The 287,731-nt window shown below is 37.4% G+C and overlaps 3 protein-coding genes and 2 long non-coding RNA genes across 13 annotated transcripts; 2 read left to right on the forward strand and 3 right to left on the reverse strand.

The window, feature by feature from the left end:
* Window positions 1-26,878: 26,878 nt before the first annotated feature.
* On the reverse strand, window positions 26,879-31,863 carry MRPL53 (mitochondrial ribosomal protein L53). The gene is made up of 3 exons (XM_058176486.1): window positions 31,709-31,863; window positions 29,543-29,655; window positions 26,879-27,194 (listed from the first exon to the last, which is right to left on the reverse strand). Exons 1-3 carry the CDS (start codon window positions 31,807-31,809, stop codon window positions 27,079-27,081), a joined length of 330 nt encoding a protein of 109 aa, XP_058032469.1. The 5' UTR covers window positions 31,810-31,863; the 3' UTR covers window positions 26,879-27,078.
* A 7,262-nt stretch (window positions 31,864-39,125) lies between these two features.
* Window positions 39,126-189,171, forward strand: PAG1 (phosphoprotein membrane anchor with glycosphingolipid microdomains 1). 5 transcript variants are annotated; one of them, XM_058176473.1, is made up of 8 exons: window positions 83,646-83,976; window positions 107,600-107,642; window positions 170,849-171,055; window positions 172,532-172,583; window positions 174,101-174,197; window positions 177,644-178,239; window positions 185,388-185,447; window positions 187,517-189,171. In XM_058176473.1, exons 3-8 carry the CDS (start codon window positions 170,931-170,933, stop codon window positions 187,865-187,867), a joined length of 1,281 nt encoding a protein of 426 aa, XP_058032456.1. In that variant the 5' UTR covers window positions 83,646-83,976; window positions 107,600-107,642; window positions 170,849-170,930; the 3' UTR covers window positions 187,868-189,171. The 5 variants fall into 5 exon arrangements, with proteins under 5 accessions (XP_058032459.1, XP_058032456.1, XP_058032454.1 ...); XM_058176476.1 differs by lacking the exons at window positions 83,646-83,976; window positions 107,600-107,642 and adding an exon at window positions 39,126-39,169; XM_058176471.1 differs by lacking the exon at window positions 107,600-107,642 and having other exon boundaries at window positions 83,647-83,976.
* On the reverse strand, window positions 65,418-74,601 carry LOC131194907 (uncharacterized). 2 transcript variants are annotated; one of them, XR_009154344.1, is made up of 4 exons: window positions 71,572-74,601; window positions 70,922-71,147; window positions 69,396-69,519; window positions 65,418-65,871 (listed from the first exon to the last, which is right to left on the reverse strand). It is a non-coding gene; the product is annotated as an uncharacterized LOC131194907 (long non-coding RNA). The 2 variants fall into 2 exon arrangements; XR_009154343.1 differs by having other exon boundaries at window positions 70,922-74,601.
* LOC131194908 (uncharacterized) lies at window positions 74,613-83,456 on the reverse strand. 2 transcript variants are annotated; one of them, XR_009154346.1, is made up of 3 exons: window positions 83,126-83,456; window positions 79,040-79,272; window positions 74,613-75,260 (listed from the first exon to the last, which is right to left on the reverse strand). It is a non-coding gene; the product is annotated as an uncharacterized LOC131194908 (long non-coding RNA). The 2 variants fall into 2 exon arrangements; XR_009154345.1 differs by having other exon boundaries at window positions 82,871-83,456.
* Window positions 189,172-209,930: 20,759 nt separating the features above from the next.
* On the forward strand, window positions 209,931-267,950 carry ZNF704 (zinc finger protein 704). Of its 3 annotated transcripts, none has more exons than XM_058176153.1 (9): window positions 209,931-210,908; window positions 226,265-226,512; window positions 246,680-246,783; window positions 249,525-249,757; window positions 250,411-250,511; window positions 252,293-252,554; window positions 257,867-257,971; window positions 262,276-262,373; window positions 264,944-267,950. In XM_058176153.1, the coding sequence occupies exons 1-9, from the start codon at window positions 210,621-210,623 to the stop codon at window positions 265,053-265,055; spliced, it is 1,551 nt and encodes a 516-aa protein (XP_058032136.1). In that variant the 5' UTR covers window positions 209,931-210,620; the 3' UTR covers window positions 265,056-267,950. The 3 variants fall into 3 exon arrangements, with proteins under 3 accessions (XP_058032136.1, XP_058032137.1, XP_058032138.1); XM_058176154.1 differs by having other exon boundaries at window positions 209,931-210,896; XM_058176155.1 differs by lacking the exon at window positions 257,867-257,971 and having other exon boundaries at window positions 209,933-210,908.
* The last annotated feature ends 19,781 nt before the right edge of the window (window positions 267,951-287,731 follow it).

A 287,731-nucleotide genomic window follows, 5' to 3' on the forward strand; every position in this document is an offset into this window, starting at 1 on the left:
TCCACATTTGATTATCCATCTATATGACATGTATCTTGATCAGTGTTTAGGAATCTGGTTAGTTATACGTAATCAAATATATTTATCCCATTTCTAATATGAAACAACATCGATCTATCCCTGGTCCTTGGGAAGGATTCAGTAGGTGGGGGGAAATGCCAAATCTAGTCTGAATATCCAGCTGACTGTGAGATAAACCATAACAGTGGAAGCTATTTCACTTGTCAACTTTATATATTTATATCACATGTGAACTAAATAAATTTTAGGGATTTCCTTTAGTGCAGCCAAGAAAGTTAAACCTGAAAAAGTTTCATGAACAGAGTAGATATATATATTTATTTGTTTATTCTTGGAAGCATTTTTCATACTTTCAGGGAATCTCTTTCACGACAGTAGTTATTTTGCAGGGCTTTTATCAATATCAGAATCTGTGGATAAGAAGCAGATGGTGATTTAATATTCTTGCATCAAAATCTCTGGCTAAATCTATTTATTAAAATTGTTTCAATATCCTGTAACATTTATAACTGAAGACATCTTCATAATATAAGCTTTCAATGTATTCATAAGTATGTAAAAAGCCATCTATACACACATTTCCTATTGAATAACACAGTTACTTCATGTTATGCAAAACTACAAGTTCTTCCCCCCATCCTTCCTTCTTTGGGATAAGAGAAATGAACATGCAAGAAGTTACCAGTTTGTACGAACCAGAAGAACCAGTACCATGAATTGCATAACTTTTTTAAAGCATAAATTAATATAGGTATAATGAGTAATGGCTTAGTAATTATTATTTAGGCAATATCTTTTAATAATATTGTGCCTTCCTTTCTATGATATTAATCCCAGAATTTATAATCACTATTGCATTCCATTGGCATGAATTTAGCTAGTTGAAGGCCTGCTATTTTGGTAGTAAAATTGGACCACATAAACCTTGTGATTTCCACAAATGCAGAAGAGAAGGATCTTCCATTGGTATATAATGGTATATAATATAATATTATATTATATATAATATAATATATAATATTTGTAGATATATATAATGAAATATGCACCTTTACGAATATATAGAAAAAATAGACTGAAGCTATAAAGTCTTTGTTCAGAAAGTTATTGGAACTTGTACTGGTGTCCCAATTCCATTGTTTCTTTAGATTCTTTCCGATTATACATCAGGTCCAGCAGTAGGCTGAAAACATTCTTAGTCAGCTTGGTGCCTTAGAAGGGGAGAATAAATTAGTTTTTTATATTCTTAGCCATGATGTCCTTTGGACCATCTATCCAGGTTGAGCTTAGCAGATACTATATAATGGTAGTTGTTATTGATCTTGGTGGATCAGAGACAATGCAGTCCAATTCTACTTTTGGTTTCCATCATTTCATCATATGGAGATTATGGAATCTTTGATCTGATATCTGAAAACAAGTTGAGACATAATTCAGATAAAACAGCTGCTATTGAAAAAACAACAACTCATAATTGTTTATAATTGAGGTTTACAATGGGTTGCAATTGTCTTTGGAGGACAGATTATACTTTGTACATTTGACTCAGGATTAATTAGAGAAACTAAGACAATGGTCAGCAGTGTTTTTTGTTTGGTTTTTACCATCCTAGGCCATCAAACAATGATGACATTGGAAAACTATGCTTTAGATTCACAAACGTATACTAAACATAATAGCTTAAGATCATGTTTGACTGGTGAATCAGTTTTCAATTTGCTCATTAAGGATTTCATTTTTGATATCTCTGTGTTTTTTAAATTACAGATTAAAGGTTCATGTCTGGTGGTGCAGATGACCAATATTTAGAAAGGAAACTTGATGATGCTAGTTGTGCGCCTGTGTTATAGCTGCCAGTACATTACAACACTCTTGCCACTTGTCATTAAAACTACAGCAATAATTGCTCTTCAACTAATATGAAAGAATAGTCAATAAGGCAGATGTGCAAATAACCCTATTACATAAAGTGCAAGAAATAATATTTTTACCTGAATAGTCCACCACATCCTGTCCAATCCATCCATTTCTTTCTCAACTTCAGCGTTTGTGTGAACTTGTACCACATGCCATTGTTTCATTTTTTTATGAACTCTAATAGATAGACCACTATGGCTTATTTATGCATCCACATTATCAGGTTGCACCCTAACTAGTTACAGACCAATGGCCATTTTTTGTATTGCAGGAATGAACAGCATCATCTCTAAATTCCCTTCAATCATAATGAGAGCAACCATCAGGAGCATTTTCCCACTCCTGAAGTGCTGTTCAAAGTGTTAACAGTACATTTCTTTCTTCTAAGGTACCTTGACTGATTCCTGCAGGGGCAGGAATACCTCATCAATTGGGTAACATGGTGTCTATAGGCAGTCCTCAAGTTATGACGACAGCAAAAGGGACTGAGATTGCTGTCACTAAGTGATGCAGTTGTAAAGCATGGTATCAGATGACTGCATCACTTAGCAATGGTAATCCCAGCTGTAGCTCCACAGCACATGGGTTGGGAAGAGGCAGAAATCACAGATAAGGAACAGGTGGGCTTTGCATGGGTGTTGTGGGAGAAGAGTGTGCCACAGACAAGTACTAGGAAGTGCAAGAGCGTTGATGGAGGCTGAAGAAACTCTGAGAGAGGCGGTATAGGCCCTTGGAGGGGCAACAGAGGAGGCAGGGGCGACCTGTGGATGGGGACACACCAGGGGTGAAATCTAAAATTTTTCCCTATTGGTTCTGTGGGCGTGGCTTAATTGGTAGGCGTGGCTTAATTGGTGGGCATGGCTTGGTGGTCAGATAGCTGGGTGGGCGTGGCCAATAACAATAAATAATAAAAATAATAAACAAAGTATAAAAAACAATAAGAGGTACCAAAAACCAACTTTCACACTTTACACATACACAACACAACACAACACAACTGACTCACACACAATGTAAAAGCAGCTACACTTCATACTTCACACAGCCACAAAAAGCTCAAAAACCAACTTTCACACTTTACACACACACAACACAACTGACACACACACACACACACACACACAAAATACCACATACAGCTTTCTGAGATTTTGTGTGTTTGTGTAGTTAGAGTGAAACATTACAGAAACACACCAAATCTCAAAAAGCTGCACAAATATTTTATTTTATTATTTTATTTTATTGTGGACTTCAATTCCCAGAATTCCTCAGCCAAAAAAGCCAGACAGCATTAATCACTCAGTGATGAAATAGATTAGATTAGTTCTGTCTGGTGCTAAAAGCGAAACTGGGGCTTTCCGGCTGGGAAAAAAGCCATGAGGTCATCAGTAATCAGGTAAGTGTCTTAGAATCTCTTAAAAGGAGGTTTTCTACATGTTTTCCAGAGAAAACATGTTTTTTAAGGTTCTACTGATGAGGAACTCAGGTGAGATCCCCAGAGTAGCCTTTAATTTTTTTTTTTAAGTTTAAAGGCTCTGCCGATCTCAGCTGAGGGGCGGGATCCTCAAAGGCTTTTTTTTACTTTTAAAGGCATGTTTCGGCTGAAGCAAAACCTTCTTTTAAAAGTAAAAAAAAAACCCTCTGCTGATGGTGGGGCTCAGCAGAGGCGGGGGGGCGGGGCCAGGGATTTTTGCTACCGGTCCTCCGAACCAGCAGCTGCCATTGCTACCGGATCGCACGAGCCGGTCCGATCCGGGAGCATTTCACCCCTGGGACACACCATGGAGTGCAGCTAGAAGGGTACTTCGCAGCAGACTCCTTGGGAGAAAAAGTGATGGAAGCAACTTACAAGGCCAATGTACAACCATCCCTGCCAGGTTCCCATTGACTTCACTTGCAGGAAGTTGTCTAGGAAGGTTACCAATGGCAATCATGTGACATGGCTTGCTGTGATGTCATAATCACCTGCCAGGAATCCAAATGCTTGGGTCATAGTCACATGACTGTGGGGATGCTGGGACAGTTAGAACTTTGGGGACCAGTCAGAACTTCAGTTGTTTTTTTTAGAACTGGCAAAACTTTGAACAATCTCTGAATGAATAGATGTAAACCAAGGACTATCTGTAATGTTTTTTTTAAAGAAACCTTGACCAGTGGCCCTACAACATGGCATTCATTTAATTATTATTTAGCATATAGAGTATTAATGGTTTAAAACCCACCAGATTTTTTTTAAGTTACTATTTCTCTTTTCCTAAAATAATTACTAATGCACCAGAGTTTTTCTTCTAGTAATCCCAATGATGCAATTTACTCAACAGACTGACTGAAAAATAATGAAACAGTGCACCACTACGCTTATTCTTTTTTTTTAAAAAAAATGAGCTTTTTTAGTTTGGAAATATTTTTTTCAACCAATATAGGGTGTGTGTTTGTTTGTCTGTCTGTCTATATCTGTCTATAAGTAAGTAACATTTTATATTGTAAAACCAAATAATAATCTCCTATGTATTTTAAACTGTTAAAAAAATAAGACATTTTGCTTTTTTCTTATGTGAAACTATGTCAACTCTGCAAAGACATAGAAAGATCTATAAGCAATTCCATATCACTTAATGTGTAATAGTGGATAAAATCACTAATCTTTGCATTGGGAATTATGAAATATTGTTGTCCCTCATACCTCTGTACATATGCACTGCATCTAAATTATTGCTATTATATTAACTTGGTGTATTAGTATATTTTTATATCTGATTGAAGTAATATATCGATAAGCCAGTTTTGCTGTAGTAGTTAAGGCATCAAGCTTGAAACTGAGAGGCAGTGAATTCTAGTCCTGCCTTAGGCGCAAAGCCAACTGGATGACCTTGAGCCAGTCACTCTCCCTCAGCCTTAGGAAGCAGGCAATGGCAAACCACTTTTGAAATCTCACCAGGAAAACTGTGGAGGCTTGCTAAAGCGGCAAGCAAAGGTCAATAACTCTAACTTGAAGGTCCAAAACAAGCATTGGTAATTAGAACATTTGTTTCATTAACAGCATATGCTTAATTACATCAAATATTAAGTGTATATTTTTGTGTGTAAATCCAAAACCACACTTATTGTGAAAAGGTATTTTATATTAATGTGTATTCAAAAGGTATTCAAACTTAAAAGAGGAACAGCCTGACTAGGTGGCTCAGTGGCTAAGACACTGATCTTGTTAATCAGCAGTTCGGTGATTCGAATCCTAGTATAGGTCTCCTGCGTGAGCAGAGGGTTGCACTAGATGACCTCCAAGGTCCCTTCCAACTCTGTTACTGTGTCAATGAGAATTTTCATGTGCATAGTCACTTACCCAATTCATAGTTGACTCAAGCAGGGCAAATAGGTGGCCAGATATCTAAAAAGTTCCTACTTCCCTTTTATCAAACATTCATTAATTGCCTATTCATTTGTGGATCTAACTTAAAAAGAATGAAAGGAAGAGGGACAAACCATACATTGTAGGTGGTCCTCCTGATTAAAGCAATAAAAACTTTATGTTTCTTTTGATTAACCTCTATTATTTGGCCCATTTTTTACCAAGGCATCTTTGGAATATTAAACTTGAATGTCCTGAATTACACTTTGTTTTCCCAATCTAGAAAGAAGTTTACACAGCTGCATTCCAAAATATTAGACGTTACTGAGAAAATATGTGCTCAGTTTTCAATCCCATTAAATTGTATTTGTTGAATTTGGTTGCAGTTCTAAATACACAGTTCTAAGGAGTTTCAGAGAACTCAGTAGGACTCCTTCCTGAATAAATACGCATGAAAGCTCAGTCCATCCAAAAGATGTGCTTTAAAGAGACAATGCATTTAAAGCTACAGAAATAATAATAATAAAAAATCTTATCAGGCAAGATAGATTTCAAAGCAGCTTATAGATTGAGAAATCTCTGCACCCAGTCCTAGCTACGAAGTTTGCAAATATTTTTGTCAGGTTATCCTATTTTATTTTCTCCCAAATCTTTGATATCTAAAACTGATTCAAAGAAATTAAATTGTACCTATCAAGCAAGTATAATATTAAAATAGTATGGTTCTAATTTCATTCAATGGTCCAGAGACAACAATACAGTAGCTAAGCTTAGTTCTGTCTGGTGCTAAAAGCGAAACTGGGGCCTTCCGGCTGGGAAAAAAGCCATGAGGTCATCAGTAATCAGGTAAGTGTCTTAGAATCTCTTAAAAGGAGGTTTTCTACATGTTTTCCAGAGAAAACATGTTTTTTAAGGTTCTACTGATGAGGAACTCAGGTGAGATCCCCAGAGTAGCCTTTAAATTTTTTTTTTTAAGTTTAAAGGCTCTGCCAATCTCAGCTGAGGGGCGGGATCCTCAAAGGCTTTTTTTAACTTTTAAAGGCATGTTTCGGCTGAAGCAAAACCTTCTTTTAAAAGTTAAAAAAAACCCTCTGCTAATGGTGGGGCTCAGCAGAGGCGGGGGGGCGGGGCCAGGGATTTTTGCTACCGGTCCTCCGAACCAGCAGCTGCCATCGCACGATCCGGGAGCATTTCACCCCTGGGACACACCATGGAGTGCAGCTAGAAGGGTACTTCGCAGCAGACTCCTTGGGAGAAAAAGTGATGGAAGCAACTTACAAGGCCAATGTACAACCATCCCTGCCAGGTTCCCATTGACTTCACTTGCAGGAAGTTGTCTAGGAAGGTTACCAATGGCAATCATGTGACATGGCTTGCTGTGATGTCATAATCACCTGCCAGGAATCCAAATGCTTGGATCATAGTCACATGACTGTGGGGATGCTGGGACAGTTAGAACTTTGGGGACCAGTCAGAACTTCAGTTGTTTTTTTTAGAACTGGCAAAACTTTGAACAATCTCTGAATGAATAGATGTAAACCAAGGACTATCTGTAATGTTTTTTTTAAAGAAACCTTGACCAGTGGCCCTACAACATGGCATTCATTTAATTATTATTTAACATATAGAGTATTAATGGTTTAAAACCCACCAGATTTTTTTTAAGTTACTATTTCTCTTTTCCTAAAATAATTACTAATGCACCAGGGTTTTTCTTTTAGTAATCCCAATGATGCAATTTACTCAACAGACTGACTGAAAAATGATGAAACAGTGCACCACTACGCTTATTCTTTTTTTTAAAAAAATGAGCTTTTTTAGTTTGGAAATATTTTTTTCAACCAATATAGGGTGTGTGTTTGTCTGTCTGTCTATATCTGTCTATAAGTAAGTAACATTTTATATTGTAAAACCAAATAATAATCTCCTATGTATTTTAAACCGTTAAAAAAATAAGACATTTTGCTTTTTTCTTATGTGAACCCATGTCAACTCTGCAAAGACATAGAAAGATCTATAAGCAATTCCATATCACTTAATGTGTAATAGTGGATAAAATCACTAATCTTTGCATTGAGAATTATGAAATATTGTTGTCCCTCATACCTCTGTACATATGCACTGCATCTAAATTATTGCTATTATATTAACTTGGTGTATTAGTATATTTTTATATCTGATTGAAGTAATATATCGATAAGCCAGTTTTGCTGTAGTAGTTAAGGCATCAAGCTTGAAACGGAGAGGCAGTGAATTCTAGTCCTGCCTTAGGCACAAAGCCAACTGGATGACCTTGAGCCAGCCACTCTCCCTCAGCCTTAGGAAGCAGGCAATGGCAAACCACTTTTGAAATCTCACCAGGAAAACTGTGGAGGCTTGCTAAAGCGGCAAGCAAAGGTCAATAACTCTAACTTGAAGGTCCAAAACAAGCATTGGTAATTAGAACATTTGTTTCATTAACAGCATATGCTTAATTACATCAAATATTAAGTGTATATTTTTGTGTGTAAATCCAAAACTACACTTACTGTAAAAAGGTATTTTATATTAACGTGTATTCAAAAGATATTCAAACTTAAAAGAGGAACAGCCTGACTAGGTGGCTCAGTGGCTAAGACACTGATCTTGTTAATCAGCAGTTCGGTGATTCGAATCCTAGTATAGGTCTCCTGTGTGAGCAGAGGGTTGCACTAGATGACCTCCAAGGTCCCTTCCAACTCTGTTACTGTGTCAATGAGAATTTTCATGTGCATAGTCACTTACCCAATTCATAGTTGACTCAAGCAGGGCAAATAGGTGGCCAGATATCTAAAAAGTTCCTACTTCCCTTTTATCAAACATTCATTAATTGCCTATTCATTTGTGGATCTAACTTAAAAAGAATGAAAGGAAGAGGGACAAATCATACATTGTAGGTGGTCCTCCTGATTAAAGCAATAAAAACTTTGATGTTTCTTTTGATTAACCTCTATTATTTGGCCCATTTTTTACCAAGGCATCTTTGGAATATTAAACTTGAATGTCCTGAATTACACTTTGTTTTCCCAATCTAGAAAGAAGTTTACACAGCTGCATTCCAAAATATTAGACGTTACTGAGAAAATATGTGCTCAGTTTTCAATCCCATTAAATTGTATTTGTTGAATTTGGTTGCAGTTCTAAATACACAGTTCTAAGGAGTTTCAGAGAACTCAGTAGGACTCCTTCCTGAATAAATACGCATGAAAGCTCAGTCCATCCAAAAGATGTGCTTTAAAGAGACAATGCATTTAAAGCTACAGAAATAATAATAATAAAAAATCTTATCAGGCAAGATAGATTTCAAAGCAGCTTATAGATTAAGAAATCTCTGCACCCAGTCCTAGCTACGAAGTTTGCAAATATTTTTGTCAGGTTATCCTATTTTATTTTCTCCCAAATCTTTGATATCTAAAACTGATTCAAAGAAATTAAATTGTACCTATCAAGCAAGTATAATATTAAAATAGTATGGTTCTAATTTCATTCAATGGTCCAGAGACAACAATACAGTAGCTAAGCTTAGCTTCACTATAGTACCTTCTAGATTTTTTTAATTGTATATCATTTATTTGATATTGACTTGGAATTATCCCTGAATCAGTTTTTGCCTTACAGCATTTCCATTGCAGCAGCACTAAACTTAGCTACTGAGTCAGCGGTGGAAGGGTCAGAAGTTCCCAGAGGAACTTCACAAGGAGTGTGTCTAATCTTCCAGCACATGGGCATAAGAGGGGTAAAATAAGATTGGTCTGAATACCCCTGTAACAATTACATAGTAGTACTAGTTTATTAATTTATTAGTCTTACAAGAAGTTTAGTAATACAGGTAGGTTAACGAGCATTGGTTGTTGAAAGTTACATCAATACTGCAAAGTTAAAAAAAATTACAGTTGGCCCTTGAAGTTGCAAATATTGGTCATCATATGGTCAAATTTGGGCATACGGCAAGTGCCTTGCAATTATGACGGTTGTAGCTTTAGTGCCGGCTTCCAACAAGCAAAGTCAATGGGGAAGTCAGCAGGAGGTTGCAAATGGCAATATGTGAAGTTGCGCTTAACCTCAACTGGAACTAGAACCATTGTCAGAATTTGGCACAGCCATGTGACATCACAATTTGTGACCATGTGACTTAGTGGCAGAGTTCCTAGTCCCAACTACCAGTGTTAACCAAGGACTTCCTGTACAAGAGTGATTGTTTCTATCTTATTAGCACACACCAACCCTTCAAGGTAAACCAGACCAGAAAACAAATGAGAGGTAAGTTAGTGCAACTTTTATTGTAAAGCTTTAATAACAGAATCTTGCAATGTGCTTCCTCCCCTTTCCCCTTTATCTTCATGGGAATTAGGAAGGGGCTTGTCTGAATCATTTACTCATGTTACATTCTTGCTCTAAACTCAACCCTCTTTTATCTGATTGTTGGCATTGGTTTTGCCTCCTGCCCTTCAAGGTAATTCCGTCTGCCCTCTACACATGGGCAGGTATGCTCAATTAATGGAATTTTAGCATAAAATTCTTGTCTTGTAGCAAAGCAGAAGGAATGATGTTATATAAAAGTTTTTCTCAGCATGGGAAAAGAGACAGGATGTAAATAATTTGCTAGATCTCATATACTCTTAACAGCCCAAATTCTATTGTTCTGGGACAATCTATTTACCTCAGCCTGATGTTCCATATCATTCATTGTCTAAATGTTTGCTTAGCCTGATTGTATCTTAATGTCAATAAAAATTGTGCCAAAAGCCCAAATAATGTCAGCTTCTGCTCTTCCACCAATTTCCAGTTTGAGGGAAAGTCATCAGCAAGAACTAAAGGCAGAAAACTGTTGGGAAGTGTTGAATTTTCAGTCAGTAATAAACCATCAGCTTTCAGCCTTCTATTTAATTTTAGGCATTTCTGTCTCCAAAACAGAAATCTATCTAAGCTGGATATTGGCTGTCCTGTTAGGATCAGCAAACTCAGCTCTCAATAATTTTGTTTTCACCTACTCCAGTTCATCCTTCTTGTCATAAATTTGTGCCACACAGGATTTAGGCCAAAAATGTGGCTTCAAAAAGCTTTAATGCAGCTGATATTAACTGATCACATTAGTGAAGAAAACATACTAAATAGTTGACTAGCTTGAGGCTTCACATACTACTATATTTAGTGTGTGCTCCAAGTCGCTTTGGAGTGAGAAAGCTTTCCAAGATATTTTAAAAATTTGACCAAGTTAATTCCCAGTCTCCTCTTTATTCAGCTATTCTCCTAGCAAAAAGCAGCATTTTTTATTTTTTTATATATTTTTTCAAAAATTATTTACCAGATAGTTCTGTTTGCTATGTGAAATATGGCTTTTATTGCTCTTTTAAGCCCAGTATGCATCTGTAATATAACAGCAGCATTGTCTGCATAAAGCATAGGGATCTTATGCCAGATACATCTGCAGTGTGAAAATCAAGATTATATCAAATATTGATATAGCAGTAACATATATATTAAACAAAGTTGGAGGTAAGATACATCCAGTGGTGAAATCTAATTTTTTTTTACTACTGGTTCTATGGGCGTGGCTTGGTGGGCATGGTGTGGCTTGGTGGGCGTGGCAGGGGTACTGCAAAATCTCCATTCCCACCCCACTCCAGGGGGAAGGATATTGCAAAAACTCCATTCCCACCCCACTCTGGGACCAGACAGAGGTGGTATTTACCAGTTCTCCAAACTACTGAAAATTTCCACTACTGGTACTCCGAACTCTTCAAAATTTCCGCTACCGGTTCTCCAGAACCTGTCAGAACCTACTGGATTTCACTCCTGGATACATCTCTAATGCACACATGCCAGAGTGAGTTAACTTAATTGAATTACATCTAACTTTTAGACATAGTGTAGTTTTAATGGGGTTTTTAGTTTTATTGTTAACGTTAGTTTTTAGTATTTTGGCCATAAATTATATTAATTTTATAGTATTTTTAACTTGTATTATATTGTGTTTTTTAAACTGGCTGTTAACTGCCCTGAGTCCTTTGGGAGAAGGGCAGTATACAAATTCAATTATAAATAAATAAATAAATAAATAAATAAATAAATAAATAAATAAATAAATAAATAAACAAATACATTTGAATATAAATTCTGCAGCAAGGAAGATCAATACCATAAATGTGTTTTAAGCTTTTTCCAAAAACAATCCTAGGTATTGAATTAAAATGGATTTAAAATCTAAAATGCCCACGTTCAGGAAAGATTTCATTTTCTGAATATAGCTTTGTACAAGATGATGGGGGATATTGCTTTGCTCATTTTGTACCCAAATTTGTATTTCTTTTCAATTAGCATGCATTCATGATTTTATTTATTTATTTTATTATTTAATCATATTTGTATACCGCCCTATCTCCCGAGGGACTCAGGGCGGTTAACAGGCACTTAAAAACACATAAATACAGAGTAAAAACAATTAAAAAACTTATTCTAAAAGCCAAATATTTAAAAATATAAAAATAAAACCCAGTTTAAAACCCGTAAATTTAAAATCTAACTCAGTCCTGCGCAAATAAATAAGTGTGTTTTAAGCTCGCGGTGGAAGGTCCGAAGGTCCGGAGGCTGACGAAGTCCTGGGGGTAGTTCGTTCCAGAGGGTGGGAGCCCCCACAGAGAAGGCCCTTCCCCTGGGCGCCGCCAGACGACATTGCCTCGCTGACGGCACCCTGAGGAGTCCCTCTCTATGAGAGCGCACGGGTCGGTGAGAGGTATTCGGTAGCAGTAGGCGGTCCCGTAAGTAACCCGGCCCTATGCCATGGAGCGCTTTAAAGGTGGTCACCAAAACCTTGAAGCACACCCGGAAGGCCACAGGTAGCCAGTGCAGTCTGCGCAGGATAGGTGTCATGCGGGAGCCACGAGGGGCTCCCTCTATCACCCATGCAGCCGCATTCTGGACTAACTGCAGCCTCCGGATGCCCTTCAAGGGGAGCCCCATGTAGAGAGCATTGCAGTAATCCAGGCGAGACGTCACGAGTGCGTGAGTGACCGTGCATAGGGCATCCCGGTCTAGAAAGGGGCGCAACTGGCGCACCAGGCGAACCTGGTAGAACGCTCTCCTGGAGACGGCCGTCAAATGATCTTCTAGAGACAGCCGTTCATCCAGGAGGACGCCTAAGTTGCGCACCCTCTCCATCGGGGCCAATGACTCGCCACCGACAGTCAGCCGCGGACTCAGCTGACTGTACCGGGATGCCGGCATCCACAGCCACTCTGTCTTGGAGGGATTGAGCTTGAGCCTGTTTCTCCCCATCCAGACCCGTACGGCTTCCAGACACCGGGACAGCACTTCAATAGCTTTGGGGTGGTCCGGTGTGGAAAAGTACAGCTGGGTGTCATCCGCGTACAGCTGGTACCTCACACGAAACCACTGATGATCTCACCCAGCGGCTTCATATAGATGTTGAACAGAAGGCGAGAGGATCGACCCTGCGGCACCCACAAGTGAGGCGCCTCGGGGCCGACCTCTGCCCTCCTGTCAACACCGTCTGCGACCGATCGGAGAGATAGGAGGAGAACCACCGATAAACGGTGCCTCCCACTCCCAATCCCTCCAACCGGCGCAGCAGGATACCATGGTCGATGGTATCGAAAGCCGCTGAGAGGTCTAATAGGACCAGGGCAGAGGAACAACCCCTATCCCTGGCCCTCCAGAGATCATCCACCAACGCGACCAAAGCCGTCTCCGTGCTGTAACCGGGCCGGAAACCGGACTGGAACGGGTCTAGATAGACAGTTTCATCCAGGTGTAAGGGAAACTGATATGCCACCATACTCTCTACAACCTTCGCCGCAAAGCGAAGGTTGGAGACCAGACGATAATTACCTAAAACAGCCGGGTCCAGGGAAGGCTTCTTGAGGAGGGGCCTCACCACCGCCTCTTTCAAGGCGGCCGGAAAGACACCCTCCACCAGAGAAGCAGTCGTAATCCCCTGGAGCCAGCCTCGTGTCACCTCCTGAGTGGCCAGCACCAGCCAGGAGGGGCACGGGTCCAGTAAACACGTGGTGGCATTCAACCTACCCAACAACCTGTCCATGTCCTCGGGAGCCACAGGGTCAAACTCATCCCAAACAACGTCACCAAGACCACCCTCGGACGTCTCACCTGAGTCACCGCAATTTTGGTCCAACCCGTCCCGAAGCTGAACGATTTTATCGTATAGATAACCGTTAAACTCCTCAGCACGTCCCTGCAGCGGGTCATCCCGCTCCCCCTGGTGAAGGAGGGAACGAGTCACCCGAAACAGGGCGGCTGGGCGGTTATCTGCCGACGCAATGAGGGAGGAGGCGTAGCAACGCCTCGCTTCCCTCAATGCCACTAGGTAAGCCCTAGTATAGGACTTCACTAGTGTCCGATCAGCCTCTGAATGGCTAGACCTCCAAGAACTCTTTAGGCGTCTTCTCCGGCACTTCATCCCCCTCAGCTCCTCGGATAACCAAGGAGCCGGTTGGGACCTGCGCCGGGTCAGAGGCCGCAGAGGCACGACACGGTCTAAGGCCCCCGCCGCGGCCCGTTCCCAGGCTGCAACAAGTTCCTCAGACGTGCCATGAGCCAGACCCTCAGGAAGTGGCCCAAGCTCCGTCCGGAACCTCTCCGGGTCCATCAGGCGCCTGGGACGGAACCAATGCATCGGCTCCGTCTCCCTGCGGTGTTGGATGGCGGTCAGAAAGTCCAGGCGAAGGAGAGAGTGATCTGACCATGACAAAGGTTCAATGACTATTTCCTTTAAGTCCAGATCTCTCAACCACTGACCAGAGACAAAAATCAGATCCAGTGTACCACCCCCATTGTGAGTAGGGCCATCAACTACTTGAGTCAGGTCCAAGGCCGTCATGGAAGTCGTGAACTCCCGAGCTGCTGTCGACGACGAGCCGGAAGATGGCAAGTTAAAATCCCCCATGACTAAGAGTCTGGGGGTCTCAACTGCCACCCCAGCAAGCACCTCCAGGAGCTCAGGCAGGGCAGCTGTCACGCAGCAAGGAGCCAGGTACGCGACCAGCAAGCCCATCTGACATCTATGGCCCCACTTAACAAAGAGGGATTCACACCCGGCAATCTGAGGCACAGTGGTCTCCCTCGGCTCCAGACTCTCTCTAATCACAACCGCCACCCCCCACCCCTACCCTGGGCTCTCGGCTGATGGAATGCACGGAAACCTGGCGGGCACATCTGTACCAGGGGCACACCCCCTTCTGCGCCCAACCAGGTCTCCGTAATGCCTATAAAGTCCGCGGCACCCCTCTGAATAAGATAGTAGATTAGGGGGGCCTTATTGGCCATGGACCGTGCATTACACAACATCAGCCGAAGGCCCGGGCTCTGAGGGTCTTGACCATCCGGGGAACGGGAAAAGTCTGAGGGCTCGGGGCGCGCGATCGCCTGCAAGCATCGAGCGCGCACCTCCTTAACAAGATCCGAGCCCCCACTTCCGCCAAATCTGCCCCTCCCCCATACCGTGCAAATAGCACCACCCTCAACCAGTGGAACACGAACTCCCCCCGTAACCCTCGGACCTATTAGCTCACCGCCACGAGCATGCGCAGGAACTGATACCCCACCCGACGGGTTTCCCCCAACACCCGCCCTTCCCCTCCCACCCCTTAAAAATGCCCTATCTAAAAAACCCCAAAGGCTCTTCCTCTTCGCATGCCACCTCTGTGGGTCCCAAGACCCGTCATTGAGGCCGGCCCTTGGTAATAAAACGGGCCATTCCTGCGAGGCGGGGGCACCTCGCAGGCGCAAGAGTTCCTGTACCAAATAGCGTAAACGAATCGTAGAAATAACACTTCGCTAGGGGATAGAAGTCGACGGGAGATGATAATTGTCCAGGATGGCAGGATATTAGTCAATAGTTCTTCACATGGATACCCATCGTCCGATGGTGGCTGACACATGGTGACGAATAGGCTAAAGATGGAAAAGGTGGAAAAAATAGCCCAGTCCTAAAATCCATGGGGAAACGAGGTAGGTGGGTCTTCTACCACCATCAGCAATGTCTACAGCTGTTTTTGGGTACGTCCTCCGGCAGATCTCAAATCGGTCTCCAAGCCTCTTCCATCACAGTTCCTAGGAACAGTCCTGGCCAAAGGATCCCAAAAGGCCATATAAGTGCCGATGACAGTGCACATTAGTAATAATGGAAGAAGCGGGCCCACAAAGGCCGGGACACCTCCAATAACCACCACGCCAATTCCCTCCGCTAAGATGGTCCAAAGGTGAAGATCCCTCCAGGCAAGCCCCACATTCAAATTAGTCTAAAAACTGGCCGTAGGCCAGAGGCCTGACCACTCCTCAGATCCAGGGCCTTTCCCGAAAACCGGGCCAGGCACCTCTGAGGAAGGCCGGTAAGATGTAATAGGCCGCAGGTCCCAAACGCGGCAGAAGCGGGGTAAAACGTCCTCAGAGAGCCTCCATGCAGGGAAGGCAGTGGAAAAGCCGGTAATAACTCTCAACCCCCTTCGTCCCGAGAAAACCAGGCTGGGGGGAGGTAAACATACCAAGGGTAGTCCAATGCTCAGCAGTCGCGATAAACAAGCCGTGATGAGCCGACAAGCCTATGAGCCGCGGCTGCGGCCTCACCTCGCACCGCGCGCCCAGGAAATGGCCGCCGTTCGCCACTCGCCCTCACCCGGCCTCGTTCTCGGCAACCGTGACACCGAGAAGGCCTGCAGACCTCTCCCACGGCTGCCGAGAAGATGACAAAGCGGGCCGGGGGGTGTAAGCAGCTTGGCTAGCCGCCTGGACGCTGCCATCCCACGCCGAACATCCCGTCGGCGGCTCCGATCACCTAGCAAGCCGCCATCTTGCGCATGCGCAAAGTGATCAAACCACTTTGTAGCTTACTTCAGTTCTTTCTAACTCATCCAGAAATAACATTCTTAGAATTAAGGGACAAGTGTTATTCTAAGCATGAATCCACCTATCTACTGAAATGAATTTAGGTTTCATGAAACCATCAAATAATGAACAGGCATTTATAGATATAGATATCCCTGATAGGTATATTCCACTCTTCAATCTCCCTCTAAAGAACCATTAACTACTCAGTATGCTAATACAAGCTCCTAGCCATCTATTTTAACACAAAATCCTGCCAGGTGAGTTCTTAAGTCCTTTACTTCCCTTACACATATGGGTACCTCTAACAATTCCTCCTCATAATAATTCTTAAATTGCAGAAATAAGGAGTGATCATTTGACCTAATTCTAGTATCCGTACTAGAGTTGTACTATTATCTGTAATCTGGGCATGGAACCCGTGCGCTCTCACAGGGTGCCTCTCAGGGTGCCATCGGCCAGGCAGTGCCGGCTGGCGACACCCAGGGGAAGGGCCTTCTCTGTGGGGGCCCCCACCCTCTGGAACGAACTTCCCCCAGGACTCCGTCAACTTCCTGATCTCCGAACCTTTCGCCGCGAGCTTAAGACACATCTACTTATCTGCGCAGGACTGGACTTAATTTTTAAATTTGAATTGATTTTAATTGGGGATTTTATTTGTGTATTGCTATTTTAATTATTCGGCCATTTATAATAAGTTTTTTAATGTATGTTTTATTCTGTATTTATATGTATTTTATCTGGCTGTGAACCGCCCTGAGTCCCTAGGGAGATAGGGCGGTATAAAAATACGAAAAAAATAAATAAATAAATAAAATGGAAACCAAGTAGAGACATGTATATACTAAACAACCTGTGACCTGTTGGGTCATTCTTCTTTCCACATATAATATAGGCTTGGGCATCTCATCTCCTTCAGGAGAAGTGCAGTTCAGCAAGCTCCTCTATTTCTTTGTTGACCTTCAGAACAGCATGCTACTTTGCTGGAGGGAGGGGCAACCAAGGAAGCTGTGGACCGCAAGAAAAACTTTCCCTACTCCCTATATTGGTGTGTCCCCAAGGGCCCCCTCCATCCAGGAAGGAAGAGACTTCATCTGTTGACTGCTGGTGCCCCCCCAACCAGCATCCAAGTTACTCCCTCATCCTTCCTCCACCAGCCACACCATTAAGATATTAAAAATTTCGATCTTGATTCCAAAGCAGTCAATGGCTCCTTGCCCTTTGCGCCTTTCTGCCTGCTGAATGGGTACAAGGGCACAAGGGAGATGGGAAAGAGAGCAAGGATACACCGCTCCCACCTTCCCTCGCATAAGCCAACCTATGTGTTTCTGAGAAGTGTAGTCAGAAGGCATGGTAGTGCCAAAGTGGTCGTAAATTTGCTGAATTTCAATCCCATGGATTGAAATGGTCCTGAATGTTGGACACATTCTGTAAGTTATCCTGTTGGAGGTATTTTGATTCAAAAATTGTTGCTCTGTAATTGGTGCAGTTTGAAGGTTTCAAAGTATCAGATGTGAAAATTTTAGTAGTGCATATAGATATATTAAAAATGTCATATTGAGACTCAGCTTAGAAACTAATACCAATGACTCTAAAGATGACAATAGATGGTCTTGCTTGATACTGATTTGCCTCTTTTTCTTATGAATAGTCTTTCAGGTATGCTGAAATTTTTGCCATTTCTGCTAAGTCCGTTACTTTTAGTGTCTACTCTTCAACAATAGGCAGATGTTACTTCTTCGATTGCCTCTTTTTCTTATTAACTGGGGCCATCTCACATACTGCACATTGTGCATAATATTGATCCAAATGCAGAAGATGAAGTAGTTCTCAAGTATAAATTATTCTGCAATTAATTGGTTAAGTGAGAACACAGTAATTTCAATTTGGTAATCAAAACTGCTTATTTTATTTCTTCACTCTTCTTGGGAGTTGATAGAAGTCTGTAGTGCCTTTGTTGTGTTTGAAGGCCTTATGGATTATTTAGTGTATTATCATACGATTAACAGGTGTTAACAGGTGTGGGCATTATTTTGCACTCCCACGCCATGTTGACATTTTACCCAAAGCTTGGAAGACTGTTGGGCAAGATGCCAAAGTTCTGTAGAAACAATCAAGAGTCTTTAGAGCATTTGGGGTGTGGCCTAGGTTGAAAACAGATCACTAATCCCTTAATACCATGAAGAGTAAGGAGCTGTATTATCTCTGTCATTAATGCAAGAGACATTTATAAGATTCATTCGGTATTGCCCTGAAGATGGTTTGATTCTTTTATTGACAGCATAATTTTAATTGCAAGTCATATGGTTGGCCTTTGTTGCCAAGATGTGAAATTAGCTTACTATCTTAATGTTTTATGATGAAGAAATGTAATACCCTTGTCAATATAGGAGTTTCTTTTTGTTTTATAATTTGTATTAGAATACCATATTTTTCAGAGCAAGAAACCCTTTTTTCTAAGGCTTTTAATTCCGCTGGCTTATTAGCTTCTTGCAGCTGTTCAAAAACAGATACTGTTTTGTGTACAAAAGTTTTACAACCAAGGACAAATCTGTACAGCCTTCTAATCAGTTACTGTTTCATCTTTTTCATTCTTCAATTCTGTATCAACTTCCATACACGACTATCTCTTTGGCTGATAAACATTGTCAACATCTCAGTCTAGTAAAGAATAATATTTAATAACTGATATGATGAGAAGAATCTGTGTGCTTTTTTTTGCTATTTACAGAGTTTTATATTTTCAATTGTTTATCCCATTTTTTTTGTGATTTGAATTTCATTCTGCGGGTTCCAGATGTGATCTTTATCATGCTGCAACACTCGCCAGTCTTTGTTATGCTCAAGTTTGCTTCCCATTCATTTTCTCATTTGCAAAGCAACCCAATAAACAAGGTAGGAATAAGGATTGAAAAATTACTGGTCTACCCCAAGTTGTTGCATACTAAAGAAACTGTCTTCATTCCCATTCCATATTGAAGGGAAAGGACACTGCTTGCATACAGGTATATTTTTTTAATTTACTAGTCATTTAACAACCATTCGGAGTTAAGATGACCTCAGAAAGAATGTTTTGTGACCAACAAAGCACTTCTGGCCAAAATGTTGTGCTATGCACACTCCTCACCATCACATCACTTCATTTTGGGTGCTTGGCAATCACATTCATGACTGGTTCCAGTCTCCTGCAGTCATATGACTGTAATCTTTGATTATTTATTTATTTATTTATTTGCTGGTTTCCAGGAAAATATACCCATTCAGAAAATGTATTTGGATTTAGGATCACATGATTTTCTTAACCACTGCCATAATAAGAGTTATAAAATTGGGTCCAATCATGTGGGTGCCTTGACTTCTGACTGTCAAGATTTAAGACTAAAATTCCAGTCCCAATTGCAGTCATAAGTCAAGGACTATCTGTATTCCAGTTATCCTCTTTTTCATAAAGTCTGCTTTTATTGGGTCATATGGGTGGGGGAGCCTTGGAGGAAGCTGTAAAACTGACAAGTCACCCTTCTCTTTAAATACTTGTTAGTATGTAATAAATTTATGAGGAAATAAATTTTGCACATTGCTCATAACTTCTAGGAACACAGTATTTCAATTCTAAATGTGAGTGCTATTATTCTGTAGTTTCAAATATGCTTCAACCGAAGTAGAAATACATTGGCTCCAATCTCAACTAATGAAACTGTGGAGGTCCGAAGCTGGTTTTGAACTAACAAGAGTCCTATTGCAAAAAGGCCTTGGAAAGAATGCCAAGGCAGACAGGGAAGGAACAGGAGAACTGGAGGTTAATTTAGCCACATGCACTTTGTTTTGTTTTATTGGGTCAGTCCCATGAATGTAACCTTGGACTATAAGAAGTTCCTCCTGTTCCTGATTACAAGAGCACAGAAGATGTTTTATATTTATTAAAGCTTCCACATAGAATGTTTCAATTTTGTTCATCCACATTTGAATACAGTTCTGACTTCAGTGGACAGAATTGTCCATATAGAATCAAATTACAAACCTTGGGGAAAAGGGTCTCATCTTCAAAATAAATACAAAAATCGTATAAGTATCCCCCAGTTATGGATAACATATAGATTAAACAAAGAATCATAAAATATAAGGGTTGGAAGAGACATTAAGGTTCATCTAGTTCAATCCCTGCCCAAAGTAAATCCACAACATCCTTGACAGACACTGTTTAAATATAGAAAAGTGGAGACCTCCCTATATAAATTATTCTATTGTTTTAACAGTTCTTACCTGTTAGGAATTTTTATTTCAGGTCCAATTTAAGGTCTGTTTCCTTTTAAATTAAACTCAGATTCTTGTCTTCTAGAACTGAATGATTTTGCCTATTTACATGACAACCTTCAGATCCTTGAAGACAGCAAGTCCACTGTAGCTTTCATTTCTCCAGACTAAATTTATGATTCCAACCATTCCTAAGTTTATTCTTCAAGAATAAACTATTCTTGAATAGAATAATAAGCTATTCTTCTGCGCATGCCCGATATGGCAGCGTCTTGAACTCTGTGGAGACAACGGGTCGGGTTTCCTGAGCCGGGAAACCTCGCGGAGCCGACTACCGAGCTGCCGAAAACCCTCTGCCTCTTGCTGAAGCTGTCCGGCGGCCGATGGAGAGGTTTTGGACTTCGTTGGATCCTCGGCCGCCGAGAACGAGGCTGGAGGCATGACTGGGCAGCGGAGCGGACGGACGGCGGCGGCCATCTTGGGGGGTGCGGAACGGCGCTCCCTGAAGATCTGAAGCTCCGGCGGCCAGCTGGCTTTTCAATCTGCTGGCTGGCCGGTCTGTCGATCTGCGGGCCCGTGGGCTTGCCGGCTCGCGGGGGATGGACGGCGGCGCTCGCTTCGGGGGGGTGCGGTCCGGCGCCCCCCGGTGGTGGACGGCCAGCCTTGCCGGCCCCGCTGGCTTGCGGGCCTGCCGGCCTGTTGGTTTTCGGCGTGGACGATTCGGGAGGTATGACTGGGCAGCGGACGGCGGTAGCCATCTTGGGGGGTGCGGAATGGCGCCCCCTGAAGATTTGGCGGCCAGCTGGCTTTTCGATCTGCTGGCTGGCCGGACTGCTGACTTGCGGGCCTGTGGGCTTGCTGGCTTGCGGGAAAGGGACGGTGGCGCTCACTTTCGGGGGGTGCGGTTTGGCGCTCCCGGAGATGGACAACCCGGCCTTGCCGGCCCTGCTGTCTTGCGGGCCTGCCGGCCTGTTGGTCTCCGGCCTGTCGGCCTCCCGGATTGCTGGATTGCCAGACTGTCGTTCTGCCGCAAGTACCATCGGCGGCTGGAATTTTTCCGCTAGATTTAAGACCTAATACCATCGACCTGGTCATGAGCCAGAACATCGGCTCTGTCTTGAGCCTGGTCATCGGCTTAGACATTGGCCCCGACATCGGCAGGGCTTGGCGGCTTGGACGGTTTTTTGGCTCTCGGCGTTCACCTCACCGCGAAGGACATCAGCGGGAGTATCATCTGACTGTGAACGACTTTGGACAGCCTTTTACCATCCTAGGCTTTAAAGGCCTAGTTTTATGGCTGATCTTAAGTTAACGATAATGGCCGCTATTTCTGTCATCAGCGGCATTGTAGACATGATTGTTAACTGTCGGACGTTGTTAACTTTAAACATGGTCGTTCCTTATGGTGTTCGCCTGGCAGTGGTGTACCGGTCCGCTAATTCCATCAGCGGACTTGGACAGTTGATCCCGTTTACATCTTATATGGACAGGGGTCGGTTTTACTACACCTGTAGTGAACTGCTGGCTCAGGATACCCTTTTTCCCGTTGTTACCTGATCCTATTATGAGTTACTCGGCGCTTGAGCTCTTACGGCTGCGAGGTTCCCCCGCCTCGCAGGAGTGGCCCTCTGTTCTATCGAGGGCCTACCTTAATGAAGGGTCTTGGGACCCAGAGAGGTGGCATGCCTCGAAGAAGAATCTCTGGGGGTTTTTTAATAGGTTTTTTAATAAGGGGCTTTTAAAGGGGAGGGATTGTGGTGGGGAGTGACCCGTCGGGAGGTATGTCCAGTCCCAGCGGGCTCACGACTCTATTCCTCTTGGTCGGAAGACGGGGCGGGAGGGGATTGTACAGAGCGGAGAACATTATTCCATCTGTACGGTGAGTGGGAGGGGCAGATATGGCGGAGGCAGGGGGTCGTATCGCTCTTTGGGAGCACGTGTTCGATGTTTAAGCGATCACGTGCTCCGGCCCCAGTCCTCACTCATTCCCGGATGGTCAAGACCCTCAGAGCTTGGGTCTTAGGCTGATGCTTTGCAATGCCGGTCCGTGGTTAACAAGGCTCCCCTGATTTGTGATCTTATTCAGAGAGTCCGCGGACCTTATGGGCATTACGGAGACCTGGTTGGGCACAGAAGGGGGTGTACCCCTGGTCGAACTGTGCCCTCCGGGTTTCCGTGCATTTCATCAGCCGAGGACCCAAGGTAGGGGGGGGTGACGGTTGTGATTAAAGAAAATCTGGAGCCGAGGGAGTCCACTGTTCCTCAGATAGCTGGCTGTGAATCCCTCCTTGTGAAGTGGGGCCACCGGAATCAGATGGGGCTGTTGATCACGTACCTGGCTCCTTGCTGCATGACTACAGCCCTACCTGAACTGCTAGAGGTGCTTGCTGGCGTGGCGGTGGAGATCCCCAGACTACTGGTCTTGGGGGATTTCAATCTGCCATCTGCCGGCTTGTCGTCGACGGTGGTTCAGGAGTTCCAGGCCTCCATGAAGGCCTTGGACCTGATTCAAGTAACTGATGGCCCTACACACATTGGGGGAGGCGCGCTAGACTTGATTTTTATCTCTGGTCAGTGGGTAAATGATCTGGATTTAGGAGATTTAGTGAAAGAACCGGTGTCATGGTCAGATCATTTTCTTCTTCGCCTAGACTTTCAGACCGCCGCTCACCACCGCAGGGAGGCGGAGCCAATGCGTTGGTTCCGTCCCAGGCGCCTGATGGACCTGGAGTGGGTCCTGGCGGAGCTTGGGCCGCTTCCTGAGGATCTTACCCACGGCACGACTGAAGAACTGGTTGCGGCCTGGGAACGGGCTGCGGCTGGGGCTTTGGACCGTGTCGCGCCTTTGCGGCCTCTGACCCGGCGTAGATCTCAATTGGCTCCCTGGTTTTCCGAGGAGCTGAGAGAGATGAAACGCCGGAGAAGACGCCTGGAGAGTGTTTGGAGGTCTAGCCGTTCCGAGGCTGATCGGACACTAGTGAGGTCCTTTACTAGGACCTACCTAGTGGCAATGAGCGAGGCGGAGCGTTCTCGTTCCACCCTCATTGCATCGGCAGATAACCGCCCGGCCGCCCTGTTTGGTGACCCGTTCCTCCTCCATCAAGAGGGATGGGATGACCCCTTACAGGGACGAGCTGAGGAGTTTAACGGTTATCTATACGATAAAATCGTTCAGCTTCGGGATAGTTTGGACCAAGATTGCGATGATCCAGCCGGGACGACAGAGACACGTCTTGTTGAGGTTATTTGGGATGAGTTTGATTCTGTGGCTCCCGAGGACATGGACAGGTTGCTGGGGAGGTTACATGCAACTACATGTTTACTGGACCCGTGCCCTTCCTGGTTAGTGCTGGCTGCTCAGGAAGTGACACGAGGCTGGCTCCAGGGGATTATAAATGCTTCTTTGATGGAAGGGGTTTTCCCCGCCGCCTTGAAGGAGGCGGTGGTGAGACCTCTCCTCAAGAAGCCTTCCCTGGACCCAGCTATTTTGAGTAATTATCGTCCAGTCTCCAACCTTCGCTTTGTGGCGAAGGTTGTAGAAATGGTTGCATGGCAGCTCCCCGGCACCTGGAGGAAACTGTCTATCTGGACCCGTTCCAGTCCGGCTTCCGACCGGTTATAGCACGGAGGCGGCTTTGGTCGCGTTGGTGGATGACCTCTGGAGGGCCAGGGACAGGTTGCTCCTCTGCCTTGGTCCTATTAGATCTCTCAGCGGCTTTCGATACCATCGACCATGGTATCCTGCTGCGCGGTTGGAGGGATTGGGAGTGGGGGCACCGTTTATCGGTGGTTCTCCTCCTATCTCTCTGACCGGTTGCAGGCAGTGTTGACAGGGGGCAGAGGTGGTCCTCGGGCGCCTCACTTGTGGGGTGCCTCAGGGTCGATTCTCTCGCCCACCCTGTTCAACATCTATATGAAGCCGCTGGGTGAGGTCATCAGTGGTTTCGGGGTGAGTTATCATCTGTACGCTGATGATACTCAGCTGTACTTTTCCACCCGGACCACCCCAGCAGGCGGTCGAAGTGCTGTCCCGGTGCCTGGAAGCTGTACGGGTCTGGATGGGGAGAAACAGACTCAAGCTCAATCCCTCCAAGGCGGAGTGGCTGTGGATGCGGCATCCCGGTACAGTCAGCTGCATCCGCAGCTGACTGTTGAAAGCAGTTAGTGGCCCCAAAGGAGGTGGTTCGCAACTTGGGTGTCCTCCTGGATGGACGGCTGTCTTTTGATGAACACCTGGCGGCCGTCGCCAGGAGGGCCTTTACCAGGTTCGCCTGGTTCGCCAGTTCGTCCCTTCCTTGATCGGGATGCCTTATGCACGGTCACTCACGCTCTGGTTACGTCTAGGCTGGATTATTGCAATGCTCTCTACATGGGGCTGCCCTTGAGGTGCACCGGAGGCTGCAGTTAGTCCAGAATGCGGCTCGCGGTAATGTGAGGAGCCGTTCGTGGCTCCCACGTGACATCGCTGCTCCGTAGCTTGCACTGGCTTCCTGTGGTCTTTCGGGTGCGCTTCAAGATTTTGGTAACTATCTTTAAAGCGCTCCATGGCTTAGGACCCGGTACTTACGAGACCGCCTGCTGTTACCTTTGCCTCCCACCGACCCGTGCGCTCGCACAGAGGGTCTCCTCAGGGTGCCGTCCGCCAAACAGTGTCGGCTGGCGGCCACCAGGAGTAGGGCCTTCTCTGTGGGGGCAGTGGCGCTCTGGAATGAACTTCCCCGGTCTCGTCAAGTGCCTGATCTTCGGACCTTTCGTCGTGAGCTCAAAACATATTTATTCATTAAAGCGGGACTGGCATAATTAGTGATGTATTTTAATTGGGTTTTTTAATATTTTTTAACTTCTTAATTTAAATTTTAATAATCAGCTCTTTTTAATTGTTGTTTTAAATTGTATACATTTTTGTTTTACTTTGGCTGTACACCGCCCTGAGTCCTTCGGGAGAAGGGCGGTATAAAAATTTAATAAATAAATAAAAATAAATAAATAAATAAGACCCCTTTTGTTCTCTTCTGGAGATGCTTCAGTTTGTTTAATTTATTCTTCAAATATAATGTTCTACCATTCAAACTATTTTGCTTTGGATATTCAGGGCATAAAGTTATAAACTTCTACAATAATTTAAATTTGCTTCCTATTACTATGTGTAATATTACAACATTCTAGTATTTTAGTATACAGCTTCATGGGAGAAAAATCTATGTGGTCACTGACAATTACTTGAAGCCACATAATCACCATAATTAATATGCAGCTATTTTGTGTACAGCATTTGACATATCAGTGATAAAATAAAAATTGAATCACATTGACAGGATTCCCGTACAACGTTTCATATTTTATGAAAACAACTTACCTACAATGTATTTATATTATGGAAATGAGAAATATACATCCTGGGTTTTCTAAATCCATTTGTCAATTTCCCCCAAAATGTTGCCTAATTTAGCATATGTTGCACAATGAACTTGCTAACCTTTTTTGCTGGTTGTCATTTTACATAAAATGAGTTGGAATTAGTCACAAAATTCTGAGAAACAATGAAGTAAATAAGTTTCATTACTTGGAAAGATAATGTTGTGTTTTTCTTGTGGTAATAAATTTGCCACCACATTTCAGAAATAGTACCTGGAGCATTCTAAGGGTCATGAAAAGGGAGGGGACATACATGTTATAGACTCACCATCTGAATTAAAAGTTAGGAGAGCAGAAATGAATCAAACAGCTTTGCAATTTCACAAATGTTTTGTTAAGACAGTATTTTTGCACATAATGGGAACATGTAAACATCAGTGAACAGCTCTTTGCTTCTGAAGGTTAAGATGGAGAGATTACTTAAAAGCTAGTCCCACATGCTGAAGTAAACAGTTTCTACTGCATTCAAGAAAACTAGTTCCTCAGTCAAATGCCAGCACAATTTGTAAAGGGAAGTCACTACTCCCTCATGTTCCTATCTTCAATTCTACACGCAAAAAGATCCTTTAGCCTGAATAGGATTAAAGTGTCCAACAGAAGCCTTCAAAACTTAATTAAAAGATTAATTGAATTCTGAACATGTATTTTTATCCCTTTAAACACAGAGATAAAGAACAACATGGGGAAAATGGACTAGTCAAATAGGAAGAGTTTCTATACAACAATCCACATAGCTATGCCTTTATACTTACTTCTGGCTTTTTTTTTCACTTGCTCCAAGAAGCTTCTGCAGGTTATAAAAAGATGAGTTTGTCTAATGTATTCTGGTGTAGCTTCATGTATAAGCAAATCATAAGTTTTATAAAATGTATGCAATTCTGTACCACAGAAAAACTTTCATAGTCCAGATTAATCAAACCTTAATAATTTATATTTATGAATATAAATATAATTTTATGAAGTGATTGAAAAGGATCAAGATTTTATGGACTACTAACTTACTTGATGATTTGAAATACTAACAAAAATGATGTTAATCCAACACTGATATAATGTTAGGAGTTTAATCTTTAATCAAAAGTCCAAAAAGCATTTTTTAAAACCAGAATCAGCTTGCCTCCTCTATGTATCCACTTTAGATTCTTTCGGTTATTAGGAAAGTCCTTGCCATTTTTCTGAAAGTAGTTTCATGCAGATTTGTATGCATTTATAATATTGATGCAAACTCTTCTATGTCAGTTTCGAGTAGTTTATAGTGGTGATTCTGCCAGTGCAGATTCTTTCTTTTGACATCTAGAGTTGAATGCATCTAACATCTCTTGAGTTGTTAGATTGGCTCCTTTCATAACCAATCTCTCACCATCAGCTAGAAAAGAAATATAATAATTAAATTATAGGAGGAAAATAAAAAGCAATCAGTGAGTGTTAACAGTTCTGTTACGAAATAAGATAGATATTTAGTAATGTTATTTTCAGTATGAACAACAATAATGCTAGGACAATTCCTTTCATTTGAACATTAAATGATAAATTATGCACACAGATATATGAGATTCAATTTGAAATAATCAGCTTTCTAAAGAAAGGGTGGTAATACAAACCTAAAGCTAGGATATGAGATGCCTTTCACTGAAAAAAATATTCCATAATTTAGCCCAGTATTTCTCAACTCCCAAACTCAGAATTCTTATACTAGCTGAAGAATGCTGGCAGTTGAAGTCAACACATCTTAAATATGCCAAGACTGAGAAATACAGATTTAGCTGAATACTATAAAAACTAAATGACGCAGATTCCAGAATTTCAAGTAATGAATTTTAATATTAACTGGAAATGTCAAGGACAAAATCTGTAATCTACCCACTTGGAGTTACCAGTGAACTACAAGTTCTTGCCCACTTCCATTTCCAAAACAACATTGGCACCATTTGGCTTGATATACAACATATTTCGTACTAAGTGCCCAAACCAAGTTCAAACATCTAATGGAAAAAGAATCCTCCAAAAAGTGTTTTAACTCCAGGGGACAAAAACCCTAATCACCATGGTTTCAATCCACATTCAGGTTCCAGGTAATAAGCCCTACTGATTTAAAGAGGACTTGAATAAACATGATCAGACATGTTTCAAAGCATGGTTTTCAATTGTACTCGTACTTTCTCATCTGTTTCTGGTAAAATTCTACATTACTTTTTAAATAGTGACATCCTATTGTTTTTGTTAAAATAATTTCATTGGCAATCTACAGTGGCTTCTAGAAGTTACAATAAGCCATCTAGTGGTAAAAAAACCACAACCACATGGGGAACAACTCTACTATTCTAAACAACAACTCTACTATACTAAACAACTCTACAACTCTACTAACATCAATTGTGTTGTAAATGTTGTACCTTGATGAACGTATCTTTTCTTTTATGTACACTGAGAGCATATACACCAAGACAAATTCCTTGTGTGTCCAATCACACTTGGCCAATAAAAATTCTATTCTATTCTATTCTATTCTACTACAATTGTAGTACTACCGTAGTTGTATGTGAAATTAGCATGAATTTAACATGTGTTAGCATATATATATGTATCTATATAAGAAAAACTGGAAGAGCTTTCAAACCATCTAACAAGCCTTACAAATATGAGGAGGTCACATTAAAGATTCAAAGAGGCATCTTTAATTCTGCTTATATCTGGAAAGCCACTTTGGTCTAGTGCGGTGTCTCCAAACATGGCAACTTTAAGACTTGTGGATTTCAACTCCCAGAATTCCTCAGCCACCAAAGCAAAGTGGTGAGGAATTCTGGAAGTCAAAGTCCACAAGTCTTAAAATTGCCAAATTTGGACACCCCTGGTCTAGTGGTTATAACGTACTAGGCTAGAACCCAGGAGACTGTGAGTTAAAAGTCCCACATTAGCCATTACAGCCAGCTGAGTGACCTTGAGGCAGTAACTCTTTCTCAGCCCAACCCACCTTACAGGATTGATGTTATGGGGAAATTAGGGGGAGGAAAATGTGTTGGATATGTTTATTCGCCACCTTGAGTTATTTATAAAAAGGCGGGATACAAAGAAATTAAAAAAAATATGTTGCAAAGTATCGTAACTCTTTGGAAAACATCACATACATCTATTCTATATGCTTTTATTTCTCTCATATTTCCTATCATGCAGCATGAAAACAAAATGAAAATATCAAGTGTTTATTCTTAGCAGAGACAATCTGCAAAAGCTAATAGAGCAATAATAAAGGAATATTACAACCAAGGAAATAAAAGTTAAGTTTACATTAAAAGCTATTTTGAACAATGTTTGATTTTAAAACTCAAGTATTTATTCATAAATATTGCCTGAAATAGAGGTCTTTATAAAAGATTTATTGAAGTAAAAGTATTTGAAACAGAACAAAAGTCCTTCAAAAACTATGACACCTTTTTTTTTTAAAATAACCACTAATACTTCTAATTGTTTTAGAACTCATGATATTTTGAACCACTAGATAATATTTCCTGCTAATTGGCAAAAGGCAACTGGACTTTCTGGTTTTTCTTTGAAGACGTTTTTAACGTCCGCTTCTCATCAAAGAATGAGAAGTGAAAAACCAGAAAGTCTAGTTGCCTCTTGAAAAAGCATCTTGGGACAACCATGACCTGGATGACTGAGAATCTCCATAGACATTTCCTACTACTTACTTGGCTGCATGAAATTATTTCTTACCAAATGTGATGTCTATAACTGGTTCAGATCCATCATGTTTTATCTCTGTTTTCACATCACAGTTCAAGTTTGATTTGTATGCCTTCTTTTCAAATAGACACTGAAGAAAATTTCTGAAAAGTTAGAGAAAGATCAAGAAAGGCTGTAAAAATGTATTTGTATATCTTGTCAACAATTTGTTATATAAAGGTTACATACAGAGCAGCAATATTTTTCATGTAAAGGGTAACAAGAGTCCTACTTTTAAAAAATCTGTAATATATATAAACACAAGATTGTCTTAATTGCTGAGTTACTTTGTGCAATCTCAATACCCACCTGCTATATATTAACATTGCAGCTGAGCCATAATGATACTAAAATGCTATTCTATAGCCATTGTTCAACATGTCATATACACACTGTTGTATCGGACGTTAACACAACTGAGCAGATTCAGAGGTATTTTTCCAGAAGAGTACTCCATTCCTCTACTCACAATAGAATTCCCTATTCCTCCAGGCTTGAAATTTTGGGTTTGGACAATCTGGAACTGCGCTGCCTGCAGTCCGATCTAAGCATAGTACCCAAAATTGTCTGCTACAACAAGTTGCCTGTCAACGACTATTTCAGCTTCAACCACAATAATATACGGGCAAATGATACAAACTCAAGGTAAACTGCTTCAAACTTGATTGCAGGAAATATGATTTCAGCAACAGAGTGGTCAAGGCCTGGAATGCTCTACCCGACTCCCTTGTTACAGCCTCAAACTCTCACAGCTTCAACCTCAAACTGTCTACCGTGGACCACACCCCATTCCTAAGCGGTCCGTAAAGGGGGCGTGCATAAGTGCACCAGCGTGCCTACCATCCCTGTCCTACTGACCCCATTTATCTGTATTTACTTCCTTTGTTCATGTTTATGTTCATATCTATACTTGTTATCTTGTACATGTTTGACAAATAAAATAAATAAATTCAGGCAAGAGGCTAATTGTAGTTAAAGAGAATATAATTACAATGTGATCATGGTTATTGTAGCCATGATCTAGAGTGACATCCAACCTGATTTAATCATAAGGAGGCATGATAGCAAACTGACAATTAAATTGCTGTTAGCATTCCCAGAAATTTGTTTTAAGATGTAGGAATTATACAGCTGCTTCTGCAGCAGAATCACCATACCCACCATACCCCTTATTTATTTTTCACCAAGGTGCTCAAGGGGATCACAATGGATCAATATTCACACACTGTCAAGATGAAACAAATTCCAGTTCTATTTTAATCAGGATTTAGTCCTAAATCCTGTTCAGTACTGAAGAGATAGTAATTGCAACACTTTTGCATTTTCTGGACATCTCAGAATTTCATTATCACTAACCATGATTTTCTTCCGCAGGGTGCTCATGGAAACTAAAGTCTAATACAAGGTGCTGGCTCATGAATTAATACAGAATTTAAATGCAACAATTACAATCCAGCAACCTTTTCAAGATAGGATGCCCCTCCACCATCTTACTTTCCCACAAAGTTAAAAAAAAAAAAGGAACCAAGAAGCCTGAGCATCCTTGCACTTGACTATTTGCATCCAGATAATTTCTTCCTCATTCCCAATCTGTTATACCGGTGAAATCCAATTTTTTTTACTACTGGTTCTTTGAGTGTGGTGTGGCTTGGTGGGCGCAGCTTGGCGGGCATGGCAGGGGAAGGACAGGACAAAATCTCCATTCCCACTCCACTCCAGGGGAAGGATACTGCAAAATCCCCATTCCCTCTCCACTCCTGGGGAAAGGATACTGCAAAATCCCCATTCCCTCCCCACTCCAGGGGAAGGACACTGCAAAATCCCCATTCCCACCCCATTCTGGGATCAGCCAGAGGTGGTATTTTCCGGTTCTCCGAACTGCTCAAAATTTCCGCTACCATTCTCCAGAATCTGTCAGAACCTGCTGGATTTCACCCCTGATTTAGCCCCGAGCATGTAGCGCATCCCAAGGATGGGCAGCTCATTCCTTGCAAACGGCGATGTTTTCTAAGCCTGCAATCCCCATTACAGACAACACTCTCCCACGTTTTAAAAAATAATTTAAAAAAAGTCTTCGCCTTTTTTTTGTAGTCCGATCCGGAAACTCCGGGCTGGCTCTGCAAGCTTCCGGGAAGCCTCACTGGTGATCCTTCTCACCTGGTGCTTTGCACATTGAGCTCGAAAGGACAAAAAGTGACCAGGACAGTCTTCACCTGCTTGAGCGACACCCCAGCCCTTTTCGGGAACACGTAAGACATTTTGTCCCACGAGCTACTCCTTAGTAACCGGAACACTGCAATTCCCAGAATCCCATTCAGGGCGCTTGTGCAGGGCAGTTGTCTATGCACTTAGCCTTTTGGGAAATGTAGTTTCTCTTTCTGCTTTCTCTTATTTTCTCTCCGCAGATTCGTTTGAAGACTTCGCTGGGACCGCGCGCGCGTCCCCCATATTTCCAGGAGCTATTTACACGTTGTTAACTGATGCGACTTGTTGGCTTCGTATAGCAGAATCATAAGCAAACAAGCGGAGTTGGATTACAACATGAGTTGGCTATTTTGTAATTTAGTATCATGCGAACTGAATTTCCCACGCTATTAAAGAAAAAAGGCGCCTTTTAGTTGTTTGAGGACGCTGTCCCATTTAAAGACAAATGATCTTTTGGCAAAGAAAATATGCACACAAATGCATCATAGATCAGAAATCCCAAAACAAAATTAAGCAACATCCCTTATGTTTACTGAGCAGTCAGTTTGTTTGACTTTTGAGGGATTTACTTTTTAGTAAACATACTCATTTTAAAGCTATAATAAAGAGTATCCTCCCATGCCCCAATTTTTCCTCTGCTGGTTGATTTCTGCTTGCTCTATGCATGGTATGCGGTGCTGCTCTTCATAAGTGATTTGAAAAGTTCAGAGAATGCATTATGAGATTATTATTATTATACTGGTTCTAAGCTAAGCACATACATTTCATTAATCGTTGGAGATTTGTTTTATCTTGACTGTAATGTCTTGTGAACTCAACTACTATGGTGTATTCAATAAACCATGGTAAAGCCAAATATGGCTCAATAATATGCCAAAAGCAGTCTTGATTCACTCATTATGCTAAGCCTCAGTGTGTTTATTTCTTACACAAATCCACATAAATCATGGCTTAAGCTGTTGTATAAACTCTCTCCTTGTTATGCCTACCAAGTTGCTGCTATGCTTAATTTAAGGCATTGCTTCTTACATTTAGATCCTTAAATATCTTGTGAGCTGCCCAGAGTCACTGAGAAGCGGGAGAAAGAGGAAGATCCTTTTGCTAATTCTTTAAAACTATCAGCAGAAGTATCACTGGAAAAAAATTCATATAAATTATAATTGCCTCCTGTAGTGATTTAGGAGATCTTTTGTGATCTCTCATTTGTTTGTTACTGCGGCTTGAGAGTGCATAGGGACTCGTCTCCAAATCAAAAGCTATTTCTTTCTATGGGTTTCAGTTTGATTAACAACAGCAATCTTTGGAAGAGAAGGTTGGAAAAGTAGCAAATTCCTTGCCAGAAATCTCTGCATGATGTATTTTAATCAATCAGATGAATTGTATGATGTATTTTAATCATCAGATGTAAGCATAGGTGTGCAGAAATGCAACAATATCCTGGGTAGACTAAAAATGCCAAAGATTGGGAGAAAGCAAACAATGACTGATGGGTAAAAACGCCAAGAGGCAGGACATGAACTTCTGTGATCATGAACTGCCCAAGAACAACTAGATTCCCCTCCAAGTCATCTTTAAATTGTAATAATGTTCCATGACAAGATCAATAAAAATTAGCTGCCCAGAAACCAAATATGTTCAGATTATAAAACAGACAATAAAAGAGAGCTCTGTGAGAAATGTGCAATGAATATAATGGTGCTCCTCGCAAACATATTCTCTGTGTTATAGCTTACTATTTTATTTGCCTTTGATTTGTATATTTTAAAATCTTAAGTGGTAAGATATCCATCGTCTATCCTTGGAACAAGAATATGTGATGTACATTTAGAATATTTCACTGAGTTTTAGTCCCAGCTGAAATGTAATATATTTGGCCATCCCACAGTGTATTGTTTTTCTGGCAAAAACAATATGCTAAGCAAACAATACATCGAGAAAGTCTCAATGGATATTAAATTCTGCACCTGATGGAATGTAACAATTAATAATGAAAGAATTATTTTCTATTTTCCTCAATTATATTGTAACTGATGTTATATAACATGGCTTCTTATGGAAAATCCTGAAATCTATTGATGCTAATTTTCCCTGGATAGATGCAAATCTACTTTCATTGAATGTAAATTAAACCTTCATCCACAGGATGGCAGTCTTTTCCCACAGCACTTCATACAACAGTCTTTAAAAAAACCAGAATCTGTACATTCTAAGCTTTAACTTTTTCCCAGTTGTGTATTCTCCATATGTGTTGAGTTACACCTTGCCCAGTTTCTTTCAGCTAGTTAAAAATAATGGATGTTCAGTATATCTGGAGGATATCAAATCAGGAAAAGCTTCTTTGAAAACATTTAGAACATATTAAAGTTATTTATTATGGCATATTCTTTCTTAGATGTGTAAAATTGGATCAATTTCACAATACTTAGTCTTTGCCATAGTAAACCTTTTGGTCATGAATTTCATCAGACTTGCTTGCTTGATGTAACAGACTAACACTCCTCTCCTTCTTGAAGTTAATCCAGTAATAGATCAATGTAACATCTATTGTCCAGGGAACTTTGGTGGATGTTGAAGACTTTAGGTTTCTACTACTACTACATTAAATTTTAAAAAAATATGATCTACTGCTATTACTATTGGTACAATGATGATTTTCAAGGCTTCTACTAATAGAAGAATGATGCAGAATAGAAAAAAATAGTAAGACTTTGCCTATGGTATAATTATGACAATTCCGTATAGGAGGAAAAATTACAATACTTAAAACAGTTCATTACAACTTTAAAACAAAGGAAAAGCTCATCCTTGCTCTGTACTTTAAATGCACAAAGTGGAACATGGATTCAAAAGTAGAGTGTGCAACTGTGGTGGGGCATCTGTAGGTGGGGTCAAAAGGACATCTGTGATGGGATCAAAAGGTCAAGATGATGGCTGCCACCCTGTGATTGAAACCCCAAGCCTTGAAAAGCACATTCCATACATATGTGAGTGTGACTTTAATTGCATAGAGCTGCAACCATTTTGGACTTTTCTTATGGTCTGCTTTTACTCCTTCCACCGTTATGCTAGGGGAGCTTTTTATCAGGTTCGCCTGATCCGCCACAAACCTTCACCGCAAACTTAAAACCTATTTGTTTCGTCTCGCTGGACTGGCTTGATTTTTTAAATTTTTAATTTGATTAATTGGGGTTTTAAATTTTTAGTAATTTATAGGGTGTAACTGTGTTTTAGTTTTGGCCAATTGAATGAGTTTTTAAGGGTTGTTTTTAATATTGTCTGTTTTCCTGTATTTTAACTGGCTGTTCACCGCCCTGAGTCCTTCGGGAGAAGGGCGGTCTATAAATTAAATAATAATAATAATAATAATAATAATAATAATAATAATAATAATAATAATAATAATAATAATTATTATTATTATTATTATTATTATTATTATTATTATTATTATTATGCAGAATAAGGGATTTCACCAAATACTTAAGCCACGGGTGTCAAACTCGATCGCATCATGTGACATCACTTGACGTATCGTGATATTTTTTGCCTTTGCGGAGCCTGGGTGGGCGTGGCCTGCGCATGATGCATCTGGCCCATGGGCCGCCAGTTTGACATTCCTGCAGTTTATTTTATTTATTTATTTATTTATTTGATTTTTATACCGCCCTTCTCTTGAAGGATTCAGGGTGGTTCACAGCCAACATAAAACACAATTATAAATAGAATTAAAAAACATTTTAAAAATCTTATTCAAATTGGCAAACCCCATTTAAAAACTATAATAAAAATGATAAAAACCCCAATTTAAAACCGTAATGTATCAGGCCAGCCCTGCACGGTGAAACAGAAAAGTCTTAAGTTTGCGACAGAAGGTCCAGAGTTCAGGGAGTAATCGTAACCCCAGAGGAAGCTCATTCCAGAGGGTAGGTGCTTGCACAGAGAAGGCTCTCCCCCCAGGGATCACCAGCCGACATTGTTTGGCTGATGGCACCCTGAGGAGACCCTCCCTGTGCAAGCGCACAGGTCAGTGGGAGGCTGTCGGTGGCAGCAGGCAGTCCCGTAAATAACCCAGTCCTGTGCCATGGAGCGCTTTAAAGGTGGAAACCAACACCCGGAATTGCACCCGGAAGACCACCAGCAACCAGTGCAGTCTGCGCAGGAGAGGTGTTATATGGGAGCCATGAGTAGCTCCCTCTAGGTGACGAGGGCATGAGTGACCGTGCATAGGGAATCCCGGTCTATGAAGGGACGCAACTGGCGAATCAGGTGTACCTGATAAAAAGCTCCCCTGGCGACGGCCGTCATATGTTCTTCTAACAACAGCCGAGCATCCAGGAGAACGTCCAAGTTGCGGACCCCCTCCATAGGGGCCAATGACTCGGCTCCAGCAGTCAGCAATGGAACTAGCTGATTGTACCGGGATGCCGGCATCCACAGCCACTCAGTCTTGGAGGGATTGAGTCAAAGCCAGTTTAAGTGAATCTATCCCAATATTCAAATTTGGCAAATTTAAGAGGTGTGGACTTCAACTCCTTGAATTCCCCAGCAAGCATGAATGGATTTCAACTCTCAGAATTCCTCAGCCAAAATTCCCTCAGGATGCTGTCTGGGGAATTTTAAGGGTTAAAGTTCACAATCTTAAAGTAGCCAAGTTTGAAAAACACTAATCTTACAAAACTCTTTTATGCCTGCAAAAAATTTTTCACTTCGAGCCTGAATAACAGTTTTATGCATAAGAGAAATCACAAAAAAGTCTATGAACAAAACATATAAAAAGAGAATTTAGAAATTCCATAACGTCTTACAAACAAACTATGGTTTAGTGTACCCAGATGTCATACTTTGTGGTTTTAATGGTATATAACACCAAGACTTTGTTACTGTTTTGTAGAGCTGCTTTGAACATTTTACACCTGCAGTATTTGCTTTTATGTATCAGTCACTCAAAATAATACCAACATTGCCTACTTTTCTGCATTTTTTTAAAAAAAATAGGAGATCTAAATAAAGTGACACGCTGCCATTAGCAAATCTTTTAAATAGATTTTCACACAGGGTGTGGTGAGGAGGGGAGAAGCACAATCAGATTTGCAAACATCATGGGAACGGCAGTCTCAATATCTTTGAAGTGTGTCTGTTCAAAAAGACTATATGTGTGTGTGTGCGTGCGGGGGAGAAGGGGAATGTGTCCAACAGCAGGGGCTCCACAACTGGCCCTCAAAGATGCAGGCCTGGTGGCAGCAGGCAGAGTTACGGGAAGGCACATGATATGGACCCCTGGATGCGCCTGCTCCATCCCCGCATTTGACACCCCTGACTTAAAGGTTTGAGATATTGTTAATTGCTGGAAGATTCCAATCTAACTTGATAGACTTATCTGAATGACAACACAGAAATGCAGAGAATATATGCAAGCACCATTTCCCAAAAGCCTGTAGGCCTAGAGATAAGAGAAAATCTAAGTCTACTCTTCAAAGATGATGCTTCAGGACAGCACAAAAAAATCTGAAAAGCAACTAATTAAAAAACTTTGAATGATAATTCCTTCTCTTACATAAATCATTACTACTATTTCTTAGAATAAAAAAGGAGATTATTTCTTTTCTTACTTTTTTTGAAGCAGACTGGACTATGCCATTTTACCTCCCAAAAAAATACGGTGATTTGGGAATCACTCGAATTTTCAAAGCCTTAATTTTCTAATTTGTCAAAATATATACGTCTATTAAATACACAAGTGCATTCAAACTCAATGAAAGAATTATACTTTTTTTTCTATCAGAAAAATTGCTGGATATGGGCATTTTCTTAGTTTTTACTTTATACTGCAATATTGGCTGATGCAATCATCTTTCTAGATGATGTCTAGCAAAGAGCTTTTAAGTCTGTCTTAAATTACCAACATAAATAATGGTGAATCAGCTTATTGATCAGCTCTATCAAATCAACTGAAAATCAATATAACATACAGTAAAAAGTGTTTAAGGCCAGAGTGATGGGCTATATTTTATAGAATGAAATTCCTTTCATCTATTATCTTATGATATTTATATACTTCAGCATTGCTTCTAGGCCTTTGAAGAGTTGTCTAAGAACTGGTTCATACAAGGATTAAGCAATGGTTTGTTCAACTATGGTTTAGGAAATAAACCTCAATTTGCTAGGATAAAAATAACATTTTAATTAATAATATGTAGTTTAAAAAGAATAAAGTCAGTGTTAATATGACATATAGTCAACATTATGGTATATTCATCAAACATTCTAGGCTGTAATGTGGTGTATCTAATATGACCAACAAATAAGCATTACTACATTTTATAAATTGCAATATATGGCTAAATATGTGGTACAAACCCACCACTTTTACTCAATTCAACTTAAGGTGGTTAAAGAAAATATAATTTTATGTCTGTATGTGTCCAGTTAAGGGTTGGGGAAAATCATGATTTGATCTTGAGTAAATCACCGTTAGTTGGATCCTTGCACATCAAATCAATAATACAATGGCTTAGAGAGATATGTTTACTCAAACTGAACCCAAATCTCAGGCAAAGAAATAAAATTGCTCAAGGCTAAAATGAATGGAGCACACCAATTCCTATTACAGAAAACACACTATATTTTAGCTCTTTCCTTGCTCTTCTGTTTTTGAGGAATTAAAAAATATAATAAAATATAGGACATTATGAACAATGAAGAATATAGGTCGTCCTCAATTTGTGATAGTAATGGAGCCCACAATTTTGGTCATATGTCACCATGGTCCTAAAGCAAGTCACCATTTGACCACACCAGATTTTACAACCTTCTTTTTGGCAGTCATTAAGCAAAGGCAATGGTCATAAAGTGAATGCCACAGTCATTGAGCAAATTAATGTTTAATTAATTGTTTGTTCAATTAATCAATTGTTCCCAGTTTTCTGGGATTGTCTGGGATTGCAGTTTCCCGCAATTATTTTCTATGGGGAAATTTGTGCTGGAAACCAGAAGTAAACACTGGTTTCCAGGAAAAATGTCATAAATCATGGTCCCATGAGAACAGGTTGTTGCAAATGGCCATAAATGCGGGCCAGTTTCCAAGTTTCCAAAGTGTGGTCATGTGACTGTGTGGGAGGGGGCAGAATGATGTTGGATAACTGAAAGGCATCATATGAAATTTGGAGCTAACATATTTGGGCTGCAGAATTCCAACCAGTAGGTGGCAACAAACAGTTAAATTGCTGTTTTAATCAGATGCTTCAGGACAGTTAAATGTACAGCTGGTGTGTTCAATGTAAATTAACATGGCCTGTTGTAGTGAAACGCCACAATTTTATGGTTTTACTTCAGCTTTCCTTTGCTTTACAGAACTGCAAAAGTTGTAAATGTGAGGACTGGTGATACCCCCCGACTTCCCAGAACGAGCACAAGGTATAGTTAAAAATAAAACAAACATATGCTAAAAAAATTTCGTCCCAACTTAATTATACTCCTACAATCATCAATTCCTAACTTCCCCCGAAAACAATCAAAAATAATACATCATAATCATTCAAAAACAGTCTGATAACTCTTAGTCTGATATCTACTTTGAATATAGTCAATCCATTTTTCCCATTCCTTTAAGTATCTTTCTTGCGTATTGTCTTTCAAAAAGGCTGATATCTTCGCCATCTCAGCCAAATTGGCAACTTTCAATATCCATTCTTCTATTGTAGGTACTTCTTTTTTCTTCCAGTATTGTCCTATTAGTAATCTTGCTGCTGTTATTAGATTTAAAATCAATTTAGTCTCAATTACTGTACAATCCGTAATAATTCCCAACAAAAAAAAATTGCGGCAGGAACTTTATCTTCTTTTTCAAAACATTTTGTAAAATCCACCAAATTTTTATCCAAAAGGCCTTTATATCCTTACAAGTCCACCAAATATGAAAATATGTAGCATCATCACAATTACATCTCCAACATTTTGCTTGCATATCTGGATAATTACACGATAATTTCTTAGGATCTAAATGCCATCTATAAAACATTTTATAAAAATTTTCCCTCAGATTCTGTGCCTGCGTGAATTTAACATTTCTAACCCAAATTTTTTCCCAAGTTTCCAATAATATTGGCTCCTGAAAATTTTGTGCCCACTTTATCATACAGTCCTTTACCAAGTCCCTTTCAGAATCTATTTCAAGTAACACATTATACAATCTCTTTATATGCTCCTGAGACTGATTTCTAATTTGCTTTACCGAATTTCCCTCGTTTGCTCTATACCAATTTTCTGATCTTCCTTCCATCTAGCACGTAGTTGCTTATATTGAAACCAAGTATAATTTTTCCCTTCTTCTTTTAGTACGTGCAGAGATTTTAATTGCAAATTACCTCTTTCAGTATACAAAAGATCTTTATATGTAATCATTTCCTGATTCTGTTCTATATTTATATTCTCTATTGTATGTCTAGGACTTGCCCATATAGGAACCTTATAATTTAGTTTGTAAGAGTATTTTTTCCAAACACGCAGAAGAGCAGTTCTTAACACATGATTTTTAAAGGCCTTATCCACCTTTTTTGTCATAAATTAAATATGCATGCCATTCATATAGCAAGTCATAACCTTCTATATTCAAAATTCTTTCCTCCGTTAAATTAAACCAATCACTTATTGCAGAGAGAGCAGCTGCTTCATAGTATAATTTAAAATTGGGCATTTTTAAACCTCCCCTTTCCCGAGAATCTTGAATTATTTTCATTTTAACCCTAGCTTTTTTACCTTCCCATATAAATTTGTTAATTCCCTTCTGCCATTCCTCAAGATTCTTATTTTTCCTAATTATTGGTATCATCTGAAAGAGGAATAAAAATCTAGGTAAAACATTCATTTTAATAGTAGCTATTCTCCCCAGCAAAGATAATTGCATTTTTTTCCAAACAATCAACTCCTTCTGAACTTTTTGCCATAAAACTTCATAGTTATTCTTATACAATTTCACATTTGACGATGTAATATAGACCCCTAAGTATTTAACCTTCTTTACAATTTCAAATCCTGTTATTTCCTCTAGTTTTTCTTTCTGTTGTCTGGCCATATTTTTTATTATCACTTTTGTTTTTTTCTGATTTACCTTAAACCCTGAAACCTTCCCATATTGATCAATTATTTCCAACAAAGATTTACTAGAGTTTATAGGGTTTGTTAAAGTAATCACCAGGTCATCTGCAAAAGCTCTCAGCTTATATTCATGTTGTCTAACTTTAATTCCCTCTATCTCCTTTACTTCTCGTATTTTATCCAATAATGGTTCTAGAGTTAGAATAAACAATAATGGTGATAAAGGACATCCCTGTCTTGTTCCTTTCACAATCTTAAAAGGTTCTGTTAAGCTACCATTGATTATAATCTGTGCTGTTTGCTCTCCATAAATTGCCCTAATTATTCTTGTAAAACCATCTCCAAATTGCATCTTTTCTATTAATTTAAATAAAAAATCCCAATGCAATTGATCAAAAGCTTTCTCTGCATCAAGAAAAATAAATGCTGCTGGAATAAAATTTTTCTTTTCTAAATACTCCAGTAAATTAACAATCTGCCTAACATTATTCCTCATATGTCTCCCTTTTATAAATCCAGATTGATCATTATGAATTCTTTGCTGCAAAATCAACATTAATCTATTAGCTATTATTTTAACAAAAATCTTATACTCATTATTTAAAAGCGAAATTGGCCTAAAGTTCCCAGGTTTAGAACAATCCTGTTCCTCTTTTGGTATCAATGAAAAAAAAGAGGTTCTCCATGAGGGGGGAATTCCCCCTCCTAATTGTATCTGATTAAATAATTCCTTAAGTGGACCTAACATCTCATCCTGTAAATTCCTATAATAACTAACTGTAAGCCCATCCGTACCAGGAGTTTTCCCCATTTTTAATTGTTTAATTACCAAAATAATTTCTTCAGAGGTTATAGGCCGATTCAGTTCATCCGTTTGTTCTAAAGTTAAATTTTTAACCTTATATTCCTTCAAATAATTATCAATATTATAGTACGTTGTTTTTGTCTTTTCCTTAAGGTGTATGCTAACCACCTACCAGGTCTATTTGCATTACAAAAAGTATTATGTTTGGCATATTGTATATTTGTTGCCACCTGATCAGCCATTATCATATTAAATTGATTCTGTAATAACTTTATTGCATCTTTAAGTTTTTGATCATGCGGGTTATGTATTAATAATTGTTGTTTCTTATAAATTTCCTCTTCTAGATACCTACGCTGTCTTTGTTGCTTATTTCTCTGTCTATTATTAATATATATTAATACACCTCTCATAAAAGCTTTACTGGCGTCCCAAACCATTTCTATCGATGTTTCGTTATTCAAATTATAATCAAAAAATTCTTTCATCTGCTTTTTACATTGATTTACATTATCCTGATATCTAAACAAATTTTCATTTAATCTCCAAGTTCTTCTACCTTCTTTTCCATATTGCAATTCCATCCAAACAGGACTATGATCAGACAAACATCTTGGAAATATCTTAGTTTTCTTCACCCTAAAAAGCAAATCATTAGAAATTAAAATAAAATCAATACGTGAGAAGGATTGATGCCTATCAGAGAAAAAAGTATAGTCTCTTTCCTCCAAATTCCGCAGTCTCCATACATCTCTCAACTCAAGATTTAGGCAGCTTTGCATGTGCAGGTATCTTAGAAAAAATTCTCTTGTCCTTTCGTGTATCTATTACTCCATTCCAATCTCCCAATATAATACACGATTTATAATCCCATAGAATCAACTTATCATACAACATTCTATAAAAATTTTCTTGTTGCTGATTGGGTGCATATATACCAAACAAAAGGGTCTTTTTTGTTTCTATTGTAAGTTCAATAGCAATATATCTTCCGTGAATATCTGCCTCTATTAACTTGGCTGGTATATCTTTTCTCAAATAAACCACTATGCCATGTTTTTTGTCCAAAGCTGAGGCAACAAAATGTTTACCTAACTTTGAGTTTATTAAGTACTTTTGATCTGATAGTTTAATATGCGTTTCTTGTAAGCAAATCACATCATTTCTAAATTGTTTCAAATAATGAAATATTTTTCTTCTCTTCTGAGCTGAATTCAAACCATTGACATTCCAGGTCAAGATTTTATTTGCCATTACTGGCCTGCTGAAGCTTTTGAGTGATCAGCTGAAGATCGTCCTCCCGTATCTTCGGCCATGCTCCTCCCACCGCTTCTGTAGCAGAATCCTGAACTTTACTTTGAGTTTGTTGCTCCTTTTCTTTACGCTTAAGGGCTCCCCTCGTCAGTCTTTGTTCTTGTGGTTGTTCCTCAGATGGTAACATCACTGGAATCACCTCAGCTTCCACACCCATTTGAGTCTCTTGAATTCTTTTTTCTATTATTTCTACTTCAAGTTTCAGCACGGTGGAAAGAAAATCTTTGGCCTTAAGCACTGTATCAATACAATATCTCCTTCCTTGATAATACACTGTCAAACCAACTGGAACCTCCCATCTAAATTGAATCTGGTATTTCTTAAGTTCTTGTGTAAAAAATGTAAAGTCCTTTCTATCCCTTAACATCTTGGGAGGAATCTCTTTCAAAACCTTCAGCTCCTGTTCTCCTATTTTCAAGTTTTTCTGAAATGCAACTTGCAAAATTTGATTCTCACTGTTCTTTTCAAAAATAAACCACAATGTCTCTAGGAAGTTTCTTCTGCCTAGCAATCCAGGAATTAACTCTATAAATTTTGTCAATTTGATAAGCAACCTCTTGTGGATCAAGTTCAATAAATTCAGCCAGAGCTTCTGATAAATTTTTTTTTAAATCTTCCCCTTTCTCCTCATTCAAGCCCCTAATTCTCAGAGCTCCTTCCATCATTCTATACTGCATCACCACCACTTGATCTTCATTTTTGTCCAATTTGATTTGCATTCCCCCCATTCTATTTTCTATTTGCTGATTTGACTGAGCAATTTCTTGCACCTCCTCCTCCACCACCTCCAGTCTTTTTGCCAAACCTTGGAAAGCCATCAAAATATCTTCTCTTATTTTTTTATTATTCTCTTTTATTTCTTCTCTTATTTTCTCATTATTATCCATCATCTCCTTAAACTTTTCTTCAAACACTTTCCCTTGCTCTTTAATCAAATCTTCTAAAGCTGGTTCAGAACCCCTTCTGCCCCCAGTCTTAGGTGGTTTAGTAGCCATTTCAGTTTTTAAAATTCACAAAATATAAGTCTAGAAACTTCTCTTTTCCCCTTTAAGTATGGGAGAGCTCACTTCACTTCATTAGAATCCACACATAACGTTTCTTAGCTTCTTAGTTACACAGCCTGTTTACAATTCCATTCTTCACTTTCACTTCCTTTCAGGCGCCATCTTAAACAGTCAGTTAAAACAAAGAAAAAAAAGTTTCTCTTTTTAAAAGGGTAGAAGTCAGGAAATCAAAAATACTTGCAATCTAGTAGTTGTTTACTTGTGCTTATTCCGTCTGCTTATAGAAATCCATAAAGATAAGACAATTAGCAGAGATGGACACTTTCTTCTTTTCCTGCTTTTGCAGGAGCGCACTGAAGGTCGGAGCTTGGCAGGGTTATTTATGGGACTCGACCCTCAGGGCTCTGCTTAATAAAAAACAAAGCCCCTGGGGAGGTCTACCACTCCCCTGCAGCTCTTATCTTTCCCTTTCATCCAGGGAAGGAGATTAAAGCCAGCTTTTTCCTGGCTTTTACGAAGTTCAGTACGGAGCCCCTTAATTAGGAACTCAGCGAAGAAGGTGGCGCCACCGGAAGTCGAAGTGGAAAAGTTTTTGATTTGATAGTTTGATTTGATGGTTCAGTTTGCTTTTTTAAAAATCTATTCTCTTCTGTACAAAATGAGAGATATAATTTTCCAAAATGTATGCAGAGTGGATTTTTGTTGTTCAGTCTCTAGATCATATCTGACTCTTCATGACCCCTTGGACCACAACATATCAGCTGACTTTGGGTCGGTCACTCTCTCTCAGCCCAATTCACCCTACAAGACTGTTGTAGGGAAAGTAGGAGGGGAATAAATATTGGCACTTTTCCTGTTTTGAGTTTTATACCCTGTTTCCCTGAAAATAAGACCCAACTCAAAAATAAGTCCTAGCATGATTTTTCAGGATGCTCATAATATAAGCCCTACCCCCAAAATAAGACCCAGTTAAGATTGTCAGCCAGATGGGTGCATTTAGTACCGTATTGCACCTAACCAGAAAATAAGTCCTAATGCATCTTTTGGAGTAAAAATTAATATAAGACCTGGTCTTATTTTTGGGGAAACACGGTATGAAAAAGGTGGGATAGAAATCTTTAAAAATTAAAATTTAATAATTTTATATTATTAATAAAAATTAATAATAATTACACACCCTCAATTCTCAGATTGTAACAAATGTTCTCCTCCTCACTCATTTTGAAAACTGCCTACTAAGAGATTATTGTACATTGTCATGGGTTCATGCAAGTTCCCTCTGAAAGGAACAAAAGAGGACAAATTTAGATTACAAAAGACACCAGGCTTGACTTCACATAAGGAAGTTGGTGCTTCCTAATGATGAGCATGATAACTTGCTCCGTGTTTGAGAGATGTGCTTGGTTCCAGCAAAATGGTTCCTTGAGCATAAGTAAGTTACTTACAAGAAAATTTTTGCTAATGCATAGCCTGAAAATATGCTGCAATACAAGCAAACATAAATATGACTCACCTTCAGATCTCACAGCTGAATATGTGGAAATGCTGGAGAGTATCAGTTGCCCATCTTTTCTTTTGCAGGATTGTATTCATTATTACAGAGCAGCTTCTATCTGATTGGTTGAAAATGAATGTTGACTAGTAAGAATGGGGACTATTTTTTGATAATATTAATTAAGAAAAAAATAGCTCTTGATATCAGGTAGGCGTAGGACATATAACAGGTATCCATATGGTTCTTTTCCCCATATTATCTTTGCCAGCACTCCACCAATTGATTTTATCTGAAATACAGTTAAATAAAACTGTTATATGATCTGCATTGTAAATACTTCATTTACTTTGATGTAGTGGAACAAAATAGTAGGAATTTGTTTAATGCATTGGTGGTCAAAATGAAAATACATTTATAATGACTTTGCTTAAGTTGGCCGATTAGTAGAATATAAATCTTTCTAAACAGGTCACAACCACAGAAATGCAATTAAATAAAATTAAGGATGGGGGAGGAGAAACATGAAATAGCTGTTAAATAAATCCATAGTAGAACTCTGTGAGCAGTTTAAACAAATTTATTTCCCACGAAGATAAACTGCTATCTCAGAGTACATTCCTACATTAAATTAGAGGTCTTGGGGGAATATTGAGAGTAGCAAATGGAAAATTCCAGTTGTTCTCTAAAAAATAACACATTCCTCACTGGCAGATGTTAGTATTCAGTGAACTCTAGTAAAGAAAATGGTAGATTTATCTTCCCGTTGTGCTGCTCTTTTCGATAATTCTCAAGAATAATTTTTTTGGAGAACACAAATTAAGATTGTAATTCATTTTAATTTTCGACAACCATATGTTAAGTCCCAGGCAATTGATACTAATTGCTATTGCTATTTATTTTTTTGTTTATTTATGCATCACTGAAAAAGAAAGAAAACATTTTGACATTTTTGAAGGATGTTACACCTAGTTTAGATGGTTTTGCCATCTACCTTTCCAATCCATAGAAGGAGACAGTGAATGGAATGAATACTGAAAATAAATGATTGACTACACAAATTAGCAGAGTGCATATGAACATATCATTTTCTTTAGAAGAGGACCAAGCTAATGAAACTATCAGCTCAAAAACTGAAGAATTAAGTCTCAGTACCAGAAGATAAAGTATGTACTTGAACCCTATCATTTCAGATCTTGATGTAGAGAATATTGAATTCTAACTAGAAGCAAGACAAATATTTCACATCAACCAATGAGACTAAATGGCAGCAAATCAAAGAATTGACCACTTGCAGAAAAAGGTACTTGATGGGAGATGAAGGTTGGCAGAATTTGACTTAAAGCTCAGGTCTTCTCTGCTCCAGTTACACATGAAGGAGGAATAAAAAGTAAAGTTTTACGTTTAGGCAAGAAAAACCAAATGCACAGGTATAGAATTTATGGTACCTGGCTCAATAGTAGCAACTGTGAGTGGGATGTTAGCGTCCTAGTGGACAATCACTTAAATATGAGCCAGCAGTCTGCTGCAGCTGCCAAAAAAGCCAACACAGTCCTAGACTGCTATTAGCTATAATTAGAACTGAGGAAAAAACAATTGCTACCAACCTGCCTTCCACTGAGGACCTGTATACTGCACGAATCAAGAAGAGGGCCGTGAAAATATTTACAGACCCCTCAAATCCTGGACATAAACTGTTTCATCTCCTACCCTCAAAACGACACTATAGAGCACTGCACACCAGAACAACTAGACACAAGAACAGTTTTTCCCTGAATGCCATCACTCTGCTAAACAAATAATTTCCTCAACACTGTTAAACTATTTACTAAATCTGCACTATTATTAATCTTCTCATCGTTCCCATCATCTATCTCCTTCCGCTTATGACTGTAACTTTGTTGCTTGTATCCTTACGATTTATACTGATATTGTTTCCTGATTGCTTATTTGTAGCCTATGACTATCATTAAGTGTTGTATCATTAAATGTTAAATTTGTAACCTATGACTATCATTAAGTGTTGTAAGTGTTGTACCTTGATGAAGGTATCTTTTCTTTTATGTACACCGAGAGCATATGCACCAAGACAAATTCCTTGTGTGTCCAATCACACTTAACCAATAAAAAATTCTATTCTATTCTATTCTAACAGAGGTATAGAATCACAATCACGTGAAGAGTTAATACTACTTTAAAATGCCTTGGTAAGACCACACTTGGAATATTGCATCCAGTTTTGGTCGCTACAACATAAAAAAGATGTTCAGAGAAAATCAACAAAGATGATTAGGGGACTGGAGGCTAAAATATATGAAGAATAGTTGCAGAAATTAATATGCCTAGATTAATGAAAAGAAGAACTAGGGGTGATACAATATGCCAGTGTTCCAATATCAAAACAGCTGCCACAAAGAAGGGTGGGTGTCAAGTTATCATCTAAAGTACCTGAGGGCGGGAAAAGAAGTAATTGAAGAAAACTAAAGAAAGAGAAAAGCAACCTAGAACTAAGGAGAAATTTCCTGACAGAACAATTAATCAATGGAACAACTTGCTTCCAGAAGTTGTGGGTGCTCCAACACTGGAGATTTTTAAGAAAAAATAGGACAACCATTTGTCTGAAATGGTATAGGGTTTCCTGCTTGAGCAGGCAGTTGAATTAGAAGGAAGCCCCTTCCAGCTTTGTTATTTTATTATTCTGGATACCTCAGGCACCTTCAGAGGAGAGTTCCTTTACTGGAAGTTGGATAATTTCCATGGTGTTAGATACTAGCAGTGAAGCAATAGGCTTCATTCAGGTCCGTTGAAAAAGTGGGAAAAATACTAGAACCTGAATGGTTAAGCCTCCTGACAGCTCCCTCTATAAGGGCAATAAGGATCAGAGAGGCAAGTGCTGGATTGTACAGACTTAGAATAAAGAACAGTTGTTTGAGCTTGGCTTCCGTCTCTTCATTCGTCCTATCCAACACGTTGTATTCCTGATCTTTGCACTGGACTTAACAACTATAACCAACTTCTCTTTTGAACATGCCCATCCTATCCAGTCCATTGTTAATTTTTGACATCTAGATTGACTCAATTATAACAAATGCCTCTCTGAGGCAATCAGACAGTGAATTAAAATCCAATTTACAGTTCTATGAGCAGGAATGTTGTAAATTAAGTTTCATGATATATGACTGACCTGTTTATTTTCTACCTGAGTCTAGTTAGGCTATGAAAATGATGTTGATGGGATATACTTGTTTTCTGGACCGTGTCCAGTTCATCTGAAAAATAAACTACTGACCAGAGCAGAGAGTACTTTTCACAAGGACTGTCGTTTTGCTTAGTGTATTAATGACTTGGATTAAAATGCTGAAAGAATGCTTATCAAAGCAACAAATTAAAATCAAAGTGGTCTTGTTAGTATAGAGAAATGCCCTGAAAACAACAGAATGTAATTTAACAGAAATGAGTGCATACTGTAGGTACAGGATGGGAATATCTCACTTTATAGAAATACTTATTAAAAAGATATTGGAGTGGTAGTCAATTGCGAACTGAATATGAGTCAGCAGTATGATTTGGCTACAAAAAAAGGGAAATGGACATTTAGACCACATGATCAGAAGTAAAGTTTACAAATCATGGGCATTCCGATTTTATTTGGCATTGGTTAAACATCAGCATATTCAATCCAGTTCTGGAACAGATTTGGAGCAGCAATGCAAGGATTGGAAATTAAATCAAGGAATAGAAACTAAGGCCTTAGAAGAGAATGGAGCAGTGTTTAGCCTTTAAGAGAGAAAAAAAGAAGAAGATAGCTTTCTTCAGCTACCTAAAAGAATGTCTTACAAAAGGTTGGGATCTGTCCTTATCTGTCCTTCCAGAATTGATTTAAGTTACATAAAAACAGATTCCAACCGAAATGATCATGAAACCAGTTGCTCAGAGAGATGACAGGCGCTACACTAGTGGAGGCTAGCCATCTCTTACAGTTCTTTGAACTGGATTCCTGTTATTATTATGGATGGTTGGTCCATAATATGATATTTGATCAGCCAAATATTTAGGCTAAATTTGGTGGTTTTGCCCACTAATCAAGTTCTTCACAAAGACCTGGGATAGGCAGATGTTATGGTTTAATGGTGTTAAAGCTATTGTCCGGTGATGTAAGATGTCCCAAATGTTCCAGTAATTGGAAGCTATTCCAAAATAAGCTTGTTCCAAATGTTCCAATTATTGATTTTTAAATTTCTGAGGGATTTTACACAATAGTTAAACCAGAAAAATGTTCAGAAAATTAATAAAGAAACATAGTGAATAAAAAAGAAAGGAAAAAGAAAGAAAAATATAAAGAAGACACTTCCAATCGTCATTACAGCATTTTCAGATATATTTATCATCTGTTCTCTCTCTTTAAGGTTGTTTGAACTGGATTCCTATATTGAGTGGGTTATGGTGGTTGTGACTGGATCATCTGATCATGATTCTATCAGATCTATGATCTGATTATAGATTCCAGTTCTATGATGACAAAAGGGATGCGGTGGCTCAGGGGCTAGGACGTTGAGCTTGCCGATTGAAAGATCGGCAGCTCGGCAGTTTGAATCCCTAGTGCTGCCGTGTAACGGGGTGAACTCCCATTACTTGTCCCAGCTTCTGCCAACCTAGCAGTTTCGAAAGCACGTAAAAATGCAAGTAGAAAAAATAGGGACCACCTTTGGTGGGAAGGTAACAGCGTTCCATACGCCTTTGGCATTGAGTCATGCCGGCCACATGACCACGGAGACGTCTTCGGACAGCGCTGGCTCTTCGGCTTTGAAACGGAGATGAGCACTGCCCCCTAGAGTCGGGAACGATTAGCACGTATGTGCGAGGGGAACGTTTACCTTTTACCTATGATGACAAGGTCTTTTTGCTGCCTTCAACTCTGTGGACAAATTACAAAATATTTATACAGAACAATATACAGGGTGGATAGTTCAAGTACCTCTTATTTAAAGTGCCTGCTAATTGTTTCAGTCCCTTCTGGAATAAATTGTAAATGTTATTTTTGTCCCAAATAACCAGAAGTGGCATTCAGCAGGTTCTTACCAGTTCTGGAGAACCGGTAGCAGAAATTTTGAGTAGTTAGGAGAACCGGTAAATACCACCTCTGGGGCCCCATCCCCATCTATTCTCTGCCTCCCGAGTCCTAGTTGATCAGAAGGAAATGGGGATTTTGCAGTAACCTTCCCCTGCCACGCCCCCAAGCCACGCCCCCAAGCCACGCCCACCAAGCCATGCCCATAGAACTGGTAGTAAAAAAAATTGAATCCCACCACTGCAAATAACCATACTTATAATGCAATGAATGTTCAAATGCCCAGTGATAGCTTTCTCGATATATTAAAAATTATCTTTTCATGATTAAACATTAGAGTAAACTGCTAGTTTTCCATAAATCTCCATTCCTTTCTCTAAAAATGCCTGAGTAATTTATTCATGAATGCAGTGAAAGATTTCCAGGCTTTGGGACAGTACAAGAAGACCTTGAGAAGAGCCCTTTAGCAGTTTTTAAACTCGTTCACAAGCCAGCTGTTACCATCTGCCAATGAAAGGGGATTGGCAAGAGTATTTTTCAAATGTTTGCCAAAATCCAATCCAATCCAAGAAAAAATGGTTTATTTTAATCCTTTGAGGCTGTTTCCTCAAACGATAAAAGTTTACATAACTGATCGTGTTAGATACAGTTTCTTCACACAGATGCATTATTGACAAGAAAAAAATTGGAAATGTGATCTCATGTAATGTAACCCACAAAAATAAAGGGAGGAGGGTTGGGGGTTGATGAGAAACTTCTTACATTTTAAATCTTTTTTTTCCATTCCCGCTCCCCTGCAAATTGAATACTATTTTTTATAAACTAAAGGTGATAGGAAATATGTTAATCAAGAAATCTGTTTTACATCATGGCTGATGTAACTATATTGAAAACAGCAAGCTTTTATAATTATCAGTTGATTTGGCTTGTTAAATTTATATTCAGCTATCTCTCCACTCCAATAACTCAAGATGGCATGCATAACACTTCCTCCTCCAATTGCCTCCTGTGAAGTCAAACCTGCGAGTTACTGTGATTGAAAGAGAGTTGTCGGCTCAAAATCATTCAGTGAATTTCCATGGCTTCCATGAGAATGGATTTAACCATGAATCTTCCTGGTGCAGTTTTTGTTTTCTCATGCTGTTACCGGCACATCACATGTTTGCCATAGCATTCTTTTCTTCATGGGAGCCCAATTTCCTGAACTATGTTTCCTTGTGTTTCTCTAGGAAATAATGAGCTGGTGAATGTTAACATTTCATCTAGATCAGGGGTGTCAAACTCGATCCCATCATGGGCCGTATCAGGATTTTGTTTGCCCTTGGAGGCCAGGGTGGGTGTGACCTGGTCATTGCAGCCGACTGGATGGGCGGAAGCAGAATGGGTCTGGAAACCCTTTGTTCCAGGACAGCCCCATGGAACAAAGCATTTGATAAAGTAGACCATAACCTACTACTAGATAAAGTAGAAAAATGTGGGTTAGACAGCACTACCACCAGATGGATTCGTAACTGGCTGACCAACTGCACTCAACATGTAGTCCTCAACGGAACTACATCCACATGGAGGGAAGTATGCAGTGGAGTACCCCAAGGCTCTGTTTTAGGCCCAGTACTCTTCAACATCTTCATCAATGACTTGGACGAGGGGATAGATGGGGAACTCATCAAATTTGCAGATGACACCAAGCTGGCAGGAATAGCCAACACTCCAGAAGATAGGCTCAAGTTACAGAAAGATCTTGACAGACTTGAACATTGGGCGCTATCTAACAAAATGAAATTCAACAATGAAAAAAGGTAAGGTTCTACATTTAGGCCAGAAAAACAAAATGCACCAGTACCGTATATGTGGTACCTTGCTCAATAGTAGTACCTGTGAGAGGGATCTTGGAGTCCTAGTGGATAACAATTTAGATATGAGCCAGCAGTGTGCAGCAGCTGCTAAAAAAGCCAACACAGTTCTGGGCTGCATAAACAGAGGGATAGAATCAAGATCACGTGAAGTGTTAGTACCACTTTATAATGCCTTGGTAAGGCCACACTTGGAATATTGCATCCAGTTTTGGTCGCCACGATGTAAAAAAGATGTTGAGACTCTAGAAAGAGTGCAGAGAAGAGCAACAAAGATGATTAGGGGACTGGAGGCTAAAACATATGAAGAACGGTTGCAGGAACTGGGTATGTCTAGTTTAACAAAAGAAGGACTAGGGAGACATATAGCAGTGTTCCAATATCTCAGGGGCTGCCACAAAGAAGAGGCAGTCGGGCTGTTCTCCAAAGCACCTGAGGGTAGAACAAGAAGCAATGGGTGGAAACTGATCAAAGAAAGAAGCAACTTAGAACTAAGGAGAAATTTCCTGACAGTTAGAACAATTAATAAGTGGAACGACTTGCCTTCAGAAGTTGTGAATGCTCCAACACTGGAAATTTTAAAGAAAATGTTGGATAACCATCTGACTGAGATGGTGTAGGGTTTCCTGCCTGGGCAGGGGATTGGACTAGAAGGCCTCCAAGGTCCCTTCCAACTCTGTTGTTATGTTATAAAATCTGGGCGTATTGTAGGTGGGATCCATCCCACAGGCCACATGTTTGACACCCCTGATCTAGATGATGCCAATTTTATCCTATTGTCCTACAGCTGGACAATCTTGAGTATTTGAAGACAAAGAATGAGATGTGTGTCCATGTGTTTTCGCGAGTGTGTGTGTGTGTGTGTGTGTGTGTGAGAGAGAGAGAGAGAGAGAGAGAGAGATCAAGAAGCAGATGTACAATTTTAAGAGAAGGCTTACTTTATTAATCCAACAAAATGAAATTTAATGTGGAGAAAAAGAAGGTTTTACACCTGGGCAGGAAAAACCAAAGGTACACGTACAGATTAGGTGAACCAGAGCTCAAAAACAATAACAGTGAGAGGGACCTTGGAGTCCTAGTGGGTGATCACTTAAACATGAGTCAGCAGGACTGGTGGGTTGCCCCCAGTTTGGACTGGTTCTATAGAACCGGTAGTAAAACCAGCGGGAGGCTCTGCCCAATGACCTGGATGTCATCGTAGGTGATCTGTGCATGCACAGAAGCCTCTGCGCATGCGCACAAGCTCGGCGCTTGCAAGATCCCATTGCAAACCAGTAGTAAAGGAAAGTAGAACCCACCCCTGGTCAGCAGGGTGCAGCAGCAGCCAAAAAGGCTAATACAATCCTTATATAATATAAACAGAGGCATAGAATTAAAATCATATGAAGCATTAGTACTGCTTTATAAAGCTTTAGTAATGCCCCACCTGAATTATATATCCAGTTTTGGTCACTACATTACAAAAAAGATATTGAGACTTTGGAAAAAGTGCAAAGAAGAGCAACTAAGATGATTAAAGGCTTGAAGACTAAAAGATATGAATAAAGATTGCATGATTTGGGTTTGGCTACTCTAGAAAAAAGAAGGACTAGGAGGGACATGATAGCAGTATTTAAGTATTTGAGAGGCTGCCATAAAGAGGAGGGGTTCAATTTCTTTTCCAAAGCACCAGAGGACAGGACAAGAAACAATGGATGGAAACTAATCAAGGAGAGAAGCAACCTGGAATTAAGGAGAAACTTCCTAACAGTGAGGACAATTAACTAGTGGAGCAGCTTGCCTTCAGAAGTTGTGGGTCATCACTGAATGTTTTTAAGAAGAGACTGCAATGGTTTAAGGTCTCCTGTTTGAGCAAGGGGCTGGACTAGAAAACCTCCAAGCTCCCTTCCAGCTCTATTCTGATTGATTGAAGAGGCAAAATAAGAGAATTTTGTATGTTGATATAGAAATTATATCAGAACATAGGCAAATGATTACAATCTCCTCTGAACCATGAATGTGTTAAGATAAGGAGGATATGAAGACCATAACTTGCATTTGAGTGTAATCAAAATGTAGGTGAAACCAGGACAAAATTTAATTTGATGTAAATTATACAGGGGTGGGCTTCAAAAATTTTAGCAAGGGGTTCTCCAGTTGCTGGGTGGGTGTGGCCATGGTTGGCCTCCTGCATCATGGTGGGGGGGCGTTTTTGCCCTCCCCAGACTCTGGAGGCTTTCCTTGAGCCTCCAGGAGGGCAAAAATGGCCTCCCCAGGCTCCAGAGGCCCTCTGGAGGTAGGAAATGGGCCCATTTCTGGCCTCTCCAAACTTCCGGTAGGCCCGTATTTCGCCTTCCCCGAACCTCTGTGCGCACCCTGCACTTACCTGCATCCAAAACAGGCCGCATGGAAACTCCTGGGAGGGACAGGGTGGGTGGGGCCAGCCAGGAGTGGGATTTGGGGGTTCTCCAAACTGCACAGAATCTTAGCTAGAGGTTCTCCCAAACACCTGCAAACCCGCAGCCCACCCCTGAATTTATCTTTACATTTATTTTAAACATAGTTAAATAATAATTAAATTAATTAACTCCCCATGTATTTAATAATGTTCCCTTCAGAGTAAAGTTTGAAAGGATTCAACGTGGATATCCTACCCAAGGTTGTTGAAGTCTATATAATCCTTGAGCCCTCAGGTTCTGAAGCCTCTTATACAAACAGGTTGTGACAGTTATGTTAGTGTACAAGAAATCTCTGAAACAGCTCAATAGGTTTGACACAAATAAAATAGAACTGTAGTGTTTTCTTAGAATCACCACTTCAGTTTTGTAAATTCCAAATGCATATCACTGACATGTTGCAAATGTATCTATGTATTTTATAGTAGTTGCTTAGTATGAACTATTCTACACAATAACTTTTCAGAAAGATTCAAACTTATGTTAGAAAGTGGGTGCCTCTACATTCCTGAACAAACTTTCCTAACACTCTGAAATACGTAACACACAATGTATCACATTTCCAATGTGCTACTTATATCACAACTGCAAATTTTATAAAATTAAAATCATATATTTCTCAGCTATCCTGATGGATCTTCTCATTCTTTTGACACTTATTACTGCAATTGAAAGAATTAGTTAATTTGTTGGGGAATTCAATTCACTAAAAAAGTGTAATTCCATGCTGTCCCAAAGGTGCAACTTTTTCAAGAGGCAACTGTACTTTCTGATTTTTCTTTGAAGATGTTTTGCTTCTCATCCAAAGAAGCTTCTTCAGCTCTGAGCCTGTGCTCAACAGTGAAGGGACACAGGGCAGAAAACATCCTGTAGAAAACACAGCTCCAACTTCTCAATGAAAGAATGAAACAGATTAATTTCACAATTGAGGTTTTGAAAGGGAGAGTGGAACACATACTCCAAGAGCTGAAATCACTTCAGAGCTGAAGAAGCTTCTTGGGTGAGAAGCAAAACATCTTCAAAGCACCTTTGGGACAACCATGACCTGGATGACTGAGAATCTCCACAGACATGTAATTCCATGCTGCTTATTTTAGAAAGTCCTTCTGTCCTAAACATTAATAACATCCATATCAGCTGGTTTAGTTTTACTGTAGTTTTGCACATTGTTTTCATATCGTTTGTGACATGTAAACAAATGTTTCTTACTTAGCATATTGTATGAATCCAGTCAATTGGGATTTATTCAACAACCAAGTTTAAATACATCACATTTTGACGTGATAGGTCAACCTGGTTAGTATGTCAAGCCCTGTAATAGATCTTCAGATATTTTCAAGTGGTATAAAAGTACCCTTGGATATCTTCTTCCCAATAGTTCCTGTTCCAAAGCAGAAGATATGATTGTTTCTCTCTTCATTTTTATTTACCAAGGGTTTTGACAAAGCCACTTCCTCTTCTATGGGTTCCCATAGAAGAAAATCATGAAAGCAAATACAGAAATTTTATTTTCAATCCATAATGTTCACACTTGCACATAATTACTCCAAGAAACTCCTGTGGGTCACTGTAGGGATAATTTAATTTCTCTGGATTATCTTCTGCTTATAGAATGATGAATATGGCACGTCAGATCTCTCTTCAGTTCAGTTGTAATTTGTAGCTCACCTTTGCAATGATAGGAAAGTTTTGTACAGTTGATACAAACAGGGAAGTGATGTTGGAGTTCCCCAAGCTGCTGGTATTTTGGGAATTCAACTTTCTTTCTCTGGGTAATAAGTCAAGATGACTCAGAAGTTCATGATTACCATGACAAAAACTTGAACTTGACGTTGACCCAAATTATGAAGAGCCTGGTGCATATATGAGATCACAAACCACATCTGGTTTTGTTTCAGGACAAACACAAAGTGATCTAAAAGTGAAAGTATCCAACTCAAGTTCTTGTTGTGGGAAGATCAGTCTTTAATTTTATTTTATTTATTTATTTATTTTGTCAAACACAACAGTATATATAAGTATAAGCATGAAATAACCATACAAATTGGATACAATCAAGAGGAACATTAGGACAGGAACGGTAGGCACACTGGTGCTTTTATGCACGCCCCTTACAGACCTCTTAGGAATGGGGTGAGGTCAATAGTAGATAGTCTTTGGTTAAAGTTTTGGGGATTTTGGGAAGAGACCACAGAGTCAGGTAGTACATTCCAGGCATTAACAACTCTGTTACTGAAGTCATATTTTCTACAATCAAGATTGGAGCGTTTCACATTTAGTTTAAATCTATTGTGTGCTCGTGTATTGCTGCGATTGAAGCTGAAGTAGTCTTCGACAAGAAGGACATTGTAGCAGATGATTTTATGAGTTATACTCAGGTCATGCCGAAGGCGGCATAGTTCTAAATTTTCTAAACCCAGGATTTCAAGTCTGGTGGCATAAGGTATTTTGTTGTGAACAGAGGAGTGGAGCACTCTTCTTGTAAAATATTTCTGGACATGCTCAATTGTATTAATGTTCGAAATGAGGTGTTGGTTCCAGACAGGTGAGCTGTATTCGAGAATTGGTCTAGCAAATGTTTTGTATGCTCTGGTTAGTAGTGTAATCTTTCTGGAGAAGAAGCTACGCAAGATTAAGTTTACAATTCTTAAAGCTTTTTTGGCGATGTAGTTGCAGTGGGCTTTGGCACTTAGATCGTTTGATATGAAAACTCCAAGGTCTTTGACGGGGTGAGGGTCATCTACAAGGTAATGTCCATCAAGCTTGTATTTAGTGTTCTGATTTTTTTTTCCAATGTGTAAGACAGAGCATTTGCTGGTTGAGATTTGCCAAATTTTTGACCATTCCGACACAAAGTCAAGGTCTTTTGAAGTGTAGCCGCATTGTTGGTAGTGTTAAATGGAGGTTCATAGTTCCCCTCTATGAAGTTGGGAAGACCCTGTTATATCAGTCTGCCTGAAGCACCTAATGGATCTGTTGATCTTTTAGAGGCTGTTTAGGCAGTTTCTCAAGGATCTATTAGACAGTTTGGTTAAGACTTTGATTGCCCAAAGGAATAAAGTATGGCACTTGACCAAGTTGCTCTAGAGCAGCTTCTTTCTGTTAGTAGATCTACTGCACCTTCTTGGTTTACTGAGAACCTCAGAAAGATGAAGCCTTGTTGACAGTGGTGGGTTTACACTGGTTTGCCCCAGTTCAGGTGAACTGGTAGTGGCGGCAACGGGAGCCTCCGCCCACCTGCCCAGACATCATTACGGATGCTCTGTGCATGCACAGAAAGTTCTGTGCATGCACAGAAGTGCTGCGCATGCGCTCACAGTTCCAAACCAGTAGCGAAGGTAAGTGGAACCCACTACTGCTTGTCTATCATAATTAGTTAATGTGTTTTAAGGCAGCAGAAGATTGGATTTCAATAATACTCAACACTTCTTTCAATGATGGGGTGGTTTCATTTACTCAGAAAAGGCTCTAGTATGTACCCATTTCAAGACGCTTTCCCTTAATTTACCAATCTTGGATTATTTTAAATTGGTCCCCAACAGTGGAGACAGTGGTAACCTTGAAACTCAAGAAGATTCTAAGATAAAATAAATTAATTGGAAAGTGGGTCCAGGACATGGTATGGCACAGAAACTACATTTATCACACTTGTGAACAACTTTTGGAGAAACTAGGATGGAGGAAGTACGAATTCCCAGTCATTCTTGATTTCTCAGAAGCTTTCAATGCCATTGGTCACTGGTATCCTTTCAAACTGCTTCTTCGTGGTTGGAATGGAAGCATTGTTGATCAGTAGTTTTTTTCCTTCCCAAGAGGTGGTTTCTCCTGGGGAGAGGGAGTCAAGAAATCTGTCTGGAGGCCTATACTTTTGGACTTTTGGGAGCCTTAGGACTCCCTACTCTTGCCACTTCTTTTTAATTTATCTTCTGCATTACATCACTATATTGGACCTAGACCAAACAGGTGATGCAGTAGAAGTATTAGCTCAATGTGCGGAAATTATTGAAGCTTGTAAAGGGAGAAACAAATCAAGTCCCACAAAGATGGAAAGATGATTTGCGAACCGGACAATTCCAAGAAATACCATCTTTCAGTCTAAATGGAGTTGTGGTTCCGTGGCAACTGTGACTATGAGGGCTTTTCCACAGTTACATCCTATATGCCAGTTATGACCATTCCTGGATCAGAATCATGGTCATGGTCATTTCTATCTTAAGACACCTCCTGCTTGGATTATTGTAACATGCCCTACAAGGGGCTTTTCCTGAAAAGCATTTGGATGCTGCACCTGTTACAAATTGTGGGGACCCAAGTTGTGATGAGTATATCCTGGTATACTTGAACAATATTACTGCTTCAAGTGCTGCATTGGTTGCTAATTGGCTTCTAGGTGCAATTCAAGCTCTTCCAAGACCATGCCAGATGACAGTTGACATCTTTAAGAGGACCCACATGGCTCCATATTGGCTTAACTGAGGGGTTGATCCACAACTGTGTTCAGTTGCTCATTCAATCAGGTCAAACCTCCATCCAGGTCCCATCTATGTGAAAATGCCATCTGGCATGGTCCTAGAAGTAAGTAAACCTTTTCGGTCACTGCTCCCATCCTCTGGAATTCCCTCCCAGAGAGAAGGCATGCTGCAGAATAGCAGAATAGTGAGGTCTTGCCTGCTTTCCAGAAAGCTAAAAGGGAAGCCAAGGACCAGATTTCTACAGAGAAGACGTGCAATTCAGAGTGCTGGTTTACACTGATTGTTCCACAAGGCTTTGGGGACTTTTGTGAAGTGAACCAAAACACACCCAGTGCCAAAATATTATATTAGTTTTAATATTTACCATAGATTTCCGTAATTGACCATTTCTGTTCTTGTTGCAATTGTTTTTTTTTTATAAACTGTGTAGAGCAGGGGTCTCCAACCTTGGTCCCTTTAAGACTTGTGGACTTCAACTCCCAGAGTTCCTCAGCCAGCTTTGCTGGCTGAGGGACTCTGGGAGCTGAAGTCCACAAGTCTTAAAGGGACCAAGGTTGGAGACCCCTGATGTAGAGTAGCCTTGATTAAAGTAGTTTATCAATTAATTAAAAATGCAGATGGTCCTCGACTTACAACAGTTCATTTAGTGACCACTCAAAGTTAGAACAGCACTGAAAAACTGACTTATAATCATTTTTCACAGCTGCAACCTTTTCAGCATCCCTGTAATCATGTGGTGAAAATTCAGTTGCTTGCCAACTGGTTCCTATTTATGACCGTTGCCGTTTCCCAGGGTCATGTGGTCAATTTTTGCGGCCTTCTGACAAGTAAAGTCAATTGGGAAGCCCGATTTATCTAACAACCAGGTTACTAACTTATCAGCTGCAATGATTCACTTAACAACGGTGGCAAGAAAGGTTGAAAAAGGGGGCAAAATTCACATTCAAAATATGTCTCACTTAGCAACAGAAATTTTGGGCTCAATTGTGGTGATAAATCAAGGACTACCTGTAAAAATCCCATGTCAACTCTTAATATCACTTTTTAATTCTATCAGCTCTGTTTCACTAAATATAGTGAAAGTCCAGGTAGGAGTTGCCAATGATACAGGAAGCGGTGCTTAGTATTATGCAGCAAATGTCTCTCTGCGATATAAGAGCTTTTCTTTCATTCATTTGTATTTGCATGCATGTGTATGAAATTGGGGTGAAATTCGACCTGATCAGATTGGCTCAGGCGAACCGTTAGGGACGATTTGAATCAGTTCACCAAACCGGTAAAAATCACCCCTGGTTGGCCCCGCCAATGCCTGTCCGTCTGCCCGCTTGCCGCTTACCTCTTCCGGCCATTCGCTCAGCCCTTGCAGCCGCTCAATATTCCACAGAATTCAATGTTAAATGCAGCAGAGAGAATCCGAACTTTCCCCCCTCCATTCTCAGTGGAGTTGCTGCAGCCTGTCCCTTTAAGGTTGTCCCCGGGAGGGAGGAAGCTAAGGGGAGGGACCATAAAGGGAGCAGCAGCTCCACTGTGAATGGCGGGAGAAAAGTTCAGTTTCTTGTGCTCATACATACATTTTTTCCTACCGGGTTCTATGGGCTTCAGGATGTGTGTGTGTCATGTGATTGAATAGCCGTGGCTGTGAGTGACATCGAGTTGACCACACCCACTCAGTCACAGGACCGCCCCACCAAGCCACGCCCACAGAACTGGTAGGGGAAAAAATTGAATGTCACCACTGGTATTTGTGTTTCCAGCCTTCTTGCTGCTGAATATCCAGCTTTCAGAGTCTCTGTCTCTCATTTACACTTACTTCTGCATCACTGGAGCTCAGGGGATGCTATATATAATCTGTGTAGTGCTGGTGAATGAAGATTGTACCACCATCTGTGATGGGTATCAAATACTGTAATACTGTAAGTGTTACCACCTAACATCTTTCTAACATGCCATGAGGAATACAGATAAAAGAGCTTTGTTGTCTGCTATGGCATTGGTATTTGAGCAACCATTTTAAGAAATAATTTTATTTTGCCTCTGTAAAATTATTTGCTTTTTATGACACTGCAACAATCAACAGTAGCATTTTTTTTTCCAATAGGAGAATTACCCATAAGTCAAAACTCTCCCCCTTCTATGGCCCTTGCAATGCTAATCCATTTGCAGAAAACAAACTGGATATTTAAAGCCGCTTATCTTGAAGCAAATTACTTCCTTTTCCCACACTTTCTTTAAAAGGTCTTGGCTGCAGCTTGAGATCCCATTTAAGAACAGCACTGACTTATTTATAGCAATTCTTTGCATATTTAAAAGGGACTTTCCATATGGTATGAGTACAGGAACCTAGCAGTGTAGCAATTAACTGACAATGAGAATGGTCTTTACAGTGCCTCCCAAACAGAGGAGAGATTACTTAACAATTTGAAATAGTGAGCCCTGGATTCAAACACTGGAGACACCGCTGTTTCCTCGTGTAGAATTTAATCAGCTGAATTTTCAGAACATTTGGGGAGTGCATTGTAGAGACTACATTATACTGGAACAGAATATTGCTGGCAACCTTGGGATAATCACCTATCCTCTTTCAGATCCATTGCCTTTAAAGGCCTTGCTAAGTATAATCTATGGGCTACATTTTCATCTTAATCCAATGTTTGTTGCTATTTTGGTGCATGTTTACGCTTTCTTCCATGGAGCGGCCTCTTTGAAAACAGAGGAAGTCGCATTTTGAAAATGAAGATGAGGCATTTTAATCTCGCATTAGCTAAACAAAAGGCAATATTTCTATGAGCAAAGAAAGATTGCACAGTACATATGGTATTATGCAACACCCTGCATTTGTTTCCAAGACTGGCAAAACTGGCTGGGGAATTCTGGGAGTTCCATCAGGCTTAAAGTTGCCAAGGTTGTGGACCCCTGTTCTGGATAATTGAAATTTCCTATCCAGAAAACCTTGATTCTTGTTTTTATTTGCTATTTGGACCTCTTAGAAGCCAACACCATTCAGTGCAGTCACTCATGTACTTATAGCTATACTGGTGGCTTCCAAATTCAGTGAATGCTTTGGAAATTTATCTGGCATTCCTTCCTATAGGGTTACTGTCCTGAAACCAGACTTGAAATCTTGGGTTTAGAAAACTTAGAACTATGCCGCCTTCGACAGGATCTGTATTTAACTCATAGAATCATCTATTGCAATGTCCTTCCTGTTAAAGACTACTTCAGCTTCAATCACAACAATACAAGAACAAACAATAGATTTAAACTTAATGTTAACCACTTCAATCTTGATTGCAGAAAATATGACTTCTGTAACACAGTTATTAATACTTGAAACACACTACCTGACTCTGTGGTCTCTTCTCAAAATCCCCAAAGCTTTAACCAAAAACTGTCTACTATTGACCTCACCCCATTCCTAAGAGGTCTGTAAGGGGTGTGCATAAGAGCACAAACGTGCCTACCATTCCTGTCCTATTGTTTCCTTTCATTATATCCAATTAATATAGTTATTATATACTTATGCTTATATATATGCTTATATATTATATAGTTATTTTCATGCTGTTGTGACAAAATAAATAAATTAAATAAATAAATAAAATAAACTATCTTATCCAAAACTACTGAAAGTGGCCCAAATAATTGTTGAGTACGCAAAGTCTACATCAGTACTGGGTGATCTATGATCCTGAAGGTGCTTTAAGGTTCAGAACCCCTTTTTTTACTTCCCATGGTACCATTTCTGGCTACGATAGCTGAAAGCCTTCATTTTATGATAGGAAGGATATTGAATTTGTTGTGTCAGCTTTAACATGGGTACAATAGTTTTTTAAACCCCTTCCCCAAACCATTGGAAAATTTCAATTCAGCAAGGTTATTATATGCATGAAGATAGAAGATTAGAGAAACACTAATAATGTAGGAACGGATTATTAAGATGTCTGAATTTACAGAAATTGCTAAATTGACTTTGATCAAGGTGGGAACTACAGTTATTTTATAAGCAGGAGGTGTCTATGATAGAAGTGAAAACCTTTTATAGAGCTTTTGATGAAAATGGATAAAAATGAACTGCTGGTTTTAGGATTTATTGATTAAAATGTTTGTTTATGGGAAGAAGGGAACTATGAGATGTAATGGGGAGGATGGAGATAGTAATTACTATGTTTGTAATTGCTACAAAGAAGATTGGAGGTCACTTCTTTAAATACCTTTCTTTTTCCTGCTTTTTGTTATCCTTCATTTTATCCTTTTCTAACCTTTTTCTATTTCTTCTATATTTCTGCAGTTTTTTTAAAAAAATCTTTATAAAATCTTCTTTTAATAAGAATCATTTTTTAAAAAGGAAAATCTCCAACACGTTTGATGAAGCTCCGTAATTCCTGAGCTTTTCCTTCCATCATCAAGAATGTGTGTTCAGCTATTTTTAAACAGTAAGACCATACTGGCTGGAAATGAAAAGAAAGCCCAATGATTAGATTCACTAAACATAGACAGTATTCTATGCTTCAGGATTTTCTCTAACATGCCAATATTCCTTGATTTGCCAGAAAGGAATTATCTGGCAAACAATATGATAAGAAAAGGATTTCTTGGGGTCAGAAATGTTCATTATTCAGTATTGTAAGCATTCAAAACTGCAAAACATTTGATAGTCAGTTTGATATAAGAAGTTATTTATTTATTTGAATTTAGAATAAGATTAAAAGGTAAAGGTTCCCCTCGCACATATGTGCTAGTCGTTCCCGGCTTTAGGGGACGGTGCTCATCTCCGTTTCAAAGCCAAAGTGCCAGCGCTGTCTGAAGACGTCTCCGTGGTCATGTGGCCGGCAAGACTCAACGCCAAAGGCTCACGGAACACTGTTATCTTCCCACCAAAGGTGGTCCCTATTTTTTCTACTTGCATTTTTACATGCTTTCGAAACTGCTAGGTTGGCAGAAGCTGGGACAAGTAACGGGAGCTCACACTACACAGCAGCACTAGGGATTTGAACTGCCAAAATGCCGATCTTTCAATCGACAAGCTCAACGTCCTAGCCCCTGAGCCACTGCGTCCTTAGAATAGAGACGCTCTAAATTCATTCTCAGCCATGGAAATCCCTGGGTAATTTTGGGGCAATTATTTCTTTTCAACAACCTGTTTCATGAGTTGTGGGAATGAAACCTTGAGCTGTTGGAAGAAAAAATGGGTTATACATTAAAAAATAGAATAAATAAAACTGTGCCCAAAACCTATCTATATCTATCTTTAATCATTTTTGTATTCAAATAGTTTTCAAACCTTTATGTTCCAATACTTGTTAGAATCCATTTTTATATATTGGTGGAAAGCAAAGGATAAGAAAATAATGTCTTTAAAAACATAAAACAATCATGAAACCTCCATTTTAAGAAATCCTGATTCAGCTTGATCCTTGATAAAAGAATGTTTGGAAAATGTTAGAAAGTCTTCAAAGTCTCGCTAAAATGTGCCAGAACAGCATCTTGTGATTTTATAACCCTCTATAATATAATTGTATATGCAGAAGTAGATATTTTATTTGCTGTTCATAACAAAAATGGAATATTTTTCTCAAACAAATATATAGCATGCCATAGACTCTTCAGATTTATTCACTAGTGGCAGACTAATTACAACTCATAATTTTTATCCAGCACATATATTTTATTTGTTTATCTGTAAGCTGCATAAACATTATGAGATGAGGCAGGTTTTTCATTCTTAAATAAATTAAATAAATAAATAAATTAAATAAATAAAACTGTGCCCAAAACCTATCTATATCTATCTTTAATCATTTTGTATTCAAATAGTTTTCAAACCTTTATGTTCCAATACTTGTTAGAATCCATTTTATATATTGGTGGAAAGCAAAGGATAAGAAAATAATGTCTTTAAAACATAAAACAATCATGAAACCTCCATTTTAAGAAATCCTGATTCAGCTTGATCCTTGATAAAAGAATTATCTGGCAAACAATATGATAAGAAAAGGATTTCTTGGGGTCAGAAATGTTCATTATTCAGTATTGTAAGCATTCAAAACTGCAAAACATTTGATAGTCAGTTTGATATAAGAAGTTATTTATTTATTTGAATTTAGAATAAGATTAAAAGGTAAAGGTTCCCCTCGCACATATGTGCTAGTCGTTCCCGGCTTTAGGGGACGGTGCTCATCTCCGTTTCAAAGCCAAAGTGCCAGCGCTGTCTGAAGACGTCTCCGTGGTCATGTGGCCGGCAAGACTCAACGCCAAAGGCTCACGGAACACTGTTATCTTCCCACCAAAGGTGGTCCCTATTTTTTCTACTTGCATTTTTACATGCTTTCGAAACTGCTAGGTTGGCAGAAGCTGGGACAAGTAACGGGAGCTCACACTACACAGCAGCACTAGGGATTTGAACTGCCAAAATGCCGATCTTTCAATCGACAAGCTCAACGTCCTAGCCCCTGAGCCACTGCGTCCTTAGAATAGAGACGCTCTAAATTCATTCTCAGCCATGGAAATCCCTGGGTAATTTTGGGGCAATTATTTCTTTTCAACAACCTGTTTCATGAGTTGTGGGAATGAAACCTTGAGCTGTTGGAAGAAAAAATGGGTTATACATTAAAAAATAGAATAAATAAAACTGTGCCCAAAACCTATCTATATCTATCTTTAATCATTTTTGTATTCAAATAGTTTTCAAACCTTTATGTTCCAATACTTGTTAGAATCCATTTTTATATATTGGTGGAAAGCAAAGGATAAGAAAATAATGTCTTTAAAAACATAAAACAATCATGAAACCTCCATTTTAAGAAATCCTGATTCAGCTTGATCCTTGATAAAAGAATGTTTGGAAAATGTTAGAAAGTCTTCAAAGTCTCGCTAAAATGTGCCAGAACAGCATCTTGTGATTTTATAACCCTCTATAATATAATTGTATATGCAGAAGTAGATATTTTATTTGCTGTTCATAACAAAAATGGAATATTTTTCTCAAACAAATATATAGCATGCCATAGACTCTTCAGATTTATTCACTAGTGGCAGACTAATTACAACTCATAATTTTTATCCAGCACATATATTTTATTTGTTTATCTGTAAGCTGCATAAACATTATGAGATGAGGCAGGTTTTTCATTCTTAAATAAATTAAAGTATGGAATACTTTTTATTCTTTACACAGAGTTATATTTTTAACCAAGGATATTAAAATAGAAACGGCTAGGTGAACTGGTATGTATTTTTTCAAGCTTATATAATAAGAGTAATTCTATATGTATAAAATGTTTCCTCCATGAATATCAGTATTATGTCAGTGTTTGCCAAAAAAAACCCCATGAAATGTGATATAGAAATATGTATATGAATCTTTATATATATATATATATATATCAAGGAACAAATGAAATTTAAATGTATAATTTATTCCATGTAGAAACAAATCACAACCATTCAAATTTTAGATTGAGAGAAGACCCACATTAAGAACTATATAAGGATCAATCATAGTGGCAGGCACTATTGTTAACAGTGAAATTACATTCAGTTACTTTTCTATTTCTCCTACCTTTTTTTACATATCGTCTCCATTCATTTTCCAGAGAAACACTAATGTCACCCTGATTTTATGTCCTTTTTAAGAGCCATGGTGGTGCAGTCATAGAATGAAATATTGCAGGCTAACTCTACCCACTGCCAGAAGTTCAAACCCCATTGGCTCAGAGTTGACTCAGCCTTTTGAGGTTGGTAAAATAAGGACCCAGATTGTTGGGGCAATATGCTGACTCTGTAAACCACTTAGATAGTACTGTAAAGCACTGTGAAGCAGTATATAAGTCTAAGTGTTATTGCTATTGTTATTATTTCAAGTGGCACACCAAAAGATCAGTTGCAGAACATTTCACAACAGAATTACAATTTCTATTTAACAAAATAGGATGTCTCTTCATGAAAGTGAAAGGGATAGATAGAAGAATATAACATGACTAAGGAATAAAACCTCATTGCTTCTTGTCGCTTGTAGAGCCCAATTCAAAAATTTCATCAGTGAATTTTGGCTCATTCTAAATAATGATATTGCTTTTTCACAGACCTTGGCTTATGATGATTTATGTATTGATTTTCAGGTGGTTGCCCAGCCTAAGCAGTAACTCATCACTAGCAGGAAGAGATATACCCAATATCCAGAAACAGTGACCATGGCCTACAGCAGTTTCATATTTACCGTATTGCTTTCCCCTGTATTCCTGGCAAAACTATTACAATTATTTAAAAATAGCTGTATTCAGACTGTGTTACATTAGGAGTATTCATCACATGAGCCCTCCAGTGGTGGGTTTCAAATTTTTTTACTATCGGTTCTGTGGTTGTGGCTTGGTGGGCGTTGCATGGCTTGGTGGGCATGGCAGGGGAAGGATACTGTAAAATCTCCATTCTCTCCCCAATCCAGGGGAAGGTTACTGCAAAATCCCCATTTCTTCCTGATCAGCTGGGACTCGAGAGACAGAAAATAGATGGGGGTGGGGCCAGGCAGACGTGGTATTTACTGGTTCTCCGAACTATTCAAAATTTCCACTACCAGTTCTCCAGAACTGGTCAGAACCTGCTGAAACCCACCTCTGGAGCATTCCCAGTAAGTTCCAACAGTGTGCAATATTATGCAGTTGAGATCAGCCTTCAACCATGAATTATATATATATATATATATATATATATATATATATATATATATATATATATATATATATATATATATATATATATATATATATATATATGTTTTCTGAGGTTTCACGGGTGTTTGTATATAGGTCTTTGGTTGTTGGGTTTTCTCCGTGTAAAATTGGAAGTGTCTTGGCGCTGACGAAGTCTCATTCGTCATCTTCAGGCTTCAGCTTCGTGCTTCTGGGAGCAATGTGTGATTGCAGCTGGAAGAAAGGAAGGAAAGGAAGGAAAGGAAGAAACAGCTGCAATCACACATTGCTCCCAGAAGCACGAAGCTGAAGCCTGAAGATGACGAATGAGACTTCGTCGAAACGTCGCCAAGACACTTCCAATTTTATGCGGGAGAAAACCCAAATAACCAAAGACCTACATATATATATATAGACAGAGAGAGCTTCCCAGGCAGGGGTGAAATGTAAAATTTGTTACTACCAGTTCTGTGGATGTGGCTTGGTTGGGAGAGGTAATGTGTGTGGGCATGGCCAACTTTTTTTTTTTTACTTTTAAAAGCATTTTTTTTTGGTCAAAGAGGTTGTAAAAAAATGCTTTTAAAGGGTTCTGATGATCAGGCAACTCAGCTGGGATTGCCAGAGGAAAAAAAGCTTTTAAAGGGTTCTGATGATCCCAGCTGAGTTGCCTGATCACCAGAACCTTTTAAAAACATTTTTTCTACAACCTCTTCAGCCAAAGAGGTTGTAGAAAGCATGCTTTTAAGGGGTTCTGGCAATCAGGCAACTCAGCTGGGATCACCAGAGGAGCCTTTTAAAAGCTTTATTTTTACAACCTCTTCGGCCAAGGTTGTAAAAAATGTTTTTAAAGGATTCTGACGATCCCAGGTGAGCTGCGCAATCATCAGAGGCTTTTTTTTACTTTTAAAAGCATTTTTTCACCAGAAGAAAAAAATGCTTTTAAAAGTAAAAAAAAAACCTCTGATGATCGTGTGGCTCAGCTGGGTATAGGGAGGGGCAGGGATTTTTGCTACCGGTTCTCCGAACCACGAACTGCCATCACTACCAAACCGGGAGCATTTCACCCCTGTTCCCAGAATATTCTGAAATCTTCTTCACATGACCATCCTTGAAGAAAGCTAGTATTTCAAAGGAGACCACAGTATAAAACTATATTGAGTTGGTCAAATATGTCAGCTTTGGCTTGTATCAAGATAAATGTTCATTTCTTATTCATTTTTTTTTAGATTAAGTTACCTAAATATAGATACAATGACCTTATGTGCCAGTTTAGAAAGTGCTTGGGGGATTTCACTTTCTAGGAGAGGACACTTAAGGGCAAGACTTCTACTCTGAGTTTCCACTTCAGAGACTTTGGTGGACCATATTCAGGCTATAAACAAAACTAACACAGTTCCTTTCAAATATAAAACTACTGACCTAATTTTCAGGTATCTAGCTGAAACGCTTCTGGCATTCTGCATATACCAGATCTGTCACTATGGTAATGTTTTATTTTCAGAATATTTAATATAGATACTGCCATGCAGACTGGGTTCTTTTTCTGGAGGAAAAAAACATAAATGCACACTTGTAAATATTCTTGTGTACATGGTGGTTCAGATTCAGTTGCAGAAAGATGTTTCAAAGCATGAGGAAATGTAAACTTAGCACCTGCAACTCTTTAAAGCAGCTGCTTTGCTTCCTGCTGGGATTGCATAAATGTTCTATTAAAAAGGTATTGTTGCTTTAAAGAGTTGTACGCAGATTCTACAGGTGCTTTCTTACGAACTTTAAAACCTATTTAGAAAGTGAATGTGAAGCACTCCACAACCCTAACATATACACAATAGGAAAAAATGATATCTTTTCCTTTCCATCAGTTTATTTCTTGTTTTAAAATGCCATGACACATTTTCTTTTGATGATTAAAAAACTCTTGACTAGAATATTTGAATTCTTTTCTTGTTAGAAAACAATATATATTTTCAATAACAATTTACAAATTAAATAGACAAGTATTGATTTAAAAAGGAAGTTAGTATTTTTGCCTCATCAAAACCTTTGGAACTCAAGTTCCAAATAAATCAATCAATAAATAAGTAAATACAATTAAGGGGAGGACTCACTGAGAAAAAGATCAGATTGCATTAAAGCTACATCAGAATGCTTAGCCTGTTATGAAGACCAAATCTCAGCTTAATATCACTATTATAGTTTTGCCACCATAGGAAAGAAAGCATAGTCTGGATCAGCTAATGCCAGTACTCCTAATCATATACTGTACCTTCTCATTTATTGAGTTACAACTTCCATTATCCCCCCAAAGCATAACCTCCAAGTCTCCTGAGGATGATGCAGTTGTAGTCTTACACATGATGAAAACATTGGGTTGGGAAGTTGATAATAGCTGAAAGCCAGTAATTAGTCCCTTATATTTCAACTGTCTGGGCCAGATCTCCTGGTGCATGTTTTTTCCTTAAGTTTAGCTCTCTATCTTGATGCCAGGAATCAATATGCTGTTCAAAATTTTTATTCACTTAATACAAGTATGACTTTCCAGATCATCTGGAAGCCTTCTTACATTTTAGTTATAGAGAATCATGTAAATAATAATTTTTAAAATTTATTAGATTCGTTTGCTGCCCATCTTGCTTCAAGGCGTTTCTGATTACATAGTTGATTAGGGAGATGAACAGATCCTTGGAGAGTCTAAAAGTCAACTCCATTATTCATTATTGCTCAATAGATCATACCCTTGTGTTCACTTGCCTGCTTTCAGTGGTCTGCTATTTATCACTCTGTAATAATAAAAAATTCGTCTTTCGTCTGGCTTCAAAGAGGGTTGCTTCCTGCAGTTGCTAGATGACAGCCAATGTCTTTTGACATTGACTGTTCAATGTCAATAAACAAGAAACCCAACAATAGAGTAGCTAATAGTAATATCACCAAAGGCAGTACCTTACCCGTTTAATGCTACTCCTTTTCTTTCTTTCTGAGCAGAAAGCTACATTTGAGTTTTAATGACCACAGTTGGTTTGGGTTCACTTCTCTCTGCAGGTGGGCCATTAATTGAAATAGAAATTTTGAAGATCTATTTTTAATTTATTCCTCAGGCAGACTTTGATGTGCTTCCAAGTATTCTGAGAAGACAATTATAACAGACTCACAGCCCAGCTATTTCTCTCCTTTCTGAAAGAAAAATAAAAGGGCTAGGCACACATACAAAAGATGATCAGTTCAGCATTTTCACAACATAAGGCAATTGCTTGTAGGTCATTATTACTATATACAGCAACAGAGAAATCGGTATGGAGTATTTGCATCTAAGTAAGCAAAGCAGCTTTGGATCCTGCATCGTTATCCACTTCAGATCCAAATCTGATGTAACCCAACTCCCAAACACAACAAGCTCTTTGTAGCTAACAAAACATTCCCTTTATTAGGAGCATCAGCAGCCACTCTCTCACAGCAGGCTACAAAGTCTCTAAGTCATGTGGAAAGTGATGCTCGCTCCCTTTCCCCCTGAACTGGCCTAAAACACCAGGAGTCTCTCTCTCTCTCTCTCTCTCTCTCTTCCCACACTTGCAAAGGAAGTCCTGGAAGGTGCGCTCACTTTTTTCCAGCAGCAGAGACACATGCTCAGAAGGCGCTGCAGATGCCAAGAATTCTGATCATTTCCACTCAGGATTCGGAAGTGCAGGGTATCAGTGGCAGACCGGCAGGGAGATGAATAGTTGTCTGCCACACCTATTTATCTCTGCCCCCTGCCTTTTATCTCAAGAACTAGGGTGAGCTTCACTAGCAGCAGTGGCTCTTCTGTCCCAAGGACCGTCCCATAGATTTCCACTGCTCTCCTCTTCTCTGCCTTCTGCATATCCGCGCGTCAGGCACTGGACCCAGCTGTTCCTCCTCTTCTTCATCAGCCACCTCCAGACCTGGGAGCTGTTAACTTTCCATCTGAGGGCTGATGGATGTCCCAGGCTCCATCTCTGTCTCTATTTCTGACAGCTCCATTCTTTCTTCCCCCTCAGAGCTCTCAGATTGCCTTGATGCTGGCCCTGACTCCCACGCCATCTCCTCATCTGATTTGGCTGCTAAAGGGGCTGGCGTCCAACAGGCCACAACATCTGGCCTGCCAAATTTTAAATAGCATCTGCCCACTAGCAATTCATTCAACATGTTTTGAGTGTGTGTAGGAGGGGAGGGCAAGGAGCATCTAAGGAACAAATGAAAATAACTGATAAGAGTATCTTGAAAAAAATGCATTACTGATGATTTTCCCTCAAAGATTATTAAAAAGGACAAAGTAGATACTAAGCTGTTTAGACCTGTAACTTGCATTAAGTTTTCTTAACAAAATTAACATTTCATAATTATAAAATGTTTTACTCACTTTTACTCAGGCTTAAAACCGATTTCAATAACTGTTACATTTGAATAAGATGTTCAGGAGTATACCATTACCAAAATTCATGATGTGAGATAGTTTGCATCTCATTTTATCTATTAAATTCTGTTCACCAGGTACTAAGGAAGTAAAAAAATGCATTGAAAACACAATAATGAAGACAATTAATCTGAACTCTCTTGTAGAAATAGTTTTTTGTGGAAGACAGAATTTTCAACTGCCTCAATGAAGTCCCATTCTATCTTCAGGCTTCAGGTCTGCCACAAATCCTACTGTGGGAATTTTGGGAGGGAGGATTGAATAGAGGAAAAAAGATATGTAGTCAAAATAAAATTCTTTATAGGAAGTCAAGGCCATGGTGTACTGCAGCTGTGTTGAGAAGAATGAGGAGGTATGTTCTGTTCCAGATGGTACCTGATTAGATGTGTGGTGGACATGTGGGAGAGGGGCAAGGTCTTGAACTTTCTTTTGGGTGTGGAAAACCCAGAAGCTCTCAGATTTGGGTTTTCCCAGATGTGCCAATATGACATCTCTAATAAAAGTTAGCTTTGAGGAATTTCAAGCCTCAGAGTTTGATTTCATTGGGGGGTGTTACTTGGAACCCTGACAGAAAGAGCTGGAGAAAACTACAAAGTACAAAGACCAAGTAACAGTACCATGTCTTTTGGCAAAAGAAAGCAAAGATAGTACCAGTGGTAATAGGTGCCTTGGGTGCAATCCCCAAACAACTGGAGTACCCCTTGAATACCAGCAGTTGCAAATAGCAGCTTTATTTGCAACAGCTTACATCCTGCAATGATACATACTACTGATACCTTTAACACCAACAAACAACATCTGTTTATCCCAGATCCTTGGACAAAAATGCCAAATCCAGTCTGAACACCTGGCTGACTGTATGATAAACCATAATAATAAAAATTTAAAAAAATGATGATAAAATAAGCAAAGGTGGTAACAATGATAATAGGTGCCTTGGATGCAATCTCAAAACACTGAGCATCACAAGCACCATTGGCATTGACAAACTCACCATCAATCAATACAGCTTACATTCAGTGATGAGACCCTTTATCACATTCACATCTACTTATCCCAGGTCTATGGTAAGGATCCAATAGTTGGACAAAAATGCCAACTCTATTCTGAATATGTGGCTGATTATGCAATGAACCAAAATAATGATGTGGATGATGATGACGATAACAACAATAATAATAAACATGATTTGAATAAAACCAAATAGCTCATAACGGAATTGGAAGCCAAGTCCTATGAAAAAGGGATCAAACAATATGTTTAGTCTATAGGAGAGAGAGCCTTCAGATATCTAAAGAGCTGTCAAACAGAGGAGACAGCGTAGTTCTCTTTCACCCTAAAGGGACAAAACCAAAACTAGTGGATTGAAAGTGGGTTCAATTTATATGCATAACTGGGAGAGGTTTCCTGACAGGAAGAGCTGTGAAGCAGTAAAATATGCTGCTTCATGAAGTGGTACATCCCACTTCACTGGAAGTCTTCAAACCGAGGCTGGACACCCACCCACCTGCTAGAAATACTTCAATAGATTCTGCACTAAGCAGAGGTGGACTAGATGACCTCTAACATCTAGGATGTATCTTCTCGTGTTATGATTATCATCCTAAAAATTCTTGTTTCTGTGGTTCACTTGATCTTAAAAAAAAATCAAGGGGCTTCCAGAAATTGAGGACAACAGCCAAAGTTAGTAATCTATTTATAGTAAGAAGGTTAACATAAAATCTAGTTTGTGTTAAGACCTACCTCCCACTGGTAGAGCTATTCTAGAATCAGATTTTAATTCTAGCATCTATCTGTGTGGAAGTAATTTCCAAGATAGACACACTTGGGATAAATCTTCTCAGTTCTAAGCATTGTTTTCAAGGAAGGCCTGGTTTTCAGTTGGGAGTAGTAAATTTAGCTATCCAGAAGCATTCCACATTAAACAAGACAAAGAACTATCTGTAATTGGTTTGCCTAAATTGTCAGTCTTGTCTGACAGGATTTATTTTACACATATCTCACACAATGCAAGTTGGCATTGATTTGAGAAATGAATTGCCCTGGATGCAGCTATTCAGTTTCTGTCAAGTTGGTGGTTTTTTTTTTTTAAAGCTGCAACAGAGCTATATTAAATCATGCAATTTGCCAGCAGCAATTCCATTCTGGAACACTGCTTGAATGAAGCAGATCCATTCTAACAACTTACATATCTTTGCCAAGGCCCATTAAATTTATTGACTTGTAGAGTTCAAAAAGTGGGCACGATTTTCTCCATACTGTATTTTTATTGGCATATCTTGCAGCAGTGGCATGATAATTGTCCAAATAGTAGGAAAGAGCGGCTAACCTTTCTAAAGGATTCAAAGCCTTTGTTGAAATAACAAACTCTTTATTCAGAAGAATCAATAATATTGCAGAGAGGAATAGATCAAAGAGCTTCAGAGTTTTTTTAAAGCAATAACAATTTTGCAGTTTTTATACTGATGTGAAGAATTGCAGCTATGATTATTATTATGGATGCTTTAAATTGATAACCACGATGCAAAATTATAAACTACTGTAATAAACAAACATATACACATATATCGGGAAAAGTGTTTTAAACAAAACATTTGCAGAATAATGGCAAGATGTTTTATTCCGTTCTAAATATTTTTAAACAAGTCTATTAGTAGACTTACATTTTAAAGTAGCAACAAAAATGAAACTTGCTGCTTCTAGAAATTCATCACTGCATCCAGTAGAAATCAGAATGACAGAATGGAAAAGGCCCTGGTGTGCGTGTGCTGGAGTGGCAATAATTCAATTCCTCTACGGAGTTGAGCCCATGACTAACAATGCTTGGTCAGTCATAATGCAAGTAGAACCAGCAGCTGAAGGAGAAGATGACACTTGATTAGCAATATGAATTTAATGGTTCATTCAGAAAAGGACACCAGAATGTAGTCTGGAATGAAGATGTCTGCACTTCATACAGCAAAAATATAGATATTTCATTGAGTCAAAATATTGTTTGCTTTCCCAGCTTATTTTATTAGATGGATCTACCTACTATCCTTATAAACCATGGTCATGCTTTAGCATCTTGTGCAACATAGCCACCTGCTTTATTCAGCAACAAATCGTGGTTTATTATAGGTATGATCATTAGTCCATGAGTATCTGCACTTTAGCCAGTGCCGTCAATTGACATGACTTAATTTCCCCAAATTTTTGAAACATCCAAATAGAGGGGAGGAGGAGGAGGAGGAGGAGGAGGAGAAGGGAAAGAAGAAGAAGAAGAAGAAGAAGAAGAAGAAGAAGAAGAAGAAGAAGAAGAAGAAGAAGAAGAAGAAGAAGAAGAAGAAGAAGAAGAAGAAGAAGAAGAAGATTATTCTCTGATGTTAATACAAGTAGGTCAGCAGCAACTGATCTGCTTTTGGCTCGAAAACTGGTAATTAGTAGCAGCAAATCAGCAGGACAGTGTGGCTGGCCTGTTTTTTGCCATCATGCAAGACACATGAAATGCTGAGCATGTGGAGTGGTATCGCTATGCAAGCTCCATAATGCAATGGTGCCACAAAGGAAGGCATGTAAAGGACAGAGCATCCTATAAAATGTCATATTTTGCTGTTGGGATCCTTAGGCTTAGCCTATTTTTCTGATAAGGTGGGAAATGGCACCATGAGCTTTTTGGCTTTTTGTTGAAATAGTAAGTATTCAGCATTGTTGAAATCAAAATCCAAAAGCTTTTACTTAATATATAGTGATACTCAAGCCTCTGTTATCTTTTACTAAAATCTCTCTTTTTTTAGACCATTTGGCACATTTAGAATGTTAGAAATACAAATCTAATATTAATTTATTTACATATATACATATATGTATAAAGGATACATTGAAATAAGGGAGAAAAAATGGACAAGTCAGAAATGTTTAACCGTTGCGAAATTGTTGAAAAGAAACTATTGTTAAAAAATTCTTTTTTGTTTTTTGAAAAATGTTTAATAAAAATAATTTTAAAAAAAGAATGTTAGAAATACATTTATTTCTGTTCATTCCTTTTTAAAAACAACCAGAGAATTTGTTCTGTGCATCCTTTCCTTTATTGAAAAAAAGGGAATTTTATGGGTTTGAAGCATCAAATAAATACATGCAGCAAACCCAACCTCCTTAAACAGATGTTCCTCTTAAGAAGATTATTCTATGCTTCAGACAGCTTTGCTTCTTATATGCAGAGACATGATATGTAGGATTTCTGGTGCTGTATCCAAGGTTGCAACACCATAAAAAATAACTTCATAAACACTGGAAAAGCTGCTTAGTTTAAAAGCCCTAGTCCTTCTTATATTTACAGTAACCAATGAGCAAACGATAAAAAGGAATATGAAAGCAGAATCCAATGCATTAGCTACTACTTCAGAAGTGAATGAGCTAATAGCATTAAAACTGCAAGTTGAGAATGGAAGGGATACTAGAATATTCATAAAAACACTGAACAGCTTTTGTACAAGTTGAACATATGGTAGATTTCTACACCTTCTACAAACAAAAACACACATTTTTTTTAACCTTATAAATAGCAAATGCTACAAAAATTTCAAAGAATTTCTCCAGTCTCTGTTTACCAATAAAGGAGAATATTTGTAGCTCAGTGATGAAATGAGGGATCCTTGGTGCTGTCTGAGCTTGGTGGTTTTCTTGCAGACATTTCATTACCCAAAGTAGGTAACATCATCAGTGCTAGTAAGGAGTGGGGTTTGCTCTTTATATTCTAGTGGCTTGTCCTGTCAGTGTTCATGGGGAGTGGTCTTAGAGGTTCTTTGTTTGGTCTGTTTACTGTTAGCTTGCTTGGCAGTTCCTTGATTCGGGTATTATTTGCTTCTTGATTGTTGGTCTGATGTTAATCTTGGAGTTAATATATGGTTATCTGGATGCTGATTGCTGATGGGGAGGTGTTCTGATCTTTTTGTTCCCTTTTGGCTTGTTGATTGTTTCTTTCATATAGTATGTAGATATTTAATTTCACGACACATGGACAGACTTAACCATAGTTTCAGCTGGAAACTGTGAACATCCTAGACCAAGTCAAGCCCAAAAATACTAGGGAATTTCTAGAAGCCTGGCATTCTAATAAATTAGCCATCAATAGACACATAGACAAAAACAATATCTACACACCATACAAAAGAGACAATTAACAAGCCAAAGGGGGACCAAAAAACCAAAACCACTGCCCACCAGCAATCAGCCCCAGATGAACATAGATTACCCCCAAGATTAACATCACACCAACAATCAAGAAGTAAACAATACCCCCATCAAGGAACTGCCAAACAAGCTAACAGTAAACAGACCAACCGGAAAAACCTCTAAGATCACCCCCATCAACTGGGGTGATCTTAGAGGTCTGGGCAAGCCAAGCTAAAATAAACTAACAGCAAATTCCAGTCCTTACAACACAGATGATTTTATCTAGTTTGGGAGATGAACCATCTGCAAGAAAAAAAACCAAGCTCAGAGAGCACCAAGAACCCCTCAGTTTCTGTCTATTTTGTGAAATCTTTTGGTGTTTAGCTTAGTTTTGATGATTTCTGGAACTCAAAATTTAGAAGGAAAAAAAACCGTTCATTCTTGCTAAGTCAAGAACAAAATCTAAGGCTTTCCAGACACTGATGGACTTTTACAGTAATTCTACCGATGTACAAGTGTTCACAATCTGTTTCTGGTGACAATCTACAGCTCTTCCAAGATCATTTTGGTAATATTCCTATAATGACTCCATCCATATATTTTATTCACTCTCTTCCTCTTATTCTACTTTCTTCAACCTTACAAGCATAACATTTTTCCTAGTCCATAGTAAAATTATATGACTTTCTCCTTGCTGAGGATTGCCTCAAGAAGAGCAACTGCTAAGAACTTTATCTAGATCTATTACCACACATATATTGTCTTTTCCTCCAGCTATCCATTTCTACTAGAAGAAACACATCCTGGGTTATTATTGAGCTTTGCTTATTCTTCATGATAGTTTCTAAGTTTATCATTGCCTTATAATCACATCTCTCTGCTTCTACACTGTCTATAAAGGCTGAAACTGGTAAAGTAGAAACCAATTATTGTTGGACCAGAAAGAACAGCCATAGCTGCCTTCCACAGCTTTGCAGAAAGTCAGAAAATATTCTTTCACTCAGAAAGGTGTGGAAAAAAAACCTTAGCGTTTAAATTCTGGAATCAGACATATACATCTATTGATTACTACCATATAGGCAGTAAGCAAATTTTCTACATATCTGACTTCTTTTCATCTGTAATAAAGCAAATTACTTAAACTGAATCTGCAAAAGTTATATTGTTAGCTAGTTACAACATGTAGGATTGAGTTTCTGCAGAACAGAGATTTATTGACTGCTGGAAATTTGACATTGTCCAATTTTACCTCTTCTTGAACCAAAATCATAAAGCTATTTACCAACTTCACTTCTTTGCCATTAACTGTAGTTTATTTAGGATTTTGGTTGATATTAAGCATGCTGATTAATATTTCACTTTCATAATCTGGTTTTAAGGTTTCCTTACATTCAGCTAACAAAGTGGTATCTGTATTTCTCAAAATATTAGCATAAACAAGATTTACTTTCCAATATTATGGAAAGATTTTAGCTATTACCTGCTTCTATTGGGGCTCAGCAGTTAAGACACTGGGCATGTTGGCTGGAAAGTTGTGATAGGGTACGTTCCCAATAGACTGTTTTTATTAGTCCCATGAATTCAAGATAAGAAATAGGAAACAGGAATGGTCATTCATATATTCCATACAACTCTCAAGTGTTTTTCTCTATTGACCATGATGTCTAGAACTGTTATGAATTTTTTGCGAACCACAGATTCTCTACCTCTGACCTAAAGAATAAAAATTGTCAGATTAAAAAAAAGTCAGCATCCAAAATGCATTTCCCTAGTCATGTTGAACACAATAGAATTTTTTAATAGATTCTCTGCAAGCACAGAGTGTCTCACACATGCATACAAAGCCATAATTAGTTGCACAGTAACACTCCCTCTACAATTAATTATTTCATTAAATGATGAGCCACATAATCATGACAATAATAAAAACCATTCACACATTTAATCTATGTACAATCATAAGAAGGATTTATTTTAGGGTACCTTCTGTAATTAAATCTTGCTACTTTTTATGTTGTGAGACTATTTAAAATGCAAAAAAGGATATCCAAACCAGATCTTGCTAACACAAAGAAAATTCAAGGTTTTAGTGAAAATGAAACAACTAAGCAGTCTTGCATAAATCAGTTACTTCTCTCCTTGCTTCCCCTACTTCCTGGCAATACTTCTTACCATGCAGAATGTAACTGAGGAAGAAAAATGCCAAACAGTATTTTTAGCCACGTGTGTTGCAAGCATTGTAATAACTGCATATTAGTTTCAGTTCAGTTAGGGTATAATGGCTGCCTTTCAGTTTGTTGCCTAAGTGGGACTGAAATGTACAGAGGTATGTTTATTCAAAGAGTGAGCTTCCATTGAATTGGACAGAGTACTGTAACTTGGAATAGTCTTATAGCCTCCACACATTTTAATAGAACATACGTTAATCAGTGAAGAGTCATTTTACACAATATTGTAGATCTGGTAATCACACACCCATGTGCCAAGGGAAAATACTAGCTGAATAGTGTTCCCATACATGATCATATGAATTCAGACTAGATTTTATCCTCTGTTGATGAAAGCAAGATTATATGATGGTGCAGTATGTGGCAGAAAGACAGTGAACAATCAGATTTGATATATTAGTTAACATCTCAAAGAGAGAGACAGTTTGGTTTAATGGTTAGGTATCAAAGTAGAATTGGCAGCCTAAGTTCTAAAGCTGCCTTAGGCATAGAATCACCCATGACTCCATTTCAACTCTAGCCACTGCTAAAATTGTTGCCAAAAAAACTGCAGGGACTGGGGGGTCAGACACTAAAACTCAAGCCTGATTCAATGCCCAGACCATCCTGCAAAAATCCCAAGCACAGTATTTCAGCTCACAATTTTCAACTGTATAACATGTAGAGCAGTGGTGAAATCCAAATTTTTTTACCACCGGTTCCGTGGCCGTGGCTTGGTGGCCGTGGTGTGGTATGGCTTGGTGGCCGTGACAGGAAAAGGATATTGCAAAATTCCCATTCCCACCCCACTCTGGGGCCAGCCAGAGGTGGTATTTGCTGGTTCTCCGAACTACTCAAAATTAAAAAAAGAACTACTGGTTCTCCAGAACCTGTCAGAACCTTCTGGATTTCACCCTTGATGTGGAGTATTGAGATTAAAACTGATTTAATGTTGTAGACAGAACTAAACTTGATTCATGAGGGAAAAAAGACACTAAAATAAAATGGGTTATATTTCTCCCTATTTGGCATTTTTCTAGAGGATGTCATCTAGATTAGTCATATTGCTTTCTGGTCTTACCTTTTGAACAGAAGTACCACCAAGATTCTTACTTTATTTTAATAGAGTGCAGTTTATAAATAATGCAACAGTTATAAAGCTTCTTACTGAAAGTTGTTACTTTTCTTTTCATTGTATGGCATAATATGATGTTTTCCACCTAGACCAGGGGTCTCCAACCTTGGTCCCTTTAAGACTTGTGGACTTCAACTCCCAGAGCTTTGCTGGCTGAGGGACTCTGGAAGTTGAAGTTCACAAGTCTTAAAGGGACCAAGGTTGGAGACCCCTGACCTAGACTCCCTAGTTGAGGTGGGCTGCTATAGAAATCAGATAAATAAATAAATAAATAAATAAATAAATAAATAAATAAATAAATAAATAAATAAATAAATAATACGGTGGCTATATTTACATGATACTAGAAGTCTGGTTTATCATAAATCACCGATAAGAATCTTACATAAATGTTATACTAGATGATCGAATAATGTCTAGCCAGTTACCATGTCTGTTGGCCAATATTACATCAGCTTTTATGGTGACTGACTAACACTTCTTGGGTTTGTCTGAAGACTGGACAGTTAAAACATTCCTCTGCAATGACTGGATTGGACTAGAGCCATTACATGAGTAGGGAAGGGCTAGAACTCCCTGGCTTACCCCGTCAGATATATATGTCTTTTTACTTTTTCAGTGCCTGCAGAATTTGTATGTTGCAGATGCTGCAGCTGGAACAGCAGCCCCATTTTGTAAGGACACCTGTTTTCTATCCCTGAATGACAAAATGAGGAGTTAAACATAAAGTAATCCCCGTCTGGGTTTCTCTCTTGATCTGCGGATTAGAGAAGTCAGCTAAAAGCAAGCTCGAAGTACAAATTTAAGGACCCTCATATTACAGACAGGGACATTTACTGAGCCCAACATGCCATGGCTTAGCATATCACACAGATTAATTCAATGTCTTAATTTATTCATCATGCTAAGCCATGAACTACAATACCAGTAGCTGGTAAACCGCAATGAAGATAGTCCTCGACTTACAAAATTTTGTTTTGTGACAGTTTGAAGTTACAACATCACTGGAAAAAAGTGACTTGTGACCATTTTCCCCCTTACCATTACAGCATCATCCCCATGGTCATGTGATCAAAATTCAGATGTATGGCAACTGATTCATATTTATGACGTTTGCAGTGTCCCAGGGTCATGTATTCACTTTTAGTGACCTTCTGACAAGCAAAATCAATGGGGAATCCTAATTTACTTAACAACTGTGTTACTAATTTAATAGCAGCAGTGATTCACTTAACAATTGTGCAAGAAAGGTAATAAAATAGGGCAAAACTCACTTAACAAATGTCTCATTTAGCAACAGAAATTTTGGGCTCAATTGTGGTCATAAGTCGAGGACTACCTGTGGTTAGTTTGAGTTCACAAAATGAAGTGAATGAGTTCTATGAACCAATCGCATTCCATTAACTTCAAGATGAGTCACCTGTGTTATGTTTGCCGAGTGACTTAATATTGTAACTTCTCTAAAGATATAATCAAGTCACTGAAGAAACCTGGGAGCATCTTTTCACAGCTAGCACATTTTTTCCCCAAAAGGCATAGTTTTTGTGAACTTTGTGTACAATAATTAATGAACTCGAAATTGATATCATGATTCAAAACAAGCATAATGCCAAATCAACTTCCCATGACACTCTATAGCCAACCTCAGAGGGAATGTCTTAGAAAACTGGAACTCCACCATTGAGTAGGAGGTTGCTGAACTCACATCATCACATATCAGAAGTCCAATGGGTTGAAATGCATTACACTTGTTAATGGATAAGTGTTTGCCCTGTGCAGTACTCCATCTCTTAGATAACTTGTATATGTATTAACCTTTCTTTCCCTTTTTCACCCCAGCCTAGTCGTTGTACTGCATCTGATGAAGGGGGTTGCAACTCCCAAAAGCTTGTCTTTTAATAAAATGTGCTAAGTCTGAAAAGGTGGCACAAGATTCCTTCTGATTTTTCTGCCACCCTCACAGTAATACCTCTCTCCTTCTGGGTGAAATCACTGATGGCCAAGAGATGCTGTGATGCCTGCAATGAATCATCAAAGCGCATCAGACTTGATTAAAATCACCCGATCGGGATGATCGCTTAAGCCCTTCCAGCTTTCGAGGTATGAGACGGCCCACTGACCCAGTTAAAGGCTGCACTGGTCACCATCTGCCCGGTTTAAAAAACTGGCCATTCCTGCCCGCGCAGGGATCTTTCACTGGCCAGGCCAGGCGAGCTTCACCAACCTGACGCCACGGATAGCGGGGGGAGGGGGGAAACTAGCCTCCCCTCGATGAAAAAGGCTGGCTGGCAATATTGCTCCGACGGAAAGTTCAGGGGAGCGCCGCGCGCTCCTCCTCCGAGGTCAGAGAGGCGCGGACGGAGAAGCGCAATTGCCCAGCGAGACGGAGGAAGCGGCTGGCTCGGCCGTCGACCGAAGGACCAAGACGGCTGCGACCTCCGTCTCGCCCTCAAGGAAAGCCGCCAGCTCGCCACTTTCGTCATTTGACCGATGCCGCCGCCGCCAGCAGTGCCGGCGGTGGCGAGTCTTACGAACTGGCGCTCATGCGCATTGCCGGCGATGCTTTCGAGCTGTCCTCTCCTGCTCCGCTGGCGCTCCTCCTTCTCGCGGTGGCGCAGCGGCGGCTATTACTAGAATCGTGCGGGGTGTTTTTTTTTTCTTCCCCCGCTCTTCTCCCGCCCTCCCGTATCAAAATTCCTGAGTCGGGGAAACTGCCTACTGTGTGTGTGTGGGGGGGGGGGGGCTCTTCTTCTCCCTCGCCTTCTCCCCGCGCCTGACTGCGAAAGAGTGAGTCGGATGCCCTGGGCGCCGCGCTTGCTCGTTCCCTGGCGGCGTTTCCCTCGCCACCCTCCCCGCCGCCTCCGTTTAATTTGCCAAACGAGATTGCGGAGGGCTCCAGGCTCCCCAGGCTGGCTCCCGTTGGACTCGGCGCTTCTCGCCGCAGGAGTCGCAGCCGTAGAGCGGCAGTCCCGGCTGCCGCCTCTGGAGGCGCGGCGACTCAACGCTGGAGAGGTGGGGAGAGCATCTTCGGCCGCGGACTGTCCGGGGAGTCCAGCGGAGGTACTGCGATTTCTGGTAAGTCGTGAAAAGGTTGGCATTTTAATACGGACCCCGACAAATGACGAAATGACGGGCCCCCTTCTGCTTATGGAGACTTTCCTGCGGCAGGATCCCAGGAGCCATTAGATCTTGGAGGGGTGGGGAGCGTGGCTTAGGCTGGCTCTAAGTAGTGAGGGCAGGCAGGGTACTCTATAGATGCTCAGGACAGGAGCATTTTGGGAAGCTACAAGAGCCCCCAGATTCGGGAACCGTAACTGGGACCCAGAAAACTGAACTCCCTGTTCAGAAAGAGCTTTCGCAGTTGGAAGTAAGGGAGCGCAGGGGCCAGAGGATGCCGACCTTTGCTTCTGGATTCCTAAATGGAGAAGGAACAAGTGGCCGCCAGCCGGTTATCCTATGGTCTCAGAAGATTTAATCCGAGGGCTAATGCAATACACACAGAATTTGAAGAGTGAGCAGGCAAATAGCCCCTGAAAAGGCTTTCTTTCTGCATCTCAAGAACGAGATGCCATTGATCCGAAGAGGACAGCATTTTGCTAACAGTTGTGGGGCTTGCAGAAGACTGAGACCGAGAAGGGTGGTGCAGTTTTGGGGTACAGAAATGGCTACCACTTAACTCCCCCGTGCAAAGAGGGATTTTTAGCCTTCTCCCAGAAGAAAGTTCAGTGGAAATCAATAACTTGAGCTGGTGCATTTCTTGGATCTTAAGATTGTGGTATCAGTTAATTGATTGCAGCTTGACTTCGGAGTGGGCAAAATGCAGTGGAATGATGTTCCTGGTTCAGTTTATGAAACTTGCTGGGTGGTCTAGGGAAAAATCCTAGCATAAATGTGTACAGACGAATGGGAAATGATAAAATTGTTTCTGAGAGGCACTTTAGAAGGCTTTGGGGAGAAGTGGGTTGAAGAAAGCTCAAGAGGAAGGAAGAAGCTGAGAGAGTAGATGTAACTTGGCATAATGTCTAAATAAATTAGTGGAAGGTTGCCAATTATGAACTTCAATAATAATTTGTGTTTAGGTGCCTTTACATTCTGAAATTAAGGACTTGTGCAGTCATAGCATTTGAAAGGTAATGTGTTTCGGTGGCGGGTGGGGAACCCCCTAGTTGTCTATATACTGTAACATAGGCTATAAGAGATGGTTGTTATTTGTGGTTGTAATCTCACATAACCCCCATGATGTCAGGGGAAGTATTTCTAAATTAGGGGTTTGTAAAAAAGCAGTCCAAAGAACTAAGGTCTGTTGTGACATTTGGGAGAACATGATGGGTTGAGGAGATTGCTGCAGTAGGAAAGAAACCTCCATTGTGATTCTAGCAGAGGATGGAGAAAAGATAGCATGTGGCAAGTGTAATGTACATGCAGTATGAGTAATTTATTCTAGCACAGAAAGAGCTGCAGGATTATTCAGTTCCAGGTATTGGATCACAGGTTGTGCAGCATCTAGTGGATTGTTGCCAAGTCTTTGTAAACAATGGCAAAGGGATTTTCCCCCCCTATTCCAGTCACAGCACATTTCAGTTAGATTTATTTCTAAGTTAAGGTTCTCTCAGCTATCAGTTAACTGATTGCAGCTTGACTTCGTATATAGTGGTACCTTCGGCTTGTCCTCAGATTTATGTGAACATTTTTCTAAAATCTGTCAGCACCACTTTAGGGCCGTTGTGACTAGTATAGATGCTGTATTTGTGCAGATTTATCTAATTTAATTTTGGAATGTGGGGACTCATGCATATCAATGGATATGGAAGAATCCCAAGAAATAGCTTCTGGGAAACAATGATGGACTGAAAACTGTTCCACAAGAGCAAAGGTAATGACCACAGCAGAAACGGAAACGGATCAACTCAGAATTCCCTTTGGAATAATGAGAGGACCAGGATCACCCACAGGTATTCCATACAATGGCACCCCATGAGGAGAGTGTAGGAGCCTCTAATGGTTTTTAGAAGTCTGGGAGCTGAAGGAAAGTCTTCTCACCTAAGCCACAGTTCCACATCTTCAAAAAGATACTGGGTTTGCATACTTCTTTTCTTAACCACTTTAGAAAATTTCTTATTAGGAAATTTCTTGTTAATGGTTTTATGGATGTCAAGAATCTTCAAAAGAGCAAGTTTCATTACTCTGTGTAAATTTCCTTCTATTCTTAATAAAATATGTTTCATGCAAGTTTAAGGAGTTAAACGTACTTAAACAGTAAAAGGGCTATTCAAATATTGGCTTTGGAGAGTTTTGAAAATTTTACACACACATATACAGAGATTTTGAAATGACCCTTTTCCTCCCAAAATATGACATCCCCTGATAATAAGCCCAATCAGGTTTTTGAGCGCATGGCAATAAGGCCAAGCGCTTATTTCAGGGTTCAAAAAAATATAGACAGGGTCTTATTTTCGGGGAAACACGGTAATTGTAAGAAACCTTACTGATAGAAAGTATCTTTATTGTTGAATAAAAATAAAAAGATATCCATTAATACAGAATGGAGCAATATTATTTGAATGTAGAACAATTCAAGGGTATTTAAGAAAAAAGCACTCTAATTATTTTTAAGATAGCTTGCTATTATAAAAATGGATTAAAAAGAAAAGGAACAGATTTTACTGGATGAAATAGAAATGGGCTGATCTGAATGTAGATGTGAAAATGGATTTTAAAATATCATGCTTCAAGAGTGATATGCAAAATGATGTTACACTGACCTTACAAATGAAACGAACTGATGTCTTGATAACTTAAAGAGGATACACAAATAATAAATCAGAAGAGTGACTTGGGTAGCTTTATTATCTGGGATTTACAAAAGAGATGTGCCAAACCTATAAGGAGTTTCTGACAGGAGACAAGGAGTAAATGATAAGAACACAATTTGTGGAATATTATATGAAGGGATTAAAAACCTGTCTTAAAAATGAACAAAAGGAATACCAAATAGATTTATTTGATCAAATTTAAAATATATAGTGTTGTTTCTGATAGTTCTTAATGGATTTGTATTGACTAGTTCCAAACAACAAGGCATTAAGGATTTGTTTATAGATAAGAGATAAAATATGGGAATAATATTTGTTGTTGTTATATTAATAGAGAAAATGATATGCTACTGTGTTAAAAATAAAGGAATATAAATTTGATTTATTTGATTGAGGTTAAAATATATGTGTTGTTTCTGTTAATTCTTAATGTATTTTTGCTGTTTAGGGCTATGATAGGACTTTATAATTTATATATAAAGATGAGATATGGGAAGATCTTTTGCTGAAATGTCAGAGAAAGTTAAGTTACCTTAATAATAAGTAATAAGTTACTATATTTATCTGGATAAAGTGATTTTTATATATATTTTCTTTTTCCTGTGCCTCTCCTTTTTTCTTTTCACTTTTTATATTTTTCTTAGTATTTTTCTTTTTTAACTTTGCATCTTTAAACCTTAAAAAATTATCAAAAAGAGAGAGCATTCCAAGAAACCTTTTCTACATTGGCAAGAGCAAAATGATTTTTGACAATATTAAGTATATAATTATAATTTGTGGGATAAATTGATACTACTCAGTGTATGATAAGAAGAGGTGAACTGCGAGTCTGCATTTCATTCTTGGTTTCACAGCACAGAAAATAAAGAGCAATCATAAGAAGATGAGACATATTGGCTGCTGTTAGCATCCATCAGACCTTATCTGAACAGGAACATTAAAAGCAGTGTCAAGCCTTACTGGTATTTGGATGGGAGACTTCAAAGGAATCATTAAACATTAATCTGTGAAATCTAAAGAAAAAAAAAGCCTCAAAAAGACAGTGACTAACCACTTTTATATGGTAGCCAAGAAAACTAATTGCATACCTGATTATGAAGTCAACAAGAATTCAGTTCACTTTTACTTTAGAGTACAGCAGTATGTCTCAACCTCTGCAACTTTAAGATGTCACACAAAATGACAAAGGTGCAAGGATCCTGCTATAAAGTATACTCTGGATAGCTGCTAGTAGTTATTGGCAATGTTTAATTAGTAAACCACAACATCTGTTCTCTGGATCTTTTGAGAGGTAACTACAGGTCAAGCTAATATGGTACCTTCTGCTGTTTGAAAAACTACCTTATTTTGATAATAGGATTGTTTCTTCTAAAGCAGGAGAAAAAATAAACTATGCAGATAGATATGAATCATGATATATAATATTAATGTTTCGGACCTATGGTTGCAACTGTATCTTAGGTTTACTCAGAAACAATTTTCTAAATGTGTTTAAGGATCCATCCAAGTTTTAAATCATTAACTGCAAACAGTATATGACATCATAACTTGAAATAGATAATAGAAATGATGCCATGAGAATCTTAAGTTTATTTTATACTTGCAACAGCCTACGATGTAGGTTAGCCTGATGAACTTTGCTATTAAATGTAGAAATTAGGAGTCATAAAAACTATAGAAAATGCCGCAATGAACAAACTGTATACTATATACATGTATAATTCTTGAACATGGTAAATTAGAATAAACTTTGGATCTCGGGTCTTAAAGTAAATTTTCACATGCATACTGGAAATTTTAAGATTTGTAGTTCCTATACAACTAGAAAGCATTATATTAAAATGTTAAATGATTCATCAATTATTAAATGTTGCATATACTTTCTTTGGATTAATTAGAAATACTTCAAGATAATTTTCTTGCACATAGGGTACAATGCCCCACAAGCTGCAGCTGCAGTGCAGTCTTTGAAATGCCACTCCCAGGCTGAAATCTTTATTTCCTTTGGCTCCCAAGCAGTATAACATCTTTCCTTCTGCCATGCATAAGCTGGAGCTTTCTCTGCATAGATGCGGAGGTGTGTATTTATGGTGATCTCTCCATGGAACTTACTCCCACTGTTACTTGAAGAGAAAACTTCCAAGCTAGTCATGCAACAGAAAAGCTTTTCAGCTAAATACAACTAATGATCTACTTATCTATGTACACAGCCAGTGATTCATAAGTATCTAAACTGTAATGCTGGGAATATGAAAGGTCTTTAACCTTTTCTTTGGATCTGGCACTTAGAGATCTGGCAAGGAGCAAAGCAATTTATTATCATCATTTGTGCTGAATATTTGAGCTGATAAGAAAAAAGCTTGTTTACATGTATAAATCGTTTTTCAAAGTATTAAGAGTCTGCCAGTTAGGATTAGAATTAGGATTCAGAGCAATTAAAATATTGAATAATTCGTGCTCTGTCTTTAGGCCAGAATATATCATGGTTGATGTATTTACAAATTGCAGGAAGGATAAATCAGATCCCAAGAATGAAAGAGGGATATTAAAAAAAAATGCAGTATTTGAAATGCTCTTACTGTTATTTAAACATTAAATGTTAACAATCTTTAATTAACACCGTACAAATAGCACTGTATTGAAAAAATAAAATGGATTATATAGTTGTACAATATAATAAAATATTACAATAAAACATTGAGGCATAATTCTTTCATAAGTCCTTTCTTGGCAAGCCTGCTGCAGGGCATGCATTATGTAGCTCTTTGGCACGTGGAATCAGAAAAGGTTATCCTTGACTCTTCAACCTGCAAAAGGAACATTTTAGGATCACTTTTTATATATTTTGTAATCTATACACACATTGATTATATTTGGATATTTCGCCAAGCCTTAATATGATTTATTATATTTATTATATTTAATTTAATTTAATTTTATTTCATTTTCTCCTTTTAGTTTCTTATGATTTATCAATTGTTGTTTGTAACTTATGATTAATGATTGTAACTATGATTATGACTATGACCAATTACTTGCTGTTTATATGTACACTATGAGCTTATGCACCGGAGACAAATTCCTTGTGTGTCCAGTCACACTTGGTCAATAAAAAATTCTGTTCCATTCCGTTCCTGTTCCTGTTCTTGACATTTTTGATCCCACCTGGATGCAGCAATCTGGATCCCACCTGGATGTAGTTACTTTTTTCTTAAATTTGTAGTCCATTGGATTCTACAACATTTTATTAATGACTCTGATGAAGAAGCAGAGGAATTATTTATCAGATTTGTACATGATGCAAAATTGGATGCGATACCTAAGGCTGAAGAAGAGAAACAACAAGTTCAAAATTCTTTTGACAGATTAGAGAAGTGGATGAAATAACAGAATGAAATTAACATTTAGAAGCATGCCAATTGCCAAGAAATCAGATGGACGCATGAAAGACAAAGATTATCGAGGAATTTGGAACAATAGAGTAGGTCTTCACAAACTGAATTCTGTATGAGTCAATTGTAAAATGAAATTGTGTGATAGTAAAAAGGCAAATGCAGCTTTAGGCTACATTGATAGAAATGCAAATTCCAAAAACTGGATAGTAATAGATGTTTTCTTCTATATATTAGAGCTCTTATTCCCATCTTGAGCACATCTTTCAGAACCATTGGAACAGGTGCAAAGGATAGTGGGTCAAGGGACTGGGGAGTCCCCAGTCCCAAGCCTTGGGAAGAGAGATTAAGGGACCTAGGAATGTTTAGCTTTTGAGAAATGATGACTAAGAAAGGAACAACCTGAAAAGGTGTCATTCAGAATACAGTCAAAGATCTGTTCTTTACTGGCTAGAGTGCAGAAATAGAATAATAGTGGGGGGTTTTTACAGGAAAATAGGATCCAATTAAATGTTATGAGACGCTTCTAACAGATAGAACAATTGGTCAGTGGAATCTTGGATTATGGTTAGCAATGAGTAGCCTTCACTGAATGTTTTAAGTAGAGGCTGAACAATCACCTGTTGATAGTGTATTCATTTGAATTCCTTCATGGAGGAAAAAGTTGCACACAGCCAAAATGTGAACTTAGCTATTGTTGATGTGAAAAACATGGCCTATGGCTTAAAAAGTATATAAACTTAGGCAATTGGTTCATTTAACAAATCACAGATAACCAAACAACTGGGTTTTTTAAAAAAGAAAAGAGCATTTATACTGTACATTTGTTTGACAACAACAATTTAGTCTTGCTATATATTAAATATAGTTTGGATGAATAAATCATTTTGGTGATTATTTCCATGTTACAGTTACAAAATCATTCTTTTCTTTTACAGAGACAAAATGATTTAAATAAAAACATTATAATATTAGTGCAAGATTACAAATCACTTTGTACAAAACAAATCAAAATCAGTTATATTATTAAATATTTTTTCTGGTTCTTATGTGTATGCTCCATAGATGTTGCATGGAATGTGAGCCATAGTAATCCTCTATAAATAAAGGTTAAAAAAACACACATCTTGGAAGAATCATTTAAAAAATGTAACAACCACATTTTTTTGTTAAAATCTGTTTTAATGAAAAATTAATTTCCTGGATTATTCTTAATATAGCTGAAAGCCAGTGTTTGCTGAAGAAACTTTAATAACAGTGGATAAGAGGGGCAAGGCTCATTCATGTATCAATTTCCATTAAGTAACTAAAGTTTCACATTATGCAATTATTAAAATAATTTTAATTTGGTGGATTGTACCATCAGCAACCTGCTTTTTAAGAAAAGAACATTTCATAAGCTAAAAAGAAATCGTTAAAAGAATCATAGGGTTATTTGTTGTGACATGAGGCTTTCATTCATTAATCTTTACAGACCTTAAGGCAGCATTTCATTATTTGCCCCAGTCACAAATGAAAATGTTCAGTTGACCTGGATACTTCAATCATAGAAAAGAATATGGAAGAAAATCCTTTTCTGAATCCATGTGGGTCATGCAATACTCTATTTAGGCTACATAGCAGTTTTTAAAAAAAACTCATCTTGTATATTAGTTTACTGACAGCAAAATAATTCCTTTAAAAATTAGGACTATGTTTGAAGAGCAGTAGCAATAGCACTTAGACTTATATACCACTTAACAGTGCTTTACAATCTTCTCTAAGTGGTTTATAGAGTCAGCCTGTTGCCCCCAACAATCTGGGTCCTCATTTTACCGACCTCGGAAGGATAGAAGGCTGAGCCTGGTGAGAGTTGAATTGCCAAACTGCAGGCAGCCAGCAGTCAACAGAAGTAGCCTGTAATACTGCATTCTAACCACTGCGCCCCCAGGGCTCAGTAGCTGTATTAATAACTGGATAGCAAATACCTTTTTATAAATCCAGAGAGGTTTCCCTGAGAGTTCTTTTTTTTAGTAATATATTGATTAGGGTTGTGCAAAGCCTTAAGAGAGGGGTCAGAAGCAATCACCCAAGATCCAGTTGCATTGGCCATTGAGAGATCCCCATATCCTTATGATTTATATTGATATATTGACCATCAATTGTGTTGTAAATGTCGTACCTTGATGAACGTGTCTTTTCTTTTATGTACACTGAGAACATATGCACCAAGACAAATTCCTTGTGTGTTCAATCACACTTGGCCAATAAATTCTATTCTATTCTATTCTATATGTGCTCCCATGTGCTGTGCAGCATTTATGTCAAAGGATTTGTATCAGGGGTGGGTTCTACTTACCTTTACTACTGGTTTGCAATGGCAGCATGCATGCATGCTCACTTCGCTCACTCATGCGCATACTTCTGCGCATGCGCAGAAGCTTCTTCCATTTATGATGTCGGGCAGGTGGGTGGAGCCTCCCGTCGATTTTACTATTGGTTCTATAGAACCAGACAGAACTGGGAGCAACCCACCACGCTTTGTATGGTGCAACTTACATGGTTTGGCTGTTTACTTGCAAAACAAAACACTGTTGCAAAGGTATGATTATGTTTGAGAGTCAGCAAGGTTATTGAGTATTATTTTAGCAAATATTATTTGTACAAAAATAATATTATCTATTTGTACACAAAAGACATCTACAGTATTTCAGATGTACAGAAAAAGCCCTGTCTACAATATAGAAGATTGATACCAACAACAATGGGCATGATTTAAGATAACTTAAAGAAAGGGTCAGTTGAAAAATCCATTTCTTTTCCCAATTCCATTCTTGTACTAGTAGGACTAATGTTGATTTATTGTTCTGCTAACAATAATACTGTTATCAGATTTTCTGCTTAACTTGTAACTTGAACTTGATTTTAACTGCATAACTGAACATATTTATTTGTTCCAAAGTTTCACAGTATAAATTAAGCAGCTTCTCCTTTACATGTGTTGCCCATATTAATTTTTGCATAAATTGACAGGTTTGCTGCTGAAGCGGTAATACTGTTAGAAATCTGCATTGCGACTGCTGTTGGAATTCTGGTCAATATAATATAATATAATATAATATAATATAATATAATATAATATAATATAATATAATATAATATAATATAATATAATATAATATAATATAATATAATATAATATAATATAATATAATATAATATAATATAATATAATATAATATAATATAATATAATATAATATAATATAATATAATATGATGCAGTATGTGATTAATGTAAAGCTCAGAAAGGTGCAAAAAATGGAAGCCACTCATTATAGAACAATCCCTACAACAGGAAGAAGCATATTTTCTAAAGCCAAAGGCCCTCCCAAAGGATCAGAGGTGGCTTTCTAGTAGTGTAGATTTCCCTGCTTTTCTTGTGATGGGAGGTGTTGCACAGAAGATGAAATGGGGGCATTTTAAAGGAGTCAAATGCCCCTGTTCCTACCTTTATTTTAAGTTTTTAAAGATGAATATTATTTTATTTTGAGCATTCTTCCAATTTACATGGAATGACATTAGTTAGCATGCTTTGATCTTATGTTTTTAACATTCCATATGCATATCAAACTTCCATCATAGCAATTTGAACTGGGACCAGTTAATCTAGAAACCAAGTCTTTCGAAGTTTTGTTTGGTAATATTTATTAAAATGAAGATGCAGAATTCCAGTGAACATTCTACTTATTTAAATGAGAAACCTATATATGGGCAAACTAAGGCAGAGAGATTCTGGTTCATTTTTTTCACTTGTTTTGGGTGTGAGGGGGGAAAAGCTTGTCTTTTCCATAAAAGAAGGAAAGGATGCACCTGTCAATTGTGTTGGGAGTGACTATTAGGCTTGTTATCAGCGTGAAGACCAGCTTCCACAATATGTAACATTTTGTGGTTTTTACTATTGTTATTGCAGCATTATAGCTATAGGATTAAGGTACGGTTCAATATGGTTGAATATGTACCTTGTATATAGGACACATATTTTATTTTTCCTTTCTGCCTGGAAAATATTTTGAAATTCATAATATAATTTATGGACTTTTATGAGCAAAAGGTACTCATAAAAGTTTATTTTATAAATTATCAGAGAGCTTTACTGGTGTTCTAGTACCATAGCAAGTGTATTCCATATTTGGTGTTCAAATTTGGTCTTTTTAATCTTCTGATCCACCTGTCCATTAATCAGGGAAGGCTGTTATGAGAACATAGTCCAATCTGTACAGCTCAATTAATTCCAGTAGCATGCACATTAGCCAATGTGAAAATGGAAAAAGCAATTCAGTTCCTTTCGTATTAACACTTTTAAATTATAAATAATCTTATTATTTTTATTCTTTAAGAAGAATACTTGAATATTTTGGCAGAAAAGATAAGAGCTTGGATTCTGATATTTTTTATGACACATGTTAAAAACTACAAATTTTTAGTGCTGTGATTCCATTGCTGATAGTTTGAAACTATTTATAAAATGACAGTTATGTATAGTGTTCCTTCAGCTTATCAGTATTTTCATCTATATAGATAAGCTTTCAGATCTCTGTAGCACAAGGCAATAATAGTGCAAAACATTTTACTTTCTAGAATAAAGATCCAAATATGATTTTAAAATACAGTTGTTATTTCTGACAACAGAAATACAGATGGTTATATAAGTTTTGTTACGATCAGTTTAGCTTAAGTGCTTGCTGCCATTCATTGCAAGTATAAAATGCTTATTGTGTTTATCATAAAGGTAATGGAAATATGTCACTCTGCAGTCTAGCTGAACTTAAAAGCTGTGACTTATAGCTATGTTCTTGTGGATCATTTTTAGCAATGGAAATGGCAAACATGGGGAGTGATTCATTACAGTTAGTTCCAGTTGGGACCAAATAATTAAAAACATACACTGCTATACTAGGATACAAGGTCTAAATTAAGTACCCTGTGCTCGCTCTCGTGTAGAGTTTCTCAACAATTTTGAGATATGCAGACTCCAGCTCCCAGGATTCTGCAGCCAGCAGCTTAAACAGAATAACAAAATAACAGAGTTGGAAGAGACCTTGGACGTCTTCTAATCCCAACCCTCTGCTCAGGCAGGAAACCGTATAACATTTCAGACAAATGTTTTCCAATCTCTTCTTAAAAACCTCCAGTATTGGAGCACCCACAACTTCTGGAGGCAAGTTGTTCCACTGATAAATGGTACTGTCAGAAAATTCTCCTTAGTTTTAGATTGGTTCTCTCCTTGATTAGTTTCTATCCATTGCTTCTTGTCCTGCCTTCAGGGTCTTTGGAGAACAGGTTGACACCCACCCCACTCTTCTTTGTGACAACCCCTTAGATATTGGAAGATTGCCATCATGTCACTTCTAGTTCTTCTTTTCATTAAACTAGACCTGCCCAATTCCTGCAACCATTCTTTGTATGTTTTAGCCTCCAGTCCCCTAAATAACTTTATTGTTCTTCTCTGCACTCTTTCTAGAATCTCAACAATTTTTTTATATTATGGCGAACCAAAACTGGATGCAATATTCCAGGCATGATCTTCAAGTTGCTGAGGCTTGTAAATACTGCTGTAGTGTAATATATATATATATTTATATTTGACCCTGACAGAACCTTTTTGAGAAATTATAGCTTTAGGGACCAAAGCTATCAGCTGAATTAGTTAGAACATCATGCTAAATTGGTAGCACAGAAGGGGGGGGGGATTGGTAATTCATCATGTAGAAGCCAAAAGCAGCAGGAAGACCTTGAGGCAGAAATCTAAAATCTGTTTCCAGTTGAGAATGATTAACTGAGGTGAAATTTTAAGAGATGTTGATGAAGGAAGAGTTATTGAAATCTAATTAAGGAGCTTTTGCAGTTTAGAATTCTATCCATTGGCTCTAAGAATTTTAGAAGCTATATTCTGACTCCAGTTGGAAACATCACTTTATTTTCTTATATAAATAATCTGCTTTTAAACATCTTTCAATTTTTTCCCTGCTGAATGAGTATATATTATGATATAATTGTCTCCATCATAGAATAACATCCATATATAATTATAATAAACAATGTCAAAATAGCAATCTCTGTGATACTGTAGTATGCTGTTTCATTCACCTTTCATTTCAATTCCAACCGAAGTATTTCACAATGGTATATATTGCTAAGTTATATTATACATGGCTAGAATTACATCTGTGTGGCTTTGAAATTGCCCCAATTTTTTCACAATCAATATGTAGCACAGAGCAATGATAAAGTACAAAAGAATGTTCCACAATGTTCACCAATGGTGCCACAGAAAGAAATATCAATGTAATAATATACCAATATGCCAGTGATGGCTAACTTTTGTGTGGCAGGAGGGGGGCAGGGGGGTCACACACGTGTGTGCCCACACCCATAAGTCTATGCATCCTGCCCCTGCGCATGCACGTGACCCCCCCCTGCTCCTGGCACGCGATGGCCCAGTAGGCCCATTTTTCTCTCTCACCTGGCTCCAGAGCCTTTCTAGGAGTTGGGGGAGGCGAAAACGGCCCTCCCCACCCCCCGGAGGTCCTCCAGAGGCCGAAAATGGCCTGTTTGCCAACTTCTAGTGGGACCAGAAGGCCTGTTTTTTGCTGTCCCCAGCCTCCAGGGCCTCTCAAGGAGTCTGGAGAAGCCGAAAACGGCCTTCCCCCCCGGAAGACCTCCGGGAGTGGGAAGGCCGTTTTGGGGGCCCCTGACTTCTAGAGAGGCTCTGGAGCCATGTGAGAGAGAAAAACAGGCCTTCCCCATCCCCCCACAAGGCCCTCTGGAGGCAGGAAACAGCTTGTTTCCCTACTTCTGGTGGGCCCAGAAGGCCCAAAAATCAGATGGTGCGCTGGAGCTGAGCTCACATGCCTACTGATATAGTTATGCGTGCTACCTGTGACATACATGCCATAGGATCGCCATCACAGCAATATGCTCTACAGGTAGAGAGTATCTTCATCTAAAAAGCTGTTAGGTAAGTTTTTGGATGCTGCAGAAATCACTATTTGAGTAATAATTAATTATGCAATGGTTCATTTTAGTAAACTTTAGTACCATGTGGAAAAAATGGATCAACAATAAACTGTTTCAGATATTGATGCATATATTTTGGACCAAAAAGTGGCAAATGTTAGGCTACAAATTCTATGTGAAACCCATAAATTCACTAGCACTGCTGAAGTGAGATAAGAGCCAAAGTTTTTTTTTTTTAGCATACTACAAATAAAATCTGTCCAGGCTTCTAAAACGGATTTGTGTGAAGTATTATGAATCTTGTATAAACTTTCTTTCTGCTGTTCATTAAAGCAGGCTGACTCTTCCAAGTTCCCTGCTGCTCTAAAAGTTGCATTAACTTTATGAGTAAATCAGAAATGGAAGCCTGAAAAAATCAGGTGCTCTAATGAATAGCAGAGAGATGCTACTGCTGGATGAGAACTGTAACACTTCCCTGAAAGCTTGTGCACAGCTCTAGTAGCTACTACATTTGGCACAAAACTACTTCTAAAATCAAATGCAAGCCATCCAAAACCAAATCTAAGGAATTAACAAAATTCACACATAGATTTATTACAATCAGTAGAAATACAAGTTAAATTATGTCAAAAGACAGTTACAAAGCAGAGCATGAAAAATACATGAAATTAAAGAAGAAATAAAAGTAAAAATGGAAGACTGGTTCCCAAATGAGACCCTAAGAAAGGCTGATTTCTAATAATGAAATAAGTTTGAGGAAACAATGTTGTTTTGTGCAATTACTTTAAGGTAATCAAAGTTGTTTTTGCAAGGAGAATATCAGTACTAGGGAGCACTGTTAGTAACATTTACAGTTGCAACAGTGTAGACATTTTAGGGGGAAAATGCACCTGACCAAGCATTTCACACATGGAATGAATCAGGAACATTCTTCAGTTAATGTAATATTAGGGTTACTTTTATAGTTTTGGTGATTCTTTGTCCTGTAAATGCTTGTTATTATTTGAAATGTCAGCATCAAAGCCAGACATTTTACTCATTTAGCTGGCTCCAGCCTGGTGTTGGATTTTAGCAAATGTTTTCAAGAAAAAAAAGCTTTCAAAACTTATAATAATCAATAGGGCAACAGTCTTCACTTCCCACTTTATGTTATTTAGAAGCTCTTTGACAGTTGGAGAGCTTCTGCACATCAGCCTAACATTTTTCAGAGATTGCATCACCACTGACATCTGTGATTTAGTAAAATGAATGTGTTCAGAGTTTTTCACCAGCTATATGTGTTATTTCTTTCTTATTTGCTTTTGTCCCACATATATGACTAATCAGGAGGCGTTCCTGCCAAGATGAATGTCTAGCTCAAGGGAATAGTAAATTTTGTGCCACACTTTAAAACATAACATTGCAGAGATGGATAGAATAAATACAGATGATTCAGAGAAGTGGTGGCTAAGTCTGATAGTAGTAATGCTATGCTTTGCAATCAGAAAAATCTGCAGTGGTCCACTCAAATTAAAAAGGACTAATTGCATGAAAACACAAATGTATCCTCTTTTGTAATTGAGTTATTGCTTTCTTTTAACTAATTCCGAATAATAGAATAGTCTTGGAGGTCTTTAATCCAACCCCCTGCTCAGACAGAAAACCTATACTATTTCAGACAAATGGTTGTCCAATCTCTTCTTAAAAACTTCCAGGGTTGAAGCACCACAACTTCTGGAGGCAAGTCGCTCATTCCTTAACACGGTCACTAAACTAAATAGATTTTATTTATTGCATATTATCTATAATCCACTGCTTCTCAATTTTGACAACTTTAAAATCTGTGGACCCCTTACCAGAATTATCCAGTCAGCAGGGATCTCAAGCTTTCACATGTTTTAAAGTTGTCAAGATTTGTTGACTAAGACTATGCAGATACAACTATTTTATAAACACATGACAGCAAACTAGGATGCATTGTTTGGGAAAATTGTTACAGTATTGTTCAAAGTGATATAAGGAAGTTTTTATAGCAGAGGAGGCAGCAGATTCTGGCAGCCGGTTCTGACAGGTTCTAGAGAACCGGTAGCAGAAATTTTGAATAGTTCGGAGAACCAGCAAATACCACCTCTGCCTGGCCCCAGAGTGGGGGAGGAATGGGGATTTTGCAGTATCCTTCCACTGGAATGGGGTGGGAATGGAGATTTTGCAGCATCCTTCCCGTGCCCTGCCCACCAAGCCATGCCCACCAAGCCATGCCCACTAAGCCACACCACCCCCACCAAGCCACACCCACAGAACTGGTAGTAAAAAAAATTGAGTTCCACCACTGAGAGGAGGGTGATATTTTAGTGACCATAGGCCCAGTTTTGACATTTGAGGAGAAATGTGAGCCACAATAGATGGATATAGGATGCAAAATAAGTAGATTCGCAGCACTTAAATAGTCTATACTATTTGATGATAGTATTCATCAAATATGTTGATAGAGTTGAATTTATCTACATAGCCTCAATGAGCAACCTCAGTTGGACTCAGAAATTGAGCAAACTCATGCTTGGTGAATACTTGACAAGATGTTTTTGGAAATACCAGGGTTAAAACCTAGATCAATAAATTGAAAAAAATATATCTTGGGAGAAGGCAGCAATAAACCTTTGTAATACCATTACCCTCTCCCAAAAAACATGAAGCTATTCTATCCAAAATCAAAAACTTCATAAATGAATATTTTATTTCGTATAAGCCAATGAATGTTAATGTTTTTTTAACTTGTTAGCAATACACTGTAATGGTGATATTAAATAGTGTAATAAAAATCAAATGAAAAAACAAATAAGGTTGGGAGAAAATTTCTTTTTTCATTATGCTATCTCAAAGAAATTGTCCATGAGAAAAGCCTGCTGCAATATACATTTCCAATGATTGCTAATTTTCTATTGTTTTATGTTAATTGGGTGCTGAAATATGTATGATAAGTGGAACAGCAGTATCATCAGTACTATCACTTGTGATCACGTTAGGTTATCTGTTAAATCCAAATCTATTCTGATAGGAAAGGTTTTACCTTGCAATATTTATTAATTTATAATTTATAATAATTAATTTATTAATTAATGTATGGCTGTGAAAGTTGGACCATAAGAAAGGCTGAGTGCCAAAGAATTGAGGCCTTTGAATTCTAGTGCTGGAAAAGACTCCTGCAAGTCCCTTGGACTGCAAGGCGAACAAACAAGTCAGTCCTAGAGGAGATCAACCCTGACTGCTCTTTAGAAGGCCAAATACTCAAGATGAAACTCATATACTTTGGCCACCTAATGAGAAGGAAGGACTCACTGGAGAAGAGCCTAATGCTGGGAAAGATGGAGGGCAAAAGAAGAATGGGACGACAGAGAATGAGGTGGCTGGATGGAGTCACTGAAGCAGTAGGCATGAGTTTAAATGGACTCCAGAGGATGGTAGAGGAGAGGAAGGCCTGGAGGAATGTTGTCCATGGGGTCGCGATGGGTTGGACACAACTTCGCAACTAACAACAAATTTATTAATTTGCTTAAAGAGGTCATCCCCCCACCAAAGTTCTAATGCAGAATGTTCAAAGTTTTATCTTCCATTGTTTGCAAAAGATTGGTAGAGCAGAAGAAAATTAAAAAGAACAAAAACCATCTGCTGGATTTATATATTATATTATATTCACTGATTCTCTATTATATTCACTGACTCTCTGCTTGAATTGATTGATGTGAAGGATGTAGAGACTGGAAAGGAACAGTTGGCTGCTTCACCCTGCACTTCAACTCCCAGAATTCCTTAGCCAGCTTTGCTGGGAGTTGAAGTCCACAAGTCTTAAAGTGACCAAGGTTGGAGACCCCTGATCTAGATACCATCTCTGGATTGCTGATGAAACTGAATGCAGGTGTAATACTATTATTTTCTTCCATTATAAAAGTATGTAATTATGTTGTGTTAATTTTGTTCAACATATTCTTTGGAATAGTCTGAAAGTATTATGATAACTGTATTATGTCTCCACCGTCTTCACATTGTATAAAGATGGGGGGAAATCTAAACATTTATTATTTACATGTTCAAACTATTTGAGCAACATTAGACACAGTATTTTTTTGTAATTCCAAAAGGAGTTCTATATTCTATGTGGTCTGTTTTTCAACAGAAAAAAAAAATCATAGGGCAGAATAATGACATGCCTTTGTAAGTAAGAAGACTAGAGTAATTATAGTTCACGGTCTTCTTGGAGTGATGGGTGACATTGCTGAAATAGTAGACCTGCATAGTCTATTAAATTGCACACTTTTTTATTTATTATATATTTATAACCAATTATTTTCCTTTCTAAATAAGCAGAAGAACAATGAGTAGGCTACATATTTAATGAAGATTGAATAGAATAGAATAGAATTTTATTGGCCAAGTAATGAAGATTGTTAATAGAATATGAAGATAACATTAAGGAAATAAGAAAAAAGGGAAGATGACTGTCAAGGTGCATATAAAGAAGTTAAAACTACAGATAAAAATAATTTGTAGTTCCACTTTTGGTACTTTCCCTGTCTCATCAGATAAAATTTGTTCCAGATCTGTTATTCCTTCATTAACACTATTTAGACTTCTTGTATCCATAGAAGTAGACATTGTTACTGATAATGTCAATATTGTAGTTATTAATTTCTGACTCCAAATATTTCTGATGTTATAATGGGTATTTTGTAAGTCCCAGTATTAACTGACATTATCAACAGGCTTGTATTATTTTTTTCCTTCTGCTTAGAATATTTAATCCCCTCTAATATGCAATTTCTAAAATCATCACTTATCTTTGTCATACCCTATAATAGCCAGGATAGCCAAAATAAGTCTGTTTCCCATTGAGAAGCTTTTTATTTTGTATAAGTAATTCCAAATAGCAAATGTCAATATTCCAAATTTAATTGGGTCCTTAATCCATTTATAATTTTCTTAGATCAACGTCTTACTTAGCTTCTTGCTGTTTATTTCAAATTCTTTAACTTCTTGAGCTTATTATTTTTATAGAACTTTTGTTCAGAGCTGAACTTAAATTTACTCAATGAACATTTTTCAAACTTCTTGTTTCTATAATCTCTAATAGCTTTAAGATGATTAATAGGAAATTTCTGAAAGTGATTAGAAAGTGACGTTTATGGATTTAGTATCCTTTAAAATGGTTGCAGCAAGATGGCTGATCCTTTCATCTTCCAACTGTAGAAAATCAGTACCCTGCAAGTCTTCTCTCAAGCAGTAGCTGTCCAGAATACATGTGGGTGATCTCCAGTGCTCTTCTTATATAGTTTTCAAAGCACTGGTCTGTTCACTGGTTACTTGGCCTTTCTTGCAGTTGTCAGCTTGTTTTGCAGACCCAATTTCAGTTCATAGTATCTCTCCTGCAAGTCCTTAACCTCAAAATGATGAACCCTTCAAATTTAATACTTTTTAAAAACCTAAATATGCCCCAAATCTCATGTACTGGTCCAACTTGAAATGCTTTGACTCTCACACAAGATTTCATTGAACCGTATTTTTTAAAAATATACTTAATGTTCACTTTTGGATGCTTGGACATAATGTGAATTACATAAAAATATAAAAAGCCAACTGGGAAAAGTTTCTAATTCCTGCTCTTGACATTTTGTTCATCAGTGTAAGTGTAATAAGGGAGATTTCTCTAGCATATTGGAGCTTCTTCAGAAAAGAAAAAAATGGCCATATTTTTCATACTTTATTATAGTTTTTAACAAAAAGCCATGAAAGACTACTTTAAGTTATAATCGAGCTCATGTTTCTTTTTAATACCTCAAGATGAAAACTACCAATGTATGAATTGGGCTAATATAAATTATGAATCCTCCACTTCAAAATATGTGGGGGAATGTTGAGCCCCACTTTCCCAGCAGGAAATTGATCATAAATCTTTTCCAAGAAAATAAACAGAAGAACACTTCATTTTGGACGTACCATATTACACTCTCTTGATTTTTGTTTTAAAAGTGGTAGAAGAATATTGCACTACTATTTCTTTTTCACCTCTCACAATCTCTATTGCTCTCAATTCATATGCCAAGATTTGTGATAACTTTCTTGCCTCTGACCAGGATAGAAGAGCTTTTAATATGATAGATCACTTCAGAACAATTTATAGGGGCTGAAAGATCATTATTTGTATAACTGCAGTTTGCTTTCTCTAGAGGTCAGTTTGAGTTTATTCCAGGCTTGTATGAAGACAGTTACGATTGATGGAGGCACCAGTTCTGAGCAATTAAACTCAGTAACAACATTACATTTAACTTTTAGTGGAACATTTTAACTTATGGCTTAATTTTCCTTTGTGTGCTATATTAACCTATCCTCCCTTCCCTTCACAGCTGGCCGCTGAAACCTAAACCTTATTACCAAGGATATTTATGATCTTCTAGAAAATGTGTGTTATTACTTACATAACCTTTGCAAGTGACTGTTTGCACACAAATATCTACAAACAGTATAAATTAATTCAGAAACCCTAACCAGTTTTAATCAAAAGCAGTGTGCAATCTAGATATTTTCCTACTTGAAATGGAATAGTAAGTTCCCTTCCCTTTCCGTCTCAAGTCATTTATGATTATAGCATTTGAAGAAAAAAATCCCACAAAACAATTCTTATTCCCTATTACTGGAATTATGAGAATGACCAGTTTTCCTGATTCTTCATGATACTACAGATCAGCTGCATTTTTGGTTCCACTTCCCATCAGCCCTGCCCATTTCTCCAATCCCTGAAAGATTTACAGGGCAAAATGTGCATCTTGTCTCATCAAAGTTTGCCTACCTGGTGTGAAGAAATGCAGACCTGACCTTGGATACGTTTCCAAGGTGCCCTCCACTGGTATTTGAGAGAAATAAGGTTCCCATAAAACCTAAAGTGCCTTTTTGATAATCAGAAGTAAGCATTGAAAACAATGAAATGCTACTTCCTGACTATGTATAAAACATGTAACTAGAAGTTTCAGTTCATCTGTTGGTGGTGCTCTGGACTCCTTATTTTTGTTTTCTAGGCTTCCGAGTGATTTTAATCTGTGAAGTCCTATATGGTTTGTCACAGACCTATAGGCCATCTACTCCGACTAGCTTTACCTGTGCAGTTCATATGTTCCAGGAAGAGGTGGGTGGCACATGAATTAACAACCGGTTTGCCCAGCACTGAAAATGTGAGCGTGCAGCTTGTACTCATGCGCACGGCTTAAAAACATGGCTAAATAGCACAGCATAGTGCCAGGGCAGCCCACCTTCAGGTCACAACTACCTGTTCACCCAAACCAGTCCAAACCGGCAGTAACCCACCACTGGTTCCAGTAGGAACTATACATGATCCCAATTTTTCAAGTTGAGGAGTACAGAAGTATACCTGTGTTTGGAACAGTCTTTTGTGGAAAATTGATTGGCCCTCAGTTTGGTAGCCAATTTCAGAACTATTTCAGAAAGCATTTGGTGGTGGAGGTGATGCCATACTGTTGTTGTTTTTTGCTTCATGTATATGAGTTTTATATTTAACTTTTAACTTTTATATTTAACTCTTGATTTAATTGTACCACGTACATTTTACTGTATTGTTTCTTTCATGGCTGTACTGAAAACCACTGGGAGTTTTTAAAAATTGTGATGTGTCCAAATCCAATACATAAATAGAGTCCTAATTTGTGCAGATACATAAAGATAATGAAATGATGTGGTTTGCACACTACACAGAGAAATAATAAATTAAAAAGAAATTTTGGCTAAACATTTTCTTTATTTTTTCCAGAGGTAGTTGTTACATGAAATAGACATTCCTTTTATCTCAATTATAAGGTAGAAAGTAGATGTTCTACCTTCTGTGGATCTGGTAAATTAATTCTGAAGCTTTTGAGGAGGCAGACAGACCTTCGTCATTGCCCCAGCCTCAGACCCCAGCTTTTTATTTTCCCTTTGAAAGGAAGAAAAGCCTTTTATACACACTACAAGATAAAAGTCTGGAGGTATCTGCCATTGTTTATGAGACAGACAAGTGGTGTGTTCCTCTTGGATGTTTCCTGAGGATGACCAAACATTTGTGAATGTCTGAACCTGCCCCATAGGAAGTACATTCAAAATAGCACTGTGGCCTTTTCAATTATCCTCAGTCCTTTGAAAACAGTTTCTATAAAATCAAGAACTGGATGGATGTTAAGTAAGGGAATGGAGAATTAGTGAATTAATAGAAATGTCAATTTGCTCAATATTCTGTAGTTTGGTGTCCAGGTCATCATTTTGTTTAATTGTTCATTGGTGCTTAATGAAATTTTGCTCCCTAACCGAACACTGAATCCATTTGTGGTTTTTACTTTTAAAACTCAAACCACAAAGTCATTTCTTAATCTTTAAGTAGCCCATAGTTCCGCATTTCTTTTTCAGTGCAACTGATTAATGAGTCCCAGGTGGCAGCCCATGGTTCCTTCTGTTGCAATATATCTTGGCTTGTTGTTTCTTAATAGTCCAGTTTGGAAATCAATGTGAACTGTCAGAATGGAAAAGTACTTATTTTCATTTATTATCAATATTAATGAGAAGATTGTGTGTTCTCATCTGAAATTTGCCTACATATTTTGACTCCATTCTGTTCCTGTCATTAAAAATCTTTTCATCATTTAGCGTAGCAATAAGGTGAGTAATAAATAAATTCATTCTTTAAAACTGTGTGTTTGTATTAAAGAAACATTTATTCTCAGCATAAAACTATAGAACCATAACTTGAAAGATAACATTTAGGCCTCTTGATCCAAACTTGTTTTAGCTGTCCAATTCCTGTGAAAGTAATTTCTTCTACTGTCAAAAGGCTCTTTCTTTTAAGAATGAGTATGTGTGTGGCGTTTGTGTGTGTGTGTTTGTGTGTGTGTGTCATTCAACTGGAATCTCTCTTTCTGTAACTTTAAATCCCCTTTTTCAATGCCTGCACTCTGGATAGATAAAGAATAGGTCTTAGTATATTGTAAGACATCCTTTTAAGTATATGAACAGGGGTTATCATATCTTGGTCATTCTTTATTTCTCACAATTGAAAGAATTATCTTTTCATAGGATTTAAAAGTCTGCTGGAACATTAGAATGGATAGGAACAAAGCCAGATATATATACACACACAGCTAGCAAGTGAGGACAGTGCTGTTATTACAATATAAATATAATACAAAAGATATTTTTACTGTATAGAACTTTATATGTATAAGTATTTATACATATGTGTATGTGTGTGCATGCATAAGTGTCCAAGGCAGGGATGAATGCTACTAGTTCGCTCCAGTTTGCTCAAATCGGTAGTGATAAAAACTACCAGTTTGGGTGAATTGGTTGTAAAAAAAAGCTACCCGTTTCGGGCGAACCGGTAGTTAAAAAAGGCTACCGGTTTGTTCGAACCAGTATTTCCGATGATCAGCTGTGCCACACGGTTTAGCTTCACTAGAAAGCAGGAAACCCTGCTTTCTAGCGAAGCTATATTGCATGGCACAGCTGTTCCCCCCCTCGCTGTTCTACTTACCTAGTGAAGTCACAGCATGGTTTTGGTGCATGGTTTTGGTGCATGCTGTGCATGCGCGCACACAGTGTGCTCTTGGGGTGCACCGCACATGCACAGGCAGCGAACCAGTGGTGATCTGAGAGGATTTCAGCACTGATCCAAGGGTATTCTAGTACTTAATACTTAAACTTAAATGCCATAAATTTTTACTACTATACTGGAATACAAAGCTGCTTTATTGCTAGCTTCTTCCTTCTCCTCCCATGATACCCTACCTACAGACTTAGGGATACTAACCGCTTTCTTCATAACACTGTTGTGTCTAGTCATTCAGGTAGAGTTCACTTTGCAACCATCTAGAGTTCCTGGCTTTTGGCTGGGTCTTTTTTATAGGTTCTTATTTGACTTCAGCTTCTTGAGAGTACTTCCTGGTTCTTTTCCTGGACTATGGATTGTCTGGCTTCTGGTCTTCATCCATTGCCTTCTCTGACCCATCCCTCATCCCCTTGCTAGCATTCCTGACACACCTAGAAAACATCTCCCAGCCCCCACAAGCTGCTGTGGCCTCTTACAGTGCTTTCCTTTGAAACCAGTAGCAAGGGATTCTAAAGAGTTATAAACATTTTGTTCTGTAAGTCCCTATGAGCCCAAGCTGGACAGCTCACAGTTGAACCACTGCAGAGAAAAGTAATTTATCTAGACGGGCCCAAATAACATTTTTCTGTTTTAGGGCAATTTGTCCTTCCACAAATCTCATGACCATTCTGTTTTTTCTCTGAACCTGTTATTGTTTGTCTGACTCATTGTGGTGGTCAAAATCTGACACAATGTTTAGGATGGTATCTTGCCAATATAGAATAAACTACTTCTTGCAGAATAAACCTACATCTTGTAGAATAAACTACATGGCATCTTGCAGTTTGCAGATTATACTTTTCTATATGTAGCTGAACACGACACTTATTTTTTTCTCTTCAGCAGTGACATCACAATGCTTGCATTTTCTTTGTTTGAAGTACCGGTAAGTCAGAATTTAGTATTTTATCTGGACTCATTTCCCTAAGCCATCACTATCACAGCTGTAAAGCTGATTTAATAATGAAAAAGCTTTCTAATCTTTTATACCATCTCCACTTCAGCTTTATATCACATAGTAGAATATCAGTTGCTGTTTTCTGCACATTTCTGAATGGGGAAATATGCATTCCATTGGGATTCAGCCAGCATTTGTTAAATTTTGAATTTTGCATGTACTTTTGAAAAACAAAACTTTCATCTTCTACTTATTACTTCAGATTGTATGCATATTACATTCAAAAATACATTTTTAACAATCAGAGAAGTATATTTCTGATTTTGCAAGGGATCTGAGGAAATACATATAGAAGGAACAAATTGAGATAAAAAGGTTACAAGAATACAAAAACTATCTATTAAGCAAAATTATTAGGAACCAGTAAAATAATATGTTTGGGGAAAACACTGTACAAAGTTAAACCCCTAGATAGAATGATGAGAATCTCCAGATAGGCAAAATGAGTTTTATCAGGTTCAAAAAATTTTAAATTATACCAGGAAGTCTTGCAATACTCATTGAAGAATCTGAGTGGAATTCTGAGGAGAATCTGAGGGCATCATGAGAGGGAGAATTATTTTACATGTTTGGGGATTTCCATTGATCCCAAATGCAAGCGTGTTGGCTATTCAGAAAGTATTACAATATAACATTTTCAAAATAAGCACATGCTTCCCAAGGTATTTCCTGGTCTAATTAATGCTGGACACAAGAAAAGCCTGGGAATATAAGGATGATGCTTGAGAATATTCTTTACCTGGAACTATTCACTTTTATTCCATTATTTACTTTCATTTCTCACACGATCCAAGTAACAAGTTGAAGAGTCTGTGTCTAGCTTAGTGTTTTCCAACCTTGGCAATTGTAAGATATGCGGATTTCAACACCTGCAATTCCCCAACCAACCATTCCCCATGCTAACTGCGGAATTCTGGGAATTGAAGTCTACATAACTTAAATTTGCCAAAATTGGAAAACACTGGTCTTGCTGGAGATTATTCATTGTTAATTTTTTGACTTGTTAAATAGTTGCTCTTAATATTTCTCTTGTGACCGGGTCCTTGTGGTTTCTCTGCCTTGGTTCTGAAGTAACAGATGTGTGTGCCATCTTCTGTCTGATATACCTGAAGGCTACTATTTTTTTTTCCTTTTTGAATAAATTGTAGTACACATTGTTTGTTTACAAAATGAAAAACGGTCTCTTGCACATTTTATCTATTGGTATTCTGATCCTCTTTGTTGAAAAAGCAGCTTGCTCATGCTCATTAAAAATATAAGAACTTTACAAAATTCCCTGATAGATTTAATTTTTCAGTGAAGCCTTTATAATGACAGAGAACCTACTACAAAGAGATGCAGTGAAACAAATTCAAGAGTCAAAATAATTTACAATTATTATCACTTTTTGCTAGGTAGCAGAAATCTGTCCATCATTTTATTCAGACTACTATGCAAACAGCATACCAATTCACTTTGGAAATAATTATTTTTGCAGACAGAATATAGAATGCAGTAGCAGCAGGCTGTTAAAGCCTCTGTTTGAAAATGCCACCTTTTTCATGTTTTGTCATTAAAATTGGTCTATAAATTTTAGGCAGACCTCAGTTGAATGAAAGTCTATCACATGCCAGACATATATTGATTTTTCTCTCTCTTGAATCAATGCTTTCAGGGCTCCTTATTATTTATTCATGATAGAAAAGTTGTCCGAGAAGCATTTACAGAAGTGTAAATCTGTAATCCAGATAGCTGTGTAAAATGCTCTGCAGGACCAGAAGCAACTGGTGTTGGAAAGAAAAATATTGCTTGATTTTATTTCTAAGCACATATTCATTTTTGTAATTTTTCCTTCACTAACACATGCACAAATATATTATTGAAGGCTGATATCCCACATTTTAGTGCTTTCTTAATTTTATGCATGAATGTTCAAGTAAAGAAAGTAAGAAGATTTTCCATATTCCTTCCAGTTTTTGAAAAAAGACTCCTTTTAAACATTTTAAAATCGATAGTGCACCTGAAAGAAATGTTTTCAACAGATCAGATTTTAAACTCCCTCCATCGTTGTTCAATCAGTCTAAAAAATAATCAGTATGCATGTTGTGAATTTCCCTTGACCATAAGGATATTTCATTTTACACTGCTGCCTCTGCATATATTCACAGTATTAACACAGTGTTTACTGAATGCACTGCAGAGCTGATAGAGTAAGGCAATATTCTAAAATGTATCAACAAGTTCAGCGTGTTTATGTCTATGGAGATTTTGAGTCATCCAGGTTATGGTTGTCCCAAAAGTGCTTTTTTTCAAGAGGCAACTGGACTTTCTGGTTTTTCTTTGAAGATGCTTCGCTTTTCATCCAAGACGCTTCTTCTTCAGCTGAGTAGCACTTGTAATAATGCAAGACAATGTTATATACTCTGTCCTAGGATCAGTATCCCTTTGCTTCCATGAAGATTTTAAGCTTAACACACACCCTGATTCAGAGTGAGAAAATTAATCACACTGAGATATGTTACTACAGTCATATTTTTATAATCTTCATTGATATTGGACTAGAGACCAAAAACATGTTAGAGCCTCTGCTCATCAATCTGTCCAACACGTTTATAGCCCAGAAATCTGTTTTAATTTACTATGAGAACCGTTGCAGCAGCTGCAGCTTCATAGCGAAAAATAATTAGTCATAGCAAAATCTTTTAATTTACATTCAGTCCCACAATAAACTGCACTTATCTGCTGATAATTGTATTTTTTTGAACTTCTTAATTATGTTTTTGATATCTTTGATACTCATTTATTCATTTAATCATTATACCATGCATGCTACTAATTAGTTTATGATTTTTTGCACCTAATTTAAATCTCCTTCTTGAAGTCTATCTTCAATCTTCACCTTATACAAAGTAATACAGATATAGTTTCATTTCCCCTCTTCATATCCAATTAAACTTCTTTTCATTCTCTCTTGGAAAAATTGTTGCAACTTCAATTCAGACATTTTCTTACGCTAATATTCTGACTATAATCTCCCTTCCTGATACTATAATTTTTTAATGCTTTCTATACAGTACTTAGAAATTTGAATGCTCCATTCTTCATTGTAGTGATATGTGGTAGTGTTTAATCTCTAACCAGAATATATTCTTCCTTTGATATACTTTCTGGTACCCCTATCAGTTGATACCTTCATAGCAGCAAAAAAGTGAGGCTATATGTTATATGAATAAATTATTTAGTAACTGATTACTCAGTGACTTAGATCAATTATTTTTTTTCAGCCTTCTGCACACAAATAAGTGCTCCAACATTGGAAATTTTTAAGAAAATGCCATTTGTCTGAAATGGTGTAGGGTTTCCTGCCTGGGCAGGGGGTTGGACTAGAAGACCTCCAAGGTCCCTTCCAACTCTGTTATTATGTTATGTTAAGAGCACAACTTTCCTATTTTTACGCAGCAGCAATTAATCAACTACTAAGTGTGAAACTAACTCTTAGTAGTTGAGAAAATAACACAAGGGATTTGATTTTCTTTGAAGTGACAGTTTGCAATCAGGGGGATCTTGTGAATCTGGCAGGGCCATCAGAAAGAGCCACATCACATCTGTGGGAAGGTCATTTATCATTTTTATTTTGACTGATAATGCTGGCTTCTCCCTGTAAAAGGTGTTGGTGACACATCCCTGATAACCTTATGGCTGGTTTATTTTTCATAGAACACCCAGAAATGGAATGTGAGATCACAGATAGAGAAGGGAAGTATGATGAAATACTTATCCTATTGTTTCCTTTCGTTATATCCAATTAATATAGTGATTACATACTCATACTTATATTTCTTATACTTTATTTATAAGTTTCTCCCTTATATATTGTATAGTTATTTCATGCTTATGCTTATATATACTGTGTTTGTATAGTTATTTCATGCTTATATATACTGTGTGACAAAATAAATAAATAAATGTGCTGTTTACTGTTTGTTTTTTGAGGTCAAATCAGGGTATTCACTTTGGTAAGTGAAAACCTAACTAAGGCCCAATTACTTGTATGAGTGTCTGCCTACTCTCTCACACTTTCAGGTCTTCAAGGGAGCACTTTCTGCAGGTCACATCACATCTTCAGCACAAACTATCAGTTTACCCACCCAGTTTACTCACCCAGGAGGAGGCACAAGTTTCTGGCCTTTGCAGGTTGAGGGGTTTATTATGTGCTGATTTTTAAGGTTGGAAATGGGCAGCAAATAGATTTGCAAATATCTTTCCAGCTTGTAGAAGAGTTACAACTCCGTCAATAAAGGAGAATATTTATAACTCAGGGTTGATATGAGGGATCCCTGTTGCTCTCTGAACTCGGTTCTTTTCTTGCAGATATTTCATTACTCAAACTAGGTATCATCATCAATACTCAGCACTGATGTGCAGCATTGATGATGTTACCTAATTTGGATAATGAAATGTTTGCAAGAAAACAACCAAGCTCGGAGAGCAAAAAGGACCTCTCATTACATCTGAAATGTTGTTTTCTGACAACCAAAATTGCCCTCCGTGCACTGCTTCTCCAGACATGGGGAGGGGGGAATATTCAGGGACTGCATGTTGTTTCTCACATTAGGACAATAGATTGTTTAGCCCCATGTCTTCAATCAGTGGGAAATCAGTATTTTGGGGTTAGTATCATGAATAGAATGATACTACGTTTTAAAAAAAATTGGTTAGCTCATCACCCACCAGCTTCTCTTACTGGCACCTCAAAAAATATTCCAAAGGTTTTTCCCAGAACTTTCCTCTGAATCAAACTGTTGGCAGATGCTATAAAAGAAGGAGTTGATAAAGAGTCCTATTACTTTAATGTAGGGAGAGCCCTGTGGGATCTGGTGGATCATGCTGGTCCATTGTGTTGTGCCGCACAATAGCACTTAGATTATATACCGCTTTACAGTGCTTTACAGCCCTCTCTAAGCGGTTTACAGAGTCAGCATATTGCCACCAACAATTTGGGTCCTCATTTTTACTCACCTTGGAAGGATGGAAGGCTGAGTCAATCTTGAGCCTGGTCAGATTTGAACTGCCAAATTGCAGGCAGACAGCAATCAGCAGAACCTGCAGTACTGCACTCTAACCACTGCGCCACCGCAGCTCATGTGTCACACAAGGGCCCATCACAGGTATGAAGGAACCAAAAGCACAGCAGGAAAAGGGTAGGCCTATTCCACTGTTGTTCCTCAGGTATTGTTGTTCCTCTTGGGACTCAGGAGACAGAAAATTGTGTTACTGACATTCCATTCTTTGCAAATTTGCCCAATGCATTTTTAAATCAGTGGCCATCACTCATCTGATGGCTACAAATTTTGGTTTAATTATATGGTATTTCAAATGACCCAATGTTCTAAAATTTTGGAAGGCAGCACATCTGTTCAGATTTTCCTTATCATCATGATTTTATATCATAACATTACATGTTTATGTTATGAACACATTTCAGGTGAAAATACTGCAAGGCTTTTCTATTTGAATTTCTTAGTTCACTGATCCTTTTTCTCTCAATGCTCCCCCCACCCACTTATCTTTGACCCTACAATTCATCTTTCCTTCCCAGCTGCTGAGCACATTGCTTTCTTTCCCTGTATATAAACTCTCCAGTGGATCTATTAACCTTCTGTTTTGGTCTGTAGCATTTAAGGAGTTTTGTCAAGAACTGGTAGTTCGGTGGCACATTCTGATTCTTTCTTTCCTTTAGCCTTAACAACTTTAATACCTTTTGACCTAGCAGTATCCCCTTTATCAGCAATAGCAAAGATCCTGAAAATTACTTTAAAATTCGTTTTATATGTCTTAGAATTTCCAAGGATTTTTCATGAAATTGAGGTGGTTAAAAAATGCAGGAGAAATTCTGCACTGGAATACATTTATCTGATTTCATCAAAATAGTCTTTTATGGATAATGAAGGTAGGCACAACCTTCGGCGGAATCAGCCAATTTTATAAATCTGATAAATCAGATTTATGTGCAGAAGTCATGGCTGCTTAAATACCTTTGCAAAGAGCAGCAAGGTAGATATTTCTCTCTCTTTTTAACACTTTACTCTATTTCGAGAATTATAGGGTTTAACCATTGCTGTTGAAATTAATTGAAGAAGCAGCAGTGTTATTTTTGGCAGCAGGAGCGGTATGATCTTAGGGAATTCAGTAATATGTGAAATGTAAATGAATGCAACAAAAATATGACTCTATTCTAGCTGATGCTCTTTAAAAAGAGTAAGTAAAATGGGTAACTATATCCCCTCAGATCTGTGGTGAACAGATTGGAGGGCAATGTGAAAATTTTAATGGAACAGAGATTATGCCTGATAAAAGGGAGAGGAAATCTTAATGGACTGATCTCTGCTTTCTGCTGGAATATAACTCCATATTTTTCCTGGTTCAATGCTTTAGGAAGTCAGTATTATATAACAGCTTTTTAACAATTGTTGGACAATCTCAAAAACATGCTTCCATCGTATTTGTATATATCAGTTACAATATTTTAGCTAATTTTCATTTGTAGACAAACCTCTTTTAGGTACTTTGGGCAATCCAATAAATTTTGTGTGCATGTATTTGTATGTGAGAAAGAGAAACAAGAAATGCAAAACCAAAAGCATATTTTAGTATGAAAGATAGCAGCTTTATCTATATTAGCGCTTGTTTCAAGCTTGATATATTGTAAACATATGCTTAAACGGATATCAATCTGTAATTTATGAAAATGACTTGCTGTGATAAAATTACCTTGGGATTTTGAAGTTAAACCCCAAAAGATGCTGTAATGCATTACAATAAATATACTGCTTGTTTGGAAGACAGAGAGAAGCAGAATTTTGTGGGTCTATTTTCTGTGTGGATAAAGAGTTGTGTCAATGCATTAACATTTTAAGTCTACTTATCCTGTCTGTGGTTTAGTTGCTGGGGTGTCAGTTTTGGCATCATGCTCTTCAGCTGTTTTCAGTGGAAAACTCCTATTTTTCAGATGAAAACCTAGGGTTTTTTACACATCCCATTTAGTCACAGTTTGATTTGGTTATATCAACTCCACCATGTGTTTTTCCCTAAAAAATCATGATTTGATTAACTCTAGCTTAATATGATAGACTAGCCTACATCACCCTATCAATATATCTATGGTGATCAATACATGTTTAAATAAACGGACAGGTTTTTTTTCCTATTGGTAAGTAGAAACAGGAGATTAGAAGACCCTGCATGCTATAATTATTTGTTGTATTAGGCTTGCAGAGATTACCTGGAAAATATATGGTCACCTGGAAAATATGTAGGTGAGCACATAACCTGTTTCGGGAACTCCTTAAAGCAGCTGCCCCTTTTCCTGGGTTGGCATGGCTGCCCTCTGCCTACCTCTATCTATCTATCTACCTACCTACCTACCTACCCACCCACCCACCCACCCATCTATCTATCGATCTATCTATCGATCTATCTACCTATCTCTATCTCTCTAGCATCTAGACAGACAGACTGACTGACAGACGGACAGACAGAGATAGATAGAGATGGATGGGTGGGTGAATGAGTGGGTAGGTAGGTAGGTAGGTAGGTAGATAGAGGGATACCTGTGTTTCCCCAGAAATAAGACTGGGTCTTATTTTCTGTTGGCCCCCAAAATAAGCAGTAGGGCTTATTTTTGGGGATATCTTATTATTTTCCATTACAGGAGGCCCACTTCTTCTGCTTGCCCGTGGCAGGGCAGGCTGCGTGATGTGCCAGTGCTTTCACTCCAGGGGAGGGTGGAGCTCTTCCATGTGCCCCACACCAGTTTACCACAAGGCTCCCACAGCCAGGCCATCCATGCCCCAACACCTGCCTTGTCTTGTGGCCATGGCACCAACACATCACTCAGCCTCCTGCTCTGTTGCAGCTGCAAGCAAGCAGAAGTGGGTGAGCAGCCACATGGGCTCCTCCTGCACATGGCTGCTGGTTATGCTGCCATGAGGCAAGTGTCGGAGCGTGGATGGTTTGGCTGTGGGGGCCCTGAGGTAAGCTAATGTGGGGTATGTAGGGCAGCTCCACTACCCTGCCTCGTAGCTGTGGCACTGTGAGCAACCTGGCCAATGGGCAGGTGGCCAGTTGCACAGGCTGTTAAGTCAGGTTTATTTGAGGTATAGGGCATGCATAAAAACCTGCTAGGGTTTATTTTTTGGATAGGTCTTATTTTGGGGGAAATGGGGTAGGTAGATGGAGAGAGAGTGAAATTCTAGTGTAATTAAGTTTGGTTGCCTTTTAAAATACCTTGGCTAGGCCCACCTCAATGTAATTTGCATATTTAAGTAATTAGCAGTCATGCTGTGACAGCATATTGAACCAATACTGTTTGAGGGGTTTCATTGTACACATCTTTCAATGAACATTATGTAACCATAAAAACTGTTTACTTCTTGTTGAAAAATGAGCAACTGCTTTTTGTTTCCTCTTCTTTCATGTTCATGTATATTGAAGCAGCCCTACATTAATGTGAGAATTAATATTTGAGATAGCTAGAATGATTAAACCACTATTTCCCTCATATTCAAATGCTCTTTTAAATTACTTTCCACATTGCTAGCTAAAGTGTAATCATCTCATTTCTTTCTCTCTAATGGAATGTTACTGGAGGCATTAAATCTGGTTTTCCAGAGAATGCCTTTTGGAGAACGCTATTTTGTTGTAAATAGGCATTATTTCTGTAAATGCTTGATTATGGGAATGAACACTCGATGTGCAACCAATATCAGACTTAAACATAAATGACCATGTGTGAAAATCAAGTTGTTGATTTAAATGGTTATAACACTTCATGTAATTATTTTCCACTCCTGTTTATTAGAGGAATATAGTATATAGTAGTAGAGCCTTTATTGTCATTGTATATCATATAGCAGTGGCCAAAATTGTGGAAACTTTTTGGAAAAAGTGTATTTTTGAGGTTTGATGGCTAATAACACCCCCCCCCTCTTTTTTTTTATTTCAAGATAATCATATTCCACTGCTGGAATGGCCTGAGAATAGCCTAGACCTTAACCCAATTGAAAATCTATGGAGCCGACTAAAGAAACTTGTTATTCAGAAATGACCAAGAAGTAAAACCCAGTTAATAGAGGCAATCATTCAATCTTGGTTTCCCATTATAACAGTTGCAGAAATAAAAAACTTGGTTCACTCCATGGGAAGACGTTGTAAGGTGTAATTATTCATGCTAAAGGTTACCCAACTATTAACTGACTTGATAATTTTTGTAAATCCATTTTTTCTATGTGTTTCACTTTTCTTCTTTATACTGTAACTGCTATTCTAATAGCAAATCCTTCATAAAAGTTATTGCATTACATTATTGATTAAATTATCTTTCCATTTATATATAATTTTATGGTACTACTCCAAAAAAAAAAAAAAGTGGTGTTATTACCTAGTTTTAGAAAACAGACTTTTCTCAAAAGGTTTCTACAATTTTGGCCACTACTATATATACAATGAAATTGGATTAGCCTCTCTGGTGCAAGAAAATACAAAACAACATGGATAGTATAGAGAATATACTAGCGGAAGTGGGAGGCCGTATCATGTTAAGGGAGTGCGTGCTCGCTGTTTAAAAGAGATTGCGCGCTCCGGCCCCTCAGACTTTTCCCGTTCCCCGAGTGGCCAGAATCCTCAGAGCTTGGATCTTCAGCTGATGTTATGCAATGCTAGGTCCGTGGTAAATAAAGCCCCCCTGATTTGTGATCTTATACGGGGGGCGCGCGGACCTTATGGGCATTTCAGAGACCTGGTTGGGCTCAGAAGGGGGTGTTCCCCTTGTAGAAATGTGCCCACCAGGTTTCTATGCATTCCATCAGCCGAGGGCGCAAGGTAGGGGTGGGGGGGTGGCGGTCGTTATTAAGGAGAGTCTGGAGCCGAGGGAGGCCACTGTACCTCAGATATCAGGTTGTGAATCCCTCTTTGTGAAGTGGGGTCGTAGGTGGCAGGTGGGCTTGTTGATCACGTACCTGGCTCCTTGCTGCGTGACAACAGCCCTGCCGAGCTGTTAGAGGTGTTAGCTGGGATGGTGGTTGATATCCCTAGACTTATGGTCATGGGGGATTTCAACTTGCCATCAACCGGTGGGGCATCGACGACAGCTCGGGAGTTCATGGCCTCCATGACGGCCATGGACCTGACCCAATTAGTCAACAGCCCTACTCACATCAGGGGAGGAATGCTGGATCTGATTTTTGTCTCTGGACAGTGGTTGAATGATCTGGAACTCGGAGATTTAGTCATTGAGCCTTTGTCATGGTCGGATCATTCCCTCCTTCGTCTAGACTTTCGGACCGCTACTCAACACCGCAGGGAGACGGAACCAGTCCCAGGCGCCTGATGGACCCGGATAGGTTCCTGACGGAGCTTGGGCCGTTCCCTGAGGTTCTGGCCCACGACTCAGCCGAAGAAATAGTCGCAGCCTGGGAACGGGCCGCGGCTGGGGCTTTGGACCGTGTCGTGCCTTTGCGGCCTCTGACCCGGCATAGAACTCAACCCGCTCCTTGGTTTTCCGAGGAGCTGAGGGAGATGAAGCGCTGGAAAAGATGCCTAGAGAGCGCTTGGAGGTCCAGCCGTTCAGAAGCTGACCGAACACTAGTTAGGTCATTTATTCAGACCTATCTAGTGGCGTTGAGGGAGGCCGTTTTTACTGGTGTGATCTTGACTAATGAGCACTCCCAAGAATTTAAAAGAGGAAACCTTCTCCACACAACTCCCCTCGATATACAGCCTGAATGACTATAGACCCATTGCACTGATGTCTGTAGTGATGAAGTGCTTTGACTGGTTCTACAAGACCTCAGGTCCTGTCTTCCACTAAATTTTGATCAATACCAGTTTGCTTATGGAAGTAACAGGTCAACAGAAGACACCATTGCCACTGCTTTACATACTGCATTGAGACACCTCAAGAAATCTGGGAACTATGTCAAACTGTTTTTATAGACTATAGCTCGGTCTTTAATACCACCTTACCAGGCATTCTCATTGAAAAGCTGACTGATATGAATTTCTCTCCCCTCATTTGTGACTGTGTCAAAGACTTCCTGACGGACCATCCACAAACAGTAAGGGCTGGGTCTCTGACATCTTCCACCCTGAAGGTCAGCACAGGCTCCCCTAAGGGCTGCGTGCTCAGCCCCTTCCTGTATTTGCTGTATACAAACTCGATTTCATTTAGGGCCGCATCAGGGTTGTGTTTGAGCTCGGGGAGCCGGGGTGGGCATGGCCAGGGTAGGTATGGCAGCTCAATGTCTCTTCTGTCGGGGGACCTGTGGTGGCCCTAGTGCTCTGCCAATGAAAACAGGTTCCCGAGCTCCGTTCAGCTGCCGCATGCGGCCCCCCTGAGCTCTGTTTTCACTGGCAGAGGGTTGCAGGAGGCCGTGGCAGCTGAAAATAGAGATTGGGAGCCTGTTTTCACTGGCAGAAGCACCATGGGCTGGTCCTTCTCTGTATCCAGGGTGGCCCCGCGGGCCAGATCTAAGTACCTTGCGGGCCGGGGCCGGCCTCCGGGCTTTGAGTTTGACACCCCTGGTATAGAGAGTAAAGGAAATTATTTTGACAAAATCATAAAATAAAACTAGGCAAAATGAGCTGAAATGTTCTTTTAAATTCTGAGAAACAAAATAATATTTAGAACTTCCTCTAGCACATATGTCTGTAATTCACTGGAGTATAAGAAGGAGAAGGTACAGTTCAATCACACTTGAGATATCCTGTAACTGTAACCAATCTCAATATAAGTAGTTCTAGTCTTACTGTGCAGTTGATTTTCTGGTCTGATCCACCTCGTGAAACTGATAGGAATTACAGGTGGTTCTCAGTTAATCCAACCATTTGAACTTCTAACAATTCTAAATGAGTGATACTTATGACTGGTCCTCAAAGTTCTAACTGTCACAGTGGTCACATGATCACAATCTGGGTGCTCAGCAACTGGCCTGGCTTTCTGACCCCCATAGTCACCTTCCCTGCCAGCTTCCCACAAGCAAAGCCAATGGGGAAGTCATTAGGAAGTCAGAAATCAGAGTCATATGAGTTCCTTGCTTAATAACCTATACAGCCCTTGTTTAATGATAATAACTAGGGACTGCTGTGACTGCCATTGCAAAGCCATGTGGTCATGTGATATCACACTTTACGACTGCATCATTTAGTGATAAAAATTCTGGTCTCAATTGCCATCATTAAGTGAGGATTACCTGTAGTCCCTAGCTCTACTGGATCATCAGAATTATCCCACTGGCATGCCACAAAATATTGTAGTTGTTCAAGCCCTGCTGTTGTCTGTTAGGAGACATGTCTGTTTTGCAGCTCTCTCTGTAATAATGTCAGCTACAGGTAGTCCTCAACATATGACCATAACTGAGCCCAAAATTTCCATTCCTAAACGAAGCAGTTGTTAAGTGAGTTTTGCCCCATTTTACGACCTTTTTGCAGTTGTTAAGCAAATTGCTCCAGTTTTTAAGTGAATCATAGCGGTGGGTTTATATATTCTTGCCCCTGGTTTGTGGCGCACACACTCGCTTCACGCATGCATCTTTTGTGCATGTAACCAGCCTTCCGCGCATGTGCATGGTCTCGAAAACATGGCTAAATAGGGCGACTTTACACTGGGGCAGGTGGGCGGCCCCACACACAATCTCCACTACCGGTTCACGAACCAGCAGAATACCACCACCGATCGTGTGGTTGTTAAATGAATCTGGCTTCCTCTATTGACTTTGCTTGTCAGAAGCCAGCTGGGAAGGTTACAAATGATGATTACATGATCCCTGGACAGTTCAACTGTCCTAAGTGCCCAAATTTGGATCATGTGACCATGGCAACGCTACAAGGGTTGTAAGTGTGAAAATTGGTCATGTCGCTTTTTAGTGCCATTGTAACTTCAGTCATTAAATGGTTGTAAATCAAGGCCTACCTGCTTATACTTACTTGAGACTAGGCAGTTGGAAAATCCTCAGAGCTTAAGATGTACAGTTCACACTAAATGAGAAAAATCTCCTAAGCTTTTCTAAATTTCTTACCATTTTTGTCATTCGGGGTGGTGAGTACCTTGTGATTGGGAATCACCTGCTTAGTGCTGACATTCCTGAATTTTTTTATTTTTTTTTATTTTTTTTATTTTGTCACAACAATATATATAAGTATCATACAAAAAGATTATATAGTATATAAACGTATATATGAGTAAATATTAGGAGGTATAAGCATGTATATATTTAGGAAGAAGAAAAGAAAAACAATAGGACAGGAACGGTAGGCACGTTTGTGCTCTTATGCATGCCCCTTATGGTCCTCTTAGGAATGGGGTGAGGTCAATAGTAGAAAGTTTTTGGTTAAAGCTTTTAGGATTATGGGAAGAGACCACAGAATTCCTGAATTCTTTCACTCTTTGGGGTGGGTGGGTATCTGAGACATTTGCTCTGGGATCCAAAGAATTCTCCTCATGAAAATTGATTTGATAGTGTAAACAGCCCCTTCCAACTTTGACTCTATAAAAAGTGTTAAGTTCTGGAAGTAACGAGGCTGGAGACCAGAGTAGTGACAACAGCTCTTTAATATAGGGTGAACCCAGCAACCTGGCTGGGGAAAAACCTCTCCTTATATACTGTTTAACCGGCGGCTTCAACCAATCAGCAACGTGCTTGTTTCCCGCCAAAACATTTAAAGATACATAACACTCCTCCCCTCCCAGAAAACACTTTACCTATATTTACATATTATTTACATGTTATTTTTCGACGTAGTCACGCAAATAACCTGGGCGTCTCCTGATTCTTTCGGACCTGCGCGGTTCAGTCCTTGGGAGTGGGGTGAGCTGGTCGGAGGGGCTGTTTGCTCCTCCCAGCTCTTTTGCTAGGCCATCCGGCCCTGGATTACTGCAGACTCTTTTTCTAGGCCATCCGGCCTTGGATTACTTGCAGAGTCGTCCCTGCTGTTTCCAAGGGGAACCTGATGGCGTCGCTGGACCTCCTGGGACTCAGCTAAGTCTTGCGCCTCTCCCGGGTTACGGTCAGCTGTGGGTTCAAATAATGTGTGGTCATGGTCTGTTCCATTTAGCTCGGATTGTTCGGCTATTCGTTTTCTTATTTGATCTATGTGGCGCCTCCATACTCGGTTGTCTTGTAACTCAACTAAGTATGACTTTGGACCGGTTGCTTTTATGATTTGCCCTGCCAGCCAACTTGGGCCGTCCCCATAGTTGCGGGCCCACACTCGGTCGCCTATGCCCATTTCTCTCGTTTTTTCCAGTTCCCCCTTGTAACCCTCTGGTGTGTAATGGGGATTTAACCGGTCCAGTGGGCACCGGAGCTTCCGTCCCATCAATAATTCTGCTGGGCTTCTGCCTGTCGCAGTGCTGGGGGTTCTATGCTGAACGGCCAGAAAGAAATCTATCTTTGTTTGCCAGTCGCCTGGCTTGAGTCTGGACAATGCCTCTTTAGCGCTCCGGACGGAACGCTCTGCAAGGCCATTCGACGCAGGGTGGAAAGGCGCAGAGAGGGCATGTCGGATGCCCTCATCTGCCAAGTATTCCTCAAACTGGGTTGCCGTGAATTGCGGGCCGTTATCGGATACTAGCGTGTCGGGCAACCCGTGGGTTGCAAATAGATGCCGTAGGGCTGCGATTACTGCCTCGGCTGTCATGGATCTCATGAGAATGATTTCCAACCATTTAGAGAAAGCGTCGACTACCACTAGGAAGGTTTGGCCGTGGAAAGGGCCAGCAAAATCAATGTGGATTCTCGACCAGGGCCCTTGGGGTTTTCCCATTCCTGACTGGGGCCGTTGGGGTAGAGGTCTGGACTCTTGGCAAGCCTGGCATTTCCCTACCCTTTCAGCAATTTCTGAGTCCATTAGGGCCACCACACATAGCTTCTCGCTAGCCCTTCATCCTTACGATCCCTGGGTGACCCTCGTGGAGGAGGTCCAATACCTTTCCCTCAATTTCTCCGGGAATCACCACTCGATCTCCCCATAGCAGGCACCCCTTGAGCCGACAGTTCCCCGTTTTTACAAATTCCTTAAACGCCGCCCGACGCAGCGGCCACCCTCTTGTACCCAACCGAGTACAGTCCTCAAAATAATGTCCCGGTATGATGCCCGAGCCACCTCCTTAGATGTGATTGGGCCAGAGTCCAAAGAGTCAATTAGCAGGATGGGCGTCCCCGGAGTGGGGTCTTCGATCGCCCCTGGTAGTGGGCATCTGCTTAAAGCGTCCGCATGCCCCACTTCTTTTCCGGGTCGATGCTGCAGCTTGTAGGAATAAGCGGCTAAGAAGATAGTCCATCGGGTCAATCGTGGCGAAAGTGCCACAGGCGTTGGGCGGTCGCCAGCCAGTATCCCTAACAGCGGTCTATGGTCAGTAACAATTTCAAAGTCTCTACCAAAAACGTATTCATGAAACTTTTTTACCCCTGACACAATTGCTAGCGCTTCCTTATCCAACTGGCTATAGTTCCTCTCTGGAGGACATCGTTCTGGAGTAGAAGGCTATTGGGGCTTCTGTGCCGTTTGGAAGTCTGTGGCTGAGCACAGCCCCCACCCCGTAAGGGGAGGCATCGCAAACCAGTAATAATGGCAATGAGCTATGATACTGGATCAGTAGGCTATCGCTCGAGAGTAGGTTTTTTACTGCTTCGAAAGCCCTAGCTTCCGACTTTCCCCAAGACCAAACAGTATTCTTTCCCAGAAGCTTATGCAGCGGTTCAGCAACGGTCGCCTTGTTTTTTAAAAAGACCGCGTAAAAATTCACTAGCCCCAGGAATGCCTGTAGCTCTGTTTTGTTTTTGGGCGCTGGAGCCTTTCTTATTGCCTTGACTTTGCTCTCAGTGGGGTGAATTCCTTTCTTGTCTATTCTGTAGCCCAAGAACTCGACGGATTCTACCCCTATCTGGCATTTGTTCACTTTAACCTTTAGTCCGGCTGACCGGAAAATGCCCAGAACTTTTCTCAAACGCTCCCCAATTCATCTAAATTTTCGGCTGATATCAATACATCATCGAAGTAGGGGACTACCCCTGGGAGCCCTTGCAGAAGTCGTTCCATTAAATTTTGGAACAGCCCCGGTGCCACACTCACCCCAAATTGTAATCGGGTACACTTGAAAGCACCTCTGTGAGTTACAATCGTTTGGGCTTCGGCTGTGTTGGCGTCTACGGGCAGTTGTTGGTAGGCTTGAGCCAAGTCCAACTTTGCAAAGACTTGCCCTTGCCCCAAAGAGTGCAGCAAGTGTTGTACCACGGGGACCGGGTAAGCGCTTTTTTGCAAGGCTTTGTTTAACGTTGCCTTGTAGTCAGCGCAGATTCTAACTGACCCATCTGGTTTCACTGGGGTGACGATTGGCGTCTCCCACTTAGCATGATCGACTGGCACTAGAATCCCCTGATTTATGAGCTTATCTATCTCCTTGTCAATCTTAGGTTTAAGGGCAAAGGACTCTCCTTGCCTTTAACCTAATGGGGCTACCTGGGGTCTAAGTTGAAGGAAATAGGGGTCCCCTTGTACTTGCCCAGGCAGTCCTTGAAGACATCTTGAACTCGTTCATGAGTGTGTCTTTAGGTTACAGTCACTTCTGTAGATGCCAGTCACTCCCATGCCCAATGCACGAACCAGTCTAGTCCCAACAAACTAGGCAGGGTCCCTTCGACGATCGTGATGGGCAGGGTCTTCTTGTGTGGTCCGTACTCGACTCGGACAGAGGTGGTCCTCGAACAGGGATGCGATTCCCTTGGTAGTCGTGGACTCGTAGCCGTTGTGTTTGCAGGTGGCGCGACTGATGGCAACGCCTTCGCCAAAGTGTCCCAGGACATGATGGTGATCGCTGACCCGGTGTCCACTTCTAGTCGGCACGGCACTCCTTCTATTTTGGGTTTGGTGAAGATCTTCTTCTCCACCCGGGTTGTGGCGCGGCCTATGATCACCGTCGTTTGATTTGAGTTCGCGCCTTTTTTGTTTGAGCCAATCACGGGTCGCCTTGCCGATCCCGCGCTCTGATTGGTCGATTTGAATTTTCGGCGGGAAGGTTGGGGAGCTCGACAGACTTGAGCTAGGTGCCCCTTCTTCTCGCACCGCCGGCATGTAGCGTCCTTGAACTTGCAGTGTTGGCGCTGGTTTTGACCTCCGCAACTTCCGCATTCGTCCCGGTCTTCTTTGCCGCGTTCTCGGTTTGACAAACCCTTCCTCATCCTCACTGTCAGATTCGGTCTGGATCTCTTCTTGGTGCACCGGGTTGATTTTGTGCTCGCCTTTGGTGTGAGTGGCTTTGCAGGGTCTCCGCCGCTTGGGTGGACATTTCATGCGCTCTGGCTTCGTCCAGGCGTTTGCCAGCGTTAGATTGCTTTTCGATAGCAGCCGCCCGCAAACGCATGTCTCTGACCCCACGGATGAGTTGCTCCAGCAGCGCCTCGTCCAGGTCTCGGTACCCACAGTCTTTGGAGGCTTTCCGCAGGGCGGCCATGTAGTCGCCGATGGATTCGCCTCTTGCTGTCGGCGCCTCCAAATTCAAAACGCCGCACGTATTTGGACGGCGTTGGCGAAATGGTTTTTAGCAGGGTTTGCAGAGTTTGCCACGATACCGATTGTACCGGCGTTGGCTCTGCCAGGGCTTCCGCGATGTCGATGACCTCGGACCGCAGTGGCTCAAGAAGTATGCCCTTTGCGGTTGTCTGGAACTCCTTGCAGTTCGTTGGCTTCTAGGAAGCTTTCAAACGGGTCATGTACGCTCCCATTTCTCTCTGGCTGGGTCAAACGGCGCGGGCGGAGTGTAACTGGCCATCTCCGCGTTTCTGCCCTGGGTTTGCTGGGTTCGGTTCTTCCGTGCTTCAGCTCGGTTCTGGTGCTCCTTAGCCTCGAAATCCCACCCTCGTCGCCAGTGTTAAGTTCTGGAAGTAACGAGGCTGGAGACCAGAGTAGTGACAACAGCTCTTTAATATAGGGTGAACCCAGCAACCTGGCTGGGGAAAAACCTCTCCTTATATACTGTTTAACCGGCGGCTTCAACCAATCAGCAACGTGCTTGTTTCCCGCCAAAACATTTAAAGATACATAACAAAAAGCATTAAAGAAATGAGGGAAATATAGCTCAGAACTCTTCAAACAAAAAAAGCCTCTCATTTTCTGTATTTTCAGAAATAATGACTTCTGATTTGTACGTATGCTAATAATCTACTGTTATAGGTTTTGCCTGTATTTTGAACATTGCAGTTGTGGGATTTTAAAAAAAATCATTATTGGGTCTCTTCCGTTGTCACTAGCAACAGGAATTCCATTCTAGTTATATGATAATCTCTCTGCCCCTAACTGTATCTTGACAGGAGTGTTAAAACAAGGTAAGATTATAAATTAAGTCTGATGACTCTTGCTATTGTAATTGCTTTTAATTTAAAAGAATTGTGTTTTTCTGTTGCAATTCAGTTGTGTAACATTGCAACGAAACTGATTCTGCATGAAAAAATATACTATATGAATATCCTTATTACAAAATTCAAAGGAAACATCAGAAGACTGATGTGAGCATGAATTTATGAATGCTTGGTGAATTGTAAGTCTCACATTAGTTCAGGAGAAGATAACATGTTTATTTTTGTTGCTTTTTTATGTTTGAGCTAGTAAGCATGCTGCTACACAATTTTTCACTTACTGTTATGGTTGGTCACACAGCCAGGCACATGTTTAGATTGGATTTTGCATTTTTATTTATCCAGTCAGTCCTAAGAACCTGCAATAGGCAGGTGTTGTTTGATGGTGTTAAAGGTATCGTTTCAGTATGTAAGCTGTTCCAGGTAAAGCTGTCTCGTGCAATTGATTGTTGGTGATTTTGTCAGTGCTGAGAGTGTTCAAGTGGTGCTTGTTGTTATTGTTATTATTTTAGCTGTCTGTCTTTTAATTTTTATTATGCTATTAGATGGGAGCATTAGGACTGAAAATCCAGTCTGCAGCATTGGTTTTCAATACTACTGTACTAAATTCAACCATTTTAAACTTATGGATCCAGAAATCAAGGTTTTCTGTGCTAATCATTTCCACTCATTCTTTTAGATGGCATTTTTAGATATTGTATGTAAAAAGCTATATCTTAGATAGCTATATCTTCTTAATATGACTAATTCATCTTAGTTTTATAAATCCCCTTCCTTGCCACCAGAATAGCTCCTTCAACAGAAATACCATTATTTTTCTTGACTGCTTTTCATGCTGCTTCTAAAAGGGGCTGTTTTGCATGTAGCAAAATGTTGTTAAATGTTGTTTTATAAGAAATATGCAGTAATAATTCTGAAATCAAAGAAAGCGTCGACCTCCTGTTTATTTTTTATTTTATATGCATTTATTATTATCAGCAACTTGTCATAAAACGCCTTAAAATTAAAAGATCCCTGAAGCAAAATATCAACATTGTCTTAAATATTTGACAGCAATGAATATCTGAAAATCAATTTGTGGATTTGAAATTTTGGAATATTAAATAGTCTGCACTGCATACCTTGGGAACTTCCATATTGCTTTGGTCATAGACTAATATACTGTATGTTTTCTTAATTTCATTTAGTGCTGGGTAAACATTGGTATCTTTGCTTTGTTGCTGTCATAAATAAACCTTAGTTGAAATCCAGAAGACTTGGTCTGCAAATAATACACATGATACTAAACATAGGGTTTTTTAAAAAAAGCAATTCTTTAATGACTCCTAGTGACAGAAATTACCAAGAAGAAGGATAGAATTCAAAAGCATTATGAGTTTATTCCATGCAACCTATACCTAATAATGTAATATACTAACAATCAAGGTAAATTGGCACCAGATAAGAGTCAGTGGACTTCAAGGGGGGCTGAACTTAGATCTCATACAGGAACATAGTAACTCTAAACTGATGATTGGGGTTAGCCAGGATGCCTCCTCCATATATTCACCTATTTTAGCTAATTGTGTGATTACAGTATTACTTTATGTCAACAGTGTAGTTATTATGTCTATTTCATAAATAGGAATGTGAAAGGCATTCCATTTATCACCCATTTTGATTCTGAAATTTTGAAACATTTTCACTTTAGCCAGGTGAATGCATTGCCCTCAGCAGTCATTTCTGGACATTTTAAGGATTCTCCTATGTATCTTTGGTTGTGTCCATGTAGTGATGGCTCAGTAAAACTGTAAGCCATATGCTACCGTGCTAGTCCCTATGTAAGAAGTCTAGATCTCGAAGAAAATTCCAGGCAGAGAGTATGGTTTCTCCATAATGTTACTTCCTTCAGAGAAGGACTCAAGAATATCTTCCAAAGGCATCCGGGTTTTTTTCTATCATTTGTACAGCACATGGCACCATTAATTAAGTTTGGAACAATATACTTTTCTTATTCTGTTTTATTTTAATATATATTCTCTTAATTATTTTAGATCTTATTATCTTATCTTTTGTACTTATTTTTCTGTTTCTTATACATACAAAAGAGTCTAACAGTTCTTCTATTTGACATTTTATTGAATCTGACCTTAGAGCTTAGAGCTGTAATAAACTGATTTGATTTGGAGGGAAGGAGGAGAATTTTGAACAGCAAACTAATGCTGCAGCCAACAGTTTATGCTGGCCACTTTTCTACCATAAGTTGTTTCCCAAAGCAGCTTCTGTCTCAGTTGAATAAGTAAGCGAGAAAGGAAATAAATAAATAAGAACAGCAGAGAAGAAAAAGATTAAACTCGAATGTATTTGGATTAAATAGCCTGTATTGCTTTTTAAAAGAAAAAAATGGCATTGACATTGTTTATTCATTCTGAATACAGTAGTGATCTGTACAGGTTTCCTGTCTTCAGTAAGGCTATCTAATTATTGTCCCAAAGATACTTTTTCAAGAAGCAACTGGACTTTCTTATTTTTCTTTAAAGACGTTTCACTTCTCATCCAAGAAGGTTCTTCAGCTCTTATTGGATGGTGGGGAATGGAAGGATTTATACTCCTTGCAGACAGCTGGTTATGAAATTAACTAAAAGGATTACAATCACCTTTACTGATAAGGCTATGTTTACAATACTAGTAATAGACAGATGTAAGTGTGCTATATGTGGGGTCCTTTAATGCAGGGGTCCCCAATCCCTGGACCATGGCCCGATATCAGGCCACAGCCCATTCGGGACCAGACCATGCAAGGGGTGGGTGACCACAGCTTCATTTGAGCAAGCGGCACCCCCTGCTTGCATGGAACTAGCCCCTCCCCCACCCGCTGGTCCGTAAAGCCAGAAAGGTTGGCAAGCCCTGCTCTAATGCATCATGGGAAAGAAAGCTGATTAAATTATAAGGAATGGATTTATTCAAAACAATGTTGTAAAATTTACATACAGATCAGATTGCCTATTAAACCGAGGCCTAAAAAGTAAGTGTATTATATGTATTTATGTTTTAGTGGGGCTGGCATTTATTGCTTTACTGCTATTCTTTAGATCTTTTTATGATTTTGCAAATCAACAATACTGATTTGCTTTTACACACATTTTTTTTTAAAAAAAATAGACCTGTTTTATGCCACTTCTCAAGAAGCTCATGTCGCATATATCAGTGTTAGTAAGATAATAAGTAGCCTTAAATCTACTACTAAGTGAATGGTAATAATTTCTGATTTATAATTGCTTAACAGCAGCAGGAGTTCATATTGTTCTCCTCATTCTTAAATAATATTGGTGAAATATATATTCTGCCAAAGATATATGAAGTAGAAAAATCAGATTATTTTAAACCTGTGTGTAACCTTTTATCTTTCCATGTATAGCTGTCTTTATCAATGTTACATGAATTAATTTAAATAGCCCTGCAAAATAATTCATTGGCTAACCAAATGCTTAAAGCATAGCTGGCTGGAAAATTCTGGGAATTGAAGTCCACAAGTCTTAAAGCTGCCAAGTTTGAAGACCTCTGGTTTAAAGCAATGTGCACAGATGAGAGTCAACATATACCAAATTCCTTTCTTTTTCTTATTCTTCTGTCCATGAGCAAAACTGAAACACAAGAAAGTATTTATATTTATGATCTATATAATATAGGTTATATTATTTGCACTAATATAACCATAGTTAAATTAGAGTCCAGTGTTTATAAACCAATTCTGGCCAAGACTTCAAAGAAATTTAGAACCTAAATAAAATTAGATCCAAAGTTAATCATACTTATAGATGAATCAAAGTTAATCACCCCTTAAAATCAAGACAATTTGATTCCAGTGATTGTACTCTAAGAATTGTTAGATCTGGATCTAATCCTATGCTTAACACAAATATAATGTGAACCATACAGACTAGGAGAGAAGGAAATTGGTCCATCTTTATTGGGTTGGTGCTTGGAGAAGAGGATAAATTCCTTATGAAAGAACAAGCAGTTGAGATACAGAGATAATTATAATCCACACGAGTCACAACCATTCTTTTTTACTAAATGTCCTTAAACTAAACACTATATCAAATGAAAGAATTTTGCAGGGTTCCTGTTACTTGATTCTAAGAAGATTCAAATGAACTTTTTGGGTAGTTCCACATCAGTAGACGTTAGATCAGGTTTTCATCTTATTTCATTTTATTCAAATCAACAGCATCTGAACATAAATCTTTGAGTATCCCTTGTCAATTTCACAATAAGAATATGCTTGTTTATGAATTACATTGCATGCTGTGAAACTTTTTTGTTATGGACATTTTGTGAATTAGACTGTGATACAATTGATTTGTTGAAGACATTAGAGGCAAAAAACATTAAGAACATTTATAGGTTTGCTGAGAAACTGTTTCCTGTTAATCTAGGCACTTTTATTCAAAACATGCTTACAAATAAAATGCTTTTTTTTCTTGCATAGAAAATCAAGCAATACTTAGTCATATTGATGCCTCTGAAAAATAATGCTTAACTCCATAAATTGACTCCGGCCTTTAAAATTCTGCTAAAACAGAACGAGAGAGAAAAATTAAGTGCTCCATTCTCTATTTCCTGCAGGATTTTAATGGATTACTAAATAAATAAATAAATAAATAAATAAATAAATAAATAAATAAATAAATAAATAAATAAATAAATAAATAAATAAATAAATAAATAAATAAATAAATAAATAAATAAATAAATAAATAAATAAATAAATAAATAAATAAATAAATAAATAAATAAATAAATAAATAAATAAATAAATAAATAAATAAATAAATAAATAAATAAATAAATAAATAAATAAATAAATAAATAAATAAATAAATAAATAAATAAATAAATAAATAAATAAATAAATAAATAAATAAATAAATAAATAAATAAATAAATAAATAAATAAATAAATAAATAAATAAATAAATAAATAAATAAATAAATAAATAAATAAATAAATAAATAAATAAATAAATAAATAAATAAATAAATAAATAAATAAATAAATAAATAAATAAATAAATAAATAAATAAATAAATAAATAAATAAATAAATAAATAAATAAATAAATAAATAAATAAATAAATAAATAAATAAATAAATAAATAAATAAATAAATAAATAAATAAATAAATAAATAAATAAATAAATAAATAAATAAATAAATAAATAAATAAATAAATAAATAAATAAATAAATAAATAAATAAATAAATAAATAAATAAATAAATAAATAAATAAATAAATAAATAAATAAATAAATAAATAAATAAATAAATAAATAAATAAATAAATAAATAAATAAATAAATAAATAAATAAATAAATAAATAAATAAATAAATAAATAAATAAATAAATAAATAAATAAATAAATAAATAAATAAATAAATAAATAAATAAATAAATAAATAAATAAATAAATAAATAAATAAATAAATAAATAAATAAATAAATAAATAAATAAATAAATAAATAAATAAATAAATAAATAAATAAATAAATAAATAAATAAATAAATAAATAAATAAATAAATAAATAAATAAATAAATAAATAAATAAATAAATAAATAAATAAATAAATAAATAAATAAATAAATAAATAAATAAATAAATAAATAAATAAATAAATAAATAAATAAATAAATAAATAAATAAATAAATAAATAAATAAATAAATAATAATAATAATAATAATAATAATAATAATAATAATAATAATAATAATAATAATAATAATAATAATAATAATAATAATAATAATAATAATAATAATAATAATAATAATAATAATAATAATAATAATAATAATAATAATAATAATAATAATAATAATAATAATAATAATAATAATAATAATAATAATAATAATAATAATAATAATAATAATAATAATAATAATAATAATAATAATAATAATAATAATAATAATAATAATAATAATAATAATAATAATAATAATAATAATAATAATAATAATAATAATAATAATAATAATAATAATAATAATAATAATAATAATAATAATAATAATAATAATAATAATAATAATAATAATAATAATAATAATAATAATAATAATAATAATAATAATAATAATAATAATAATAATAATAATAATAATAATAATAATAATAATAATAATAATAATAATAATAATAATAATAATAATAATAATAATAATAATAATAATAATAATAATAATAATAATAATAATAATAATAATAATAATAATAATAATAATAATAATAATAATAATAATAATAATAATAATAATAATAATAATAATAATAATAATAATAATAATAATAATAATAATAATAATAATAATAATAATAATAATAATAATAATAATAATAATAATAATAATAATAATAATAATAATAATAATAATAATAATAATAATAATAATAATAATAATAATAATAATAATAATAATAATAATAATAATAATAATAATAATAATAATAATAATAATAATAATAATAATAATAATAATAATAATAATAATAATAATAATAATAATAATAATAATAATAATAATAACTTGGGGCAGGGAAAATGGAGCTGTTTCTGCCTCATAAGATTTTTATTTTATTTTATTTTATTTTATTTTATTTTATTTTATTTTATTTTATTTTATTTTATTTTATTTTATTTTATTTTATTTTATTTTATTTTATTTTATTTTATTTTATTTTATTTTATTTTATTTTATTTTATTTTATTTTATTTTATTTTATTTTATTTTATTTTATTTTATTTTATTTTATTTTATTTTATTTTATTTTATTTTATTTTATTTTATTTTATTTTATTTTATTTTATTTTATTTTATTTTATTTTATTTTATTTTATTTTATTTTATTTTATTTTATTTTATTTTATTTTATTTTATTTTATTTTATTTTATTTTATTTTATTTTATTTTATTTTATTTTATTTTATTTTATTTTATTTTATTTTATTTTATTTTATTTTATTTTATTTTATTTTATTTTATTTTATTTTATTTTATTTTATTTTATTTTATTTTATTTTATTTTATTTTATTTTATTTTATTTTATTTTATTTTATTTTATTTTATTTTATTTTATTTTATTTTATTTTATTTTATTTTATTTTATTTTATTTTATTTTATTTTATTTTATTTTATTTTATTTTATTTTATTTTATTTTATTTTATTTTATTTTATTTTATTTTATTTTATTTTATTTTATTTTATTTTATTTTATTTTATTTTATTTTATTTTATTTTATTTTATTTTATTTTATTTTATTTTATTTTATTTTATTTTATTTTATTTTATTTTATTTTATTTTATTTTATTTTATTTTATTTTATTTTATTTTATTTTATTTTATTTTATTTTATTTTATTTTATTTTATTTTATTTTATTTTATTTTATTTTATTTTATTTTATTTTATTTTATTTTATTTTATTTTATTTTATTTTATTTTATTTTATTTTATTTTATTTTATTTTATTTTATTTTATTTTATTTTATTTTATTTTATTTTATTTTATTTTATTTTATTTTATTTTATTTTATTTTATTTTATTTTATTTTATTTTATTTTATTTTATTTTATTTTATTTTATTTTATTTTATTTTATTTTATTTTATTTTATTTTATTTTATTTTATTTTATTTTATTTTATTTTATTTTATTTTATTTTATTTTATTTTATTTTATTTTATTTTATTTTATTTTATTTTATTTTATTTTATTTTATTTTATTTTATTTTATTTTATTTTATTTTATTTTATTTTATTTTATTTTATTTTATTTTATTTTATTTTATTTTATTTTATTTTATTTTATTTTATTTTATTTTATTTTATTTTATTTTATTTTATTTTATTTTATTTTATTTTATTTTATTTTATTTTATTTTATTTTATTTTATTTTATTTTATTTTATTTTATTTTATTTTATTTTATTTTATTTTATTTTATTTTATTTTATTTTATTTTATTTTATTTTATTTTATTTTATTTTATTTTATTTTATTTTATTTTATTTTATTTTATTTTATTTTATTTTATTTTATTTTATTTTATTTTATTTTATTTTATTTTATTTTATTTTATTTTATTTTATTTTATTTTATTTTATTTTATTTTATTTTATTTTATTTTATTTTATTTTATTTTATTTTATTTTATTTTATTTTATTTTATTTTATTTTATTTTATTTTATTTTATTTTATTTTATTTTATTTTATTTTATTTTATTTTATTTTATTTTATTTTATTTTATTTTATTTTATTTTATTTTATTTTATTTTATTTTATTTTATTTTATTTTATTTTATTTTATTTTATTTTATTTTATTTTATTTTATTTTATTTTATTTTATTTTATTTTATTTTATTTTATTTTATTTTATTTTATTTTATTTTATTTTATTTTATTTTATTTTATTTTATTTTATTTTATTTTATTTTATTTTATTTTATTTTATTTTATTTTATTTTATTTTATTTTATTTTATTTTATTTTATTTTATTTTATTTTATTTTATTTTATTTTATTTTATTTTATTTTATTTTATTTTATTTTATTTTATTTTATTTTATTTTATTTTATTTTATTTTATTTTATTTTATTTTATTTTATTTTATTTTATTTTATTTTATTTTATTTTATTTTATTTTATTTTATTTTATTTTATTTTATTTTATTTTATTTTATTTTATTTTATTTTATTTTATTTTATTTTATTTTATTTTATTTTATTTTATTTTATTTTATTTTATTTTATTTTATTTTATTTTATTTTATTTTATTTTATTTTATTTTATTTTATTTTATTTTATTTTATTTTATTTTATTTTATTTTATTTTATTTTATTTTATTTTATTTTATTTTATTTTATTTTATTTTATTTTATTTTATTTTATTTTATTTTATTTTATTTTATTTTATTTTATTTTATTTTATTTTATTTTATTTTATTTTATTTTATTTTATTTTATTTTATTTTATTTTATTTTATTTTATTTTATTTTATTTTATTTTATTTTATTTTATTTTATTTTATTTTATTTTATTTTATTTTATTTTATTTTATTTTATTTTATTTTATTTTATTTTATTTTATTTTATTTTATTTTATTTTATTTTATTTTATTTTATTTTATTTTATTTTATTTTATTTTATTTTATTTTATTTTATTTTATTTTATTTTATTTATCTTTTCTAGTTCCCCTTGTAACCCTCTGGTGTGTAATGGGATTCAAACGTCAAGTGGGCACCGGAGTTTCCGGCCCCATTAGTAATGGCTGGGCTTTTTCCGTGGCCGTGCTTGGGGTTCTGTGCTGACGGCCAGGAAAAGTCTATCTTTGTTTGCCAGTCACCTGGCTTGAGCCTGGACACGCCTCCTTAGCGCCCGGACGGAACGCCTGCAAGGCCATTCGACGCAGGGTGGAAAGGCGCAGAGAGGGCATGTCGGATGCCTCCTCTGCCAGGTATTCTTCAAACTGGGCTGCCGTGAATTGAGGCTCATTGTCGGACACCAGAGTGTCCGCAACCCGTGAGTTGCGAATAGGTGGCGAGGGCTGCGATTACTGCTTCGCCGTAGTGATTTCATGAGTATGATCTCCAACCATTTAGAGAATGCATCAACAACCACTAGGAACGCTTGGCCGTGGAAAGGGCCAGCAAAATCAATGTGGATTCTTGAGGGGCCCTTGGGGTTTCCCATTCCTGACTGGGGCTTGGGGTAGAGGTCTGACTCTGGCAAGCCTGGCATTTCCTACCCTCTCAGCAATCTCTGCCCCATGAGTGGCCACCACACATAGCTTCTAGCCAACCCTTCATCCTTACGATCCCTGGGTGACCTCGGAGGAGGTCCAATACCTTTCCCCTTAACTTATCAGGAATTATTACACCATCACCCCATAACAGGCACCCCTTGAGCCGAGAGCTCATCTCGCTTTTTAACAAATTCTTTGAACTGCTCGCTCACGCAGCGGGCCACCCTCTTTGTACCCAACCGAGTACAGTCCTTAACACAATGTCCGCATGATGCCCGAGCCACTTAGATGTGACTGGGCCAGAGTCCAAAGAGTCAATTAGCAGGATGGGCGCCCCGGAGTGGGGTCTCGGTCGCCCTGGTAGTGGGCATCGCTTAACGCGCCTGCATGCCCCACTTCTTTTCCTGGTCGATGCTGCAGCTTGTAGGAATAAGCGGCTAAGAAGATAGTCCATCGGGTCAAGCGTGGCGAAAGTGCCACAGGCGCTGGTCGCCAGCCAGTATCTCCTAGTAACGGTCTGTGGTCAGTCACGATTTCAAAATTCCGCCCAAAGACATATTCGTGGAATTTTTAACCCCTGACACAATGGCTAGTGCTTCTTTGTCTAATTGGCTGTAGTTCCTCTCTGGGAGGACATCGTTCTAGAGTAAAGCTATAGGGGCTTCTGTGCCGTTTGGAAGTCTATGGCTGAGTACAGCCCCACCCATAAGGGAGGCATCGCAAACCAACACTAGGGGTAATGAGTTGTGATATTGGATGAGCAGGCTATCACTTGAGAGCAGGTTCTTTACTGCTTCAAAGCCCTATTTTCTGACTTTCCCCAAGACCAAACAGTATTTTTCCTAAGAGCCTATGCAGCGGTTCCAAGAACGGTTGCTTTGTTCTTTAAAAAGACCGCATAGAAATTCACCAACCCAGGAATGCCTGCAGCTCTGCTTTGTTTTTGGGCGCTGGAGCCTTCCTAATTGCCTTAACCTTGCTCTCAGTAGGGTGAATTTTCTTGTCTATCCGTAGCCCAAGAAATCGATTCGAATTCTATCTGGCATTTGTTTGCCTTGACTTTTAATCCGCTGTCCGGAAAATCCCCAAAACCTTTCTTAAACGCCTCCCCAATTCCTCCATGTTTTCCCTGAAATTAGGACATCATCAAAGTAGGGAACTACCCTGGGAGCCCTTGCAGTAGTCGCCCATTAGGTTTGGAACAGCCCTGGTGCCACACTCACCCCAAATTGCAATCGGTGCACTTGAATGCCCCCTGTGCGTACAATTGCTTTGGGCTTCGCTGTGCGGGCGCCACGGCAGTTGTTGGTAGGCTTGGGCCAAGTCTAACTTTGCAAAGACTTGCCCTTGCCCCAAAGAGTGCAATAAGTGTTGCACCACGGAACCGGGTAAGCGCTTTTCTGTAAGGCTTTGTTAAGCGTCGCCTTGTAGTCAGCGCAAATTCTAATTGACCCGTCCGACTTTATTGGGGTGACGATTGGCGTCTCCCACTTTGCGTGATCGACTGGCACCAAAATCCCTGATTTATGAGCTTGTCCAGCTCCTTATCGATTTTGGTTTTAGGGCAAAGGGACCTCCTCGCTTTAAGCCTAATGGGGCTACCTGGGGTCTAAGTTGAAGGAAATAGGGGTCCCCTTGTACTTGCCCAGGCAGTCCTTGAAGACATCTTGAACTCGTTAAAGAGAATGTCTTTCAGGTTACAGTCACTTCTGTAGATGCCAGTCACTCCCATGCCCAGGGCACGAAACCAGTCTAGTCCCAACAGACTGGGCAGAGTTCCTTCGACGATCGTGATGGGCAGGGTCTTTATGGACCGCATCGACTCGGACGGAGGTGGTCCTCAACAGGGATGCGATTCCCTGGTAGTCGTGGACCGTGAGCCGCTGTGCTTGCAGGTGGCGCCGCGACGGACGGCAGCGACTTCGCCAAAGTGTCCCAGGACATGATGGTGATCGCTGATCCGTGTCTACTTCAAGCCGCACCGCATCTCTATTTTTGGCTTAGTGAAGATCTTCTTCTCCACTTGGTCGAGGCGCGCCTATGACCACAGTTGTTTGGTTGAATGCGCTTTTTGTTTGAGCCAATCGGGTCGCCTTGCCGATTCCGCGCCTGATTGGCCGATTTGAATTTTCGGCGGAAGGTTGGGCCGCTCGACAAACTTGAGCTAGGTGCCCTTTCTTCCCACACCGCCGACATGTCGCCTTAAACTTGCAGCGTTGGCGCTGGTGTTGACCCCGCAGCTTCCGTGATTCGCCTCGGTCCCCTTTGTCGCGTTTCGTGCGGCAGACCCTTCCTCATCTTCACCGCCGGATTCGGTCTGAACCTCCTCCTGGTGCACCGGAGTTGCCGCCCGCCTTCTGTGGACCGGCTTCTGCAGTGTCTCTGCCGCTGGGACATTTCATGTGCTCTGGCTTCCAGAGCGTTGGCCAGCGCAGGTTGTTTGCTAGCAGTCGCCGCCGAAACGGATGTCTTTGACCTCGGATGAGTTGCTCGAGGAGCACCGCCCAGGTCACGGTATCCGCAGTCCTTGGACGCTTTTCTAGGGCGCCATGTAGTCACCGATGGATTCGCCTCCATCTGCCTTCGCCTCCGAATTCAAACCGCCGCACGATTTGGACGGCGTTGGTGCGGTGGTTTTAGTAAAGTCTGTAAAGTTGGCCACGACACCGACTGCAACGGCGTTGGCTCTGCCAGGGCTTCCGCGATATCAATGACCTCCGACCACAGTGGCTTAAGAAATAAGCCCTTTTCGGTTATCTGAACCTTGCAGTTCGTTGGCTTCTAGAAAGCTTTCGAAACGGGTCATATACGTTCCCCATTTCTCTTTAGCCGGGTCAAACGGTGCGGGTGGAGTGTAACTGGCCATCTCCGCTTTTCTGCCCTGGGTTTGCTGGGTTCGGGTCTATCGTGCTTCAGCTCGGTTCTGGTTCTCCTTAGCCTCGAGATCCCATCCTCGTCGCCAATGTTAAGTTCGGGAAGTAACGAGGCTGGAGACCAGGGTAGTGACAACAGCTCTTTAATATAGGGTGAACCCAGCAACAGGCTGGGGGAAAAACCTCTCCTTTTATACAGTTCTGCTGGAGGCTTCGTCCAATCAGCAACGTGCTGATTTCCCGCTCAAATATTTAAAGGTACAAACATGAATACATAACATATAAGATAGGGTCTTATTTTATAGACAAGTTGCTAAATAATTTGATTAAAAAGTTCTGTAACAAAATTTGTAATGAAGTGTCACCTTCAGTATACAACTGAGTTGGGATTCTGCTCTATCTTTCTATATATGCTAGCAGTTAAAAGAAAAAAATGAAGATTCAGTGTGGGGGAGAAGATGTTTTGAACTTTATGTTCCATAACCTCCAGCCAACCTAGCAAATACAATAGGTTCTATTCTAGAACATGTACAAATACTAGTTTACCCATCCCTTTGTTACCTTATGTAGGGTGTTCATAAAGCCAACTTATACTAATTTGCTGATTGAATTAAAGCTATAACCAATGCCCAGCCAAGATGTGTAGTTGCCAAGGCAAGTTAAATTATTTTGACACCTGAAACACAAAATCCACTGACATGTCTTTTTCCCAACCATAGCAAAATTACAGCAATAATTAATTAACAAATTGTTCTTTCATGTCACTAAAAATCTCTTGCTTGAGGTAACCACTACAGCCTAATACTTGATATCCAGTACACGCATGTGTCTTTGTCAGGGCCTGAAATTTCATAAAAGCAACATTTTGTTTTAACTGGAGAAACATATGGCAGTGACAACTTGAGCTTGTTATAAGCAGAGATTTTACCCTAAAGATAAGTCTTTAGGGTAAATTAACAAGACTGTGTTGAAAGAGCAAATTGCGATACATGTTCAAGATATTGTTTCTGAAATGGTTTTAAAGAACAGTTTCTGCCTAGGTAGTATTTTTAAGATACGTCTGTTGTTTGGAAAAAGAAAACAAAGAATGTAAAATCTCAGGCAGATTCTGCTTGTTAATTCATGAGATGTATAATCATTCTTTATATCAGTTGAATGCCTTTGGGTTTATGGAAAGAAAACTCATCCACTCTGATTAGACTTTAGCAATGTCGTATTGATTATGCTCTGCAAAAGCAATTTTGCCCTTTTCCTAACGGAGAGCAGAACTGTGGCTCAGCTGAATCAGTTTAAAAGCCATTTTGAAAAAAGGGATTTTTCTTAATGGAGTTTTCTTTTTACAGTATGCATGTGGGATTTCCACTGATTTTAATCCAATGATGCATTAAAAAGAGGAAATATCAGTTGATGGGACTAGGTCATGTTAAAACATCTGTTGCTAGGAGAGCTACAAGACGAAGGGACCCAGCTGGAATAAATATATTAATAAGAGATTGAAGATAGCTGAGAGAAGGAAGTTGGGATAGGGCACTAAAAATGGATGAGGTTCTTACAAGTGAATGGTCCTCATTTGTGGAAAGCATTTATGAGGCCATAAATTATTCCTTGGGCTGATACTGAGAGTGTTTGTTGGGTGGTTATAATACAGGGAGGTTGTTTGGAAGCTCTTGTATTGATTTAATTTGGTCTCTTAAATTTGTTTCTATTTTGTCTCTTTTTCACTACTGATTTGAAATTGGGGGGCTTTCAAAATAATGCAAAATAATTAGGGATATGCACTCCCTGCCCCACTTTTTCCTATATACCATAACATCTTTTATGTATTTTCCTTCATGGCAGATAGTGCTGCCATTTGAAACAGAAGGTGGTGGAGTTTCCTGTAGTTGCCAAGCAACAGGAAGAGATATGGACCAAACGCCCTTTTGTCTTAACCCGTAAAATGTCCCAGTGTGCCTGTCTGCAATTGCAAGACTAAGATGAAAACTCCAGAAGAATTTGCCTAGGAACTTTATGGAAAATCTGTATTATATGTTTGATGAGCTACTTGAATGTAATGCTCTTACCAGATGTAAGGCTGCTTATTTCTGAAAATTGACATTCAGTGTTCATTGTAGAGTTAAATGAAATCCTATTCAAGATCCATGATGTCTAAGTTCTCCCCATAATTTGGAGCCTGATTTTATATTGAAAGACATTTTGTAGTGATTAAGGAAGAATTTGAAATTGGCTTTATCGTGTAGTCATTTCTTTAATTATTTCAACACGAAGAAACAGAATGATTATTGAAATGAAATGAAGATTATTGCAAAGCCCAATAAATTCTTTTGAGGAGGTAAATTCTATTTCAAGAGTCAGAAATATTTTACATAATTAATCATAATTCTCTTCATGCTCTCTCTCGGGCACATTTATTTTTAGTCAGTTGGTTCCCAGATAAAAGAAGTTGCTTTTTGGCTCAAATAAATAAAATAGCAGTTTGGCTGCTTGAGTTCCCACAATATGAGCAAATGATCTTATTTCAGGGATAGCTAAACCCTTTTCATCATAGAATTATCATTGATTTATCAGAAGCAGCAGCTGCAGACCTCATGGGAAAGTTCACAGCTGTCTGCAGCTGCTAGAGTAAATTGCTCTCCTAAGGATCCAATACAGCTGTTTGGAAAGAATAGAAAGAAGTAAGGAAAGAATATTAACTTGAATGTAACCACAGTTCTGATTCAGTTCTTACATTTTACCTCTCCAACCCTGCTATACTCCAATTATGACTTATTCTTCTGGTATAACAGCCTCCAGATCTTCCACAATCTACATCAGGGGTGTCAAACTCACGGCCCACAGGCCGGATGCATCACACATTGGCCACACCCACCCCATTTTAATGAAGGGGGGAAAGTCACGATACATCATATGACAACAATGTGACGACGCGAGTTTGACACCCCTGATCTACATGGATCAAAATAATTAGTTCGATATCCTTGTGCATCAGACATGCCCCTTCCCTTATCACTGGCTGTTGTTCATATGAATAAGAATGCAAGACTGGATACTGGTACTTAACCTTTTTAGGCACTTGATTTCATTGGCTTTTCCAGAATTATTTCAATCTTCTCTTACTATCCAGCTATGGTAGCTTCATCTTCCATTACATGATTCCTTAGATGAAATCTTCTATTTCAGACTAAATTCACACTCAACACATCATATCATTCTCTATACTTCATAGTCTTAAATCTAGATAATGTCAATCTGCAACATTCATTCTTTCCAGACAGCTTTCCAGACCAATGACAGCTTTATTTATTATTATTTCTATTATTATGGTGAAGACATTATTATTATTCATTATTATGCTACTTTTAATCTAATAAATGTCTGAGTTTGATTTATCTCTTCATTGGCCCAAGGAAGTCTTTTATCTTGACTGTTTATACGCAATACAGGTAGTCCTTCACTTACAACAGCTTGTTTAGTGACCATTCAAAGTTACGATGACACTGAAAAAAATGACCATTTTTTACATTTATGGTTGTTGCAGCATCCCCATAGTCATGTGATCAACATTCACAGAGCCCATTGATCTTAATGAGTCAGGACTATTATGTCTAAACAACAACTAGGATCAAAAAGAATGATCAGAGAAAGCAAACAACAGAAACAAAAGGCACTCGACTTTTATTAAAGAAAGAAATTTGTTTTATACATGTCCTGCCAGAAGGAAGTTTGGGTAAAAGCTGTCCAGTCCTTCACTGGAAAGTTCTGCTGAAAGATTCGACATTGGACATTGGTCAGCAATGTGCACATTACAATTGGAAATGTAGTAAGTGATATTCATGTTGTATTAAACTAAATGAAATTCTGCCCATACTGGCAATTTATCACATTTATTTTCAATTGAAGGAAAGTGTTAATTTTTTTCCTGGAAATTGCTTTTCTTCATTTAAAGCTGGACAAATCATTTTTTAATCTACTCCTGAATGTCTTATTCCATGAGCTGGTTTTTGTTTTTCAATCCTTGCTATCTAAATTAAGCTTCTGCAATTCAAGTGCATTTTAAATAGTTGCATTTCTGGAAGTGTATTTTACAAATATAATTTGTTATAGTAATAGTTAATGGCAGGAGAATCTTCAACAAATTTGTTATGAAGCTTATACCTAGGTGGACAGTGGCCATAAAGAAAAAAGAAGGTAATATTTTCAAGGTATCTATAACAAATATTTTATCACACCCCAGCATAATGAGCTACCATGTTTTTTCTTATGCCTCCTGCACACTGATTTCCTGAAACAGATGAGTTGTTCAGAAATATGTACTTTGGAAAAGTAATGAGAATTATAGACTGATTCAAAGAGAACCTCTTTATCTGCAACCTAATGTTAATGTTTCATTAATCAGCTCAAAAATGGGACATTATGTCTCCAACTGTGATGTTCATTTCTTTCTTACCCCATCATATCTTCATTAACCTTGTAATTCACGTGTAGTACTTTTATAGCAAGTAAAAAAAATCTTATGTGAAAATGAAAAACTATTTCCAGCTAGAAAGTGGCATCTAAATGTTCAGTGGCTGACTATTTTCAAAAAAGGAATTTTAGAGTTGGCAAATAATTTTACCATTGTAACGGAGCCACTGATGTCATCTCTACTGCCACTAAGAATAGTAAGTACCATAAGGAACAGTAGAACAAACATTTTAAAAATGAGCAGTATAATATTACTTAACTTAAAATGAAATAAGCTTTTGACACTTTCAAAACAGCAAGTGACTCTAAGGGATATAGGCAGTTGTAGATTAAAGATGGAAGACTATGAAGGGGAGTGAGGGAGGGAAAGGTCTACCATTCAGTTGATCCTAACAGATTCATGATCCTCTAACAGCTAAGTTCCTGGTCCCAATTTTACTTACATGTATCCTGTATACACCTTTCTTTCCAGATGACAAAATGTCAACACAAAAAATAAGTAGACAGAAGAAGAACTTGAGTATAAATCAAACACATTTGGCTGCTACTATATAGAATAGAATAGAATACAATTTTTTATTGGCCAAGTGTGATTGGACACACAAGGAATTTGTCTAAGATATCTATATCTTAGTAACAGGTTCATTGTAGGTTGACCTCTTAGCAAATGGAGTTTTTTGTATATGAACATAATTTCTCCTAGCCAAACTTAGCAAAATCCATACTTTTACACATAATAATAATAATAATAATAATAATAATAATAATAATAATAATAATAATAATAATAATAATAATAATAATAATAATAATAATAATAATAATATTTCTTCAGTTGCCATAACATTTAATGTCCGTTCTTCTTAATCATTTTAAAATTAGTCCATCTTCTAAGTTCAATAATAATAAGATGGACAGTAATTTGAGAAATGGACTTATGAAATTTGAAGGAATATACAAGTGGAAAAAAAATTGAATTTGAGAAGATGGATTAATTTTAAAAATGGACTGTAAGAAGAAGTAATATGTGAAGTTGGTATTGCTTCTTTTCTTTTCTTTTTTTTATTATTCTTTCCTATCTTTTTATTCTTAATGTGAGGGATCTAAAGTTTTAAATTTTTAAAGGTGGGAGGTTATGTATATTTTGCATACTTTAGCTTGTGATTGTTGGTTATAATACCCGGTATTTGCTCTGGGAAGTCTGGGGGAAGGGAGGAGGGGGAAGGAAATGATACATGGATTGATTATTAATGTACAGTAATTTTTGAAGATATGAAATTAAAAAATTTAAAAAATTAAAATGATATTGGGGATGCTCGACTGCCATTTCAGGAAGAAAAGGAGAGGAGTAGAAGGAGGAAGAAAGTAGGTAGGAAAGAGTAGAAGGAGGAGGAATAAGAAGGTTAGATAGGGTGGAAGAAGGGTGGAAGAAGGGTGGAAGAAGGAGGAGAGGAAGTAGTAAAGTGAAGGAGATGAAGGTGGGAAAGTAGTAGAGGTAGAGAGGAAAGTAGTAGAGGGTAGAGAGGAGGTTGTGTAGAAAGGAAGTGGCAATCGGGCAGGCCTGAATCAGTTATAAATAAAAATTAATGATTAATGATGGATAATAGTTTGTACATAAATATGATGTTGGAAAATGGAAATAAAAATTATTCAATAATAATAATAATAATAATAATAATAATAATAATAATAATAATAATAATAATAATAATAATAATAATAATAATAATAATAATTTAATTTGTATACCGCCCTTCTCCCAAAGGACTCAGGGCGGTGAACAGGCAGATAAAATACAAATACACACAATAATTAAAAACATCCCTTAAAAAACTAATTTAAATGCCCAAATGTTAAAATAACATACTCCCCCATAAAATCACAAAACTTTAAAAACCCATCAAATAAGGATAAAAATCAGGCTAGTCCAGCCATACAAAATAAATAAGTTTTAAGTTTTAGGCGAAAGGTCCTAAGGTCAGGTAATTGTCGAAGTCCGAGGGGAAGTTCGTTCCACAGGGTCGGAGCCCCCACAGAGAAGGCCCTCCCCCTGGGGGCCGCCAGTCGACACTGTTCGGCTGTGAGTACTTCAAAACTACTTTTTCTAAATAATTTCTCATCAAAATCATCATTCATTCTAACGTTATTGTGTCTGATGCTATAAAAGCAAATAAAAAAGAGCAACAAAGAAGTCAAAAATTTTATCTGTCTTATATTAATATTCAAAATTTTAGGATTAAAATTTTGGGACTAATATTAGGATTAATTATCTGGTAATGTACAATGCTTGGCATCTCCTTCTGGTGAATGAACACATTTCTGGTTCCATTAATATTTAATTTCAAAGTTTTCCATTAAACTGACATCCAGTGATTTGGCATGCTACTTGACGTTCTTTTTAATCATATATGGCATGTCAGAAAAGCATTGTTATTACCATTCCTTTGTGTCTGAAAGTCTTAGCAAATTTATTTACCCTAGGAAACATTCTGCATAATTTAAATTACGTCCAGGGAGTTTTTATTATTTAGTCATGCCATCATTGTAAATGGATTGGCTTTTATATTTTTGAAGTCATATTCATTTAAATATGATTCAAAGTCACTAACATAACAGAAGAAAGTACAAAAAGGAAAATACCCCCATGAAAAATTCTCCTAAATGCTTAATCTATGAGTAGTGCCACTCCTTTTCTTATATGTGACCCAAACAGTATGCTTGAAATGGCAAACTACACCAGTAGTCCCTGTCTAATATTGAATAATTGTTGCCAGTCCACACAGTTATTTATTTCTAAAAGCTGTACATTTATTTTTATCACCTTTATTTATTTCAGTGTATATGAATCCATTGATCATTGCATAATTCAATGAATGGATTCAAAAAGTTCAAAAAGAATTGGCTCAAGCCTCAGTGTAGGTACTTTAAGATCCTTCATATCAGAAGTGAAATCCAGCTAGTTCTGACAGGTTCTGGAGAACTGTTAGTGGAAATTTTGAGTAGTATGGAGAACCGGCAAATACCACCTCTGGTTGGCCCCAGAGTGGGGTGGGAATGGAGGTTTTGCAATATCCTTCCCCTGGGGTGGGGTGGGAATGGAGGTTTTGCAGTATCCTTCCCCTGCCACGCCCACCAAGCCACGCCCACCAAGCCACACCACACCCACCAAGCCACACCCACAGAACCGGTAGTAAAAAAAATTGGATTTCACCACTGCTTCATACTCAATAATTAAATGATTTGGAAAAAACTGTTTCCAATTCATGTAAGAAGAATCTCATTAGATTCACCAAACTATTTCTTATTTCTCCCACCAAATGGCAAGCAAGTGTTCCAAGACTTCAATATAAGGATATTGTAACTGAGTATGGAAAGAACTCCAGTAGAGTGCAGGAACACTGTTGTCCTTTTCCCCTTTGTGCAATATGCACACCAGGACATTTTAGGCAACAAAAGGGTTTTTTGTTTTATTTTAAATGGGAGGTGAGTTCTAAGGCATTTTTTTTCTAAACTTGTATATTTTTCATCTCCACTGTTGTCATAACATAAAGGAATAGTCTTGCTCTGATTGTGTTTGAATTCAGCTCTACTAGCCAATCGTATATTTTCAGGATCTGGGTCAGTCACCAGTTCTCTGGTTACTGATCCAGATTGGATCCTGCAACATTATCCCGGGACACGTATATTCGCTTTTATTCATGTATATTTTCAGTAGATTAAATCCTAAACTTGTTTTATGCAAATGGAAAGGCACTTCCATCCATGGAGATTATTTTGATTTGATGCAATATTAACTAGATGGAAGACGGGAGTGTGGCTTTTTCAATTCTCTTCTTGCAGTCTTCTCCCACTGTTTTGGAAGGCCCACGAGCAGATTTTTACAGCAGGTGAAGAGGAAAATCAACATTTGTTGGCAGGAATTTCTCTGAAATTTTTCCTTATGAGACAGGAGAATCTTCTGAACACATCTGTGTCTTGAATCCTCTGTTGAATTAATTGATTTTCCCAATTTTAAACTCAGATTCTTTTCATTTTTCATCAAAAAAATTATCATAAGTAATATGAAAGAATATTGTATACAATAGCTCCTGAATAACTTATTAATTTATTCTGTGAGTTACATTTGAGTGCAAGAATTCTACATTACTTAAATGTTATTTGATACTTTTACAAATTAATGAACAAACTAGCCTTGAGCAGTAAATGTTTTCCAAATATCTATAAGATGTATGTGCCATTTCCTTTTACTATCCACTTGGGAGAAAAAGTGCTATAATAAGCAGAAGTAGAACTAAGTTGTATCTTGGAAGAATTAGAAATTCATTGAATGAATTCTCTGCTCTTATAATTGTCATGGAGCTGGTATTTAAGAAATGTGTCATACATAATTACTGCATGGACCCTATTCATCAGAAGATTATCTCATCTCTGCAGGGTTAGTTGTCTCGGATGTTTAGAAAGTTGTAATAAACAAATGCACATGAAAAGTTTAAGAAAGTTTCTTTCTGATTTATTACAAATGTAAATGTGTAATGTCACTGGCTAAGGTGAAAACTTGAAATTTTGGATGAGTTCCTGTGAGAGTCCTCATTCTAGCCAAAGGGCCATCTGATCTAATGTTCTCTCTCCAGCAGTGACCTGTCAAATGCCCTGAGAAACTCTCAAATAGAGGAGGATGGCAAACAGGCACTCTCTGTTTGTCTGCACATTTGGCAGCTCTAAATTAGCCTCAGGCAAGAGGAGAATGAAACAGAAGGCCCAGCAGTCATTAGATCCAACTGTTTTCAGACTAGGAATGTAAAAGAATTTCATTATTATATTCATATTTTGATCATTTGTCAGTTTCATATTTTCTGGAGCAATATAAATCAAAACTTACCTTGCATTTACCCCACTCAGAATTTTGTAATGCAATCTTCCTGACAACAAAAAGTGCATTAAAATGGGAAATTCAAACGCAAATATATTAAATATTATCAATATTCTATATGAGGTATGTATGTTCAAAATGCATATTATATCATAGAGAAATTCTTAATAAAATGTACATAGTGGAAGAAACAAAAATAACAATAACAACATTGACTATATATATTTCAACTACAGTACTGTATTTCAAAATAATATTAACATCTTTTCAGTACTGTCTGGAGGCATACTTGAACAATTGTATTAAAACATAGATATCAAAGGAATACTTTAACCTTTAATCATGTATTTTGAGCTAGGGCGATGCATGGAAGATGTTTATGCAATCTATTGCATCTCCAGAAATGTTTACTGAAGAAAATTCTTATTGCTGCCATAGGACAAAGTAAATCTCCTGTCACTGCAAAGATTTATCTACTTTCATAACTAAAATCTTACTTGAAACGCTTGCTTTTTCATTTAAAATACAAATACTTTTATCTCCAAATCCATTTCAAAACAGAGAACAGCAGACATACGGTATGTGTCCACATTCAGATGATTCCAATTGAATTTCCTTCATGTCTGTCTTTTTGCACAAACTTTCTAGACCTCATAATGGTTATTCCAGATGTTTTCTTTTTACATTCAGTCACTTGGCATAAAAATATGAAGCTAGCAGATACTTTCCATCTGTACATCTGGGGTTGTCAGTTTTTTTAAAAAAAGAATGGTATCATCTTACTGCCCTTTTAATAATAATTATTTCCTTTGAGGAATAGGGAGCATCATAGTACAGATATCTGTGATTTTTTCCCATCCGTTCTCACCCTACTTAGATTGCTTTGAAAGGAGGAGGAGAATGAAGTTCAGATCTGTACATGAGAGGAGTGTCCTTGTGATACTATTCATTCTCTGTTCTGACAGAGAAGGCATTGTCTGTTCAGTGTAATAGGCTTGGCAGCCAAATTAGGTAGTGATCTGTTGCTGTGCATATAGACTCAGAAAGTATCAGAGCAGGCAAGAATCTGATAATTCCAAGAACTGGATCAACTAGAAATGACTTTTTAACATGTTGCTATATATGTAGGACGCAGAGTTGTGTGGCGCATTGCTTCTGCTTTGGAGTCTGTGCTACACGAAGAAGAGTTTTAGACTGAAGGTAATCCTTTCTAGGTTTGCATGTTGCTTGCTGGAAGCCACTAAACATTGAGCATTGTGAGATTAACTTGATTCTTTGGGATTCTGAGAATCATTTATGATTGGAATGCATGCCTCTCCACTGTGCCCATATTGACGGAATTAACGTTTAAATGAGGAAAGTATGCAAAAAAGAAAAGACTAACCATATATCTGTAGCATTATCCCAAATAGCTTATGTTTATATGGGTTTGAAGATTTTGTTAATTGAAATGCATTCACGTAGAACCAGTCTGCAGGATTACAGGCTTTGCACTGAGTTTCTTTTCTTTTTGATGTCTTTTGTAGTAGATGCTATACTGAATGATGTAGTAAAATATTATTTCTATAACATAGAATAAAACTGGGAGAAGAGGGAAGCATTTTTCAGTATTAGGTTGTGCTGGTTAATGAGAACAATAAAATAATTTTCTGAATATTAGGAAACAATATTTCTTAAAAAATTGACTACTAATACTTTACAAAACTTTTTATTTTAAATTTGTTTTCCATTTCTCTTACAATTATTTCTTGTTAATGTCTCTATTTGTTTCCTTAAAAGATTGTTTTTTTAAAAACATCCCAGTTTGAGAGCCTGCATGTCTTTCGGCTATTTTTAATTGCAGCTATGACCTACAATCATTAATGTATTATTCAGTTGGGAAATGCCTAATATTTGTGGATGGGGGTTGGATATTTGTTTACTTATTTTTTTCAAGTTTGGGGAGGAAGTGTAAGTGGCCAGGAATCTGACTTCCAATACTTAAAAGGTGAGGTGGAACTAGAAAACTATCTGCATGGCATCCGGTTGAACACCTGCAGCCCTTCATTCTGGAGAACCTTCACATGCTGTTTGTGGATCTGCTAACAGTTCTGATCTCAAGGGGCTCAGAGTTTCTTTGGGCTTCTGTTATATCTTAATCCACAGGGAACAACTGCTCTAAGTAGCAAAACACGCTAGGTTATATGTGAGGCACTGGAAACGTGCTGCTGCTTGACAACAGCAGTCCTTGCCTGTCTCATTCGAAAATGACCTGACCAGCTGTATTTAGCTGTCAAGATTAGGAAACCAATAATTACACTTTACCCTAAAAGAAGGAGTCATTTCACATTTTGTTACCGACTGCTTTGAGCTTACCATTTTTAACAGAAGACATTTAGGATAATTTCCCTGTTATATTTTTAGGTGGATTGTTAGATAAAGAAAAAACTTCCTCTAGTCAACTCTGATTGCTGGTGAGAAGAATCAAGAAAGAATGTTCCATTTAGGATTTATGGTTGTGAGGAGGAGGAGGAAGAAAAGGAATGAGAGTGAAAGAATAGCCCTTCTTGGCAGCGCTGGGCTGCTTTAATTGGCAGTGCAGGCTTCAGATGTGATGGAAAGTAGCTTATCATCCACAGGGGGGGAAAAAGAGATAGAGAGAAGGAGCTTCTAAATGCAGGACTATGCAAATGGAAAATTGCTACTTTAGGTGTTTTCATTTAAGGAAAAAAAATTAGGAAGCAGTGACAGCAGGAAGGAACAAAGAAGATTTTACCAGGTGGCAGGATTGGTTCATGGTTCAGAGACCTGCTTACACAGATGTCCTCCTGTTGATTTATCAGGTTCCAGAATCAGCAATGCAAATGGGGAAAAGGCTAGGGGGGAATCTTTGCACAGCCTTTGCAAAATTATGAATGTGGAAAAAGGATGCTGAAAATACACTTAATACAAAATTTCCCTGGCTAGAGAGTTAGGAATAGCTGAAGTTTCCTACTAAGTCTGTAGGCAGTAGCAAATTCATTAATTAAATAATATATGGAATGGGCCATAGTTAGATTTGCAGGTAGATGAAAATGAAACTGCTTTGTACCACATCAGATTTCTTCATTCATCAAACAAAAGTTGACTAGGTGTACACATCATTGTGTTTGCGTGCGTGTGTGTGTGTGTATGCCCGCGCCCAGGTGCACACACACACACACACACATTGATCTCTGTCATAGAATATACAGTATTTTAAACTATTTCCAAATAATTTTGGCAATACTAGAAATATAAAGGAGTTTAACCTAAAGGATTTTTTGCCCTAGCCAATTAAATAGTTTTGTAATCTATGGCCGCATACATTTTAAGTAATATATTATTGGGTTGACTAATGGTCACTCTATGACATTCTAACATAATGTTAAACTGGAATGTTTTAACTACTGCTGGTGGAATAAATTATAAAATGGTTTGTTTCCCTCATTTTAACTAAATTACAATCTGTCTTCTCTGTGTCCATAGCTGAATGGGTAAAATAATTGGAAACAGTATGTGGATTTGTGCTTGAACTTCTGTTATGTGAAGATAGATTTTCTATCTTCTGTTCCAGATATTTCTTCCCATAACAGTTCAAATTTAATGCTAAGCTTTCCTGCAAACTCAGGCAATGATAGCGATAATTAAAATGTCTCTTATATATAAAGTAAGAAAAAAAAACTTCTTCTGGAATTAGAAACATTTTTCAATATTTTTTCTTTGCCCCATGAAATTAGCCTATGAAGTTTTGACTGAATTAAGTTCAGTCCTTTGGTCATAAAAAATAGAAACCCATATGGGCCCATGTATAAAATAGAATACATATTGCTTCTAAGGCCTGTGTTTTGTCTAATCTTAATTTTGTGTTAAAGAAATACTCACTGTTTTCTATAAAAGAAAACCATGAACATTTAATCGTTTTTCTTTTCATATGTTCTTAGGATTGGGAAGGAAGTGGTCAGAAGATCTATGTCTATATAAACTGAAAACATTTGGACACACGCCCCAGTTATGTCTTTCATAAATAATTACAGAACATATATCTGATTTCCAGATTGCAAAGCACTCCTCTCTTTCTACTTTTAACAACAGTCCTCCTGACCCAGAGAGGGAAATTTTAATAATTGTTAAGCTACATTATTTTCAGAGAACATCTGTACGTAAAGATGTAGTATTAAAAATAATCATGTACATTTCTGCAATGTCAGGGTAAATGTTCCAGAAATAGTCAAACTGTCTAATTAGTCATTCACATATATTTATTTTTCTGATTATTAAAATACCCAGGCTGGAATTTAGCACGCAAATAGGACTAGAAAAGTTCATTGAAATTAATTAGCTCCTTCAGGGGTACATGATATGGGCCAAAGGAACAATATATTTAATACAGTTTATAACAGTTTGACTAAGAATGTCCTTAAATATAGTATTATTTTATTAAAAAGGTTTAAAATGTAGCTTGGAAGAATACATTTTGCCAACTAGCTCAGTGTTTCTGAAACTCAGTAAATTTAAGATTTGTGGGCTTATTTCCCTGAGGGGTCTCCACAGATTGTAAAGTTGCTGAGATTGGAAAATCCTGAGCTAGATGACAGCTTGGCTGATTTCAAAATGCAAAGTAAAGTCAAAACTGGTTAGTATCTGTATGGAAGTCCACCAAGAAATTTCAGCCCGGCACAGGAAGCCCAGAAAGGCATTGGCAAACCATTTCATAAGATTGCCAAGAAAATGCCATGTCCGAGAAGTTTCTCTTTTATGCAAGAAATAGGAAGCTCCCATGCCCTTCTTGCAACTACTCATTGAGGAAGAAAGGTAATTTTTATGATATCTTTTTTTAAGATTAAGGATAAAATAACTGAAGGAAGGTTAAAGCAGATATGGGCAAAGCATTATCAATTCATTTTCATTTGCCAGAGGATGTTAATAACATGTACCTGAATGGCAGGAAAATAGGTGTATTATGCTTTAAATATGTTCTATGTTCCATAATTCCCTTCAATGTCCCTGAAATGGAGACATGTGAGAAAGTCCAGCATCAGATCTTCCAGGGATGCCCTTATGCTTAAATTCTGTTTTCTTGGTAATAGCTCTTGGCTATGAAAAGATCAATGTAGCAAAATAGGCCCCAGTGAAAGGATTCCTGGCTTAAAGGAAAGAGTTAGTTGGTCAGCCAAAGGCTAACACTACAGCTTCCCATTCACTAATTCTCCTTGGCAATGTCATCACTCCAAACACCATTTGCATTTAAGCAGCAAAAGCTGTGTTGGGTTCAGAATCTATGTTCCCCCAGAAGAAAGTACTCTTTCAGTTCATAGAAGGCTTCTGCAGAGCATTCTGATGCTGAATAGAGAAGTATTTCTAATCACATCAGTTCTACTACAAAACATGATTTGTAGGGTTGAGCAGAATCGAAAGGAGGATGGACAAACATTTTCTCCTCCCATTTGCTTTCAGCAGGAACAGCTCTACTCAGTATCCTTTCACTCTGATGGAACTGAAATAGTAGGTCCAAGAGACTTTCTGTGAAATCAGTATTTGAATAGAATAGAATAGAATTGAATTGAATTGAATTGAATTGAATTGAATTTTTAATTGGTCAAATGTTATTGCACACACAAGGAATTTGTCTTGGTGCATATGCTTTCAGTGTACATAAAAGATACAAGATACAATGTTTACAACACAAATGATGGTCAATATATCAATATAAATCATAAGGATTACCAGCAACAAGGTTACAGTAATACAGTCATAAGTGGAAAGAGATTGGTGATGGGAACAATGAGAAGATTAATAGTAGTGCAGATTTAGTAGTTTGACAGTGTTGAGGGAATTATTTGTTAGCAGAGTGATAGCCTTCGGGAAAAAACTGTTCTTGTTTTCTAGTTGTTCTGGTGTGCAGCACTCTGTAGTGTTGTTTTGAGGGTAGGAGTTGAAACAGTTTAAGTCCAGGATGTGAGGGATCTGTAAATATTTTCACGGCCCTCTTCTTGATTTGTGCAGTATACAGGTCCTCAATGGAAGGCAGGTTGGTAGCAATTATCTTTTCTGCAGTTCTAATTATCCTCTGAAGTCTGTGTCTTTCTTGTTGGGTTGCAGAACCGAACCAGACAGTTATAGAGGTGCAAATGACAGACTCAATAATTCCTCTGTAGAACTGAATCAGCAGCTCCTTGGGCAGTTTGAGCTTACTGAGTTGGCGCAGAAAGAACATTCTTTGTTGTCCTTTTTTAATGATGTTGATGTTAGCTGTCCATTTTAGATCTTGCGATATGATAGAACCTAGAAATTTGAAGGTTTCTACTGTTGATACTGTGTTGTCTAGTATTGTGAGAGGTGGAAGTATGGAAGGGTTTCTCCTAAAGTCTACCACCATTTCTACGGTTTTGAGTGTGTTCAGTTCCAGATTGTTTTGGTTGCACCACAAGGCTAGTCGTTCGACCTCTCGTCTATATGCGGATTCATCATTGTCTCGAATGAGACCAATCACTGTTGTGTCATCTGCGAACTTCAGTAGCTTAACAGATGGATCATTGGAGATGCAGTCATTGGTATACAGAGAGAAGTGGGGAGAGCACACAGCCTTGGGGGGCCCCTGTGCTAATTGTACAGGTATTTGATGTGATCTTGCTTAGCTTCACCTGCTGCTTCCTGTTTGTTAGGAAGCTTGTGATCCACTTACAAGTCTGTTCCGGTACCTGTAGCTGGTTTAGCTTAGTTAGAAGAATGTCTGGAATGATGGTATTGAATGCTGAACTAAAGTCTACAAAAAGGACCCTTGCATAGGTCTTTGGAGACTCAAGATGTTGTAGGATGTAGTGCAGAGCCATATTAACAGCATCATCTGTTGATCTATTTGCTCGGTATGCAAATTGCAAGGGGTCTAACAGCGGATCCGTGATGGTTTTCAGGTAGGAAAGCACTAGCCTTTCAAAGGTTTTCATGACTACAGATGTTAAAGCAACTGGTCTGTACTGATGCTATGCAATGCCAGGTCCATGATAAATAAAGCCCCCCTCATATCCGATCTTATTCAAGAGGGGGGTGCGGACCTGATGGGCATTTCGGAGATCTGGTTGGGCACAGAAGGGGGGGTGCCCCTTACTGAGATGTGCCCACCAGGCTTCCATGCATTTCATCAGCCGAGGGCCCAAGGTATGGGTGTGGGGGGTAGCGGTTATTATTAACAAAAGTCTAGAACCGAGGGAGGTCACTGTCCCGCAGATAGCCGGATGTGAATCTCTCCTTGTAAGTGGGGCCACGGGATTCAGGTGGGCTTGCTGATGGTGTACCTGGCTCCCTCTACGTGACAGCAGCCCTGCCCGAGCTGTTGGAGATGATAGCCGGGGCGGCGGTTGATACCCCCAGACTTATGGTTATGGGGGACTTCAACCTGCCGTTGGCAGGCAAATCCTCGACGATAGTTCAGGAGTTCATGGCTTCCATGATGGTCCTGGACCTGTCCCAGATAGTAATCGGTCCCACCCACATCGGGGGAAACTGTCGTGTCCCACTTCCCCTCTGACGGCCGGGTCGGGGAAGTCCGTATCAAGCGTGCCTCTGCAGCTCTGCCAAAGTCCTATCAGAGTCCTCAGAGCAGGCAGAAATCCAAGGTGTGACTTCAGCAATCCAGATTAGACTTTGCCTGACTCAGAGAATGCCAGAAAGCAGATCCTTTATGTATGCCATGGGGTGTGGCTCCATGACTCAGCACTTATCCAGGCCTGCCCCTCCCTTCCTTTTGCTGACGTCGCCTCTCCATTCTCCGGAAGCGTGGATTTCTCCAGCCTCCAGCTGTCGGTAATTCCAGCTCGTGACTGGCTTCATATTCCTCAGGCTCACATGCTGTGGGGGAAGGGTTTAGTTGCTCCATTTGTCGGGCATGGTGCCAGGACTGGGGGCTGGAGGCATGTCAGGCCATTCGTCTTGCTCGGACTGCCTGGGCATGGTGCCAGGACTGGGGGCTGGAGGCATGTCAGGCCATTCGTCTTGCTCGGACTGTCTGGGCATGGTGCCAGGACTGGGGGCTGGAGGCATGCCAGGACATTCTTCTGTACTATCAGTGTCTGGCAGGAGATGAGAAGGGTTAGGGTTAGGGTTAGGGTTAGGGTTACTGGGTCATCTATATCAATAATAATAATATCAATAATACTACATTATTTCAGTAGCCATCTAAATATAGCCCAAACAGTAGTTTCCATACACAGTTTCTTGCAGATCCTGTTGTAACTAAATGATAAATTCTAATGGAAATATCATTTCCTTGGTTTCACTGAACTGTGTGAAGCCAGTAAGACTGCAGAATGCTCAATTAGAGTCAAATGAAATACAGTGCATTTACACATGTCTTTGTCCATTTTGTAATTACCTACATGTTTTTAAAATATTTTTCATTAAATTGAATAAGAATGGGTTGAGAAAAGCACCAAAGTTTTCTGTTGAACATTACCTATAACAGAATTCCATAAACCAGTAACCTGCCTCTTATAAAAGAAATAGATGACAGGAGAAATACCTCCTGTCTCTATAATCACATTTTTAGAAAATCATATAATTTAAAAGTTGGATTATTTTTCCTTTCAGAAAAATGCAATACGTTAAAAACCAATGTTACACTTAGTAATATTACTAGGTAAAAATGCTTTGGTTTTATTTAGTGCTGGGGAGAATAAGACATCCTGTGCTACTCCAGGTATGTGCAATACCATCCCTTGGCACTTCAGAATCACATAGATATCCATAGAGTCCTAAATATCAGAAACCACCAAGTGAAGGATCAGTTAATTGCCCAATGAAAAGCAGACTGCTCCTCAAAGGGAGTAGAATAAATCACAACCTCAAATCAGTCAGCACTGGGGGAAAATTTTTTGAAGGCTGTGTGTGGCATGTTGCTGAGACAACATTTTTTCATAAGTCAGTTTCTTTTCAGCTTCTTTTCCATTGATCTGTCCAAGGTGCTGAAGGTCCCTGTTGTTTTATGCCCTGCACCATCATGGCATTGCATGGCTCCACAATCAGACCAATTCTAAACAATGTACTTGTTTTTAAGTGTCAGATCACTTTCTAATTTTCTTTTATATTATGAAAGGTTTACCTGCCTTTTTATATGGTAAACATGAAAATATTTATTTATTTATTTATTTATTTATTTATTTATTTATTTATTTATTTAAAAGGTTTATATGGTTGGCTATGTTGTAGACATGATTCTAGGTGACTCACAGCAATAATAAACCAAACACATTAAAACCACACACTTGAATCTCCATTCCACCAAGCCATACATTCCTTGGGCTCCAAATTCACCCTATCTCATGCCTGGGGGGAAATCCATCCCTTTATCAATTCTGGAAGACTAAAAGGGTGGGAACCTGGCAGATCATGGGGGAAGGGTGCACTCTAAAGAAATTTTGCTATAATAATGGAGTGTGGATGTAGCCTTTGTTTGTAATTGGGTATCTTCTATTACACTTTTGTCCACATAAATATGTGACCAAGCATACATTACTATTTTGTACTAGCCCTTGGTTCTAGACCTGGGAGAAAATTTGTGCAATAAAGTTACTTTAAGAAGTTTAAAAGTTTAAAAAGCAAGGTAGATGATGGAGGGAGGGAGGGAGGGAGGGAGGGAGGGAGGGAGGGATGGAGCGAAAGAAAGGCAGGCAGGCAGACAGACTCATGCATATATACTCTTCCATATGAATTTAGTTGCTGTCCAGAAAGCAATCATGTAGCTCAGGGGTCTCCAATCTTGGCAACTTTAAGACTTGTGGACTTCAACTCCGAGAATCCCTCTGGCTGAGGAATTCTGGGAGTTGAAGTTCACAAGTCTTAAAGTTGCCAAGGTTGGAGACCCCTGATATAACTTATGGTCTTCCATAATCTCTGTGATTTAGATCTGTAGTGGAGATATGAGTGTGAGACAGAAGATATTTACAAGACCTAGTATGTTATAAAAAGATACAAAAAAGCAGGAAATGTGGAGGAAGGGAAAGCAGCAGCAAAGTAATCACAAACAGATGTGAAGACATTCTTTATAATGTTATATAGCAAATGTCACATTACAAGCTCCTTTGTAGTAAGTCCTTCATATTTTTTGGATACACTAAAGTCAAGAAATAGAAAAGTGGCTGGTATTTTAAATCATACATAACATTAAAATCACAAATTGAAAATCTAAACTTTTATAACCATGAATCATTATTAGTGATTACAAAAGAGCCATAGAAATGCAGATGCAGTTTTTATTTACTTCTAGATATTACATTTTCCATTAATGATATTAATGGAAGACAATAATGACTTTTATTGTCTACTTTTACTTTGGTTAAAAAAATTACGAGAGGAATTAATTATTTAGTTGTACTAATTATGTCTTTTTCTTTTGTTTGCATTAGGAATGCTAATAGGTGCTTGATTTTATTTAATAATCTTATGAAGGGTAGTACTTTAAGGTGAGGGGTTTATTATGCAACACCTCTGTTTAATTCATGCCATTTTACTGAGCAGCAAAATGTCACAACTTTTCTTTTGTAACCATCTATTTTTTTCATTGCTGTTTTGTCTTTTTTCCCTACATTTTTCTTGCACTTAAGAATTAACCTGATTAAACAGAAAAAAAGACAAAATAGCTATTGTGAAAGCTAGGGCTGCACAAATTGTTTCACAGAGATAGTTGGGAAGGCATCGGATCTCTTTGTTTATCATTACTGTAATGATATATTTTTCTTGGGTGCTGTTCCTTGTGGTCTTTACATGGATGTGCATGCAGAGCTACTTCACTGCAAAAGATATATCCAGCTTTAATGAAAATTAATAGTTTATTTATTTATTTATTTATTTATTTATTTATTTATTTATTTATTTATTTATTTTTCGTATTTTTATACCGCCCTATCTCCCTAGGGACTCAGGGCGGTTCACAGCCAGAATAAAAAATATACATATAAATACAAAATAAAACATCAGTTAAAAAACTTATTAGAAATGGCCGAATAATTAAAATCACAATATACATAATAAAACCCATTTAAAACCAATTTAAATTTTAAAATCTAATCCAGTCCTGCGCAGATAAATAGATGTGTTTTAAGCTCGCGGCAGAAGGTTCGGAGGTCAGGAAGCTGACAAAGTCCTGGGGGAAGTTTGTTCCAGAGGGTGGAAGCCCCCATAGAGAAGGTCCTTCCCCTGGGCATCGCCAGCCAGCACTGCCTAGCCGACAGCACCCTGAGGAGTCTCTCTCTGTGAGAGCGCACGGGTCGGTGAGAGGTATTCGGTAGCAGCAGGCAGTCCCATAAATAACCCGGCCCTATGCCAGTTGAGTATGTGATTCCATAGCAGCATTTTTTTCTATCTCATTTCTGTGTGTTCTTTTAGATGACAATGTTTATTTATATTGAATTTATATTGCCACCTATTCACCTATTCAATATGTCAATATCATAACCCTTTTTTCAGACTAGAGTACTATGATATGGTGTTCCAGATATGCCATATTTGTGATATGATTAATCTAGAATTGTAATCTAAGAGAAATCCCACCACCAGGGCAAATGTTTCTTCCATAGTTGGAGCTCCAGAGAATCCCACAGGAAAACAAATTAAAAGTTCAGAAAAGAGCCAGTACCATGTTTCACATAGTGTTAAAGCCCCTTCTCTTGCCATATCTTTTGCACCCCCTTCCTGCCCACCATCCATCCTCTGTCTTTCTGCTTAAGTAAGCTTGCCATCGAGAATGCGTACCTTCCTATTGTATCTCCTGTTAGGTCATGACCTTCAGTGGGTTTTATCTCTTTATCCATATTGGTTAATAATAATAATAATAATAATAATAATAATAATAATAATAATAATAATAATAATAATAATAATAATAATATTTTAATTTGTATACCGCCCTTCTCCTGAAGGACTCAGGACAGTGAACAGGCAGATAAAATACAAAACATACACAATGATTAAAACAACCCCTTAAAAAACTGATTTAAACTTGCCCAGAAATTTAAAATAACAATACACCCCATAAAATTACCAAAATTTAAAACCCATCATCCGATTAAAATTTTAAAGGTAAAATCAAGCTAGTCCAGCCATACGAAATAAATAAGTTTTAAGTTTGCGGCGAAAGGTCCCAAGGTCAGGTAGTTGTCGAAGCCCGAGGGGAAGTTCGTTCCACAGGGTCGGAGCCCCCACAGAGAAGGCCCTCCCCCTGGGGGCCACCAGTCGACACTGTTTGGCTGACGGCATCCTGAGGAGTCCCTCTCTGTGGGAATGCACCGGACGCTGGGAGATAGAAGCCGGCAGTAGACGGTCCCGTAAGGCAATATGATACTCAATATGATTGAGTATCATCTTGAGTTGGGCAATATGCCCAACTCAAGAGTATCATATTGAGTTGGGCAATATGTTACTCAAATTCCAAGTCATTAAGGGTTCAGTATGTAATAAACAGCACCTTGAAATGTACTTTGAAGCACACTGTAACTAGGACAGCTCCCATAACAAAGATGTTGTATGGCAATGCCATGATTGTCCAATAAGGTATCTGCTTTTAGGACAGCTACCGTGGTCTTCTAGGCTATCCCAATGTAGGACGAATTGCATATTCCTGGTGCAATTGAACAAATGAAAGAAGGACTATCTTCAGCATGTCTTGTTCTAGATAATTCCGTAACTGAACCTAGGAAAGACTCTCGTAACCTTGATCTCCACCTATTTCTCCAGCAGAAGTAGTATAAGCATGCAGATCCTAAAGAAGATCAGGACCAGGGTTGAAATCCAGCATGTTCTGACAGGTTCTGGAGAACTGGTAGCAGAAATTTTGAGCAGTTTGGAAAACCGGTAACAGAAATTTTGAATAGTTCAGAGAACTGGTAAATACCACCTTTGGCTGGCCCCAGAGTGGAATGGAGATTTTGCAATATCCTTCCCCCAGAAGTGGGGAGGGAATGGGGATTTTGCAGTATCCTTCCCCTGGAGTGTGGTGGGAATAGAGATTTTACAGTATCCTTCCCCTGCCATGCCCACCAAGCCACACCACACCCACCAAGCCATGCCCACAGAAATGGTAGTAAAAAAAATTGGATTTCACCACAGTTCAGGACCATCAGCAAAAGAAAAGGACCATTCTGGGGAATAAAATACCCGAGGAAGTAAATATTTAACCTTCCTTGTGTAATGATCTCTACAGTTTAGAATCCATGTATTTATCTTATAACAGGAGGCTTCAAATATTTATTTGTTTGTTTGTGTGTTTATCCTGCATTTATTATTTTTAAAAAATAACTCAAGACAGCAATCGTATCTAATACACCTTTCTCCTTTTGTGCCCACAACAACAGAATAAGATAGTTGGAGGGTTCCTTGGACATCTTCTAGTCCAACCCCTTGCTCAAGAAGGAGATCCTATACCTTTTTATATAAATGATCATTCAATCTCTTCTTAAAAACCTCCAGTAATGGAACATCCACAATTTCTGAAGGCAAGCCATTCCACTGATTAATTGTACTATCAGGAAATTTATCCTTACTTCTAGGTTGGTTCTCTTCTTGAGTAGATTCCATTCATTGCTGCTTGCTCTGCCTTCAGATGCTTTGAAGATTAGGTTTATCCCCTCTTCTTTGTGGTAGCCCTTTAGATATTGGAACACTGCTATCATGTCATCCCTAATCTTTATTTTTATTAAATTATATATACCCAATTCCTGGAACTATTCTTCATGTTTTAGCTTCCAGTCCCCTAGCCATCTTTGTTGCTCTTCTCTACATTCTTTCTAGAGTCTTAAGATTTTTTTTCATATTGTAGCAACTAAAACTGGATGCAATATTCCAAGTGTGGACTTACCACAGCCTTATTATAAAGTCTTACCAACACTTCATGTGATCTTGATTCTGTCCCTCCGTTAATGCAGCCTAGGACTTTGTTTTCTTTTTTTGGCAGCTGCAGCACACTGCTAGCTCATATTTAAGTGATTGTCCACTAGATTTCCAAGATCTCTCTCACAGTTACTACTCTTGAACCAGGCACCACTTATTCCATACCTGTGCATTTGTTTTTTCTTGTCTAAATGTAGAACCTTTCTTTTTTCACCATTGAATTTCATTTTGTTAGATAGGGCCCAGTGTTTAAGTCTGTTGAGATCCTTCTGTATCTTAAGCCTATCTTCTGGAGTGTTGGCTATTTCATATTGGTGTCATCAGCAAATTTGATAAGTTCCGCATCTATCCCCTTTGATGAGTTCCTCTTCTATCCCCTTCATAAATAATTTATGAAGATATTAAAGCGTATTGGCCTAAGACAGAGCCTTGAGGTACCCCAGTGTATAGTTCCCTCTATGTAGTTACAATTCCATTAAGGACTACACATTGTGTGCCTTTGATCAGAAAATTATGAATCCTATAGAACAACAATCCTGTGAGGTAGGTTGAGCTGAGAGAGAGTGACTGGCCATAAGTAACTTGGGTGGCTTTCATGGGACTTGAACTTACATCTGCTTCCTAGCCTGGTGATTTAGCCACTAGACGAAACTGGCTTTGCTATTATGTAAGCAAAGTGACATAACATAGGCTGGATTTGCAGATGTTACCTGGGCGTCAGAAGATGATTTCATTCTGGAAAAACTGTAGAAGTATTTTTCTTAGGTTACAGATGTTTGTAAAAGGAATTCTCAGAATGTATATCCCTTGTTGCACAATTTTCTAAACGGCAATGGGCAAAAATTCCATCAAGACTAAAATGGACTATGAAGGACATGAAACAGTGAAAGAGAAAAGAACACAGAAAACAAAACATTTTACAATAGGCAAAGGAAAAAGGATTCTCTTAGTGCAGATAGGAAGGGATTTTCATATGCTTACCTACTAAGCATAAAATGACACCCCAGTTACAGTAATGATTATGTAATTTCTGTGTGATGCTCAAATTTGCAAGCTGTCTTAAGAAAGAGCTTATCTTTCAAAGTTTGCCTTCCTAAAATGACTTATGTGGCATAGACCATTTCATTTTAATCCTGGAATTGAAAATGGTAATTCTCCCCTAGAATTATCATATCTGGCTGTTTTTAATCATCAGTTCTATGCATGTGTATTTAGTCACAGTGGGTAAATTTGCAAGCAAAGCAGGACACACAGGCTCTGAGATCTGCTCTGCTTGTTCAGCAGATGGTTAACATAATATCTTGCAGTATAGACCTGCTGAGTCTTAAAGGCAAATGTGCCATAAGTAACCTTGCCATAAGCCAATTAATGCAAAGACAATTTTCTGTGTTGAGTTTGAAATGCTCCTCATTTGTCTGCTGTCTGTGTACAGAGGCTGCCTAGCAGATTGTTTGCTTTAATCTTATATTTTTTCTTGAAAGTGTTTTAACAGACTGAACACGTGTGAACTTTCAGACTTTTATCATAGAACAGAACAACACATTATGCCGTCAATTACAACCAGTGAGTAGTGCTGTGCATCTTCAAAAGACATTTCATGTTACTGGGCTGTTTTACAAATCTACTATTACCACATTTGCCATCCAAGATTACAAGGAAACTGGATGTGCTGTATGAGTTTCCATATAACGCTGCAGTAAATAGGAAGCTAATCACTTAGACAAGGAGGATAGGAGTCAAAGAAAATCGAAATTTCATTTGAAAAGCGACAGTGCTCTTGATTCAATTCAGAGCCATCCAAGCTTCTTATGTTTGCAATAAGGATAAGCTGAATTTTTCCTAAGCTGCATCTCACAACTTTGTGTATGTGGATGAGGGAGAATTTTTCATTGACAGCAGTGGACCAGAAATGTGAAGCCAGAAATGGGGTAAAAAGAAAAAGAGATGTGTAATGGTCCCAAGAAGCTTAAGAATATAGGAAACATTCCTAGTAGTATCTTAAAAAATGCCAGAATGTTTATACCTGCTTTGCCCAATTTGCTCTCTAGCACTTGGCTGACCTTGAAAAACAATCATAGAAGGACTTAATTGGTTACTGCTTGAGTGGAAAACCAGCAGAAAAGGTTACAGCTAGATTGAGAAAGCATAAACTGGAATAAGACTAACAACTTCATCAGAGATGCTAATTTCTGAAGCTCCTGCTTCTTTTGATTTTTCACCATGACTAGTATCAGTAGTAAGATAATATATTTATACATTCAGTACTCAGAAAATCTCAAATATTTCAAGAATAGTCATATAAAGGTATTTTCTCCAGATACTGAGGACACTGCTGTCCTCTCCCTTCGCTACAGCTTTAATGTCTCCTCCTATGTAGCAGGTTGAGTTCAAATAATAAAGTTCAGAGTCAGATTATTCTTCAGACATAAAACTTGATGAGCATTCATGGATCAATGTTTCTCAGTTAAACCACCATACAAGCTTGTTAAAGGAAGTACAAGGTCCTTAAAGGAAAGTTCAAAGTAAAATGTAATATATGAAACCTCTAGTGGCTTGCAAACTCTAAAAGGATTACAAGAGGCAAACCAGGCAAGTTCTGGTCCCTGCTTTAGGCATGAAAACTGCCTGGGTGACTTTGGGCCAGTCATTCTCTCTCAGCCCAAGCATAGGGTTGTGGGGAAAATAAGAGGAGGAAGGAGTATTCGGTATGTTTGCCACCTTGAATGATTTATAAATAAAGGCAGGATAAAATCAAATAAATAAATAGATAAAACGTTTTATCCAATCAAAGGCACCTATTGCTAAGACATAGCTTAATAGAATATTAAGCTCAGTTCCATGTAAGATTCTTCTTATTTTCAGGGAAAGATGGTTAAAGGTCTTGTGTGTGAGAATGCATATATACTTATGAACTTTCCCTTTGGGATCATCAGAATTGCAAAATTAATTGACATATAAAACTGTCTGAGAACTCCATCTCTCTCTCCCCTCTCATACCCAATTAAATGTGCAAAGTCTGTTATTCATTAGTTGTGGAGATTTTTAAGACTGTATAAGCAGCAGATAATTAAATTTGATAATCATATTTGCTCTGTGGTATTTAAGGAAGAAAATCCACTGCTTGCAAATTGTTCTCTCAGGTTTATAATTTCATGTTTTCCTTTTGCAGAAAAAAGGCAGACAAGTATCACAGCACTGGAAAGTTGAAATAGTTGGTTATAGATTTCTTTATACATCATTTCATCTAAAAATATTAAGAATAATTAATATTTTAGAAAAGCAGTGTTGAGTGGATTGTTACATGTATAGCAATAAAACTGAAATCCTGAAGATACTTCAATTAGGTACTTTATGTTAAATGTATTTAATTTCAGATATCAATGATCAAATGCACACTTTTTTGTCTGCATATGAAGTGATTATTTGACTATTGATTATTTTTAAATGTATCATTCTGAAAGTCCAAGTAATAGTTCTCAAAACTTTGCAGAGTTCTTTAAACCATACCATTTATCTCCTCAGCTCCACTCTTTGAAAGAGATTGTTGAAGTTTAAAAAAAAGTTATATAGTCTTGTTTAATTTGATTTCTACTTCATGTGAAATTAGAAGGAATAAGTTTTACAAAATTTAAGAAAATTAAGAGAGTTGGGGAAGCTTCAGAAATATGTACATATTTACATCATTTTTTAGAAATAATACAGATTTTCAGCAGAAGGCTGAAAGTCTCCAAAGTCAGCTTTCAGCAAACAAGATAAATTTGGAGAATGTAGAGTTTGCTTCCTTTAACATACATCTGAAATATTCAAAGTATACAGATAATTATGTCAAATTTTTAAGTTCACACATCTTAAATGGATACAAAAGAGCTGTTTTAAACCATATTGAATTTTTGGAACACTTCATTTTCTTTTTTCTTGCAAGTTTCTTTAAAGTTTGAAGATATAGTTTAGGTCGTTTTAATTTATATTTGGTAATGATAAAAGAAAATATTTGTAGTTCAGGGTTGAACTGTGGCGTCCTTGGTGCTCTCTGAGCTTAGTAGTTATCTTGCAGACATTTCATTACCAAACTAGGTAATACCATCAATGTTAGAGGGCATTTCTACCTAGTTTGGTAATGAAACATTTGCAAGAAAACCACCAAGCTCAGAAAGCACCAAGGACCTCACAGTTATTGTTGTTGTTAGTTGTGAAGTTGTGTCCGACCCATTGCAACTCCATGGACAACGTTCCTCCAGGCCTTCCTATCCTCTACCATCCTCTGGAGTCCATTTAAGCTCACGTCTACTGCTTCAGTGACTCCATCCAGCCACCTCATTCTCTGTTGTATTTGGTAATATTTGTTTAATTAGGGGAAGGGGCTTCAAGAATAACTGTGTTGTGCAGTTTCAGTTACCCTAATTGCATAGAGATGATTTCCACATGGACATTATATAACTTAAGTAATGCTCAATTGTCTCCAGGAAACATAAAATTGCTATGCACGCAGTCAGGAAACATCAGACTGCTATACTCAAAGTCATAGAGTATCCCAGAGAGAATATTTATCATGAAAATGGTTCCAATCTTCAGAAAGGTCTGGAGCTATAATATATAAAGTTGAAAATTATGCCATCAGCTTAAAAGGGTCATTTTTATTACTTTAATCAATAAAGTAAAAAAAAAAGGAGGGAGGACCACTAATTGTATCAAATGGAATTGCAAGCTGCCTAAACATATAGCATCAGCACTGACATAAACATTTTCTGTAATCTTTAGAGATTTTTTTTTACCTACACAGCAAGCTAAAAATCAGAACATCTTTTCTCTTCCTCTAAAATCTTATTTTTTCAGAGTGGGATCTCTGCTTCATGGGAAGTCCATACATTCATTCTGAAGGTATAACTTACTGGGCATTTTTGTGACCAGAAGAGTATTTTTAAATATTTTTTAGGTGCCAAGGACCCCAATGTGTATAGCAATAACAACACCCACAAAAGGAGTGACTGAACATTTTCACTCTTTTCTCATGGGTGAAGTGAGAGTCTCAAAGTATTTAAAGGCAAAATTACTTGCACTAAAAAAGTAATTGGTGCGGTGGCTCAGGGGCTAGGACGTTGAGCTTGTCGATTGAAAGGTTGGCAGCTCAGCGGTTTGAATCCCTAGTGCTGCCGTATAACGGGGTGAGCTCCCGTTACTTGTCCCAGCTTCTGCCAACCTAGCAGTTTCGAAAGCACGTAAAAATGCAAGTAGAAAAAATAGGGACCACCTTTGGTGGGAAGGTAACAGCGTTCCATGCGCCTTTGGCATTGAGTCATGCCGGCCACATGACCATGGAGACTTTTTGGACAGCGCTGGCTCTTCGGCTTTGAAACGGAGATGAGCACCGCCCCCTAGAGTAGGCAACGACTACCACGTATGTGCGAAGGGAACCTTTACCTTTACCTTACTTGCACTAAATCTAGCAGGGACTAGAGATACCTACTGTCACTCTTTATATAAAGAAAAAACAAAAATCGTATTGTTAAACATTGTCATTTTGAAAACATAATCCAGTTCTAGGGCTGCAAAAATGAAGAGAGGTGAGTCACAATCCATGGGTTGTGAAATTCCCATTTCTGGCACATAAGGATTCAATTGTTTATTACAATTTAAAACCATAAAGCTTGGTGGGAAGAATTGTCTTGAAAAACAGCCTGTGCATAATCCCTGTAATTATTTCTCTGATTCCAGAGAGAGTCAGAGTGAGAGAGAATGATATGCCATAATTAGGCAATAATTTGTGCTGGTGGACAATTATTAGGTAGCGCTGACATCACTAAATACTACATTATAGACATTAATTAAGAAGTTAGAGAAGTCTGTAGGAAGCAATACTTCATTGCTATTCATGAATACATCAGAGATCCATTTTTATTTCCATCAGCATATAAAGTAGTTCCATTGAGATCCAAACTACTAGTCTCTATGCATTGCATTTTAAATGGTGCTTATTTACCGTGGAATTAAATAACTTACCTTTCAGATGTTAATTATCAAGGGATGATCAGCTAAAAAATTTAAGATGAAAAAAAGCTGAGATTTCATGTTGCCTTTAAACCAATATTTCCAAAGACTGCTGCAGCAAATTCCAAACCTATTTGGAGCAGTAACAAAGGGGAACAGCATTGAGCCTCCTCACATGAGCCAAGCAATGTCCTCCCAACTGTATTGGAGAGTCCCACCCACCTACCCCCAACCAACCAACTACTTTCCCTCCAAACTTACAAATTACATTGTGATCTTAAAAATAATTGTCACAACTTTCTGAGGGCAGGGTCAGAATTCTGTGTCTTCCTCGATCTACTCAGTTCAGTAGTGGGATTCACTTACCTTTGCTACTGGTTTGCAAATGTGAGCATGTGCGAGCGCGCTTCACTTGCGCGCACATCTACACATGAACGGAGTGTCCGTGATCTCATCCAGGTGGGTGGCTGGAGCCTTCCGCTGCCACCGCTACCAGTTCACCTGAACCGGGTTGAACTGGTAGAAACCCATCACTGACAGTTCAAAATACCAGTGAAACACTTACCACTATAGAGGTCAGGTGAACTTAAGGTGCCTCTATCTTTTTTAAAAGTACTAACATTTGTTACATGTTATATGTAAATTTTAATAGCACTCAATACCAATTATTCACAGTTTTACTTTATTTAAATGTTATTATTCAGTATGTTACACCTATTTACCACAATCAATGTTCTTAAATGTTGGAGCCATTAAGGTAATTAAAGCAATGGCTATTGAGTCTTTAGTTTCTCCATCATCCCTTTTATGACTACTTAAATTTCTACTCTGGTATTACAGTTGTACTGTCAATATTCATTCTGAAATATCTGTAATTTTAGTACTTTAGTAATTTTATATAATGTCTAGCCATCTGTACTTAATCATTTCAAACAGTACATATAGTTTTTTTTATAATAATATACTTCAAATATAGATTTATGTAGTGATATTTATCACAGATTTTTTTTAAAAAAACTGCCTAGCTAGCTATCCATCCTTAGGGGTTTTGGTACTTCATTTGTATATTGGTTTGACTATATTCTAGGAAGAATTCTTAATGGAACTGTGACCAAGATAAATTTTCAACATAATCTGATTGTAGAAAAGTCATGCTATGGTTGATTATTAGAAAGAGATAATGATTCACCCTCTTCAAGTTTGAGGACTTTCTTCTTTTCAGATCTAGATCAAAGTCTAAACTGCCAGAATGAAACCACCTTTTTGGCTTTGTCATTGACCCAAAATAAGTCATTATAGGACATATTTCTGGTAGTAGCCAACATACTAGCAGATGGGCCCAGATCTGTGTCTTTCCACGTTCACATAGTGTGTTGTTACCTGTTAAGAGTCTCCACGTGAGCATATTGGTTTTACATTTAGGCACTCCAACTCTCAACCTTTTCAGGGTCCTCCAATTGCATAAGGCAGGTCAGATCTTTCAGCCATATTCTCGTTTAATGTTATTCCTTGCTCAGTGGTCTCCTTCCTCTTTCTTTTAATTTGATTTTGTTCTTGTGTACCCTTAAGAATGTTCTTGCCATAAAGCTGTTCTTACATCTGAGTCAGCTTTATGAAGACTTTATGACACTCTCTAAAAAAATATCTTCAAACGTATTTCATTTCTTCTTCTCCATAAAGAAGAAGACATAAAGAATGGGCTAAAATCACATTTTCCTTTGTGCAATGTATAAAATAACTGTAGGGACTGTTGTCAGAGATAATACTGAAAATAAATTTTGTTGTTTGAGTTGTATACTAATATGAATTGCTAATCTAAGAAAATGTAAATGAGGAAACATTTGGTAATTAGTAAGTTAACTTTGATGGATTACAATTGAATAATCACGTTCCTGTGAAATTTTATCATAGCTGCAAATTATATTATGGCTTAAAATAAGAATGGTTTGGTAATATACGAAAATGTAATGGCTTTCAAGTATCAGGAGAAATCTATAGTGTACTTCTGCCACCTTGTGCTCAAGGTTGGAACAAGTCTTGCCATCAAACAAAGTTGAAGGAAAACAATGTAAAACATTCACACTGGGCATAAAAATAAAACTATAAAATAACAATTGGAATCTATCAATCAGGACAACCAATTGAAATTGCCAACTGAGACAATCTCCAGCAAATCTGATCAGTTTAGTTGGCGACATACTGCACAATTTGCTATGCAAACTAGGTAAGATGGGAGCAGTAGGAAAGAGAAATGAATATAGGTCAGGAAAAAGTAGTCTTTCAAATTTCATTATAAGTTCTGCATCTTTTTCTAAATATTAGAAAAATATTTAACACAGAAATGTGTTAAATTGAACTTGTTTAGGTTTCGGTACTGGAACAAGAGCTAAACTAAGAGCTAAACTAATAAAGCTTGCTTCTCAGCCAGTGGTGGATTTCTACCGGTTTGCCTCGGTTCAGGAGAACTGGTAGGGGCAGTGGCAGGAGGCTCCACCCACCTGCCCAGATGTCACGGTGGATGCACTGCACATGCGCAGGAGCATCACGCGTAAGCGAAGCGAATACACGCACGCTCCCAGTTCCGAACCGGAAGCGAAGGAAAGTGAAACCCACTACTGTTCTCAGCTTCTGAAAATTGCCAATCTCTTCATACCAGGTAATCAAAGTTGGTTATATGGTTCAGGATAGTGTCCATTTTGATTAGATTAAGCCTTGGTTTAATATTAAGCTTTAGTATGTGATAATGATTAAAACCACTGATATTTTAAAACATTGTTAAAGCAAAATTTAAAGTTTGAGTTTTATTATTACGGTTTGCTCTATATGATTTATTTGAATTGCTTCCTCTCCTCCCTCTTTTTTTACCCACTACAGAGAAACTCTCTCAGATAAAATGGCCAAGCATTATTGCGAGTAATCACATCAATCGTTCCAATCTTCACATCCTTTTTACGTCATGGGACCTGATGGCAATTTCCTAAGTACTGGAGTGCTTCATATCATTGTATGGGGTAGTTTGGGAGCCATGGCAATGCTTCTGGTATTTAGTTTTCTCCTCTTTCTCTGCTCTGGTTGTGACAGGTAAGGACTTAGTCAAAAAAGAAAGAATAGAAATGTAATTACTTTGGAAAGCTAATAGCCAATAAGTGAAAGGCAAGAAACAATCTATTCTGAGTGCCATTCAGGGATATTGCAATCTCTTTGGGTATTTGTAATGAATCACTGAATAAAATATATCCAAGAGAAATATTATATTGTGGTTTCTTAACAGGAGCATAGGATTATGCTTATTAGGAAAAAAACAAACCAACCAACCCAGGAGCTCTGGTAGCAGTTTTTCCAACTAACAAATTTTAATGCAGCCTCCCAGAAAATCCCATTGCAAACCTCAGAGTGGCCATTTTAGGAAAACAGGACTTTAACAGCAACAATAAATTGATGAATATCAAATTTTATATCAAAAGGTTTCAGGAACTTTCAGAAGGTTTCAGCAAACTAATGGGTTTGTAATGTATAACGATGGTTAATAGTTACGGTACCCATAATTTGTCTCACATTTCACATCTGTATTACCAATCTAGTTTCCCCTCCCTTCATTTCCCCCCACTTACACACACACACACACACACACACACACACACACACTTTAAATCCTAAATCATTTTAGCTGCTGTGCAGCTGATGAAAGAGGCTGCAGCTCACAAACGTTTGCGTCTTTTAATAAAAAATTTTTGGTCAGAAATTGTGCTGCCAGACCTCTGGTTTTAGCTGTTCTATTATAACAATAAAATATTTAAGTACATAAAAAATAGCAAGGGCTATGGATAATTTAAAACAAATGTTTAGCATTTTTATTTGGCTATTATCCATTCATAAAACCTGATCAGGAATTTCCAAAAGACTTTTGCAAAGATTGTGTAATCCATTTCCATCCAAAGGAAAACAGTAACACCAAGGATTTCTTAGCAACACAGAGATTAATGTGTTTACTTTGACATGTGCTTTCTTAGCAGCTAATAAAAGAATTGTCCTACTTATAAAATTATAAGAATATATTAGTGTTTTCAGATTGTAGAATTTATTTTTGGTTGCAGTCAAAAAGCTCAAGTTCAAACATCAACTGCTCTGTGAATTACATATATCATCTACCTCTTCAGAATGAGAAAGTACTCCATTATACTATCTCATAGTACAAAGAAATTAATAACATTAATAACATGAGATTTAGGAAATGAAGATTTTTTTGCAGGTATCAAGGAAGCCCAAAAAAAATGAAATCAACAACAAAAAAGATTGATTTTTTTAATCACCATTCAATACCAGCCCCCCCGCCCCCCAAAAAAAAGAATAGAAAAGAGCATCAGCTTGAACTATATTATTTTCATGTGGCATGTTTGAAAGAACAGCAATGCAAAATTCAAAATTGAAATATAGTAAGAAGTATATCAATACTATTCAGAAGTCAGAATTAGTCATAATTTACATTATATAAATCTTATTTGTTGAAACTGATCATAGATATTCTAACAATATATCTAAATCTGATTTGCATTACAGGGAGAAGAGGCCTGAGCAGCAAAATGGGGACCATGAAAATCTGATGAATGTGGTAATAAAAATAGCTACTAAAAATGTTTTTTCTATAGTTTGTCTGTAATGAAGGAGAAAGACTGAACTGTGGAGCTGAGTATTATTTAAGAGTTGGGTATGAATAAATGCTAAGACATTTATTATTTATTTATTATTATTTATTTCCTTATACAAAATGATAAATGAATGATATTTGCCTCATTTTATAGATGGAAAAACTACACAGACTACCTAGTCAAGCCAAGCACAGTTATTTTTACCCTGTGGTATACCCACTTAGCACACCAGTACATGATTTTCTGATCAAAATAGGCATATGTAATAAACAATATAAAATAAGAATTCCGGTGCACATTCTTGACAGAAGGAACTTTCACCATTTGAAAAGTTATTTTCAGAATTTCAACTGTACGTTTGCTATTTTCAATGCATTTCTGACATCATGATCATTCCTTTGCTGTAACCATTTTGGACCTGATGGATATTTGGCTGAGGGATGGGCAGCTATATAAATGCAATACATAAATAAACAGGAACAGACATATACAAAGCTATGATTTAAAAAACTTGTATTGTTATATATCCACATAAATTTACAGAAACTATAAAAGCTTAAGACATACATTTTTATAAGCCTCTTTTTTTGAAATGTCATAAAGAATATTATTATATATCCTTGGCAAAGAAGTCTTTATTATAGGAACCTTTTCTGAGTTCATTAACCTGTTAGCAATAGAATTACCCGCACACACTTTTTTTTACCCTTATACGTTGAAGAGTTTCTGTGCTCTACATTCGTTTCCTTCTGCTCCTCCTCTTCCTCCTCCTCCTCCATCATTAAAATTTTTACCGTCACTCCTCTCTTTCAGGTAATTTTAACATACAAATCTCAGCTAAAAATCCAAGAAAAATAAAATAAAATACAAATGTACAATAAAAACAATACAATGAAACTTTGATAAAGCTTGACTTCTTGTAACAATGCAACTAGAACATTTTTCATGCCTCTCCTGGACTCTGTCTGGATCTCCTCAAGGGAGATACGCCTCACAATTTGGGAAACTCTCTTAAACAGAGATTAGCAATGTGAGTTATTCAGTTTAGAAGGCCCTTACTCTTACAGTGTTTTCATTTTGGTTGGGTTTTTTTTTTTTTTGCCTTAAGTGCTGTCTATAGTAGGGGTGTCAAACTGGTGGCCCGCGGGTTGGATGCATCATGCCCAGGCCACGGCCACCATAGCTTCGCGAATGGGAAAAACATCATGAAACGTCACATGACAGCAAAGTGATGCCGCAATTTTGACATCCGTGATCTATAGGGAGGATGGCTGACTTTTTTTCCTAAGGAGAAAAGAGAAACAGAACTGATATTCAGACCATCTACAGATCTGTAGCTATTTGATGTTTTTGCAATCCTCACTACTAGAACTCTAACATTAACATGCCATCTAGCAATCTAGCTACCTAGCTACCATCAATCATAAAATGGATGTTCATATCCTGACTAGTTCATTTAAATCCACATTTTATTTTGCAGCCTTCAGATAAAGAGGCATTTAGTCACTCTGTCACAAGTCTGGCTACTGATCCAATTGCAAGCAGTGAACAAAATGGTGGAATCAGTAATGGAGATGGTAAGATTATCATTATGTGATTTCTCAGCACTTGGTGACTCACCATAAATATATACGTTGCCACTGTATTGTTTTTAAAATGATGTAAACTGGCAATCCTAATTCCATTTACAGTAACTATTGTTACAGAACGGCAGTAGTTCAGATAAGAGGATAAGAGGATAAATGTCAATGGAAGACAGCTGGCTGGTACAAATCAAGAACAGAGCTGGCTCAGGACCTTGGACAGTACTATATGATTCATGACTTGAATTCAGTACCGTGGCTAGCAGTCCTGCAGTTAGTACTGTAGGAGAACCCTAACTAGTGCCAAAGCTCAGTTGTTAATAGTTAACAATAGTTTTTATAAAAATGACTAGTTTAGTTATTCCTTTGGAAATACTTAATAAAACTAAGGATGTGCTACTGGTAGTTGAAAGGGGATATAGCCACAAATAGAATTCTGCTACAGAAGAGACTTTGACTAGCCTTATAACAATATATGAACAAAAAAAAATCAAATGAGAGTAGAGGAAAGCTACAGAAATTGGATCATAACCAACTTAAAACCGACTGATTTCACTGGGACTCTTCAAGATGATTAGTCAGGATCCCACTCTGTTCTGAGGAAGAAAAGAACAATGTATTTATATTGTGATTCTGCATGATAAAATATGTATGTCTGCATAGTTTATAAATACACTTCTAGACTTGAATATTTACTGTATATCAGGAGTGAAATCCAGCAGGGCTTGACAGGTTCTGGAGAACCAGTAGCAGAAGTTTTGAGTAGTTCAGAGAACTGGCAAATACCTCTGGCTGGCCCCGGAGTGGGTGGGAATGGAGATTTTGCAGTATCCTTCCCCTGCCACACCCACCAAGCTATGCCCACCAAGCCAAGCCCACAGAACTGGTAGTAAAAAAAAGTGAATTTCACTACTGCTATATATGTTATGATAAGATTTTCTCTGTTATGTAAATAGTGTAACAATTCAGTTCCTGAGTCAATTATAGGTAGTCCTCAACTGACAACTTCCATTCAGCTTAAATTCATTTAGTGACTGTTCGAAGTTTCTACAGCAGTGGTTCCCAACCTTTGCAGCTCGTTGTCCTGACAGGGGAGGAGAGGGAAACCAGGCCACACAAGCGGCGGGCCAGCACACAGCTCAACTTGTGCAAGTTGAGTTACATGTGTGCACATGAGCCCCAGCCCACCACTCATCCAGCCCAGTTGCGAATAGGCCACATCCTAGTAGTGGGCTGCTGCCCCAGTTCTACAGCACTGAAAAAAATGACTTATAACCATTTTTTACACTTACAACTGTTGCCGCATCCCGTGGTCACGTGTTCAAAATTTAGATGCTTGGCAATTGGCATCTATTTATTACAGCTGCAGTGTCCTGTGACCTTTCGACAAGCAAAGTCAATGGGGAAGGCAGATTCACTTAACAACCATGTTGTTAACGTAAGAACTACAGTGATTCACTTAACAACTGTGGCAAGAAAAGCAAGTAAAGTCATAAAAGCCATTAAACAAAACTTACTTAACTTGCTTAGCAATAAGTCTTACTTAGCAACGGAAATTTTGGACTCAGTTGTGGTCGTAAGTCAAGGACTACCTGTAATAAACTATAATATACAATGCTATACTTATTACTAATTAGCAAATATGTATAGAAGAAAATATATGTGAGGAAATGGGAACCAGTTAGGTTTATTTACTTTATAACTGGGAAGTCAACTGGAGAGTCTTCCTGGTTGACTATGCATTTGAAATTATCTTAATTTTTAGAAGTGTTGAGAACTTTTCTTTCTAAAAGCTTAAAATAAACATAGTGATATGATGGGATGAATTCCTTAAAGTAAATATCATACACTTGGATATTTTTTGACAGAACACAGGAGATTGGTAACCCTTTATCTGCAGTTTGTCTGTTCCAAAAATTTATTTTATTTGTTTATATTTACTGTAAAAATGGCATTCTGGGCTTCCAGTGAGTATGATAGCAATTCCAAAGGGGAAAAAAAATAAGGGATAAACACAAACAGGGTCTCAAACATTAGTCTCCCATACAATGCTATGGGGAAACTAGGCATAGATAGGTCTGATGGGTAGGATCAAAGTTCAGGTAGCTTAAAATGGTATGAAACCTATGAAATGGAATTTGTATCAAAATTTCCCAACTTGCTTCTCTTGATAGCTTCCTAAACCCTTCATCCATAGTTTTAGCAGAACCTCTTAGTTCTTATTGGTGCTCTAGAAATTTCAGGGCCATGGTTCTGCACCTTATGTCAGCTCCAGCTCAGAGACACTCTGTCCTTATTAATGGCCTTCTGTTTCTCTACACCAGAGGTTTCAAACTCAGTTTCATTGAGGGCATCAGGGTTGTGTTTGACCTTGAAAGTCCAGTTGTGTTTGACCAAGGATGGGGATGGCCATGGTGGGGGTGGGCGTTTGACACAGGCTCAAGATGCATTTTTCCCTTCTCTTCCTTCTTTCCTTCTTTACTATAACCATTTTCCTATCTCTTCTACCAGATATTACTGGCAAACATTTATTACTTATTCTTCATACCCCACTAAACTTTTTATTTCTGAATTTATAATCTATTGGTCAATGATAAATTGCTTTTCCAGACAGAAAAGCTATTTATACTATTGTATTTTTATTATTCAACTAATAATAAAAATACAATAGCATAAATAACATGATAATACAAGATCTAACAGCAGAGGTAAATTTCCAGGATAGTAAACAGAAATGGCTGTCAATTATAGATTGTTGATTTTAGATTAAATGGACCTTCAGTATGTAAAATCTGACATTAAACTGTAGTATTAACATAGAATGTTGCTTGTTTTCTATCGAGATCAAGCACTTACTTGAGGCCACATAATCCAATCTAATCCAGTCCTCCTGCAGCACAGAAGCCCCATGTGAAAACAAATTTTATTTTCCTTTCTAGTAGAGATTGAGTGATCTTAAAGAGTTACTGACCACAATACAATAAAAGTGCCAATATTTCATCTTTCCAACCACAGTTAACAACTTTCACACTTACCCATTCATTCTAAAATCTTTTAGCCTATTTCACCATCTTTCATCTACCAATGTTATCAGTTCCATCCATTCATTCTCTTTTTGACCAAACAGTCCAGCCTCAACCTTCCAGAGCAGTTGGAAACATGCTGCAGTAATCTCAAAGAAAAACAGTTCCAATACCAAACAAACTTCATGTGACCCCAAAACAAAAAGAATCCAAATGGATTGAAAAATAATAAAGTTGACAAATGAAGAAAAAAACCAAGTATAAACCAAAGTAAACTTAATTAGTATTTTCAGTCTGGCAACAAACATGTTCCTTATGCACCAATATCTTTTTTTTTAAATGATACAGATACATTGTGCAATATAGATTAATGGCCTTATGAGTCTATACTCAAATACTTATGCAATTTTCTTCTAGTTCTTTCAGAAGATAGTACAGCTGCTACTCTCCAACCTTACGAAGAAGTGCAAACCTCTGTTACAGATCTTTTGGATCAACAGGACACATTGGGAAGATCTTTAAAATGTCATCAAAGTAGAGAGCTACCTAGGATTCCTCCAAATAATGCCATAGAAACAATTCTCACCACAAGAAATGCAGAAAATGACCAGAGTCTGGGAATGGAGGGGCCCTATGAAGTGCTGAAGGATAGTTCCTCCCAAGAGAACATAGTAGAAGACTGCTTGTATGAAACAGTGAAGGAAATTAAGGACCTGGGAGCAGCAGCTAACTCAGAGAAATGCAAACCAAAGACTACTGTGATGGTTAATGGAATTTTAGATCATGTTCTTGAGAAGAAGACAGAATCAGCAGAATATGCATCCGTTGACAGAAATAAAAAAAGTTGCCACAGTGTTAATTCAGAGAGTCCTCTCAGCAGTACTACGCCAGATGTGGAAGAAGAAGCTCCACCTCCTGTACCAATAAAACTTCTTGATGAAAATGAGAATGTACAGGATAAAGGAGCCAAAGAAGAGGAGGAAGTAATGGAAAGGATTAATGAACCCAACAAGGTACATGTTATTTTGTGTTATCAGTATAAGAAAGTGAAGTTGTAACTTGAAAGACTTGAAGTATGTATATATACTATGGCAAACGCTGTTGTTCATTAGTAAATATAAACGTATAGTTAATTTTTTTTTCGTGGTATCTTCTGCTGATGCAAAATCGTAAGATCAAAACTAGCAGTATTTGTGTGATCTATGTATAATGTGTGAATGCTTACATGTGCATTCATAAATGAAAGATAATATTCAAGTGACTAGAGGAAGACATGGAATTGTATGCAGTTGGTGATAGTTTTTAAGAGTATTGAAACTTACTGCTTCCTAAAATTTTAGAGACATTTGCATGAATGTTTTTTTCAGCATCTACCCAGGAGAAACATGCTTGCCAACTGATCATTAATTAGTCTAATTAGTCTGTCTCTTGTTTTGAAATATTCCAGATAATCTGCATTGGGAGCAGAAGGTATTCAAAGTGTTACTGTTGGCCAACATCTAGACAGCCAATAAAACATAAAATGTAGGAGAGAAGAGAACCCTGGGGTGGAATCTAAAGCTGAATTTTGCTAATGTGATATGGCTTTTTTGTTCTCCTCTCCTCTGCAATCTCAAAAACCTTCAACATTTGTTCCAGAAAGACAGAATGATTCATGCCCTACTGTTTTCATTACTGCTCATGAAAACTTGCAATTGGATTTCTCCCCTGGCCTCCAGACTTCTGATCTAATTTTAGATCTAAGTGTATCCACAATTTTAATTTGTAATAAAAACAAAGAACTTTCTCTGGTTCTTGCTGCAAAGGTCCACCTGCTTATGACAGCATGAATTTCTATTAAGTAGATTATAGATCAAAATATGTCAAGTATTCCAGTTTTCAGAAATGCAATCTGTCGCATTTTAAATAATACTAAAAAATAATTTGAATAACTCTTTAAAGAGAAGCAACAAATGAGAGAGGTTATCATCCCTACAACTCTATCCGGGATAGTGGCTTACCAATAATAAACAAATTAATGGTGTTTTCCTGATCCAGATCTTCAAATTGTACAATTATAATGCTGAGAAGGATGATGATGATGATGATGATGATGATGATGACGATGACGATGATGGGGTGCTTGCTGGAATGAAACTTATTTGTTGATAAACAACACAAAGAATTCACTAGTACTATCCAAGGGATTGGAAAATGCTCATGTCTTATTCCTTTGTTTTCTTCCATACCTCACACAATCTTAACAAGATTATTATAGAAGTAAAACTAAGTAAAACTGTTAGCCTTTTTTTTCCAGATCAGTTGGCCAAAGTTCATGGCTGGATAGGGGGTGAGGAAAGAGGAGTTAAGCACACAAACACAGAGATGGGAGGTTTACTTAGTATTATATATAAAGTATTCCGAATTTCTTAACCACAAAAAATTAAAAGTTAAAAATAATAGAACTAGTATCAATTTCTTTGCTCCTGTTCCATGAATGCTTATCAATTGTTGCTTATCCAAACTGGAAAAATAATTTTGGAGTTATTATTATTCCAAATATTTTTTTTAATCAATATAAAATAGAAAAATAGAAAAGAAAACAACAGGGAAAAAAGGAGGAAAAAAAAGAGGGGGAGAGTGTAGGGGAAATGGGAAAAAAGAAAGAAAAAGCATTGACTTACAACTCCTTTTGTAAGTCCTTACAACAGCATCAGACCTTATATATATATATATCTAACGGACCTATCTAATCAGCAAAATCCAAAATCGAAGTTTCATTTTTTTTCACCTCAAGCACAAAGTCCCAAAGTAGTTTCCAAATAGAAACAAAGTTATTTTTTTTTCTTTAATCAGAACAGTCAGTTTGGCCATCTCAGCATCTCTCCATCAACTTTTGCCGCCATTTATACATTGTAGGAATCAAAGTGTCCTTCCATTTTTGTGCATAAAGTAATCTTACTGCTGTCAACATAAATAACATCAAAGTTCTATTTTTTCCCCAAATCTTCTTCCATGGAATTTTTAACTGTTACTTTTCCTTAGCTATTCCAGATACCATGCTTGACTTGATTAGTTATTTATACTATTGACTGTTGCTGGGGAACAGAAAAAAAGCTATTCTAAGTTTCATTGACGGTCTCCACATTTATAGCCACTTACTTATTCCTCCTCTCCATTCTTTATTCAGTTGAATCTCTTCTTTTATCCTGTATCTGCTTGATTTACTGATGAATTTCTGATGAAGGCTTTATTTGAAAACCTTTTGAAAATCTAGATGATTATCTATCAATCTGAAAAAAATAGCAAGATACTTCTCTTTCAGAATTTTTTTCTTTTCAGCAAATCTTGATAATTTTATCTTTAATAATAGTTTGTTAATAAATTTCAAGGGATAAAGTTAACTTGCCCTGATCCATTTTAAAAATCATTGTGACATTGCATACTTTCTAGTCCCCTGGGAAAGAAGTCAATCTTAGAGACCTTTTTTTTTAGATCAGAGAAGTTTTTCAGTAAGAGGTAGATCTTAATTTCTCAGACTCTCACTTGAAAAACCTTAACCCAAATCCCCTTACAGTATATTCTTTGCAGGGAAGATTTTTTTTTTAAAAATCAGCTTCTTTGCTAAAATTTTGGTAATCCTTTACACCCAAAATTAAGTCAAAAAATAGCAATTTTTTGCTTCTGATAAAATTACAAAAGCATTTACTGATCTTAACATTAATGTCTTCCTTCTTCCACTCCTTCCTAGTATCTTTCTCTCTTCCCCGAATGGAAGGTTTTCTATGGTTTGGAAAGAACAGTCCGTTTTCCAGTCTTGCATCTTCTTTCTTAGGAAAGAGGTGTAGCTCAGTGCATATGCTTTGCATCTTCCTAGAATGGGGATGGTTGGAACAAATTCAGGACAACTTGTAGAATTGCTGCAAATCACTGAAAAGAAAATGATGACCAAGATATACGATATGCCAGTAATCTGATAGTATAAAAAAGATTGAGTGAGAGAATGATTCTGCATATCTTGAAGGAGGCATGATATGCCTCTTCTTCAGGAAGCCACTGCTGGACCCAACAGAAATGTTTGTCCCATCTTCAACCGTCCCTCTCTAGGAAAGATGGTTGAGAAGATGGTCAGATTGCAACTTCAGACGACCCTGGAAGAAGTGGATTATCTGGACCTTTTCAGTTAGGATTCAGATTGGGGATAGAATAGAGATAGTATTGATTGCACATCTCAATGCTTCTGACAGAGCTAGTATACTGTAGCTGTGGTGCAACTGCTCTGTTTTTTTTCCTGCTTTCCTGCCATCTTCTTTCATTATATACTTCTGCACTGACTGTAGGGAATAGGAGTGGGATACATGGTAATTGGTGATTGTCTACCATTCTCCATGGGTAGTTTCAGTGAGTGGTGACAGGGTGGTGGCAAAGTTAAACCTGAACCCTGTGATTTGTATGATGCCACAGGTCTCCACATCTTCCCTTCCAGCTGGTTCTGAATGGGATACAGTTATGCACATTGGTGCACAATTTGAATTGAAGCTCTTACTTGTACATTAGATGTAGCCAGGGATACTTTTGCCCAGATTTATTTGATATGCTGGTTCTGCTCTTTCCTTGTGTGATAATTCCTTTTCACAATTGGTCCCACCTTAGTCACCTCATGTGTAGACTATTGTATTGCATGCTACATGAGGATGTCACTGAAGATTAATCAGAAGCAGCTGGTCCAGATTCTGGCAATGCAGACAGTTATGGGAACTCCTTGGTGTGCCCATGTACAATTTCTGCTGCATGAGCAGCATTGCTTCCAGGTGCAGTTCAAGCTGCTAGTTGTGACATACAATATAAAGCTCTTGGCAAAGGACCTTGCTATTTGAAGGACTGTCTTTCTTCTATTACTTCTGCTTGTCCAATAAGAACTAGCTGAGTGGCCATGCTCCAAATCCTCCTTTAAAATGATGGCATCTAATGTGATCCAGTTAACTTAATTCCTTGGTCACAGCACTTGCCCCCTGGAATAGTATCCCCAAAGAGGTTCATCTTGGCCCAACCCCGCTCTTCTTTAAACAAGCCTGGCTTATTTCCCCTGATTGATGAAGTGCTTTCTCTGAGAATATTATTAATGTACTAGAAGTATGAATCTCCAGGTTATTGTTTTCCTTTTGCTTTTATTGTGCTGGATCTATTTTTAACTTGAATAACACCCCAAAGTCCTTATGAGTTGAGTAGTCTTATAAATCTGATTTATACATAAGCAGATGATTCTGTTAAGACAGGGAAGCATTTGAAAACTGATGCAAAAAATTTTTTGGGAAAGATCAAAGATTTATCAATTTCGTCATTCTATAAGCATTCGTTGTTACGATTTTGCCCCCCTCCCTCCAAAAAAATCCAACAAACTGGAAGTGCTTGCCTCTTGTTACTTTGCAGCTCCAACCAAATTTGGCCCATTTAAAACTTGATCTTTATTTTATTTATTTATTTATTTATTCAAAAATGATGGCATCTAATGTGATCCAGTTAACTTAATTCCTTGGTCACAGCACTTGCCCCCTGGAATAGTATCCCCAAAGAGGTTCATCTTGGCCCAACCCCGCTCTTCTTTAAACAAGCCTGGCTTATTTCCCCTGATTGATGAAGTGCTTTCTCTGAGAATATTATTAATGTACTGGAAGTATGAATCTCCAGGTTATTGTTTTCCTTTTGCTTTTATTTTGCTGGATCTATTTTTAACTTGAATAACACCCCAAAGTCCTTATGAGTTGAGTAGTCTTATAAATCTGATTTATACATAAGCAGATGATTCTGTTAAGACAGGGAAGCATTTGAAAACTGATGCAAAAATTTTTTTGGGAAAGATCAAAGGTTTATCAATTTCGTCATTCTATAAGCATTCGTTGTTACGATTTTGCCCCCCTCCCTCCAAAAAAATCCAACAAACTGGAAGTGCTTGCCTCTTGTTCCTTTGCAGCTCCAACCAAATTTGGCCCATTTAAAACTTGATCTTTATTTTTTTTATTTATTTATTTATTTATTTATTCAAATTTATATACCGCCCTATCTCCCGAAGGACTTTAAAATGATGGCATCTAATGTGATCCAGTTAACTTAATTCCTTGGTCACAGCACTTGCCCCCTGGAATAGTATCCCCAAAGAGGTTCATCTTGGCCCAACCCCGCTCTTCTTTAAACAAGCCTGGCTTATTTCCCCTGATTGATGAAGTGCTTTCTCTGAGAATATTATTAATGTACTGGAAGTATGAATCTCCAGGTTATTGTTTTCCTTTTGCTTTTATTGTGCTGGATCTATTTTTAACTTGAATAACACCCCAAAGTCCTTATGAGTTGAGTAGTCTTATAAATCTGATTTATACATAAGCAGATGATTCTGTTAAGACAGGGAAGCATTTGAAAACTGATGCAAAAAATTTTTTGGGAAAGATCAAAGATTTATCAATTTCGTCATTCTATAAGCATTCGTTGTTACGATTTTGCCCCCCTCCCTCCAAAAAAATCCAACAAACTGGAAGTGCTTGCCTCTTGTTACTTTGCAGCTCCAACCAAATTTGGCCCATTTAAAACTTGATCTTTATTTTATTTATTTATTTATTTATTCAATTTTTATACCGCCCTTCTCCCGAAGGCCTCAGGGAGGTTTACAGCCAAAATAAAAACAACATAGCCATAAACAAAATTTTAAAACATATTAAAAAACTGTTTCTAAAATTTGTCCAAATAAGATTAAAACTAATGTAAAACCATCATAAAAACCCCCATTAAAATTTTATTAGGTTAGCCCCGCACGATGGAATAAAAAGGTCTTGAGCTCGTGTTTGAAAGTCCGGAGGTTGGGGAGTTGACGCAACCCTGGAGGCAGCTCATTCCAAAGGGCAGGAGCCCCCACAGAGAAGGCCCTCCCCCTGGGGGCCGCCAGTCGGCATTGTTTGACTGACGGCACCCTGAGGAGGCCCTCCCTATGGGAGCGCACAGGCCGATGGGAGGCTATTGGTGGCAGTAGGCGGTCCCGTAAGTAACCCGGTCCTGTGCCATGGAGCGCTTTAAAGGTGATAACCAACACCTTGAATTGCACCTGGAAGACCACCGGCAGTCAGTGCAGGCTGCGCAGGAGGGGTTTTTATTTTGACAGCTTCTCCTCTCACTCCAAATTAACCATCAATTCTGTTTCATTTTCAGAGATTATCCTGCTGAGAGACAGCCAGTCAAATGGGTGTCCTGAACCCATTCCAAATAACTACATTCCAAATATTGGCAATGTGTTGGTTGAATCTGATATTTTTGTATTAATAACAACAACAACAAAACCCACCATGAATTAAATGAAAAAGCCTGGGTTTATTTGTATGTTTATTATATTGTTTGGGATTCATCTATCTATCTATCTATCTATCTATCTCCTTCCTTCCTTCCTTCCTTCCTTCCTTCCTTTCCTTCTCTGTAGGAAACAGCTGCTTTCTTTTGAGTACTTAATTCTGATTTACCTCAGAATATAAAGTTCAAATTGTCTCAGGTTGAGATCATCTTATTTCCTGGACTTCTAATGCACCTTATGTTATCCAAATATTATATTGCTTTGCTAGGTTTCATTGTATGTTCTGTTTTATCTCTAATTGTTTTTTTGTATTGTTTTATAGTTTTATATTGTCATTTCGGTTCCATGAAAAAAAGGATAGAAATAAAATTACCAAAAATCACAACAAAGCAAACTGTTGTGAACAATTAAATATTATTATTATTATTATGTTCTGAGTTGGGCTGTTAAGTGAGTAATAGAACAAAATCTGGACATTTTGTCAGAGCTAAGAAAGCACCACTAAAATAATATTGATCATAGAATTCAATAAAAATGCAAAGGAAGTTCCTACATCAGTCAGAAACTTTGTTTCAAATGCTTAAATAAAGACTTATGCTGTCTTAATCACAGTTCAGTGAAAGTTCAAACATTTAATAGAATTCAGTAGAAGAGATATTAGTGCCCTTATTTTTGCCACATGTAAAAATTCTGTTTCAGTCTGTTTACCTTGAAAAGTGGGCTATTAATTTTAGCTAATGAAAAATGGACATTTGTATCATGAAAGGGGAAAATATATATTCATTTATTCTTTTATTTTTGCATTAAGGAAGGTGTTAGCTTTTAAATAAGATATCTTCTTATCTTTTTCAGAGGCTTAGTTCATTGATTTATAAATCTCGAGAAGATGACCCATCTCTTACAGAAGATGAGGTGAGTCTGTCTTGTATGAAATGTATTTAGAAAATGTTATCTGAATAAAGCAGTATTAAGTATTCTTTAATTAAGAAGACCTGGAAATGAAGGTTCAAATGCAAACTGGATTAAGTGATTATTTTTGTCAAATGCTTTTATATCAGTTTCAGTCTTTCATAGTGGAACTATTTTGGGTCACTGACTATTATTCGAGACTCCCTTCTTGGCTATTTAAGAAGTTACAACATTGATATGGATGTAAATATATATATTTATGGATATATGGATGTAAATATAATTAATGCATACAGTCTTCATATAAATATCTGAAGACTGCACGCATTAAATTCTAGTTGATCCTGCCTTCTGACTCTGTCCCTTCATATCGCATGACAAAAACTGTAAGGGCTGGGAAGAACTTTTAAAATGGAGTATAATATGATAAGAGGATTTGTATCAGAACCAGAAAACATCCTTATTGCAGGAAATGAAAATTCTTTAATTTCGTAACATATAGACAAATTTAACTGTAGTTTCAATTGGGAAATCCTGGACCATCCTGGATCAAGCCAAGTCCAAAAATGCCAGGGGATTTCTAGAAATGTGGCACTGATAAATCAGCCATCAATTGACACATAGACACTAGCAACATCTATAGACTATGCAAAACTATAAACTATATAGGGCTGTGAAAATATTTATAGACCCCTCACATCCTGGAAATAAATTGTTTCAACTTCTGTCCTCAAAACGACGCTATAGGGCACTGCACACCAGAACAGGGACAGTTTTCCCCCGAATGCCATCACTCTGCTTAACAACTAATTCCAACAACACTGTCAAATAATTTACTAAGACTGTATTACTATTCTTCTTCTCTTCCTTCCTAGTATCTATTCCCACTTATGACTATAACCATGTTGCTTGTATCTTTCGATTTATATTGTTTTATTTGTTTCCTAGTACAATTTTATAGCTTAGTAGTAACCTTGACTATCACTAAGTGTTGTATCTTTTTATTCTTGATTAATGTATTTTATTCTCCTTATGTACACTGAGAGCATATGCACCAAAGACAAATTCCTTATGTGTCCAATCACACTTGGCCAATAAAAAATTCTATTCTATTCTAACCTATATAATGCTGCCAAAAAAGTGGGGAGAAAGATTGTTGTCAGCACCCAGGTCAGCATAGAATTTCCGCTACCAGTTTTTCAGAACCTGTCAGAACCTGCTAGATTTCACCCCTGTGCGCAGGCCACACCCATCCCGGCTCTACAAAGGCAAAAAAATTGTGATACGTCACATGATGTCACATGACACAATAGAGTTTGACACCTGTGCACTAGAATATAAACTTACAACAAACTACACTCCTTAGTAGCACTGATGATGTTACCTAATTTGGATAGTGAAATGTCGGCAAGAAAACAAGCAAGCTCAAAGAGCACCAAGGACCCCTCATTTCAACCCTGACCTACAAATATTCTCCTTTATTGGTTTCTTAAGACTATTTAAGTTTTGCTTCAGTCAATTAAGTTCTTCAAAATAATAAGTTTTTCAAACGGTCAACCAGAACATTGTACATTGAACTCCATTCTGTGAACATTTTATGAAGCCCCATTTTTTTAATGCAAGCAACAGTGAATGCTTACCACACTATTGCTTTTCAACAATGTAGTAAATTTATCATGCCTTGCAGTTTTTAATGGCAAACATTATAAACATTTTACTAGGTGGTTTTTTTCACTATGAAGAACAGATGTTTTTTTCAAAGTCCTGTTCATACAGCTTAACAGAGATATATCAAAAACAAGCTTTCTGAGCAGAAGTCCCTTCTCTTTTTTCATAATGTAATTTGTACATTTGTAATTACAAATGAGCTGTAAAAATGTGATCTTTCCAGGGATGCTACATAAACAGATATCATGCTCATTTTCATTTTAATACGGCATGTTTTCTTAGATCAAATATCTTATATTGAAATAGACTACTTGTGCGACTATATTATTCACTGAATATGAAAATATCATTACAAAAATATTTGTTATGTTTTAATGCAATTACTGTATTTCTTTCTTTCATAGATTTCAGCAATGTATTCTTCTATAAATAAAACTGGACAACCCTCTAAAGACTTGGAATCTACATATACCTGTATTCCTGAACTTGTACCTCAGAAGTCTCCATCTATTTGCAGTGGCCTCTATGCCAGTGTGAAGGACTTGGAAACAAATCCAAACCTTACTGATTTGCCTCAATCAACAATACTTCTAAATGGAGACTTGGAACCAGACTATGAAGCCATTCAGACTCTAAGTCGAGAGGAGGAAAGAAATGTTTTGATGTCTAGCACCATTCAAACCATCCTCCCACAAGAGAATGACTATGAGAGTATTGGTGATTTGCAGCAAAATAAAGATGTCACCAAGCTTTAACTGGTTCAAAAACAAGACTTTGGAACATGCTGTTCAGCATGTCTTTCAAGATGGGTTTACTCCATGACTTATCACTTGCAAACTCAACACACAGTTGGAAATGTAAAATGGCCAAAAAGTACTTTGCTTGAAATGATGTCAGGTAAAGTGAAAACTTAGCCTGGGATGTTTGAGCAATGATTCCTGCTTCATATCCATCAAACTATCATACAGATATGAACTTACCCAAACAAGCAGGAAACAGGCAAGTGCTTGGTTTGAAGAACCAAGTTCACACACACAAAGAACAGAGTTGCTGCTGTTTCATCAATGTGTACAGTGATTTTTTTACTCCTGTAGGTGATGTTATCACAACAACATATAGATAAAATCAAAATCAAAGATGAGAATTCTGGAAAGGCTTCTGTAGAAGAGACATGATGACGCAAGAATTACATGTTTGGAGCACATGTTTCAGACACATACTCATATCCTAATATATAAAAAGTGGTACTGTTAAATAAGGGCCATTTTAAAAGATCTTTAGTTTCAGTTACTTCAACCATTTTATTAAAATGTGTTCCCAAATTACACATTCATTTAGGTTGTTTTCAAACATAGGCACAGCTTGCCATAGAGTAGATAAATTTAGCGGGCTAATTTGCCTTAATTCATTGTTTCTCAACCATGGCAACTATGAGCTCTGTGGATTTCAACTCCCAGAATTTCCCAGTCAGCAATAGTGAATTCTGTGAATTGAAGACAGCTTAAAGTTGTTAAGATTGAGAAACACTTCCCTAATATATTTAATACAGCCTTGAGATGTTGTGAGTGAATGTGCTGGCCTATTCTTAGATTCATGCTTCAGCTTTGATCTTGCTCTAAAGCAACATAAGAGCAGTGACTGAAACACCAACATTTGTGGGAATTAGGAAAGATAATCCCTTTGTGAGAAACTATACAGATGTGGTTGAAAAAAGCATGCACACCTTGTTTGCTTCATGAGTGATTTACAGACTGGCTATATAATTCTTGACTATTTTTACAGTTTTTCAATTTTGTAATACCCATTTTCTTTCAATATTGTGCTAGGATTGATTTACATTTACTGGTGGTGGAGTCAGGATATTTAAAAATATATTTAATACATATACAATTGCTGCTTTTCAAACACTAGCTATCGCTTTTATTTTTATCCTTAATGTATTTTGCAACCTGCCCAAACAAACTGCAACATTTTGCAGAGGTTATAATTCTCTCAGAAACAACAATGCATCTCTAAGAAGTATCTTTTTATATAAAATTGTAAATAAAAGGTAAGACACGTTATACACTCTGGAGTTATTTAATGAAGTGTTCAGGATACTTGAGTCTAAAAAAGACTGTAAAGAAAATTGTTTAAAGTAAAAATTAATACAAATAAAGGAAAAGAATGTTATTCTTAGTAACCTACAATTTTAGATATTCTCAGAATCACTCTTGACAATATTCATGTTCACTTGTTCAATTTTGAATTGCAGCCAACTCAAGATAGCTACTGCCACTGAATCGTTTCTTTTATAGCTAGGCAAGATTTCAGAAAGTTTTGAACCAGCAACCATAGAAACACAAAACAACAGACCTTTCTTGCAGAGATTGTAAATTTCACAGTATTACCAAAAAAGTGATAGTGTGTTTGGTTTTTATAAAGATTAGTGCCAATACTTAGCATGTGAATTTCTTCTAATCCATTTTACCAAAATAGCATGTGTGAAATTGTACCTTGCTTTCCAGTTATCTTTATATCTCTACTCACTTTCTTCTCCTCAGGTTTATTCAGTTTATTTGCATAAAAATATCTTGCAGCATTGAAAGATAAGTATATTTATTACAGTTTAAGATTTTGAATCAGATTGTCACTTTATTCAACCTTCGTTAGGCACCACAAGATGTTTAATCTGTTGCTTAAAAGCAATAAATATGGCTGACCTCTGGAAACTGATCCACCAAAGGATGTGACATTTAAAGATTTCCTGCATAGATACTGTAGAACTAAATATCACTTTATGTAAAAGTGAATTGCATGTCTCCCAAATTCAGAGAGATCCTGTAAGGAGCTTTATTGGGAATAATGCAGCTTTTTGAAAGAAAAAATGCATATTAATTTACTGAATCTGTTGTATCAGATGTGTGTATTTTTGTTAAATACCACAACATAAAAATTTAACATAAAAATGAATATATAAGCCTACAATATTAAAGTAGTTTTATGAATATTAATTCCCATTAAAAAGTTGGATTATCATTATCAGAATAATCTGCCATAGAAATTGAGGGCCTAGTGACCACGGAACCTTGGTCTTTAATTTATTAGATTATTTTCAACTGAATTAAGTCTTGATCTTAACAGCTGTCACACAGACATAATTTCATGATCTTCTCTGGTGGTTGCTCCATATTTGCTGGAATTGGACAGTTTGCCTCAAGGACTGAGTGGAAAATGCATGTGTGTGTGTGTGGTGTGTGTGTGTCTATGTGTGTGTGCTGTGTAAGTCCACTCAGTCCTTGAGGCAAACTGTCCAATATATATATTCATGCACTGGTAAAAATAATGCTCATAAGTAGCTTGAGAGAGAGAGAGAGAAGGCAAGGTAGATGACTGCTCATATATTTAGCATTTAGGAAATTTACTTCCCAAAGCTTTTCATAGAAGTTCTGCATATAATGTATGTCCTAAGATGTTGACTTACATTTCAATATGCTATTTCACATGAACATTTCATCTGCTGGGTTAAAAAAAATGCTTGGGTGGGCGGCCTACATTTGAAATAACCATCTCCTATTAAGCTTCAGGATACAAATGCATAATTCTGTGAATAAACTCTGGATCCCATCAGTCTTCCTCCTGTGAGGAATTATTTTCACCAAAGCCATCTGTATGAGGAACATCTTATTTTAAAATATGTAGCAGAAAGTATTTGTGAACTCATCTTCCAGAATAAATGCAGTCTCCTACGGTGCAATATGGCGATAGGCATCTTATTCCTTTCAGCATAAAAGACTGTGCCTTTACAAATTTACCTTCCATGAAAAGTCTGGACAAATACTTCTGACAATAGAAAACTTGGTGCATTCTCTTAAAACTGTATGGTGCTGTACAAAATTCTTACAAATATTTCATTGTATGTGTTTCTGATAGCTTGTTTGTACTGGTTTTTTGTTTTTGTTTTTTTAAAAGGGAGAGCTTTTTTCGACTAAATTATCTATGTTGCTTAGTTTGGGATGCTTTATTTCAAGCAATGCTTTAGTGCACTACAAGGAGCACCACAGGCATGCTTAGAAAGTGTTAAAAATGGGTGAGTTTTTCTAAAGCACAATTGCCCATGAAAAGAAGAGAGATGGGTATTCCTGGTAGGATCTAAGAAGGTAGTTGTAAGCATCTAATGGCAGTAGTAAGAAGCGAAGAAAGTTAATAGTATTGCAGATACATATTTGCTGGCCTTGTGTTATATATGTAACGTGTTCTACCTGTATCTTTTGTTTTTTTTATATATATATATATACACGTTTTTCTTAGCAAAAGAAAAAAATATTTGATTTGATGTTTTGTACTTCTGCCTTGTACCTGGTTTCTGTCAATCTATTTCTGCAAAAGGATATTAAAGCCGAAAGGTAATGGATGTCAGTATATTGTATGGAGGTTCTTGACCAAGTAACTTTTCTTTTAATCTCAGCAGTTTTTGTAATCTCACAGGACTGGTAAAATACCACTACACCACTGGAAACAGATAGCTCTTTTGTGAGAATGCTCACAATATTGTCAAAACTCAATACCTCAAAACGTTAGAACAACCTTGCCTTGGTGCTTCTGAAGTCTAATTTGTTTTTGAAATCTAGCAGTGCTTTCATTTGAGAAAAGAGTTGAGTGTTATCATCAAAGAGTAAGAAAAAGTTTCTTGCATTTGTTTGCCCAGTTTAGTTTCCCATCATTATGTATACAAAAATGAATGCAGCTATAAGAGTCTCTGTAGTTTTCTAACAACTGCGAAAAATTTGATTGCTCTGTGCCATTATTGAAGACAGGTCCTCTAGTAACAGTAATTATACAGCACTTTCATGCTTAGAAAAAAAATATCTCTGAATATCAGGTGCATGGACAAGGTCTGCTCTTTAAATGCCCTTTATGTAATTAGCCATTACTGGTAGCAGATAGTCCTTGGTCAAGCCACAAAGATTGTCAATAAGTTCAAAGAGAGGGACAGCTTACTGTACTTGAATTTTAGTCTTAGAGGCAAAACTTAAGATTTAATAGAAGAGACTAAAAGATGTATTCTGGGAAATTAAGAAAATTACTGTTTTTCAGTGGTTACTTTTTAAGCATCAGAGGCATGACAAATCAAGAGAAAATATAATGGAGTGCTTTGTGTAAATTATGCTTTGGAATCAGAATTCTTAACAAGATACTTACCTTGCATCATGAAACTGTTTATACCAGTTGTCACAGTTTTGAATGGTATAAAATTTTCCTTTTGCCTTACACTTTTATCCTCTGGATGCCCAAATGCTCATAATAATTCATGTAGTATTCAATATACTGAAAGTAAAAACCAGTAGAAAAATGTGAAAGGTGGTCAGATTTTAAAAAATGTTAAAGTACTCCTATTTCTAAACTCTGATAATAAGTGGTATGCTTCCTTGGAATTGATTGTATTGACAAATGTGTTTGGCTTTTAATTTGATGATGCTAGTTTTTCCTCCAAATGTCATGCTAATATTCTCTTCCACTTGCTTCTTTTAAACAGAACTGCCAGAATTGGAAAACGCCAATCTGATGAATGATCTTCTGCCATTGTAACATAATATTTGCAAAATTTGTGAAATTTAATCTGCCAATGACCTTGTTTTTTAAAAAATGTCTGGAACAAGCCAGCATCAAGACACACAAAACACATTCATCCATTTGCAAGCAAACAGATTTCCATATACAGTCACATAATATTACTATATAATATCCCACATATATCCACCAGCTGCCTCATTCTTTTAATTAAAGAAGTTGGGACTTGAATGATATACATTTAATATTGCTCACTGTGTACACTGAATGACAAGAGGTTCCACAAAATAATTTTTTAGGAATAGATCAATTATTTTATGATTAATTTCACAACACATATTTGTCTAAAGTAAGAACTCACATGATGCTTTTAAAAAATGATCAAGCCAAGAATTTGCTATATCCCTAAGACTTCTGTGATTGTACTGTAAGTATGAATAGAAAAGCCCAGTAAATACAGCTTCTCCCACTTCTGTTTTGCAGAGACAACACAGTTGTGTCTGCAAATCTCTTCATTTATTGTTAGTTGTTAAAAGATTCAGAAGCCACATTTCATTCTATATTAACTAAACCATCCATTTTAATACGTGCATTTGGCCTCAACAGTGTTTATATGCAACACAAATATCATATTTAATGAAGGGCATGGCAGTATCTTTTCTGCAAGAGAGATGAAAAAACTTTTAGCCCAATTTGGAGATTATCTTAAAAAAAACACCTTCGCTCCTAGGAATAGCTTAAGAGGCAAAAGCTAAGATTCCAAGAAGTCTAGATCAAATCTTAAGGATTTGATTTATTAGTGGTCTCTCCCCATCCTCCCTCACTCTTATCACCTGCTGCTAAGTACTAACCAGATCTATTCCTCTCCAGCTTTTTCTAGATCACTCAGCCAAGGTCAGTGAGGTGTTGCCGGGTATATTTCAGCATGCTTACTAACCTTGAAAAAAATGAGTTTCTATTCAAAGCAAAATGATTACAGTCACTAGGTGACAAAAAGAAATCTGAAAAAGAAGCTGAGAATTAGTGAAGAATTAGGAGAGGAACGGGGCTGCTTCAATCTCAATTGGCAGTGCTTGCCCTCTCAAACAACTTGGCTTTGGGGACATTCAAGAAATGGTTATTATTAAAAGGGATTGATGAGGAATCCCATTCCTTATTTGCTAGGAAGCCCAAATTTTGGTTCATGTAGAAGAAATTAATATTATGGAATTAATATTATGGCAGAGAAGTCATTATTGCTTATAAAGGTGATTTATTTTGTTTTTAAAGTTTAAACTTTAAAAACTGCATGGGTGACCTTTTCAGCATTTTAAGGGGAGATTTAGAGCTAATTTACCTTAATTGTCAACAAGTCTGTTCTACTCCTTTTTGGGGAGGGGCTGTTTTTGCCTTCACATTAGTGTTGACTCCTGGCAACTGCCCAGATAAATCCCTGCCATTTTTTAAGCAAGATTTTGGAAGTAGTTTGCCATTATCTACTTTCTAGGGCTGAGAGGCTGTGGCTGGCCCAAGGTCACCCAGCTGACTAAGTGATTCAAATACCAGACTAGAAACAGAGATGGAGAGTTTCTAGTCTGATACTTTAATCACTACAAACTGGATTTCTGTACTCTTTTTAGGGTTTCTTATTAATATTTTAGGAAGAGATGCTGTGGCCACAGCTCTATTTTTAATTTATTTTAAAAAAGGGTTATGCTTAGTAGATAGAGTTCAACCTAAGAGATTGTTTATGCATGTGGATTTTAAAAGCAAATGTGTATCACAACCCAGCAATTAGTTTTATTAATATATTAATACATTGAACCTGTCAAAGAAATAGATTTTCTCTGTTATGCTGATGTTCAGAAGATGTTCCTTGAAGACACAGACAATCATCAATTAGGACAGATGGAGTATAAATGCATGCCCAAATACACAGTCAGTTTTCTTTACAGAAGTGAAGAGCGATTCTGGCAAGGAGTTTTTCCATACACACAACTGAGCTTCTGGGATTGTAAACAAACACCCAGTTGTACCACTGGCTTCATTTAGGGAGGCCTAAATGCATTTATCTTGTGTTAAATTGCACTGCTCTCAATGGAAATCAGAAACAACTTTTACTGCTTTGGAAACTTCATATGAAGTAAGAAAAGTTTTACAATGGGCAGTAAGTTAGTGTCATTTTCAGAAATCGCATGCAAATAACTGTACTTTTGCTACAGATCTAGCATTCTCTATTGAGTAACCAAGAATTGTTGGTTGATGGTTATCATTGGTGATAAATGCAATGAAAGTCTTCAATATTTCTTGTAATATATGTCTGTTGTGATGCAGTTTAGCAAACCTGTTTTCCCAATGTTGTTCATTAAATATTTGTAGCCAATTTAACAGTTGGTTGCTGAAAGCCCAATAGGCTTTTGCATTTATTGACTGTAAATAAATCCAACCCTTATGTAAATACATTGGAGCATAGAGGTCTTGTTAAAGAACTAAATTTTAGTGATAGAAAATAAAAGATTCATTTTAATTGAAAGTTTCTCTCCCTACCTTAACAGCAGACTTATTCGTATCAAAGATCTTTGAATATTATTTTAGAAATAAACACATTTTAAAAGCCTAATGATATGGCCTCAATATAATATAAAGCTTATCAAAATGAATTGTTAGTTTCTTAATTTTACAATTTTTCAAACATCTGTCAATATGAACTGGAAAAATCACTTCGATAGGGCCTTCCTTTATAGTAAAATTATTTATCTGTTTTTTATTATTATTTTTTATAAATTACTCTAGGCAGCAAACATACCTAATACTCCTTCCTCCTCTTATTTTGGCCACAACAACAACCCTGTGAGGTGGGTTGGACTGAAAGAGAGTGGGTGACTCAAAGCCATTGAGTCAGTTTTTCATGCCTAAGGCCGGACTAAAACTCATGATCTCCTGGTTTCTAGCCCAGCACTAATTACTAGACCCAACTGATTCTCTTCTTTATCTTTAAATGCTAATAAAAGGAAGCAGTTTAAATATTAATCAAAGTTCAGTGGAATTAATACACAGTACATTATTTGGTTAACATTGCTACTGGTGACCTGATTCTGAAATTTCACATCAGCCTAGTTGTGGACAAGGAGTCATTCAATACTCTTCTCTCATATTGACATCATGTAATCTTTGGACCAACACAAGACAATACATCACTTATAGGAAGAGAAAATGCATGTGAAACAAGGTTTTGGATCTGACATGCAGGTGTACTGTCATTGCAATTCTGCCTTATACCTCTTTTCACCAGACAATGATGTCAGTTACAAAGATACATAAGTTACTTAATATGTTGTCTTATATGGTATTTGCCTACTTTCAAATGAAGTTCCATGAAGTTCAGAGAGAAGGATAAATTGTCTGCTCTCTGAAGAGTATAATTGAAAATGAAAAAATGCAATGCATAGGATAAAAAAGTATAGTGCCTGATATAAAGGCTATTTACAATCAGTCTAGTATATATATTTAGTAAAATTAAAATTCACAAGCTAAAAGCAGCTTGGTTTTCCATGGGCTTAAATCCAAGAATTTTTGCTAAACTGAAGCATGCTTTATTTCAAACATATTAACGAATTCTAAAGTGTGTTCAAATGATTCTACATATTGTTCATTGTTTATAAAATTTCAAAGATAATTCCAAGGTCCATTGTGTTGAAATAAACTAACGAAGTACATGTTAAGTGATTTCCAATACTAATCAACAGTATTTTCACTTAAAAGTAGTTGTACATAATAAATGTTGCAATGTTGATTTGCCTTAAACATAATGCTAAAATCAACCATTATAAACCTATTTGGCCTTTACGTGCATACATAAAATAAAACTGTGGCTAAAACCAGCAAGTACACTGTAATTACAGGAACTATTACGCAATCAGACTGCATTTTTGGATAACTGAAAAAGTCATTTTAAAAATAATTTTTTAAAAAACAACTTTCCATACTTGTGTATACACATATGCGTGAAAAAGAAAAAAATACACATTTAATTTGAGTGTGACTATAAAATATATATCAAAACTATATCTAGCTTTAGCTAATGTGCAAATTAGACAATAGTTTTAGATTAACCAGTTAGACAAAGTTGGGCCACCCATCAGGCAAGGTAGCCCAGCCATACTCAATTCATGGTAGAATAAAAAGGTAATAATGTTTCCAGGTCCACCTAACTCCACAGCTCTGAAGCTTCCTGCAGCCACCATCATCAGTTGAATTTCTGTAGTGCTTACTATTGTCTTCTCATTGCCTTCTCTGACAATCCTGAAGGTTAGAACATTTCCTCCAAAAGTGACTCGCTATATCAACGAATTTCGGACCATTGTCCCTATGTTGATCTAACTCACAGTAGAATTTTGCAAGTGCATATTGTATGCTGAAGCTTGCTCTCCACAAGCACCTTTATTTTTGGCTTGAATCAAAACATTTAGGGAGGACTAACTCAGGCTGACTAGTTGGTAGAACTTCTGTTAACTGTAAAGAATAGTCACCAAGGGGTTGATTTAAAATACATCTTCAATGAAGTACAATACCTAAGTCCACAAAATGAAAAACTATTGAACATTACTTTTTCAACCCCCTGAGAAACTCCAACTAATAAGAGTTTACAGTAAATAACTTCTAGTCTTGTCAGTGAAGTGTCTCCATTTCTCAGTATGGAAAAAGAAGTGTGAGCTAAAAATGCAGGAAGTTCATTATATGTCAACTATTGATTATGAAGAGACAGAGGCAGAATTGTCTTTAGAAGCTACCATGACCCACAGTGGACCCACAGACACGTCATATATTAATGAAGGAGGGGTCTGCTTTCCAGAATGCACAGAATTTAAATTGAATAATGAACATGGGCTCAGAGGATTGTGTCTCATTGGTAATTTACATATATACCCCATATTTCCATCTTTAATTATAAATACTAGTCAGGCAGCCAGAAATGTGAGAAGCTTAAACAAATGGAAAGAAAATCAGCTAAAATGGTGCCACCTTCAGTGGTGGGATTCAAAATTTTTTACTACCAGTTCTGTGGGCGTGGCTTGGTGGGCATGTCATGGCTTGGTGGGAATGGCAGGGAAGGATACTGTAAAATCGCCATTCCCTCCCCATTCCAGGGAAAGGTTACTGCAAAATCGCCATTTCCTCCCGATTAGCTGGGACTCAGGAGACAGAAAATAGATGGGAGCGGGGCCCATCAGAGGTGGTATTTACCGGTTCTCCAAACTACTCAAAATTTCCGCTACTGGTTCTCCAGAACTGGTCAGAACCTGCTGAATACTGCCTCCAGCCATCATCCTTCAATTTCTCAAAGCAGCCCCAATATTTTGTGGAGGAAGGGAACAACACTCTCAGCTATGTTAGATTTATGCTGAGTTTATGAACAGTGTCTGGATACTAGTTCTTCCTAGTAGGTTATCCTAAGCTTTGTGGAACTTAGCTATTATCTCTGCTGTATGAAAAAAATATGTAAGAGGCAAAACAAAGTTATATTTCAATCTTCCCGTTTAAAAATAAAGCAAGGCATTGGATAAAGATTTATGAGAATGCTGATAGTGACATGTTAAACAGACAACACTTTGAAATAACAAGTTTTTTTTTAAAAAAAAAAGCTTTCCAAGCCACATCTATAAATATCATCTACCCTGAGACTTATTCCATGTTCATCTCTTTTCTACTTTCATCTATGTCTTTTACACACTGATAGCTGATTGTATAAACAGGCAGCTCAAGAGTTTTGCACTATGTTCATTTTGACTGTAGCAAAGTACCCGCCATCTGTTTCACTCTTCTAAATAAAAGTTTTATTGTACGGGAAAAACTCTGAACTCTTAGTCCCTTTTTACAAATTAACTTGGCACTTAATGAAAAAAGAAAAGAAAAGCAACATTTTTTTTGAGTTTGCACAATAAAAAGACTGGGCAAGAACCCAATTTTTTTTCTGTTGTACTAAGTAAAATTGGAGCAGGGGGAAGGGCTGGTAAAAAGTTTGTTCAGACTCCTTCCTTTTCACATATACATTGCTTTCTTTATAATTTTGATCTTCAGGATCAAACTTTATAAGGAGGACACTAGTAATCTGTCAGACTCTCTTTTGGCCTGAATCAAAAAAATTAAGGAGGATTAAATGAGACTGGCCAGTTTGGCAGAGGACAAAACTTAATTGGAAACAAAAGTCACCAAGGAGTAGATTTGAACTATTTTTTCAACAAAGTGATGGCCAATATAACTGAAAATACCATGTGGGATATATGTTATACAAAAACGGAGACATTTCTCTCCCCTTTCCAAGAGTGGGCCTCAATTAGGCTAACTTACAGAATGGGTCCAAAATCTAGGACACGTGACTCACACGAGATTGAAATTTAACGTAGATGTGGCCCCTTCAGTGCTGCTGGAGTCAGATGCAGTCATGTGATCATCATTTACAACATGGCCTGACAGCTTCCTACAAAGAAACTCAACAAGGAAAGCCATCAGGAAGTTGGAAGTCACTCCTGCTCCCACTGCGTTTTTGTCCGCCTATGGTAATTTCCTTATTTAGGTAAGGAAATAACAGCGAGATGGTGATCCAATTGGTCATGGATTGTCTAGTAGTTTCTAACATCATGATTCTCAAACATCAGTCAATCAAATTTTCACCATGTTCACCTACCACCTTCACCTGCTACTTTTCCACATGGTTTGCAGAGCCCACTGAGCTCATCCCTCAGTTCTGCCTTTTCACATATACCACCAGCTTTGTAACTAGAGACCAGTCACTTTCTGCACCACAACCCCGTTTCCTGTCTCCGCTGTCATCTAGCCAGGTCTCAGTTACTTCCCATCTCATCCCAATCAACTGGCTCATGAAAACGGGATCCAGGTCTTATAATTATGCACCGAAAGGGCCAAGGGATAATATAAATAAAAACAGAATGATCATCAAAATTTAGAAAATTAGCAAGAGAGAACAATTCTTTAGTAGAATCACAATGAGTCTATATGGACAATGCTAAGGGAATACTGCTTGCTCAAGCAAACAAAAAAAAAAGGTACATATTTGAGCCACATTGATGAATATTTAAGAATGGGATTACTTTGGGGTAGAGATGCAATTACACAGCTTCTTAGTAATTACTGTTTTTTTCCCCCCATTTTTATAAATGCATTAAAATAATAAGCAAACTATGAATAATCAGTGAGGATTTAAAATGTAATGAAGTTATAATTCTTCGGTATAACAATTAGTCAATACCTCAATATTGCATCAACAGACTAAAAATCACCATCTAAACTAATAATGAATATTGAGAGCCATGGTACAAATCACCAAGAAAAATTGTGTTTATGGTAAATCAAATACATATCACTAAAATATTTTAAGTATTTTGTAAAATTAACATATTTACTCTATTCAGAGAGAAACCCAAATGATGAATCTAGTACAAATCTGTGTATTAAGGTTTAAATTGAATTTTGCATCTGACTTATTTTTAAGATTTATTTAAGACATCAAACTATACTCCTACAAGTCAGCATTCTTCTACAGGGGGAATCAAGCAACCTTTCTACTAAAAACATACAGTATAATATCCCAGCTACAATTACTGTGTTCAGTATAAAGCCAGTTTAGTACACACTAAAGGGATATATGGTTTAGTAACGTTTAATAAGTATATTGTAGGTTGAAATTTCAAAAATTCATCTAATATAGATCATTTCCAGAATTGTTGTACAGTATATGAAAAAAGTGATCTGACCTGTTCATTACAGTTCCAGAAATTTTAGAAAATGAATTGCTTGTTTTAATTAAGCAGTCCTGGCAAAACATCTTAAACCAATGCTCTTTAAGTATGATATTTTGAGTAAAATTAATGTTCTTCTTCAATGAAGTTATCATTAGTACTTACAAATTTCTACTGAAGAACATTCTTGACTCTACCAAAAAATATTTGTAGGTACTTATACAGCTTTTTCCATGGTGGCGCAGTGGTTAAAGTATAGTATTGCAGGCTACTTCTGCTGATCAGCACTGTTTGCCAGCAAATTGTTTGCCAGCAGTTTGGCAGATCAAATCTCATCAGGCTCAAGGTTGACTCAGCCTTCCATCCTTCTGAGGTGGGTAAAATGAGGACCCAGATTGTTGGGGGCAACATGCTGACTCTCTAAACTGCTTAGAGAGGGCTGTAAAGCACTGTGAAGCGGTATATAATTTTAAGTGCTATTGGTATTTTTCACTGCTTCTACCTTATCAGACACAAAGCAATGGTTATAGGATAGGACATATTATTTAATTATTTATTTATTTATTTGATTCATATCATTTTAGGGACTCAGGTTGGAAATGTGCTTTTTTTATTTATTTATTTTGATTACTCTGGACAACTAACATCAATCAAAAACAAAATAAAATGCCTAATTGATAGCCAAGATTTTAAAGAAAATAGACACAATTAGAATAAGCAATTTCAGGTCGTTGCAAAATGCTGGCAGAGGCAGGCCCCACAAAGGCTTCCTGTGACCCACAAGATGGCACTCTGTAATTGATGGGATCTATACAGTGGTGGGATTCAGCCAGTTCGCACCACCTCGGGAGAACCGGTTGATAACTTTCTGAGCAGTTTGGCAAACTGGTTGTTGGAAGACATCATTAGAGCAGAGAATTGGTTGTTAAATTACTTGAATCCCACCACTGGATCCATAGCCTGCCTCTCCTGCGAGATCTGATGATGGGTAGGAATGATTAGGAATCATAGCGTTCCTTCTTCCTATTTTCCCCCATAATCACTACCCTATGATATAGATTGGTTTGAAAGAATGGGACTAGCCCAACACTTACCCCACGCTACTTGTTTTATGAATTATATTGGGTTTATTTGTTCTGACTCTTCTCATATTTGTTTTGAGCAGATAACCTGAAGCTAAATCATTCAAGGAGGAAAAAAACTATTCACATTTTTCATTAAGTATGCATGTGTGTGTGTGACAGTGTGCATTTGCATGTGTATGCATGTGCGAGCACATGTATATAAATAGGTAGACAGGTTGCAATGCGATTGGCAGATGAGCAAACATCTGCCTATCTGCCTACAAGATGATATTCCACTTTGGAAGATCATCTTCTCCATAGCTCCATAGCTCCTTCCTTTACCCATAAACTCCTTCATATTACAGCATTTCCAGGGTTGGATATCTTCTCAGTTTAAAACATAGCAATTTATTCCCACTGTTTCCTGTTCTTTAATCAGTTACCATGAGAACTTCCAGCTTCTTATTTTGTGGCTGTGGAATTTCCTTGGGAGACTTCGCTGACTTTGTCAACATCAGTTAAATGGTCCTGTATATATACTTGTGGACACCGATGAAAAAATTTAGAAAGTTAAGCAAAACAAAACATAACTTTGGCAAAAGCCATGCTGCTTTTTCATCAAGGTCATTCTTTTCTCTGTTTTCTTTAATAAGTATGTTTATACAATCTTTAATTGTGTTTGTGTCTGCCTTTCAGCAGTGTTGACTCCTGGCAACTGCCTGGATTAGTAGTCCCTGCAGTTTTCTTGGCAAGATATTTTTGGAAGGGGTTGGCCATTACTTTCTGCCAATTACCTGGAAGGGGCACTAAAGTAATCTAGCTATATATTCCTGTATTTCTCCATTAATATACCTACAACCATTTTTCTTAAAAAAAAATCTATGCTGGCCATTTTCCAAACCCTTGGAAATAGATACCAAATTTTAAAAGAAGTTGGGTTTGTAAATCAGAATAAAAGCTTTGGATTTAAAAACTGTAAATTCTGAAGCCAATACGCATACACTATATCAGTGACTTTGGAGTTTTGAAATCTTGTTAAGTTAGAGAATAAAGAATAAAAGTTGTGAATATATGTTCATATTTCACTATTAAATCCTTGAGAAAAACTGGTGTATTAAGTGGATTTCCTGAGTTTCCCTAGAGTATCAGAAGACATCTGTTATTATAATTTCAGCAGTTAACAATTGAGCTAAACTGAATTTGTATTACATAAAATTAATGGCACGTTATTAAGTATAATTGTGACTTTTCTCCAGAGTAACAAGTATTTATATGGTAAATCCTCATTTTTAAGCAGCACTTTTAAATATATTTAGAGAATATTTCTCATTAAAGCTATCTTGGAACTTTATCACATATTCTGTTCTTACAAAATATAATACATTTTAGTAAAAATCACTTACCAAAAAAACCAGCGAAGTGGAAAAGATCCAAACAATATTTTTATTGGTCCAAAGTCTTTAAACTTCTTTTCTTCATATTTTATTATTTCTTATAGCAAAATTTCAAAAAATAAACAGAATACAAAAATAAAAACTAAACATTAAAGGAAACATAAACTGCAAAAGAAAACAAACACCACACACAAAAGAACTCTAAATATAAGTTACCAATACAAAACTCCAAAATATTAAGCATATAGAAATCATTCCTTTATAATACTTTATAAAGAAATACTTTATAATAATATATTATCAAATATAAAAAATTAAAAATACCTAAGAATTCCACTCTATTATTATACACTATCATAACAAAGATGAACATACTGTGTCATTTTCTGATTAGTTGAATCTATTGCACTTTCAAAAGGAATAAATTGCACATTTCCAAAATAAAATCCTTAAAACCTACAATAATACCATCTTTCCAGTTTCTTAGAATAATTCTTTTAGCACTCCCTCATGCTTAATGCAATTTATAATTCCACAAAGACGGTCAGATTCAAAAGTTTGGGGATATAATTCAGCATCACGTTAACATATTTAACATTTAGAGATTGCCACATAAATATACTTGCGTACAGCAAAATGCTATCCAAAAAGATGCCAACAGTTCACAATACCAGATCTTATGGATCAGTGATTATTCAGGTTTTTATATATTTAATAAAGAAATTATGACATTGCCTGTCCAATGTAACTCACTGATGCCAAGAATGTCTAAGTTTGCTCTAATAATTTCTCTTTTTTCAATTTTGAGTTTCCCAAGGAATATGCCTCTAACATTCATGTTTCAGTTTTATATTGCTTTATATATATAACTGATGTATACAGCATAGGCGACCTTTTTCGTCATGAGCACCATCAATTGTTGGACTTCCTGAAAACTTTCCTCTAACATAATAAAAATCCTGACTACTAAAAGCTAGCATTTGCTCTTGTTCAATAGCTTGCAGGCTACCATCCAGCTTAGAGGGTCAGCTGTTGGTAGCCATATTTGAGTCATGTTGAGTTATTGCCCTATTCTGGTGACATTTTTTACTAGATAGTTCACCATTGCTTTTCCTAACCCTTCCCATTTATCTGGGATTCATCATATGGTTGATGAATCAAACATCAACATAATTTATATTTGAAGTAAATAAACTTCATAAAATGCAGTATCAAGAATTTGGCAGCTTGCTAGTTCACTTACAACCTTCAGGAAAATAAATTAATATAAAGATCCAATATCTATCTGTAGCTCCTCAAAATAATATCCAGGACTCCTTTCGGCCTGTTCATTCTAATAAAAAGTGTGGAGTACTTTCAAGAATTTCCTCTGCCCCCTGCATGCTCGATTCTTGGCTTCTTCAATAGGTTGGAAGAAGTTATGATTAACTGGATCTGGGAGGTGATAAGGATACATTCAGGTTGTCTTATTGAGCTCTAGATGGGATGAAATATGCTAAAGTTGAACCCAAATAGATCTCTTTGGGTCTAGTCTGAGAGTATCTTTCAAGACAGGGCACTAACCCTGTAGAAGTATGTCTGAAAGTCTCCCTGGACTTATAGCTACTGCTGAATTCACAGTTGGACACACAGGCGTTGCCCAGTTTCAATAGATGCACCAATTATGACCCTACATTGAGCTGGACGATACAGGTTACGATAGTGACTCAACAATTCACCAGTACCAAGTCTACTACAATGTGTTCTACATGGTGCTGCCTTTGAAATCCAAGCAGAAGCTTCAAGTGATGTAGTGCCTTGTGTTTTTATTATTTAGCGCTCATCACCATGAGCACACTATGTTGGGCTTTCAACTGCAATTCCTAATGTTGGTTTTGAGCTATAAAGTCTTGTATGACTGAATGCCCAGGACTGCTTCTTTTAAGCAGTCAACCCATCTCCCAATAAAATCATCCTAGGAAAAACCGTTTGTGGTCCCTTCATTTCATGAGGGATGTTAAGACAACATTTCTCAGGAGGACATTTAGAGTTTAACTAATGGATAACATTTGCTATTTCACAGATGAAAGCACTATCTATATATTATAATAATATATTGATGTTTACCATGGACAATTTATAGTTAACATGTTTATTATTAATACCGACTTTTTAAAATACAAACTGCAAGAAATTGACTGTAAATCCAGTAATATAAAAATATTATACATGAATATATTTCTTCGCTGTTCCAGTAACACTGATCTTCTAAGTCTGCAATCTTAACCACACATAATAGGAAAGAAGCTCCACTGGCCACAATGGGGTTTAATTCTAAGCACTGACACACACTGAGTGTAATTCTTAGTCTGGTGATCATTCTATTTTTATCACTTTAATTTTATTTATACTTTAAAGAAATCATGTAAATCATCATAAAGGGTTTTATGGCGGAGGATGCAAGCATGTTGCATTATTTTGAACATTTTCTCTGAAAACTCGCTGGCTGCCAACATTCAACAGTCTCAGCATTTGCCTTTCGTCTTCTAGGCACTGCTGTTCGGGCTCTTGTTATTGTAACCTCAGTCCCAGATGTGGCGCCAAAAACTAGTGCACTCTATAAAAGTAACTGACAGCTCAGATGTGTAGCTTTATGGAGGCCTGGAGAAGTTACACCAATGAGAAGCTGGCTTTTTCACAGAGCCACACATGTTTACAGTCTGCATTCTGCCGGTAGGAGGAACGGTCTAACTGAAAAGCCGTAATGGATTCATAGCAGGAATTAGGATTATTTTTTTTTCAAATATTGAACAATCCAATTTTTCTCTTTAAGGAGTTATAGTACAACACAGTAAAATAGTCTTGTCAATTGAAATAAAGTCTCATTTGAATGAAATCCTGAACCTGATTGATATGCCATGGAAATGCACAGGAAGTTATGACAGAGATTTTTTAAAGATAAAAATGTCAAATCTCATTTTCATATAATTTTTTGCTAAACATGAATTACCTCATGAAAAAGATAATTCATGTTTATATTGATAATTGTCTATCAGAATAATATTTTGGAACATATTGCATTACTTCTTGCCTGCCCATATACAAATTAAAAAAGTTAGGGTTGCTCAGAAATTGGAAAATATTCCCATAGTATGCCTTTATCAAATTACAGCTAACTAATGCTGCACCATTATGTCCTGAACCTAGTACCTCCAGATGTGTCATAATTCAATTTCTATCATCAAGTCTATATGGTCATGTTGGCTAAAATAATGGTATATGGAAGTTTGGCCAGTGACTAGGAAACTGATTTATATTTGTAGCTACTGTGTCTTTGGGGTGAGGCATATGAGCATTGCTTTCATGGAAGTCTCCTATGAAAGGCTGTATAAAATATGTATCCAAGGATGTAGCACATGGTATCTCAACCAGTCACCTGTTTATTGAAAGGTAATTCAATTTTGATCTCAGGTTTACCTGTACCCTCATTTTAAGAATTTTTTTTTTGACTCTGCCAATATTAATAGTAGGAATGCTGTTCATTTGGTACATTTCCTAAATATAACAAGAATAAGGAAGAATCTATTCTTGAGTTTGAAGAAAACAGTTCATTGATAAACATCCAAACAAGTGTAAGAAGTTCTTTGATGAACTAGTGTACGATGTATTTTCATCACTTTAATTTTATTTATACTTTAAAGAAATCATGTAAATCATCATAAAGGGTTTTATGGCGGAGGATGCAAGCATGTTGCATTATTTTGAACATTTTCTCTGAAAACTCGCTGGCTGCCAACATTCAACAGTCTCAGCATTTGCCTTTCGTCTTCTAGGCACTGCTGTTCGGGCTCTTGTTATTGTAACCTCAGTCCCAGATGTGGCGCCAAAAACTAGTGCACTCTATAAAAGTAACTGACAGCTCAGATGTGTAGCTTTATGGAGGCCTGGAGAAGTTACACCAATGAGAAGCTGGCTTTTTCACAGAGCCACACATGTTTACAGTCTGCATTCTGCCGGTAGGAGGAACGGTCTAACTGAAAAGCCGTAATGGATTCATAGCAGGAATTAGGATTATTGAATATTGAACAATCCAATTTCTCTCTTTAAGGAGTTATAGTACAACACAGTAAAATAGTCTTGTCAATTGAAATAAAGTCTCATTTGAATGAAATCCTGAACCTGATTGATATGCCATGGAAATGCACAGGAAGTTATGACAGAGATTTTTTAAAGATAAAAATGTCAAATCTCATTTTCATATAATTTTTTGCTAAACATGAATTACCTCATGAAAAAGATAATTCATGTTTATATTGATAATTGTCTATCAGAATAATATTTTGGAACATATTGCATTACTTCTTGCCTGCCCATATACAAATTAAAAAAGTTAGGGTTGCTCAGAAATTGGAAAATATTCCCATAGTATGCCTTTATCAAATTACAGCTAACTAATGCTGCACCATTATGTCCTGAACCTAGTACCTCCAGATGTGTCATAATCCAATTTCTATCATCAAGTCTATATGGTCATGTTGGCTAAAATAATGGTATATGGAAGTTTGGCCAGTGACTAGGAAACTGATTTATATTTGTAGCTACTGTGTCTTTGGGGTGAGGCATATGAGCATTGCTTTCATGGAAGTCTCCTATGAAAGGCTGTATAAAATATGTATCCAAGGATGTAGCACATGGTATCTCAACCAGTCACCTGTTTATTGAAAGGTAATTCAATTTTGATCTCAGGTTTACCTGTACCCTCATTTTAAGAATTTTTTTTTTGACTCTGCCAATATTAATAGTAGGAATGCTGTTCATTTGGTACATTTCCTAAATATAACAAGAATAAGGAAGAATCTATTCTTGAGTTTGAAGAAAACAGTTCATTGATAAACATCCAAACAAGTGTAAGAAGTTCTTTGATGAACTAGTGTACGATGTATTTTCATGCATGTATGAATATATGAGAAACCTGCCTTGTTCTGTAAGCAGAAAAATCTCCCTTGCTTTAAACAAAAATCTATGGACTTTAGAAATAATAGAAGACCATTGGTCCAAATTTGACTGGGTAACTTTGGGCCAGTCACTCTCTCTCAGCCCAACTCGTCTCAACAGGGGTGTTGCTGTGGGGAAAACAGGAAGATGGAGTATTTGGTACGTTTGCAGCCTTGAGATGCATGTGGGGGGAAAAAGGTGGGATAAAAGTCTAAAAAAACCCAAGAGAGAACTATTTAATTCTTTTTCAATTTTCTTGAGAAAATGTTCCATCATTCAAGAGGTCATACTGGAATGAGATGTGGAACATTTAAGGGGTGAGAGCTGCAACTCAGCTCATGAGGTTCCAGGAAGCTACTATGTGAGGCAAATGTGCCTCCAGGAAATCCTCTATTATAGGCCCTCTAGAATGACTTTTAAAATGATTTGAATTCTATAGTCAATTCTGCAACTATGACCATGCCATAATAGGTATAACAAGTTTAAAAAATGATTCTACTGGTATAAAATATAGCACCTGGTCATTGTCTATTTGACAAATATTTGGGATAAAAGTGGCGACGGAGCACAGGCTTGTACACCCACTTGTTGTATTGGGATAAATTTGGCTTTGATATAAAAATACTTAACAAAGCACACTTCAAAATGAATACATTGGCATGATGTATGATTGTATTGCAATGGGAATCTGTTTTTTCACATTTCTTCTTGGGATTTAAAAATAATGAAGGATTCTCCAGCCCATTAACCACAGCACCAAAAGAGGTGAAAATTCCATTATCGTAATGACATAAGTCTGAAAGGTAGTTTATTGTGTTGTTTGTTGTTTGGCTTCAATTGCTAAGCACTTTTCTTTGGGGAAGAACTTCAGAGTCATGATTATTCTATTGAATTTATTTTCATATTTGATGGTTGGACAATAGGATAAATTATTATTTTATTCAACTGATTAATATAATCATTTTTATACACAGGGCAAGAGTGTCACCAGAGGCACATATGATATTGAAATTGAGTCAAAAGGTTAAGTATCAAATTAAAAAAACAAAAAACACCAGTCCTAAGCAATGCAGGCACTGATTTCAGCCCATTAAGAATGGTTACGGCATCTCCTGCTTCAGGTACAAAGCCAGCTGTTTACCTAGGGCCACTCAGTCTCTCAATCCTAGGAAGCCAACAATGGCAAATCATTTCTGAAATGCTGCCCAGAAAACTGCAGGGACTTCTGCAGGAAGTTGCCAGAAGTCAACACTGACTTTTTTAAATTTTATTTTATTTGTCATAACAGCATACATAAGCATAAGCATGAAGCAACTATATAACATATAAGCATATATATGAGTATAAGCATGTAATAACTATATAAATTGGATATAATGAAGGGAAACAGTAAGACAGGAAGGGTAGGCACGTTTGTGCTCTTATGCACGCCCCTTATAGACCTCTTAGGAATGGGATGAGGTCAATAGTAGACAGTTTTTGGTTGAAGTTTTGGGGATTTTGGGAAGAGACCAAAGAGTCAGGTAGTGTATTCCAAGCATTAACAACTCTGTTACTGAAGTCATATTTTCTGCAATCAAGATTGAAGCGGTTAACTTTAAGTTTAAATCTATTGTTTGCTCTTGTATTGTTGTGATTGAAGCTGAAGTAGTCTTCAACAGGAAGGACATTGCAATAGATGATTCTATGAGTTAAACACAGGTCCTGTCGGGAGGCGGCGTAGTTCTAAGTTTTCTAAACTCAGGATTTCAAGTCTGGTGGCATAAGGTATTTTTTTGTATTCAGAGGAGTGGAGAACTCTTCTTGTAAAATATTTCTGGACACGTTCAATTGTATTGATGTCTGAAATGTGGTATGGATTCCAGACAGATAATGTATTCATGAATTGGTCTAGCAAATGTTTTGTAAGCTTGAAGGCACTTGAAGGCACCACCATCCCACCCCCCAACCAAACCCAGAAAAGTTTAATAGGAACAAGACTGCAAAGCATCGGAATATCTTGGCGTGTCATAAATAGCGCTAAAAAAAAGAATCTAAGAAGTCGTTACTTGATCAGTGCGATGCCTGCCTGTTCTCCACCAATCTGTCCTAGAAACTCTCCTCCCTACCCTGATATGAACGGTGCCCGGAGGTGGCTTTCTCCGTAATTACGGAAGACCTACCCCCGCCTCAGCCCAAACCTGCCTTTGTAATCCGCGCCTCCTATTCCGCAGCACGTTGTGTTGTTGTCACCACTTGTTGCTTGGGCGCTTCAGGGCCCTTGAGAGGCGAGGAAGGCCGCAGCCAGCGCTCTCAGCTCAGCAGTCCCTTAGCTTACGCGTGTTAACTAGAGCGGCGGCGGGCAGGCGAAACTGCCGCCGATTAGCATTTCAGAGGCGGTCGACTCCAGTCCGGGTTTTGGGGCTGAGGACTAGCGAGCCGCAGGGAAAGGCTAGCAAAAGACCCCGCTCGGTCCGTCCACCCAGCTCGTCCGCCCTTTCGCCAACATCTGGGAAGCGCCGCTGACCTGCAGAGGGGAGCTATCCCAGCAGGGTCCCTAAGTCACCGCCGGGCCAAAGCGCCCGATGGCTGCAGCGGCGCGCCCGGCCTTCCTGCCCAGCCCAGCGCATCCGCTGTAAGCGGCGGCGGCGGCTGCACCACCTCTGCTGCCTTGCCGCGAGTGCCTCGGCTGTAGCGGCAATAGCCGCCGCCGCCGCCGCTCCCGCCCCCTCGCTCAGCCTTGCCCACCGCCCAGCCGAGCCGAGCCCACTCCTCCTCGGTGCGGCGCGCTGAGCGGTGCTGGGCGCGGCCATGCAAGCGCGGCGTCTGGCCAAGCGCTCCAGTCTGGGCAACCGGCGCTTGAACACGGCGGGGCCGCCCTCGGCCGCGCAGCCTTTCCCGGAATCGGGCGGTCGCGGCATAGCGAAGACCGAAAACTCCTGGAGGCCGCCTCGGCGAGAGGGCTCGGCGGCCGCACTCGAGGAGGAGGACGAAGAGGAGGACGTGGTGGTAGACGTCGAGGAGGACGACGACGCCGACGAGGCGGAGGAGCTGGCCGGGTCGGGCAAGGGCCACGCGGCCGCCCGGGTAAGCCTGAAGGTGCGTCGCCGTCGCGAGAAAAAGCGTCCCTGCCGTCAGAGGCTCCGCCTGGCTCGGCTGTGGGAGGCGGGTGAGGGGCTCGGGGGCTGGGTGGGTCAGTGCGGCAGGTTAGTGGGGTTGGGTGTGGGGGGAAACCTTCGTGACTGATGACAGCGGGGTCCTTCCTCGGGCAGCCGCTTGGAAGTTGAAGGCAGGATTAAGTCAGCTCCAAGTTGTAGTCAGGGTTAGAAAAGGGAGGAGAGAGTGCAAAGAGCAGGAGGCGTCTGAGCATACCTAGAGTGTCTTTGCTGCGCGGAAGATTAGGAGCCGTTCCCACCCCTCCTTTGGTAACAGAAGGGCAAAGCTGCTTGATCCTGTCCTGGGTGGTCGGGGGCAGTTGTAGCCTCCACTGCTTTTCATTCAGCTAAAATGTCTAGGTCCGGAGAAGGGGTTTATTTCTGTGCGAGTCAGGTTGTATAACAATAGGCTTCATAATATTCAGTAATTTATCTTTTTTTGAGAAGAAATGATGTTCTGAAAGGCAGGAGCAAGGTGTTCCCATTTTTAATTTTTATATTTCTAAAACGCCTGGTCAGTCGAATTTAAACAAGGAAAAGGATGAAATGAATGACATGCTGGTTTAACAGCCCTGCAGGGTTGGCATTCGCCTGTTTTGTTCCCCAACTCAGACAGTTAACTCGTGTAGTGCAAATAAAGATGGCTGTTGTTTACAGTATTTTAAAAAAACCAACCCTTTAACAAAGTCTGTTGTGCCTGATCAGATAATTTATCGCTGGGTGATTGCTATGATTAGACCAAAATGGGTGTCCAGAATCAACAATTTTAATGGAAATAAAAAGGCTGGCTGATGGAAGAGGGCAAGATTGGAATGACCATTGGAGAGAATGATAAAAAAATAGCCGGGATGTGGGCACACACAGCTTTGAAATACATGCAGCTAAAGCGTATGTTACAGAAACAATAGTAAAGCTTTAAAAGGCCAAGGGGAATGCCAAAAAGGGAAGAAGGTAAAAATGACATCAGCCGGTAGAACTGCTGTAGTGCAGGGAAACCAACTGTATATAAACCTTGCAGTTCTAATACATGCTTAGGAGTAGTTTGTGTATTACAGCACCCAAAAGGTAACAGTAAGTTCAATAAATCTTACTCTCAAATAAATATAGGTTACATTTTGGGAAGATGCAAAGAAACCTAATATATTCTATGACATTAAAATAAAAGATATATTAGAAAAGCAAAAGCAATTAAAGCTTGGTTATTACACGAAAGTTGGTGTGTGAGTGTGTCCATCAGAGAAACAAATCTGTGCAATTTCTGCAGCAAACCTGTGATTTTCTAGCTGGATCTATACTAAATTTCCACACAGCATTTTAAAATATTCACTATAACTAGATGCAGAAAGATCGGCTAAAAAATAGTTATATATTTTATAATTTAAAATATTAATAAGTATAAACGTGTAAAGTATTTTGAACTAGCAACATGACTCTTGAATCAGCATCATGGACTAAATTTAGCCCCAAATAACTGACAGACAAAAGGTTATATCTTGATCTTATTGATCCAAAGCTCAGTTAAATTGAAGATTCTGATTTTTGGCTTTTAAAACCATAATCGAGGTTCTGTTCAGATAATGAACTAAAGTAGTGTGCTTAGTTTATAGCAATAGTTTTCTAGAATGAGTTTTTATTCAGAAAACATCTTTCACTGCTAGTTAACACTAATTAACATTTTGCTGTTTAGAAATATGCTTAAGGAAAAAAGAGCTTTCAGTAGTAGGTGACCCTGCTGTATATTTTTTTTAATTTACTTTTTTGTTTTCTTGCATTTTGTTGTGTAATTTTGAGGCAAAATGTTCTTCAACATTATTTTAGCTATTTGAATTTTATTGTAAAAGAAAAATTGGAATAGATAATATATCTTGCTGGCATTTTACTTTACAGGGTTTTCTTTTGTATTATTTAACCAATACTAAAAAAATCAGATAAGGTAGATGATTAATGTATTACTCTTCTCATATCCTTAAATTAGCAAAAATTAGAAAATTCAATGTCAGTGAGTTTTGCAAAAACAGGTCAACTTAATTAAAAGTAGAAAGATGGCCTATTGTTACAAGGTTGGTAGATAGCTATATATGATTGCTCATAATGTGATTTTTTTTTTACTCAGAGGAATTTTTTGATAAGTAATGTTTATATATTGCATTTAAGAAAATATGCCTTGTTTTTTTGGTCTCCATTGTGAGTAGTAAACTATAGCTCTTTGTTGTTTTTCCTCTAAACTATGAGAAGCTAATATAACCAATAATGATATAGGATAGGATAGGATAGGATAGGATAGGATAGGATAGGATAGGATAGGATAGGATAGGATAGGATAGGATAGAACTCTTTATTGGCCAAGTGTGATTGGACACACAAGGAATTTGTCTTTGGTGCATATGCTCTCAGTGTACATAAAAAGACAAAATACGTTCATCAAGAATCATAAGGTACAACACTTAATGATAGTCACAGGATACAAATAAGCAATCAAATTATACTAGGAAATAATCAATATAAATTGTAAGGATACAAGCAACAAAGTTACAGTCATGCAGTCATAAGTGGAAGGAGATGGGTGATAGGAACGATGAGAAGATTAATAGTAATAGAAATGCAGACTTAGTGAATAGTGTGACAGTATTGAGGGAAATATTTGTGATGGTGTTCGGGAAAAAAACTGTTCTTGTGTCTAGTTGTTCTGGTGCGCAGTGCTTTTTAGCAAAGTGTGTGAAATTAAACTACTGTCTTAAAAGAGAGGTCTAAGGCTAAGCATAGCCATATTATTAAAACTGTAAAGGGGAAAGTTGAGAAAAAACACAACCTATATTTGGCTTCTTCACAGACTTTTCTCAAAGAATTATATTGGTAGTGAATATGACATATTTTTATGCAGGTTGCTAAATACTTCCTGACACATAGTAGTTGCTTGTGGAGCCAAAACTTTTTGCTTTCATCAAGAATAAGGTTGACCAAAACAAGAAGTAGCAAAGTTTTTGTGTACAAAAACATTTCTGTGTTAAACTATGTAGCATATAGGAAAGGGTCAGATTTTCATGGTGCAAGAAAGGAAGTTGTTCAGTAAATTTACTATCCAGTGGAAATGCTGTTTTGTCCTAAACTGCTTACAGCAGAGTTTCCTCAGTATATTTATATACAATTAGGACATTAAAAAAAATAAAGTGGGTATTCTGAGTAAACAAGCAGGCTACTTAGAAAAAGCTGAAGAAGGAATTTGTTAGCAAAAAATTATGTTGAAGGACTCGGTGTATGTGTGTGTACATTTTTAACTTCTGGTGACAACTAGCTCAGATACTATTTTCTGACATCCGACTTAGTAAAAATTTAAAAAATCTACGGAAAAGCGGGGAGGAGGGGGAATAGAAAGATTTTATCTCCATGGTGCTTTCCAAAGGCATCCATGGAGAGATCAAAAAAGTTTGAATGGTAATCACAACTGCATGACTGAAACTCCGCCCCTTTTGTTTATGAATAATGAACATACACAAAGTGATAGGGTTTCAACTGCGCAATTACAACACTATCTTGGCTTTTTACCCCTTCAGTTTTACCCCTTCATTACCCTTTGCAGAAGTTCCTGGGGTTTTTTTGATGTACAAAAACCATGTTCTATAGCAAAATCGTTTTTTAGAAATTATTCTGTCTGATGGTTAAAGAAAAGGAAAGGTACAATAAATAGTATTGCTTACTTAGTAGAAAAATATACAGTTATGGAAATAAAAGGAAGTTCTTTTTACTTCCTTTGCCACTGCTATGGATAGTAGTGGCAAAGGATATATGGGTTCCTTGCAATGGTATATTGCACTTTATTATTTCAAATTATTTCTGTAGATTTATTATTTTAAAAATAAATTGTTTATAGTATTAATTTTTACCGCTATCTTACATTTAGGAACTAAATCTTAGTTTCAAGTAACCTGAAAAGAAATACAGGTAGTTCTCGACTTATGACCACAATTGAGCCCAAACCTCTGTTGCTAAGCGAGACATTTGTTAAGTAAATTTTGCCCCACTTGAACACCCTTTCTTGCCACAGTTGTTGAATCACTGCAGTTGTTAAGCTAGTACGGTAACATGATTGTTAAGTGAATCTGCCTTCCCCATTGACTATGCTTGCAACAAAAGGTGATCACATGATCCCAGAATACGGCAACCTTCGTAATATGAGTAAATTGCCAAGCATCTGAATTTTGTTCACATGACCATAAGGATGCTGCAACTGTCATAAGTATGAAAACAGCCATAAGTCCCTTTTTTCATTGCCATTGTAACTTCAGACGGTCACTAAATGAACTGTTGTAAGTCTATATACCAGTGATGGCGAACCTTTTAGACACTGAGTGCCCAAACTACACTCGTGCCCAAACTAAAAGGTGTGCCTGCTTGCGAACACGCACATGCGCTGACATGCACGCGTGAATGCGGTGACGTAAGCATGCACAGCAGAGACCCGAAGACCAACTGGCGGGTGGGAAGAGGTAAGAGGTAAGATCTTTTTCTTTTGTGAGCTTGCTTCGTTTGCAGCTCACGAAAGAAATGCCAAGGAGATCTGACCTCGGGCGACGGCGCGCATGCCAGTAGAGAGCGTGTACCATAGGTTCGCCATCATGGCTATATTCCAAACTGTATACTGTTTGATTGATGGTGGAATACCATTCAGTGGTGGGTTGCTACTGGTTAGGGTTAGGGTTAGGCACCCACCTGCCCGGATGTCATCCAAATACCCTCTGCGTATGTGCAGAAGTGATGCAGGTGCGGGTGAAGCAAGTGTGCGCACCCAAGAGAACCGGTAGCAAAGGTAAGTGAAACCCACCACTGATACCATTCATCATTTTTCATAATAGAAAAATGGGAGCAATTCGGAACTAGATTGGGCATATCACTGAAGATCAGTGTTGTTGAATGTGATTATTTTGGGTAATAAATTGTTTTGAAAGTCTTTCCTGATACACAACATTTCAGAGAGGGGACAGTTTTACTTACAAATAAATCTGCCTTGAGTTGAGCTCAACCCTCAGTTGATCATGTGGTCATGTCTATATGGTTCTCCTCCTGAAATATGGAATGGATATATTGCCACTGCTTTTGATTTTTATTTCCTAGCCTAGACTATAGTCTAGATATTTCCTATGATGTCCCTGCCAAGCACTAACCAGGTGTGACTTTGCTTAGTTATTTTATGAAGCAACCAAAGTTAGCTGAGGGCTGTCACTAGTTTTTAGGTACTTATTTGATATTTTTCCGGAACTGTTAATTCTGAAAGTACCTACAGTAATAGATTTATAGATGTCTTCCTCATTTTGTATGCATTTTGTATGCATTTTGTATGCATTTTGTATGCATATATATTACACAAATACAATATAATTAATAAGTGGAACAACTTGCCTGCAAAAGTTGTAAATGCCTCAACACTGGAAATTTTTAAGAAGATGTTGGATAACCATCTGTCTGAGATGGTGTAGGGTTTCCTGCCTGGGGGGGTTGGACTAGAAGGCCTCCAAGGTCCCTTCCAACCCTGTTGTTGTTGTTCTTGTTGTTCTTGTTGTTGTTGTTGTTATAAAAAACAGTTTGTGTAGAACATTTACAGTGATTCTCCTAATTCATTATTTTAGGTACTGCTTTTAGATACAACCCTTTTCAGATGCTTTGACCATATTTAATTAATATATTTAATAAGGAATTATTAACAATGTAAAAAATTAAATATAAATTAAGTTGAGTTGCCCCAAATGTAGCAATATATGAAACAACGCTATTGAGCACTGCACAACAGAACAACTAGACACAAGAACAGTTTTTTCCCGAAGGCCATCTCTCTGCTAAACAAATAATTCCCTCAACACTGTCAAACTATTTACTAAATCTGCACTACTATTAATCTTCTCATAGCTCCCATCACCAATCTCTTTCCACTTATGACTGTATGACTGTAACTCTGTTGCTGGCAATCCTTATGATTTATATTGATATATTGACCATCATTTGTGTTGTAAATGTTGTACCTTGAGGAATGTATCTTTTCTTTTATGTACACTGAGAGCATATGCACCAAGACAAATTCCTTGTGTGTCCAATCACACTTGGCCAATAAAATTATATTCTATTCTAAAAAAAAACTCAGAATACCACTTTTTCTAGCTTGACAACCACATTGTGGCTCTTTTCATGAATACTGTAGAGATTTCCTGGTGAGAGGATTTTTTGATATCATTCTTCTCTTTCAAACTGCTTCATCCTCAGGCTGGCGTAAGAAATGAAAGAATATTTAGAAGTGGTTGATGTTGAAGAAACGTTTTAAGAAATACGTACAGAAATTGATTTGTTTTAAAACAGTCTCTTAGCTGTTTATTGTTTTAATAAAATAGAGTAGTTCTACAGTTCCCATTGCTATTTGTAAAGATTCACTGTGAAGTTTAATCCACAATTACAGAAAGAGTTTATTGATGCTAGTAAAACAGCTCAGGAAAATCTTGTGATATTTCACATGAAATATTTCTGAAAGACTCATTGTATGTTAAATCCTTACAAACAAATTTCATTCATGTCCATTCTTCAAAACTGTCATATACCATCCTGTATATTAAATTGACTTTGTAATGTTTTTGCATGGAAGTTTCATTGCCACCTACATTCAACTGAATTGTATCTTCTGAGCAGCATTCTCATTGACTGCCAGCAATTGATCCCCTTTATTAGATAAATGCTTTGTTTTGTCTCAAATACTTTGCTCCCTATATAGTCTGTTAGCAACATAAGACATATTTTTTCCAGTATGGTGTAGCAATAAATAAGAAAATAAATCCAGCAGTTTTTCTCAACTTTGTGAGTTTGTGCCTTACTGAAGCTTTGTTTTGAATATTGTAGCTTCCTTTTGTGTGATTTCCCTTGTCCCAAATTATGGAATTCTGCCCAAAATTCTATATTCTGAAACCTCAAATCTCAGTTTGTGTAGAGATGAAGGTGGAATATCAAAGACAGGCAGACAATGAATATGGTTTGACTATTCAAGCCCCGGCAAAAAATAGCTGTCAGCTAAAATTATTAGTTCTTTGTATGAACTATGTAGCAAAGCAAATAAGTAGAGGCTAAGCATCATAGGTTACAATAGAGCATATTTCTTTTATTACTATCATTTTGCACTTTAAGCGACCTACAGAGTCAAAGACTTCATATTTGATGCTGTATTGGATGGTAAGGAAAAGTAGAACAACTTCATTTTTTACCTAAGATATTCAATCTAGAACATGGGTGTCCAACTTTTTGGCTTTGGGTCACCCTGAGTGAAAAAGAATTGTCTTGGGCTGCATATTTTTTTTCTTTTTACAATTCTGTAATCTCTTTTTATTGGGGTGGAGTTGGAGCAATGAATGGAACTGAGTGTTTACTGGCCAGATGCCCTTCTTGACACCTACATGGAGTTTGCAGCAGAGAAACATCTATCACTGCCTAGGATTGAACTCTGAACCTTCTGAGTGGGAAGCGAGTGTCTTCACCTCTAGGCCACCACACTTCTGTCTTGGGCCACATATAATATATATAATATAATTAATGTATATAAATCACATAATATTGTTAAAATATTGTTAAAAGTTTATGTCTTGTGGAGCTGCATTACTAACTGTCTAGAATCACATGCAACCCATGAGCCACTGGTTGGACACGCCTGATTTAAAACATTGACACTAAAGACAAAGTATTTATTAAATTGAAGGCATTTCATTTCTGTTCTTTCTCTACTTCTGAATTAGTTATCAGTTATGAAGGTGGTATAGGTGATGGCCATATTTAATCTAAGGCCAGAGCTAACAAATGTGGACTTCTGTTCTGAACTTTTCAGGTAAGGGTAACTGGAAAAAAATGAAATAGTTATATTAAGCCTATTGAGATTTTGCATGCCAATTTTGTTTTGTGTTTTTGTTTTAGCACTCTGGAAAATAGTGGCACTATACTTCGTGATGTTGAAATCTAGAGACAAAACACTAGTAAAAGAAGCATAGAAAGGAGGGTTCTGCTATATTTGAGTTGTCCATTATGATGATCATCGTGATGATATTTGAGTTACTCATCATTTAATGAGAGTTTAGAAGTTTTGTCTTTTAAAACTAAGCTTTTGCTCTAAATTTGATTTATTATTTTTGCCCATTTGTTTTATTAATTATCATATTAATGATAATCATTAATCATTTATCATATCATATTAATTATACTGCTATTCCATCTTAAAATTGCATTTGTTGTTGTTACAAATGTAACAAGAGATTTGCCCTCTCCCATAGAATTAGTCATCTTTTAATGCATCACAATAGCAAAGTCAGTGAATTGTCCAGTAGTACCAAAAGATTACAGGCAGATTTTAAAAGCTTTATTTAAGCAGTACAAGAATCACACATTCAGTCTTTTAGTCACACAAATCTTATGAATCAAGAAACCTATTTATCATTGACCAAATAACAAAACAGGCATGGGAATTTCAGGAAAGATTTCTGAACGTATCTTTGATGGAATGGAAAATGGGACTTTCAACTTCTTTCTTCATCTCTCTATTTATAGGCAGTGTTGAATTACTTCAGTGTTGTAGCTTGGGGTATAATTGATTGATGATTGTTCATTAATCTACAGAAATCATGTCCAAAGAGGTTGTAGAAAAAATGCTTTTAAAAGTGTGTGTGTGTGTATGTATGTATGTGTGTGTGTGTGTGTGTGTGTGTGTGTGTGTGTGTGTGTGTATGTATGTATATATATATATATATATATATATTTGTTTTCTGAGGTTTTCGCGGGTGTTTGTATGTAGGTCTTTGGTTATTCGGGTTTTTCCCCGCGTAAAATTGGAAGTGTCTTGGCGACGTTTCGACGAAGTCTCATTCGTCATCTTCAGGCTTCAGCTTCGTGCTTCTGGGAGCAATGTGTGATTGCAGCTGTTTCTTCCTTTTTAACTGCTAGTGGGGGTTTGAACTGATTGGGTGGGAGCTTGGCTGTGCTCTGATTGGATGTGGGTTTTTTTGTGCTCTGATTGGCTGGGGTGTGTCCTGTTTGGGTGGGGGCTTGGTTGTGCTCAGTTAGTCTGAGTTGCAGGGGATTTGAGCTGGTGAGCTGCACTGCTGCTGTTTGGCTTCGTGTTCGTGGTGCTACATCTTCATAGTGGGTGTCAGTCTGCTGCATGTATGGATTGGAGGGGTTTGAAATGGCTAATGTTGCAGCTGCGGTCTGGCTTCTGGTCCTTGGTCGTGCTTCCTGATCAGTGTGGGTTTGGGTCTGCTTTCTGGGTGGATGTGTGGTGGTGACATCCTGTGTGGACCTCGTGAGTGTGGGTCTGGTGTCATTCCTCGTGTTAGGGACACGTTTGTCAATAAGGCAGGTTTCAAATGGCTGGTGGCGAGGTATCATCTCGTTTGTTCATGCTGTGTGGGCGTTTTCTATCGATAATCTTCTCTGATTATTCTGTTGTTAAAGTGTTCAGTTTGCTTCTGTCTTTGTGTCCAATCCTGAGGACAAAGTTGAGTTCTTGAATGAGTCAGGAGTATTCTTCTGTTGGTGTCCTGCCCACCACGCCCATTGGACAAACCAACAGAAGAATAAGTGCACGATTGAAGAACACAAGAACTCATTCAAAAAGAGGAACCAACTTCTTCCTGGTCCAACACTTTAAAGTCACAGGACATGATATTGACTTTAAAAAGACCAGAACTATCGCCAAAACTGAACACTTTAACAACAGAATAATCAGAGAAGCCATCGAGATAGAAAAACGCCCACACAGCATGAACAAACGAGATGATACCTCCCGCCTACCAGCCATTTGGAAACCTGCCCTTATTGACAAACGTGTCCCTAACACGAGGAATGACACCAGACCCACACTCACGAGGTCCACACAGGATGTCACCACCACACATCCACCCAGAAAGCAGACCCAAACCCACACTGATCATGAAGCACGATTAAGGACCAGAAGCCAGACCGCAGCTGCAACATTGGCCATTTCAAACCCCTCCAATCCATACATGCAGCAGACTGACACCCACTATGAAGATGTAGCACGACCACAAAACCAAACAACAGCTATGCAGCTCACCAGCTCAAATCCCCCTGCAACACAGACTAAACTGAGCACAACCAAGCCCCCACCCAAACAGGACACACCCCCAGCCAATCACAGCACAAAAAAAACCCCATCCAATCAGAGCACAGCCAAGCTCCCACCCAATCAGTTCAAACCCCCACTAGCAGTTAAAAGGAAAAAAATTTCAAAGACCTATATATATATATATATATATATATATATATATATGTATATATATATATATAGAAGCCTGAAGATGACGAATAATTGAAGCGCCAAGACACTTCCAATTTTACACGGGAGAAACCCAACAACCAAGACCTATATACAAACACCGTGAATATATATATATATATATATATATATATATATATATATATATATATATATATATATATATATATATATATATATATATATATATATATATGTACCCCCCCACCAAGCCACACCCACAGAACTGCCGACGGAACCTTAGTAACAAATTTTACATTTCACCCCTGCTTATAATCTTCAATTCCATAAAACCAAGACCTCAGATCTCAATGCCTATTAGGTCTCAAGACCCATCAGAATAATTTTTTTTTTGCATAGTTTATTTGCCATTATTGATCATTTCACTGGAAATTATTTTATAAACTTGATAGAAAGTTCCAAAAACTAGCAAAATTACTCAAGATGCGTTCAATCGTACTTCTCATTCTAACATATGGTAGGAATTTTGCCATATATCATATACTAATAAATTTTAGTAACATACATAAACATGTTGGTTTTGTTCCAAAAACTAGCAAAATTACTCAAGATGCGTTCAATCATACTTCTCATTCTAACATATGGTAGGGATTTTGCCATATATCATATACTAACAAATTTTAGTAATGTGCATAAGCATGTTGGTTTTGTTCAATGTTCTTCTGATTTTTTTGGTGCCATCAATTAATGTGACTCTCCTCCAGTGCTATATGGTAGAATGCTTGGGACTTACAGTCCAAAAGTGAGTGTTTTAAGAATTCTCAAAAGTACTTTAACTTGTGAATTCTGTCTCCTGTAATCTGTTTCCTGTAATGTTTAATGATCTGTGAGTTGAGGTGGTTACTTCTTGAAGGACAATGGTGTTGTTTAATATCTAGACTAGGCCTGAAGCCACAGAGTGGGTGGACCCAAATCACAAGTGGCAGGATTTGAAGATGGGACTGAGAAATTTTCTTTAATGTTTAACTGTGGTGTGCCTAACTCATACTAACACTTCATTTGTTCCCCTTCTCAAAGCGATTAGAAACTATGCTTCCAGTTTACAGCACCCCTGTTCCGATGAGCCTCTGAGGGCTGTGTGCACTTTAGGTCTCAGAACATTTCTGTCTCTTATAGTGAATTGAACCAGGAAGGCAAAAACACATACATTGCAAAGACTGAGAATATTTAGTGTTGAACCATTTCTTGCAATCATGATACTAGGTGTGGGCCAAGATCTAATAGTATAACTTTAAGACATGTGGACTTTAAGCCCCAGAAATTTCCCAGCCAGTAGGAGTTGAAATCCACACAACAAACTTGCCAAGTTTGGGGGGGGGGGAACTGTACTGAACTATTTTAACTCAAATGAAGCTGACTTGTTTTTTTGTCATCTAATATCTCTTGACTGTAATCCTCTTAATGTGAATAAGAAATTGAGTGCACTATCCCAGCATGTAGCAAAATATGTACATCTGCATTATAAAAAGTGGCAGCATAATACCAAGTGACATTGCTGCTTAAAGAGGATAGTAAATGATGCTCCTCCTACCCCGCAATCCCCAAATGTTGGCCCGGATCCTAAATATGTACAAATCTGGCTTTAAAAGGGCATTATATTTCCATTCAATAATAAATAAAACCTGTTGGAAATCAGGCTCTCATGGTGATTTCATGGCAGATCTGTGTAGGTTTTTTTTACAACAATATAGAAGTTGTTTATGATTGCCTTATTTCAGGTAACTTTCCTAAAAAGGTAGGAAAGGTAGGAAAAAGCTGAGAGGGCAGGGATAAATAACAGCTGGGCTACATTGTGTTGAATTAATTCATGAGAAATTATTTGTGCCAATTGAATGAATTCCAGTCACCCAAGACAGGATAGGTAATTTGAGTTAAAAAGAGAAGAAGTTGCTGCTTTATCCCACCACTGTCAACTTGATGCATCTGCCTTAAGTTATTTCAATACATTAACAATATAGATTTTATTTATTAAATGTATTGCCTGCCCTTCTTGCCACATGGTAAGTCTGGACAGCTTACAACATTAAGAGGATAAAATTATATAAAACCTATTCACAATACAAACAAAATGCAATAAAAATATAAATACTCAACTTGTAACTTTGAACAGTCAGTCACTAAATGAATGGGTCTAAGTAGAGGACTATAGGTATTACGTAGATCAGCCTTCAGATCTGGAACAAGCCATGATAATATTGATATTTGAAGGAGAATTTCTGAAAACATGGTTTTGAAAATAGTTATTAAGTGATTTAAATAATTCAAAAGCATACTTTAATGTTCACTTATTTTCAAATATGGTGAGCATATGAAATAAATTTGGTTTGGGAAACATAATGGACTTCACAAGGTTTTTGAACATACACAGTGCTGTGGTGGGTACATTAGCACAATGCACTAGACCACAAATTGCCTAACTTTTTTTTAGCCTAGATATGTTGTACAAACATATGGCATACGGTTAGTTTATAATTCAGCATATCATGTAACAGCTAGGTTAATGTGTCATGAAATAGTAACTGGTTGAAGATCTTAAGCTGGCAACTGTCTTTAACCAATTAATTGTGCTGCTATCCAAACACTGACTAATTTCTTTTTGTGGTATTTTGCATGTCCCAAATAATGGATCCCTGATTGTGTATAAAAATAAATATTATGCTTTCTGAAAGATAGACACAGCTAGCTAACCACCATTAGGAAGATATCTTATGCAAAACTGTGTTAAATCATTATCTAGTTACACAGATTTAGTTAATCGTCTCAGAATTAGCATCAAGTTTCTGCAGAGCTAAGTGGTTGAAAATCAGCTTCTCTGTCAAACAACTTCTTTTCTGCCATTTTTCCTTCAAACATGTTCATGATTATTTCAGTGAAAGTTTTACTTCTGAAAATAGAGTTTATTTAATATTATGAGCCGTTTGCTTTACAATATAGGGGAAATATGTTTTCTTAGTCTTGTGTCATCTGGCTGTATATCAAAAGATAAAAAAGCTTGGAAATCATGTATGTTCTTAAATAATTGTTCTAGTTTTATTTATGAAACAGCTGCTGGATTTTAAAAATATTTTTAAATAGTTTTGCTTTTAATCTTTAGATGTGCATATTGGGACATCTATAGTGTTTTATCCTTTAAATGTGTCATATAGAAATTAATATATCTTTCTGTATTGTGAATCCTTCTTCAAAAATGAATCTAAACCTGATTGTAACTTCAATTATCTAATACATTGTTCTGCTGCTTGGAGAATGTAAAGCGCTATGAACTTTCCCTTCAGTCCCGCTCTGCAAACAAATAATTAAAAGATGGTACAGTACTTTCAGTTCCCAAAATCTGGAAGGCAAAGAAATTGACAAATTATCTCCAAGCTCCTAAACTCACAAAACTGAAGTGTCGTGTTGTTTTTCATGGTGAGAAAGTTTTAGTGATAGATACCAGTACCGGTATATAGTTAACATGAAGTCCAATTTTAAAAGAATTTTTGGGGGGAAAGAAAGAAAAAAGAGACGTATCAGTGAACATATTCACTTTCAAATAAGACTGGTCTATATAATCATTTGTTGGTTAAATTTATTTACTGCCTGGACTGGTGATCTCAGAGCACAAGCAGAATCCCATGTGATAAAATAACCTGAGAAAAGGGATGTTTGAACTTTTAATTAGACATGAAGAAAACTCAGTATTAGCATTCATTCGTTTCAGACTAGCAAAATCTCCTATGAGCTTTATTTATTTGCTTGCTTTCAAAAAATTATATAAGCCCCAATCCTATGGTACTGAATCATATATAACAATGTATTTCTCTTGAAATATTGTGCATAATAACATTCAAAAGTAAACCCAAAGATGCTTTTTTTCAAGAGGCAACTGGACTTTCTGGTTTTTCTTTGAAATGTTTCGCTTCTCATCCAAGAAGCTTTTTCAGCTCTGATGGATGGTGGGGAATGGAAGGATTTATACTCCTTGCAGACAGCCAGGAAAAAAACCAGAAAGTCTAGTTGCCTCTTGAAAAAGCACCTTTGGGAAAACCAGGACATGGATGACTGAGAACCTTCATATATGTTCAAAAGTAAAATAATAAATTAAGTTGGAATTCTCAACCTCTACAGCTCAGCATGAAAACCACTATCTTGTTTTGGGTAGGTTCCTGAAAATTAGGAGTGAGGGCCTGATGGTATCTTCAAATGCAACAGTTTCCAGAAATTGTGTTACCTCCAAAAAGTTGTGCCTTCTGACCCACATTCCTCTGAATTTCAAGTGTAAGGGGTAGTTGTGATGGTGATGGAGGTAGTAAAATATCTTAATGAGGGCCTCTCTACATGTCCCAACTGGCCAGGCAGGATCATTTTGGATAAGAAAGTGCCTCTTTTGTCTAGTACGGAAGAAAATATCTTCTGATATCAAAAATATAGAAAGCTGATTAAAATTATTTAGAAGCTTCTCTTACCTGTCTAATGACTCCACAGTTACATCATAAATGAAATAGAAATAGAAAATTAGACAGTTTCTTTCTTTGCTAAAAAGTTGTTTAGTGGCAAGGTATCCTGTTCAAGCTTCATTACCGAAATATTTTTACTATAGCAAGTACTTTTCCGGTATCAAAATACGCTGGCCACAACTTTGGCCAACAGCGTTGATTTTTACGAGAACGATCTATAATAATTTACACACCCTAATTTTGTAAGTAGAGTAACATGTTTTTTCCCCAAATTTGCAATAATATTTATTTATTTGCTTTATGTGGCCACCCACTCACATATGTGATTCTGGGTGGGTTACAGTACAGTAAATAAAACAAATAAAATGCATAATATAAAATAAAAATACAGAGTAAGCGAACATCACAAAATAACTATCAACAAAGTCAATCACATATCCAGTGGCCCAGGTCAGCAAGGTCAGGGCTAACTCAGTCTGCTCACTCTTTTAAAATGAATTGTGAGAAATCTAATAATGAATGTATTTTATTTTTCAGGTAACCAGCATAAAGCGTGAAATGACCTTTGCAGCATTTCAAAAGGAAGACCTAAAAAGTGATCTAAATCAAAAACATTCAGATCAGCATTTTTTTGTGTTGGCTATGAAGGAAGAAGATTCAAAAACAGCAGACACCAAAAAATTTGGCAGAATTCATGATAATGAGAAAGAAAATACTCGTTCTATCTGTCTTCTTGAACAGAAGCGCAAAGTTGTATCTTCAAACATTGATGTGCCTCCTACAAGGTACAGAAATTTAAAAAGTAGAAAAGGAAAGAAAATTGATAAAATTCTGAGTTTATTTTGTGTTGTTCTTTCTGTTGTTTCAGTATCAAATAATTCAGATACAGGTCATTCTTGATTTATTACCATAATTGAGCCCAACATTTCTATTGCTAAGCAAGGCAGTTGTTAAGTGAATCATGCCCTGTTTTACAACCTTTTCCCCATGGTTGTTAAGCAAATTGTTACAATTGTTTAATAAATCATACCGTCATTAAGTGAATATTTTTCATCCATTGACGTTGCTTGTCAGAAAATCCCTAGGAAGATTGCAAATGACAGTCCCAGGACCCTGGGATGCTGCAACCATTGTAAATACATGCTGGTTGCGAAGCATCCAAAGTTTGATCCTGTGACTGTGGAGATGCTACAACAGTCGTAAATGTGTGAATTGGGCATAACTCACTTTTTTTCAGTACAGTTGTAACTTTGAACAGTCATTGAATAAATGGCTATATAAGTTACAGTTTTGGCCGGCAAAGTTTTGCAGGAGGCATTCGTCCGTCTCCCTGCCCCCCGCTCTCCCCCTCCCCCCACTGATCTGCGAAGAAAAACTACAATGTTGATCCGGCCGAAGAAATCCAGTTTGACACCCCTGCTATAGGAAATATAGATTTGTTGGGCAACCTTTAATGCATCTGGTCTATGTCAAACAGGAATAAATAACTGTTGTAATTTTTAGTTCAATCTTCTCTTAAATTTTGTGAGGAATAAATAATGGAAAATCATTAAATAAAAATAGTTGTAGTTAAGCATATTAAGCAATGGCCTTCTACATGCATCGTAGGCAGGGAAACTCCCTAGACTCATGTTCTTCAAGTTGTTCTCCAGATGTCTCAATTATAGATCCTTCATTCTGCATTCTGGTGCAGAAATACAACAAGGGATTGGGAAAAGCTACTAGTTCAAGGTCCATTTCAATTGCATAATTTAATATATCATATAAAATCAGAATTCCCCTGATCTGATTTTGGTTTCCTATGTTATTTATAAACTGGCTTTCCTGTTTGGGTAAAGTAAAATATTTTTTAAAAAATATCTAAACTGGGCATGTGAAGAATGGCTAAGAATGGGCAATTTGAGCAGGCAGCTCATTTTTAAAGCCATGGCTTGTTAGAATAAAATATAATATTTGAATCTAGTTAGATGCAACAGTGTGATAAATGGAAAATCTTTTTCTGGAAAACCATCATAAATTGCAGTCATGTGACAACGGGGCACTGCAAACTGCCCTAAATGTGGGCCGGTTGCCAATCATGCAAAATGCAGTCATGTGACTACAGGGGGAGAGGTCAGAACTTTGAAATCGAGTCGTAAGTCTCAGAGGGGAGGGTTCTGTTAGAACGTCAAAAGATCACTACGTGACCAGTTGTAAATCGAGGATTATACATATTTGCATTGGGGCATTCACAAAAGATTGTGAAAATATGCTAAACATACATTATAAGTTTGTTGCTACTGAAGACATTCTGTGTATTCTCCGATGGAGGCACTTTCTGTAGTATGCATAGAGACTGCAGATTCATTTCTCAGAATTTGTGTTAGTTGTCACCTATGAAGTTGGTGTAAAAGCAAACATGGTGGCATTTTTTGGAATTGATATTCTCACTCACTCATCTACTCACTGCTAAAAAGACGTGAGTGATTTGAAGCCTTGATATTTCACCATTAACCACTTAGAGCTGTGAAATCTTTTGGTGATTTATAATGACATATCACTGAAAGGGGTCATGTTGCTCATCAAGTATAACTCAGAGCAAAAAAAAAATCATACATTTATTTTTGCCCTTTAATAAAATTTGCTAATTAGAAAGATGCTACCAGACTCCTCTTGATTTTTTAAAAAATGAAATTAAAAAATTTAGATGTTAAATGCGTGTCTGTGTAAAATAGGCAAATGTGTATAAAAAGGATGTATGCACACATATAAAAGAGATACAAAATCTTAAAACTAGAGTAATAAAGACTGTTTTTTAAATATAGGCTTTGTATCTGAATTGCAGTGACGCAAAGAAATTTTTAGAGGTCTTAAGTACCCAGCACAGTAGATGACTTGGAAGCTATTTGGGGGTTTGTGTAAATTAGTCTGATTTGAGGTAGGAGGAATGTGTTTTATTTGTTTTCAGGGCTTATAAGCTACTTCAGTTAGCTGACTCTGAGTAGTATGAAATTCCTCAATTATGTAACTGAGATTAAAACATTATGAATTGAATTTAAAAGCATTTTTTTTATATTTTAACACCAACAGACATATGCAGAAGTATAAAATAAATTCCTCCTCAGAAGGGATCATGGTAGTGAGGCAGTCTACATGCCTTGATGAAACAGCCAGTAAAGGACTCCTTGGTGCTCTCTGAGCTTGGTTGTTTTCTTGCAGATGTTTCATTACCCAAACTAGGTAACATCATTAGCATGTAGTTTAGTTAATGAACCAAACCTAGTTTGGTTAATGAAATGTCTGCAAGAAAACAACCAAGTTCAGAGAGCACTAAGGACCCCTCATTTCAACCTTGAGCTAAAAATATTCTCTCTTTTTTTTTTTAATAAAACAGCCAAATGTCCATATTTCCTGAAGGCGAGGTAGGAAGAGGGCATTTTTCAGTGTCAGGGCCAATACTGTTCTATAGGAAGGGCCAGCAACTAGAAGACATAATTCCATGGCAGCTGGCAGTTTGATCAAAGGGGCATGTAAGGAGCCTTCTCTGTTAGATTGTATTGAGTGGACAGAAGTTGCTAGGTGAAGGCAGTCGTATAAGAAAGCCTGGTCTGAACTGTGCACTGCTTTAAAAAGTGCCAACAGCACCTTGATTTCTACACCAAAGCCAAAAGTCAACCAATGCAGTATAAGTGTTATGTAGGTATCACAAGATACTATTTGAGCCACTCTGTTCTGGGCCAGTTGTGGCTTATAAATGCTCTTCTATGGCAGCTATATATGAAGCACGTTGCAGTAGTTCAGTCAAAGAGTGACTAAGGCATGAATGACAGTGAATAACATTTCCTGTCCAGGAAAAGATCACATATGTCACATAAGGCAGAGCTGTACCAAAACTCTCTTGACCAGAATTCCCAAGTACTCCTTGAGCAGAAGCTTCAACTGCAAGTGAACCCTCAAGATGTCAAGCATTCTGTTTGGGGCAACTTCACACATGGCTAACAAGAATCATACTGGAATTAATAGGTCTTCAAACTGGAAATCCTTAATATTTCAGCCCTTGAGATAGACAGATGATATCTCATTCAGAAGCATCTGTACTCTTCCTATCTTGCTTCTTCAAAGTCCAATTTAAGAATATCCTATAACTGTAACTATGTTGATTACTAAATAGGAGGTTTATATCAGATCCACCAGATGGCACTAGAGAGCGTTTACAACTTTAATATACAAAAGGGATTATTTCATAAAAAGAGAAACAAAATGCATATTTTATCATATGCAATCTACTTAGTTGAATTTATTCAGTTTCATACACTGAGTTTCAGAATAATTACCAAAATAATATTCTTCCAGACCTGTAACATTTTTTCCATGAATAAGATTGATGATACAGTTTTTTCAAGTACCCTGAATAATGCAAACATTTTCAAAATATGCATGTATATATGTTGCGTGTTTACTTCTAGAAGAGTGAAGTTATTTTTGGCAGCAATAAAGAGAATTGTATATAAATGTCCTTTTAAATTTTTACTCTTTTTTCGACTAGACAAGCTAAGACATTCAGTGTTCTGGAAGTAATTTGTGATTTGTTGGAGATAGCGATACAAGATCTGAAACTATTTACTTTTTATTTTTTTATTACTTTTTTTGCAACAAACAAACAAAAAGAAAATACATTATTACACCCTTGTGCTATACATAAAAGGAAGATTTGGGTCTTCGGATATATCCTCATGATTGCCAAAATCCACGTTCTCGAGGTACAGGTACTGAAGCGTCCAATGTTCCAAGCGCAAAGTCCACAAATGGTTTCCAAGTCTTCCAAAAAATATCTTCTTTATACACACCACTTCTAATTTTAATATCACATGTCATTTTATCATTTAAAGCTAATTTCCACATTTCAGAATTCCACTCTTCTATTCTAAAAATCACATCTAGTTTCCAATATCTAGCTATTATAATTCTACCTATTATAATCATAATTCTAATCAATTCTTTTTCATATTTTGTTAATTCTATTTCCTTAATTACCAACAATAATATAGTTTCCACTCTCAATGTTATTACTTTCCCCATCATTTCAAATATCATTTTCTCCAATTGTTGCCAAAACTTTTTAACCTTATCACAATTATACCACATATGTTCATAAGTCCCCAATTCCATCTCACATCTCCAACATTTTTTACTGATTTTTTTATCCATTTGTGACAATCTTACTGGAGTCAAATACCATTTCCTCCGCATACAAATTTATCTTATACCCTTTATATCCTTCTAATTCTTCATCTTTTTCTATCATTTTTGTCATTATTTCCATAGCCAATAAAAATAATGTTGGGGACAGGGGACATCCTTGTCTCGTGCCAGCTTCTAATTTTATCTCTTCAGTTAATATTCCATTCACCTTCACTCTTGCACTGCTCTTTTGGTACAATTTTGAAATAACATGTATAAACTTATTACCAAAGCCTAAAGCCTCCACAATTACTTTAATAGTTTCCCATTGTACAGAATCAAAAGCTTTAAAAATATCCAATGATACTATTCCAATTTTATCACCATTATATTCAGCTACATCTATAATATTTAATACTCTTCTAACAATATCACTCATGTATCTACCCTTCACAAAACCTACTTGATTATAACTTATATATCTATCTATAAATCTATTTAATCTATTACTTATAATAGCAGTAAATATCTTTGTATCCTGATTAATTAAAGAAATGGGCCGATAGGACTCAATCCTTTCTAAATCTTTATCTGGTTTAGGAATTAGGATATCACCGTTCTATTCCATGACGAAGGTACTTCCCACCATGTAATATTCCATTGAATAATTTTTGCAGTCTTGGTATTATTAATTCTTTAAATTCTTTATAAAACTCAACAGGTAATCCATCCTCACCTGGAGCTTTCCTAATTTTAATTTTGTATTATTCCATTAATCTCATCTTGTGTTATATCTTCTTCCATCAATTCCTTATATGTTTGATCAATTTTCACCACATACTTTTCTAAATAGCTTTGCAATTTTCCCGATTAATTGGTTTCTTTGAATATAGATTCTGAAAAAGTTTCTAACCACTTCACATTTCTCTAATTTTATAACATCTTATACCTCTATCATCTATCAAAACTCCAATTTCTCTCTTCTCTCTTTTATCTTTCGCCATCTTTGCCAATAATTTAGAATTTCTATTACTAAATTCAAAAATTCCTATTTAAAATCTCAAATTTCTTTTACTAACTCTGTATCTTCTTCTATCATTTTATTTCTTAACATATTAAGCTCCTGAAGAATTTTTTTCTTTAGTAAGCAAAATTGATTTTCCAATTCTTTAATCTGATTTTTATCTCTTTCCATTTTAATTTTATAATTTTTATATTTCCTACTTGATAATTTGATACTCCCCTCTAAACACCGCTTTCATCGCATCCCAAACAATTTCAAATTTAACCTCCCCTTATCATTTAATCTCCAACTTTCCTCCAATTTTTTAAGTATCCATTTTTTATCCTTTTCATTTTTATACAATTTCTCGTCATATCTCCAATAGCTTCTTTTTTTCTCAAAATTAAAATCTAAGTCCACCATAACTTCTGCATGATCAGAATCTTTAAAAATTCCCACATCTACCTTATCCACATTGTTCAACAAATCTTTAGAAAGAAAAATATAATCAATTCTAGAATATGTATTGTATATCTTAGAGAAAAAAGTGTATACTCTCTCAATTCCTTTAACCTCTCTCCACACATCAACCACGCCATTTCGAAGCATCCACATATTTAAAATCCCCATTTTATTTGCTCCTCCACAGCGGGTGGGATTAGTACTGAAACTATTTACAACAACATTTAAAATTCTCCTTAATTATTCGTTTTAAAAAATTCATCAGCAGAAGTTTTAGTGGTGCTAGAATCTTCATGTTGTAACAACTAGTGTATGTTAGAAGCGTAGTCTTGTCAAAGTTGTCAAAGATGCTGTAGGTTCTCCATTACTGGAAAGTTTTAAAAAGAGACTGAACAGCCATCTGTTAGAAATGGTATCGGGTTTCCTGCTCGAGCATTGAGATTGGGCTAGAAGGCCTTCAAGGTCCCCTCCAACTCTATTATTCTATGTTCTAAAGATAGACGGCTTTGGCTAGATGCTGCCTGATTTTGTCGTAATCAGGCTAGGGAAGACAGGTAGAAAGTCCTCAGCACAGCTATTGAAAAGGGAGACTGTAAATCAGGAGTGCCTATGGCTACAGTGCAGTCCTTTTTGGCATCAGAGACTGGTTTCATGGAAAACAATTATTTCACAGACTGGGAGGGATGGTTTTGGTTTCTCTTGCTTGCTCACCTCCTGCTGTGTGGCCCGCTTCCTAACAAGCCGTGGACTGGTACCAGTCTGTGGCCCGTAATTTGGAGATGCCTGCAAATTAACTGGAAGGTTAGAATGTGTTTCTAGCAATGCCACTAGAAGAGATCAAACTTTTATTTTTTGTTCAATTTTGTCCTTTGAAGGAAGGCATTGGAGCAAAAGATCAACCCCTCCATTTCTAACCATAAAACCTTTAGTTTTCCAAAAGTCCCCAAATTAGGCCCTTGGAATTCATTTGCAAAAAACGGTTAAATTTTAGAATTCAATTTGAGGATGAATTATGTCTGGGAATGGTGTCTTTCCCATTTCTGTTCCCACAAATTTTAAGGAAAAGAAATGACAATGCCAAAATCCAGCCATTTTGTTGCCAAATTTTGCAGGTTACTTTGTGGATTTTAACAAACCCATACAGCCAGTAGATTGCCTATTCCCATTGTAAATAGATTGAGTCCTTTCTTGATAGCAAGTAGTGAAACTCATTGTTCAAGATGCCCTACTTTTTTATATAAATTTATGTCTAATATTTTTTTATATTTAGGATAACCTGTGTAATCAAAAGCAGAGATTTATTTAAGGCATACCCAAGAAGTTCACATTGTAGAAAGAACCAACCATAGTAAACCTTGTAAAGGAAAATATGGTTGTAAAGTTAAATTTTGTTATTGCCATTCTTGTCCTTATATTCCAGCACCTGTTTTATTGTGCAAGATTAGCTAGCTATGCAGCAGCAAAACATCTGAAATATCTGAACACCGATTCCACTTTACCTAAGTTTAAAGAATCCTTCAGTTACTAGTGATCAAATAGATGTGTCCATGTGGTCTCATAATGGGGCAGAATATGTATAAATGGTTCTAAATGAATACATGACTTTAATGTTGAAATTATAATACTGAAATGGTTTTCCACTTCTTATTGAATTTTTTTTTAACTATGTAGTTTAAATCAACATTAGGATTTCTTGGTGGTTTTCATTCAAGTTCTAACCAGATTTAACTCTGGTTAGTTATTTCAAGACCAGCCAAGGAATTTAGACTAACTTAGATCTCCGTTTCTTCCTGAATTCTGTTATTTGCTTACGTCAGCCTTTGTCTTTTTAAAGGGCACTGAATTAAATAATAATAATAATAATTCAGCAGGAGTTTTCGAATGTAGAGGCTGCCAGAATAAAGTTTGAGTGTATCATTTCTCTTACTGAATGCTCAAGTTCCATCTGAGCAACTTCTGCTTGTTTAGTAGTTTTGTCACATAGCAACATTGAATGAGTGTTTGAAAGTCTCCAGCAACTAATATGTGTAAAAGAAAAGGAGAAGTGACAGTGCAAAGAATCCAGCTTGAATGTACTGAGCTAATTCAGTTCATTGTGTGAAATATAAATTACCAATAGAGTAAATTAGAAAAGAAATTAATATACCCAGATACATTGGTTTAAATGACCTGTGTTAACGCTGCATCAAAAGAAAACATTAGTAAATATAGTATGTTTCATATATTATCTCAGAATCGTAATGCTATCAAGGGGCACAGTTCCATATTCAAAGAAAGGGAAGAATGTAGTGGATTTTTTCTAATTACTATTTCTGTCCTGTTTCTGTCCTGATAAAATACACTAAAATACTTCTTCAAATGGAATGGACTTGCAGATATGGTACTTAATTAAACACAGTCCACAGCATTCATATGAGCAAATGTTGCATATTTTACTGGTGGTGTTTCAGAATGGTCTCTGAATAATAGTAATCAGGTTTGAAAAGGCAGGTGGTATTAAGGAGGCCTGCCAAAAAGCATAATACCATTTGCTAGATTAAAAACAGTGACACCTGCTAGCCAGTGTCTATCATATTGTGACTGCATTCACATTACATTATGCTGTGACTCCTTTTAATCATGTTTGTTGAACTAGCCCTTGTGGTTATTAGGTGACCTCTGCATGTAGAAGACAGAACTCCTGTTCAGTTTATTTTTCAAATCATTGGCTCCAATTCTCTATCCAATGTAATCAATAATTTAGATTTGAATCATGACTAGACTTATCTCATTCACATTGACAGATTTAGTACCCTTCCTTTGCAAACACTAATTATTGATATGGAAATAAGAACAACCACCTGTGAAGAAATTCAAACTACTATACTTGCTGTTTGTTTATACCTCTAAATTTTCGAGGAGGGAGGAGACAAAAAGAACACTGAGAAGTGTTTGTTAAATACCTTTTGGAAAGGCTCATTCCAGTATCTAAGCCTCAGGCTTGGAGATGGCTATCCTATATTGGAACAGAAAAAATATAAATCCCCTCCTTTAATTGAAGATTAGTGCTCCGTTTGTAGTTTTAGAAGTGTTTATATTAAATAGTATTAAAATCCTAAGAACATTAAGCACTGAGAGAAAGTTTCATTAAACTTACTGGAGTTTGGTGATTAGTATATAGGGTTTGTTTATTTGTTTGTTTGTTCATTCCTTTATTTATTTGATTTCTATAGCAGCATCTCAACAAATGACTGAGCAGCTCACAATTCAAAACATATATTACAATAAAATTTAAACATTTTAAAACAATAAAACAATAACAAGCTTCAAATATTTTCTTAGTAGGCAGGCTTATACTTACTTCTCGTGAAAAAAATACATAATGTACTGCATTCCATTTGCTCTCTTTAATGATGCTGTTTGTATAAATTTAAGAACAGGCCCCTTTTGAATCTCTTAAAAATTATTAAAAATTAAACATTCACATTTATATAAATACCACTGAAGTATGCTAAGTACACAGTCTATAGCCTTAAGGGGTATTTATGCCCCAGAGCCCCTCCAATAGTTGCTGGAATTGTAATTTTCAGTGCATAGGAAGAATCATTTTGATTGATTAATTTCAGTGTTTTGTTGACTCTCTTTTTCTAAAGGCAAGGACAGATAAGCAGTGGTGAAATCCAATTTTTTTTACTATCAGTTATGTGGGTGGGGTTGGTGAGCGTGGCAGGGGAATAATACTACAAAACATCCATTCCACCCCCTCTAGGGGAAGGATATTGCAAAATCTCCATTCCCACCCCCCTCTGGGGCCAGCCAGAGGTGGCATTTGCCGGTTTATTTTTATTTATTTATTTATTTTGTCACAACATCATACAAAAAGATTATATAGTATATACACATATAAACATATATAGGAAGAAGAAAAGAAAAACAATAGGACAGGAACGGTAGGCACGTTTGTGCGCTTATGCACGCCCCTTATGGTCCTCTTAGGAATGGGGTGAGGTCAATAGTAGAAAGTTTTTGGTTAAAGCTTTTAGGATTATGGGAAGAGACCACAGAGTCAGGTAAAGTATTCCAAGCACTGATGATTCTGTTGCAGAAGTCATATTTTCTGCAATCTAGATTAAAGCGGTTTACATTAAGTTTAAATCTATTGGTTGCCCTTGTATTATTGCAATTAAAGCTGAAGTAGTCTTTGACAGGAAGGACATTACAATAGATGATTCTGTGAGTTAAACTTAGGTCTTGTCGAAGGCGACGGAGTTCCAAGTTTTCTAAGCCTAGGATTTCAAGTCTGGTGGGATAAGGTATTTTGTTGTTTTCAGAGGACTGGAGAACTCTTCTTGTAAAATATTTCTGGACACGTTCAATTGTATTGATGTCAGAGATGTGGTGAGGGTTCCAAACAGGTGAGCTGTATTCTAGAATTCTAGGTTTTTACAGAATTTTTTTACAGAATTTTTTTACAGAATTCTAGGTTTTTACAGAATTCTAGGTTTTACAGAATTCTAGGTATTCTAGAATTCTGTATTCTAGGTTCTCTGAACTACTCAAAATTTCCGCTACTGGTTCTCCAGAACCTGTCAGAACCTGCTGGATTTCACTCCTGCAGATAAGTATTATAAAGACTTTTGCAGACTCAACTATGCCAGTGGAAGATAGTCAATATTATATGTTCGTGATATGTTATTTTCATTAACCAAATTTAAGATACAGTATATAAAGCAGTGACTTATAGCTTTGTACTACATAGTAACATTTTAAGGGGGCAGTTTTGTGTATGAGGAAAACTGGACAGCCTGGACTGACATAGCTTCTATGTCTAAATGTGATATCTGAATTAAGATCTTGCCAAGATTTTCATATCTGTCTTCAGTTTTCCCTAGTCTAAGATCACTACTATAAAGTGTGAAATCTAGACATAGTGACAAGCTTTCCTTTTAAAAATGGCTCTTTTTACCTTTATAGTGTTACTATTACAATGCTTTGATGTATTTGTTAAAAACAATTAAGGTAATGTGGCTGTTCGCATGTAGTCTCTTTTTCTCCATCCTTTTATTGTGGGAGTAAGTTTGGAAAGATAAATGTTCTTATTTATATTTATATTGTCAAAAATGCTGTGATCACACCATCAAGCAGTGTAATATGTTGAGGGGATAATTTTGCCAAGTTGTTTTATTTGGACAAATGCATTCCATAGACATGGTAGCATAAAAAGAGATGTTATGCTTCATTTTCAAGCATGAGGCTTGAAGAAATTGTGTCAGATTTCAGGAAAGGGTTCAAAAGCAGCTAGCAGCAACAGTAAAATTATCTCTTTCGTGCCATTCATTATATCACAAATATCCTTTGTAAAGTGTCAGACACCTGTGCTGGTGAAACCAGGAAGGGGAAAAATGTCATATTGTGTATGTTTAATATGTGTGTATCATGACAGTGTACAAATGTACCAGTGGTGGGGTTCAATTTTTTTTTACTACCAGTTCTGTGGGTGTGGCTTGGTGGGCATGGCTTGGTGGGCGTGGCATGGGAAGGATACTGTAAAATCTCCATTCGCTCCCCAATCCAGGGGAAGGTTACTGCAAAATCCCCATTTCCTCCTGATCAGCTGGGACTTGGGAGGCAGAGAATAGATGGGGGCGGGGCCAGTCAGAATTTTTACTACCAGTTCTCCGAATTACTCAAAATTTCTGCTACCGGTTCTCCAGAACTGGTCAGAACCTGCTGAAACCCACCTCTGAAATGTACTAACATCAGCCTGTAGAGAAGCTTACTGGCTGCACAACCCTTGTTTCTTTCACACCCCACTACTTCCATCCACATTGTTGCTAATACAGTTTGGGAATTAGGTTTCCTTCTGACTCATAGACTGGACCCATTTAGTCAAGTCACCTGAAGGATTTGCAGGTTTTAAATTACAATTCTCTTCATCCTTGCCCATTAACAGGCTGGGTGGGGTAGAGAAATGTTGGATGCCAATTATCTTTGGATTTTTCTCATACATGATTTCCTTTTATGGAACAAGGAAGGAAACTGTGCCTATGAGAGAAAATTAAACAGTGGCATCATGAAAGTAAATAGTACAGAAAGTAAATACTATCTGTTCTTCAGAAAGTAAGTGGGCAAAGGGGAGGATTATTGACATACCTCTTACTCAGGATTCTATAATGTGCTTCTGATTTGTGTGTCCATATGCCTGAATTCCAGAACATTTGAGTGAGGCTGTTTTCTATTTATGAGTGCAAACTTTTTCTTTCTTTCTTTCTTTCTTTCTTTCTTTCTTTCTTTCTTTCTTTCTTTCTTTCTCTCTCTCTCTCTCTCTCTCTCTCCCTCCCTCCCTCCTTCCCTCTCTCCCGCCCTCCCTTCCTCCCTTTTTTCTTTCATCAAGAATTGAATTATAAATCTTTATTGTAGTCAGCCACTTTCAAAATTATAATAAATATAATGAAGATTTAACCCAATTCTTCCATCCAACTCTCCCATGGATGTAGCAATAATCCCTCCAAAATTCTTATTAGCTCCAAAAGGGAAGTTTCTATTAATTGCTCTCTCTGCAAGGAGTAGCATGAATTCTGAATTTTGACTGGCACTTAAAATGGAGCACAGATTCCTAAGTATCACATACAGTTTTAGTTACAAGTGTTTAGTTTTTGGTGCTGCATGGAAAGTTATAAAATGGCAGCAATACTGTACAGAGACTGCCTTTCTTGGCTTGCATGGCTTCCAAGCCCAAAATGTACAGTATAGTAATTTCTTGAATTCCACATGATCTTTATTCTAATAATGCTTATTTAGATGTTTCTAGATTAAAGGACTTGCAAGAATTTTGCATTTTCATGATGTTGTTGTTAATGAAATTATTACAGGAGGTCAAACAAGAAATTGTTGGGCAGCATTGGGCTTCAGAGTTTTGTGACAGTGGTCTAGAAAACAGATTTCCTGATGTTTTACCAGCAAATGTGTCTGGCATCTACAGAGGCAAGGTAGTCTGCACAGCCAGCCACAATTAACTGATCAGGGACTTACTTAGTTCCTGCTCATCACAGTTGCCTCTGTGGTCTTGTAGCCCCAAACTGCTCAACAGATACCTGCTGCAAATGCCTATATCAGTCTACGTTTGAAATCCTTAACTGAGAAGAACTTGACTTTAGTGAACTGTACAATACATGTTCTACAAGACTCAGCAGATAGCAGTGGCTGGACTGACTTGGATTAAGGTTTGGGCTTGGTTGACTTTGGAATTTGCAGATGGGAACTGCAGCCAAGAAATTAAAAGATGCTTGCTCCTGGGGAGGAAAGCTATGGCAAATCTAGACAGCATACTAAAAAGAAGAGACATCATCCTGCCAATGAAAGTGCGTAGAGTCAAGGCTATGGTTTTCCAAGTTGCAATGTATGGCTGTAAAAGTTGGACCATAAGAAAGGCTGAGCGCCAAAGAATTGAGGCCTTTGAACTATGGTGCTGGAGAAGACTCCTGCGAGTCCCTTGGACTGCAAAGCAATCAAACCGGTCAGTCCTAGAGAAGATCAACCCTGACTGCTCTTTAGAAGGCCATATCCTGAAGATGAAACTCAAATACTTCGGCCACCTAATGAAAAGGAAGGATTCACTGGAGACGAGCCTAATGCTGGGAAAGATTGAGGGCAAAAGAAGAATGGGATGACAGAGAATGAGGTGACTGGATGGAGTCACTGAAGCAGTAGGCATGAGCTTAAATAGACTCCAGAGGATGGTAGAGGACAGGAAGGCCTGGAGGAACATTGTCCATGGGGTCACGATGGGTCGGACAGGACTTCACAACTAACAATAACAAAAAACTTTGGAATGAAAGGATCATGGACTAAGATGGGAAGTTGAAATACACCCCAGAAGAAGGAATCATTTTTGTACTGTATTGTTGCCAAGAAAATTCCATGGACAAATCAGGAAGCCTCCAGGAGTTGGGCCTGAAGGAGTCGTTTTCTTTGTCCATGTTGTATAAAAGCTCCATATTTGTACTTTGGTTCCCTTCTCCCTCCTTCCCTATCCAAAGACTTACGTAATCTCAGTTTTCTTCAGACACAGAAAATACATTATTGTTGATGTTGACCTAAAAAAGGAAGATGGGGAGCGGAGAATAGAACAGATAGGAGGCAGATATATTTCCTGCTGCAGCAGCTCTGTATGTAATCTGCTTCCTCAGTCCCCCAGCATGTAATGAAATAATGAAATACCTTACGAGAGGAAAAAAAAACTGTTTTGAAAAAGAAAAGTAGCTATGGCTGAAGAATGAGCTCTACGCATGTTGGGCTTCAGAGAAGCATTATGTCATTCTCATTTGCACTATTATGGGATGATCTCATGGAGGAGGGGTTGCTGCAATTTACAGCTCTGCTATTTCAGCCCATGTGATGATCAGCGTTCACTGTGCTCACCAGCAGAGCAGAATGAAAGGGGAAAAGAAGAAGAAATGGCATTGTAAATTATTGAAAATCCTGAGAGGTTTTAAAGAACAAATGCTGGAATGGACAGATTGACAGTAACAGGAATGCGATTCACTTGCTCCTTTTTCTTTTCCTCCAGAGGGATTTTATCTCCGAGAAGAAGAAATCACTCAGGTTGATTTTATTTTTTTTTTGCAGTCCCTATCAACTTTTCCCTTGCCACCTCTCCCTACTATTCTATGATCCCCATTTAAAGACTCCTTAATTTTTTTTAAAGAGGAAAAGCATATATATTAAGCCTATTGTATAACTTGAAAACTGTGGCCATTAACGAGTGCATCTGTGCCATGGTGCTTATTGTGATTGATAGTTCCCAAATTACTTATTGTTAAATTACTTATGGTTAGGGTACAAATCTGTGAAAAACAATGTACTTTTTAAAAAAATCCACAAAAATTGAAAAAGTCGGAAGACAAAAATGAAGATTGCTGAGAACTAGAAGTAAAAACTGGCAAACCTGTATCTTTAAACAACAGTATATAGAATGAGAATCCAAACCAATCAAATAGGTCATCCATATCATAAATCAGGGAAAAATCAACTTTTTCTAGCCATTAATCCAGCCGCCTCCTCCTCCTCCTCCTCCTCCTCCTCTTCCTCCTCCTCCTCCTCCTCCTCCTCGGGAGCTTATATTAAAAATAACACCTGTGGGGAAGAAATTTTAACGTTTCTTCCTTTTATTTAAATTATACAATTAAATATAACTTTACAGGATTTTTGTTTCAAAACCTCTGCATTTGCCATCCATTTAATAGATTTTTTAAAAAGGACTTTAGCAGATCCATATTACCTTTGCTATTCCCATAGAATCCATATACTTCTCTCAGGGACACTCCTATGCATGAGTCTTTGTGCAAAAGAAAACGATGAGACTATCAGTTACAATGCCACATGGCTGAATTATAAACATAGTGGATTTTACTATATTCATTAATGTGAATAGTAGTGCTAGAAACAAATGTGGCACCATAGATGGCGTACTTTAAGTGAGGCACAGTTTTTGCCTTAATTTCATGAGCAATTCATATAAAATGTGTTTTCGTAAAAAAATAAAATAAAATCTGTGACATATTGCAATGCTTTAGCAAAGAGCAGAAAACACAACAAAATGTATAACCTTTTGCCTCTCCTGTCCACTGCTTAGTTTCAGGAACTGGTTATTCCTCTGTATGGCTATAAACTGTAAAATACAACTACCATTATCCACATAATCCACAGTACTCCTGCCCACAATAATAGAAATTGTTGCCAAATACATGTCACAATTTGAGACGGAGAATCTTTGGAAGTATTGCTAAACTGCCTTGTTTGGACTGCCTGTTTTGGCATGACTACCTGGTAGACTTACCTGCCTTAATCTTTAACTAGACCAGCGGTTCTCAACCTGTGGGTCGGGACCCTGTTGGGGGTCGAATGACGATTTGCCAGGGGTCGCCTAAGACCATCGGAAATATGGGAAGTATACTTGCAGTCGAAGCATTATGTCATTCTCATTTGCACTATTATGGGATGATCTCATGGAGGAGGGGTTGCTGCAATTTACAGCTCTGCTATTTCAGCCCATGTGATGATCAGCGTTCACTGTGCTCACCAGCAGAGCAGAATGAAAGGGGAAAAGAAGAAGAAATGGCATTGTAAATTATTGAAAATCCTGAGAGGTTTTAAAGAACAAATGCTGGAATGGACAGATTGACAGTAACAGGAATGCGATTCACTTGCTCCTTTTTCTTTTCCTCCAGAGGGATTTTATCTCCGAGAAGAAGAAATCACTCAGGTTGATTTTATTTTTTTTTGCAGTCCCTATCAACTTTTCCCTTGCCACCTCTCCCTACTATTCTATGATCCCCATTTAAAGACTCCTTAATTTTTTTTAAAGAGGAAAAGCATATATATTAAGCCTATTGTATAACTTGAAAACTGTGGCCATTAACGAGTGCATCTGTGCCATGGTGCTTATTGTGATTGATAGTTCCCAAATTACTTATTGTTAAATTACTTATGGTTAGGGTACAAATCTGTGAAAAACAATGTACTTTTTAAAAAAATCCACAAAAATTGAAAAAGTCGGAAGACAAAAATGAAGATTGCTGAGAACTAGAAGTAAAAACTGGCAAACCTGTATCTTTAAACAACAGTATATAGAATGAGAATCCAAACCAATCAAATAGGTCATCCATATCATAAATCAGGGAAAAATCAACTTTTTCCAGCCATTAATCCAGCCGCCTCCTCCTCCTCCTCCTCCTCCTCCTCCTCCTCCTCCTCCTCCTCCTCCTCCTCCTCGGGAGCTTATATTAAAAATAACACCTGTGGGGAAGAAATTTTAACGTTTCTTCCTTTTATTTAAATTATACAATTAAATATAACTTTACAGGATTTTTGTTTCAAAACCTCTGCATTTGCCATCCATTTAATAGATTTTTTAAAAAGGACTTTAGCAGATCCATATTACCTTTGCTATTCCCATAGAATCCATATACTTCTCTCAGGGACACTCCTATGCATGAGTCTTTGTGCAAAAGAAAACGATGAGACTATCAGTTACAATGCCACATGGCTGAATTATAAACATAGTGGATTTTACTATATTCATTAATGTGAATAGTAGTGCTAGAAACAAATGTGGCACCATAGATGGCGTACTTTAAGTGAGGCACAGTTTTTGCCTTAATTTCATGAGCAATTCATATAAAATGTGTTTTCGTAAAAAAATAAAATAAAATCTGTGACATATTGCAATGCTTTAGCAAAGAGCAGAAAACACAACAAAATGTATAACCTTTTGCCTCTCCTGTCCACTGCTTAGTTTCAGGAACTGGTTATTCCTCTGTATGGCTATAAACTGTAAAATACAACTACCATTATCCACATTATCCACATAATCCACAGTACTCCTGCCCACAATAATAGAAATTGTTGCCAAATACATGTCACAATTTGAGACGGAGAATCTTTGGAAGTATTGCTAAACTGCCTTGTTTGGACTGCCTGTTTTGGCATGACTACCTGGTAGACTTACCTGCCTTAATCTTTAACTAGACCAGCGGTTCTCAACCTGTGGGTCGGGACCCTGTTGGGGGTCGAATGACGATTTGCCAGGGGTCGCCTAAGACCATCGGAAATATGGGAAGTATACTTGCGAGTCGAAGAATCGCGCTCCAATGGTTGACTCCATAAGCCAGCTGCAGGCTCTTCAAATCGCTAGCCGAATTCGGCTTCAGGCGCGATGAATTAAAAAAGAGAGAAATCTTTGCTCTGATGTCTCCCTCTCAAGCCAGCTGCAATCACTCCCAATCGCTACCCTAATCTGGCTTCAGGCGCAATAAACTTAAAGGGGAGGAGTCTCCGCTTTAATGCCTCCGTCTTCAAGGCAATCGCAAGCAGTTCAGATCGCTATGTCTGACTTCAGGCGCGATAAATTCAAAACGAAAATAATTTTATGGTTGGGGTCGCCACATCATGGGGAATTGTATTAAAGGGGTCGCCACATCGTGGGGAATTGTATTAAAGGGGTCGCAGTACTATAAAGGTTGAGAACCACTGAACTAGACAGTTTTGAAGCGCATGTTTAAAGTCAGTATGGTGAGCAAATACTATTCCATTGAACAGATACTGGGCCAACTTGTTCTTTTGCTTGAAGCTTTTGAAGAGCAGCTAGACACCCCATGCCCCAGTTGGGGCATCATTTCAGAGATATTTCTTTATCTAAATAGAGAAATAGAATGACCAATGGTGGGCAAAAAATAGTGGAAGCAGGAGTGACTGACTTCCTGCTAGCTTCTTCATTTAAGTTTCCTTGTGGGAATCTGACAGGAAACATTGGAAATTCCCTTCCGTTCCCTTCCTTTCCCTTCCCCAGGAAGCAGGTAAGTGGCTGCTGCTGGATGGGGGAAGGAGTGAGAGATTGCAAGAGTGGCTGGGAAATTGTCCCAGAACACTGAAAATTAAGAACCACAGCAATGCAGAGGCAGCCAGTAACACTGAAGCAGCCATAACTTTCCCAAATTTCATTCCCTCTGGAGTTGTGGTCTCAGATTTTGGACACATTCTGTAAGTTAATCTTTTTGAGGTAGTTTAGTTCAAAAAATGGTGCCCTATGATGCCCTGTTTCACTCAGTTAAAGGTCATGACAGTGAGAATTTAGTACAATTTCTCAATTTACAACAGTTTTAGAACTGTTCAAAGTTACAGTGGCTCTGGAAAACATGACTAACGACTGTTATTCACACTTATGACCATTGCAGCATCCCCGTGGTCATGAGATCAAAAATCAGACACTTGGCAACTGATTCATATTTATAATGATTGCACAGTCCTGGAGTAATGTTATTGTTCTGTCCTCCTCCGCCTCTGTCCAAATGATGGCTTAATTAGCCAGCATTATCAGCTCTGGCGGCAAAAGAGCCAGTGTCTGCCAAGAGTCCTCGTTACCTCTCACGACGCTGGTGAGTCACAAACATCAGCTCTAGTCAATCAATGGATTTGCCTGTTACAAAGAGAAACACCAGCTCTTGCTGCCTGTCGTGTCCCACTCCTCCGCTGACGGCCGGGTCAGGGAAATCCGAATCAGGCATGCCTCCGCAGCTCTGCCAAAGTCCTAGCAAAGTCCTCAGGGCAGGCAGGAGACCAGAAAGTGACTTCAGCAAGATATGTTTAGACTTTGCCTGACGCAGAGAATGCCAGAAAGCAGTTCCTTTATATAGGCCATGGGTTGTGGCTCCATGACTCAGCACTTATCCAGGCCTGCCCCTCCCTTCCTTCTGTTGCCTCCGTCTATCAAGTCTTCTGACACGTGGGTCACTCCAGTCTGCAGCTGTTGGCAATTGACCTCCCTCAGGCTCACATGCTGTGGAGGAGGGGGAGGGGTCTAGTTGCTCCGTTTGCCTGGGCATGGAGCCAGAGCTGGGGGCTGGAGATACTTCCTCCTCTTCAGCCTGTCTGGGCATGGAGCCAGGGCTGGGGCCGGGAGGCATACTAAGACATTCCTCCATGTTCGGAAGCAGATAAGAAGGCCCCGGCTGTGGTGAGATCGGACAAGACACAACACTGCCTTTATATCCTGTGGGGTGTGGCTCCATGACTCAGCACTTCCTAGGCCTGCCCCACCCTTGCTTCTGTTGTTCCCTCCTCTCCTGCCTACGAAACCTAGGATTCAACCAAGCCTGATTGCTGTCAGCTGGTCTGCAGGCGTGGCCTGGTGGGTGAAAGAGTCAGGGGATGGATGCCTCATTATTTCTTCCACCTGGCCTGCTTCTGGCTCCTGGAGCTGAGCCAGGGGAGCCAGTGCTCCTGACGGCCCTTCCCCCTCACTTTCCAAGTCACTTTCTGGCAGCAGGGCCGGCTCGGGGGGGTGCAGACACAACAGTTATCACCTTTTGCGACCTTCTGACAAGCAAAGTCAATGGGGAAGCCAGATTCACTTAACAACATGTTACTAATTTAACTGCAGTGATTCACTTAACAAATCTGGCAAGAAAGGTCATAAAATGGGGCAAAACTCACTTAACATGTTTCACTTAGCAACAGAAAGTTTGGGCTCAATTGTGGTCGTAAGTCAAGGACTACCTGTAATATATAATAATAATAATAATAATAATAATAATAATAATAATATAATAATAATATTTTAATTTGTATACCGCCCTTCTCCCGAAGGACTCAGGGCGGTTTACAGCCAAAATAAAATACAGCAACAACGCATACAATACTAAAAACAAACATTAAAAAACTTATTCAATTTGGCCCCATTTTAAAATACAATCAACATTCTAATATAGATTAGAATGTGGAATATTAATAGCACATTGCTTTTTAACCCCTTTTTCATTTGTTCCTGGTTTCTAATCATTTTGTTTCAGAAAATCTTCAGAAGAAGTGGACATGGATAAAGTTACGGCAGCTATGGTTCTAACTACTTTATCCACCAGCCCTTTGGTTCGCAGCCCCCCAATCCGTCCTAATGGTGAGCATGTTTTCAGGAGAGATTGTGAAATAAAAGTTTGGGAAAAGGATATACCTAGCTTCATTTTCTCTTCTGCCTTCCAGTAGGAAGACCAACCAGGGGTGAAATCTAAAAATTTTCCCTACTGGTTCTGTGGGCATGGCTTAATTGGTGGGCGTGGCTTGGTGGTCAGGTGATTGAATGGGCATGGCCAATAATAATACATAATAAAACATAATAAAGTATACAAAACTTAGGAGCGCACCGGTCTACCTTCTTTAAAAATAGAGGCACCGGTGTACCAATTGCCTTTTTTTGGGAGGCACCAGTCTACCTTCTTTAAAAATAGAGGCACCGGTGTACTAGCCACCTACAGAGCTGATCAGCTGTAGTGCGGCCCTTTGAAGCACCGTGGCAGTCATTTAAGTCCGTTTGCAGCTATATCACCACCGAGACCTTCAGGGACAGAGAAGAGGAACAGCGAGGCATGGGCGGGGGGGGGGGCAGGGATTTTTGCTACCGGTTCTCTGAACTACCTGCCCCCACCGGATCGTGCGATGCCATCCAAACCGGGAGCATTTCACCCCTGAGACCAACCATTTGTCATTGTCCCTAATGTGGGATGGGGTGGACTTAGTGAATTGTAAACACATGTTTATACTAGAGCAGGCATGTCAAACTCAAGGCCCATAGGATGCAGCCCACAGGATGCTTAAATCAGCCCACAGGGCCAGCCTGGAAATAGCAAATGACTGGCCAACGGTGCCTCTGGCAGCCAAAATGGGGTACTGGGGGCTGCGTGTGCCCCCCCACACTCCATTTTTGGCCTGGACAGCCTCCAGCATTCTGTAGCCAAAATGGGGCATGAGGGGGCCACGCGCAGCCCCCAGTGCCCCATTTTGGCTGGCAGAGTGCTGCAGCAGGCATGCAGGCCAAAAATGGGGCACGGGGCAAGCCACGTGCAGCCCCGGTGGCCCCATTTTGGCCAGCAAAGTGCTTCAGGAAACGCCCGACCTGTATCTCCCTATCCCGTGCCCCCCCCACCCCCCCGGCCAGCCTTCAGAGGAGAAGTACAATGCTGATTTGGCCCTTGAAGAAATCCAGTTTGACACCCCAGCACTATAGGATTTATCCACTTGTTTAATTTTCCAACTAACAGAATGAAGATGTGGAGGGTTTCATAATGTGAAGCAGAAGTCAGTGTTTTCCTGTTCAATTCTTCTACACAGCACAATCCCTTTCTTCATGCTAATGACTTGTCAGTTAGGTTATTTCTGACCATAGGACTAAGGAGTTACTTCATATGATAGAGCATGTTTTGAGATGTAGACTGGCTGACAGATTACAGGCACTGATTGAATAGGAGACAACAACAAAAAATGCTCATTGATTGCTTCTGCAAAACAGTGACAGTGCTGGCAAGGAGTGACCAAGAAATCTAGCTCTGACCTTCATAGCTGCCAGTGATCAAGAGGAGTGAGGGGCTACCATTAACCCACACATAAAAACTGCAGTCACTACTTAGCATTTAGTGTTGCCAAAGCTACAATTGAATAGGCAAAATGGTATGGGGTTTTTTCTCCCCCAAAGTAATAAAAAGTATCAAAGCTATAGCCATGTGAAACTCCTCACCAAACAGAAGCGAACCTGTAATTCTATCAATAGAGACATGCATAACAACACACAGCCGATATAACTTGGTTGCTTTCTGGTTTGAATTGACTTTTTGTGCTATTTAGAACTGATGCTTACTTTAAAAAAAAAACACTAAACCCATGTTTGGAAGACATGTCAGAAGATCCGCTCTTTGTAAGCAGCCTGCAGAAGACCTAAGAAGTGCTTTACAAAAGACCATCAGGCGTTGTATGAACAAATACTTCTATGGAAGCTGTACATTGATCTTTCTTACAGGGCTATGAAAGGCAGCTTCCAGCAACTAGGAGGAAGGGAGGAAGGAAGGACCGTAGCATTTAGAAACAGATGCCTGAATAGAATTACGTTTCTAGAATGAGCAAAGCTTTAGTCTTAATACAGAAAATTTAGGAGATATTACTGAATGGGTTGCCATAGATGCATCGTTTGGGATAAGATTTCAGTTAGATTCAGCCAGATGCTTTTTGTGAAATTGTATTTCAGTAACCCACAATAGCAGCGATTTTATGCATGGACATTTCCTCCCATAACAGTTACGTTACAGAGGAACGCATTATTCTTCCCCAAAATTCTGGACATATTCACCCACTCAAAGAGGAAGAAAAACTTTGGCCTAGTCAGCTGTCCAGCTGCAACCTTAGTGGCTTCTCAAATAGAGAGATTGGCTAGAATAGGTTCCTGGCTGTAGCCTTCTTTGAGCATGGCATGGTAGGAAAATATGACTAAGTCTTTCTTTGTTTATATCAAGTATAGTTTATTTATGCAGTTTGGAAGCCCCAGTAAATATAGAACTAGGTATATTTCTGGAAAATCTCTCTGGTGTGTGTGTGTGTGTGAGTGATGTGTACTTCTTCTATCTTAGTAGACAATAATCTTCTTTTCAATTCATTGTATGTAATCTAGATGCCCCAGCACTCTTCCTAAATACATGTTTTTAGTTTTATTGCCCCAATTCTCTTATTAAAAATAGTTTGTTTATTTATTTACAGTATTTATTAGATTAATTTGCCTCCCATTTTGTTTTGAAGTGACTCTGGGTGGTTTACAGGATTAAAAGCATTAACATCCAACTAGTAGTTATCTTTTTTAATGCTGTTGTTCATATATAGAATCCTTAAATGGATCCTGGAAAGAAGGAGGATTTGTGCCTTCCAGTACCAGTAGCAGTGGGTATTGGAGCTGGAGTGCTCCAAGTGACCAATCAAACCCATCCACTCCATCACCTCCCCTTTCTGCTGACAGCTTCAAACCATTTCGATTACCATCTCAAACTGACGATGGCATTGACGAGGCTGAAACTAGCAGTCTTCTTTTTGATGAACCCATTCCTAGGAAAAGGAAGGTGAGCCTGATATTAAATGTGTCAATATTCTCTTATAATGCTATACCTATGTTTATCAAGCTTTAATAACCCAGAATTCTGTGGCCAGCATGTATATTGTGATGTTATATGAACAAATACCTGTGTTTACTTATGAAAGACTCCATCATATATCATTTTATCTAAAGCCAGATGTTTACTTGTTTTACTTTGCCTTTATTTACTCTTCATTTTAAAAAAATATATGGCAATTGTTTTAGTCCTCTTAAAAGAAATCTTTGTCTGAAGAGCCCTGGAGATGTTATAGATAAATTGCTAGTAGATTAAATATTAGAAAATTCCTGCGTGTGTTACTGTATTGTACTAAAGTTGCTACTATTTGTCATTCTAATATGAAAACAGAGTTAACTCATTTCAGTGTTCCAAATTAGCTTTGCAAGATTATTGATCAAAAGATCAATATTGTATAGTTCTGTTTATGAATGGTGAACTTAAATTGCACTCAGGTGCATGTTTCTCAAAAGTAAATCCCCCTAAGTTCAGTAGGCCTATCTCCTTAAATGTATGTGTCCTTGAAACATTAATTTTAATTTAAGTAGAATACGGTAATTTGAAATCCATGCTTGTTAAATGAATGTATTGCGTACAGATTGTGCTCCTGTTTAACTTCTCAGAACTCCATGAAAGTAATGTTTAAATGCCTTTGGAAAAACTGTGGAAAGGTACTAAGCACTGCTGTTGGCATTCAGAAACACATCCGGACTATTCATCTAGGGTGAGAAGACTACAGTTCTTTTTATTTGTGAAACAACTTTTATCCCAATGTTAGCATTACTTTGAAGCGAGTTCACTAAGATTTATAACCAAATGAGCATGTTTATAATCTAGCTATTACTAGTGGTAATCCCCTTATTTCTTTTTCAGTATCAATACAGGGGTTTGCATATAACGCTGAAGTCTGTTTTATCAGTTCTTTGAGCTAGGGGAACTAAATCAGCAAGAATTCAGTTTTATATAAGGAGTCTCCTTGCTTTTTATTATGTATAAATTTGTTTCCATTAATAAGTAGACATACCAGCCAATGACAAATCTTAGATTGTTTTCTTGATTTGCTAAAAAAAGTAGAATTTATTTTAAGCCAACAGTTTCCAATGCATGCATAAGAATCAAAACAACATTTTTCCTAACATGAAACAGAGCGCTGATTTATTTTTCCTTTTTGGCCGCTCCAAAGAAGGAACAGTCAAAAAATACAAACCAGCCACTTTGGGTTCATTTCGTTGTGTGCCAGTGAACTAAGCTTAATATATTAAGTTAGTAATTATTGTAACTGAAGCTACTGAATCAATAACACAAATTTGATAAAATCAGAAGTTTTAGGAACATTTGGGGAATTCTTTTTGGAAAAAAGAAACATAGTTTCTCTGAAAAAGGATTCCTGTTATTTGTGGAAAGAACATCTGAATGACTTAAAACTGCAACAAGCTGCTGCAGATCTTTGGTTAATGTGTTTCCCCTTATCTCTCCTCCTTCTCTGTGGCCATGATAAACTTAGGCAATTTTGCTTCTGTTTTAGATTCACAGCAGTTTGTTTCACTTAGACCCAACCAATTGTGGTAAATCCTAACTATAGTTTGTTTAAGCCAATCCCCTTGAGATGAATTCAAATTACTTCAGTGAAATATACGTTTTGAATACAAGTCTGAAAAATGGACAATATTCTTTTTCTTAAAAAAAGAATAAAAGAATTCTTAAACAATAGAACAAAGCCTTCCATTTTCCTCTCTGTAGCAACACCAAAAGAAAAACAAGGAGTAATGTGAACCCCAGAGGATTTTTAGTATTTAAAAGCTCTCCTGTCAATCACAATAGGAATAATTAAAAATTAAACTCACTGAACTGTGCTGTCATTTCTCATGATATCTTTTTTCCATTAATTCAAATCTGCATTTAATAATTTTTTAATAAAATAGTGAGTGGGTGGGAAAAGTGAATTGAATCTCACTCATTGCATATTCTAGGTACAATTATATGCTTTTGCTTTCTCCCAAAGTTTCTCCTTTGCCTCATCAAATTGTTGTGAGAATAAAAGAAAAGAACATGCTGAAGATTTTGAAGGAAATGTCAGATACAAATATGAGGAATAAATGAATTAAAGTCTCTGTCTACTTTAAATAATCTATGTTTCCACCAGCCTAATTTATAAAATGTGAAAAATAATTTTTTTTTTTATTTCAACATTTTTGAAGGTATATTCTGTGCACATTAAATATAAGAAAATTAACTGATCAGTGGATCTCTTCTGAAGAGATAAGTCTTTTCTATGTAACTGTGTATATATATATCTTCCCAGTGTCCTATGTATAGAAATGCTAGTGCAAATATTTCCCCAATGTGCACATGAATATATTAATTAAAATATATATTATTGGTTTTAGTGGTAAAAATATTAAACAATTCTGGTTTTTTTTGCAAAGACTCATATTAATATATTGGAACTTCTTATTGTACTGAATTTGGTACAGTATTAATAATTTCTGACTATCATTTCTTTAGACGTGTAGGAGAATCTGACTACAGTGATGGAGAGGAAGATTTTTACTACACAGAGATACGTCTCAACACTGACTCAGTAGCGGATGGATTAAATAGTTTATCTCCAGTTTCACCCTCTCTAGCATCTCTTCCTTCTTTTCCATCCCAAGATGGGAACAGAAGTGAACTATCATGTGCCAAAATAGATGCTAAAGGGATGACGCCTCTAAGCCGTTCAGCTCCTACCAACCTCTACCTCATTCACTCTGACCATGCTTACCAGGTGAATATTTTCTTTGATTGCATTTCATTTATTTTAGTTTACTATCCATAAATTATACTAACTAGATTAAGTAGTAATAAAGTGGAATTGAGCTGTTATTGAGTTGTGGTTACATTTAGGGTTTTGTGTGTGTGTGTGGTTTTTTTGGGGGGGGTTTTTGTTTTTGTTTTGTTTTTTGCATCCCACCCTCTTTTCCTCTTTCTTTTTTTTTTTTATTTATTTATTTTATTTATTTTATTTGTCACAACAGTATATATAAGCATAAGCATGAAATAACTATACGGTATATAAATATACCGTATATATACCATATATACCATATATATAACCATAAGTATGTAATAACTATACGAAATTGGATACAATCAAAGGGAACATTAGGACAGGAATGGTAGGCACGCTGGTGCTCTTATGCACACCCCTTCTTGCTGCAAAGTTCTTGGGAAATCATTTAAAGTAGGTATCTGAAATTGCTGAACTATATTTACTCTATGATTAATAACAGTAAACTAGGATTATACTATGCATGCAGGTCATGTGCTATTCATTGTTTCAGAATAATAAGACTTCTGGTGTTGAAATAGTAAAAGAATGTGTTACTCTTTCATGGAAAGGATGAGAGGTGAAATGGAAGCACATAATACCCATCTGTCAAAATCGTTTCATTTAGTTATTTATTTTCTATCTTTATTATTTTTATAAACAGTGTGACAAATGTACCTGATTCTCCATCCTTCTCTTAGTTTCCCCACAACAACAACCCTGTGAGGCAAGTTGGGCTAAGGGAGAATGACCAGCCCAAAGTCATCCAGCTGGTTTTCATGATTAAGGCGGGACTAGAATTCATAGTCTCTGGATTTCTAGCCGGGTGCCTTAACCACTGGGCCAAACGGGCACACTTTTTGCCTTTAAACTAGCAATTATGTTTTGATGCTAGTTTGAGTATCATAATTCATTGTATAAATTGGATTTGTTTATCACAGAAGCTTTGGAAAATATTTGGAAAATAGATTTAGATTAGCATTTTTTATACAGATATACAAAATTTATATTAACTTTAAATGTGGGAGGAATTAACATAATATAGTACTGTGTTTCCCCGAAAATAAGACAGGTTCATATTTTCTTTTGAACCCCCCAAATAAGGGCTTGGTCTTATTATCAGGGGGGTCTTATTATTTTGGGGGTTCAAAGGGGGGTGAGTGTGGGACTGGATGTCCCGTTGCTGCCGTCACCACTCCTCCCTGTTCTTCACGCCGGCCAAACTGTCCACACCACCCCAATGGCAACAGCTGCTTCCCTTCCCCACTGTCTCTTTATCGAGAGGGATGCCAGGTGGGGCGGGTGAGAAGCAGGACGCTTTAATCAAACTTCTCGAACTCGCGAGAAGATTTTCTTTTATAGCGTGTTTTCCTGGACACAACGCCGAGGAAAGCGACAGAGCTCGAAAGGTAAGACTTGCATCCTGCTTCTCGCCCGCCCCACCTGCCACCCCCAAATTACATCTCTAAAGGCGGCGGATGGCTAAGGAAGGGGCAGGAGCCCTGTCATGCCCGGCAAGAGGGAGGGAGAAGAGATGGCAAGGGGAGCCACATCTTCCTCCATGCATCTTGCTTCTCCCCCGCCCCACATGCCACCCTCTTGATAAAGAGATGGCGGGGAAGGGAAGTAGCCAAGCTGCTGTTGCCATTGGGGTGGGGTGATATGTGTTGGGCCGCTTGGCTGACACAAAGAACAGGGAGGGCATGTCCCCACCCTTTTCCCCCCTCCAGCCTCACCTCCTCAACTCATTTTGGTTGCGCGGCAAGCAACCAGAGGAAATGGGACCGGCTGTGCATGCGTGTAAGTAGTTGAGGGAGCTTATTTTGCAGGGGTGGGGGCTAATATTATCACATGCACTGAAAAGCCTGATTGGGCTTATTATCTGGACATGTCTTATTTTCAGGGAAACATGGTATGTGGTGGCTGAACAAACCCTCATAATCCATGGGTATTTGCAAATGTTAATCAGATAATTCATTCTTTGTAGCAACCTATATTCTAAAACACCTGCAAATATAAAAAAATAAGTTAGTTTCGACACCATATCTGATCATTTGTTGCATACATTGAAATGGTGATCTATATAAAAAATGGAATAAAACATTTTAATTATCTTTTATAAAGGAAAACTATTCTTTATAAACGAACTGAAAGCTACTTATAAAGGTTTTGAATATTTGTAATATATATATATATATATATATATATATATATATATATATATATATATATATATATATATATATATAGGTCTTTGGTTGTTTGGGTTTTCTCCCGTGTAAAATTGGAAATGTCTTGGCAACGTTTTGATGAAGTCTCATTCGTCATCTTCAGGCTTCAGCTTCGTGCTTCTGGGAGCAATGTGTGATCGCAGCTGTTTCTTCCTTTTAACTGCTAGTGGGGGTTTGAACTGATTGGGTGGGAGCTTGGCTGTGCTCTGATTGGATGGAGGTTTTTTTGTGCTCTGATTGGCTGGGGGTGTGTCCTGTTTGGGTGGGGGCTTGGTTGTGCTCAATTTAGTCTGTGTTGCAGGGGGATTTGAGCTGGTGAGCTGCATAGCTGTTGTTTGGCTTTGTGGTGGTGCTACATCTTCATAGTGGGTGTCAGTCTGCTGCATGTATGGTCTTTAAAAAGACCAGAACTATCGCCAAAACTGAACACTTTAACAACAGAATAATCAGAGAAGCCATTGAGATAGAAAAACGCCCACACAGCATGAACAAACGAGATGATACCTCCCGCCCACCAGCCATTTGGAAACCCACCCTTATTGACAAACAAGTCCCTAACACGAGGAATGACACCAGACCCACACTCACGAGGTCCACACAGGATGTCACCACCGCACATCCACCCAGAAAGCAGACCCAAACCCACACTGATCATGAAGCACGACCAAGGACCAGAAGCCAGACCGCAGCTGCAACATTAGCCATTTCAAACCCCTCCAATCCATACATGCAGCAGACTGACACCCACTATGAAGATGTAGCACCACCACAAAGCCAAACAACAGCTATGCAGCTCACCAGCTCAAATCCCCCTGCAACACAGACTAAATTGAGCACAACCAAGCCCCCACCCAAACAGGACACACCCCCAGCCAATCAGAGCACAAAAAAACCTCCATCCAATCAGAGCACAGCCAAGCTCCCACCCAATCAGTTCAAACCCCCACTAGCAGTTAAAAGGAAGAAACAGCTGCGATCACACATTGCTCCCAGAAGCACGAAGCTGAAGCCTGAAGATGACGAATGAGACTTCGTCGAAACGTTGCCAAGACATTTCCAATTTTACACCGGAGAAAACCCGAACAACCAAAGACATATATATATATATATATATATATATATATATATATAATATCTTAGTATTATTAATTTATTTATATTTCCTATTTCTAAACTGCCCATCTCCCTCAAAGATTAAAAATAAACTCATTGAACTGTGCAGCCATTTCTCATATCTTTCCCCCATTAATTCAAATCTGCATTTGAATTGCATTTTCTTAATAAAATGGTTAGTGGGTAGGGAAAGTAGATTGAATCTCCATTCACTGCATATATAGTATATGAAATTGTAATAGCAAAAACATATAAGGAGAAAATGAGCAGAATAAGTCCATATAAAACAACAAAAGCTATTGCTTTCTTAATGAATTTTAGGCTGGTGGACCAGGAAGATGCCCCTACCCTCTGACCTATCTTCTCCTCCCCCCCCCCCCAACATAAGTCAGGACCCTACTTTCCTGGCCTTTCAAAGAAGGTTAAAGATTTGGCTCTTCTGATTCACATGAGGCTCCCAGATACCCTGATGGCCGTCTTGGTGCCTTTTAACTTTTAATTTATTCTAATCCTGTTTTTATCTGTCTCTTTTTTATTGATGTAAAGTGTCTTTAATCTGGTTTTAGGCTTTCATGTTTTTACTGTACACCACCGAGAGTCACTCTGTGGAGCAAGATGGGCAGTATTTAAAATTTGATAAATAAATAAATAAGATTTGAACTTGGCATGCCACCACTTGGAATGGGCTTTTAGAAGTAACCAGTATCACCACTAAAAACTTCTTTGAGTTTGTAAAGACACCAAGAACAGGCATATATCAAATTGCATGATTCTCATGCAGTCTCTCTTATAGGAAAAGACTGAGGGCAGCAAATGCAATTTCTCTATATCTCTGCAACTATTAATGTTGTTTATTGAAGAAATGTTTACAGAACATTTTTTACCCCAAAAAAAACAAATACGAAAAAGAAAAATGATAAATAAGTAAGAAATAAAGAAGGAAAAACAAAGAAAGATCTGTCTGCAAGAAAGAATCTGCAAACTTCGATAACTTTAAGATAGAAAAGACATAAGAGAGTATGGAGTTCTTGGTGCATTCTGAACATGGTTGTTTGTTTGAAGATGTTAACCTGACGAGGTAAAATCATCATTAGTAACATCATCAATGGGCACTGATGGTGTTACCCAGTCAGGTAGTAAGATGTCTGCAAGCAAACAACCAAGGTCAAGGTCAGGGAGCCCCAAGAACTCCTTGGTTCAACTCTGAACTATTTATCTATAAATATCTATGAGTTCTGTTTCTTCAGCAATTGCAGTTAAATCCTGCAACTCGTTCCTGGCTGCCATGTCTATTTTTTCTTTCTCTTCATCTCCACTTTTGTTTTGCAGTTGCTGCAAAACTCTTTAAAGGGCTAATTCCTTTTAATATCCAATGTTACATTTAATACCATGAAAGCGTATATGCTTTCTTTAGCCTGTTATTGTTCTTTTCATCATTATCTAATATTTCATCCTGAAACTGGCAAATATTTTTCCTCCAACTGTGATATAATTTCCCTAAAGCTATCTTCTCCAGTTGGATAATTCCGGATTAGTTGCTTTGTAACCTCTCCATTGTTACCAGCAATAGTCTTTTGCTGGTTGGGAATGTTACAAAGGATGCTATAGTTCAAAATATCTGAAAGAAGCCACATTGGGGAAATGAAAAGTTGCCCTAAAATGCTTCTTCTGTAAGAAGCTAAACTTTCAAATAATTTTTTTGCATCTGCATATTATGAATTCTTTATCTTTCATTTCTTTTAGTGACCGCTATAGACATCTTCCTTTCAGTGGTATCATGTATTATTCACCCTATTGTCTTCAAGAGAACTGAAAAATAGAATCAAAATGAGACCAACTTACTATTTTTCATAGGAGAGAATTGAACATTTAATTTGGTAACATGGAGATGTTCCTTCTTAACTGACTTCCTATTTTTTGAAACAGGCTACAGCTCCTGTGAACATTCCAGGGTCAGCCAGGTTCACTCCCAATGGAAAAAGCTTTAGCATCTCTTGGCAGACACCCCCAGTTACCTTCACTGGCCTTCCAGTAAGTAGAAAACCAGCAAATTAGGAGGGGGAGGTTTGTTTCCTACATAGGATGGCATGTGTGAGGCAAGACCCATACTTGCACTTTATGCAGGTAATGGATTTGTTTCTCCGTTGCCTGTCCCATTCCACTCATGGATGCATTGCAGCAGGCATGCATTATACAATTCATGGGCTGCATGTGGCCCACCAGGGGCCTTGTGCAGCCCATTGGCATTTAAAAAAAATAATAATAAATCACCACCCCATCTCCAAAAATATACTGTGAGCGTCCCAAGCCTCTCTGCCACCAGCAGTTCTGCAGTACTGCTGCATCTCTAGCCTCCAAACTGCTGACCGGTGTGCTAGTCAGCTAGTTCCTTTGTGTCCTGCAGTGATTTTTGATGTATCAATATGAACCTTTCCTCTTTACCTTTGTGTAAACCTGCATCAATTTTCAGTTGAGGCAATTCAAGGATATTTTAAACAAAATAGCAATAGCACTTCGACTTATACTCTGCTCCACAGTGCTTTACAACCCTCTCTAAGTGGTTTACAGAGGCAGCATATTTCCCCCAACAATCTGGGTCCTTATTTTATTGACCTTGGAAGGATAAGTCAACCTTGAGCTGGTCATAATCAAACTGTTGGCAGTTGGCAGAATTAGCCTGCAATGCTGCATTCTAACCATTGTGCACTGCTGCTCCCATTTGAAAAGGCCTTCAAATGAATATGCTGTATATGTCATCTGCAAATCAGCTGGATGTTTGTTAATATACTATGCAGTGTCAAAAGTCCTTATGACAGTGCTGAATCCTATAGAGATAAGAGCACCTTTTGGCCAAAATTAATTATGGATATTCTCCAGTTCCATTGGGTTGCAGTGATACTGCATGACAGTTTTTCCTCTTTCCTTAACTTCCCTCACAGGGATATTTTCATTGACTTATTATGATCTGTTATGATCCCATAATGCTGTTAAGTTGCTTATACCATCTTCCATATGCATAACATATCTTTAATTTCACCTAATATAATTAACTACTGTAAGTAAACAATATTTCACTTTTTATTCAAATAAGTTTTCTAACTTTTGAATTATCATTATCAGAGCAGATATCGTGTCTTACGCCTTAGCTTTTTACCTAAGGCTACATGTTCCAAATTTTCACAAATATCCAAGGCTGTTTAAAAACTCTGATTTTTGACAGGGTGAATTAGAAATTGATAAGGTACTGCCAGCTATTTCTCATTTCACAACGTGAATCACAAAAGCCTCTTATTGTCAACCTTTAGAATTTCTTGGAGGCTTTCTCTAGAATCTGGGGTCTCCTGCTGAGCTGATAAAAATGAAAGTAACTGAATCAATTACATTGCATTCTGCCAATGAATATTTATTAAATTTCATCAAGGAACAGCTAGCAGTGCAAGGCATCCTGCTGGTTGTAATTTGAACAAGAGACTCTTAACAGAACATGCTGTGCATGAAATACCCCAAAATTTGATTTCATGACAATATGGTAGAACTGGAGTAATTTTAAAAGGGGGGTTGCTCTCTGTGGCACTGGGATAAATTGACACAAGTATTGCAAGAAAGCCAAAAGTCTCATTATCACAAAATAGGTAAATTAGTTTTCCTAAACTTGTGCTATCTGATACTACAACTCCCATTATTCTCAGTCAACATGAGCAACCAATATGCTGCCTATAGCTTCTGGGAATTATAATTCCACTATGGGCTATAGGTAGTTATATAGGTATTAAGCATTGAGTATGAATTCACAAAGATTCATTATCCCCACACAGTTGGGAACACAACTATTATCTATCATAAGGTAATTATTTGGTTATAATCTCTTCTTCCTAGTTCAGTTCTGATCTCTGGCCTCCAAGGCTACCTTCAAAATCACAGAGAGCTATAACTTGAAGACTTGAAGGAGCTATTTAAAATGTCACTGTTTAGAGCATTTTTCAGTTTCACTGCTGTTTTCTCGACAAATTTATATATAAGCAGTTCAGAAGCTAACAAATAGCTATAGTGAGAACAAAATTCTATTATTAGTCTCATTCCGAAGAGCCCTTTTGCTGATTTTGCCAGTAGCAGCTGTTGACCTTTTTTTCTATACAATTTTATATAGTATGTGCTAAAATTAGTTATTCTGATGTTGCCATCATTCACTGCATAAACTAATGAAGTGGCAGGAACATGTAAAGTATTGATGAACCTGTTGAAGCCCTTCTCTGAGCGAGCTCATTAACTGTCTATCACCTCAGTAGCAGCAGCACTTCTTGCATTATATTGAATATTTTGCCCTTCTTAACCCACAAATGAAAATATGCTAGGTAAAAACAAGTGCCAGAGATACAAGTACAAAATCAGATATCCACTTAGGTATCCATGCCAAAACATAACAAGGAACAGAGGATTAAATGAGAGAACATAATCATATAAAATTTTGAAAGCCAGGAAGATTTTCCAGGAGGAAAATCTATTACCTGATTTGTTTAATGTGGTGAGCTCTACTGTACATACCATATTTTTTGGAGTATCAGACGCATCAGAATATAAGACGCACCTTAGTTTTTTGGAAGGAAAATAAGAAAAAAAGTTGATTGGCAGGTGGATTGGCCTCCTGGAATACCCCAATCAGCTGTTTTCAGAGGTGAATTTTAGCAGGTTCCTTGTTGTGAGCTCTGTGCTGATTTTTTTTTCTTTTTTTTCCCTGCCTCTGAAACTGAAACTTCTGAAACTCTGTTTCAGAAAAAAAAATGTTCTGCCTCTGAAAGTCTCCGAAACAGAGCTTCAGAAAAAAAAGCCTCTGAAGCTCTGTTTGGGAGCTTCTTTTCTGAAGCTGTTTGTGGGCTTCTTTTCTGAAGCTTCGTTTCTAATGCTTTTTTCCAGCCTCTGAAACCATTGTTTGAGAATGTATGCTACATTCAGAGGCAGCCAGATTTTCACCCTCTTTTTTTGGGGGGGAGGTACATTTTATACTCCGAAAAATATGGTATTCACATGTGAGCACATTCTTAAATAATTACAATTATTTTTCAAATTAAACCAGATCAACATACCTGAAGCTTCATGAGATTTCATGGGACAACTTGGAGAATAATAGCCATTCCTGGTTTTTTCCCTACAAAATGAAATGTGGAAAATTATGTGAAGGGACCTGAGAGTTTTTCTGTCAATCAGCAAGATAATGCTGTGACTTCCTCCAGTCTATGCCCCCTCTCTCCTGGTCACATGACCCCAAAAAGTGCATTCTGCACTCATCCATTCCCACGGCACATATACATAGTCACACAGATGCAACGAGGGAACCCCAAAAATACGAACACAGACAAAACACCTGTGCACCAGTGTGATTAGATCCTCATACACAATATACCTTATATATGTGCAACATGACTGGCCTGGCCCCTGGGGTGAAAGTACATAAATATGCATAATATGCAACATGCTGCTTCATTATCTACATATCCTTCCTCCTTGAAAGAGGAGATCGCTTCCTCCTAACTGACATATCACCAGATGCCTCTAGAAATGTTGCAAATTTTGTTATAACTGTTTATAGCTATTTAAAATTTTGATGACTTTCTTTATTGATTTGGCTCATATGCACATTTTATTGTTCTCTGATTATTTTACTATGATTTTTTTCCCTTTTCCTTATGGTCTATTTACTTTGATCTTTGTACAAAATAAAATACAGATATTTCCCATATCCTCTGCTGATAAAAGGGTTGGAAAGAATTCCAGAAACTATGGTCTGCATGCATTGCCTATCTTAATTTTAAATTGAAATTGAGGGAGGAATTATTCCAAGCAGAATCCTTAAGAGGGAAAATAAAGCCAATTTGAGTACTAAGTAGTTATTTACTGGCACAGAATATAACATTTTCTTTCTTGGATGCTTTTGAAAATGATCCATAATTAAATGCTTGCAAGCCTAGGCAGGGAATAGTGCGATATATTCAATCATGAATTCTGGCAAATTTCCATGGTTCATTTAACCCCTTCTTGTGATTGAAATCCTTCCCTGATATCTGGAGCAGATGATCAGCAAGAATGTCAACTTGTCTGCAAGAGTATTGTATGCTTAGAATGCTCCAAATCATTTTTTTTTCATATCTCTGCCCTGCATTATTGAGGTGGAGCCCACCATTGATTCTTGTAATATGTCCTCTGTTCCATTGTGAGAAAGTCAATGAAATTAAGGTGATGAATCCACAGATTAAAACCCAATACAAGATAATTTAGTTTTATTACCCATATTGTACCTTTTAACTCTGCAATTAGAACTCCATCTTTGTTTCTCTTGCTAGGTTTCACCAACTCACACACGGCATGTGGGGATCGGAGAACAAAAGCACCAGATCCACGCTGTTCTTTCATCACCACCTAGAGCATCAGTTGGCCTCAGGTAGGAGGCTCTTTACTTTGGAATGAAATGAATTAATTAATGAGTGGAGGATTTCTGTGGCCAACCTGTTTTTAATCTGAATTTCTTTTCAAAATAAATGCAGATGTATTATTTTTAACAATGCAATTTATCCTCAAGTAGCAATTCCTTTTTTACAGTTCATCACAAAATAAGCCACATTCAATCTCTTTTAAAGTTAAAGAAGAAAAATTAGTAAGGCCAAACTAGAAACTAGAGATAGAGGGGAAAAAATCAGATAAATATATAGTATAACTGTTTTGTGAAGTTTGGAAGAGGCTATAGGAGTTCAGATGAAAAAGGAATAGAAAAATACCCTATTGAATGGCATTTTCATGTCAAACTATTGCAGAAAAGAATGTTTTATTTGTAAAAACATTAGTAAACTTTATAGAAATATTATTCTGAAGATGTAACAGGTTTGTAGCACTCCGGCTTCTTACTACACATTTTATTACCACCTAGCAGAAAACTATAATTTTCCCTCAAAAATTTTCATACCTTGAAGGATGTTTTCATTATGTCCTCTTGCATATTTTTCCTATGTATTTTTCATTCAATGAGTGCGCTGGCCTAGAGATGGAGCTCTCGCCTCACAATCAGGAGGCTGTGAGTTTGATCCTAGGTAGAGGCAGATATTTCTCTCTCTCTGGGCACATTGAGAATATATCTGCTGAATAAAACTCTGTGACAAGAAAGGCGTCCGGCCAGTAAACACTCAACTACATGGGTCATTAAAAGAAGATGATGATTTTTCATTCAGTATTTGTAACCTTTGGTCTCCAGAATAATCCAAAGAATATAAGGAATTCCCCAGATCAACCATGAACTATGTACTTTCTCTCATATTGGAATTTTAACTTTATTATACCATAAAAACCTACACCAATGAAACCTCAAATTATGATCTTCTAACATTCTTTTCTCAGAAAGACTTAATTCTTCTACAAAAAACAGTCTGAAAATTATAGTTTAAAACAGGATAATCTCAGCCCTTCTCTGATTTGTATCCTGCAGAATTATATATTTAACCATTGGTTACTTACTCTGCCATACAAATGGCTATATATTTTTGCCTTTGTTTAAAAAGTGCATCATTTTTCACAACTGATAATATTTGGAAGAAAAAATTATTGTAGGTAATATAGTCATTTTTATCACAGAAAATCTTCCAGACAATGGAAGTTGCAGCTTTTCCCATCTTGCTAGATTGTTCTTAATTTCATTCCATATCTTAACATAATTATTCTGAAATAACATACAGCAGAATTTTATTTGTTGCAGTATATCTGGATATTTTACCTTTTATTCATATCTGAAAACTAGTTTTTCCAAGCAGTTCTTTTTTCTTTCTCATATTTTTTGTTAAAATTTTAGTCTTTATTCATTTTAATTTCAGCTACCACAGCAAATTCCTTTAGCTTTTCCATTAATATATCTATTTCTTTCAAGGAATTTTCAACTATTAAAACCAAATGATCTGCAGATGGCCTTAATTTATATACTTCTTTCATCTTCATGCCGGTTATTCTCTCATTTTGTTTTCTGTAGCTATTAAGAACTTCCAAAATCAAAATAAGCTCCAGTGGTACCAGTAAACTTCTCTTGTCCCTTTTTGAATCTCACAGGGATTAGTGAAATCACCATTAACTACAATTTGTGCTGTTCATAATGTATATACTATATCAGTTTTATTTGTTTAATAAAATTAACCTCCAAAATCCATTTTTCCAACATTTTAAATAAAAAAAACAAGTTCAAATTGTTAATTGTTTTCTCTGCGTCAACGAATGTCAGTATAGCTGATTTTTCATTATGTTGTTTCAAATATTCTAGTACAGTACATTAAGAGTATTTCTTATATTATTTTTCAACTGTCTTTAAAGTAGAAAGTCACATTAATCTTCATGTATGAAGTCCTGCAAAACATCTTTTTTTCCAGCTAGAAACATTGCAAACATTTTGTAGTCATTCTTTAGCAAAAGAAAATGAACGATGATATGAACCTGTGCTTTTTTAAAGCAGTATTATTTGTTCTTATCCAATATCAATCCCTTTTCCAAAATAGAGTTCATTGTTTTTTGCAAAGATTGTTAATCACCTCAATGCTTTTTTATAAAATGCAGGTAAACCATCTGGTCCTGGTGATTACCTGTTTTTTTCTTTTTTTATTGCTTCTCTTATTAGTAAAAATCAATTCATTATCTGCTTACACTGTTCACATTTACAACAGGAGTAGAGAGCTTACTTTTCTGCTTGCCTTTTCTAGTTACTGATAATTTTATTAAAATTAAATATTATTAATTATTAAAATATTATTAATATTACTATTAATATTATTATTAATAAATATTATTATTATTAAATTATTAAAATTAAATATTATTTGAGCTGCTGTTACCTCTTTTTATATATTTATATATATATATATATATATATATATCTGTTTATATGTAGGTCTTTACATCTGTTTATATGTATATATATGTGTGTATAATCTTCAACCTCATCATGTTAACTTAATAACAGTTTTTCTTTCAACTTTCTGGCAGAAAACCTAGAGGAGAGGGCAAGAAATGTCGCAAAGTGTATGGGATGGAGAATAGAGATATGTGGTGTACAGCTTGTCGTTGGAAGAAGGCCTGCCAAAGGTTTATTGATTGAAGCCCAGAAACAATACGGAGTTGTGTATAATAGGGTTCCCTTGCTGCAACCGTGCAGTGTGACTCTTCCCACCTCCTTGAGCGCTGACGTCTGTTGAAGACTGGCACTCTAAAGCAAATATATTCATTCAAGGGGAAGGACTTCTCAAAAACCTATACGCAGCAATATAGGGAAAACTTAACAAAATCTTTACCAAGTTTTGAATCAGGAGCAGCTATATGCATCTTTCTTTAAAAGAACAGGAACAAAATCTGTTTTTAATACCTGGAACAACTCGCCTGTCAGAACATTTGTCTTAGGTACTACATCATGATCAGTATTTCACCTTTGGAATCACTTAAAGCCAAGATTGAGTGACGCTACTTTTCTTAGAATGAAGTAAATGAAACACAAATACACGCGTGCATACACAGACACACTAAACTTTAGAAATAAGCTACATTTTTCTCAAGAGCAGCTCTCCCAAAAGTGGTAAATAATTCTACTGTGAACAGTCTTGATTCAGCATCTGGTGCTTGTCCTTTAAGGATAATGGAAGGATGCTTTGCTAAAGGGGCAAGAAATTTAAGAGTGATCTCAAACTCAGGCCTGAAGGTTGAGCACCTCTTGTATCTGTCCCAAAGAAGGCTAGTTGGGGAACAATCACCAGCAGTCCTAAGCAAAAAACAAACAAAAAAAACCCCACACATGGGAAAGGAGTCTGATTTTAAATGAACTTGGATTGAAATCAGCATACATACCAACAAAGTTTGGGTTCCAGGATATCTTCTTAGAAGCAAGTACTGGAAAATGTTGTACATCTCACAGTGCTAAAGGCTCCGCTCAGACTAAGGGGCAGCCCAGTGGACTTTATCAACATTAATTCAGGGATGTGATCGACCCAGCAGCTTTTCCCCTGCTTTTTACGCCATTTCTAGGTTAACATTTTAGTTTGAAGAGCAAATTATCACTTCAGGGGATAGAAACTAGAAGGACAAACTGGTTTCCCACTTCCCAACATGTAAAATATGAGTGCAGCAAAGCAGATGTCTGTATGTAAAAAATCCCATTGATTATAAAGTTCTTTCAATATCAGAAATAAAAGCCTTCACGCTGGCTTGCACTTTCATAGGTTTTTGTGCTTTAGTGTAATTTAAACTTCATTTGGCCCATGAGATAGACGTAGCTGTGGTATAAATTGAACTAATGCTTGAGAATCAGTAGAAAGTTTGGACATAGGTTATTGGAAATAATGTCTACGGATTGCCTATTAAAATAAAGGAATTCCTGTAAGAGCACTATCACAATAGGCTTGTGCTCAAGACTTTCCTGGTGGATTTTGTCTTTTGATATTAACTCCAGTGGGATGAGATAGGTATCCCAAGTTGGGAAAACAAGAGCAAGAATGGGAGCCCTTGATGCTGTTGTATGATGACAAGTCAGAAATAAATTTTATTGGGGAAGGGGGGGTAGAGGAACTGCTGATGGACTATATTATAAATCACTATTATCTAGAATGTCTGCCTATAATAAATATAAAAAAGCACAAATTTTAATTAAAACACAGAATATTAAGCTAGGGATGACTCTTATATAAACTTCAGAACGATTAAGTTAGCTTTAATGCTATGATAATACTAAAATAATTCAGGTAGGCCTGGAACTGTCTTCCAAAATAAGGCTATCTGGTTGAAAACACTTCTACTGTACTTATAAAAAGCTTCTTGTACTAAGCATTTTCATCAGATGCTCATCCAGTTTTCTCATTGTCTTCAAAAAGCTCAATTTTATAGCATGTTATTCCACTTATAACTAGAGAATAGGAAATTTCTTTCTTGAGATTTGGTAGGAAAGTAAGAAAAACATTTTTTTCCTTTATAGTTTGGTCTTTAACTGTGCAGCTTAACTATCAATGTCTAGCAAAAGTAAGATTTAGGAAAATGTGCTTATGTGCTTATCTATTTATTTAACAGAAAACTGCATTTGTCAGGGATTTCTTCAGATCATCATATTTACAGGCAGCTGACAACTAACTTTGAAAGAGTATATCATGTAATAATCACATCTGCATTCTAACTTCAAAGTGTTATTTTGCAGTCTTATAATTGTGTTGAAATATACAGTATCTCTGGCTGCATGCATGGTCTGTCCAAAATTCACTAATACATTGTTCTGACCTGCTGCTTCATGGTCAGTATATATCCTGGAGGAAATACCAAGCATGGCTTTATGTATTTTTTCCTAATTTCACATACAAAAGGGTAATAGAGTTTATATTTTCTGACATTCCTATTTAATTTCTAAATGATAGGTCTACAGGCATGGAGGGATCGGCTTGAAAGCACAGAAGATTTCCACTGTAGTCAAAATTAGGCTAAGTAGACTAATGGTTCGAGCTAAGCAAAGACAGCTTAATAAAATTAAACTAACATTCTTGATATAGAAAAAACAAACTCAAAATCACCTGGAAAGCTAAAGTGCTATAACAAATTACTAAATTTTTATACATTGAAAGTATATGTGAATTTACTTTAATAAAAGTCCAGGCTGGAATGTATTGATTTGATTTTCTTTCACTGGGCTTTATTTGCATCATCTTATTTTGTTACATTAGCTTGGTATTTCTTTTCACAGGATGTATGCCATACAATTTTTTTAAAAAATTATAATTTAGTTGAATCAGCTGTTGGTGTAAATTGTGATCACATGCCCTAGAGATACCAAGACAGAAGTGGAAAAAAATATTCTAAGATGTAGGGGTTGATCATTGTTGGAAATAAGTGATTTATTGCATATGTATTCAAACTGAGATAGAGATTATAATATATGCGAAATAATATTGGTAAATTTATTATTCCTACTTTATGTTATGTTCTCAAATGTTCAAATCAAAAGTAAATACATGTTATAATCAGACTCCACATTCACAGGAATTTTAAACTTGGTCATTCAGTATTTTTATTGCACATTTTTCTAATTAACTCTGCACTCTTGAGGGCTAAAAATTTTTAAAGATTGAAAAATAATCATAGGATAATAATTGTTTGCCAAATATTGTTCATCTTTGTGCAAGTTCATTTATTGCTTATTCCTATCCTCAATTTTTGGTTTTGCAGACTTTCACTGCGTATGTTCAACTCTGACACTGAAAACGTTTTTATCTTTATAGAGAAATTTGAACAACTTTTTCCCCTGGTTAGATTAAAGGCAACTGACCTAAGATAGGATTTGCTTGTTTATACTTTAAATGAAATTACTGCCAGATAGTTCTGTTGGATCTGTACTATAAAGAGGCAAACATAACTTGGCAATAGAACTGCTGGAATTTGCCTTGTTCTACTTAGTAAGTGTTCTTCATAACATTGATTGCAACATAATAAATTCTTTTTATTGCTGGAGAATTTCAATAGGGCTTTAAACTTACCAAAAGACCCAGGAAATAGGTGCTAACCAGAACTGTAACTTAAAATTAGAGACATGGTAAGCAAGAGGGGTTGCACTTAGCATTTCATAAGGCTTTTTTTTTAAATTACTGCTTACTTAAATATTCTTTCATCATTTATTTATAAGATAAAATCCAAAATATTTTCCCAACTCTCCCTGATACTTTTATTAACATGTATGCATAGATATTTTAAAGCTCTATCAGAGGTAATATTTTGAAATCATTAGCCTGATTTGACTAAACAATGATGTTGTATAGCGGCTTCAGTGTGAGGGCAGAAAATATTATCTCTGACTGCTTGTTAGAAAAGAGTTAATAAATCCCCAACCTTTGCTCAAGGCTAATTTGAAAAGCTCTCACCATGCCTATTTTGACATTTCCAACATCTTATGTGAATACTGTTGTCAAACCTCTTATATCCAATCCAAGATTTCTTTCTGGTGAGTCAAAATAATTTTGAACAGATGTTACTACATGAATTTTATGTATAAATAATTATCATGTTAGAATCAAACATGAAAAGCTGCCTTTTTTTTCTTTTATTCAGGTTTGTGTGTTCAGATAAACCTGTTTAGATTGTGCCCAGTGTCATCAGATTATCATCTGTTTACATCATTATTTTAATTGACCTTCCAATCAAAGGAATATACTATATACAACATGCTTGAACAGCTCCCTCTAGCTTTTGATTATTTATTTTTCTGAATTTCAAAATTTGTTTCCCCTGATTCAAGATTTAGCTAAAATAAATGTCAATCACCTTTGCCTCTATACATTCAATTAAGATGAAAGACTAAGAATTTTTGTCAGCATGTTTAATTGTGTAAAAATCAAGAATAATGAGAAATTAAGTCTCATATATGTAGGTATATTTTGTGGTAATCAAAGGAATGAGGACATTTCTGACATTTCAAAACTTCATTTTCTTTATTTAAAAAATTACAATATGGATTTTTTTAATAATTTAAATATTGTACAGTCTGGATTTTGTTTCCAACGGGGCAAATACATGGTTCTGGAAGAATAAACAAGCATTCCACTATAGTTACTGCTGCCTTCTGTCTGTCTCAAGCAATGTAGGAAGACATCTGTTTGCACAAGAGTTTAAGTCCTGACTGTTAGGGAGATGGAAATAGGGTCTATTAATTATATACAGTTTACTGGTGTACAAATGCCATTGGGTTTCACCCTCTATTTCCTCTGAGAGGAAAGATGTAGAGAATAGTGATATAGATTTACTAAACAGATTGGTAAGCAGAGAGAGATTGTATTTTTTGACCAAAGTTATTCAATAAAATTAAAGAGGAATGCTCACTTGAGATTGGTTAAATTGGACTTTAGCTTGTATCATAATCTTACATATTTGGAAATATTAGAGGAATTTGTAGCCAGTGTAAGAACTGAAATTCAGTAGAACATAATCTATTGCTGCTGAATACTTATTAGCATAAAATAATGGGAATTAAATTTTAGAAACACCTTTCTGTTTTGAAGTACAGTGACATTTTATCTCACTATCTGTGACAGAATTACTGCCCAATAAATTATTTTTCAAATGAATGCTACTTATAGATTAAAATCTTTGGACCTAACCAGGTTAGTCAATTATATCCTTTGACCACATTCATACCTAGAATTAGGACGATCTGAGGCTTCTTTGAGGTTTAATATGATGCATCCAATATGGCAAAGTGTTGTGTGAGAAATAGGCCTCTGTGACTTACTCAAACTGGTTTAAAAACTCCTGGATTAATATAGGCAGATAAACGTGGGATGCTCTATCATTTGACTGTCCTCTTCAGAGTTCAGTCAGTCCTGGCCATATTAGGACATTCCTGACCTTCAGCTCTATTATGGTAACAGATTTTCAAACTTTAGGGCGGGGAAATGTAGGGGAGGGAGTTTGCAGCCTGTGTAATCTTCATTAGTGTTTCTTATCCTGCAAAACAAACATTGTAATTGTATTTCCAACATTTTTTTTATTTAGTGGAATAATTAAATTCACGCCCATAATTAATATTGGGATTGCAAAATATAGAATTAAAAACACAATTGGAATCTAATGTAGCTACACAACCATACATGAATAAACTTTTCTGAGCTTAAAAGATTCCAATTCTGAATTTGGGAATACTTTTTATAACCAGTTTTTTTTGTACACTTAAACCTCAAGGCCACTGTATTTTATATGACTGTTTTTCCTGAGCAAAACTCAGATCTTATTTTGTGAGCTGCTTTCAGCAAATGAATATTGAAGTCTTTCCAAATGTTGAAAAAGAAGGATGTTTCTGTATTCATTTAGTCCTTAATTTATGACCACAGTTGGAACCAGAATTCCATTGTTAAGCAAGGCGGCTTTATGTGAGTTGTGCCTGATTTTATGACCTTTTTTGCCCCCATTAACGAATCGCTGCAGTTGTTAAGTGAATCATGTGATTATTAAGTGAATCCAACTTTCCCCACTGATTTTGTTTCTTGGTAGTTGGCTGGGAAGGTTGCAAGCAGCAACTCCCTAGTCCCAGGATGCACAACTATAGTAAATACATGCTGGTTGCCAATCACCTGTATTTTCATCCCATGATTGTGGAGAGGCTGCAACAAGTGTGAGTGTGAGGATTGGTTGTGTCATTTTATTCAGTGCTGTTGTGACTTTGAACAGTCACTAAACAAATGGTTGTAAGTCAAGGACTACCTGTATTCCAAAAGGGTGTTTTGAAGATCCTGGAGTACCCTGGTCTGCATATCAATAATGACCCTCAAGCTGATGAAATGGCACAGGTTTGTTGTTGTTTTTTAGTTTTTTTCATCTTTCCATGCTGTGTGTATTCTGGAACCTACCACCTACATTTAGCTGGTGTTTCAGCATTGTTAAGATTGCAGACTTATCTTCCAAAAACCAAATTTTATTGGCAGATAAATTAAGGGATTATGGATTTATGAGGGAAGAAATAACTGCTTATCTATTACGCTCAGATTCAGCCAAACACTTCCTTGTGTTTATCTTTAATTGGGTCTTCTTAGTTAACAATGAGCTCAACCAATTACAGTATAAGAGTATTAGAATGCGCAAGTTGCATTTCTAATCTTTCTGGATTTATATTGCATGACAATCTGGGTTATTTTAGATGTCACACCATGCCCTCCAGACACAAAATACTATTTTTCTCCCTCAGTTAAAATATTAAAAAAGTAATTTAGACAAACCAAGAGTAATACTTTGAGTTGACTTTTTAAATAAAATATTTAAACTTAGCCTAATTGATTAGATGTTTTAGTTGCTTTAATTTATGACTGTTGAAGATTTTAATATTTAGAATATGCAGTAGTTTAGTCAAAAGAAAAAAGAGACAATTGCCTTATTGAATGGTGCAATATTGGTTTTTACTCAAAAAAGGGCTAACTTTTTGAAATAGAATTTAAGCTACTGTGAAGAATATTAATTCAGTGTGTATTAGAAAGTCTGTATAGACTAGAAGATTTATGATTTTAAATCAGTGTAATAAGCTTTCCAAAATATAATCTTTCCTAAAAGATGTGACTAACTTTTGAATATAAATGCAATTTGCAAACCTTTTTTCAAGACAGAGTTTTACTTTCAAATTTTAATTAATTTCCAGCAAATTTTTCTTGCATGTGGATATGACACAAAAGGAAATTTGCTAGAAACTGTATTATTGTTAAAATAGGCAGATATTCTTATACTATTTGTTAAAAAATGCTTTTGGTCCAATTCTGCTGTTTAGGCAATGTGAAATTAGTTTAAACTTTCCTTTATTTTTTTCTAAATGTACATCATAAAATGAATCTTATATCTAGAAAATCATTATTATAGTTTAATCAGCACAGTGAATTAATCTAAATTTGGGACTTGACATCTAGATTTTTCTCCATTTTCCTGAAGAAAGAAACAACAAAACAGTCTTTGACTACAAAACCCATAAATTAATTAAAGATTATAGGACTTTAAAAAATTTTTTAACCGTGATTATTCTTTGGAAATCAAATACCCTTCAAATGTTTGGAGCAACTTCCATCATCTCCAAACAGTTCGGTCAATGTTAGTTGCTTGTACCTATGATAGATACTTCTTTAAGTTATCAAATAACAAATTGGATTCAATTTTGGATTCCCATTTAAACTATGATTAAGCTGCTTCTTTGTAGCCCTTAAGCACTTTCAGTGTATATATTCATGAACTTTGAGCTGTGAAATTAAAATGTTCTTTGGTGTGATGAAGATGGCAGAACTTTAAGTAGGCTACTAGTCTGGCAGTGATGAAACACAAAAGTTAGTGTTCCTGTAAGAGATTAAAAAATCCTATGAACTAGCAAAGCATAACTGCATATAGTGTTAATTTGCAGATCACAGCAAAAAGTGGCAAACTAATTCCCTGCCCTCTCCTATGTCTTCTATTGAAAGTATTTTTATGTTATTTTATGTTATAGTTTGGTATACTATTATAATCTAAAATGTATTGAGTCATCTCATTTCTTTTTCTATTCACTATCCTTTAAGCGAAACATTAGTCCATGATTTAATTCGGTTTGTAGTTTATCTGTACCAGTACAGTAAATTGATGAATAATTGTAATGAATGACAATATCAAAATGTTATTTCTTGAAATGGTTTATCTGAGATATTTGTATCAATTTATAAGAGAATGTGTCCTCAGATCAAGTTAGTTTCAATAGTAGCACCAGTCAATCTTGTGGAATTTATTAGACATAGATGATCATGTTATTAGAAGCTTCCATGGAATTTAGAAAGGGAAGAATATGTTTTTATCCAATCAGCAATATTTTTTTTACTAAAACCACCTTTGTTAATGTTTATTGTGTATCTGTCTGGAACTAGCACGAGCAAGAATTATTGTCTTATTACATACATACAACAAATCATGATATTTTGCATTAAGGTTTTTGTTTGTTTGTTTGTTTACATTTATATCCCGCCCTTCTCCGAAGACTCAGGGCGGCTTACAGTGTGTAAGGCAATAGTCTCATTCTATTTGTATATTTACAAAGTCAACTTATTGCCCCCCCAACAATCTGGGTCCTCATTTTACCTACCTTATAAAGGATGGAAGGCTGAGTCAACCTTGGACCTGGTGGGACTAGAACCTGCAGTAATTGCAGGCAGCTGTGTTTTAATAACAGGCTTCTTACAGCCTGAGCCACACACAAGTTGCAGTAACTATATGTTTTTCCAGGCCAAAGATCAGTTGGCATGATGGGGTGTTATTCTAATAAAAGAGGTAGGGTCAAACAAATATGTCAGCAGGTCAAATTAAAAATTAAATTCTCCATGATTTTAATTTATATTGAAATTTAGTTTTATTTAATGTAGATTAAATTATTTAATTGTTTAAATAAAGTCCACATGATCATTCCTTATATATTTAATAATTTTCCCTGTCTATGTAGCCTACTTTTGGAGGACTTCTCTAAGCTACGTCCCACTTCATAAATGTTTGTTTGTGAAGCCAGGAAGGAGTTATTGGATCATACTGGTTTCATTTCACTTCATTCTTGACTAGTTTTAAATTAATGGTCCTTATTATATACAAAATGGGGAACTTTGGGTAGATGATTGTTATTCTTTGCTAGTGTTAAAACTCATCTCATGGGATTATTGCTGTGGGGAGGATAGTTGCAGGAAGGAATATTAAATATATTTGTTGCCTTGAGTTATTTATAAAAATAATTCATTTCACCTGACCTGAGTTCAGTTGCTTTTTTGTTTTTAAAAGACATGGTAGATTCATAAACATGGACCAAGGTTGGATCAAGGTTGAACCCAGAGGTATCTGCAAAGTGATCAAAAGATTACAGATGATAAAAGCTTTATGGCACTTTTGAAATTTAAGCTTGGCTTCTTCTGTACTTACATTTTGACCTTCAATGCACATTTGAAAAGGGCAGAGCTTATGTTGCAAGAGTGCGATGCTGCTTTTGCCCATTTGTTGAAAAATTTGGATTCTGCAGATAAATATGGTTGAGCCTCTGACAAGATCAATGGACCATATAGATGGTGTTAAGTAGAATAGAAAAAATAATTCTATATGTGGAAGACTAATTCTATTCATATATCTTCTTTATGTTTCATTCATGGCTTGCTTTACTTGTTTGCAAAAGTTTGGATAACTTTATGAAATTAGAACCTAATTTTTGTTAAAAAACCTGCATTCTAATGTAGAGGTTTTAGTCAAAGTCAGATCTATCCGAAATTTGTAAAATCTTTCCTACCGAAACTGCTGTTTACTTAAAACTGACACAGTGTTAATGAATATTACAGAGGCACCCGGGGCATGTACAGGGAAGTCAAAAAAATCACAATGGCGACCATGCAAAATGCTGCCCCTTTTTCACATATGTGACACACATGAAAAGGGTGGAGCATCACAGAGTCATGCCTAAAAGACTCAGCAAAAATCCCACATAAATTGGTTTGAGGATTTTATGTTAATTATTACATTCTGAAAACAGAAGCACTTAGATTATTTCAACATGTTAGACTAAGAGGTTAAATGTAGCCAATATGATTTAGTTACTGTTTCTGCAGATATTTCAAATTGTAGTTCTACAAATACGTATTACATAGTAAGTGCTGGATTTTGTGAATGAATGTATCTGAAACTGCACATCATATATTTTCATTTTAACATGCTTGTTTTGTACCAACTCTGCATTTTTTCTAAGAATCTATTTAAGGAGATACTTACCCAAAGTTAGCTTCCAAGCAGAAGAGGCCTAGGTGTGGCATTTTGTTTTTAGATAATGTAACTAAGGATAATTATGGTAAATACATACCAGTCTAGGTGCAATTTGCTTTAAGTCCCACTGTTTATGATAGGACAGTAACAAAACGTTTCCGCTGCTTTCTATGGTTGCTGTTTCACCACAGTTAGCATACTAGGCAGTTCTATATTTTATCCATTCTTCCCACTGACTCTAATAGAATGCATTTAAATTTGGAAATACCTAGGCAAATATTGGACTATTTTTTGTGGATGTACTTGAGACTCTGGATGGGGAGATATACAGCCATTTGCATTACCACCACCACCCCCGTGTTCCCTAGACTCCCCTAGTCAGGAATTGCCAAGAGAAAATCTGAATTGGCAGCCTGTTCCAGCCTAGTCTCAAAGGACCCCCTAAGAGAGTATCTTTAGGCTGCTTAGACTGCCTCCCAGGCGGCATGGATTGGTTTCTTTATATATATCTTGAAATCATTCCTCTAAAAACCAGGCACACTCTATTTTGGTTGGGTTTTATCTAATATTTGTAATGAATTGTCAGCTGCTTAAGTGCATCCAATTGCAGTGGCTGTCAAATTGAAAGTGATTATGAAACTTCAACTCTGTGAGCTACTCCTTAAACTCAGTTGAATTAAACTTTTCAAATGCCTCAAGCCAATTGAGTTATAGCCAATGCCTTCTATCTAGATAAGCATGAGAGTTGAAATGCAATCAATCTGAAGAGTGGAGCCTGGAGATAATGATTTTCCTGATGTAATTATTTTTCGATTAAAGAACGATCCTACAATGCTGCTTTATTTTATATACAATTTTGTTAACCTGATTTTTGAGAAATACTCTTTAAGAAACCTAGGAACTGTCCAACACAGGAAGAAACATTTTTCTCATTCCTGCTATGGCTCTTAATTCCACATCATAATTCATTTGTTTCTGACGCTTGAGAGGAATCTCAGTGCACATATGCTGTTGAAGGGCTGGGTGTTGAGATAGCATACAGACATCACCATCACTAGAGGGCTCTTTCATAATATATTTCACCCCTGTGCCAGGGGAGTGATTTCTAGGTTGGCCTCGGATTAGATTCAAGCCTACCTCGAAGCAAAGACTGGAAGTGATTAAGTAATATTAAGTTTAAAAAAATCTATCTTGGGATAACAGCAGCCTACCTCCAGTATGACATGAGGACAGATGGCAACTACTCTCGGTATGAATGCTGCAAACTTGTGGTATGTTTCAAAGCTTGCAAGGCTGTGTCATATCTCTGGGGTTTCCCTTTCATTGGAATCAGTGGAACTCCATCCAAAGAATATAAGGAAAGTGAGTTATCTTTCAGGAGAGTTTCTTTTCTTATCTGTTTAATATGGAAAAATTCACTTTATAAATATTTGAAAGAGAGCTTCCAACTTTGGCACTAATGGAAATACTGGATACTTTTCATATATATTTAGAAGGTTATTTGAAAAAGAAATGTTCTGTCTTTTTTATATAATTTTTAATCAAATACAGATATTCTGATTACTACGTCTTGGTTTCCTATCAGGCTGTACATGCAAAAATAAAACTAGTTCAGGTCTCAGAATCTCGAGTTGGGGGTGGGGGAACCAACCGTTTGAAGTGCTTTGCCAGCTTTTGGTATATTGTGCATTTTGTGTGTGTATATATAACATATGTAAATTATAAATAGATATATAAATAGATTCATATGGTTAAATGTTTAGTGTTTTTTCACTGTTCTCCAAGGAAATAAAGGTGTTTTGTATTGCTTTATGAACTGATTTAAAAGGCTTTATGGGATGACTAAAATATTTTACAGCTATTTTACCCCCAGAAATGGGTAGTTCTGCTCTGATGTAAATCTCACCATTGTTTTTGAAAGCAGAATTTTAGATTTTAAGCTGGCCCTACTGAATAGTACCAGGTAAAATGCACTTTCTCGTGGCATGCAGTCTATTTTCTCTGAATGAGCTTTCCAAACTAGAGACCACAACACATTTACATTTGTGTGTGTGTGTATGTGTGCCCTGTTTTCTTCCCTGCCTAACAAGAGTTGCAGAACTTGAAATCTTTAATCTTTTGGGCGAAGAGGATGGAAAGAAAAACGATATGCTACTGAAGTAATAGGACATAAGATCTATCATTAGGAATAGATTATTAGTCCATCTGTTAAAATCCATTGTAGTGATAGTCTCAGTGAGCTGTGCTTTGTAATTCTTGGCTGTGACAAATATGCCTTTGCTTTACTTGTCATAAAACTGTTTTACTGTTAATGGCTATTTCTTTGGTTGCAATTGCTTGAACTTAGTTGGAAGACCTTATTCAGACTGTTATGATGTCCGTAAATGCAATTTAAAGGCACTGAAAATTGATTTGCTACCATGAAGTGTGCTGAATTATTTCATTTAATAAAAGCCTTTGTGTAAGTGTTTTCATGTGTTATTTGTTTCTGTTAGCTTTTTCTCTTATTATAGTGAAACAAAAATGTACCAGGGTCTTAGGAAGAGAAAATCAGTTATGTCTACTATGCTGCATTAAGTAATCCAATACTGGAAGTAATGGAAATAATTACTTATCAGAGTGTTTAAAATTCCAGCATATTTTGAGGTAAGATCATTTCATTATGAGATAGTTTAATATAGACACAAGACAGAGATACGTTTTCTATAGCTAACGACAAAAACATGATGCTACCACTGAAGTCTTTCAATATTACTACCATGTTACCATTCATTTGCATTGTGCCATATCTGTAGTTGGAATTGGATTTCTCAATAATCCAAATATTTAATCAGAAAGGAGGTTGCATTTGTCAGTGAAGGCATCATTATTGTTTCAGTCGTTTCAGCTTCCAGTTGAAATCTCTAAAAGTCAATTATTTAAATGTTGGATAATGTTTATTACAGTGTGCCCTCCTATGGTGACAAGTAAAGCTACAGTCTTTTAAAAGTCACAAAACTGCACAGGCTGTTTGGTGGTGGGTGAGTTGGGCTCAGATTGTGCTTTCCCATTGCAAAGGTTATACTTGGCTCTTGACGGATTTGCTCTCCCCCAAAATATTAGTGGTATGATTTTATTTTCAACTTTAATCAATATTAAATACAATTAATGTTATTATCCACCTATGCTTTTTATTCTCAGAGACTGCCTGGACAAGTCCCTGGATCGGACATGACAGAATGGAAGAAAAAAAAAGTTTATTATTTTTCTCTTCTATAACATTAAATGCTAAAATTTGCTACTTTTTGGGTCCGCAACTAGAATTATTGGGATTCCAATAATGCCTGGAATCTTTGAACGGACACAATATTCACATACACAAGTTCTTTTACCTGGAGTGGGATGATAGCAAACGATAGGTAAGTTTCATGGCATATTAGTCCAGATATGCATAGAAAGGATGGACAACATTACTTTCCAATTCATTTTCCAACAAAAAAGGGAAGGACTTTTACCAGTTGCTCAAATCAATATCTCTATATATGTTTTAATCACATTTTAACTACCTTTAATGTATTTATAGGCCTTCTAACACCATCATGACTCTAGGCAGGTATAAGATAATTTAAAACAAGGAAATACAAAACAATACAGAAAATAAATATCCAGTAAAAATAGCACAAGACTAACAAACCCATCTTCTGTAAGAGGTGCACCATTCACTCCACCCAAGGCCTGGGGGAAGAGCAAGATTTTGAGGGCTCCTTTGAATAAAGTCATACAGATTTCAGGAGAGATATCATTCAAGAGGCAGGAACTGTAACACATTATACTCATTTTTCATGAGTCACACATATGTCACTGTTTAATCAAGGGACCCAAAGTATTCCAACTTCGTTGCATCATGTGGGATGAGTAGAAATTGCAGAAGACAGATGGTCCTTTAGATCAGGGGTCTCCAACCTTGGCAACTTTATGACTTGTGGACTTCAACTCCTTGCCAAGGTTGGAGACCCCTGTTTTAGATAACTAGACCCAATGCTTGACGAAAGACAAAGCACAATAAAATGTTATACCAAAATGGAGATTATTTTGGTTCAGGTGTGCGTGTGACTGATGCTTTGGAAGAGTTAAGGGCCATCAAAGGGAGAGTTATGAGGGATAATGAATGAGGCTCTCTCACGTGAGCTGGTCTGGAACCCACTTTATCAAGAACAGCAATTTTTAATCAAAATTCAACACCATGATCAAAAGGAGCTCTAGTGTAGGTGAGCTAAAAGTGATTTCAGGAGCCACTACTTTGATGTGTCCCTTCAAAATAGAATTGAATTGAATTGAATTGAATTGAATTTTACTGGCCAAGTGTGATTGGACACACAAGGAATTTGTCTTGGTGCATATGCTTTCAGAATATAACCAATAGAGGGGTAAAACATTAAAACAAGATCAGTGTTCAGTGCTATAGCAGATACACTATGTACGCAATCCCTGGGATTTAGAAATCTGGCTTGAACAGTCCTGTCTGAATCCATGGATAACGGTTGCCAATCGAAGTAAATAGGATTAAGCTAACAGAACAAGGAAGCTTTCTAGGTGCCAACAAAATCCACCTAAAGCAAAAATGGCAAACATGGCCTTCTAGATACTGTTAAACCACAATTGCTGTCATTCCTTATCATTGGCCATAAATTGATGGAAGTTGGACCTCAGCACCATTTGTTCATTTCAAGCTTAATGAATGCTTGACAGAGTTAAGTTTTATTTATTCCTAACTTTTTAAAGGGAGCAAAAAGAAAACAGATTTTTGCATTGTTCTCTTAGTCTTTATGATATACAGTTATACTATAAGAATTATATAGCATCCTCAAAAAAAACCCACCCTCTTGATGTATCCCTTTTGTGAGATGAGTCTGTTGTGAATCACCATTTTTGCAGATGGAAAATGGAAACAGCAACTCTTGGTTCAGAGTGAAATAAAACAAGATAATATAGCAAGAAGATTCAAAATATAGAATTTAGAACACAAGAAATACCTTGATGGCCCTACATAAAATCTGATACAAAGTGTAATGTATCTTTAAAGTTTTTGGAGGGAAATTTGGGCGGGAACATGCACGTTGCTGATTGGTTGAAGCCTCAGCCAAAACTGTATATAAAGAGGGGTTTTGCCGGATGTCTTTTGCTGGGTTCACTATAAACTAAAGAGCTGTTGTCACTCACTGGTCTCCTGCCTCTTTATTGCCCGAATTTAACAGTGGCGACGAAGGTGGGATATTGAGGTAGTGAGATCGGAAAAAGAGCTGAAGGAGCAAAAGAAGGCGCGAACCCAGCCAGTCTCGAGGGCGGATAGTTAGCGATGTCCAGCTACACGCTGCCAGCGCCATTCGACCCAGCCAAGGAGAAATGGGGGTCGTACATGGCTCGTTTCGAGTGCTTCCTCGAAGCAAACGAACTACAAGGGATTTCGGATAATAGGAAGTGAGCGTACTTCCTGAGCCACTGCGGTCCAGAGGTTTTCGATACCGCGGAGTCACTTTCAGAGCCAACACCGGTACAGTCGGTACCATGGCAAACACTACAAACGGCACTTCGAGCGCACTACGCACCGGTACCCTCAAAGTTCGTCCAACGGTTCGAGTTGAGGCAGCGGGTACAGCGTGAGGGCGAATCGATAAGTGTGTACATGGTGGCGTTGAGAAAAGCCGCGAACCACTGTGAGTACAGAGATTTGGAGGACTCCTTACACGAACAACTCATTTGTGGGGTCAGGGACATCCGATTGCAAAGGCGGCTGCTGTCTAAAAGCAACCTGACTTTGGCAATAGCCTTGGACGAGGCCAGGGCTCACGAGATGTCTACCAAAGTGGCCGAAACCTTGCAAAAGCCGAACGCACCAGGGGCCGGAGCGAAAACAACACCGGTCCACAATGAGGAAGTCCAGGCCAAGTCGGAAGGTGAGGAAGAGGAAGAGGTTTTCCACACCGGGAGGCCGGAGAGAGGGGACCGGAGCGAATGTATGAGTTGCGGGGGCCAACACCAACGACAACACTGCAAGTTTAAGGACGCAATTTGTCGGTGATGCAAAAAGAAGGGTCACATAGCGCAGGCCTGTCGAGCCCCCCAACCTTCCCGCCAAAAATTCAAACCGACCAATCTGAGCGCGGGAACAGTGAAGCGGCCCGGGATTGGTCCATTCAAAAAGGGCGCGAAGTTAAACCAGACCACTGTGAGAGTGGCCTCGCATCGACGCGACTAGAAAAAAAGATTTTTACTAAGACATACATTGAAGGGGTGCCGTGCAAAATGGAAGTGGACACCGGCTCATCAATCACAATTATGTCCTGGGACACCCTCGTGAGAGACTTGCCAGCCATCACGAAGCGCCAGCTACAAACCCAGAAGCTGAGAGTGCAAGACTACCAAGGAAATCGAATCCCTGTTCGAGGGGTAACGTCAGTCCAAGTCAAGTATGGACAGTTCGAGAAAACCCTGCCAATCACCATAGTAGATGGAACCTTACCGAGTTTGCTAGGACTGGACTGGTTTCGAGCTTTGGGCATGGGAGTGACTGGGGTCTTCAAAAATGAAGTCGACCTCAAGGGTGAACTACTGAAGGAGTTCGAGGACGTTTTCAAAGATTGCCTGGGCAAGTATGAGGGGGCCCCTATTTCTTTCAATCTAGACCCACAAGTTGCCCCGATCAGGTTAAAGGCTAGGAGGGTTCCATTCGCCCTAAAGCCCAAGATTGACCAGGAATTGGACAAACTAGTAAACCAGGGAATACTAGTGCCAGTTGACCATGCAAAATGGGAGACACCTATAGTCACCCCAGTCAAACCGGACGGATCGGTCCGGATTTGCGCTGACTACAAGGCAACGCTCAACAAAGCATTGCAGAAGAGTGCATACCCCGTCCCAGTAGTGCAACACTTGCTGCACTCGTTAGGACAAGGGCAGGTTTTCGCCAAACTCGATTTGGCTCAAGCCTATCAGCAGTTACCCGTAGATAGCAGCACAGCCGAGGCGCAGACAATTGTCACACACCGGGGTGCTTTTAAATGCACCCGGCTACAGTTCGGAGTTAGTGTGGCTCCGGGGTTATTTCAGAACCTAATGGAGCGGCTATTGCAGGGTCTACCCGGGGTGGTACCATATTTTGACGATGTATTGGTATCAGCTGAAAATTTAGAGGAACTGGGGGTAAGACTAAGGAAGGTTTTGGGCATTTTCAGGTCTGCCGGGCTTAAAGTTAAGCTGAACAAATGCCAAATCGGGGTAGGATCCGTAGAATTCCTGGGCTACCGAATAGACAGGGAAGGGATTCACCCCACTGAGAGCAAGGTACGGGCCATCAGGAAGGCCCCTGCTCCCAAAAATAAAACGGAGTTACAGGCGTTCTTAGGTCTTGTCAACTTCTATGCGGTATTCTTAAAGAACAAGGCAACAATAGCCGAACCGCTACACAAATTACTAGCAAAGAAAGCTGTGTGGTCCTGGGGGAAAGTGGAAACTAAGGCATTTGAAGGGGTAAAAAACCTTTTGTCCAGTGATAGCCTCCTTATTCAATACAATGGTACGTTGCCATTAGTACTAGTCTGTGATGCATCTCCCTACGGGGTGGGGGCTGTGCTCAGCCATAGGTTACCGAATGGAACAGAAGCCCCTATAGTGTATTACTCCCGAACAATGTCCTCGGCGGAAAGAAATTACAGCCAGCTGGATAGGGAGGCATTGGCTATAGTCTCAGGGGTAAAGAAATTTCACGAATACGTATTCGGACGAGATTTCGAGATAGTAACGGACCATAGACCTCTACTGGGACTCTTAGCGGGCGACCGCCCAACACCCGTTGCACTGTCACCCAGGCTGACCTGATGGACTATCTTCCTGGCGGCATATTCTTACAGATTGCTCCACCGCCCTGGAAAAGAACTGGGGCATGCGGACGCTCTGAGTAGATGCCCGTTACCAGAGACTATCGAAGACCCAACCCCGGGGACACCCGTCCTGCTAATTGACTCTTTGGACTCTGGCCCAGTCACATCCAAGGAAGTGGCTAGGGCATCTTACAAGGACATTACAATAAGGACTGTAATTGGTTGGGTGCAAAGGGGATGGCCCGCTGCGCCGGGCGAGCGTTTCAAAGACTTTGCGAAAAAACAAGAGGAACTATCGGTTCAAGGGGGGTGTCTGTTATGGGGGGATAGGGTGGTTATCCCGGAGAAATTACGAAAAAATGTATTGGAACTTTTGCATGTGGGCCACCCGGGGATCGTGAGAATGAAGAGTTTAGCGAGGAGTTATGTGTGGTGGCCCTTGATGGACAAGGAAATTAGCGACAGGGTAGGGAAATGCCAATCCTGCCAAGAGTCAAGGCCACTACCCCCTACGGCCCCAATTAGAGAATGGGAGAAACCCCAGGGGCCATGGTCTAGGATTCACATAGATTTAGCCGGGCCATTCCATGGGCAAACCTTTTTAATTGTAGTAGATGCCTACTCAAAATGGTTAGAAATCATCCTCATGAGAACCACGATGGCAGAGGCAGTTATCTCAGTCTTGAGGCACCTATTTGTAACCCATGGTTTGCCCGACACCCTAGTTTCCGACAACGGCCCGCAATTCACGGCAACCCAGTTTGAGGGGTACTTGGCGGAGGAGGGCATCAGACATGTCCTCTCGGCGCCTTTCTACCCGGCGACGAACGGACTTGCAGAACGTTGCCTGAGCGCCAAAGAAGCGCTATCTAGGATAAGGCCAGGCGATTGGCAAACAAAAATCGATACCTTCTTAGCAGTCCAACATAGAACCCCCTGTGTGACAACTGGCCGCAGCCCGGCGGAACTATTGATGGGTAGGAAGCTCAGGTGCCCGTTAGACCGACTAAACCCAACCTACACCCCAGATGGGTACAAGGGGGCACACAGTAAAGCTAGGGAAATGACAGTGGGTGACCCAGTGTGGGCGCACAACTATAGCGAGGGCCCAACATGGTTAAAAGGGACAATTCTTGGAATAACCGGGCCAAAATCATATCTAGTAGATATGGAGGATGGCCGGGTTTGGAGGCGCCACATAGACCAAATAAGAAAACGAATATCAAGTAAAACAGAAACAAATCAGCCAGGCCCTGACTACCAAATGTTTGAATTCACAGCTGACTCAAACCCGGGGCGAACGGGGGACTTATCTGAGTCCGATGAAGTCCAGCGACACCAACTGGTTCCTCCTGAAGACAGCAGGGACGACTCTACCAATAATCCAGGGCCGGATGGCCCAGAGGAGGAGCTGGGAGGAACTAACAGTCCCTCCGGCCAGCTCGACTCACTCCCAGAAAATGAATTGCGCAGGTCCGAAAGAGTTAGGAGACGCCCTGTCTACTTGCGTGACTACGTAGAGAAATAAGATGCTAATTTTATGTAAATATGGGTACAATGCGTTCTGGGAGGGAAGGAGTGTAATGTATCTTTAAAGTTTTTGGAGGGAAATTTGGGCGGGAACATGCACGTTGCTGATTGGTTGAAGCCTCAGCCAAAACTGTATATAAAGAGGGGTTTTGCCGGATGTCTTTTGCTGGGTTCACTATAAACTAAAGAGCTGTTGTCACTCACTGGTCTCCTGCCTCTTTATTGCCCGAATTTAACACAAAGGCTTTGTTGTACAACTTTGCAATTCAAGTTCCATTATTTGGGATGCATTGCACATTTGGGCTGCAAAGTTCCAGACAATTACTAGAAGGCAGTGTAGAGACAAAAAGTTAAATCCTGCCATCTAGTGGTCATCTAACATTTTTGCCTCCTTACTGTCAGCCTGCAGTTTGGAAGGTGGTAACTTTGGAGATTTCCTTTCTTTCCAGGTACACTACAATACTAGTGTATTCATATTAATAAGCATGAATAGTTGCTGGTTATGGGTTACCACCCTGAGATATACACACCTAAAATAATAATTAAATGCACACTTTGGAAACAGGAGCACAGATAAATTTCATTTATCAGAAACATTGACTTGCAAGAAGGCAAAGTCAAATACTTTGGAGAGAGAGACAATTGATTGGAAACAGGAATTCTATATTTCTTTTTTAAAATCTATTGAAAATTCCTGTTTGAAGCTAAGCCTGCATCTATAGAATGCATTGAATTTCAGACTAGCTAACCATATTTTATGAACCCAATTCATGTGGTCAATGTATAGTTCATGAGAAGCCCTAAGGTTGGATTAATTTAAGAAAGCAAAGCTTCATACAATGGCATGTAGCTGACTTTGCTAAGCAGATGTCAGACCTCATTAATATTTGTGTAGGAGACTACCAGAAAAATCTCAGGACTGTGGGCTGAATAAGGCTTCCCCATCAATAAATATTGCGAAGAAAAAAAAACAGAATGGCAAACCACTTCTGTATCATTGCCAAAACCAACACAGACATATAGACATCCGAAACAAAGCATATATTTCTATTTTCCACTTTGTAAACATAATGAAAAACTATTTTGAATGAACGCAGACATAATCTCATTGTGGCTCAAATTTTACAAGGGTGGCAGATACAAAGCTAACACTAACCCTGAATGTGTCTTTCTCCAATCTTATGACACCTCCCGTCTGTTGACATTACAATTCTCAGAATTCCAAACACAATCAAAGAATTCTGGTAATTGAAGTCTTATCAGACCTGGAAGGGTCAATGGGTTAAGGAGGGAATTCCAAAATATTTTCAAAATAAGAAATTAGGGTGTGCAATATCAGTGCTATTATGCTGTCTTTAGAAATATTCAGCCTCCAATTTTGTTTTGGAACCAAAGTACAAAATCATTGGATTAGAAGATACAGCATTAGCACTTAGATTTATATACTGTTCCATATGCTTTATAAGACACGCGGTGGCTCAGTGGCTAAGATGCTGAGCTTGTCAATCGAAAGGTCGGCAGTTCAGCAGTTCGACTCCCTAGTGCCGCGTAATGGGGTGAACTCCCATTACTTGTCCCAGCTTCTGCCAACCTAGCAGTTCGAAAGCACGTAAAAAATGCAAGTAGAAAAATAGGAACCACCTTTGGTGGGAAGTTAACAGCGTTCCATGTGCTTTTGCCATTGAGTCATGCCGGCCACATGACCACGGAGATGTCTTTGGACAGCACTGGCTCTTCAGCTTTGGAACGGAGATGAGCACTGCCCCCTAGAGTCGGGAACGACTAGCTCATACGTGTGAGGGGAACCTTTACCTTTACCATATGCTTTACAGCACTTTTTGAGCTGTTTACAAATATTAGCATATTGCCCCCAACAATCTAGGTTCTCATTTTACCAACCTTAGAAAGATGAAAGGCTGAGTCAAACTTGAGCTGGTCAGGATCAAATTCCTGGCTGTGGGCAGTTAGCCTGCAATACTGCAATGTAACCACTGTGCCCCCAGGGTTCCTTGTATCAGAAGATACACCACCAAAGTGGGCAAAGTAAATACTTACAATTTACTCCCTCTTTGGAATGAGGGCAGTTATATAGGATTCATATTTTTATGGTGGATGGGAAGACTTTTTCATGTAACCATGCACCCAGTTATGGACCAAGCACTGAGGCGCTGTGACTGTGTGTGGAGTTGTGATTGTCTTTCTCTGTCAGTGCTGCAACTCATTATAGACTAAAGAGATCCCTTCTGCAGAATTCTGGTCCCTTAAATAATCAGTATTACCTGCCCAATTTCATTTCAATTCTGAGATCACATTCTGTTGCGAAGAGGGAACTTCAGTGGTTGCAACTTCTTAAGACAAATTCCCTATTAAAATGCAATTGCACATTTTTTTCATCTAGTTCAGTGGTAGTCAACCTGGTCCCTACCGCCCACTAGTGGGCGTTCCAGCTTTCATGGTGGGCGGTAGGGGTTTTGTCCGATACTGAAGCACTTTTTTTTTAATTTAATTGACTTTTTAAAAAAATTTCATAGCATTATTTAAAAACATTTTCATTAGGTTTTCATAAAATTCCCCGTGACAATTTAAATTTCTGAAAATATACTACTTGTATCGCCAGCGCATAACTTTAGTTCAAGTTACGTGAAACTAAATGGCGCTATAGTGCGACCGCAAACAAAAGAGCCTCGTCCTAGAATAGCTTGCACATCTGCCCCCGAACTGGTGAGCGGTTAGAAAATTTTACTACTAACAGAGATACAAAAGTGGGCGGTAGGTATAAAAAGGTTGACTACCCCTGCTCTAGCTACTTGACCCTGATCATATGCACAGAATCACAGCCATGAAAATAAAACTCCTGCTTGTTTACTCAAAAAAAAAGCACACACTATACTCAGTTATGCACTCTGTACTGAAAATTTAGCCTCTAAGAAAAATCTTATATGCACACATACACACTGCTCAAGTTCTTCAATGATGACCCATTGTTTAAATGAACAACACCAGAGTTCCTTAATCCTCTTACCTGATTTGAACCATGAACTAATATGATTGGTTCACAAACGTGCAGCACAACTAATTGGTCACATTTTAATCTCCCAGCTAATCTCAAGCCTTCACTCTCTCTCTCTCTCTCTCTCTCTCTCACACACACACA

This window comes from Ahaetulla prasina, chromosome 3 (assembly GCF_028640845.1).
Source record: "Ahaetulla prasina isolate Xishuangbanna chromosome 3, ASM2864084v1, whole genome shotgun sequence".
In the NCBI taxonomy this organism is placed as follows: domain Eukaryota; kingdom Metazoa; phylum Chordata; class Lepidosauria; order Squamata; family Colubridae; genus Ahaetulla; species Ahaetulla prasina.

Bases quoted from the DNA above. Each gene is read 5' to 3' on its own strand.
- MRPL53 (XM_058176486.1), bottom strand. From the start codon at position 31,809: ATGTCTTACGTGTTCCCGAAAAGGGCTGGGGTGTCGCTCAAGCAGGTG. The intron at 29,656-31,708 runs GTGAGAAGGATC...CTAACTTTTCAG, and splicing joins CTCAATGTGCAAAGCACCAG to AAATTTTCTTCAGTGTCTAT. The intron at 27,195-29,542 runs GTAAGAAATAAT...TTTCTTTTCTAG, and splicing joins AGTTATAGACATCACATTTG to CTGATGGTGAGAGATTGGTT.
- PAG1 (XM_058176476.1), top strand. From the start codon at position 170,931: ATGGGACCTGATGGCAATTTCCTAAGTACTGGAGTGCTTCATATCATT. The intron at 171,056-172,531 runs GTAAGGACTTAG...TTTGCATTACAG, and splicing joins CTCTGCTCTGGTTGTGACAG to GGAGAAGAGGCCTGAGCAGC. The intron at 185,448-187,516 runs GTGAGTCTGTCT...TTTCTTTCATAG, and splicing joins CATCTCTTACAGAAGATGAG to ATTTCAGCAATGTATTCTTC.
- ZNF704 (XM_058176153.1), top strand. From the start codon at position 210,621: ATGCAAGCGCGGCGTCTGGCCAAGCGCTCCAGTCTGGGCAACCGGCGC. The intron at 250,512-252,292 runs GTGAGAAGACTA...TCATTTCTTTAG, and splicing joins ATCCGGACTATTCATCTAGG to ACGTGTAGGAGAATCTGACT. The intron at 262,374-264,943 runs GTAGGAGGCTCT...ACTTTCTGGCAG, and splicing joins AGAGCATCAGTTGGCCTCAG to AAAACCTAGAGGAGAGGGCA.